The following is a 254470-nucleotide window of genomic DNA, read 5'->3' on the forward strand; positions in this document are numbered from 1 at the left end:
GATCAGACACCACACAGACAGACCAAGTAAGTGTGGACCAGAGGGGGAGCTTGAGGAGGAGGAATGTGTTTGTGTTCTTAGCTTCACCTCGCTGTGGGCCGCGCCCCACCCAGCTCCGGGCCAGCCATCGCAGAAACACATAAAAACAACAGTTTGGGCCCCTCCACTTCTTAATTGGATTCAGAGAGCTATGCAGCATGACTATGTGCCGTTGCCAGAGCACTCAGACGCTGCTCCCTCCGTCAGGATTACACAATTTACACATGTCAAACAAGACCACAAAAACGACATCCCACATCTTTATTGCTGCTGACAAACATAAAATCATGCTCCTCTTCACCCCCCCCTTTCCAGTCCAAGCGTTAAGATTTACAGACTCAGCTTTTGTCTCTTTAACCCCACTCTGTCTTAATCTGTCCATTTCTCCTCCTCCCGCTCCTCCCCCTTCCTGTGATAGTTGCCGAAATGCAGTGAAGTTGGCCAAATATGAAGCCAGATCTGACAGTTATGTATCTCTAGCCACACAGTGTGATCAAAATCTAAAACCTGGAAATTAGGAAGTTCTCATGGCTAGTTGCTCCAAAGCTAGCTGACATTCCAAGACCATGGCCAAATATCTTGGTTACAAAGGATGAGAATTAAAATCCCTCTGAGGAAAAGCACTACTTCAATGGACTCTAATTTCCCCAGATATTGTGATTGGAAAGGGTGCCTTAATATCATCAGTTCAACATCAGAATGTGTGACATGTTCTTGGACATTATTATTTTATTGTGGATATTGGACTCTACCTTCACACTCCACATGCATGATTAAAATGTTTTATTCCCAACACGATCCAGCAACTGTAATAGTAAAGTATTACCGTTAAGACAACATAGGCCAGGGATAAGGCTAGTGAAACTATAGTGTCTGCACTGACCTTTCTGTAAAGTATAGTAACAATTTACATTAACTGTAAGTTTATGAATCCTCATTACACATCATATATCAGCACATGATAGACATGACAGGGGTCCATGTGGCTCAGTTGGTAGAGCATGGAGCTTGCGTTGCCAGGGTTTGGGGTTCGATTCCCACGGGGGACCAGAATGGAAAAGTATAAAATGTACCGAGCACTACTGTAAGTCACTCTGGATAAGAGTGTCTGCTAAATGACTAAAATGTCATTGACATAACTACATAGAACATAATTAAAGCTTGATTTATGTACTCATAGTAATGTCGGTATTCCAATAACACTGGTTATGTTCTGATTGAAGATGGGCTTGATACGCATACAGTTCAGGTGCATCATTACTGTATAGTTTGTTTAATCATATTAACCTATAAAGACTAGAGGACTCAATGTCATATGCAAGTGTCAGTATTTCTTAGATTTTTTTAATCAAGGCAATATGCAACAACGCTGTCTGTCCATAGCCAATACTGTGCCTAATAGAGTAGGTCTCTCTCTGACATGAAAGAGGATGAGACAAGGCTAGGCCAGGGTAAATGATGGGATGAAATTGTTAACAGATGCATTGATGAGCAATAGGTATGCTGTCAGCAGCACAACATAAGCCATGTGGAATGTTGCTTGGATCTTGCATCAGTGGCACAGTGGAGTGAAGTTCATGATGAGAATAGATGGTGGGTAGGGGCAATGACAGACACACATCCAAGACCCTCTATCAGGGGTGTATTCATTACGTCTTGCAACAGAAACCATTTAAAAACGAAACGGAAGCAAAAAGAGCAAACGGAACGAAATGGGGAGAGATCTACCTGAATTTGTCAAATAGAAGCTCTCGTTTTTGCAGCAAACATTTTACTCAAAACGGGAAAAGTTATCTGTTCCTAATCGTTTTGCAACAGACAAAACGATTTTCAACAGAATAGGTGTAATGAATACACCCCAGTTGCCTGTGACCTGCATTGCAACAGTTAGGGATTCTGGTAACATTTTACTGCATTACATTGTATCAGTTATAGCATTAACAGTTACTGTCATTGAAACATTGTATCAAAGGCTTAAATTAGGGCGTGAAGGGCACGAGATCTGAGTGTTTCAAGGTCTTGTCGCAGAATAATAAAAAACAGAGTACCTGCGCAGGCAAACGTTTGGGTCCGCTTCTGCAACACAATAGCCTATAATATAATTTCTACAACAAATCAATCAGCCAAAAAATATAGCTATATTAATGGGGCTTTTGGTTTGAAATGGCGATTGACCTCACCGGGTAACGATACGGTCCACACCATGCGATGACAGGTGGCCTTGCTAAGATCATGCACCTAGTCCCCGTCTTACACTGCCCTGTTTTAGGTTGTACGCTGTTCGGAATACATTTCTCAATAGATGATTTTTTTAAATATAGATATTTACCTAACTTAACAGCGCTATCAGCTAGGCATCGGTCCCACTTCCGTCCCTGTTCCTCGGCCATGTCTTAAGCTGCTACCCGTCCAACGACAAATCTTCAAAAACCGCGAGATTGGGGTCATGTGATCCCTACGTCACGCTTCTTCTTCTTCTTCTTCTTCTTCTTCTTCGTCGTCGTCGTCGTCGTCCTTCTTCTTCTTCTCCTTCTTTAAAGTTTATGGCAGATTACAACTATTGGTGTATTGCAGCCACCTACTGTACAGGGTATATAACAACCATCCCTCTCCTTCAGTCACATCCCTTTATTTTTTTATTTAACCTTTATTTAAGTGGGCAAGTCAGTTAAGAACAAATTCTTATTTACAATGGCGGCCTATGAAAAGGCAAAAGGCCTCCTGCGGGGACGGAGGCTGGGATTAAAAATAAAAATAATAAAATACAAATATTGGAAAAAACACATCATGACGAGAGAGACAACACAACACTACATAAAGAGAGACCTAAGACAACAACATAGCAAGGCAGCAACACATGACAACCCAGCATGGTAGCAACACAACATGACAACAACATGGTAGAAACACAACATGGCAGCAGCACAACATGGTAGCAGAACAAAACATTATTGTGTATTCCCTACACATACTCAGGTGCCTGTGAGGATGGAGCATTCATCGACGGGATTCCTTGTAATGCCTCTGCAGAAAAATCCCCAAAATGTAAAAAAAAAATGCTCAGCCGCACACAAAATGACGCCTATTTTCTCAGATTTCCATTCCGTTTCCACTGTGCGGTTGACAACCAAAGTAATAAACGTCCACCTTCTTAACATGCAAAGTGTTAGGATCCCTCTGTTGACAATTAATATCATCTTTTGACTCTACTCCTACTACCATTACTTCTTCATCTTCACTCCTTTCTTCTACTCTTGTCAACACCTCCGGATAGGTGACATTCTGGACAGCCCTTATTCTTGCCACCTCCCTCTCCTTCACCTAACCGGACACGTCAGAAATTCAAGTGCATGTTCAACACCCCAATTGCAGCATTTACACTCAGCTGGCATATAATACTACTCCCGTCTACATACACTTGACACATTACCAAATAATTGACATTGATCACACTGCATGTGTTTGGGCATGAATGGCTCACAGGGTTGGAGCGAAAATCTACAGGAGGTGAGCAGGGTTGGAGAGCCCTGCACTAAAGTAGATCTCAGAGTACTTTGTTGAGGGAAGCTTTTTTATGACCAAACAATGAGGTGAGAGGCATTACAACAACTTGGCCCATATCCACAAAGCATCTCAGAAAAGGTCCTATTGGAATCCTGTTAAAACCTGTTTTAAGACAAAATAAGCTTCCAGCTCAGAGTAGGTATTAGGATGATGTTAAGACACTGCCCAGACAAACTCTCAGCCAGGAGTAAAATTAACTAATAAAAGTTTCTCTCAGGCGGTAATCAAAACAGTTTGAGGTAGCACAAAGGAAAGATAGTGATGATGAAACCCTTTGATGGCGCCATAGACAATGATAGAAGCCTCTAGTGGCCAAAAGGCCAAATTAGCATGGGCAACGCCATAGAGATAAATAGTAATGGCGTCTTTTTATAGGCACTAACTCCACCATGGTTCGTTGGACAAAGCCTATGCAGAAAATGAATTGGGTTTTTGGATTTTGGGGGGATAAATGCCAAAAATAAGGTCTGTAATTAACACAGGTATAGGAGATCTTATACGTTTTGTTCTATGAGATCATCTTCATCAGCTAACGTCACTTTTTGTGAATTTTGAAGAATTTATTATATTTTTTAAAAAGCACATGAAGTATATAAAGGCTTCACAATTCATAACTGCTATTATCTCATAGAACATAACTTATAAGATTTCCTAAGCATGCGTTAACCTCAGACCTTATTTTCTGCGTTTACTCCAAAATCCTATTCTTTCACCATTCATTTTACGAGTTTTAGGATGACAAGTTGGCGAGCGCTATTGAGGGCTTCCACCATAATGTAGACAACTGGGTGGGACATCTGACTTCATTGGCTGATCCCTCCTAGTGATCATGTTGGAGTCATGTCCAACCGGGTCATCAGAAGGGATCAGCCAATCATGAAGAAGAAAATTGACTACTTTAAAATTGAGATAGCTTCAATGGCGCTGCCAATGCTGTCACATGCACAGCTACAAAGATGAGTCCTATCTACATGTACAAATGACCCCGACTAACCTGTACCCCTGCACATTGACTCGGTACCGATACCCCCTGTATATAGTCTCATTATTGTTATTTTATTGTGTTACTTATTTTATTTGTAGTTTATTTAGTAAATGTTTTCTTAAAAGTTCATTGTTGGTTAAGGGCTTGTAAGTCAGCATTTCACGGTAAGGTCTACCCTACACCTGTTGTATTCGGCGCATTAGAAAAATAACATTTGATTTGAGTTCTCTATCTATCTCTATGGAAGGTGTTAATTTACTTTGTTGCAAAAGATGGCGGGAATAAATAACCAATCGCGAGGAGGCATCGACAGTGAACTCATTCCCTCCCCCACATGCCCCCCTAGACACAACTACGACAACATAACCAACAAAAACGGGTCACAACTACTGCAGCTCTGTCAGACGCCGGGTATGTACATAGTCAATAGTAGGCTTCGAGGGGACTCCTATGATAGATACACATATAGCTCATCTCTTGACAGTAGTACTGTAGACTACTTTATCACTCACCTCAACCCAGAGTCTCTTAGAGCGTTCACAGTCAATCAGATCACAGCAAAATCACACTCCACTTGAACAGAGCTTTGCGCAATCATGAGTCATCAAAGCCAAAGGAAGTTATTTATTACAGTGAAACATTTTGTCCAGGATATTGTCTAGAAGGGATTGAATTTGCTGTTGCCTAATTGTTTTTTGGTAGATTTCCACACTACTTTCCTTCCATCTATATAATTTCTTAATATTATTAAGGTGTAAACTTGGCTGTAGAAATCTAAACAGTATATTTGACCTCTCAGCTTCCCTATCAAATCGAAAAATGTCAAGCAGACAACCTAAGTAAATTAACAACAATGACAAATGGTTTGATGAAGAAAAAATGTAGAAACTTATCCAACCAAAAACATAGAGACCCAGAAAACCTGAGCTGACGCCTTCATTATGGCGAATCACTAATACAATACAGAAATACACTACGGAAAAAGAAGGAACAGCACATCAGATATCAGCTCAATGTAATAGAAGAATGCATAGAATCTAACCACTTCTGGGAAAATTGGAAAACTCTAAACAAACAACAACATGAAGAGTTATCTATCCAAAACAGAGATGTATGGATAAACCACTTCTCCAATTATTTTGGCTCTATAACAAGGAACAAAGAGCAAAAACATATACATGATCAAATAAATCTTAGAATCAACTATTAAAGACTACCAGAACCCACTGGATTCTTCAATTACATTGAATGAACTAAAGGACAAAAACACAAACCCTCCAACCCAAAAAGGCCTATTGGGTTGATGGTATCCTGAAATTAACTGATAAAATATACAGACCACAAATTCCAATTGGCTATACTTAAACTCTAACATAATCCTCAGCTCTGGCATATTCCCCAATATTTGAAACCAAGGACTGATCACCCCAATTGTAACGACCGTCGTCGCAATGAGACCAAGGTGCAGCGGAGGATGTGTTCATCATAAAGGATTTTAATAAACGCTACAAACAAAACACTAAAAGAAACGACAGCCAAACAGTCCTGTCAGGGTTAACACAAACCTAGACAGAAAATAATCACGCACAAACCCCAAAGGAAAAACAGGCTGCCTATGTATGACTCTCAATCAGCAACAACGATCTACAGCTGTTCCTGATTGAGAGCCACACATGGCCAAACCAAAGAAACAAACCAACATAGAAAAATAAACATAGAACGCCCACCCATGTAACACCCTGGCCTAACCAAAATAGAGAACAAAAAAACCCTCTCTATGGCCAGGGCGTTACACCAATCCACAAAAGTGGAGACAAGTTTGACCCCAGTTTGACCCCAAGACAAGTTTGACCCCTTGGGAAAATCCTCTGCGTTATCATTAACAACAGACTCTGACATTTCCTCAGCGAAAACAATGTACTGAGCAAATGTCAAATTGGCTTTTTAACAAATTACCGTACGACAGACCACACATTCACCCTGCACACCCTAATTGACAAACAAACAAACCAAAACAAAGGCAAAGGCAAAGTCTTCTCATGCTTTGTTGATCTCAGAAAAGCTTTTGACACAATTTGGCATGAGGGCCTGCAATACAAATTGATGGAAAGTGGTATTTGGGGAAAAACATACGACATTATAAAATCCATGTGCACAAACAACAAGTGTGTGTTAAAATTGATTAAAAAAAACACACATTTCTTTCCACAGGGCCGGGGGGGTGAGACAGGGATGCAGCTTAAGCCCCACCATCTTCAACATATATATCAACGAATTGGCGAGGGCACTAGAACAGTCTGCAGCACCCATCCTCACCCTACTAGAATCTGAAGTCAAATGTCTACTGTTTGCTGATGATCTGGTGCTTCTGTCCCCAACCAAGGAGGGCCTACAGCAGCACCTAGATCTTCTGCACAGATTCTTTCAGACCTGGGCCCTGACAGTAAATTTCAGTCAGACAAAGATAATGGTGTTCCAAAAAAAGGTCCAGTTCCCTGGACCACGGATACAAATTCCATCTAGACACTGTTGCCCCAGAGCACACAAAAAACGATATATACCTCAGCCTAAACATCAGCACCACAGGTAACTTCCACAAAGCTGTGAACGATCTGAGAGACAAGAAGAGCCTTCTATGCCACCAAAAGGAACATAAAATTTGACACACCAATTAGGATCTGGCTAAAAATACTTGAATCAGTTATAGAACCCATTGCCCTTTATGGTTGTGAGGTCTGGGGTCCACACACCAACCAAGAATTCACAAAATGGGACAAACACCAAATGAGACTGCATGCAGAATTATGCAAAAATATAATCTGTGTACAATGTAAAAAAAACAAATAATGCAGAATTAGGCTGATTCCATCTAATTATCAAAATCCTAAGCAAGCTGGTCCTGGGGCTCTGTTCACAAACACAAACAGACCCCACAGAGCCTCAGGACAGCAACACAATTAGACCCAACCAAATCATGAGAAAACGAAAAGATAATTACTTAACACATTGGAAAGAATTAGAACTAGAATGCTATTTGGCCCTAAACAGAGAGTACACAGTGCCAGAATACCTGACCACCATGACTGACCCAAAATTAAGGAAATCTTTGACTATGTACAGACTCAGTGAGCATAGTCTTGCTATTGAGAAAGATCGCCGAAGGCAGACCTGGCTCTCAAGAGAAGACAATCTATGTGCACACTGCCCACAAAATGAGATGGAAATTGAGCTGCACTTCCTAACCTCATGCCAAATGTATGACCATATTAGTGACACATATTTCCCTCAGATTACACAGACACACAAAGAATTCAAAAACAAAACAAATTTGGATAAACTCCCATATCTAGTGGGTGAAATACCATGGTGTGCAATCACAGCAGCAAGATTTGTGACCTGTTTCCACAAGAAAAGGGCAACCAGTGAAGAACAAACACCATTGAAATACAACCTACTGTATATTTATGTTTATTTATTTTACCTTTTGTACATTAGGTGGAAATTGAGCTGCACTTCCTAACCTCATGCCAAATGTATGACCATATTAGAGACACATATTTCCCTCAGATTACACAGACACACAAAGAATTCAAAAACAAATCAAATTTGGATAAACTCCCATATCTAGTGGGTGAAATACCACGGTGTGCAATCACAGCAGCAAGATTTGTGACCTGTTTCCACAAGAAAAGGGCAACCAGTGAAGAACAAACACCATTGTAAATAGAACCTATATTTATGTTTATTTATTTTCCCTTTTGTACTTTAACTATTTGCACATCATTACAACACTGTATATATACACAAGATAACATTTGAAATGTCTTTATTCTTTTGGAACTTTTGTAAGTGTAATGTAGTTTTTTATTGTATATTTCACTTTTGTTTATTATCTATTTCTGTAGGGACTGATGCTGGAGATGAGAAGCAGGAACGGGGAGTTGAACATTTAATAAAGAACGGACATGCAACAGGACAGGAACAGCGTCAGAACTGGTTACACCAAAAATCCTGAAATTTCCATCCCTAACTATAACATTTTCCAACAAGATAGAACTGCCAAAGGGGGTGGAGTTGCAATCTACTGCAGAGATAGCCTGCAGAGTTCTGTCATACTATCCAGGTCTGTGCCCAAACAATTCAAGCTTCTACTTTTAAAAATCCACCTTTCCAGAAACAAGTCTCCCGCCGTTGCCGCTTGTAATAGACACCCTTCAGACCCCAGCTGTGCCCTGGACACCATATGTGAATTGATTAACCCCCATCTTTTCAGAGTTCGTACTGTTAGGTGACCTAAACTGGGACATGCTTAACACCCCAGCCGTCCTACAATCTAAACTAGATGCCCTCAATCTCACACAAATTATCAAGCAACCGACCAGGTACAACCCTAAATCTGTAACCATGGGCACCCTCTTAGATATCATCCTGACCAACTTGCCCTCTAAATACAACTCTGCTGTCTTCAACCAGGATCTCAGCGATCACTGCCTCATTGCCTGCGTACGTAAAGGGTCCACGGTCAAAAAACACCCCTCATCACTGTCAAACGCTCCCTAAAACACTTTAGCGAGCAGGCCTTTCTAATCGACCTGGCCCAGGTATCCTGGAAGGATATTGACCTCCTCCTGTCAGTAGAGGATGCCTGGTAGCTCTTTAAAAGTGCTTTCCACACCATTTAAATAAGCATGCCCCATTCAAAAAGAAGAACTAAGAACAGATATAGCCCTTGGTTCACCCCAGACTTGACTGCCCTTGACCAACACAAAAACATCCTGTGGCGTTCTGCATTAGCATCGAATAGCCCCCACGATACGCAACTTTTCAGGGAAGTCAGGAACCAATATACTCAGTCAGTTAGGAAAGATACGGCAAGCATTTTCAAACAGAATTTTGCATCCTGTAGTACTAATTCCAAAAGGTTTTGGTACACTGTAAAGTCCATGGAGAATAAGAGCACCTCCTCCCAGCTGCCCACTGCACTGAGGCTAGGAAACACTGTCACCACCGATAAATCTATGATAATCGACAATTTCAATAAGCATTTTTCTATGGCTGGCCATGCTTTCTACCTGGCTACCCCTACCCCAGCCAACATCTCAGCATCCCCTGCAGCAACTTGCCCGAGCCCTCCCCCCCTCTCTGTGGACCCTCTCTTTCTAAAATGATCCGCCAAAATTGTTGCAACCCCTATTACTAGCCTATTCAACCACTCTTTCGTATCGTCTGAGATCCCCAAAGATTGGAAAGCTGCCGCGGCCATCCCCCTCTTCAAAGGGGGAGACACTCTAGACCCAAACTGTTATTGACCTATATCCATCCTGCCCTACCTTTCTAAAATCCTCGAAAGCCAAGTTAACAAACAGATCACCGACCATTTCGAATCCCACCGTACCTTCTCCACGATGGAATCTGGTTTCCAAGCTGGTCAGCCATGCTCAAGGTCCTAAACGATATCATAACCGCCACCGATAAAAGACAGTACTCTGCAGCCGTCTTCATCGACCTGGCCAAGGCTTTCGACTCTGTCAATCACCGCATTCTTATCGGCAGACAGAATAGCCTTGGCTTCTCAAATGACTGATTCGCCTGGTTCACCAACTACTTCTCAGATAGAGTTCAGTGTGTCAAATCGGAGGGCCTGTTGTCTGGACCTCTGGCAGTCTCTATGGGGGTGACTCGGGGTTCAAATCTTGGGCCGACTCTTTTCTCTGTATATATCAATGATGTCGCTCTTGCTGCTGTTGATTCTCTGATCCACCTCTACGCAGACGACACCATTCTGTATACATCTGGTCCTTCTTTGGACACTGCTAACAAACCTCCAAACGAGCTTCAATGCCATACAACACTCCTTCAGTGGCCTCCAACTGCATTTAAATGCTAGTAAAACTAAGTGCATGCTCTTCAACCGATTGCTGCCCGCACCCGCCCGCCCGACTAGCATCACTACTCTGGACGGTTCTGACTTAGAATATGTGGACAACTACAAATACCTAGGTGTCTGGTTAGACTGTAAACTCTCCTTCCAGACTCACATTAAAAATCTCCAATCCAAAATGTAATCTAGAATCGGCTTCCTATTTCGCAACAAAGCCTCCTTCACTCATGCTGCCAAACATACAAATGAAATGAAAGTTTATTTGTCATGTGCGCCGAATACAACAGGTGTAGATCTTAGAGTGAAATGCTTACTTACAGGCTCTAACCAATAGTGCAAAAAAGGTATTAGGTGAACAATAGGTAGGTAAAGAAATAAAACAACAGTAAAACGACAGGCTATATACAGTAGCAGTGTTATAAAAGTAGCGAGGCTACATACAGACACCGGTTAGTCAGGCTGATTGAGGTAGTATGTACATGTAGATATGGTTAAAGTGACTATGCATATATGATGAACAGAGAGTAGCAGTAGCGTAAAAGAGGGCTTGGCGGTTGGTGGGTGGGACACAATGCAGATTGCCCGGTTAGCCAATGTGCGGGATTCTATGCTAGGTAATGCCCCACCTTATCTCAGCTCAATGGTCACCATAGCAACACCCACCCGTAGCACACGGTCCAGCAGGCATATTTCACTGGTTATCCCCAAAGACAACACTTCCTTTGGCCGCCTTTCCTTCCAGTTCTCTGCTGCCAATGACTGAAACGAATTGGAAAAATCACTAAAGCTGGAGTCTTATATCTCCCTCTCTAACTTTAAGCATCAGCTGTCAGAGCAGCTTACCGATCTCTGTACCTGTACACAGCCAATCTGTAAATAGCACACCCAACTACCTCATCCCCATATTGTTACTTATCCTCTTGCTCTTTTGCACCGCAGTATCTCTACTTGCACATCATCATCTGCACATCTATCACTCCAGTGTTAATGCTACATTTTAATTATTTCGCCTCTATAGCCTATTTATTGCCTTACCTCCCTACTCTTCTACATTTGCACACACTGTACATAGATTTTTGTATTGTGTTATTGACTGCACGTTTATTTATGTGTAACTCCGTGTTGTTGTTTTTGTTGCACTGCTTTGCTTTATCTTGGCCTGGTCGCAGTTGTAAATGAGAACATGTTCTCAACTGGCCTACCTGGTTAAATAAAGGTGAAATATTATTTTTTTTACATTTCAAAAAGACAGACGACAATCAATGCAGCAGCTGGGAACAGAGCTGGGGAACTGACAAGTATAGGGGAGGTAATAAACAGGTGACTGAGTCTAGGTGAGTCCAATAATTCGCTGATGAGCGTGATGAGGTAAGGCAGGTGTGCGTAATGATGGTGGCAGAAGTGCGTAATGCTGGGGTGCCTGGCGTCTTTGAGCACCAGGGAGGGGGCGCGGGAGCATGCGTCACAATTTTACTTGCTTTGGCAATGTAAACATATGTTTCCCATGCCAATAAAGCCCTTAAATTGAATTGAACTCTATACCATGCTCCATAAAACCAAGGTGAATGTGACATAGGCCTACTTCAAATGTTGCAATGGTAAAATGTATTATATAAATTTCACCTTCAGCAATCACTCTGCCTACTCTTAATTATTGCCTAGTATGTTAGCATGCATAACTTTTTTTAACCAATTCTGTTAGCCTATATATCAACTCACTTCACTCCTGTTTAAATCGCTTTGGTACAGTAGGCATCATGTCGCTTACCGATAATGTTGCTGAGATGCAAACAACATTTGAAAGGTCTATCATTTTCATCAACACAATCAAAGTTAACATAAGCCCTAGAGGACTTCTACTGCCCAGTTTATAGACATGCCCAATATAGGTATCTTTTTTCAAACAATGTGACGTTGCGCTCCAAAGGGATAACTTGAAATAGCATGATGTAGTAGGTAATTAAATAATCGAAAGAAAAATGTGTTAATTTATTAGCCTATTGGTTTTAAGCATTTAGGCATATGATGTACAATAGGTCTTGTGAAATCATTGCCAAAAGTGCAAGAGGTATCGCTGCATGTAGGTCTAGATTATTTATGGATTGACCATATAGAAATATGAAAACATTATTTGAACAACTCCAAAGCAATTGTATGTGGCATAGGAACAACTGATTCGCTGCATTTTTCTATTATCAAAACTGGTTAGGACAGTTCAGGAAGGTCTCTCTCCTAAATATCTGTCGACTAGATGGGATGCTTATGATTAAAGAGGCTTCACGCATAGCTTTTATTTTTACCCATAAGAGTAATATTTGTAATATTTCTGCTGTAAATTGTCAAAGATGTTTTGCAGGTTTGGTTGACCTGTATAACATAAAAGTCCAGAGTCAGACCTACAGTGGGGGGAAAAAGTATTTGATCCCCTGCTGATTTTGTACGTTTCCCATCATTTTAATAGGTTTATTTGAACAGTGAGAGACAGAATAACAACAAAAGAATCCAGAAAAACGCATGTCAAAAATGTTATAAAATGATTTGCATTTTAATGAGGGAAATAAGTATTTGACCCCCTGCAAAAGATGACTTAATACTTGGTGGCAAAACCCTTGTTGGCAATCACAGAGGTCAGACGTTTCTTGTAGTTGGCCACCAGGTTTGCACACATCTCTGGAGGGATTTTGTCCCACTCCTCTTTGCAGATCTTCTCCAAGTCATTAAGGTTTCGAGGCTGACGTTTGGCAAGTCGAACCTTCAGCTCCCTCCACAGATTTTCTATGGGATTAAGGTCTGGAGACTGGCTAGGCCACTCCAGGACCTTAATGTGCTTCTTCTTGAGCCACTCCTTTGTTGCCTTGGCCGTGTGTTTTGGGTCATTGTCATGCTGGAATACCCATCTACGACCCATTTTCAATGCCCTGGCTGAGGGAAGGAGGTTCTCACCCAAGATTTGACGGTACATGGCCCCGTCCATTGTCCCTTTGATGCGGTGAAGTTGTCCTGTCCCCTTAGCAGAAAAACACCCCCAAAGCATAATGTTTCCACCTCCATGTTTGATGGTGGAGATGGTGTTCTTGGGGTCATAGGCAGCATTCCTCCTCCTCCAAACACGGCGAGTTGAGTTGATGTCAAAGAGCTCCATTTTGGTCTCATCTGACCACAACACTTTCACCAGTTGTCCTCTGAGTCATTCAGATGTTCATTGGCAAACTTCAGACGGGCATGTATATGTATTCTTGAGCAGGGGGACCTTGCGGGCGCTGCAGGATTTCAGTCCTTCACGGCGTAGTGTGTTACCAATTGTTTTCTTGGTGACAATGGTCCCAGCTGCCTTGAGATCATTGACAAGATCCTCCCGTGTAGTTCTGGGCTGATTCCTCACCATTCTCATAACCATTGTAACTCCACGAGGTGAGATCTTGCATGGAGCCCCAGGCCAAGGGATATTGAGAGTTCTTTTGTGTTTCTTCCATTTGCAAATAATCACACCAAATGTTGTCACCTTCTCATCAAGCTGCTTGGCGATGGTCTTGTAGCCCATTCCAGCCTTGTGTAGGTCTACAATCTTGTCCCTGACATCCTTGGAGAGCTCTTTGGTCTTGGCCATGGTGCAGAGTTTGGAATCTGATTGATTGATTGCTTCTGTGGACAAGTGTCTTTTTTACAGGTAACAAGCTGCGGTTAGGAGCACTCCCTTTAAGAGTGTGCTCCTAATCTCAGCTCGTTACCTGTATAAAAGACACCTGGGAGCCAGAAATCTTTCTGATTGAGAGGGGGTCAAATACTTATTTCCCTCATTAAAATGCATATCAATTTATAACATTTTTGACATGCGTTTTTCTGGATATTTTTGTTGTTATTCTGTCTCTCACTGTTCAAATAAACCTACCATTAAAATTATAGACTGATCCTTTCTTTGTCAGTGGGCAAACGTACAAAATCAGCAGGGGGTCAAATACTTTTTTCCTCCACTGTATATAAGTCTGAGTCAGACCCCTTGGCCCTGGTATGCTCTGATACAGACTACATTAGGATATTGTACTCTTCTTACAAATAATACAATAAAAAATACAGTAATTTGGCCTCTATAATGCTTGTGGATTTTAGAATTGAGCAGATCTATTGTTTTATTCAGTAAAACATGTTTGAATTGCTATAAAATGTGTATCAATGTTTCAAGTAAATGGTTGAAGAAAAACGGTAAATGGTTGAAGGAAAACGGTATTATTATGAGTTTGAGGAAATGTTGTATCACCCAGTGATGTGTATATACACGTCTTGGTACTCCTCCATTGTAAAAAAGATTTTGGAAGCTAAAGAATTGTATTTATTAATGTCTAGATTCGTTTTGACACATTTATTGTATTACAGACACGGTAATGTATACTTTAACATCATATTATGTGAGCTAAACATACAAATAAAACATGAACAAATGTATAAAACATTTTCCTTCGTCTTTTTTTTAGAGTACTAATGTTACTGTCCCCACTACAACAACAAAAATAATTAAATAAATGTTATTTTGTCCTTGAAACATTTAATTGAAATACTGTAGAATTCCATTCATCCCTATTAATTTAACTAGGCAAGTCAGTTAAGAACAAATTCTTATTTACAAAGACAGCCTAACCCAGACAACGCTGGGCCAATTGTGCACCGGCCTATGGGACTCCCAATCACCGGTTGTAATACAGACTGGAATAGAACCAGTGTCTGTAGTGACGCCACTAGCACTGAGGTGCAGTGCCTTAGACCGTTGCGCCACTGGGGAGCCCATGGACTGCTCCTACAGGGGAGTGCCAATATGGCCGAACGGTGTCTTCAAAAATCTCTCAATGGCCAATTCATAGCTTCGTAATCCAGGGTTTGTATACATCATTGATACCCCCCTCTATCGCCCTCTTTCGTCCCTCTGATGATCTACTTTTTACCATTCACCACTCCTCTCCTTCCCATACTTGGCCATCCCTTACTTACTCCTCTCCGATTGGCTGTTTCAGAGAAGGAGTGGAATGACCCGGATATGCAATCTCCGCTTTTTTTCACCGTCCCCCTTCCTGTGTTTCCACAGCCACAAAGGTCCGATTGGCCATATCGTAAAAGTTAATTTAAGATGATGGTTATTCATAAGGTTATCAGTGTGGTTAAGGTTAGGGTTATGTTTAAAATCATTTTTTTAATTTTTTTTTTGAGAAATGGGTGGGGTTTATGACTTTGTGGCTGTGGTAAGTAGTGACGACCCACCTTCCTGTACCCGGTTGAGGAAGTGAATTCGCTGACAGGGCTGGGTTCCGTGAGGGAGGCGAAAAGAAACATAATTTACCTGGTGGGGATAAAAACAACAACAGTATAGAAGAACAAGTTGTGCAAGCACAATAAAACGTACGTGCAAAGCATATTTCCTCTCCGAGATCGTCACTGAGCGCCGCAGACATGGTAAGGCCGCGGAGACGAGCTGGAGGAATGGGTCGTTTTTGGTGGGGCTGCTAAGGGATATTAGCCAGCTAGCATGCTATCTGTCCTTTTATAGGAAGTGCTGTGTTGCGTTTCGACAGTGGCATATACATTCATATAAATTATCTACCCACAGTTAGCTAAACGACCTAGCTATGCATGTTACTCCGATTTACATTAACTAACTAGCCAGTTTGATGTTCCGCGCCCAGAATAAAGTTACAGGATGTTTTGGATTGAGAAACTAGTTCGGGGATTAAAGGGGTCTCGCTCTCGCTACCCCCTCTTCTTGCAGACACACACCCCATGGTTAAAATAGTACAAGCGATGGGTTGCCTGTCGCTAAAATCGGCCTGCTCCGCCCCTTCCCTCCGGTGGATTTGAGGCGACGTGTAAACCACAACTCTCAACTTTTCATTGACTTCAACAATGTAAATTACGTGTTCAGTAGCTTTTGTTGACTTTACTGTCAGTGTAACTTTTTGTAGAACACGTTTAATAATGTAACTGTGAAATTGTTTTTATGAAATAATTCACTAACATCCTTTCAATGTTAGGCACATTGTGGTGCACCTGACAAAATATATTCAACCACCATTGTCGCGTGCATGGCAATTCAAATCAAATCAAAGTGTATTTGTCACGTGCGCGGATACAACAGGTGTAGACCTTACAGTGAAATGCTTACTTACAGGCTCTAACCAATAGTGCAAAAAATGTATTATGTGAACAATAAGTAGGTAAAGAAATAAACAGTGAAAAATAACAGTAGCAATTATTTTCCGATATAGGCCTATATGATGGGGCAGGTAGCCTCGAGGTTAGAGCATTGAGCCAGTAAACGAAAGGTTGATTGTTTGAATACCAGAGCTGACAAGTTGAAAACATTTGAACAAATCTTTCACTGTGCCCTTGCTCAAGGCACTTAACTCAAATTACTCCAGGGACGCTGTACAATGGCGACCCTAGCCATGACCCCACTTCCTGCAGGGGAGTTGGGATATGCAAAAAAACCTTACCATTACACACTTGTTTATTATTTTGAAATTCCTAAATTCCTTTTAACACTTGAAGTAATGTGTGACTGCCTTGTCACCAACAAATCTAACTAGCTACATTCACACCTCAAACTCCACTCTACTCCTTTTATGAATGTCGCACACTTGGAATGAAGGTCTGATACAATATAATGGATAGCAGATGGCTTGTCTCCCCAGCCACCCGCTGACCTCGTCCATCATGTTGGTCCATCCTCGCTGCTCTTCTCGGCCCCCGGGGCAGTTGGTCCGGCAGTGTTTACACCGAGACTAGGGCGTTGGTAAACAGTGTCATGGAGTGCAGGTGTCGGCTGAACAAGACTGATTCATCTGCCTAGAAACAACCCAAAAGCGTGAGAGAGGGCATGCAGTACATGATCTGAAAACCTTGGCTGTGTTCAGGAGAAAGCCGACTGAAGTTTGTTTAGGGAAGGAATGATTTTGTCTGTGTGATTCTCCTATAGCCAGCTGCTCTTCTCTGGCTTGTAGTCTCTACCTTGGTTTCATCTGATGACTTGGCATTTGATTTTTGATTTATTAGGATCCCATTAGCCGACGCCAATGGTGACAGTTAGTTTAACTGGGGTCCGACATGTATAACAAAGACTTTCGGCAAGACTTTACAATTCACATACACATGTTAATGTTTTTAAATGTATCTATCAGTTACACATGTCAGTACATACACACAAGTAGGTCAAATGGGGGAGAGGCGTTGTGCCGGGAGATTTTGGTTTTTGAAACCAGGTTTGCTGCGCTAGTGCTATGTAAGATGGAAAGGAGTTCCATGCACTCATGGCTCTGTATAATACTGTACGGTTCCTTGAATTTGTTCTGGACCTGGGGACTGTGAAAAGACCCCTGGTGGCATGTCTGGTGGGGTAAGTGTGTGTGCTGTGTGTAAGTTGACAACGCAAACAATTTGGAATTTCCCGCACATTCTTTCTTATAAAAACAAGTGACGCAGTCAGTCTTTCCTCAACTCTTAGCCAAGAGAGGCTGGCATGTGTAGTATTAATATTAGCCCTCTGATTACAATGAAGAGCAAGATGTGCCGCTCTGTTCTGGGCCAGCTGCAGCTTAACTAGGTCTTTCTTTGCTGCCCTTGACTGGACAATATTCAAGATAAGATAAAACTAGAGCCTGCGGGACTTGATTTGTGGAGTGGTGTCAAAAAAGCGGTCAGACCTCTCCCTATCTTTACAACCATTGAATCTATATGTTTTGACCATGACAGTTTGCAATCTAAGGTAACACCAAGTAATTTAGTCTCCTAAACTTGTTCAACAGCCACACCATTCATTACCAGATTTAGCTGAGGTCTAGCACTTAAAGAATGATTTGTACCAAATACAATGCTCTTAGTTTTAGAGATGTTTAGGACCAGTTTACTACTGGCCACCCATTCCAAAACAGACCAACTCTTTGGGGTTTCCGTGACTTAATTAGCTGTGGTTGCTGATGCGTGTAAATTGAAAGACATTGAGTTGATTACTGGTATTCCTGTGAATTTGAATATTGGAATTGGTGTGTTTTTTTTTGTATTTATTTTTATTTTTAATTTTTTTTTTTTTTTTGCGAATCAGATGTTTATGAGAACCACCATGTGTTTTGACAGGTGTTCAGTTTGTGTTGTTTCTAGACTTTTAGGTCTCTAGGCTATATCTCAATTTGCTTAATTGTAGTCTTTGCATCTCTCAAGATGAGTGTGTTGCCGCACTATTTATCAGTACTTACTAAAATTATTTTACTTTTGTTTATTTAATTAGAATAGGACTACTGTCGGAACTGCATTAAGTTCAAATTGGATGAATACAAACTTGACTTGAGTTGCTCCAGATTAGAGGTTGACCGATTTATGATTTTTCAACGCCGATACCGATTATTGGAGGAACAAAACAGACGATGCCAATTTTTATTTATATATATATAATGATAATTACAACAATGCTCAATGAAAACAAAACAAAAAAGTGTTAACTTAATATAATGCATAAATAAAATCAATTTAGTCTCAAATAAATAATGAAACGTGTTCAATTAGGTGTAAATAATGCATAAACAGTGTTGGAGAAGGTAAAAGTACAATATGTGCCATGTAAAAAAGCTAACGTTTAAAGTTCCTTGCTCAGAACATGAAAACTGGTGGTTCCTTTTAACATGTGGTCAGCCTGCCACGCAGTCTCCTCGTGCAATATAATCGGTGTCCCAAAATGCTGATTACCGATTCTTATGACACCTTGAAAACGGCCCTAATAAATTGGCCATGCCGATTTAATTGGTCGACCTCTACTCCAGATATCTCAGTCCTGTACATTTCTCAGGGGTTTCATGTTGTGGCTGGCCTGTCCTTCCCTGCATGCTGATATCCTGCTCACCATAGTTCAGAGGGATCACCCTCAGGGAAGTCTCTGCTAGGTGGTCCGCTAGCTTAGCTTCTCCCATTAACAACAATCCTCTCTGTTCCGCTGCTAGATCTCCTCCGTAATTGAACATGCAGAGAGCTTGTGGAGGGACTGACGCCATCAATCAATCCGTCTTCATTCATCCTTCTTTCTGAAGTTCAGTTTATCACATTTATTTATATGTGCTTGTTTGACAGAATTGTCTTTAATATAACACTTCACAAATGGGCCTGTATTCAAAAAGGCAAGCCTGAGCCCATGGAATTTTGGATCATGGTATTTGGCTAGCCAAATGACAGCAGTCACCATAAAAAAACAACTTAACAATAAAAAAGAGGCACATTTTCTCCTCTCCTCCGCTCCTGACTGCATGTGCTGCCATAGAAATAGAATAAATAAAATGGACGTCCCCATTCAAGTCAATGATGGCATAATTGGTGGACTGGCGGCCTTTGCGAGTGTACCCATAGGAGCAAAGCAGGATGTGAAAGCAGGAAGTGTACCCATCCGTGCTGTGATTTGTTGATTCAACTCCACTGCATTGGAAAAAAAACATTGCATGAGCCACAGTTAAAGGTAGACTCAGTGAATTGCAGTTGCCATGAGCAGCCCCGCAGATATTGAGATGAGCGAGATGCAACACACAGTTGCACACAGTATCTGGGCATGTTGCACACAGTATCTGGGTATCTTGGCATACTAGCTTTAAGCACCAGCTGTCAGAGCAGCTCACAGATCACTGCACCTGTACATAGCCCATCTATAATTTAGCCCAAACAACTACCGCTTCCCCTACTGTATTTATTTATTTTGCTCCTTTGCACCCCATTATTTCTATTTCTACTTTGCACTTTCTTCCACTACAAATCTACCATTCCAGTGTTTTACTTGCTATATTGTATTTACTTTGCCACCATGGCCTTTTTTTAGCCTTTACCTCCCTTATCTCACCTCATTTGCTCACATTGTATATAGACTTATTTTTCTACTGTATTATTGACTGTATGTTTGTTTTACTCCATGTGTAACTCTGTTGTATGTGTCGAACTGCTTTGCTCTATCTTGGCCAGGTCGCAATTGTAAATGAGAGCTTGTTCTCAACTTGCCTACCTGGCTGCCTATAAAGGTGAAATAAAATAAATAAATAAAAATGTGCATGCGATTGCTTCACGCTGTTCACAGCGTGGTAGCCAGGGGACCAAAACAGCGGAGAAGTTGAGCCTCACGCTTCAACTCATAGTTGTGGAAATTTACCCACTATGCTGTTCACATTTTACCTTTAACATCATTTTTAATGAACATTCTACGTTACCGTGGAAATGATTTTATCACAATACATGTAAGTAATTGTGAGTGTACCCATTACCAGTCAAATTGCCAGGGTTAGAGTTTCCAAGCCCATTCTTTTAAACGTAAAAAAAAATGGTATGACTTATTTTATTTTCATGAGGCTTTATCCATAACTGTCGGTTCTATGGTAATTGTGCCAGTAAGAGCAGAGTATTGTAATGGATACTCATTCTCCACAAATTAGTCTTTTTTAAAAATTTTAATAACACATCTTTCCTCACAAAGGTTTGTACTCAGTTTTATAGCAAAGGAAGTAGGAGAGGCAGTGGGGTGAATCGTTCACATCCTTTTGGTATAGGTTTAGTCACATTTTCAGTTGATGAACTGTTGTCTTCATTTATGGGCTCTCAAGCAATCAAATAATTTACATAGACTTAAAATAATGTTGACCTTTCTAGATGCCATAAAATGACGGGCCTGTATCAATAACTGGAGGCTCCACAGCATTGCCTTATATAGTAACCAGTCAATCTGTCTTCTAACTACCATGGTTATACAATGTTTTTCACGTTTGACCCTGTCTAAAGCTTTGAGTTTTTAGCCAGGGCCCAGTTGTAGATTTAGACACTCCCCTAAAGGAATCTGCCATGTGTTGTAAAGTTGCCTAGTGTACTAGATAGACCTATCACATGCTCAACAAGGCTATTTAGCGGCAAATCCAGAACTTCCTCTCTCATGCCACTTAGTTTTGCTTTGAGAAAGTCTGTTACTGAAACCACGAGCAGCTAGTTCCATGACCTATGTAATCTTAGGATGCAGTGAGTGAGTGTATGGCTATTGTTGTCAGGGTGTGAATGTTCTCTACATAGCCTAGTCACGGCTTGGCTCGGCCCTGTCGTATCTACCGTAAGAATGTAACATGCATCCATCACTGGCTGCCTCATTCTGCTGGGGCTGTGTGGGAGGCCGGGAACTTTTTTGGCTCTGTTGTCAATTCAATCTATTTTGGTTGATTAAATGCAGACAGTGATGGATGCATTTAGACTAAAACATTTGAAAGTTAATTTAATCTCCTTTTTAAAAGATTCATGAAAATAACTGTTAAAACGGCTAGCTTCTTATGTTCCAAGACCAGCTTAAACTGAGACTCTTTCTGCAGGGTTGAACTTGGCAAGGATCAAGTTCATGTAAAATGAACAGTGAAACATACATTTTCTCTTGTAAAATAAAAAAAAATGGACAAAAGGCAAGTGCAACTTGCTTTTAGACTTTCTTTTGCAGAACTATACATTTTGTGTGTTGGAATGTGTATCAAAAGCTGACTCTTATTTTGTGTGTTTCAGAATGACCAGCAGCTGGACTGTGCTCTGGACCTGATGAGGCGTCTTCCTCCCCAGCAGATCGAGAAGAATCTCAGTGACCTCATCGACCTGGTGAGTCTCCAGCAGAGGACAACCTTATAGGGAGGGACACTCAACATGTACGGCACTTACAAATGACCTGATGATTGGCGGGAAAAAATTTATAATAAGACAATTGTGGGAATTTTTTTATTAGACTTCAGTGCAGCTTTTGACATTATCGATCATAGTCTGCTGCTGGAAAAACAACCTGTTTATTTGGCTTTGTCAACTCTTGATCCATGATATAGCAGAGATCTGTCTAATGGAAGCGCCTCCAACATAATCAAGTCTGTAGCTGAAGCGAACTGAAAAGAGGAGCGACCCAGGGATGTGTGTGCTTTGGGGACCTTTAACAGAACGTGACTGGCAGAATGGGTGTTGTATGTGGAGGATGAGGGCTGCCGTAGGTATCTCAGATAGGGGGGGTGAGCCCTAAGAGGGTTTATAAATAAGCATCAACCAGTGGGTCTTGCGATGGGTACACAGTCCACCAGAGAGCCGTATAGAGTGCAGTGATGTGTCCTATAAGGAGCATTGGTGGCAAATCTGGTGAAGAACATCTAGCCACACGAAAGCACCCTTACCTGCCGATCTATAAATTACGTCTCCGTAATCTAGCATGGGTAGGATGGTCATCTGAATCAGGGTACGTTTGGCAGCTGAGGTGAGAGAGGAGCGATTATGATAGAGGAAACCAAGTCTATACTCCAAAGTACTTGTATGAGGTGACTACCTCAAGCTCTAAACCATCAGAGGTAGTAGTCACACCGGTGGGGAGAGGGGTATTCTTCTTACCAAACCACATGACCTTTGTTTTGGAGGTGTTCAGAACAAGGTTAAGGGCAGAGAAAGCTTGTTGGACACTAAGAAAGCTTTGTTCTAGAGCGTTTAACACAATCTGGGGAGGTGTCAGCTGAGTATAAGACTGTATCAGCTGCATATAAATGGATGAGAGAGCTTCCTACTGCCTGAGCTATGTTGTTGTTGTAAATTGATAAGAGCATGGGGCCTAGGGTTGAATCTTGGGGTACTCCCTTAGTGACAGTCATGGGCTGAGACAGCAGAGGTTCTGACTCTATACACTGCACTCTTTGAGAGAGGTAGTCAGCAAACCAAGCTAAAGACCTCTGCGACACCAATACTCCTTAGCCAGCCCACAAGAATGGAATTATCTACCGTATTAAAAGCTTTGGCCAAGTCAATAAAAATAGTCGCACAACATTGCTTAGAATCAAGGGTAATGGTTTCATCATTTAGGACCTTTAGGTTGAGGTGACACATCCATAACCTGAGCGGAAAGCAGATTGCATACCAGCGAGAATACTATGGACCTCAAGAAAGCCAGTCGGCTGATTATTGACAAGTTTTTCCAACACTTTTTGATAAATGGGGCAAAATTAAAATTGGCCTATAACAGTTAGGATCAGATTAATCTCCCCCATTTCAAATAAAGGACGAACCGTGGCTGCCTTCCAAGCAATTGGAACCTCCCCAGAGAGGAGAGGGGCTCGGCAACGATAGGGGCTGCAACTTTAAAGAAGAAAGGATCTGACCTAGATGTTATTTTTGGGTCAGGTTAAGGAGCTCCTTTAGCACCTCCGACTCAGTGACCGCCTACACGGAAAAACTTTGTAGCAGGTAAGGGGGAAAAGAGAGAGGAGCTTCAGGGCTAGTCGCATTAGAAGGGCTGGGAGATGAAATGTTGGATGGGCAAGAAGGCATGGCTGAGTCAAATAGGAATCCTGATTTAATGAAGTGGTGATTAAAGAGCTCGGCCATGCGCTCCTTGTCAGTAACAACCACATCAACAGGTTAAAGAACAATTTAAGGTTTGAGACAATTGAGACATGGATTGTGTATGTGTGCCATTCATAGGGTAAATGGGCAAAACAAAAGATTGCCTTTGAACGGGGTATGGTAGTAGGTGCCAGTGTTCCTAATGTTTGGTGTACTCATCTATATAAATGCACCATTTGTAAGCAATCAAGATGAAGTTGTTTGATTCATCATTTGTTTAATGAAAGTGCTGCTGCGGGAGCTTATGCCCGATTGCCTGTTATGCAATTCAAGGACATTAATAAACACTTGGAACATTTTATAAATATTAGTTTATAAGAATGCCAAGAGTATGCAAAGCTGTCGTCAAGGCAAAGGGTGGCTACTTTGAAGAATATATATATATATATGAGAATGTAGAGAATAGTAAATATAAAGAAATACCCTGGAATGAGTAGGTGTGTCAATTTGACTGGTACTGTATGTATTTAAAACTTAGGGTATGGCAAATAAGGAGTAGGCCATTTGCTGACGTCATCACCATCAATAATGGTTGTTAAACATCGTCGATAGACGATCCAATCGTAAAATCGCTCAGCCTTAGTTTTATTGCAACTGGATTACTGCCCAGTCTTATGGTCAAGTGTCACAGAGGGACACCGCCTAACTACAGTTGGCCCAGAACAGAGAAGCACGGCTGGCCCTTAAATGTACATGGAGAGCTAGTTTGTTGAAAGCACGGAGCTGTCTGTTCAAACGACTAGCTCACTGCTCCGACACCCGTGCATACCCCACAAGACATGCCTCCAGGGGTCTCTTCACAGTCCCCAAGTCCACAACAGACACTGCGAAACTCACAGTACTACATGGAACTCAATTCCGCATCAAGTAACTCAAGCAAGCAGTAAAAAAACAAACCAAACACCTTATGGAACAACGCTGACTGTGAAGAGACGCATACGCTAACACACAAACACTTTATTGTTGTAATATTGTTTTATTGTGGTATTAAACATTTTGTATTGTAGATTAACAATTTATTTAAATTTTAACATTTTTGTGATATCATTTCCTTATTCTTGTTTGGACCCCATGACGAGTAGCCTGTTGCCTTGGCAGCAGCCAATGGGCATCCTTAATAAATAACAATAAAAACCACGCAGTCATATACATACCGACATGACCTCACCCATGCAAATCTGAGTGCTCCACAGAGAAACAAATAATCTGTCTACATTTCAAATGTATACTGAACAAAAATATTAACACAAGCATTTTTACTGAGTTAAAGTTCATATAAGGGAGTCAGTTAATTTACATAAATTCATTAGGCCTTAATCCAGGCATGGGCAATCATGTTCCATGGAGGGCCACATTAGAAAATATTTTTGCCTTCGCGGGGCCAGAATCATATTACAGGATTATACATCATGTGTATGACTGTGTTGACCGATATATCTACTGTAAATCACATCCAGATATGCTACTTATTTTACTAAACATGTACAGGAATAAACCACAACCATGTTCTACTTTTGGTAGGTATTTTCTTTATTAAACATGCAATGAACTACACAGAGGGAAAAGAGTGAAGATGGAGAAGCTCGAGTTGCAGGTCAGTGGGAGCGTTATCCACATTGAAGGTGAAAGGAGAGGAAACCAGCAACATGATATTTTCCAACACTTTGAAAGCCTCAACGACAAGGACTCAGTTTAAAGCACGCAGCCGCGATTGTATACTTCTCCCACTGGTTGTCTGATAGGGAACAGACTAGTAGGGGATGGAAGGTGTGAGTTTGTTGGCTTCTACTTGGTGGGTCAGGAAGAGTAATTTTCCCTTGAAGGCTTTGACAAGGCTGTATATCTGATGTGCAAAAAGGCCCTTCCCTTGTAGTTTGAAATTCAGTTCATTCATGAGGGCCATGATGTCCACGGTGAAGGCAAAATCAGCCAACCATTCTTTATCTTGCAGTTGAGGGAAATCCACATTTTCCTTTCATTTGCAAAAACTCAGCAATCGCCGACTTCAGGTCCCAGACCTTTTTTAAGCACCTTCCCAAAACTCAGCCATCTCATGTTTGTGTGGTAGGGGAGATCTGCATGATCCGACTCTGTCTTCCAACAGTGAGACAAACTGCTTGTGGTTTAAGGATTTTGCTCTTATGAAGTTTACAACTTTAGTGACTGTATCCACAACATGGCTCCTTTTCAGAACACATTTACAGAGCACCTCCTGATGAATGATGCAATGCAGGAAAATCATTTTCTGATCTGGGTTCAGCTCAGCTACTTGATCTTGTATCCTTTTCAAAAGGCCAACATGTTTTCCTGTCAAGTTTGGGCACCCATCAGTGGTCACACTGGATAACTTTTCAAAACTCCGTCCCAGCTTTGCCACACACTTATTAATCTCCCGTATCTTTCCCTGTGGTTGTGCTCTTCATTGACTGCACTGAATCAAGCTCCTCTGTAATTTCAAAGTCTGAGCTTATGCCTCGTAAGAATATCAACAACTGCGTCGTGTCACGTGCATCACTGCTCTCATTCAGGGCCAAGGAGAAATAAGTGAAATCCTTGTCTTTTAACTGTTCCATATTCTCTGTGATGTCTTCAACACTCCGTGTCACTCTTCGTCTTGACGGGAACATTTTCAAACAGCTCTTGTCAGGGCAAAGTATTGCTGCAGAGTCAATTTAAACATTCTTTAACGAATTCGCCCTCGGCGAATGGGTTGCTATGTTTAGCAATTTTGGGACAGTACATAGCTAGTTCTCGCAATTCCGTTGTTGACTGAATGCAGTTTTGTGAAAAGTCCTTGCTGCTTTTGCAACTGAGAAAGCAACTCTCTTGATGCACTTGCTCTCTGCTCAGAAGCCATATTCCAATATTTCTCTGCATGCTTCATCAGGAAGTGTCAGGACAAGTTGTAGTCTTTCAAGACAGCGGTGCTGTCTTTGCACTGGAGGTCAACCGATTAATCGGTATGGCAGATTTTTTTTTAATTAGGCCCGATTTTCCAAGTTTTCATAATCGGCAATCTGCATTTTTGGGTGCCGATTATGGACGCTTTACGTTGCAATCCACGAAGACTGCGTGGCTGGCTGACCACCTGTTAGGCGAGTGCTGCATCAAAATGACCTTGTAGTTGCAAGGAGCCAAGGTAAGTTGCTAGCTAGCATTAAACTTATCTTATAAAAAAACAATCAATCTTAACCTCTTACATCTAGACGTTCCGCTAGCGGAACACCTGCTCCAATATCCAATAATGAGCGTGGCGTGAATTACAAATTCCTCAAAAATACAAAAACTTCAATTTTTCAAACATATGACTATTTCACAGCATTTTAAAGACAAGACTCTCCTTTATCTAACCACACTGTCCGATTTCAAAAAGGCTTTACAGCGAAAACAAAACATTAGATTATGTCAGCAGAGTACCAAGCCAGAAATAATCAGACACCCATTTTTCAAGCTACATTTACATTTACATTTAAGTCATTTAGCAGACGCTCTTATCCAGAGCGACTTACAAAATGGTGCATTCACCTTATGATATCCAGTGGAACAACCACTCTACAATAGTGCATCTAAATCTTTTAAGGGGGGGGGGTTAGAAGGATTACTTTATCCTATCCTAGGTATTCCTTAAAGAGGTGGGGTTTCAGGTGTCTCCGGAAGGTGGTGATTGACTCCGCTGTCCTGGCGTCGTGAGGGAGCTTGTTCCACCATTGGGGTGCCAGAGCAGCGAACAGTTTTGACTGGGCTGAGCGGGAACTGTGCTTCCTCAGAGGTAGGGGGGCCAGCAGGCCAGTGGTGGATGAACGCAGTGCCCTTATTTGGGTGTAGGGCCTGATCAGAGCCTGAAGGTATGGAGGTGCCGTTCCCTTCACAGCTCCGTAGGCAATCACCATGGTCTTGTAGCGGATGCGAGCTTCAACTGGAAGCCAGTGGAGAGAGCGGAGGAGCGGGGTGACGTGAGAGAACTTGGGAAGGTTGAACACCAGACGGGCTGCGGCGTTCTGGATGAGTTGTAGGGGTTTAATGGCACAGGCAGGGAGCCCAGCCAACAGCGAGTTGCAGTAATCCAGACGGGAGATGACAAGTGCCTGGATTAGGACCTGCGCCGCTTCCTGTGTGAGGCAGGGTCGTACTCTGCGAATGTTGTAGAGCATGAACCTACAGGATCGGGTCACCGCCTTGATGTTAGTGGAGAACGACAGGGTGTTGTCCAGGATCACGCCAAGGTTCTTAGCACTCTGGGAGGAGGACACAAGGGAGTTGTCAACCGTGATGGCGAGATCATGGAACGGGCAGTCCTTCCCCGGGAGGAAGAGCAGCTCCGTCTTGCCGAGGTTCAGCTTGAGCTGGTGATCCGTCATCCACACTGATATGTCTGACAGACATGCAGAGATGCGATTCGCCGCCTGGTTATCAGAAGGGGGAAAGGAGAAGATTAATTGTGTGTCGTCTGCATAGCAATGATAGGAGAGACCATGTGAGGATATGACAGAGCCAAGTGACTTGGTGTATAGCGAGAATAGGAGAGGGCCTAGAACAGAGCCCTGGGGGACACCAGTGGTGAGAGTGCATGGTGCGGAGACAGATTCTCGCCACGCCACCTGGTAGGAGCGACCTGTCAGGTAGGACGCAATCCAAGCGTGGGCCGCGCCGGAGATGCCCAACTCGGAGTGGGTGGAGAGGAGGATCTGATGGTTCACAGTATCAAAGGCAGCAGATGGGTCTAGAAGGATGAGAGCAGAGGAGAGAGAGTTAGCTTTAGCAGTGCGGAGAGCCTCCGTGACACAGAGAAGAGCAGTCTCAGTTGAATGCCCAGTCTTGAAACCTGACTGATTAGGATCAAGAAGGTCATTCTAAGAGAGATAGCAGGAGAGCTGGCCAAGGACGGCACGTTCAAGAGTTTTGGAGAGAAAAGAAGGGATACTGGTCTGTAGTTGTTGACATCGGAGGGATCGAGTGTAGGTTTTTTCAGAAGGGGTGCAACTCTCGCTCTCTTGAAGACGGAAGGGACGTAGCCAGCGGTCAAGGATGAGTTGATGAGCGAGGTGAGGAAGGGGAGAAGGTCTCCGGAAATGGTCTGGAGAAGAGAGGAGGGGATAGGGTCAAGTGGGCAGGTTGTTGGGCGGCCGGCCGTCACAAGACGCGAGATTTCATCTGGAGAGAGAGGGGAGAAAGAGGTCAAAGCACAGGGTAGGGCAGTGTGAGCAGGACCAGCGGTGTCGTTTGACTTAGCAAACGAGGATCGGATATCGTCAACCTTCTTTTCAAAATGGTTGACGAAGTCATCCGCAGAGAGGGAGGAGGGAGGGGGAGGGGGAGGAGGATTCAGGAGGGAGGAGAAGGTAGCAAAGAGCTTCCTAGGGTTAGAGGCAGATGCTTGGAATTTAGAGTGGTAGAAAGTGGCTTTAGCAGCAGAGACAGAAGAGGAGAATGTAGAGAGGAGTGAGTGAAAGGATGCCAGGTCCGCAGGGGAGGCGAGTTTTCCTCCATTTCCGCTCGGCTGCCCGGAGCCTTGTTCTGTGAGCTCGTAGTGAGTCGTCGAGCCACGGAGCAGGAGGGGAGGACCGAGCCGGCCTGGAGGATAGGGGACAGAGAAAATCAAAGGATGCAGAAAGGGAGGAGAGGAGGGTTGAGGAGGCAGAATCAGGAGATAGGTTTGAGCAGAGGGAAGAGATGATAGGATGGAAGAGGAGAGAGTAGCGGGAGAGAGAGAGCGAAGGTTGGGACGGCGCAATACCATCCGAGTAGGGGCAGAGTGAGAAGTGTTGGATGAGAGCAAGAGGGAAAAGGATACAAGGTAGTGGTCGGAGATTTGGAGGGGAGTTGCAATGAGATTAGTGGAAGAACAGCATCTAGTAAAGATGAGGTCAAGCGTATTGCCTGCCTTGTGAGTAGGGGGGAAGGTGAGAGGGTGAGGTCAAAAGAGGAGAGGAGTGGAAAGGAGGCAGAGAGGAATGAGTCAAAGGTAGACGTGGGGAGGTTAAAGTCACCCAGAACTGTGAGAGGTGAGCCATCCTCAGGAAAGGAACTTATCAAGGCGTCAAGCTCATTGATGAACTCTCCAAGGGAACCTGGAGGGCGATAACTAGCATATAAGCTACATATAAGCTAGCATATAATGTCACAAAAACCCAGAAGACAGCTAAATGCAGCACTAACCTTTGATGATCTTCATCAGATGACACACCTAGGACATTATGTTATACAATACATGCATGTTTTGTTCAATCAAGTTGATATTTATATCAAAAACCAGCTTTTTACATTAGCATGTGACGTTCAGAACTAGCATACTCCCCGCAAACTTCCGGGGAATTTGCTAACAATTTACTAAATTACTCACGATAAACGTTCACAAAAAGCATAACAATTATTTTAAGAATTATAGATACAGAACTCCTCTATGCACTCGATATGTCCGGTTTTAAAATAGCTTTTTGGTGAAAGCACATTTTGCAATATTCTAAGTACATAGCCCGGCATTACAGGGCTAGCTATTTAGACACCCAGCAAGTTTAGCATTCACCATAATCAGATTTACTATAAGAAAAATGGTCTTACCTTTCCTGTTCTTCATCAGAATGCACTCCCAGGACTTCTACTTCAATAACAAATGTTGGTTTGGTCCAAAATAATCCATCGTTATATCCGAACAGCGGCGTTTTGTTCGTGCGTTCCAGACACTATCCGAAATGGTAAATCAGGGTGGCGCGCATGGCGCAATTCGTGACCAAAACATTTCGAAATATTCCATTACCGTACTTCGAAGCATGTCAACCGCTGTTTAAAATCAATTTTTATGCAATTTATCTCGTAAAAAAGCGATAATATTCCGACCGGGAATCTCCTTTTCGGCAAACAGAGGAAAAATCACAAAGACGGGGGCGGCCAGGGCACGCGCCTAAGCCCACAGTCCCTTGATCGGCCACTTGAGAAAGGCGATAATGTGTTTCAGCCTGGGGCTGGGATGACGACATTCAGGTTTTTCCCGGGCTCTGAGCGCCCATGGAAGACGTAGGAAGTGTCACGTTAGAGCAGAGATCCTTTGTAAAATATAGAGATGGCTAAGAAGTTCAAGAAATGGTCAGACAGGCCACTTCCTGTAAAGGAATCTCTCAGGTTTTGACCTGCCATTTGAGTTCTGTTATACTCACAGACACCATTCAAACAGTTTTAGAAACTTTGGAGTGTTTTCTATCCAAAGCCAATAATTATATGCATATTCTAGTTACTGGGCAGGAGTAGTAACCAGATTAAATCGGGTACGTTTTTTTATCCAGCCGTGAAAATACTGCCCCCTAGCCATAACGGGTTAACAATCACTAGTTAACTACACATGGTTGATATTACTAGTTTAACTAGCTTGTCCTACTTTGCATATAATCAATGCGGTGCCTGTTAATTTATCATCGAATCACAGCCTACTACAACCTCGCCAAATGGGTGATGGTTAACGAGTGCATTCTCAAAAAAAGCACTGTCGTTGCACCAATGTACCTAACCATAAATACCTTTCTTAAAATCAATACACAAGTATATATTTTTTAAACCTGAATATTTAGTTAAAAGAAATTCACGTTAGCAGGCAATATTAACTAGGGAAATTGTGTCACTTCTCTTGCGTTCAGTGCAAGCAGAGTCAGGGTATATGCAGCAGTTTGGGCCGCCTGGCTCGTTGCGAACTGTGTGAAGACCATTTATTTCTAACAAAGACCATAATTTAATTTGACAGAATTTGACATAATTATGACGTAACATTGAAGGTTGTGCAATTTAACAGCAATATTTAGACTTAGGGTTGCCACCCGTTCGATAAAATACGTCACGGTTCCGTATTTCACTGAAGGAAACGTTTTGTTTTCGAAATGATGGTTTCCGGATTTGATCATATTAATGACCTACGGCTCGTATTTCTGTGTTTATTATAATTAAGTCTGATTTGATAGAGCAGTCTGAGCGGTGGTAGGCAGCAGCAGGCTCGTAAGCATTCATTCAAACAGCACTTTCCTGTGTTTGCCAGCAGGTCTTAGCAATGCTTGAAGCACAGTGCTGTTTATGTCTTCAAGCCTATCAACTCCCGAGATTAGGCTGGCAGTACTATAGTGCCTATAAGAACATCCAATAGTCAAATGTATATGAAATACAACTGGTATAGGACTATTTCTCTCCAACTCCTATAATAATTACAACCTAAAATTTCTTAACTGGGAATATTGAAGAACTGGGAATATTGAACCACCAGCTTTCATATGTTCTCATGTTCTGAGCAAGGAAGTTAAACGTTAGCTTTTTTACATGGCACATATTGCACTTTTACTTTCTTCTCCAACACTGTTTTTGCATTATTTAAACCAAATTGAACATGTTTCATTATTTGAGACTAAATTTATTTTAAGTTAAAATAAGTGTTCTTTGTTCATTCAGTATTGTTGTAATTGTCATGGTAAATCGTTGTCGGCTTTTTTTTGGCCTTCCGATAATCGGTATCGGCATTGAAAAATCATAATCGGTCGACTTCTACTTTGCACACTGCTTTCCCGATACCTCAATAAAATATTTTGATGTCCACTCTTGCTGGAACACAGATTCCTTGCGACATGGGGCTGTGTGTTATCATGCTGAAACATGAGGTGATGGCAGCAGATGATTGGCACGACAATTGGCCTCAGGATCTCGTCGTGGTATCTCCACGCATTCAAATTGCCATCAATAAAATGCAATTCTATTTGTTGTCCATAGCTTAAGCCTGCCCTTACCATAACCCCACCGTCGCCATGGGGCACTCTGTTCACAACGTTAACATCAGCAAACCGCTCACAACGCCGTACACGTGGTCTGTAGTTCTGAGGCCAGTTGGACGTACTGCCAAATTCTCTGAAAGGACAGAGGTGGCTTATGGTAGAGAAATGAACATTAAAATCTCTGGCAGTAGCTCTGATGGACATTCCTGCAGTCAGCATGCCAATTGCATGCTCCCTCAACTTGAGACATCTGTGGCATTGTGTGACAACTGCACATATTAGTGGCCTTTTTATTATCCCTAGCACAAGGTACACCCATGTAATGAATATGCTGTTTAATCAGCTTCTTGACATGCCTCACCTGTCAGGTGGATGGATTATTTTGGCAAAGGAGAAGGGGTATGTGCAATGATGTCGGGTACGCCAAATAAAAATGTGATTCACATTTTAAAATATAAATAAAATGTTTTTCACATTTTCAAACCGTCCATTTTATATTTTCCAAGGGGGCTATACATTTTGGGTGACTCTTTAAAAAAAAAATTTAAAAAAAGTATTGTATTTTTTATTTTTCTTGCCTGAGTAGCCTCGTTTCACTGACAAAAATAAAATTATCTAGTGTTAAGCAAAATGACAATGTCAAATAATTAACATCCAATCACATTAACCGTTACTCTTTTGCAGGAATTCAACTAACGGTCCGTATGTAGCCCACCGTAGCTGCTCCTCATTCTGTTTGCTCGAAAAATTTATGATATTTTTTTTAATTTGTATTTTTTAAGTACGGCTCACGTCCATAGACGCATACCAGTACTGCACCAGTCGAGGACACAAGTTGTTCTGCTTCCACGAGCACATCCAATGCTAGCATCAGTAATTCTACATTTTGTTGTTAGCCCAGCTAGCATGGACACTGACAGTTGTGAATCTGATGCAGCCGAAGAGCTACTGCACCCGTACCCAGGAAAGCACCAAACAGACAGGGACGTTGGACCATCCAAGAGGCGCAAATATGATGAACTACATTTTATTTGGTGTTCACTTGTATTTGGAGTAGTGCCTTTCCTCAGCCACAGTGTGTTATAGTACTTTTGCACATATCTCACAACTTGATGAAACCTTCACTTTTGCACAGACATTTAAGAAACAAAACATGGCAATTTAAAAAATAAGCCACAGGAGTTTTTTTTTTGTGAGAATTAAGATGACTTTCGAGTACTAAGACATGTATAAAAGCAACAGATACCATTTAATAAGAAGGGGCTAGAAGCATCTTATATGGTGAGCTACCGAGTGGCAAGGACAGGCAAGCCCTATACTATTATGGAGGACTTATAGTTGAAGTCAGCAGTTTACATACACCTTAGCCAAATACATTTAAAGTCAGTTTTTCACAATTCCTGACATTTAATCCTAGTTAAAATTCCCTGTCTTAGGTCAGTTAGGATCACCGCTTTATTTTAAAGAATGTGAAATGTCAGAATAATAGTGGAGAATGTTTTTTCAGCTTTTATTTCTTTCATCACATTCCCAGTGGGTCAGAAGTTTACATACACTCAATTAGTAGTTGGTAGCATTGCCTTTAAATTGTTAAATTGGGTCAAATGTTTTGGGTAGCCTTCTACAAGCTTTACACAATAAGTTGGGTGAATTTTGGCCCATTCCTCGTGACAGAGTTCTGCCCACAATTGTTCTGTGGGATTGAGGTCAGGGCTTTGTGATGGCCACTCCAATACCTTGACTTTGTTGTCCTTAAGCCATTTTGCCACAACTTTGGAAGTATGCTTGGGGTCATTGTCCATTTTGGAAGACCCATTTGCGACCAAGCTTTAACTTCCTGACTGATGTCTTGATGTTGCTTCAATATATCCACATAATTTTCCTTCCTTGTGATGCCATCTATTTTGAAGTGCACCAGTCCCTCCTGCAGCAAAGCACCCCCACATGATGCTGCCAACCCCGTACTTCACGGTTGGGATGGTGTTCTTTGGCTTGCAAGCCTCCCCCATTTTCCTCCAAACATAACGATGGTCATTGTGGCCAAGCAGTTCTATTTTTGTTTCATCAGACCAGAGGACATTTCTCCAAAAAGTACGACCTTTGTCCCCATGTGCAGTTGCAAACCATAGTCTGGCTTTTTTATCGCGGTTTTGGAGCAGTGGCTTCTTCCTTGCTGAGCAGCCTTTCAGGTTGTCGATATAGGACTCGTTTTACTGTGGCTATAGATACTTTTGTACCCATTTCCTCCAGCATCTTCACAAGGTCTTTTGCTGTTGTTCTGGGCTTGATTGGCACTTCACACCAAAGTACGTTCATCTCTAGGAGACAGAACGTGTCTCCTTCCTGAGCGGTATGACGGCTGCGTGGTCCCATGGTGTTTATACTTGCATACTATTGTTTGTACAGATTAACGTGGTACCTTCAGGCGTTTTGGAAATTGCTCCCAAGGATGAACCAGACTTGTGGAGGTCTACAATTTTATTTTCTGAGGTCTTGGCTGATTTTCTTTTGATTTTCCCATGATGTCAAGCAAAGAGGCACTGAGTTTGAAGGTAGGCCTTAAAATACATCCACAGGTACACCTCTAATTGACGTGAAATCATTTTCTGGAATTTTTCAAGCTGTTTAAAGGCACAGTCAACTTAGTGTATGTAAACTTCTGACCCACTGGAATTGTGATACAGTGAAATAATCTGTCTGCAAACAATTATTGGAAAAATAACTTCCATGCCCTGCCTCCAGTCCACTTACTGATATCTGAACAAGAGAGCCTCATTGAAATTGCAACAAGCGGTTCTGTGTGAATTTAATCAAAGCCACTGACAGATTTCCGGATTGGGCTGCGCTCAGAGTTTCTTGCCTTGGCAAATTTTAAGACACTGTCTTTTGCAACCACGTACCTATGTGAGAGTGGATTCTCAGCACTCCCTAACATGAAAACTAAATACAGGCGCAGACTGTATGTGGAAAATGATTTTAAGACTGAGACTCTCCAATACAACCCAACATTGTAGAGTTATGTGCATCCTTTCAAGCACACCCTTCTCATTAACCTGTGGTGAGTTATTCACAATTTTCGACGAACAGAAGGTTTTATATGTAAGATGGTTAAATAAAGAGCAAAATTATTGATTATTATTTGTTCCCTGGTCCTATAAGAGCTCTTTGTCACTTCCCACAAGCCAGGTTGGGACAAATGCACACTCATTTTTATATTTAATAAATGTGTGTGTGTGTGGCGCAGGCTTACAACGATGGCAAAAAAAACATTTGATAGTGCGCTGAGCATGGTGCTGGAGGGGGTACAAGGTGGAGGTTGAATGTTTTGAAGGACTACGGGACTATGTTTGGGAACCACTGGTATAGATGAATACTTAACATATTTACATGTATTGTTATGCAGAAGCTCGTATCAATCAAAACTGATTGAATTGTCATAGTTATTATGCTTACACATAGCTGGATTTCTCAACTCCATGATATGTACATCTCGGTGGTGTTAGGTTGCCACAATCTTGGGCGGAGTGTACCTACGACTACATCGAGTCTCAGTCGATACGATTTGAACAGTCTGTGGTTGTATTTGGTTAACATTTTATCTGAATGTGGATTTCAGCAAACAAAGAAAAGCACATGGCTACAGAGGAGAAATGGGTGCACAGTGAGGGTTTTAAAGCTAGAATTTGTTTTAATTAAAACTGTAACAAAGCACCTTCTCCGCTTCTGTTTTGGTAAAAAGCTGAGGAACTGGCCTGGAGAAAGGGCAAGGGGAATACCTAGTCAGTCGTACAAATGAAATGGGTCTTCCCGAATCAGGGGGGTACGGAGGCCTGCCTTAATCGACATCCACATCTTTGGCGCCCAGGGAACAGTGGGTTAACTGCCTTGCTTAGGGGCATAACGACAGAATTTTACCTTGTCAGCTCGGGGATTCGATCCAGCAACCTTTCGATGAATGGAATCACTCTAAAATTCATAACAGAGCTATGGATGCAAAAATGTACCATGCATGCCATTTAAAAATGAGTTTAACCACGTTTTCAGGCTATAGTGTTTGTTTGCATTCATATTGTTTACAAACATTGCAAGATTATTTTGAGCTCTGATATAACTTATATTCTTAAAGATTCATTGGGTGTATATAATAAATAATTTAGAAGTCCAAAAATGAATGTAGCAATTAACATTTTCAGAAGTATCGACTGACAGCGACTCGACGAAGTCAGAGATACAGTCCACACACTCATCTCCATTAATGTAATCTCCATTATGGAGTTGAGGAACTCTGCTAGCTTATACACAGACTTACAGTACACTTTTAGACTTCCTACTAACAGCCAGGACTGTGCTTGAAATCTCCCATAGTGCAAAAACGTCTGACAGATTAAGCTGAATCAGACAGAAATCAAACCACACGTTCTCAAGTGATTGTTCTCCACATTTTTGGGGGGATCATATCCGTTTTTCCCTTCAGACCCTCGTCTGCTCCTCTTCCTTTCTTCTCCCCTTTGACAACTCACTCCCCTGGGCACCAGCACTCTCCTTGACCGCCTCAGCCCGCTCCTCTGTATCTGGTTGTTAGCGCTCATTAGCAAAGCTATCAATCACTCTACATGAGCCCATTTAGCCCCTCCCTCTCCTTACACTCACTCCTTACGATTGGGAATCACCTGAGCTCACCTCCTCTAGCGCCACCCTTTCCCCCTCTCTACTGTTCTGTCCCCCCAACCATTCTCTTTCCTCCGTGATTCTACTTTTCTACCCCAGTTTCCCACTTCTGCCTGCCTTCTGTCCCCCCTCTGTTTCTGTGTGTCTGGCGGTTGCCAGGTGTGGGGCTGTGTCCGTGGAACAGAGCAGGCATTGTGTCTGTGTGTTCTGATGGGGGGGGGGGGTCCATGCCACTCTGAGTAGTCATTTGTACCCATTTATCCCCTGAGACTGTTGTCATTCAAATTCTTATCATATTCTCTTCCCCTCTCATTTCCCTGTCACCTTCTCTCCCACTTAGCAAGTAGACATGGAATGAGGGAAAATTGCTTAACCTCATTTCCCCCTCATTCAGGGACATCATATGCCAGCTTTCTCTCGTCTCCTTGTCATCTTTTTTTCACGCACACTATGCCCTCTCTCAACCGCTACAGTCTAGCCCAGCTCTTGCCAAAGATAACTTCTTTGTCCCCCCCATTGTCTCACGTCGGAAGTGGAACTCATCTTCTGAAAATCACTCTGCTCTCGGTAGCTATGTTGCACTGTCTACTACGGCAAACTATGCTCCAGCTAGCACCCTAGTGCAAGCTTGTTTGAATGGCCATAGCTAGTTTGCCAGCTTGTTGAAGTTGTACGGGATTGTCCTCAGAAATCTGCTTGTTTTCCAACAAAAATGTATTGATCCTTTTATTTAACTAGGCAAGTCAGTTAAGAACAAATTCTTATTTATAATGACGGCCTACCGGGGAACAGTGGGTTCATTTCCTTGTTCAGGGACAGAACTACAGATTGTTTTTTACCTTGTCAGCTCGGGGATTCGCTCCAGCAAACTTTTGGTTACTGGCCCAACGCTCTAACCACTAGGCTACCTGCCGCCCCGTATCTGACTCTGAGAGCTGCCACTGTGCCTCACTACTTTGCAACATTATCTTGTTGGCCAAATATTACAGAGAGCAGTCAGCTGTGCAATAGACCTCGGCACACGAATCACGGCAGAACAGGTAATCATGATTACTAATTTGTTCATTAGCTAGAACTTCACTATGCTAGCTAGCTAGTGGGGCTATTTAGCATTGGTGGGAAGCATTGGAGTCAACATCGACCAGCATCCCTGTAGAACGCTTTCAACACCTTGTAAAGTCCATGGCCCTACGAATTGAGGCTGTCCTTAAGGAAAATGGGGGCAACTCAATATTAGGAAGGTGTTGCTAATGTTTGGTATACTCAGTGTAATTGTCAATTAAAAGTCTCTTCAAAGTTTAACTAAATTCTGGTCCTTCCCTCCCGAACCAGGGACTGTAGTGACGCCTCTTGCACTGGGATGCAGTGCCTTAGACCACTGTGTGTGTGTGTGGCTATTTAACTGTACTAGAATGCTTAAAAGGCCACTAAAATTTTTAATATCGGTATCGTTTTTTGGCAAGGAATGTATCGGCTATAGGTATCGGCCAAAAATGTCATATCGATGCATCACTAATACATGTAACATGACGCAGCCACCACCACGCTTGAAAATATGAAGAGTGGTTCTCAGTGATGTGCTGCGTTGGATTTGTCCCAAAATAACACTTTTGTATTCAGGACATTAAGTTAATTTCTTTGCCACATTTTTTTGTACTTTTACTTTAGTGCCTTATTGCAAAGAGGATGCATGTTTTGGAATATTTATATTCTGTACAGGCTTCCTTCTTTTCACTCTGCCAATTAGGCTAGTATTGTGGAGTAACTACAATGTTGTTGATCCATCCTCAGTTTTCTCCTATCACATCCATTAAACTACGTAATTGTTTTAGTCACCATTGGCCTCATGCTGAAATCCTAGATCGGTTTTCTTCCTCTCCGGCAACTGAGTTAGGAAGGACGCCTGTATCTTTGTAGTGACTGGGTGTGTTGCTACAACATCCAAAGTGTAATAACTTCCATGCTCAAAGGGATATTCAACATCCTTTTTTTTATGTTTACCCATCTACAATAGGTGACCTTTTTTGAGGCATTGGAAAACCTCCCTGGTCTTTGTGGTTGAATCTGTTTTTGAAATTCACTACTTGACTGAGGGACCTTAAAGATAATTGAATGTGTGGGGTACAGAGATGAGGTAGTCATTCAGAAATCAAATTAACCACTTATTGCACACACATGAGTCCGTGCAATTTATTATGTGACTTGTTAAGCAAATGTTTACTCCTGAACTTAACCCCTTTGTTATGGCAGTGAGTACTTATTGACTCAAGCCATTTCAGCTTTTCATAATTTTCAACATTTTGTAAAACAATTCCACTTTGACATTATGGGGTATTCTGTGTAGGCCGGTGAGACAATCTCAATTTAATCCATTTTAAATCCTGGCTCTAATAAAACAACATTTTGAAAAAGTCAAGTTGGTGTGAATACTTTCTGACAACACTAAGTTTGCGAGAAGGTCTGCATGTAAGTTTGTCAATGAAAGTGTGTTTGTGTGAGCATGTCGAATAGTATCAAGTGTGTTGTTGGAACATATCGCAGGAACTTTCTCTGTCTGTGTCCAGGTGCCCAGTCTGTGTGAGGACCTACTCTCCTCTGTGGACCAGCCTCTGAAGATCGCCCGGGACAAGGTAGTGGGGAAAGACTACCTGCTCTGTGACTATAACAGAGACGGTGACTCCTACAGGTAGGACTGACAACCTGCAGGTCCTCATCTCTACCTTACTTCCCTTCCCACATATCCATCTCCTCAGAAACCATGCCTGGTATAAATGAATGTCATTACAATTATTTGTTTGTCATACATGAACATTTGACCACACACAAATGATGGTGACACCTGTTTGGTCACAAAGGATTGATTTTGGATTTTCTCTTGCTCATTCTTGTTTCTCAGATCCCCATGGAGTAATAAGTATGAGCCACCCATCGACGATGGTGCCATGCCATCTGCCCGCCTGCGCAAACTAGAGGTGGAAGCCAACAATGCCTTTGACCAGTATAGAGACCTGTGAGTACCAGTATGCCGTTGGTATGACCAAGTCGGTATGTGAGAGGAACAGACGTACTCATTATTGACACTTTAGAGTATCGTTACACCACGGTAATACCATTTATAACGTTATTATAAAGTGGGTCGTTTGGATTCTCATTGGCTATGACGAAAACAAATAACCCGGTAATACCACCAATGACAATCTTATCAGAAATATCTATGTCCTCCTGAGGGGAGACAGGTAGCCTAGTGGTTAGAGCGTTGGGCCAGTAACCGAAAGATTGCTAGATCGAATCCCCGAGCTGACAAGGTAAAAATCTGTCGTTCTGCCCCTGAACAAGGCAGTTAACCCACTGTTCCTAGACCGTCATTGTAAATAAGAATTTGTTCTTAACTGAATTGCCTATTTTAAATAGGTTAAATAAATAAAAAAAATACTGTGTTTGTCAGGTACTTTGAGGGTGGCGTATCGTCTGTGTATCTGTGGGACTTGGATCATGGCTTTGCTGGGGTCATCCTCATCAAGAAGGCTGGAGACGGCTCCAAGAAGATCAAAGGCTGCTGGGACTCCATCCATGTGGTGGAGGTGCAGGAGAAGTCCAGCGGACGGACCGCTCACTACAAACTCACCTCCACCGTCATGCTGTGGCTCCAGACGACCAAGGCCGGGTCTGGAACCATGAACCTGGGTGGCAGTCTGACAAGACAGGTACTTGCATACAACTGGGTGTGTGTGTGTGGGGGGGGGAGGAATAGGGGGTGGGTTGTGTGTGTGGGGGGGGGGTACGGCGTTGTCTCTGTGTGTGTGTGTACATGCTCTCGTAATCTGTCTTGTTTTGTAATCTCTCTTGGTTTACTTGTTGCAACTTATCTCCACTGTTGGACTGTACAATACCCTCATCTCTCTCTTCTTCCAGATGGAGAAAGACGAGACAGTTGGAGAGTCTTCCCCACATATTGCCAACATCGGCCGCCTGGTGGAGGTGGGTAGAACTACACCTACTATATGCATGCCGTTATGCACACTCTCACTGACATACTTCTGTATTTCATTTTCTATACAGTATCATTTACACAAGTATTCACACCCTTTTGCTATGACACTCCAAATTGAGCTCAATTTCTTTTCATCATCCTTGAGATGTCACTTCAACTTCATTGGAGTCCACCTGTGGCCAATTTAATTGTTTGGACATTATTTAGAAAGAAACACCTGTCTATATAAGGTCCCACACTTGACACTGCATGTCAGAGCAGAAGCTTTACTATGAAGTCAAATGAACTGTCCATAGATCTCAGATTGTGATGAAGCATATATCTGGGGGAAGGGTATAGAACAATTTCGAGAATTGCAAAAAAAATGATGTTTTGGGAAATGCAATAAAATATGGAACTACCCAGACTCTGCCTAGAGGTGGCCGTCCTACCAAACTGAGCAACCGGGCAGGGAGGTGACCAAGAACCCAATGACCACTCTGACAGAACAACAGAGTTCCTTGGCTGAGATGGGAGAACCTGCCAGAAGAACAAGTCTCTAAGGCACTTCACCAATCTGGGGTTTATGGGAGAGTGGCCAGACGGATGCCACTCCTAAGAAAATGGCACATGACAGCACGCCTGGAGTTCGCAAAAAGACATGTGAAAGACTCGGATCACAGGCAAAACATTGGTCTGATGAGACAAAAATTGGACTCTTTGGCCTGAATGCAAAGTGCTCTGTCGCAGAAAACCAGGCACAGCTCATCACCCATCTAACACTATCCCTACCATGAAGCTTGGTGGTGGCAGCATCATGCTATGGGGATGCTTTTCAGAGGCAGGGACTGGGAGACTGGTAAGGACAGTCAAAGCAATACTGGAATGGCTTCAGAACAAGAATGTGAAAGTCCTTGAGTGGCCCAACCAAAGTCCAAACTTGAATCCGATCTAATTTAACAGAGCTTGAGAAAATCTACAAGGAAAAATAGGAGAAAATCCCCACATCCAGATGTGCAACCCTGATAGACATATCCATGATGAAAGTTGTAATCGCCATCAAAGGTGCTTCTACAAAGTATTGACTAAGGGGTGTGAATACTTATGTGAATTAGATATCTGTATTTCATTTTCAATGTGTGAGAAATTATATTACTGTATTACTTGGTTTACATGGGGTTACTTTAGCATTATTTCAGCTTTGGAATCCATGTGAACCACTGTAACTGTATAAATTAGCAACAAATCATAAAACATGTTTTCACTTTGTCGTTATGGGGTATTGTGTGCTGATGGGTGATCAAAAATAATCAATTTTGAATTCAGGCTGTTATAACAAAATGTGCAATAGGTCAAGGAGTATAAAAACCTTCTGAAGGCACTATCTATTGATACGGATATCACAAGATTAGTGTTATGTAAATTAATTTTTCTAACCTCAGGATATGGAGAATAAGATTCGCTCCACTCTCAACGAGATCTACTTTGGGAAGACCAAGGACATCGTCAATGGTTTAAGGTACGTGAGTGCGGACACACATACTTGTCACATTGATATAAAGTCATTCTATTCTGCTGCAGATGCTCCAAGTCTCAGCACACCTGAGATCCACGTCAAAGACGGGTAGTAATGGGGTCCTGCAGTCTCCTAATGCATTTCTAGTTAGGCCTCTTTCAGCCATACTCCTGTTTTAACCTTGGCTACTACAGCTCATCTGTTGACTGGGATTTTCCCTAATTTTCTCTGCCATATTGTGTTATCTGCTTCCATGTCATTGTCTGTTTTTCAGTTCTACATTTTTCAACCTTGTTTATTTGCTTCCATTTCCCTCCTCCTTCCCCTGTCCTATCTCTTCTCTATGCCCACTCGTCCCTCATTTGTCTGTCTACCTGTCCCTCTCCTCCTTCTCTCCTCTCCCCCTCTCCACTGTGGTCCAGATCTATTGACTCTCTGCCTGATAACCAAAAGTACCGGCAGCTCCAGAAGGAGCTGTCTCAGGTCCTTACCCAGCGCCAGATCTTCATTGACTAAGGCCAGAGGTATCGTCTGGCATGGGACAACAGGCTGTGGCATTGGATAAATGTGTGTGTGTGTGCACACTTGCATGTGTGATGGAGTGGTTTCCCAGAAAGTTGCAGCACGCTGACATTGTTTCTCAAGGAGCGTTTTTCAGCTAAGCCAGCCGTGCCAATAAACTGCATGAGGAAGAGTCCTAGATGATAAACTTACCTGACTTACCTTACCTGATTTAATGTTGATTGCACCTAGACAGGCAGTGTTTGGAGTGTGAACCCAGCCATCTTCTCTCTACAGTGAGAGAGAGTTGGAGACAATGTGATATCCTCACAACTTGTTGTTTAAAACATGAATTTTCTCTCTCTACCTATTTTCCCTCTCTACCCATCTTATTTGCTTTCTCACAAATTCACTTTTACTGCATCTATTAATTTTTGAGTTCCAAATAGGCCCCTATTCCCTTGGCACTCCTGTATATCTGAAACTATTGGAATGTTTTATGGTCTTCCCTGTGACTCAGTTGGTAGAGCATGGTGTTTGCAACGCCAGGGTTGTGGGTTCGACTCCCACGGGGGGCCAGTACGGAGGGGGAAAAAATGAGAAAAATGTATGAAATGTATGCATTCACTACTGTAAGTCGCTCTGGATAAGAGCGTCTGCTAAAATGACTCAAATGTAAAATGTATGGTACTTGCTTCACCTTAGCTTCTGTGGGGCTGAGTGAAGCTTTTATCATATTGCTTAGGTTATTTATCAAAAATATCTACAGGAGTGCTTAGGGGAGTCGGTGTTACAGCTTGATTTGGATTCTAGTGTATATTTAATCTCTCACTCCCTCTCTTCCCTGACAGGAGTGTTCAGACCCTGGCTGACAAGTCAAAGCAGGAGGCTCTGAAGAACGACCTGATGGAGGCGCTTAAACGCAAACAGCAAAGCTAGAGATGCTATTTTTTCTTTTATTTTCCTCTCTGTTCCCCTTGCACTTTCTCCACCTTACTCCAACCATCTTTTTTCTGTTTGTGTGTCTCTCCTTCCATGCCTATTTCAGTGCTGCACTCTTGTTCATTCGTGGAAAAACCAAAAGGAGAAAATGCTTCGCTTTTTGTGTTTTTGTTTTATTTCATGCATTGTTTCGAGGCATCTCATTCGCTATCAAGCCATTCACCCACCCTGTCTCTTTCTCTCTCTCTCTCATGTTATGAATATTATGATAGTATTCTTAAGGTTAATGATAATCTTACAGTTTTACCGCAATGTTTATAATCCCTATAGCTCTGTCACAGCTGGGTCTGTTTTGAATGAGTGACATCAGCTCCTCTCCTATCCTCTGGTTAGGGGACAGAGCCAGATGGACTGTACTGTAGCTAGGCTTGGCTGGGCTAACAAATCGTCATTCATTTCCACCAATGTTTTCTTTCTTGTACCCATTATATCAAAGTGTCTGTGCCATCACCTTTCTCGAAATATAACTGTCAATATAACTGTCATTTTTCTGGGTGATGTAATGGCAAACGGAATGAGAGAGGGTGGCCCTAGATATTATGTATTGTAAGGATTGGTCAATGGTTTGACCTTCGTCCCACTCTTACCCGCATGCGTTGTGAGTCTGAAAGCATTGGATCCCGGGATGGAGCTGTAGACCTCTAAAACATGGGGAGGGACTGTTAAATTCACTGTGTATACCCATGTCATTAAGTCCCCCTCTTACACTGTGTATAACGTGACGATTTGCATACCTCTCTGTCTCTCTCTTTCTCCCTTTCACTTGGTCTATGTTGGGGGTCACAGTTTTGTCTTTTTGCGTCTTGAAGGAAGCTTTTGACCGTTTCCGTTTTGGAGGGAATCTTTTTTGTTGTATTTTGTTTTTATTTTGTAAAGCTAATGATTCATATTGTATTAGAGCCTCCAGCAACAATAAAAACAGTAAAAAACTATTTATTGTAATATTTTCACTTTTGCTTCTTTTCTGCATCATGTCCATCACTCACAAGGTTGAAACTTTGGTCCAGACTTGTTCTTGGGCTATCTAAAGATTGTGATTTAATTAAACCAGTTATCTAGAGATGACCAATGGGAAAATGTTACTGTGCTGTGACAGTGATGGCCAGCTACAGCTTATTATTAGTGACATCAGGGCCCTGGGCACAGCAGTTCAGCTCCACACACTGCATGTGTTATATTCCCTCACATCAGTAAATGTACACATGCACTTATCACTTTCTGGTCTTCTGTTACTCGGTTGGTAGAGCATGGCACTTGCAATGCCAGGATAGTGGGTTCGATTCCTGGGACCAGCCAAACGTAAAATGTAAGCGCGCATGACTAAGTCGCTTTGGATAAAAGCATCTGCTAAATGGCATTTATTATTGTTACTCCAGGTGATCTCTTCCTGTACTAGGTCTACCTGTATGTGCCTTCTCAATATTGTACACTGTTGCAGTCTCCACAGGTACCTTTGACCATATGTGAATGTAAGTGCACAATGTAAACTGAACCGATCACTTTCACAGTGCTAGGTTGCTGGGTCAAGACTTACTGTTTAATGCTTACAGTAGGATTACTGTAAAAGAGATCTGTGGACTTCAATTGAAAGATGAGTTCCAGCCTAAACTTGTTTTGTCTCAATTGTTACCTAAGTAGCCAGAAGTTAGGACTTGATTAATTGGTCTGATTGCTGTCTGCAGTAATGCACATGTACCAGCAGGTGGCAGGAAAGTGAATGTACAGGTAACTTCCACAATAAAGGAAACCGTGTCCTAATGTGTTGGGCCACAACAAACCAACACCATTCTTCCATGAGAAATTCCATAATTTGGTGTTTTGTTGATGGTGGTGGAGAATGCTGTCTCAGGCTCTGTTCCAACACTCTCCCATAATTGTTGAACTAGTGACAGACTGCCATCGCATTTGGTTTACATTTTCATGCCCATTAAACCATTCAGTGGCCACTTGTGCCCTGTGGATGGGGCTATTGTCATGCTATGGGGGGGGGGGGCATAGCCATGGTAGTCAAAATAATGGCCTTCCCAGCTACTTTATACACGACCCTAAGTGCTGGGATATTAATTGCATAATTAACTCAAGAATCCCACCTGTGTGGAAGCACCTGCGTTCAATATTTTGTATCCCTCATTTACTTAGATGTTTCCTTTATTTTGGCAGTTACCTAGTTCACCCTCAGCAACAACAAAAAAAACGATTCTACAAACAAGATCAATAGCAGTCTAAAGAATGACTAGGAGTAGCCTATTTACTTTCACAGCTGCTCAATACTTCCTCATGTCTGTGTAAGAGGCACATAATGCCTCTGCTTTCAAAGAAGATGATGATTAAGATGCCTTTGGCATGACCCCTCTCCCACATGAGGTACCAGCATGTCTGCAGCATCTGCTACATGGTGTTTACATGAAACATTACAAGATATACCCCTGCTCACTGTACTGCCATTTACTCCATTTAACCTCATATTTGAGAAAAGCATTTCGATACCCACATAGGACTAGAGAATAGCATGAATCATTACTTTTCATATAGGCCTGATATCTATAAGGTAAGATCGCTTTTGTATTAGACAGGTATGTATAAGCGTAGGGAAACATTACACTTTCTGTACCTGGGGTTGTGTAGGGGGGATGAGAACTGTACGAATCTCACACGTTTAACCTTATGGTGTTATTTAAATAGTGACAGCATTTGTTTAGGCTTATCAACAATCAATGTACTGCTACTTTGCAAAAACACTGTGTAAACAGCTAGATGTGTCTTCCACAAGGGGGACCAAACAGAGGCCGGTCATCTTTCTTTACAACTCAGTGTGGCCCCTGGGAGAACGTCTCTTACTACACACACTCTCTCTCTCCCCCTCTTTCTCTCGCACACTGAAATAGATTTATGATAATGAGAAGCCTCAAGCATAAGGGGTAGTAGGAGCCATTTTATTAATTCACGCGAACGGTGTGGAGTTGTAGGTTCGGCGTGTTTGGGTGATGAGAAGCTTTGGCTAGGTGACTGCGATTTCTCTCCGGATTCAATTGGATTAGCTACTCTGGAGTAGTGAGAGCATGGATACGCTGCAACAAAAGGGAACGACTAGACGGAAAGTTTAAGGGAAGGCGGCAGTAATTACGTTCAAACCTGGTTTAACATTATCGAGGAGCAATGCCCGTCATTAAGTGGGATTTGGTGTTTATTCTTTTCGGCTGGTTTGAAATAATTTCCCTGTCGGATTGCTACAGTACACACATCAGTGAGAATGCAGAGCCGGGGACGGTGATAGCAAGTGTGGAACAGAGCGGGGCATGCACCTTGGATCAGGTAATCGCTCCTAAATTCTCAAAGACTTTTATTGAAACTGATGCGTCCGCGCGCATTGTGTTCATTTCGGGTCGTTTAAATTGTGTCTCGCTCAGCTCCAACCCTTTCACCGTGTACACTGTTGTTGACTGCGTGAACAGTGGCCCAGGGTCCAGGCACCTCCTCACGAGCCAGTATGATGTGCATGTTCACGGCAGGAACTGTTCAAGTAAACACAAAATGAAATCTCAATGGGACTTGGAGATCATCAGTTTGTTTAAGGCCCATAATCATCAGTTAGAATGCTACGAGGCTGGTACTGCGCTCCTCCGGGTATGGGATCTACTACCCGCATCCCGGACACACAGCAGTATGCACTGCAAGGTGACTAGTAGTTCGGACTTCTACTTTTCGGAGGGGCAGTTGTTTGTGTCCAAGACCCTGTGTTTGAAACACGACACACTCCTTGAGCTAGACTTACATTGTAACCAATACACAGGAGATGAGAGGGAAGCTAAAGTGAACAGCATTTCAGTCCACTGGCGGGTGGGTCAAGGTTCTTTCAAGCAGGGCCACTTGGGGAAGTTACTACAGCAGGCTGCCCAGTCTGAGTCGGGCATAGTGAGCAGGAGGAAGAGGGCTGTCAACAGTAGTCCCCAGTTTCAGCCTCCTATGTACCATGTGTCTGTGGCAGAGAATAAGCCAGCTGGAACTCCTGTAGTTGTTTTAAAGGCAGTAGATTCTGATGAGGGGGAGGCAGGCAGGCTGGAGTACTTCATAGAGGCCCTGTTTGATAGCCGCTCTAACAACCTATTTTCTGTGGACCCAGTCAATGGAGCTGTCTCCACTGTGGAGGTGCTCGATAGAGAGCAGAAGGACACCCATGTGTTCCGTGTGAATGCTGTTGACCACGGCACGCCCCGACGTACGGCCATGGCCACCCTCACCATCACAGTGAGTGACACTAATGACCATGACCCCGTCTTTGAGCAACAGGACTATAAGGAGAGGGTCAGGGAGAACCTAGAGATAGGCTACGAGGTGCTGACCGTCAGGGCCACGGATGGGGACGCCCCGGTAAATGGTAACATCCTCTACCGTGTCCTCAACAGCAACGGCTCCAACGATGTGTTTGAGATTGACCCCAGGTCAGGGGTGATCCGCACAAAGGGCCCGGTGGATAGAGAGATGGTGGAGGCCTACATGCTGTTGGTAGAGGCCAACGACCAGGGTCGCGACCCCAGCACCCGCAGCGCTACGGCAACAGTTCACATTATTGTGGAGGATGACAATGATAATGCGCCCCAGTTTAGTGAAAAGCGATATGTGGTGCAGGTTCCGGAGGATATGGCACCCAACACAGAGATCCTGCAGGTGACTGCCACAGACCAGGACAGAGGAAGTAACGCCATGGTTCACTTCAGCATCATGAGTGGCAACACCAGGGGCCAGTTTTACATTGACGCCCAGACAGGCAAGATGGACCTGGTCAGTCAGTTGGACTACGAGGCTAACAAGGAATACACCATACGCATCCGTGCTCAGGACGGGGGACGCCCGCCTCTCTCCAACATCAGCGGCCTGGTAACGGTGCAGGTGGTGGATGTCAATGATAACGCCCCCATTTTCGTCAGCACCCCCTTCCAGGCCACTGTGCTAGAGAACGTGCCGGTGGGTTACTCCATCATTCACATCCAGGCCGTTGACGCAGACTCCGGTGACAACTCCAGGCTGGAGTACTGCCTTATTGAAACCACGCCCAACTTACCCTTTTCCATCAACAACAGCAGTGGTTGGATAGTGGTAGCTGCTGGGCTGGACAGGGAGAGCGTGGACTTCTACAACTTTGGGGTGGAGGCCCGTGATCATGGCCACCCGGTGATGTCCTCCTCAGCTAGCGTTAGCATGACCATCCTTGACGTCAACGATAACAACCCAGAGTTCACCCAGAGATCATATTACATGCGCCTCAATGAGGATGCTGTCGTGGGCACAAGCGTGGTGACGGTTTCTGCGGTGGACCAGGATATCAACAGTGTGGTGACGTATCAGATCTCCAGTGGGAACACCAGAAACAGGTTTTCCATCACCAGCCAGAGTGGAGGGGGCCTCGTCACCCTGGCCCTGCCCCTCGACTACAAACTGGAGCGCCAATACGTCCTGAGTGTCACCGCGTCTGACGGCACACGCTTCGATACCGCCCAGGTGTTCGTCAATGTCACCGACGCCAATACCCACCGGCCCGTGTTTCAGAGCTCCCATTACACCGTCAACATCAATGAGGACAGACCTGTTGGCACCACTGTTGTGGTGATCAGTGCTACAGATGAGGATACCGGGGAGAACGCACGCATAACTTACTTTATGGATGACAGCATCCCCCAGTTCGACATCGACTCAGACACAGGCGCTGTCACCACCCAGATGGAGCTGGACTATGAAGACCAGGTGTCCTACACGTTAGCCATCACGGCCCGGGACAACGGCATCCCACAGAAGTCTGACACCACCTACCTGGAGATCCTGGTGAATGATGTGAATGACAACTCGCCTCGGTTCCTCAGAGACCACTACCTAGGCTCTGTGATGGAGGACGTGCCAGTGTTTACCAGCGTGGTCCAGGTCTCTGCCACTGACCGAGACTCTGGCCTCAATGGACGTGTCTTCTATACGTTCCAGGGGGGAGAGGATGGTGATGGAGACTTCATAATTGAGTCCACCTCTGGTATTGTGCGAACGCTGCGTCGCCTGGACCGTGAGAACATGCCTATCTACAACCTGCAGGCCTTTGCTGTGGATAAAGGTGTTCCTGCTCTCAAGAAGTCCGTGGACATTCAGGTGACCATCTTAGACGTGAACGACAACCCTCCCGTGTTTGAGAAAGATGAGTTTGACATCTTTGTAGAGGAGAACAGCCCAATAGGCCTGGTAGTGGCACACATATCTGCCTCAGACCCAGACGAGGGGAGCAACGCCCAGATCATGTACCAGATAGTAGAGGGAAACATCCCAGAGGTGTTCCAGCTGGATATCTTCTCAGGAGAACTAACCGTTCTGACAGATCTCGACTATGAGACGCAGTCGGAGTATGTCATCGTGGTCCAGGCCACCTCCGCCCCACTGGTCAGCCGTGCCACCGTGCACGTCAAGCTGGTTGACAAGAACGACAACGTACCAGTGCTGAAAAATTTCCAGATCATATTCAATAACTATGTCACTGACAAGTCCAGTAGCTTCCCCACAGGGGTTATCGGGCGGATCCCTGCCCATGACCCAGATGCCTCGGACCAGCTCCAGTACAGCTTTGAGGCTGGTAATGAGCTGAACCTGGTCATCCTGAACCAGAGCACTGGGGAGATACGCCTCAGCCAGGCCCTCGACAACAACAGGCCCCTGGAGGCCTCCATGAGGATATCTGTCTCCGGTAAGACCAACCTCTCCTCAATTGTTTTTTAATACATAGGCCCTTTTCTGATATGTTAATGTTGAGCACAGTGAAGGCTTTTGTTCTTCCTCATTCTTTAGATTGTTCCTATTTATGTTCCTCACTGGAAAATGTTCAACATTATAATACCAAAGATTTTAAAAAATTGACACAGATGGTGTTGAATACTGTGAATGCCATACAAACTGTTTTATGTATGGCCTCTGCTGCAGTGTTTCAAATTTACAACTTCATTATTTCAATATTAATCATAAATTAGAATTAACATTCAGGTCCGGATCTTAGTGTGCCTCCTCAAGCCTTATGTTTCATTTGGAGAGAGAAGTCCTCTCTAGACTAGATTGTGCTTTTTAGCTTCTTGGGGTTTGTTTTTCTGTTCTAGTGTTTGTCATCTTGTTAAAGAGCAGGCTGTACCCAGGCCTGATGTAGATCAATGTGAATTTAAATAGCAGTTTATCTGCATGTCTGCAGCCAGTTAGCCTGCTCCTGTGGGAAATACACTCCAGTGGGTCTGGATCATTTTCCATTATTTCCCAACTTAAAACCCCCATTGTCAGCTAGCACACAATATTTAATTCAATTATGGATGTTTTTTTTTATCTATATATTCGCACGATGATGACAGTTGATTTCAAACTGAGGGTAAAACAAGGATTCATTTGACCATATTTATTTTGTATCACATGCCAGATTGTCAGGATATTTGGCTATAAGGTATGGTGTATATGTCATGTTTTAAGCCGTGATGGACTATGCCATCATTGTGAAGACACTTTGGACCCAGGCATGTAATTAACTTAGATTCATTTTAGACACACTGAAAGATAAAGGTGTCTTGTGTAGCACCAAACAAATAGCTTTTACATTTGGAGAGTTGTAGTAGCCAGCTCCTGAAAACCAGTGAGCTGTGTTGTCTACTCTAACCTCTTGTTTCTCTTTAATTGAGTCTGCATAAGGCACCCGTCATTTCAACTGTCAGCACAATTTACAGAGCATTTTATTTGCTCCAAACATGTGACTGAACTTAAATTGCTGCAGAAACAGATTTGTGACACGGTGTGAGTCAGAGTGCAGAGCTGGTTCCTTCATGACCTTGGGTCTCATTTAAAGAGATGTACAAACAGCACCTTCTAAATGTGACACTGCATTTCAGTCAGGGATTTGACATCAAAGCATCCATATTTAACTAGGTAAAATACGTTTAACCAGAAGGATTAAAACTGTCCTATTTTTATCTTTGCTCTGAGGTGGTGTGTTAATATCTGACCCTCTCATATATCAGCCAATAGACACAGTGCTGGGCTGGCTGAGTTGATTGTGACTGCCAGATACTAGATGGTCAGCATGGGTAGTAATCATTACAATGTATTGGAGCGCCGCTTCGTTTTTTTGGTGTGTTTTTACTTCTCCTCCTCCTCCCTGAAGCCTCTTTAAAGGAGGAGGTCCCTAATGACAGATGAGAGAGCTCTCTGTCTTTCTGGGAGACAATGGTGAGTGGTCGATTTGAGGAAGGCGCGAGGAGATCATGCTAGGCCCTGGTTGGGGGCAACAGCTGTGACTCTACCAAGGACCAATTAGACGGATGGCTTGTCTCCGCGTCCCGCACCTGCTGGGGTATCTGTGTCAGTACCCCTGCGGGTGAGAGAAAGAGGGAGAGGGAGGTGGGTAAAATAGAGAGCAAACGAAAATCATGTTGGTGTGAGATGGATAGAACATGAAGATGCAGATGTAATGAGAAAGGTAAATAAAGAGAGAGGAGATGGAGAGGGTGCCTGCCTGTAGAATAAATGTTTGCCCCAATGCTGAGAGATCTTCCCTTGACGACTTAACATCCTCCCATTATCTTCCCTATGCTCTCTGATTTATGAGTGGATGCCATATGATGGATGATTCCATTAGCCTCAGCTAGTCTGTGATGAAATACAACAGATCATATCACTTCAACCACAGCAATTACACTGTTAAGGTGCACCAATTCAGGTAAATATTATTACTGTATCTAGATATTCATGTTAAGAGGAACATCAAAAGGTCTGAAAAAGGTTCAATAAGAGCGATACCTATGTGTACTGTTTCACAATGACTTTCATTGGAGTGGTGCAGTGTTGAATAGCCTGTGATTGGCATGGTGGGTCCATATTGCACTCTCTGTAGCTGCTCTCATAGCAGCCCTGGCAATTATACTTTTGATTAATCCTTTGCTTAGCCAATTAGGGAGCCAGCTTTCCTGCCATGGTGCACTGGTTGTAGGCCCTGCAAATTAACACGGGTATGAGGGATACCCCGGCTAATATGCTGGGTTAGACGTTCCATATCACTGGCCATGGGAGTAGACATTTCTGAATGAATTTCTGCAGCCCAGATTATGGTTGTAAATACAGCTGATTACAGATTTGTGAGGATTGTTAGATCTGTCTTCTCCCTCCTGAGCTGATGAACATAACTGACACCAGATCAGCCAAGACGTTTCTGACTGTGCTGGGAGGCCAGTACCAGACAGTGGGATTAGTAATTGATGTGGAACCTGGGCTCTGTTGCTCCAGCGTTGACATACTGCTGATCTAATGCTGCATCCTGTGTGTGTGAGCTCGCATTAATGTGTGTGTGCTTTTGATGCTGGGGATTTATCCTCCTTCCTCTCATCCTTTGATGGAATAATCTCCCTCAGTCTACTTACCTGAAGATTGTTCTAGAATGAACACCATGGTATTTACCTTGTCATGTTTGTTCCTTTGAAATTCGATGAAGCCTTATTAGTCAGAATACTGCACATGCCCACAGTTATATTTATCAGCACTGAGGTTAAATGGTCAAGCCCTCCCCTCTGACTGAACATGGAGCTTGATTTGCCTCAGCCCATGGCAGGACATGCAGTAGCTCACAGATGACATGCTAATAGTAGCAGGCATGCTATGTCGTCTACCTAAGTGGTCTCTGGCCAGGAGGTACTGTCACTGGTTAGATCATCAGTAGTCAGTATACTAGGGATTCTCCATAGGGAAACTCCTCTCCTGTCTCCTCTCACCAACCCCTCTGAACCATCACAGTTAACCCCTGACCTCCTGACTGTTCTCATTACCTCCCTTAGTCAACTCCTTACGCCATCAGACTGCATGTTAATCAGTTCCACAAGGATTAAGGTAAAGTTTAAGAAATTTGATCTGAATTAGGACTGAGATTCATGTTCCATAGTGCTTTGCGTTGCTTTGTGATTATTGCTCACAAATCTTATTTCAAGACAATTACACATATGCAAATATTTTGAGACCTTGTAAACATAGCATAACGTTACATTGGTTCTCTTTGAATTAAGCCCGTCTTAAGAAGACTAAGTGAATCTACAATGGGCAGCTTGTTTTAAATGTTCAAATCTCTGATTTGAATGTGAGACAGTTCTCCCAACTCCCACACAGCCAGGCCCAGGCAGTCCATATTCTGTGTGATTGAATGTTGTTTTGTAAGGCGTTCATTTTCCCACTGTCACCATCCACCGCACAACAGGACAAGAGTGGAATTTTAATGGGGAAGGAAGCCACTCTCATCCATCACATCTAAATCAGCGCTGTCCCAGTCTGTGTGATTACAGGACAGTGTATTAAGACTGGGCTGTTGTCTGTGGATGGACTTTCTCTGTGGCTGGTCTCTGCCAGGGGACAGGGTCTGGCTGTATTAGCTGACGTATGGATGGCTGCACAAGGGTAGCACTGAGATCAGTTTTCCTCTCGCCCTTTGCTTAGTGTTTGAAGCCCATGGCGACGCGGACATGGATAATGGAGAGAAAGTTGAGAACGTGCTAATACCCAGAAATACCCTTGGCCTACATATACTACCACTCAATATGCCATACAATTTCCATGATGTAGTCTGTTGGTGTGTGTATGTTTGTGCTGACTTTTCTGTAAAGGGCCTTTATCTCTCTCCGTACCTCTGTTCTCCCCCAAGAAAACATTAGTCACATCCCTGCTTGGAATGTATGTAGCACTTTGTCCACCTACTCTATCTGCTATTTCCTCTAACATCACCTATCCCCTGGATTCTGTCCCTATTTTATTCGTCAGTCATCCAATCCTCCTCTTCTATCCATGATTCTCACCCCCGCCGCAACCTCTCCACTGCCCCCTCCCTGTCCTTTCAAGCTCCTCCAGCCTCTTTCTTTTCTCCCCCTTTCTCCTTTGACTGTTGTTCCCTCTCTCCTCTGTGAAAGGAAGAATGCCTAAGATAAATGCTTTGTTATGCACCCAGTTGTCATGGTGACCCCAGCAATGCCTGAGAAATTCCTGGTGGGTGGGGACAAGGGGGAGGGTCCCTTTGTGTAGGGAAGATGGGGGAGAGGGGCAGCACATAAATTCTAAAGTGCAACAGCGCAACTTTTGAGCCGACTGTCACCCTCTCCCGCTCCCCAGTGAAGGATAGACCCCAATGAGTCTTGCTTTGGACACGGGGTCTGTGAGGCCGGCCACAGTGACCTGTCTGACTGCTCGACTGTTCTCTCTCACCGTTTGACCTTTTTTTTTATTGGACAAACTATTTTGACACACTATCCATTCTGCTTATGTGAGGTTCCAATTTTTTTACTCAGAAATGATTTGTATGCTTTGGTGATAACTTTATGCCGGTGGCAATAACAACGGATTGCTTTAAGTTTAGAAAAGGTGACGTAAACTTTCCTCACTAAACCAAGGCACTATTTGCTCAACCAATACCGCTTTGTTCTTTGACGGTGAGAGAACAGGAGCTAGGGTTTGATGGATGTCAACAGCTCAGAGTTTTGTAACTGCTCTGTGAAAACCTTACCAGAGTAAAGCACATGGTGGGCAGGTTGTGTTGTCTAAGCCCTTTGATTTGTGACACAAATGTGTGGAGAGGGTATCTGATTTCCTGCTGTTGGCTGCTTTCTCTATCAGAACATCTCCTTATGTGGGACTCTCTTTTTTTCTCTCTTTTTCTCTCTCTCAACCCCCCCCATCCCTCTCCGCTTTGTTGCTCTGATGGTCCGGATGAGAGGGGGATGACATCATCCCAGTTTTTGGGATTAGGGCTGATGAATGGCTCGGGTAGGAGTTAGGGCTGATGAATGGCTCGGGTAGGAGTTAGGGCTGAGGAATGGCTCGGGTAGGAGTTAGGGCTGATGCATGGCTCGGGTAGGAATTAGGGCTGATGCATGGCTCGGGTAGGAGTTAGGGCTGTTGGCGTTAGCACACATCGCAAGGTCGTCCCGTATTGTCCCCCACTATCACTGCAGACAATGGGTGGGGGATTTAGCGGGCTCTGTCTGGGTCTGTACCCCTCTGTCTTTGTGTCCCTTGTTTGTTCTGGTCCTGTAGTCTTCAGGGGAGTCTGACCATGCCGGCTAGCACCGCCATGTTAAGGCATGAGTTGGTTAATTTCAGATTAATATACAGTCTGATGAAGAATTTAGTCTCAGTTTTTGTCTCAAATACTTTTTTACTCCTTAGATGAGATTTATTTTAAATCATAGCTCAGCTATCCACTGCATTGCCACACATTTCTGAGCTGGGGTACTCTTTCTGTTATGTCTACAATAAATCCCCTTTACTACTACTAATACAAATGAAACTTTAATTTAAAGTCTCCACTAATTTAAAAAGTCCATAATGTAAACAAGTTGGGGTGTTCTAGTGCTGCGAGCAACATATGTTTATTTAACAGATCGCTTACTTGCAAGCTACATTGCACTAATTTAGCATCAAACCATAGAGATATTACACAGTGACCTGGTTTCATGGGCTCCTACCGAAGAGGGTAGAATGTCAGCGTTGGGTCTTCAGGCTTTGGTACTAAGAATGGGGGATGGGTTCCTAGTTAACACACTGTGTGAAGTGCTGAAACTCTAAGGGTTTTTAACACCATCTAGGTCTTCCAGCTAACTAGCCAGATGGTTTCTTCTGGACAGTGATGCCACCTAGATGGCCAAGCTCGTCAATCTTATTCTTTCAGCTGTTCCAATTAAACTAGGTGGATTGTTTTCATTAAGTGGCCACTTTATCAGCCATGCCAAGAAGAACTGGGCAGAATCAGATTACATTTTCTTATTATTTTCATAGCATGCAGGGGAAATAGTTTTTTAACAAGGTCACATCAGTTATTTACTTTCAAATGGAGGTTTTTCAATGCTATTATAAGGCGTTGGTCACGATTTAAGAATCTCTGCTGAAATAAATCTCTATATTACTGTTGTTGCTGATGTTTGTCACTTTATCTAGTCATCCGTTTGAGTAATGTGACATTGATGATCATCGTCACGCCTGCATCCCTCAGTACCAAATCACATCCATATTGAATGAGTATCAGAACTCTTGAATACCAGCCTCATCCTTAGTCACGTCTCTGCATGCTAATGTCTCTTTACTAAAGTGCTGACAGAGGTTTTCCTTTTTAATATGCAAATCTATTGATTTGAACTGCACTTATCCTTTTCTTTGGCTCGCCCCCTCTCATAATAAGGAAAACATCTGTGGAATGCTAGAGAATGGAGTTATTTTAGCTTGATACAGAGGAGACTTGTCCACTATTGTGTTTTCTTGGGCTGTGAGACCCTGCATTATGTGGCTGCTCCAGAAATAATCTGGATTAAAATGCCTGGGTCTGACATTGAGCTCCGGAGACCCTCTCCTTTCCTGAATGTCTGGATGTTGAAGAAGATGGGAGTCTGGGCTGTGTTTCTGTTGTTCTTCATGTATTTTCTCATGACAAATACTGTTTGGTTTGCTCTATTGGAGGAGAAAACGGATATCCAGTAATTACACTTGATTGTTTTGATTGCAGGGTTGTATCAGATTTATGCATATTTATAACCCCTCGTTTCACACCATCCTCGTGTACACGTACGTGCATGCACACACTAAGACCAAAGACGACTAATCCATTTGGCAACAGTTACAGCTGTATTGTGGAACAAGAAGATTTGGCAGCATTCATCATAGACTTTTTATGATTCTGTCAAACAAATGAATACATTTTGTGCAATTGAATTGGCTTTACATCATTCCGAGATATACGTAAAATCTGTTGCGTAGGAGTTAGGACATGCTCTCTCCACGGTCACCCCTCCTCAGGCTCACAGAAGGGCTACGTTAGCTCGCTGTGTGATATATGAAGTGCTCATGTTAATTTGTGCTTAATCTCATACAGCAGCTGTCTCCCAAAAATGGGACCAAGCCATTAACCCCTTCACCCTGCTGGAGGCCAAGTGCACGTTGTCCACAACCAATCTGCCTCAATTTGCCCTCCTTACAGGATTATGTACGCTTGCACACATCGCACCGAATGTGGATCTAGTGTTCATCTGCCTATAGTTTTTTTTAAGAACCAACCTCTGTAGATGTCTGACTGCCAAACATTTTCATGCCATTCTACATGTAAAATCTGTGCACACTTGGTTCTCAAATGACATTCAGAGATACAAAGTACTCTCGGCCAGCAAAAGCTATTGGTGTGTCTGAGCTCTTAATGATCCAGCACACAGTTGCGTTCATGTAAAACGTGTGAACAACTCCAAAGCTAACAATTTTAATACTCTCATCACTCCAGTGCCCATATGGGTTGTCTATTTAGTCTCTGAGTCTATATTCAGAGGTGGAAGTTACCAACTGCCTCTGCTTCTGTGCTTGTTGTTGGATAATGGACAATATTGTGGGAGCTTAGAGAATTAAATCAGCTATCATGCTGTGTTTGAGCTTCAGTCTGTCCATTACAGGGTTGTCAGACCCTCTCATTGGCTGTCTTGACGGTGAGGTCAGACTACGAAGGTTCTGATGAGGATTGTGGACAGTAGAGGTAGTGAACCATTTCAGGGGAGGTGGTCTGGTCCCCTGCCTGGTGGAGGGCGTTAGGGCGACTGTATCCAGAAGGGGAGTGTTGTTGCATCACTATAACTAATTGGTAGGTCTACCATTACTTGTTACTTTTGTGGGTTTTTTCGTAACGGAATTCTGAAAAAATTCTTTAACTTACAGAAGGTAAACAAGTTCTCCAAAACTAAATATGCGTTGATATTAGCTGGCAGGGGTCTTTACCTCACCATTATTGTGTTTTAATGTATTTCTAATACCTTTAAGACTTTCTGGTAGATGTTTTCTTAGACCCCTTTTCCATCTGTTTATCCAGAAAGCCTTTACTTATGCCCCACATTTTGTTGTTGCTGTTCTATGCCTTCATTTCCCCAAATTATAGACTCTTCGCTTTCATTTGCCACCCAATTTAATATGCTCCTATGAACTTCACATGTTCGTGCTTATTGGTCCTTTTCGATGGAAATGCCCAACATCACTAACCAAGAATGCTCGGCTGATTTAATGAGTGAGCCCACTGATTAGCGTTATCTAACAAATGGCTCTTGCTGGTTTTACTACTTCCACAGTCAGAGAATCAAACCACCCAACTCCTCCTACCCTGCTAAAATGCCCTCTACAGGAGCATCATGTGGTGCCCCCCCGAATCTTTAACCTAGGTGAACCCCACTGTCTACCAAGGACTGACTTCCCAACTCCTTTGATGGAGTTCTGATTGGACTGATCCCTGCTTGCTGATTGGTTGGTAGTGGTGGATTAGGCCTGCTGTCCTGCTGAGAGCTCTCTGGTCCTGTACATCAGCGTTCTGCTCAGGTGGAAGAGAACTCTATTCAGTTCCCATGACACCCACAGAAACCATAGGCAACCGAGGCCAGGCTTCAAAACACTCTCATAAAGACTTGTTAGCGTCCCTTTTTTTGAATTTTACCATGTACACCTCAATTCCTGAAACCCCACCAAAACATTTTAGAAACCAATCTTTAGTTTGTCAAAGAATGTTCGTCTTTACACAATTTCATGTCCACACAAGGAATGGGCATGAGTACTTGAGTACTCAAACTGACTTTAAAATTCAATCTTTAACCAGAGATCACATTTTTGTTCAAGTACTGTAAAACTATTTGGTGGAATGTGCTTTGTGGCTGCCCGACTGGGCAAGTGAAATTTTGTTCTCCAAAAATGGAAATGTTTTCTTGAAGACTCTAGTGTTAAATTTTTAAATGTACATTTGCGGGGCACAACAAAAAAGAAACCAATCCAAGCATCACACAGTTCTCACTCAATTGCGTTCTAACCGCTCCCTCTACACACGCATGCTGCTGAGTACACACAAGCTCCCGTAAGCCTACAAAAATGAATGCCTATAAAACGTATCTAACTAATGTTGATACACAAGCTACAGTCCTTGCAAAATGACGACAGTTTTATCACATTCAAAATGGACTGGTTGATAGGGAAATGTGTTCCAACAACAATCTATTTTCCATTTAGGCTACTTTGTGAATTGCTAGGGCAATTTATAATTGGTTAGCCTAGGCTATAACCCCCCTAAACATAGACAGGTTCCACATTGAAAACATTAGTTTGATAAAGACAGAGCGTATGTTCATCAGAATCATTAAGCCTAGGCCTACTCACCAAACAGATGTCGTGGCCGCACTTCATCACCATACAGCGTTCAATGTGGAATTGCTACTACATTTGGAAAATTTCAAAGAACAAGCAGAATGAACGAGTCTCTGTAAATCGAACAACTGTAACCCTGAAGAAATTGTCTTTCAACTCACCAAATTGAGCCCCGTTTCAAACAATCACTCATTCCGAATAACTGTTCCAGACGCAAGATGTACATCACTTAACACTGGCAACTTTTTTTCCTTTGGAAAAATATTCTGTTATATTTTATTCTGTTATTACGGCATGTTTTTTTTACATATTAAAAATATAAAATAGGTGTGTCTTTACTGTGATAATGGCAATAAGACCATATTCTCTGCTAAATTAACAAAGCAAGGCTATGCCACTGCACAGCCATAGGCTTCTACAAGCAAGCGCCACTGCTGAGGTTACTGCCTTTTTTAATATTATGTTCCATGATATAATATAACCTGTTGACATTACGGTTTCAATAAATTAATCTTAAATGGCACTTGTTTTTTTATTTTTATTGTCCGAATATACAGTACCAAAAGTTTGGACACCTACTCATTCCAGGGTTTTTATTTCTACTATCTTCTAAATTGTAGAATAATAGTGAATACATCAAATCTATGAAATAACAGATATTTAATCATGTAGTAACCAAAAAAGTGTTAAACAAAACAAAATATATTTGATATTCTTCAAAGTAGCCACCTTTTGCCTTGACAGCTTTGCACACTCTTGGCATTCTCTCAACCAGCTTCATGAGGTAGTCACCTGGAATGCATTTCAATTAACAGGTGTGCCTTGTTAAGTTCATTTGTGAAATTTAATGCGTTTGAGCCAATCAGTTGTGTTGTGACAAGGTAGGGGTGGTATACAGAAGATATCCCTATTTGGTAAAAGAACAAGTCCATATTATTCAACTGCTCAAATAAGCAAAGAGAAGCAACAGTCCATCATTACTTTAAGACATGAAGATCAGTCAATACGCAAAATTTCAAGAACTTTGAAAGTTTCTTCAAGTGCAGTCGCAAAAACCATCAAGCGCTATGATGAAACTGGCTCTCATGAGGAATGCCACAGGAAAGGAAGACCCAGAGTTACCTCTGCTGCAGAGGATAAGTTCATTAGAGTAACCAGCCTCAGAAATTGCAGCCCAAATAAATGCTTCACAGAGTTCAAGTAACAGACATCTCAACATCAAATGTTCAGAGGGGACTGCGTGAATCCGGCCTTCGTGGTCGGATTGCTGCAAAAAAACACAACTAAAGGACACCAATAAGAAGAGACTTGCTTGGGCCAAGAAACACAAGCAATGTACATTAAAACCTGTGGAAATCTGTCCTTTGGTCTGATGAGTCCACATTTGAGATCTTTGTGAGACGCAGAGTAGTTTAACAATTTTTTTGATTACTACATGATTCCATGTGTGTTATTTCATGGTTTGATGTCTAAACTATTATTCTACAATGTAGAAAATAGTAAAAAATAAAGAAAAACCTTAGAATGAGTAGGTGTCCAAACTTTTGACTGGTAATGTGTGTGTGTATATAGTGACTTCAGAAAGTATTCAGACCCATTGACTTTTTCCACATTTTCTTACGTTACAGCCTTATTCTAAAATGGATTAAATAAAACAATACCTCATCAATCTACACACTATGCCTCATAATGACAAAGAGAAAACAGGTTATTTTATTTAAAAATAAAAAGACGCCTTATTTACATAAGTGTTCAGACCCTTTGCTATGAGATTCGAAATTGAGCTCAGGTGCATCCTGTTTCCATTGATCATCCTTGAGATGTTTCTACAACTTGATTGGAGTCCACCTGTGGTAAATTCAATTGATTGGACATGATTTGGAAAGGCACACACCTGTCTATATAAGGTCCCACAGTTGACAGTGCCTGTCAGAGCAAAAACCAAGCCATGAGGTTGAAGGAATTGTCCGTAGAGCTCCGCGACAGCATTGTGTCGAGGCCAGATCTGGGGACGGGCACCAAAAAACATCTGTAGGGTTGAAGGTCCCCAAGAACACAGTGGCCTCCATTCTTAAATGGAATAAGTTTGGAACTACCAAGACTCTTCCTAGAGCTGACTGCCCGGCCACACTGAGCAATCGGGGGAGACGGGCCTTGGTCAGGGAGGTGACCAAGAACCCAATGGCCACTCTGACAGAGCTCTAGAGTACCTCTGTGGAGATGGGAGAACCTTCCAGAAGGACAACCATCTCTGCAGCACTCCACCAATCAGGCCTTTATGGTAGAGTGGCCAGACAGAAGCCACTCCTCAGTAAAAGGTACATGACAGCCCGCTTGGCGTTTGCCAAAAGGCACCTAAACTCTTAGACCCTGTGAAACAAGATTTTGTAAAATATTTTTTATTTCACATTTTATTTAACAATTTAGTCCAGTTGAGAACAAGTTGTCATTTACATCTGCGACCTGGCCAAGATAAAGCAAAGCAGTGCGACAAAAACAACACAGAGTTACACAAACAAACATACAGTCAATAAGATAATAGAAAAAATCTATGTACAGTGTGTGCAAATGTGAAGAGTAGGGAGGTATAGCAATAAATAGGCCATAGAGTCAAAATAATTACAATTTAGCATTAACACTGGAGTGATAGATGTAGAGATACTGCAGTGCAAAAGAGCAAGAAGATAATATAACAATATGGGGATGAGGTAGTTGGGTGTGCTATTTACAGATCGGCTGTGTACAGGTACAGTGATTGGTAAGCTGCTCTGACAGCTGATGCTTAAAGTTAGAGAGGGACATATGTCTCCAGCTTTAGTGATTTTTTTTTTCTCCAATTCGTTCCAGTCATTGGCAGCAGAGAACTGGAAGGAAAGGCGGCCAAAGGAAGTGTTGGCTTTGGGGATGACCAGTGAGCTATACCTGCTGGAATGTGTGCTACGGGTTGGTGTTGCTGTGGTGACCAGTGAGCTGAGATAAGGCGGAGCTTTACCTAGCAAAGACTTATAGATGACCTGGAGCCAGTGGGTTTGGCGACAAATATGTAGCGAGGGCCAGCCAACGAGAGCATACAGGTCGCAGTGTTGGGTAGTATATGGGGCTTTGGTGACAAAACGGATGGCACTGTGATAGACTACATCCAATTTGCTGAGTAGAATGTTGGAGGCTTTGTAAATGACATCGCCGAAGCCGAGGATCGGTAGGATAGTCAGTTTTATGAGGGTATGTTTGGCAGCAAGAGTGAAGGAGGCTTTGCTGCGAAATAGGAAGCCGATTCTAGATGTAATTTTGGATTGGAGATGCTTAATGTGAGTCTGGAAGGAGAATTTACAGTCTAGCCAGACACCTAGGTATTTGTAGTTGTCCACGTATTCTAAGTCAGAACTGTCCGGAGTAGTGGATTATCTGATCTGATGAAACCAAGATTGAACTCTTTGGCCTGAATGCCAAGCATCACGTCTGGAGGAAACTTCACCCATCCCTACGATGACGCATGGTGGTGGCAGCATCATGCTGTGGGGATGTTTTCCAGCAGCAGGGACTGGGAGACTAGTCAGGATCGAGGCAAAGCTGAACGGAGCAAAGTACAGAGATCCTTGATGAAAACCTTCTCCAGAGCGCTCAGGTCCTCAGACTGGGGTGAAGGTTCACCTTCCAACAGGACAATGACCCTAAGCACACATCCAAGACAACACAGGAGTGGCTTCAGGACAGTTTCCTTTAATGGCCCAACCAGAGCCCAGACTTGAACCCGATCAAACATCTCTGGAGAGACCTGAATATAGCTGTGCATCAATTCTCCCCATCCAACCTGACAGACCTTGATAAGATCTGCAGAGAAGGATGGGAGAAGCTCCCCAATACAGGTGCGCCAAGCTTGTAGTGTCATTCCCAAGAAGAATCGATGCTGTAATCGCTGCCAAAGGTGCTTCAACAAAGTACTGAATAAAGGGTCTGAATACTTATCTACAGTTGAAGTTCGGAAGGTTACATACACCTTAGCCAAATACATTTAAACTCAGTTTAACAATTCCTGACATTTAATCCTAGTTAAAATTCCCAGTCTTAGGTCAGTTAGGATCACCACTTTATTTTAAGAATGTGAAATGTCAAAATAATAGTAGAGAATGATTTATTTCAGCTTTTATTTCTTTCATCACATTCCCAGTGGGTCAGAAGTTTACATACACTCAATTAGTAGTTGGTAGCATTGCCTTTAAATTGTTTAACTTGGGTCAAACGTTTTGGGTCGCCTTCCACAAGCTTCCCACACACTTTTTCATTTCTGCCCACAATTTTTCCATAGGATTGAGTTCAGGGCTTTGTGATTGCCACTCCAATACCTTCTTGACTTTGTTGTCCTTAAGCCATTTTGCCACAACTTTGGAAGTATGCTCGGGGTCATTGTCCATTTGGAAGACCCATTTGCGACCAAACTTTAACTTCCTGACTGATGTCTTGAGATGTTGCTTCAGTATATCCACATAATTTTTCTTCCTCATAATGTCATCTATTTTGTGAAGTGCACCAGTCCCTCCTGCAGCAAAGCACCCCCAGAGCATGATGCTGCCACCCCCGTACTTCACGGTTGGGATGGTGTTCTTCGGCTTGCAAGCCTCCCCGTTTTTCCTCCAAACATAACGATGGTCATTATGGCCAAACAGTTCTATTTTGGTTTCATCAGACCAGAAGACATTTCTCCAAAAGGTACGATCTTTGTCCCCATGTGCAGTTGCAAACCGTAGTCTGGCTTTTTTATGGCGGTTTTGGAGCAGTGGCTTCTTCCTTGCTGAGCGGCCTTTCAGGTGATGTCGATATAAGACTCGTTTTTACTGTGGATATAGATACTTTTGTACCTGTTTCCTCCCCAGCATCTTCACAAGGTCCTTTGCTGTTGTTCTGGGATTGATTTGTACTTTTCGCACCAAAGTACGTTCATCTCTAGGAGACAGAACACGTCTCCTTCCTGAGCAGTATGACGGCTGCGTGGTCCTGTTGGTTCCACTTTTCTGGGCTCCGTTATTTACTTAACCTGTTATGGATAGGGGGCAGTATTTTCACGGCCGGATTACAAACGTACCCGATTTAATGTTTATTACTCCTGCCCAGAAACTAGAATATGCATATAATTGTTTGATTTGGATAGAAAACACCCTAAAGTTTCTAAAACTGTTTGAATGGTGTCTGTAAGTATAACAGAACTCATATGGCAGGCCAAAACCTGAGAAGATTCCAAACAGGAAGTGCCCTCTCTGACCATTTCTTGGCCTTCTTTAGCCTCTTTATTGAAAACAGAGGATCTCTGCTGTAACGTGACACTTTCTAAGGCTCCCATAGGCGCTAGAACGTTGAATGATGACTTTGCAGTCCATGGCTGAAAAACAGTAGCGCATTTGGATAGTGGTCGATCTGAGAACAATGAGACGGGCGCACGCGTGCACGTGAAGAGTCCATTTTACATTTTCAGTCTTTGAACGAAAACGACGACTCCCGGTCGGAATATTATCGCTATTTTACGAGAAAAATCGCATAAAAATTGATTTTAAACAGCGTTTGACATGCTTCGAAGTACGGTAACGAACAAAACGCCGCTATTTGGATATAACTATGGATTATTTGGAACCAAACCAACATTTGTTGTTGAAGTAGAAGTCCTGGGAGTGCATTCTGATGAAGAACAGCAAAGGTAATCCAATTTTTCTTATAGTAAATCTGAGTTTGGTGAGTACCAAACTTTGTGGGTGCCAAAATAGCTAGCCTGTGATGGCCGGGCTATCTACTCAGAATATTGCAAAATGTGCTTTCACCGAAAAGCTATTTTAAAATCGGACACCGCGATTGCATAAAGGAGTTCTGTATCTATAATTCTTAAAATAATTTGTTTTTTGTGAACGTTTATCGTGAGTAATTTAGTAAATTCACCGGAAGTGTTCGGTGGGAATGCTAGTTCTGAACGTCACATGCTAATGTAAAAAGCTGTTTTTTGATATAAATATGAACTTGATTGAACAAAACATGCATGTATTGTATAACATAATGTCCTAGGGGTGTCATCTGATGAAGATCATCAAAGGTTAGTGCTGCATTTAGCTGTGGTTTTGGTTTTTGTGACATTATATGCTAGCTTGAAAAATGGGTGTCTGATTATTTCTGGCTGGGTACTCTGCTGACATAATCTAATGTTTTGCTTTCGTTGTAAAGCCTTATTGAAATCGGACAGTGTGGTTAGATAAAGGAGAGTCTTGTCTTTAAAATGGTGTAAAATAGTCATATGTTTGAAAAATTGAAGTTTTCGGATTTTCGAGGAGTTTGTATTTCGCGCCACGCCCTATCATTGGATATTGGAGTGGTGTTCCGCTAGCGTAACGTCTAGATGTAAGAAGTTAACAGATAAGGAGCACTCAAAATGTGCACTTATATATCATAACAATTATAATCGAAATACAGCTGTAGACAGAAGTCAAACATCATACATACAACTGATATCTCTCCTGAGTTCTGCAAAATCGGAAAGTCCAAGGTGCTTTTAATACGCTTGCAGTCAACCCCTAGTGATGTAACTGCCTACGTCACTACCTTCTACTCATGAGACCAAGCCCATGCATACACAGTTTTACAAACTTGCAAGAGATACAATAGCGTTTTCTAAGGGCTCAGCAGTAATTTTCCACTCCCCAAGTTGCTTTTATAGTGGTATGTCTGACTAGTCTCTCATCTCTTTCACTCCCCTGCAGGGTTCTGTGTCTATGAATCTCTTTTAGCCTTGAGTCGCTTTCTCACAGATACCCTGTTTTGACTGCAATAACTCACACATCTCTGTTTCTTTATAAGAGGCAGAAACTAGAAAATAACTGTGAAACAATATTAAACCTTATAATGCATTTTATATATTTATTAATCTATAGTCTAGGACCCTATAAATGTAGTGGGGGAGGGGTCTTATAGCCCTTCCCCTTCTATTAATACAACAGGCATAATCAATTATTATAATACATCAAACATTTGGTGCAGCCCCAAACATGACCCCAAATTGACCCCATCAGTCCCATGGTGTTTATACTTGCGTACTATTGTTTGTACAGATGAATGTAGTACCTTCAGGCGTTTGGAAATTGCTCCCAACGATGAACCAGACTTGTGGTGGTCTACACATTTTTTTCTGAAGTCTTGGCTGATGTCTTTTGATTTTCCCATGATGTCAAGCAAAGAGGCACTGAGTTTGAAGGTAGGCCTTGAAATACATCCACAGGTACACCTCCAATTGACTCAAATGATGTCAATTAGCCTATCAGAAGCTTCTAAAGCCAGGACATCATTTTCTGGAATTTTCCAAGCTGTTTAAAAGCACAGTCAACTTAGTGTATGTAATCTTCTGACCCTCTGGAATTGTGATACAATGAATTATAAGTGAAATAATCTGTCTGCAAACAATTATTGGAAAAATTACTTGTGTCATGCACAAAGTAGATGTCCTAACCGACTTGCCAAAACTATAGTTTGTTAACAAGAAATTTGTGGAGTGGTTGAAAAGTTTTAATGACTCCAACCTAAGTGTATGTAAACTTCTGACTTCAAGTGTAATATTTCAGTTATTTAAAAATATATATAAATTAGCAAACGTTTCTAAAAACCTGTTATGGGGTATTGTATGTAGATTGAGGAAACAAAAACAATTTTAGAATAACATAATAACTTGTAACTTAACAAAATGTGGAAATTTGCTTCTACATCTGTATTGCTTGCTGTTTGAGGTTTTAGGCTGGTTTCTGTACAGCACTTTGTGACATCAGCTGGTGTAAAAAGGGCTTTAGAAAAACATTTGATTGATTGAAGGGATCTGAATACTTTCCAAAGGTGTGTGTGTGTGTGTGTGTGTGTGTGTGTGTGTGTGTGTGTGTGTGTGTGTGTGTGTGTGTGTGTGTGTGTGTGTGTGTGTATATATATACTGCTCCAAAAAATAAAGGGAACACTTAAATAACACATCCTAGATCTGAATGAAAGAAATAATCTAATTAAATACTTTTTTCTTGACATAGTTGAATGTGCTGACAACAAAATCACACAAAAATAACCAATGGAAATCCAATTTATCAACCCATGGAGGTCTGGATTTGGAGTCACACTCAAAATTAAAGTGGAAAACCACACTACAGGCTGATCCAACTTTGATGTAATGTCCTTAAAACAAGTCAAAATGAGGCTCAGTAGTGTGTGTGGCCTCCACGTGCCTGTATGACCTCCCTACAACGCCTGGGCATGTCCTGATGAGGTGGCAGATGGTCTCCTGAGGGATCTCCCCCCAGACCTGGACTAAAGCATCCGCCAACTCCTGGACAGTCTGTGTTGCAACGTGGCGTTGGTGGATGGAGCGAGACATGATGTCCCAGATGTGCTCAATTGGATTCAGGTCTGGGGAACGGGCGGGCCAGTCCATAGCATCAATACCTTCCTCTTGCAGGAACTGCTGACACACTCCAGCCACATGAGGTCTAGCATTGTCTTGCATTAGGAGGAACCCAGGGCCAACCGCACCAGCATATGGTCTCACAAGGGGTCTGAGGATCTCATCTCGGTACCTAATGGCAGTCAGGCTACCTCTGGCGAGCACATGGAGGGCTGTGCGGCCCCCCAAAGAAATGCCACCCCACACCATGACTGACCCACCGCCAAACCAGTCATGCTGGAGGATGTTGCAGGCAGCAGAACGTTCTCCACGGCGTCTCCAGACTCTGTCACATCTGTCACGTGCTCAGTGTGAACCTGCTTTCATCTGTGAAGAGCACAGGGCGCCAGTGGCGAATTTGCCAATCTTGGTGTTCTCTGGCAAATGCCAAACGTCCTGCACGGTGTTGGGCTGTAAGCACAACCCCCACCTGTGGACGTCGGGCCCTCATACCACCCTCATGGAGTCTGTTTCTGACCGTTTGAGCAGACACATGCACATTTGTGGCCTGCTGGAGGTCATTTTGCAGGGCTCTGGCAGTGCTCCTCCTGCTCCTCCTTGCACAAAGGCGGAGGTAGCGGTCCTGCTGCTGGGTTGTTGCCCTCCTACGGCCTCCTCCACGTCTCCTGATGTACTGGCCTGTCTCCTGGTAGCGCCTCCATGCTCTGGACACTACGCTGACAGACACAGCAAACCTTCTTGCCACAGCTCGCATTGATGTGCCATCCTGGATGAGCTGCACTACCTGAGCCACTTGTGTGGGTTGTAGACTCCGTCTCATGCTACCACTAGAGTGAAAGCACCGCCAGCATTCAAAAGTGACCAAAACATCAGCCAGGAAGCATAGGAACTGAGAAGTGGTCTGTGGTCTCCACCTGCAGAACCACTCCTTTATTGGGGGTGTCTTGCTTATTGCCTATAATTTCCACCTGTTGTCTATTCCATTTGCACAACAGCATGTGACATTTATTGTCAATCAGTGTTGCTTCCTAAGTGGACAGTTTGATTTCACAGAAGTGTGATTGACTTGGAGTTACATTTTGTTGTTTAAGTGTTCCCTTTATTTTTTTGAGCAGTGTATATATATATATATATATCTCAATTAAGCAATTATGATTTGTTATCTGTAATGGTTATGATAAATTGGGCATTGTTGGCGCTTGGCATATAGATAAACGCGTAATTGTTTTCACCCAGTGCAGGCCTTGTTCTAAAAATAGTTTATTCTCCCACTCGAGAAAAAATCATCGGAGTACTTCAACATTGATACAAATTACATAGCCCATCCCTAGTCCACACCGACCTATTTGAGTGGATAAACAAAAGGTAGCCTTCTTCATACAGACTCGACCTTATGGACAATGGCATGCATCTCATCAAAGGCACCACTTTGATGTGGCTGTGCACTGACACATATTTTGGAAAGGTAGGTCTCTATTTTGATCGAGCCTGACAGTAACGTATGGCCGCTGGAAACGGGGCCATATAATCCTGTCAAGGTGCTGGCAGAAGGAAGCTGTTCCATGACTGCTGACAAGCCCAAACCTGAGGAAGCTCTAATAACTGTAATAAATTAGCCAGGCTCATTCAAGGGCAACGGAGTCCCTCTAATGAATGTATTTAATTACCACAGTGGTCCTAGGTCATCCACATCAGATTAATGAGATGAAACTGTGTCGATCCCGGTGTTGCTCCAATGGAACTATGTGCACCCAAGGTCACACACATTCTGGTTTGCCGGTTTGTGCAATATCATTTTGTATACTGAGATAATTCCCAGACTTTGGTTGTTTTATGGTTAGTCAGCAATTTATGGTTAGTCAGCAATTGGTAAACCTGTTTTCAGAAATCAGGGTTACATTACTTGCCTTTTGAAATTATGATCTGTACAACAGTCTATACTCTATATGGTGCGTCACTTTTTCAAATTGTACAAAAACAAGTTCCATCAGTGAATTTGAGTGCACCTGCCGCCTCGATAGTAACAAGCAGCCATAACAGAAGCCGAACAACTTGCCGATTGCGATTTTTGTTTGTTTGTTGTTGGGGGGTGCGAATACCTGTAGCCTTTTTTCTCTCAGAGCAGATCTTTAATTTATGACCTTACTCTATAGATCTTGGGAATGGGACCGTGGCTTTGATGTAGTCAGTCAGTGGAGCTGCACAGACTCTATCTGCTGGTTTTAAAATAACCATGATGTCGGGCTGTGGCTCTGCTCAACCTCATTACCCACTTACCCCAAGGTACCCTCTGCTCTGCCATGGCACACTTCACAACTGGAACACACGTCTGCTGCTTGACACCACCTCACTCTGCCCTAGATCAGCACATGTAAGGGCTGAGACGCACCCATGGCGTTTGCTGGCTGAGAGTCCTTGCACCTCAGAACGTAATTTGCGAACTGAGTGTGTGAGAATTTTACATGTAGAATCGCATGAAATACGTCAGCAGTCAGACATCTACAGCGGGTGGTCCCTTAAACACAGCATGCCGAACGATCGTCAGACGAACGCTAGATCCACATTTAGTTTGATGTGAGCGAGCCTTAATGTACTGCCTTCCTGGCTCACACTCTCATTCCTACTGTATGTAATGACAGCAGTGTGATGTATGGCTGCTTTGAAACAAGGTTGAAAGGAACTATTGATGATGATGATGATGATGATGATGATTAATGGTACTGCTGTGGTAGTGTGTCTTTAATGCAAAGTGTTTGACCTCTACAGTAGCTGAGAGCTGTTTCTCATCCTCACATAAGGACTGTAAATGTAGACATTTAACCCTATCAGGGGTTTGTGAAATAAACAACTGTCTTAAATATTTTGAGGAAGGGCTGGGGAAGGTCCCAGTTGCTTAGGAGAGTAATTTCCTGTAGGCGGATAGGGGCAGAGGTGTAAAGGGACAGTGGTCCTGACTTGTGCTATAGGGGATGTCTCTTTCCTCAGTGTTGTGGTTACTGCCCACATGACCCTCATCCGCTGTGACTCGGTTGGCATTTGTTGGGCATCTGGGACAAGGAGCACTGTGCTCTAAGCCGGTTGCACTCCTTTAAGGGCTTCCGTGTGGTGTCTCTCTTTCTCACCTATTCTCTCACCCTCACTCATCTTCTCTCTTCACTTCTCTCTGGTATTTATCTCAAGCGCTCTCTGTCTCGCTCTCTGTCTCACGCTCTCCCTCTGCTACTTCCCCTTACCTGCATTTCACCCAGGAAACTTAAACTGTCAACATTTGCAGCTAGGTTGGGCGTAATGTCTTACACTTCGATAATTGAATTCCACATATCCTTTTCCTGAATCGTCATGGTTCTGGCAGCTAACCTGGTGCCAGGCTTGTTTGGTCACTGCCTGCTTGCTGCTAAGCTCAAGTGGAATTGACCCAAACTGTGATTCCATTATGGGGTTGGCTACAGATAGTGAAAATACAAATCCTTGCTATCCTGTTCATTGTGTTGTGGTGACATATCTTTAGTAATGTTGGAAAGAGAGGTCAATCTGTGCCATTAAACATTCACCAGATGGTTGGAAACAGGATCTCTTAATATTTTAGAGAACGAAAGGGGTGTATCTGCCTCCCAAACCCCCCCAGCCTGAGATAACATGTTCTCTGCTGTGTAAGCCCCAAGATTAGGTACAAAAGACTAGAGGTTTAGATTTGGGACAGGATGGTATTTTTTTTAATGGATGACATAGTCCAGTGTACAGAAGTTAAAATAGAATACATGTTATAGGCTACATCTCCCATAAGGTTTAGAGGTCCAGTGCTGTCCAACCCTCAGCCTGTCATGTTAAGAGCTTCTCCCAGGGTTGATCTATAAATAACAAAAATAGAAACGCAACATGTAAAGTGTTGATCCCATGATCTGAAATAAAAGATCCCGTAAATGTTCCTTACGCACAAAAACCTTATTTCTCTCATTTTGTGCACACATTTGTTTACATCCCTGTTAGTGAGCATTTCTCCTTTGCCAAGATAATCCATCCAACTGACAGGTGTGGCAAATCAAAAGGCTGATTAAACGGCATGATCATTACACAGGTGCACCTTGTGCTGGGGACAATGAAAAAGCCACTCTAAAATGTGCAGTTATGTAACACAACACAATGCCACAGATATCTCAAGTTTTGAGGGAGCGTGCAATAGGAAAGCTGACTGCAGGAATGTCCACCAGAGCTGTTACCAGAGGATTGAATGTTAATTTCTCTACCATAAGCCAATTTAGAGAATTTGGCAGTACATCCAACCGGCCTCACAACCGCAGACCACGTGTATGGCATCGTGTGGGCGAGCAGTTTACTGATGTCAACGTTGTGAACAGAGTGCCCCATGGTGGGGTTATGGTATGGGCAGGCATAAGCTATGGACAACGAACACTATTCGATTTTATCAATGGCAATTTGAATGCACAAAAATATCGTGATGAGATCCTGAGGCCCATTTTTTTTTTTTAAGGTATTTGTGACCAACAGATGCATATCTGAATTCCCAGTCATGTGAAATCCATAGATTAGGGCCTAATGAATTATTTTCAATTGACTGATTTCCTCATATGAACTGTAACTCTGTTGTTGCGTTGATATTTTTGTTCATTATAGGTCTGTGTGTTAACATCACATGAAGTCATGTTGTGGATGTTATAACAGAATGGGGGGTATTGTCACTATTAGAAAAGGATTTCACTATTTGACATCATCACATGATAGGTAGGCCTAGTTAGATAAAGGTTAAATAATTTCCCCAAAATAATAAAAAAAATAGGGGCTTGCTTTACAGAAACATTATCAGGTAACTCGACCCCTGAGGAGTTAACATACTGTACACTCACTTAAATCTTTTGATAGTCTGGTGGACTGGGTTACTGAAGATGCTTTGTCTTAATCCTGACACACACACACTGTGGTGCCCTGGCGCTCATACAGGCTCCGTGTGTGTTTAATCTCTCCCTGGCTTCACTTCTCTGCTGAGAGCATTCCTGGCACCCAGAGGCCTCTGGGTCACACTCCAGAGCTGGCAACTTGCCCCCCCCCCTTTCCCAACAACAACCCCCATTCCTAAAGCAGAGCTTCCTTCTCTACAGAGGCACCCCTTTGAAGGACGGTCTAGTTTCGTTTAAAGAGCAGATTCTCCTCGCATACTGTTTCCAAGTCTCTGTCTGTCATAGACCTCTGCCCAAGCCTCGATCCAAGAATTCCACTTGGCAGAGAACATAATTAAGGGAATGTCTGCTCTACTGATACGTAGCATAACCTTCTCTCATGTGATCTGTTTTCCTATTTTTCTGTCTCTTTCGCCATTTTGAAAATCAGTGGCTACATGACTGCCTGTGATGATGGCCAAATAAAGTCCTAAAATGCATGGCTCGTTATTCGAGTTCACATCTTGCTTTATATTATCATGGGAATTCTGAATTAATATAGGCAACTAGAATACAGACTGAGGTAGGATAATTATCTCACGTAACCAAAATATTAAGTTCTCCTTTTCTAATTATGTAACTCATCAAAGCTGCAGAAGGTCTTCTAACTGACGTAACATATGATTCAGGATGTAAATGTCAAGATTTGAATTGCCACTTGTGAGGATGAGTTGGCTGAATTACTTTGACCTCTCTGGCATTTGCTCAGTGCTGTCATGATAAAGATGGCACTATTTGACTTGAAGGATAGGATGTGGTATAAGCTTGCTCAGTTGAACTCTTGGACAGTTTAACTGTGCAGTTACCATTTCAAGATTGATACAAGGTGTACCAATGTACACAGCTAGGCCTGTGTGGAAGAGGCACCAAGGCACCCCTTTCATCTCCCCAGAGGAATCTGGGATTAAATGTTAAATTGAACCTCCTTGGCACACCTCTTTTCCAAAGCTTCTGACTGTTCTCCATTTTTAATGTCCCTCTGACACATTCTCTTCACCAATTTGCTTTCTTTGCGAGTTCCTTTCTGTGTGCACAGACCACACCGACGTGTGTCTGAGAGAGGTGTCCCTTCTTCCCAGTCCTCCCTCCAGCTCCTGTTCCTTCTGCTCTGGGTCTGTAGGGTTCCAGTGCTGCAGTGGCTTGACTGGGAGCAGAAAGATTTAAGCCTTGTCAAACATGCTGCTCAGTTTTCCTTCCTTTCTGCTCCTCACTTCTCTACTCCTCTCTCTCACTCTTCCCACTCGCTGTCATTGTGGCGCCGGGTGTTTAAACATGCCTTGTGCCAGCCTGGGATCCGGTAGCTTCCACAGTGCTGCTGGCTGTTTGTTTGTCTGTGTGGTTGGTTGGTTTGGTTTTCTCCTCCTCCACCAGAGCTAAGCTGAGAGGTTCTGTTCCCTGGCCCATATCCAGAGCCCCCAGACAAAGAGACTATTGATTACTATCGAGGGGGAAGAGACTGGGGCTTGTTTTCACGACAGGTTTGATTTGATTAGGCGTGTTTTGTGCCTACAGGCCAGAGATGAGACGGCATGCTACAAATAGAACCTCTGGTGACCTTAAACACACCGCTGCATATAGAATGTGGAACTGAGGAAAGAATAGGATGGGTTTCTTTTTTTGTTTATTGATTGATTTTCACAAACCAAATATGGAAGTAATAAACTGCAAAGAGATCCAGACAGATGGAGACAGGATTATCCTGAAAAAGAGAACATCATTAACACCACTAATACTTTGTATTAATTTATTGTCTACCAACAGATCCTTACAAATGTCTGGTTGGATGATATCGGAGAGGGCCTGATTGTCTGTCTAACTTATAATGATTCCTGAACTCATGTTGTCAGGGAGTTCTGAACAACAGGATACATTACAGTGCCTTCGGAAAGTATTCACACCCCTTGACATTTTCCACATTTTGTTGTTACCGCCTGAATTTAAAATGGAATACATTTAATTTTTTTGTCACTGACGCCATTACCCCATAATGTCAAAGTGGAATTATGCTTTTTGAAGTGTTTACATATTAATGAAAAGCTGAAATGTCTTAAGTCTAGTTATTCAACCCCTTTGTTATGGCAAACCTAAATAAGTTCAGGAGTAAAGGTTTGCTTAACAAGTCACATAAGTTGCATAGACTCACTCTGTGTGCAATAATGGTGTTTTACATGATTGTTGATAAACTACCTCATCTCTGTACCCCACTGACATAATTATCTGTAAGGTCCCTTAGTCGAGCAATACATTTCAAACACAGATTCAACAGCAAAGCCCAGGGAGGTTTTCCAATGCCTCGCAAAGAAGGGCACCTATTGGTAGATGGGTAAAAATACAAAAAGAAGACCTTTAATGACACTTTGGATGGTGTATCAATACACCCAGTCACTACAAAGATACAACCAGCCTTCCTAACTCCATTGCCGGAGAGGAAGGAAACTGCTCAGGGATTTCACCATGAGGCCAATGGTGACTTTAAGGGGCGGTTTCACGTACAGAGTTTCAATTAAAGTCAGGACTAGGCTAATTCTAATTAAATGAATCCGTTTTTTTGTTTTTAATGGCTGTCTAAGACGTTGCTTAACTTCAGATTAATTAGTTCTAGACTAAGGTAAGGACTAACCAGTTAATCTTTGTGAAGTCTGATTAGATTAACGATGTGCACTTAGTGCTGAACTAAGGATGCTTCAAAAAACAGGCTTGGGACACTGATACATAAGCATTGTGTGGAATTGGAGCAAGTCACCTAAACCAAGCAATGGACGAAGATAAAATAATTTCAGTGACATTGAAAAAAAACCTCTTGAAGCAAATTGTGTCAAATCAGCCAATTATGAAGAACAGACAGCATGATTCATCAACAGAAAACAAGAAAAAGAATGCCTGGACTACCATTTGTAATGAATTAAACTCAAATGAAAAGTAAACAAAAGGATGCTACAACAACTTCAGGTAAGATACTGTATTGGTTGGCACACTATTACAAATCGGTCACTTTGAAATGTTATTTTTCTTGAGTAACACAACACAGTGGAGCCTAAATGTATTTGTTTGACAGAAATGTTACACAAATAATATCATAAATAATAAGTCATATAATTTCTATTTTGTCTTGTCTTTCTAAGGTCCTGTGGAAAAACCTATAAGTTACCTTAGACAGATGATGTTGCTCGTAGGGAGCGTTTTAAGACTGGTAAGACCTTAGACAGATGATGTTGCTCGTAGGGAGCGTTTTAAGACTGGTAAGACCTTAGACAGATGATGTTGCTCGTAGGCAGCGTTTTAAGACTGGTAAGACCTTAGACAGATGATGTTGCTCGTAGGGAGCGTTTTAAGACTGGTAAGACCTTAGACAGATGATGTTGCTCGTAGGGAGCGTTTCAAGACTGGTAAGACCTTAGACAGATGATGTTGCTCGTTGGGAGCGTTTCAAGACTGGTAAGACCTTAGACATATGACGTTGCTCGTAGGGAGCGTTTTAAGACTGGTAAGACCTTAGACAGATGAGCTGGGGGACTTGTTGACCGGGATCATTGATAGCCAGCAACCCCTGGAAGGGGTGACATATTGGACACTTCAGATGGGGGACCGTTCCAATCCTCATTTGGTAGGATTCACTCATAATGCAGGGAATATGTCATGTTGTCAGTCAACTCTTGCACTCACATAAAAAAAAGATGTAATGAAGTCAACTCTTGAAGAAATCATGTTATTTAATGAGGCAACATAAGCATTTTCTAGAGGCAGATGATCACCTTGGAGGGGACAACTGCTGCAGCCAGGAGGGAAGATTGTCACTAACCCGGCAGGAGGACAAAGACAGAGGCTGAGCATGCATGAGAACCTGGCCATGGAATTTCATGTGTGCAAACTAATGTATTTAAAAGAAGAGCCTGATATGAAGATGCACATCCTTGATGTTGACTTGTCTATGAAGGAGGAGAGAAACATGAAGCAGCAGCAGTACCAATGTTATTCTCCAACCAGCACCAGTTCGGGGTCCCGATTTATTTCCATTTATGAATTAAAAACCATGGCTATTGTTTGCTTCAATCACTTGAGCTATCTTTGTTGTGAGAAGGGCTGCATAGTAAAATCATCTCTGCAGGCTTGTCCATTTCTGTCACTGTCTGACTCAACCATGGGAACATCTGGGTCATCCTCATGTTTCAATGTGAGGATCTGGGCAGCCATGCTGTTTGAGGTAATTGTGAAGCACTGCTGTTGCAATTATGACAATGCAGCATCTTCCTGGTTGAAAGCGCAATGTGTTTCTGAGACATTCGAAACATTCCAAACATGCGCTCCACCTCTGGTGCGGGTATGAGCTTGGTTGTACCGTTGTTGCTCAGGTCCTATTGAATGAAGATAGAGGGTGAACAAGAAGTTGGTCTGTGTATACCCACACTAACCAAGTATGATTCCACTATGTTGTCCTCCTTCAAACTGAGCATACAAAGAGGAGTTTTGGAAAATCCTTGAGTCATGAGTTGCACCTTTCCAACGTGCAACAACGTTGGAGAACTGCAAATTGGGAGTGCGCACACTTTGTACATTTATTGAGAACCAGTTTTTAAGATTCCTGTACTCCTCAGCATCTGCTGTAGAGGTACACTTGATGGGAATATGACATCCATCTATACAGCCAATGACTCCAGGGAAGTTCCCATATTCATTGAACTCTACCTGGTAGTTGGCTTGGGCAGCAGCATCAGGGAACTTGATATAATTGTCTTTCAGTTAACCTATAGCATTGCAGACTTTGTGGACTAGGAAGGTTCCAGATGCCAAAATACGTCACGGTGATCAGTACTTGAAGGGATGGCCCTTCCCCGAAAAGAGTCAGGTGAAATTCTTGGCTCATGCAAACAAATGTCAGCTGCATTTTCTATTTACATACAGAAAATGATTTCATCAATGGGTTAACCCTGTCTATAACCGCCCTTCTGTCTGGCCTTGGTGGTGCACTTTGATCATCATTGAAATAGTCCAGGTAATCAATTTTCCTCCATTGCCAAGGTCAACCTGGGGGCCAACAATCACTAATCCGAAGTTAAAACTGCCTCTGGCCAGGTTTTATTCAAGCCTTCAATTAGATCTAGATTAACTCTAACCGTCCTTCTGAAAATCAGACTTAAAATCTAGACTAGGGCAAGTCAAACTATTTTAAGCAATGTCTGAGAAATGCAATTTGTTAGTCCAGTTTAAAAGTGCAATTTAGTCTAGGATCAGGTTTAATCTTTTTCAATTTAGTCTAGGATCAGGTGTCTGTAAAACCGCCCCTGTAACAGTTGGAGTTTAATGGCTGTGATAGGAGAAAACTGAGGATGGATCAACATTGTAGTTACTCCACAATACTAGCATTGAGAGAGTGAAAAGAAGGAAGCCTGTACAGAATAAAAATATTCCAAAACATCCATCCTGTTTGCAACAAGGCACTAAAGTAATACTGCAAAAAATGTGGCAAAGCAATTAAGCCTTTGTCCTGAATACAAAGTGTTACGCTTGGGTCAATTACAACACATCACTGAGTAACACTCCATATTTTCAAGCATGGTGGTGGCTGCATCATGTTATAGGTATGCTTGTAATCGTTAAAGACTGGGGAGTTTTTCAGGATAAAAAAAATAAACGGAACGGAGCTAGCCAAAATCAGGCAAAGTCTTAGAGGAAAACCTGGTCTGCTTTGCAACGAACACTGGGAGATGCATTCACCTTTCAGCAGGACAGTAACCTAAAACACAAGGCCAAATTTACACTTGAGTTAATTACCAAGAAGACCGTGAATGTTCCTGAGTGGCTGAGTTATAGTTTTTGCTCAAATATAATTGAAAATCTATGGCAAGACCTGAAAATGGTTGTCTAGCAATGATCAAAAACCAATTTGACAGAGCTTGAAGAATTTTGAAAAGAATAATGGGCAAATATTGCACAATCCAGGTGTGAAAAGATCTTAGATTCATCCAGAAAGACTCAGCTGTAATCTCTGCCAATGCTGCTTCTACAAAGTATTGACTTGGGTGTGAATACTTATGTAAATGAGATTTCTGTATTTAATTTTCAATAAATTTGCAAAAATTTCTAAAAACATGTTTTCACTTTGTCATTATGGGGTATTGTGTGTAGCTGGGTGAGAAAGAAATACACTGCTCAAAAAAATAAAGGGAACACTAAAATAACACATCCTAGATCTGAATGAAAGAAATAATCTTATTAAGTACTTTTTTCTTTACATAGTTGAATGTGCTGACAACAAAATCACACAAAAATAATCAATGGAAATCCAATTTATCAACCCATGGAGGTCTGGATTTGGAGTCACACTCAAAATTAAAGTGGAAAACCACACTACAGGCTGATCCAACTTTGATGTAATGTCCTTAAAACAAGTCAAAATGAGGCTCAGTAGTGTGTGTGTGGCCTCCACGTGCCTGTATGACCTCCCTACAATGCCTGGGCATGCTCCTGATGAGGTGGCGGATGGTCTCCTGAGGGATCTTCTCCCAGACCTGGACTAAAGCATCCGCCAACTCCTGGACAGTCTGTGGTGCAACGTGGCGTTGGTGGATGGAGCGAGACATGATGTCCCAGATGTGCTCAATTGGATTCAGGTCTGGGGAACGGGCGGGCCAGTCCATAGCATCAATGCCTTCCTCTTGCAGGAACTGCTGACACACTCCAGCCACATGAGGTCTAGCATTGTCTTGCATTAGGAGGAACCCAGGGCCAACCGCACCAGCATATGGTCTCGCAAGGGGTCTGAGGATCTCATCTCGGTACCTAATTGCAGTCTGGCTACCTCTGGCGAGCACATGGAGGGCTGTGCGGCCCCCCAAAGAAATGCTACCCCACACCATGACTGACCCACCGCCAAACCGGTCATGCTGGAGGATGTTGCTGGCAGCAGAACGTTCTCAATGGCGTCTCCAGACTCTGTCACGTCTGTCACATGTGCTCAGTGTGAACCTGCTTTCATCTGTGAAGAGCACAGGGCGCCAGTGGCGAATTTGCCAATCTTGGTGTTCTCTGGCAAATGCCAAACGTCCTGCACGGTGTTGGGCTGTAAGCACAACCCCCACCTGTGGACGTCGGGCCCTCATACCACCCTCATGGAGTCTGTTTCTGACCGTTTGAGCAGACACATGCACATTTGTGGCCTGCTGGAGGTCATTTTGCAGGGCTCTGGCAGTGCTCTTCTTTGCACAAAGGCGGAGGTAGCAGTCCTGCTGCTGGGTTGTTGCCCTCCTACGGCCTCCTCCACGTCTCCTGATGTACTGGCCTGTCTCCTGGTAGCGCCTCCATGCTCTGGACACTACGCTGACAGACACAGCAAACCTTCTTGCCACAGCTCGCATTGATGTGCCATCCTGGATGAGCTGCACTACCTGAGCCACTTGTGTGGGTTGTAGACTCCGTCTCATGCTACCACTAGAGTGAAAGCACTGCCAGCATTCAAAAGTGACCAAAACATCAGCCAGGAAGCATAGGAACTGAGAAGTGGTCTGTGGTCCCCACCTGCAGAACCACTCCTTTATTGGGGGTGTCTTGCTAATTGCCTATAATTTCCACCTGTTGTCTATTCCATTTGCACAACAGCATGTGAAATTTATTGTCAATCAGTGTTGCTTCCTAAGTGGACAGTTTGATTTCACAGAAGTGTGATTGACTTGGAGTTACATTGTGTTGTTTAAGTGTTCCCTTTATTTTTTTGAGCAGTATATATTTAATCAATTTTGAGTTCCGGCTGTAACACAACAAAAAGTGGAATAAGTCAAGGGGTATGTTTCGTTTCTGAAGGCACTGTACGTAGTTCTGCTCTTTGAATATATTTGCAGACTGAAGGCATCTATTTTTAATGGAGATCTAGGTTATGGCTAACTGGGATATGGTTCAGCCCATGTCTGTTTTCAAAGCTGTTACTCCACTTTTATGTTTCTTGTTATTTCTGATGATGAGTCTGTATGGGTTCTTTTCATTATAATTTCACTCTTCGCTGGGCAGTCATTTGAGTGTCCCAGCCAGAACTTCTCAAGCTGTTTGCTGATAAGCAGTTTTCCCCTGTGTTGCCATTGTGGTTTTCAGTAAGAGGAATGAGTATTGCAAATCACCTCACTAAAATAATCACTCAATATGGTTTGAAGTATGTAAGGTAATGAATGCATGGCCATGGGAAGAATTGATCATGGATTTCCATCTGGGGGATGATGTTTCAAACAACAGTAGTAAAGTCTAGAGTAGGATGAGCTATCCTTGTATGTGAAGGGAAAATTACATTTCAGATGTGTATAGCTCATTATGCAGACAACTGAATAGCCTACTCATCTTATTAACCCTTTGGATACAGTGAGATGGATGTCTGCATTGTGAAAAAATTGCATAAAGGGTAGCTACTAGAGAATGGTGATCAGTCAAGGAGAATTCTAGGCACTATGTTATTGTGAAACGTTGTCTTTCATTATGGGGTTATGAGTAGACATACAGTGCCTTCAGAAAATATTCATACCCATTGATTTATTCCACATTTTGTTGTTACAGCCTGAATTCAAAATTGATTAAAAAAAAGAACACCCATTTACACACAATACCCCATAATGACAGTGAAAACATGTTCGCAAATGTATTGAAAATTAAATACAGAAATATCTCACACCCCTGAGTCAATACTTTGTAGAAGCACCTTTGGCAGCGATTACAGCTGTGAGTCTTTCTGGGTAAGTCTCTAAGAGCATTCCACACCTGGATTGTGCAACATTTGCCCATTTTTATTATTTTCATAATTCTTCAGGCTCTGTCATTGATTGCTGATCATTGCTAGACAACCATTTTCAGGTCTTGCCATAGATTTTCAAGTAGATTTAAGTCAACTGTATCTCAACCACTTGGGGAACATTCGGTGTATATTTGACCTTGTGTGTTTTAGATTATTGTCCTGCTGAAAGGTATGTTTATCTCCCAGTGTCTGGTGGAAAGCAGATTGAAACAGGTTTTCCTCTAGGACTTTGCCTGTGCTTAGCGCCGTTCCATTTATTACAAGCATAACCATACCCATTATTACAAGCATACCCATAACATGATGCAGCCACCACAATGCTTGGAAATATGGAGAGTGGTCCTCAGTAATGTGTTGTATTGGATTTGCGCCAAACAACTTTTTGTATTCAGGACAAAATGTTAATTGCTTTGTCATGTTTTTTTTCAGTATTACTTTAGTGCCTTGTTGCCAACAGGATGCATGTTTTGGAATATTTGTATTCTGTACAGTCTTGCTGCTTTTAACTCTGTGGTGGCTGCATCACTTATTGCACACAGTGAGTCCATGCAACTTATGTGACTTATTACGCTTATTTAGACAACTTATTTAGGCTTGCCATACCAAAGGGGTTGAATACTTATTGACTAAAGACGTTTCAGCTTTTCATTTTTTAAATTCATTTGTAAAAATGTTGAAATACATAATTCCACTTTGATGTGTGTGGTGTGACAAAATATCTCCAATTTAATCCATTTTAAATTCAGGAGAAGTCACGGGTTGTGAGAACTTTCTGAAGGCACTGTAAGTGATGTAAATCCAGATTTGAAGCATTAATACTGTGTCCCCCTGCGTCTCTCCTGTCAGATGGGATCCACTCCGTGTCGGCCCAGTGTCTGCTCCAGGTCACCATCATCACAGACGAAATGCTCTCCAACAGCATCACGCTGCGATTGGCCAACACCACCCAGGAGCACTTCCTGTCCCTGCTATTGGCCCAGTTCTTGGAGGGCGTGGCCTGCGTGCTGTCAGCAGACCGCGAGGACGTCATAGTGTTCAACATCCAGGATGACACAGACGTCAGCGCCCGGATCCTCAATGTCAGCCTGTCTGTGGCCGTGCCCAGGGAGGGCCCGCGTGGGGGGGGAGAGGGGTCCCGGGGGGACAGAAGAGTGGACAGAGGGGCAGCAGGGGCCAATGGAGCGGCAGAGTACTTTGGTTCTGAGGAGCTACAGGAGAGGTTGTACCTGAACCGCAGTCTGCTGGCCCACATCTCCTCCCAGCAGGTGCTGCCCTTCGATGACAACATCTGCCTGAGAGAGCCCTGCGAGAACTACATGAAGTGTGTGTCCGTGCTGAAGTTTGACAGCCTGGCGCCATTCGTGGCGTCCGACACCATCCTTTTCCGACCCATTCACCCCATCGCCGGGCTGCGCTGCCGCTGCCCCACCGGCTTCACAGGAGACTACTGCGAGACAGAGATCGACCTGTGCTACTCCAAACCCTGTGGAACCCACGGCCTATGTCGCAGCAGAGAGGGAGGCTACACCTGCGAGTGCCTCGATGACTATACAGGTAAATGACCTCTCTCTCTTGATTTGATGTTGAATAATAAATGAAGCTATTTCAGTTCGTAGATGACGTACGTGTCACAAAAAGCAAACCATTATAAAATCCCAAAAGATGATTTTGAATGTGTGTGCAGCATGTCCTGTGTTTATAGTGAATGGCCTCATACCCGTCAGACGCAACTGCAAGAATAACGTTGTTTCATATTCTCACTAAGTGGCCATAAAGTACATTTTAATGTCTAATGTCCCATTGGAAATTCTATGGATGTAATCAATCTTCTTAATTAATTATTTCATTCATTCATTCCGTCCTACCCTCCGGTCTATGTATTGACGTTACAGCATGGCTAAGGGCCTATACAGTAATGACACCCGTTCAGCTGGACAAAGGCAGTGTGATGACTTATTGATTTGAATCATCCCTGGACCAATGAGGCGGGACTACATTAAACATGAGCCAGCCTGTTAACTGTTCATGCTTCCTACCCTTCCCCATTGTCTGTCTGAGAGAATGAAAAGGGCAGTCTGTGTGTGAGTTGACAAGTAAAAAAAAAACATATATCTCAATCCAGCAGGGATCAATGAGAGATTATGAACTTGCAGAAAGGAAGTGTGTGTGTGGGAGGAAGTCTGGATCACCATCACATTCTGTCTTGGTTGAGCTAACAGGGTCTTACGATGTGAGTGCTATGAAGAATAGCCAGGTCCATGATGAACCAGAGTGTGGTATTGCCTTCCTGGGGTCTATCTTGTAGCATTACAGTGATGAGTGTCTCTGAATGGGGAAAACAATAGCAATTTGGCCGGTCAGCAGCAGAGTAGCTCTGAGAGGAATAATGGAAGGAGGTGCTGAATTATGGATGGTTACAGATTGAAAGAGGGAGAGTGTCTCCTGCCTGTAACAATGCCCCCTGGTAAAAAATAGCTGGGATGGATAAAGTGTAACTAAACATACTGTGTAAAGGCGGTGGGCTCTGAGGAATGGTGGAAAGGAAGAACTTTTAAAAGCTTCCATTTTTGAAGATGGTGGTACTCTGTTATTCATTACTATCTCAGTCCCCATCTCAAATGGGTTCCCTTTTAAAGTCTTCTTTTTTTAACACTTAAAGCACATTTAGGGAGGAAAGATTATGCACACACTGCGCTAAATATTGTCATATCCTGAAAATATCAGAGGATCTGCTTTCTCTCTGCTTAAGTTGAGAGTTGTAGAATGAGAGAAAGGGAAGGGAATGAACATATGCTAATATGAACAAATACCAGATTCTTTTCCCTCTGTTTATCAAAGGGTTGTGGGGTTGTATGAGAGTTAATTTAATTTCACCCGAGCCCTGCTCTCTCCCTATGGTACATACAGTATGTTCTTTGAAGTTAACTGCTGCTCTAGTTAGATAATGAAATGTGGATTCTCGCTCCTTTCTATAAAGATGGATTCATCTTTTCTGGTTTTTCATTAAAGTTTTTTATTTCACCTTTATTTAACCAGGTAGGCCAGTTGAGAACATGTTCTCATTTACAACTGTGACCTGGCCAAGATAAAGCAAAGCAGTGCGACAAAAACAAGAGTTACACATGGGATAAACAAACATACAGTCAATAAAACAATAGAGAAATCTATATACAGTGTGTGCAAATGGCATAAATAGTCCATAGTAGCGAAGTAATTACAGTTTAGCAAATTAACACGGGAGTGATAGATGTGCAGATGATGATGTGCAAGTAGAAATACTGGTGTGAAAAAGAGCAAAAACAAAAGTAAATAAAAACAATATGGATGAGGTAGGTAGTTGGATGGGCTGTGTACAGCTGCAGCGATCGGTTAGTTGCTCAGATAGCTGATGCTTAAAGTTAGTGAGGGAGATATGTCTCCAACTTCAGCGATTTAAAAAAAAAAAAATAATAAAAAAAAAAAAAATGTTTGTTTTTGCAATTCGTTCCAGTCACTGGCAGCAGAGAACTGGAAGGAAAGGCGGCCAAAGGAGGAATTGGCTTTGGGGATGACCAGTGAGATATACCTGCAGGAGCGCGTGCTTTACCTAGCAAAGACTTATAGATCACCTGGAGCCAGTGGGTCTGGTGACGAATATGTAGCTTGGGCCAGCCGAAGAGAGCATACAGGTCGCAGTGGTGGGTAGTATATGGGGCTTTGGTGACAAAACGGATGGCACTGTGATAGACTACATCCAGTTTGCTGAGTAGTGTTGGAGGCTATTTTGTAAATGACATCGCCGAAGTCGAGGATCAGTAGGATAGTCAGTTTTATGAGGTTAAGTTTGGCAGCGTGAGTGAAGGAGGCTTTGCTGCGAAATAGGAAGCCGATTCTAGATTTAATTTTGGATTAGAGATGCTTAATGTGAGTCTGGAAGGAGAGTTTACAGTCTAGCCAGACACCTAGGTATTTATAGTTGTCCACATATTCTAAGTCAGAACTGTCCGGAGTAGTGATGCTAGTTGGGCGGGCGGGTGCGGGCAGCGATCGGTTGAAAAGCATGCATTTAGTTTTACTAGGATTTAAATGCAGTTGGAGGCCACGGAAGGAGTGTTGTATGGCATTGAAGCGTTTGGAGATTTGTTAACACAGTATCCAAAGAATGGTCAGATGTATACAGAATGGTGTCGTCTGCGTAGAGGTGGATCTAGGAATCACCCGCAGCAAGAACGACATCATTGATATATACAGAGAAAATAGGTTATATATACAAGTACATCAGTGTTAATACTTCTACGCCAGTAGGCTAGCGCAATTAAGTAAACTTTGTGTACAGTTTACAACCATACTCTGTTGTGTGGTTCAAATCTTGGCAAGACTTGGTCACAAGTGTGGGTGACCATAACATGTTGTGCTAGTGAGTGGGTATGTGTGAGTGATTGGTTGTGTAGGCTTAGTTACTGAGGTTCAGGTTGAGCACCATTCTTTCTCATGTACCGCAGTGGATGTGTGAAAGCTGAACTGTGGAGGACGATGGTTCGTGGTGTGTGTCTTGTTAGTCGGGTGTAGGAGGAGCAGAGGGATCCTCATCAATTGCACTTAGATCAGGACTGTACGGCCCAGCTCAGGTCAAATCAATCTACTGGGCCTGCCTGCCGGGTATCCAGACATGCATACAGATCCAGACATGCAGTACAATTGTGTTAGCTGATGATTTATGATGTATGTATCACGCTTTCAGGCTTGCTCTAATATTTGCTGAAACAAGGCTGAGAGAGCAGTCAACCTGTCTCCTCTCCAAGACGGGGCTGAGTTGATGGGTTTGTCCTGGATGGAAACTACAGCTCCTGCTGTTCAACATGACTTACAGTTGGATTTGACACTGTCCCGCTGTGCCGAGAGTGTGTGTGGGCTCAATTGGCTGGTGTGCGTGTTTGAGGGAGTTGTTTTTGGGTGTGTGTGTGTCAGAGGGAGTGTGTGTGTGTGTGTGTGTGTGTGTAGATGCTGAATTGCCTGCTCCATTTGGGTGGGTAGGTAAGTGTGTGTGTGTGTGTGTTGGGTTCCGTGGGCGGGTCCAGATGGCAGTATGATGGAAGCGAGAAAAATAACAGAGCAGAGCAGCCATCCATTTTACTCACGTTGTGAAGGGCAGAGCGAATGATTAAGTCTGGCTGACTCAGTCTGGAAACAGAACAAATGGACAGAAAACACTTGCATTTGAATGATGCGCGGGTTAACTCATAACCCGCCGTCCCCGTAGGTGGGTTTAGGGTCATGAAATATTGTGTGAATGATAGGAGAGTGGGGATCAAGCGGGTTAAATTAAGAGAAAATAATACATAATAAAAACGTAAATGTATCATTCTTGTTTCTTGTACAATTCATATCTATAGCCTACATTGAGGTTATTCTTTCATTAGTTTTATCTGTCGTTAGGGAATTAGTTTACTTGCAAAGTAAAAAACATTATCTCAACTATAGAAGGTTGTAGCTCAGCCTCTGAATATCAAAAAAGCTAAACAATGATATTCCCATATGCATCGGAGTCACGTCTTTCCCGGGTATTTTACAGCTTGTTTCTAGCAGAACGCATCGCTGTTATACAGTGCATTCGGAAAGTATTCAGACCCTTTGACTTTTTCCACATTTTGTTACTTTACAGCCTTATTCATCAATCTACACACTACCCCATAATGACAAAGCGAAAACATGTGTTTAGAAAAAATAAAATATATATACCTTATTTACATTAGTATTCAGACCCTGAGACTCGAAATTGAGCTCAAGCGCATCCTATTTCCATTTATCATCCTTGAGATGTTTCTACAACTTTATTGGAGTCCATCAATTCAATTGATTGGGCATGATTTGGAAAGGCATATAAGGACCCACAGTTGACAGTGCATGTCAGAGCAAAAACCAATCCACGAGGTTGAAGGAATTGTCCATAGAGCTCTGAGACAGGATTGTTTCGAGGCACAGATCTGAGGAAGGGTACAAAAAAATGTCTGCAGTATTGACAGTGGCCTCCATCATTCTTAAATGGAAGAAGTTTGGAACCACCAAAACTCTTTCTAGAGCTGGCCGCCCGGCCAAACTGAGCAATCGGGGAGAAGGGTCTTGGTCAGGGAGGTTGAGCAAGATCCCGATGGTCACTCTGACAGGGCTCCAGAGTTCCTCTGTAGAGATGGGAGAACTTTCCAGAAGGACAACCATCTCTGCAGCACTCCACCAATCAGGCCTTTATGGTAGAGTGGCCAGACGCAAGCCACTCCTCAGTAAAAGGCACATGACAGCCCGTTTGGCGTTTGCCAAAAGGCACCTAAAGGACTCTCAGACCATGAGAAACAAGATTCTCTGGTCTGATAAAATCAAGATCGAACTCTTTGGCTTAAATTGCAAGCGTCACGTCTGGAAGAAACCAGGCACCACTCATCACCTGGCCTATACCATCTCTACTGTGAAGTATGGTGGTGGCAGAATCATGATGTGGGCATGTTTTTCAGCAGCAGGGACTGGGAGAGTAGTCAGGATTGAGGGAAAGATGAACAGAGCAAAGTACAGAGATCCTTGATGAAAACCTGCTCCAGAGCGCTCAGGACCTCAGACTGCGGCGAAGGTTCACCTTCCAACAGGACAATGACCCTAAGCACACAACCAAGACAACGCAGGAGTGGCTTCGGGACAAGTCTCTGAATGTCCTTGAGTGGCCCAGCCAGAGCCTGGACTTGAACCCGATCAAACATCTCTGGAGAGACCTGAAAATAGCTGTGCAGCGACGCTCCCAATCCAACCTGACAGAGCTTGAGAGGATCTGCAGAGAAGAATGGGAGAAACTCTCCATTTACAGGTGTGCCAAGCTTGTAGCATCATACCCAAGAAGACTCTAGGCTGTAATCACAGCCAAAGGTGCTTCAACAAAGTACTGAGTATCAAAAACATGTTGGGTCGTTTTAACAGATTTTTTTTATTTCCTTATAACCGGTCAAACTGATGTTAATTTTGCCTGGGAAATCTTTCCCATTTTCTGGGGTTATTGCATTTTCTCCGTGGTCCCTAAACGTCTTTGCTGCGTGAGAGGAACAGAAATGGAAGAGGAAAGGAAAACAAACTTTACCTATGTCAACTAGATTGAAGGGTTCATACTATCAATTTCTGATGTTATTCTGGTGAGCAAGGGGCAATAAGTAATGACAGAAGAGAAGCTGCATCTTGACTAAGAAATAGCTTATCAAGATGTCGGAAATGATATGCCGAAACAACATATGCCTATCGGGTGCGGGCCTCATAGTCTGGCGGTTACGGATGGGTTATTAGCAATTGTGGTTGGGTGCGGGTGAACAAACAGCTGACCCGTGCATCACTATCGCATACATACAGGTCGTTATTGTAAAAGAGAATGTGTTCTCAATGACTTACCTGGTTAAATAAAGGTTAAATGTTTGGCAGAGTTACTCCACCTCAAGATTTCCATTTGGTGAAAGGCTTGGCACATGCATACTCAGGCTGACTGGCTCTTGTTCAGGCAAATGAGAAATAAGTGCACTTCCAGAAGGCCAAAGTAAGTTACTTTAAGGAGCAGATCTCTCTCTGTGGGTCTAACCCCAAGAAGTTCTGGAAAACGTTTAAAGACCTGGAGAATAAACCCTACTCCTCACAGCTGCCCATGTCCCTTAATGTTGATGATGTGGTTGTTACTGACAAGGAGCACATGGCTGAGCTCTTTAATCACCACCTCATTAAGTCAGGATTCCTATTTGACTCAGCCATGCCTTCTTGCCCTTCCAACATTACCTCATCTCCCACCCCTTCTAATGCGACTAGCCCCGATGCTCCTCCCTCTTTTCCCCCTGCCCCGCTACAAAGTTTCTCCTTGCCGGTGGTCACTGAGTCCGAGGTGCAAAAGGAGCTCCCTAAACTTGACCCCCAAAAAGCATCTAGGTCAGATGCTTTAGACCCTTTTTTCTTTAAGATTGTAGCCCGATCATTGCCAAGCCTATCTCTGACCTTTTTAACCTGTCTTTCCTCTCTGGGGAGGTTCCCATTGCTTGGAAGGCAGCCACGGTGCATCCTTTATTTAAAGGGGGAGATCAAGCTGATCCTAACTGTTATAGGCCAATTTCTATTTTGCCCTGTTTTTCAAAAGTGTTGGAAAAACTTGTCAATAATCAACTGACTGGCTTTCTTGATGTCTACAGTATTCTCTCTGATATGCAATCTGGTTTCTGCTCAGGTTATGGATGTGTCACTGCAACCCTAAAGGTCCTCAATGATGTCACCATTGCCCTTGATTCTAAGCAATGTTGTGCTGCTATTTTTATTGACTCTGCCAAAGCTTTTGATATGGTAGACCATTCTATTCTTGTGGGCCGGCTAATGAGTATTGGTGTCTCTGAGAAGTCTTTAGCTTGGTTTGCGAACTCAAAGACACTACCTCAAAGAGTGCAGTGTATAAAGTCTGAACATCTGCTGTCTCAGCCACTGCCTGTCACCAAGGGAGTACCCCAAGGCTCGATCCTAGGCCCCACGCACTTCTCAATGTACATCAACAACATAGCTCAGGCATTAGGAAGTGCTCACATAAATTTTATATGCAGATTATGGTCTTATACTAAACTGGCCCCTCCCCGGATTTTGTGTTAAACGCTCCAGAACAAAGCTTTCTTAGTGTCTAACAAGCTTTCTCTGGCCTTAACCTTGTTCTGAACACCTCCAAAACAAAGGTCATGTGGTTACTACCTCTGAGAGTTGAGAGCTTGAGGTAATCACCACCTCATACATTGTACTTGGAAGTATGGCTCGACTGTACACTGTCATTCTCTCAGCACATATCAAATATGCAGGCTAAGGTTAAATCTAGATTTGGTTTCCTCTATCGTAATCACTCCTCTTTCACCCCAGCTGCCAAACTAACCGTGATTCAGATGACCATCCTACCCATGCTAGATTACGGAGATGTAATTTATAGATCGGCAGGTAAGGGTGCTGTCAAGTGGCTAGATGTTCTTTACTATTCGGCCATCAGATTTGCCACCAATGCTCCTTATAGGACACATCACTGCACTCTATACTCCTCTGTAAACTGGTCATCCAGTCGCAAGACCCACTGGTTGATGCTTATTTATAAAACCCTCTTAGGCCTCACTCCCCCCTATCTGAGATACCTACTGCAGCCCTCATCCTCCACATACAACACCCGTTCTGCCAGTCACGTTCTGTTAAAGGTCCCCAAAGCACACACATCCCTGGGTCGCTTGTGTTTTCAGTTCGCTGCAGCTAGCGACTGGAACGAGCTGCAACAAACACTCAAACTGGACAGTTTTATCTCCATCTCTTCATTCAAAGACTCAATCATGGACACTCTTCCTGGCAGTTGTGGCTGCTTCGCGTAATGTATTGTCGTCTCCTTGGTGTTGTTGTCTGTGCCCAATAATGTTTGTACCATGTTTTGTGCTGCTACCATGTTCTGCTGCTGCCATGTGTGTTGTTGTCATGTTGTGTTGCTACCATGCTGTGTTGTCATGTGTTGCTGCCATGCTAGGCTGTTGTCTTAGGTCATTCGTTATGTAGTGTTGTGGTGTCTCTCTTGTCGTGATGTGTGTTTTTGTCCTATGTATATATTTGTTTTATCCCAGCCCCCGTCCCCGCAGGAGGCCTTTTGCCTTTTGGTAAGCCGTCATTGTAAATAAGAATTTGTTATTAACTGACTTGCCTAGTAAAATAAAAAAAATACTTTTAGCCTTTACGTTTACAGTGTTTCATACTGCACTGTAAACTACACTACATGGCCGAATGTATGTGAACACCTGCTCATCGAACATCTCATTCCAAAATCATGGGCATTAATTTGGAGTTGGTCCCCACTTTTCTGCTATAACAGCCTCCACTCTTCTGGGAATGCTTTCCATAGATGTTGGAACATTGCTGCAGGGACTTGCTTCCATTCAGCCACGAGCATTAGTAAGGTCGGGCACTGATGTTGGGCGATTAGGCCTGACTCGCAGTCAGTGTTCCAATTAATCCCAAAGGTGTTCGATGGAGTTGAGGTCAGGGCTTTTTGCAGGCCTATAAAGTTCTTCCACACCGATTTCTACAAACCATTTCTGTATGGACCTCACTTTGTGCATGGGGGCATTGTCATGCTGAAACAGGAAAGGGCCTTCCTCAAACTGTTGCCACAAAGTTGGAAGCACAGAATTGTCTACAATGTCACTGTATGCTGTAGCTCTAAGATTTAAGGGGCCTAGCCCGAACCATGGAAAACAGCCCCAGACCATTATTCCTCCTCCACCAAACTTTACAGTTGGCACTATGCATTGGGGCGGTAGCGTTCTCCTGGCATCCGCAAAACCCAGATTTGTCCATCAGACTGCCAGGTAGTGAAGTGTGATTCATTACTCCAGATAACGCCTTTCCACTGCTCCAGAATCCAATGGCGGCGAGCTTTACATCACTCCAGCCGACGCTTGGCATTGCGCATATTGATCTTAGGCTTGTGTTCTGCTGCTCGGACATGGAAACCCATTTCATGAAGCTCCTAGACATTTCCACTTCACAATAACAGCACTTACAGTTGACCGGGGCAGCTCTACCGGGGTAGAAATTTGACGAACTATCTTTTTGGAAAGGTGGCATCCTATGATGGTGCCACGTTGAAAGTCACAGAGCTCTTCAGTAAGGCCATTCTACTACCAACGTTTGTCTATGTAGTTTGCATGGCTGTGTGCTCGATTTTACACACCTGTCAGCAACGGGTGTGGCTGAAATAGCTGAATCCACTAATTTGAAGGGGTGTCCACATACTTTTGTATATATAGTGTATTGCTAAACACACTCTGCCCCATATGAAACACTCTGCCCCATATGAAACACTATGCCCCATATGAAACACACTGCCCCACATGAAAAGAGGCTCCACAGAACAAGGCTGTTGTGGTATACTGTTTTTCTTTGATCAAGCAGTTGTGTATTTACTCAGTAGCCAACAGTACAAACATGCTGAGAGGTTTATAATTCAGTGTTTGAAGTCGTATTAATCAACTCAAGGATCAAAGCATGTAGGAATGCCTCATGGAAACTTTTCAAAATGACCCCGACGACTGCTGCAGGCTCTGAATGGGCAGCAATCGTGATCATAGATTGTGTTTTGTGCTTTATTCAGTGCATCCCACAGAACGTCTCTGTTTTAGTCCCTCACCTCTGATCTAGTTAGTTATTAAAAGCAGCCCCATCATTGTTGCCTCATGTTAACCTGTTGTCTGGTCCAGGTGCATCACCTGGGCTATGATATGATGGGTTTGACCAGTGGGATCACAATTATGCCACTCTGTCACCTTCACTACTACTGAGTGTAATCAGTGGGTGAGATATAGAATAGTTTTCTACATGGACCTGATTTATACTGAGTGTAATCAGTGGGTGAGATATAGAATAGTTTTCTACATGGACCTGATTTATACTGAGTGTAATCAGTGGGTGAGATATAGAATAGTTTTCTACATGGGCCTGATTTATATTGAGTGGAATCAGTGGGTGAGATATAGAATAGTTTTCTACATGGGCCTGATTTATACTGAGTGGAATCAGTGGGTGAGATATAGAATAGTTTTCTACATGGGCCTGATTTATATTGAGTGTAATCAGTGGGTGACATATAGAATAGTTTTCTACATGGACCTGATTTATACTGAGTGGAATCAGTGGGTGAGATATAGAATAGTTTTCTACATGGGCCTGATTTATATTGAGTGTAATCAGTGGGTGACATATAGAATAGTTTTCTACATGGACCTGATTTATACTGAGTGGAATCAGTGGGTGAGATATAGAATAGTTTTCTACATGGGCCTGATTTATATTGAGTGTAATCAGTGGGTGACATATAGAATAGTTTTCTACATGGACCTGATTTATACTGAGTGGAATCAGTGGGTGAGATATAGAATAGTTTTCTACATGGGCCTGATTTATATTGAGTGTAATCAGTGGGTGAGATATAGAATAGTTTTCTACATGGGCCTGATTTATACTGAGTGGAATCAGTGGGTGAGATATAGAATAGTTTTCTACATGGGCCTGATTTATATTGAGTGGAATCAGTGGGTGAGATATAGAATAGTTTTCTACATGGGCCTGATTTATATTGAGTGGAATCAGTGGGTGACATATAGAATAGTTTTCTACATGGCCTGATTTATACTGAGTGGAATCAGTAGGTGAGATATAGAATAGTTTTCTACATGGGCCTGATTTATACTGAGTGGAATCAGTGGGTGAGATATAGAATAGTTTTCTACATGGGCCTGATTTATACTGAGTGGAATCAGTGGGTGAGATATAGAATAGTTTTCTACATGGACCTGATTTTATACTGAGTGTACAAAACATTAAGGACACCTGCTCTTTCCATGACAGACTGACCAGGTGAATCCAGGTGAAAGCTGATCCCTTATTGATGTCACCTTTTTAAATCCAACTCAATATTAGGAAGGTGTCTTTAATGTTTTGTACACTCAGTGTACATGTCAAGTGTATCCTCACAGCAGACTCAGTATGTTTGCTATTAAATAAGCCCTGTTGAGTGTGTCGACCCAGTGTTGAGTTCCCTTTAACTCCCTTCCTTTATGCCTTCAGCAGAGACTGTGCCGATATGAGGACTCTACCATTCTGTTTCATTTAGGAGAGGAGACCATACGTTTCAGTTACCTGAAGTTACAGAAACACCCTTTCCAGGTTTGTAGAAGTGTCTCAGCAGGAGGAGTTGGTTACAGCACAGCGTTTAATCCCCCTGCGCATTCACACACGTTGTTTTAAAAGCATCAGCTTAACAATTACACAAATCTTTACGATACTATGAACCAGTCATAGTGATCATAGACTCTGTTGTCACAACATGTAGATTATATAAAGATCAGTAGAGATGTACAGTGCCAGCTGAGGGCTGTGAATGGTGTCTGTGTACTAGCCTATTCTACTGGTGATTCTCATCTCCCGTGATAATTAGCTATTGTTTGATCAGCAGCTCTCTCTCCTCAGTCTGTTAGAGCTGAAGATTAATTATGGAAGAGACGTGTTTTTTTGTTCTTTGTTGCATAGAAAATTATGTTTGGGATTTCTGGACAGAAGCGAATTTAACAAAAAATCTGAATGCCTTGTCAACTCAGTTTTGATGTGTGGTGGTTGGAGACGAGGCATCTGGAGACCCATCTGTGTGAGTGTTAAACCTTGCACATGCTTCGGCGAACCGAATGGGTGAGCTCGCATACTCCCTTAGAAAAAAAAAAAAAAGGCTGCAATAGTACTGTTTGTCCATCTGAGACGCCGTAGCCAGTATACTCTTCCTCTGAAATGAATCTAAGATAACTCAAGAAATGTTTAATTCATTTAAATGTTTTGTCAAAGAGATCTTAGTCGCAGTATTTTACCCCTGACAAAGGTGTCTGGTGCAGTATTTCTCAAGTGAAAATTCCAACAGTTCAGGTTGTAACGCAACAAAATGTGGAAAAAGTCAAGGGGTGTGAGTACTTTCTGAAGGCACTGTATTTTCGAATAAGTTCAATACATTTATTTGATTTCCTACTAAGTTCAGTACATTTTTTTATGCCGGTATTGTTGAATTCCGTTTCATGTCTGGATTCCATGATTCTGTCTGTATTCTCCGCATTGCGGAATTTATAGGGCCACCAGTCCAATCATTATGCCATCATTGATTTGAATGGGGTGCCCGTTCTATTCATTATATTTCTATGGCATCACATGCAGTCAGGAGTGGAGGAAAGGAGATGTTTTAGATTTTTCTTGCTATTCAAACGGTTATTACGGAGACTGGTAATTTGGCTTGCCAATTGTGTGTGGACTCACAACAGCAGAGCATCTCCTCCTCCCTATAACCGAGCGGCACCATCTCCAGGATCCCTGCACATTTTGACAGCCTTAATGATTTGTGCTGGCAGTAAACAGAAAGTTAGGGAGGGAGGGGATCTGAAGGTGTGCAACTAGAGCAGAGGAAATGCTGTCTAAATAATTGATTGAGGTGAACTCTCTGAAATGGTGACTCTCTGGCAAGCTCCTCCCATTGTCATGCGGCCCAGTTCACCTAGCAACCCAGAGCTGTTGTTCCAAGACCCTGCACCTGTGGCGGGCGGGTGTTCCAGAGGGACGCTTGACAAAAAAACACTGGCTCTGTTTATTCTCAGGTTACCATATAGACAACAGAACAAACAACAGAACAGGCTCAGGTGTCTGCAGGACGGAGACCGGATGCTCACTAATGACTCTTACTGGCTTCTGTATGTTTTATAGACACCAAGGTGGGATATATCCACTAGAATAGAATTTCAGCTTTCCTGGTAGGTATTTTGGGGTAAACAGAATACTACAATTTTTCCGGTTTGAGTGTAAGATGATTGCATATAGTTTTCTTAGTAAATGAATCAATAATGCTCAAAAAATATAAAAAATACTATACAAATATTATTCTCCTTTGATGTAGCGTGCAATTATAACTCTGAAGAGAAGAATACAGAACATTAACGTTGAAGCCTCCTCACAGAGAATGAGGCCACTGTAGTGCCCAAGGTGACTTTAGAAGAAGTACACTACTATCCCAGTGTGCCACTTTCCTACAATAGCCCAGTGTTGGCTGCAGCAATGTTTGACCACATCAAGCCATGACTAAATGTCCCATCTTCTCCTCATTTGTTTAGAGACAGAAGTAACGTGTTGCCCGAGGCGAGTCGCTGATTAAACTCCACACGACTGATGCAGCTATAGTTTTTTTTCTGTTTCTGGGTGACTAGCAGTAGCCAATTGTCCCCAAGCGCAATCAACAAGAAACCGGCAACACATTGTCATGGTTCACCAGGGCAAAGTGACTGTTCTTCTGCCAGTGTAGCCCACCATGGTACATTGCTGATTGTACTGTAACAGTACAGTTAGCATAGGATAACATGTTTTAATTCACATCTTGCCAAAGTGTAATCCATAATAACCACAACAGCCTTGGAGTTGAATGAATAAATACATGAATGAAGGAATGAATGCACCCTACAACAGTAGTGAAACAAAGGGGGTCCTTAATTGTCTTAGACTGAGAATCCTGTGATTAGCGAGGATGTACAACACAAGTCATGTGTATCTATAGTCTATAGAGATGTTGTCTGTGTGGTGGGTACAGGACCGTACAGTAACACGACACACAGCGGAAGTGTTCCACACTGCTGAGTGGCTCTGACACAGATTCCAGCTCGTGCAAGGAGGCGTGCTGTCTCGTCATAGCAACTGCAGCCTCTCATCCAGAGACTGGAGACAAATAGAAGTTGTGAGCACAGGGCTACACAAAGCATGTAGGCTTAATAACAGTGACAGTTTCCCCCTGCCATAGCACTCTGTGACTCCCTCACTTTCTCACATTCCCTTCCCCTCTGTCCCTCACGGCTTGTGCTAAGTTTTGGAGGCGTCTTGCCATGCCCCATATTGAACTGCTGCAGTGGTGTGGTGAGAATTGACACTAGTAAAGTTGAACTGGAAAGGAGGACCAATGGTTTTAACCCACACTGTCCAGGGCTGGCACTGATTTGTCACCTTGATAGTGGTTCATTCTGACTCGTCTCACTTTCTCTTCACCTCTCTATTCCTCCCTCCCATCTCTGTCCATCTCTCTCTTCCTCCAGGCAAGCGGTGTGAGCTGTCGTGCCGCTCCGGGCGTTGTGCCCCAGGTGTGTGTAAGAACGGGGGCACCTGTGTGAACCTGCTGGTGGGAGGGTTCAAGTGCGAGTGTCCGTCTGGCAGTTATGAAAAGCCCTACTGTGAGATGACCACCAGGAACTTCCCCCTGCAGTCCTTCCTCACCTTCAAGGGCCTCCGCCAGCGCTTCCACTTCACCCTCTCCCTCTCGTAAGTACAACAACCACCCCACCCAGTGGCACATGGCCATCTCAGTCATTCCCTTTCACAATACAAAGTATATCCCTAAATATACTACTGTGATTCACTTCACCTCTCTTTCTTTCTCCCACTACTTCTCCCTCTTTCTCTTTTTGTATGCCTCCTCTCTTAAACTACACATACTCTCTCGCTCTCCTTCTCTCTCACAAGTATCCCACAACTGCTCTTATACTCTCACGCTCACACCTCTTATAGCCTGTGATGCATGATGATTCCTCCGCTCCTCTCATTGGCTAAGCGTCCTGGTGTTTAATAAGAATTATTGAATCATTTAATAGCTGTAGTCTTTAAAAGTCTAATCTCTTCTAGCTGGGATTGGGTTCCCTGAGCATGGTGAGTGAGGATGGATGGATGGATGGATGGATGGACGGATGGATGGATGGAGAGGTTTCTAATGTGGGTGAATGAGAAGAAGCCCAGCTGCCTGAGAACTTACTGTTTCTGGACTGGCTCCTTGCCTAACCGAGGGCATTAATCTAAGACCCAGGAGTCCTATCTTATTCCACTCAGTGGTGACTTTGAGCTGTGAGTCAGCGCGTGGCCTATTTCTCCTCCTCAGTTGCTCTCATCAATGCGAATCTGGAGATATGTTCCGTCTGCCCCTAGGGTTCGTGCGTGTGCTGTTGCACGTGTGTCTTGCTATTAAATCATACACCTAGGGTACCCTCATCCTGGGATGCCTAAATATTTTTTGGAAACATGTATTCGCTCTCAATTGACAGCCATCCAGTTTTACATCAGCACTAGTTTATAATGGTGTCATTTGTCTGATACAGGTAGAGCAAGTTGTATTTCAAGATAATTATCACAACCTAGTATCTTGTTGGAAGGTGCCAGGGGAGGGTGGTGCTTTGAAATGAAACCGACGAGGACTAAACACTGAACAGTCAATCACACTGAAGTACATTCATGTGAATGAGACGAGGCTACATTGATATGAATGATATTCTTCATCCCAAGTGACAAAAGCAGCACAATGGGTGCAATATTCATCATAGCAAAGACAAGTTGATATCACTGTCAAAATTGTCATTTGTATCTAGTTTTGTAATGTGCTGTCACTCTAGAAGTGCTTGGCAGGGCTTGAAAAATAGCTGTTAATGGCTAGTGGTGATATTGATACGTCTTTGAGTTTTATTGAAGTGGTGGCCTTGCTTTGAGAGTGGCTCGGATGGCAGTGTTTTTGGATTGAGAACTGCTCTGACCTGTTTCTTAAAAGCATTGACTGGTAGTTCCCAGACTGTTCCCAGAGCTGTGAAGAAGGTGGTGTGTAAAGCTGGGGATATAACAGCTAAGACCCAGCAGGCTGTCTGTCAGGCATCTCTGTTACCTGAACCTGGCTTGATCAGGTTACTGTAGTAAAGAGCCGTTCTCATGGGGAAACCTCCCAGTGAGTTGGAGCCTGTAGACGGGACTGCAGTAGAGATAGTTAGCAGGAAGTGTGTTGAAAGTGTGAGAAGAGGAGAGTTGAAAGTGTTTCTATAGCAAGGTTTACATCCAATTGGCGTCAGATTTTCATGTGACTATTCTAAAATCCTCATAAAACTGTGCATTTGCCCACCAGAGAAGTGTTTCCATCAAATTGTCTTGTGGATAAAAGACTGCATGATGATGTAGTGCACATAAAATAACTTTTTGCGGTTAAATTCCCATGTACCGAATAAAACAATTCAAGTAAATGGTGTTTCCATTGCATTTTCAACTCTACCGATGTTTATTTCACAAAACATGTTGGGTTATATAGCGAATGTGCCCACTCTGGTCTTGGCATGTGCGCTCTAGCTAACAGCTCACAGATAGTGTGGGTATAGCCTACTTTTGATGAGATAATTATGGACAAAAAGAGCAACATTATTTTCATTTGTCAAACGGCAGCCAAGCATCGATCATCATGTCATCAGAATAAGACCCTCAGTATTTTCTGAAAGGAGCATTAACCTCATCACAGTGCACTTCCACCACCCTGTGAAGTTGATCATAACTTATTTCATCTGTAGCCTAATAAACTGCATGCTTTCCCGAGTCGTAGTGGGAGGACCACATAATATCATCGTGTGACTCCAAGTTTACTTTGATATGAATGTTTGCCCATAAAGGTGTTTCCACCGGCATTTCTCGCATCATACATTTTACCGACACAAGAATATCCCACCTTTTATTATCTATTTTGTTTTGGCAACATTTGGAATGTTTACCGACAAAGTTTCCATCAGGCCTGTCCTGCCATTTTTTACCCGACGTACTTTAATCGCGTAGACCAGGTTTCCATCCAGCCTTTTTATGTTACCAGAAACCATCTTAGCAGCAACATTTGTATCACATATTTGAATAATACCTCACATTGTTAGTAGTCATGTTCCTCTGACTGACATGTAAACACCATGCCCTTCTGGAGACTTCCTCAATGCACATGTCTGATGCAGTTACATCAAGTTGCTATTACACCGTTGGCGTTGGCCCATCTATACATTAATATGGGTAGACTGGTTGTTATCTTTGTAAATGGCTGTTTAATGTGACATACAGTATAATGTTGCCAGTGGAGTCCGTTATGTTGTGGTTGATTGCACTCCGTCCGGGGGGGATCTTGAAGCAGTGTTCACAAGCCTTTAAAACCTATTCATTGATGACTACTACAATTTCTTGATGATGACCATTTTTTCTCTGATTATTATTAGCATAAGAGCTAACACAGGAGATATTCTGTTTGAGATATTCACAGTGTTATTCAGATGGAGCTGGTGTGTGTCTCTCCTCTTCCCTCTCTGAGGTCATGGTGATCATTCTCCTCAGTAAGCAGGTCAGCAGTGCTGTGCCCCATGGTTACGCTCCAGCTCTGGATTAATGCATGCACCTTTCCACACTGACACACACACACACTTGCATACTCTCTCACACACACACACACACACACACACACACACACACACACACAATGCATACATGCGCACAGACACACGCACACATCCCACCAACATTCAACCAAAATATCTCCCTACATGTTCTGAGAGCATCCTGAGACACTGGATTTCAGATCTCTGGAATCTCACCCTCATTTGAAAAAGAAGTCAGTAGGCTTCCATCCGTCTGACACGGTATCCATCTGAACAGGCAGATGCTGCCTACAAGCACTAGCGAGTCACACCAGTCACACAGACGACAGGGCTCTCAGTTCTCCCACAGATGTTCAGAATGTTCCAAGTGTCAAGCAGAACAGGTTCACTGTGTGGTCCCCTAGGACAGGAATGAGGGGAAATCAGTTTCTGGCTTCATAATGTTCTGTCAACCTTTGCAGTTTGCCTGGGCTGCAATATGATTATATAAGATAAACTGTATATACAAAAGTATGTGGACACCACTTCAAATTAGTGGGTTTGACATGTGTATAAAATTGAGCACACAGCCATGCAATCTCCATAGACAAACATTGGCAGTAGAATGGCCTTACCGAAAAGCCACGTGGCACCGTCATAGGATGCCACCTGTCCGACAAGTCAGTTCGTAAAATGTCTGCCCTGCTAGAGCTGCCCCGGTCAACTGTTAGTGCTGATATTGTGAAGTGGAAACGTCTAGGAGCAATAACGGCACAGCCGCAAAGTGGTAGGCCACACAAGCTCACAGAATGGGACTGCCGAGTGTCTTCAGTTGCAACACTCACTACCGAGTACCAAACTGCCTCTGGAAGCAATTTCAACACAAAAACTGTTCACCGGGAGCTTCATGAAATGGGTTTCCATGCCCAAACAGCCGCACACAAGCGTCGGCTGGAGTGGTGTTAAGCTCGCCACCATTGGACTCCAGAGCAGGGGAAACGTGCCCCTTAGTTTCACTGAAGGGAAATCGTAACACTACAGCATACAATGACATTCTATTCTTCTAACTTTGTGGCAACAGTTTGGGGAAGGCCCTTTCCTGTTTCAGCATGACAATGCCCCCGTGCCCAAAGCAAGGTCCATACAGAAATGGTTTGTTGAGATCGATGTGGAAGAACTTGACTGGCCTGCGCAGTGCCCTGACCTCAACCCCATCCAACACCTTTGGGATGAATTGGAACGCCGACTGTAAGCCAGACCTAATTGCCCAACATCAGTGCCCGACCTCACTAATGCTCTTTGTCCTGCAGCAATGTTCCAACATCTAGCTCAAAGCCTTCCCAGAATAATGGAGGCTGTTATAGCAGCAAAAGGGGGACCAACTCCATATTAACGCCCATGATTTTCGGAATGAGATGTTCGACGAGCAGGTGTCCACATACTTTTGGTCATGTCGTTTAACACCCTGTCATACATTTACATTGATTTTAATGAGCTTCACTGAGATCTTTTTACCTTTTGTGGTGAATCAAATGAAGACCCTTTAGAACTCAATGTGACCCAAGGATTTGATGCCTTTGTAAAACCAGTGTGGTTTTATTTTATGCCCTGTGGTCTCTGCGGTTGGACCGTGTCTGTCGTTCCTTGAATCCAATGCGATCGGGAGCGTCAGTGGTGTAGGCTCTGGAAGGAAGCCAGAGAGGGAGGAGTGCACTGCTGTGTTCAAATGTGTCTAACTGTGTGTTAACATGACAGTAACTGACAACACCACAATGACCTCCGGCAATATAAACTAGGTTTCTTGGCATTGTCTCTTCAGAAATAAAAGTGTAAATGCAGATTGGATTGTACAACTGAATGCATTCAACTGAAATGTGTCTTCCACATTTAACCCAATTGTGGTTGTTTAGTTGCAGCCTGTTTTTATATACTCCTCTTTGAGAATACATCAAATGATTTTTTCTGTGGTTATACTGTAACTACCTCATTTCTGCCTAGTTCCTCCTCTGATTAAAATAATCTCCTCATTGCTACAAACCATCAAAATCATTCTGAGTCAGTCTATTATTTCCATATTATACAGTAAAGCCTGCACCTGCATTATGCTTCCTGCATCAGTGTAGTGTTTATTATGCTGTAGCATTGACATTGTATTCGTTTATGTCACTTATCAGAACATCTTTTCATCTCACTCTGTGTGTAGTCACTATCCACGACATGCTGTCTCTGAGTTTATGGGGTATATGCTCCATGCCTACCTGCAGATGGTCTCAGACACTGCACGGTGCTCGGGGTAGTTAACCCTGTTGGGTGCTCAGTGATCTATGGAGAACTGAGCACCCTTTGAGGAGCCATCTCTGCTCCTCAAAGGGGAATCACGAGGCACAGCGCATCAATAAGCCCTCCTAGTAATCTAATAGGAAAGGAAAACAGTTGTTTTCTGGTGCGTTCAAAATCTGTATCCTCTGCTATAGTAGGGCATGTCAGTCAGTACACTGTCTTCCTCCTGTCGAGGGTACTGGATGAGCTTCTATATGGGTATGAAAAGACTCCACCTCATATTGATACAGAACCATTTACACATGTTGCTGAGATCTTCACTGTTCAATGTGGATGTTGAAAATGCATTTATTGCAGAAATGATTTGCCCACAGTACTACAAGTATGGCAACATCTTGTGTGTAGAAATATACTGCATTGAATGCATCTTGTTTTTTTTCCCCTCACAAAGATCTATCTTCACTGAAAAGATTGTTTACTCTGTCTTGGTGTCTTTGGCTGTGAATGGACACTTTGTGAGCCCAGTTTCTTTCTGTCTTCCAGGTTTGCCACGAAGGAGCCAAACGGTTTGTTACTCTACAATGGCCGCTTCAACGAGAAGCATGACTTCATCGGTGTGGAAATCGTCAACGAGCAGATACAGCTCACCTTCTCTGCAGGTAGGAGGGGATCTGTTAGTGCATGTCAGACAATTTACCCCAAATCTACAGTTATTGAAATATCAACATGTGATTATTGTGACAGGTGTTGACCCACTGAAGCCCTGATTCAATGAAGCCCTGACTGTTTCATTTTTTTAGGTGAGACCAAGACGACTGTGTCACCCTACATCCTTGGAGGTGTCAGTGATGGCCAGTGGCATGTGGTCCAAGTTTACTACTACAACAAGGTATGTCAGAGATAAACCTGCCATGGGCTGGTTCTTGTGATCCTACATGATGTAGACTGGTTCAACACTACATTTACATTTTAGTAATTTAGCAGTAGTGAATGCATACATTTCATGCATTTTTTTTTTGTACTGGCCCCCCGTGGGAATCGAACCCACAACCCTGGCATTGCACACACCATGCTGGCGTTACAAACACCATGATCTACAAACTGAGCCACAGGGAAGACACTAGACAACAGCAATTTGCTGGGTCTGGGCTGAGATATAACTTGGGTCTAGACTAGCGTCTGCTGAGTTCCCAACAACTGGATGTTCCTGTTTTCAGGGGAAATGGAAAGAGAGCCTCTGATGCAACTTCTGCTTTTGGATGTGATTAACAAGGCAACACTCCATCTTAACTCCTCCTTCACATTTACTGGATTGGCTGAATTCCCTACAAGACCAGTATGTAGGGAATCTAGTTTCAGGTGTTTATTTTACTCCTGCTACTTTAGGTTAGACTGACTTGAGCTCTTTTGCTCTTTTGGGTGCAAAGGTCAGACTAGGCTACTGAAAAGTTCCACTATAGACTTGGCTTTATCAGACCTTACTGTGAAACACTGAGCAGGACTAAGAGCAGTTCATTTCCAACATCAGTACATGCTCAAACTGAATTATGTTTGTCTCTTACCACAGACTTGAAATGGGAGACATCGAAATACCAGATGTATTTTCTTAACATGTTTGGCCCTGCAATTGACTTGTATACCGGTAATTGATTTCTGGATGTTGTATAGTATTGTGAGTAGAAAGACCTGTACGTTCTGGTAGAACTGGATATACATGTATACTGTACTTAGTGTCCTGATAATTACATATCCATTTATACTAGACCGGCAGAACTTCATCAAGTATCTGACAGTGACTGTCTATAGAGTGATGAGGGTAGTGATTCTAGTTGGACCACACTGGGAGTAGAATACCCTGAGTCCTCTGTGGAGGTTTACTTTGCTGCTTCCTGTTAGAACTGCTGCTGTGTCATTCCAGAAAACTACTGTTGATGGGACAGTGGAATGGGAAGCTTGCCAGACAGACATAGGAGGGAGAGAAAGGGCAAAGGAGGGATGAGACAGCCAGACAGAGAAAGACTGAGAGAGACAGTAGGAAAGCGTGGGAGGAATAATACAAAATAAAAGAACTCTCCATACAAACGAGATATAAGCTTCACAACTGTTTTATTTCCATATCAATCAGTGAAGAATGCATGGAACTATAACCCCCTCACCCCACTACCCTTCCTCCGTTATCCCCATCCTTTTCAAATGTCCCCCAACCCCCCCCCCCCAGACCAACACACAGGATGTTACATTTGAATCTATTCAGGAAGTCACTTTGCATCATAAAGCTGTTGCTAGGCAACCTCCCAAGTGTGGATATTCTATTCATGGTCTATGATAACATGGCCCTGTCAGATTCCAGCCAGCAGAATATGAGGGAACACAACATCTCGTGGGCCATTGGAGGAAAAGTTTTGGTTCCCCTCAAAGTTGGGACATTATTCTCTCGTTAATCACTTTTACAAACCAACAAGTCAACGTTTGTTTTAACGTTGACCTAGTCGTTTTCAGATTAAACAGACAATGACAATCTCCAGTGACCTACAAAGTGTTTCCTGTTGAGTGCCCACCATGCCCAACTGTTTTGTTTAATGTCACATTTTACCAGCTAGTTTCCTACTCATCATTTGCACAATACGAAGCATGAAGTCAATAACATGCAATAACCATCATTTTAGGCAGAGGCCCAGACCAATGGAAGGGACATATTCCTAGAAAACTGTCCAGAGATCATTCAGGGGCCTAGTTGAACTAATCCCCCAAAATCCAGTGAGTCTTGGAGGTAGAATGATGGCTCCTCCCCTCTGAGGTATCCCACGCCGGAAGGCCTGTCCCTGTCCACAGGGGGTGGGTGGGATGAGGTGGGGGGCATTTTAGATTGAAATGTGCCTTTCAGGGGAAAGGGGGAGTGTGGAGAATGGCAATGACCACTGCCTTTGTGCTTCGCTCGGCCTCCAATGGGACCATGGGTAGTGAATGATGCGGCCCCGGGGAAGGTGCCCGGGAGAGGAGCGAAGAAACAGTATTGACTTGAGCTTTGAGCGGGACACTGCGCTTCAGGGCTCACCTCCCTGGTTGCTATGGTGTTTCCAATCAATCTCAGATCTCATATTACTGTTTGCTCCCATGCCCCTCTTGTCTAACCCTGTCATCATGGGTGATGGTGAACTCATATTCCCAGGATTCCCTGTCACCCTGTTGTGAGGGGAACAGTGTTTAATGTATTCCTGAGTAAATATGTGCTCTCCAATCATCTCTGACAGGCAGAGGCTTTGTGTAGCAGACAGAGCGGCTGACAGACATTAGCAGAGAGGCATTACAGGAGAGTCAACAACCGTGTAGTTCAGCAAGCCATGGGCTGCTGGGAGCGAAGGCCCAATGTTTAGTTCAGTGAAAGAACCAGCGAATCTGGACCACAGTCTGTTCCAGACCTTTCTCAACTGAGGGGAACTGTGGAAAAGAGCGTGTCGGGTGATTTGGTGTGTGACCATTCTAACAGACCATCTCACACTGCCGGTTTGTGTGTTTGTTTCAGAGTCCCAACAAATGAGTTTCCCACTGCCTCACCAGGGGTCAGCTAAAGGATGAAGACATTTTGTTCAACAATTAGTGTATGGAAGGTTTAGAGGTTTATAGGTTCATTCTATCTTTCTAGTAGCCCGGTGTGTTGTGAATAATGAAACCCATTTGCAAGTATTTCAGACTCAAATCAGCAAAGCAAATAGTCCTGTTGGCCAGTTATTAGATATGATAATAAGGCCTAATGGGAGACAGAAGAGGAGTTTAAAGACGAGGGCTCATGTTTGAGCAGTGCAGTGGGACAATGTAATTAAGTCTCCATCGTCTCTGACACACAGCCAGCCGTCAGTGATCACAAAACCCACAATGAACTCCACCAGTATTCAGCTTCTCACAGACAGCCCCTCAATGGGACAGCTGTATTAATAGCACGCTGAACGCACAGATAGAATCTAATCTGCTTACTGGATAGGGGGATACAGGGTTGAAATGAGAACCATGTGAGGGAGATGTTCTGTGGCAGTGTCTCTGTCTGCGGTGCTCCTGGGAGATGTTCTGTGGCAGGTTCTCTGTCTGCGGTGCTCCAGGGAGTTGTTCTGTGGCAGGGTCTCTGTCTGTGGTGCTCCAGGGAGTTGTTCTGTGGCAGTGTCTCTGTCTGCGGTGCCCCAGGGAGATGTTCTGTGGCAGGGTCTCTGTCTGCGGTGCTCCAGGGAGATGTTCTGTGGCAGGGTCTCTGTCTGCGGTGCTCCAGGGAGATGTTCTGTGGCAGTGTCTCTGTCTGCGGTGCCCCAGGGAGATGTTCTGTGGCAGGGTCTCTGTCTGCGGTGCTCCAGGGAGATGTTCTGTGGCAGGTTCTCTGTCTGCGGTGCTCCAGGGAGATGTTCTGTGGCAGGGTCTCTGTCTACGGTGCCCCAGGGAGATGTTCTGTGGCAGGGTCTCTGTCTGCGGTGCCCCAGGGAGATGTTCTGTGGCAGGGTCTCTGTCTGCGGTGCTCCAGGGAGATGTTCTGTGGCAGTGTTTCTGTCTGCGGTGCTCCAGGGAGATGTTCTGTGGCAGGGTCTCTGTCTGCGGTGCTCCAGGGAGATGTTCTGTGGCAGGGTCTCTGTCTGCGGTGCTCCAGGGAGATGTTCTGTGGCAGTGTCTCTGTCTGCGGTGCTCCTGGGAGATGTTCTGTGGCAGGGTCTCTGTCTGCGGTGCTCCAGGGAGATGTTCTGTGGCAGTGTCTCTGTCTGCGGTGCTCCAGGGAGATGTTCTGTGGCAGTGTCTCTGTCTGCGGTGCTCCAGGGAGATGTTCTGTGGCAGGGTCTCTGTCTGCGGTGCTCCAGGGAGATGTTCTGTGGCAGTGTCTCTGTCTGCGGTGCTCCAGGGAGATGTTCTGTGGCAGTGTCTCTGTCTGCGGTGCTCCAGGGAGATGTTCTGTGGCAGGGTCTCTGTCTGCGGTGCTCCAGGGAGATGTTCTGTGGCAGTGTCTCTGTCTGCGGTGCTCCAGGGGGATGGGATAGGACTCTACTGTCATGACCTACAATATTACAGCTGGTTAGATACGTTATACTCTATTCTCCATTTGTCTGGTCTTTATTCTTAGCCCCTTTTGATTAAAGTGCTCAGACAGTTATTATGGAAACTGCAGGAATATGTAGCAAAAATGGCTTATGGTATCATGAGGTTATGCTATGAATAAATTGAGGTATTTGTGTTTTTAGTTTACAAGACAATATTCTAAAATAATTGCAAGCCTCCCTATCACGTGCATTCCTCATCTCTCAACAATCAGGCTACCCAGGGCATCATATCCTTCTTGTACTCCACACTGCACAGATAATAATCCTATCTGGTCTGTCCACAGCTCAGTGTCCAGCCCCAGGCCTGGTCAGTCAACAGTGAGAGAGAGGGTGGTCGGTGGGGGTCGACCCTCTCATCACAGTGCTGCTAGCATAGCCGTTACTGACACAAGCTCTAACTGGGCTGGCGGTCAATATGAGCTCTGTGTGACCCGGGGGAAACGCTTGTGTTTGTGACCTTTATTGACAGGATCGTTACACCCCACCCCCCCCCCCCACCCCTCCTCCTGTTTCTCCCTCCATTGATTCCTCACACAATGAAAGAGATCCTTTGTGGAGAAGAAGACCGTTACTGTCCTGCTGAGCCAGGCTTTTCCACCGTGTCTGTGTATGTGTCTGTGCCTCTTGTCACAGCCTCTGACTTGAACTCTGGCTGTTTTGACTTTAAATTATTAAAGCACTGAAAATAATTATGATTAGGTAAATTGGGGTGCTATTTAAGAATACTGTAGGTCTGAACATATAAGCTAGTGGTGGGAATTTTACTTCAGAATTGATTCAAACTTTTCATTAGGATTGTTAGATACTTCATTTCTTTAAATGTGGGAAATTGTTTTCAAGTCTTTTTGTTGTTAATTGAAGCACTTGACTTGAGAAAATCCTTACCTCTAGGGTGAATGTTTCAATGAGAGAGAGGTTTTTTAATGCTAGTTTTTACTTGATATTTTGCATTTGATTGAAATAGAAATGTGATTAGTGCATTTTTGACACCTTATAAGACAGATTTTGTTATTAAGATCGCACAATGCTGACATATGTAGCACACCTTGATGTGTAATTAGCAACCCTCAGACAGACAAGCAATCTATGTGCTGATCAACCAAAAATACTTTACAGTGACACACACAAGAAACAATGAGATGGATATTCTGAGACAAAAATAAACTTGCCTTTTCTATTCTTGAATGTTCTCTTCTGTAACTTGAGGAAGAAGAAACCTTAAGTATTAGCATATTTTTAGCATCAAGCAGTCATTGAGATGCACCTGTGACAGAGAATGCTCTTATGGACACTCTCAGAAGGCTGATTTATAGCTTAATGTGTGCGTTTCCTGTCTATCTCGCTATCGATAACCAAGCACTACTTCCACAGTATATGTCCACCTTCTGCCCAAACACATACAGTATTTCCCTTTTAGGAAGGACATTTTGATTTGATTTGGAATAGTGCACTTATAAATGCTTCCCTGTTTAGAAACTCCTATCACCCATGTGCTGCTATTTACAGTAGTTTGTCAGGTGAATTCCTCCCGACCTGCTGTATGTGTTCTGTCCATAACACTGGAGCCAAACTCAACAACTCCTCTTCTCTCCTCACAGCCAATCCTAAACCAGGCCGGCATGCCCCAGGGTCCTTCTGACCAGAAGGTTGTCGTAGTAACCGTGGACAACTGTGATACCTCAGTGGCGCTGCGATTTGGAAATGTGATCGGGAACTACACCTGCTCTGCCCAGGGCAGCCAATCAGGATCCAAAAAGTAAGGAAATGGGAGGGGCTTACTGGTATTTTATTGTGCAGTGTTATCTGCCAACAGATTATAGTAGAGCTGAGTAAAAGCAATATTAGCCATTTGAAGCCATGAATTCTGTTTTTACATTTTGCCACAAGCTGAGCTTAACCTCTTGATTTAGTTACTATTGTCATGACCCCAAGAGAAAAAGAGAAATCCCAATTGGCTTTCCTGAGCTAAACATGGCCCTCGTTATGGGTTATCTACAGAAATGGTTTTCAACTAAAGTCTTCACCTCCAGAATGTAAAGCATCGTAAACATATTTTGATTCTGTGGGGTGTTGATCTGTTTTCCTCCATGGGAAAAAAAATCAAGCTGCAAAATGTTTGTGATAAATATTTTATGAACACTGTTCCGGTGTTTATGATGTGTTGTGGTATAGAAGCAGAGTGGTGTCAGCTTCTAAATGTTTCTGTGTCCTGTCTGTCTGCTGGAGGTCTTTGGACCTGACTGGTCCTCTCCTCCTGGGGGGTGTGCCCAAACTACCTGAGGACTTCCCCATCCAGAACCGCCAGTTTGTGGGCTGCATGAAGGACCTGAGGATCGACAACCGCCACATCGACATGGCTAGCTTCATCGCTAACAACGGCACCCTACCGGGTCAGTAACCTTGCACATTACCATTTGACTGAACCATTTTGATACTGTTTTGTTGCCATTCACCCAAGGCTACTGTTTTAGTTGAGCACAGTATGAGTAGTGTTGGGGATGTGGATGCACCTTGTAACTGAAGTTTCTGAATCATTGATTACCTCTTGTCATAATGAGGTTGGTTTGAACTGTTCCTCACATCCCCAATACCTTCCCAGGATGCTCTGCTAAAAGACACTTCTGCAACAACAACCCGTGTATGAATGGAGGGACCTGTGTCAACCTGTGGGGCTCCTTCAGCTGTGACTGCCCCCTAGGATTCGGAGGCCGGAACTGTGAGAAGGGTAAGAGGTTCAGGGAAGTAACAGCATTGCAGGAGGGTGGAAAGCTTCCTCATATGGTTAAAACGTTTGATCAAAGCTAACCAGGTTTTGTTGGCCCCGTGACCTACTACCATAATAGACCTTTTTAGTCAAGAGGGACAGTACAGGCGTGCCTTAGGACTAAGTGACCCATCAGACAGACAACATCCCCTAGCTCTCCTGACCTAGACTTAACTAGGGTCTTTGTAGTTGATGGACTGTACCATAACTCAACAACTAGGTGGTTACAATGACATGGCCATTTAATTTGCTTCTTAGTGCTGTGGTGTTAAGCGCACCTGCTATATTGTATTTTCTCATTTTCAAACATGCTTTTTTTGAGTGAGCTAGTGTAGATGTAGTGCAGAAACATTTGCATAGACACCATGCACAGGAGATTGTGCAAGAGATATGAGGATGATGCATAGAGGGAATTGGCAGAGCTCTAAGTAACTGAAGTAAGCTCTTCATCCTTTTAGCGTTGTCTCTTTCCTGGCACAGATAAAGCCAGTCATATTTCATTTTGCTGACATGATGGTTTCGTAAGCCTGATGTTCACACTGAGTAGTACTGTTTTATGCCAGCCATTTCACAAGGGTTTATGAGGGTCCCATATGTGTGTATGACAGCTGCGATGTGATATGCCGTAAGCTTTTATGACTCTGTCATGAGAGGGAGCATATTACATTTTACAGCTATACATTTAAACAGTTACTCTGACATAACACCTCGGACATGTTTAAGGTGAAGTATTCCGTTTTTCAGTTTATGTAACAGCATTACTAGTGTCCATTTCTCTTCTCAGCTCCTCAGTGCTCTGCAGCTGTTTGACTGGCTGATTTACAAGCTGGGACAGTTTGAAGAGAAGAGAGGGAGGGAGGGGAAAAAGGCCCCATAAGAGGGGGAGGGCGAGAGAGAAGACAACAGGGAAAACTACCAAAGAAATAGTAAATTACCCAAAAGCATCCCTGTTTCAGTTTGGAGTGAAATCCAGTGATAAAGGACCACTTCTTTCTCACAGTTAAGGGAGACGGAGAGGCTGGGTGATGAAAGGGAGATGGGGAAAGGGTAAGAGGTGGAGGGAAGAGCAGAGGGTTGAAGAACATCTGAAGAAGAGAGGAAAGAGAAGAGGAATGCATAATGTGCTGCAGACTAGTACGTGCTACTGCTCTGTTTTACATAGTGGGTGTCAATGGCATGAATGTTCATGTTCTACCAAGGCCATTAAATATTCAACGTCATTACAAAGCTCACTATCAAAATAGAACTGTTGAACTTCCAGTATGTCATAGGATTGGCCATCAGGGGTTAGGGAGGGCATAACGGCTAATAACCATGGAGAAAATCCCCAGCATCTCACTTCCTTTCTGACCATCACTGACTCTGCATGGACAAGGGTGTGGGGGATAAAAAAAAAGTACTTTCATAGTTAATCCCATGAGTCGTCCCCACAGTGACCGTACGTACATACCCCAACCAGAAGCCATGGATTACAGGCAACATCCGCACTCAGCTAAAGGCTAGAGCTGCCGCTTTCAAGGAGCGGGACTCTAACCCAGAAGCTTATAAGAAATCCCACTATGCCCTCTGACGAACCATCAAACAGGCAAAGCGTCAATACAGGACTAAGATCGAATTGTACTACACCAGCTCTGACACTCGTCGGATGTGGCAGGGCTTGCAAAACATTACAGACTACAAAGGGAAGCACAGCCGAGAGCTGCCCAGTGACATGAGTCTACCAGACGAGCGAAACTACTTCTATGCTCGCTTCGAGGCAAATAACACTGAAATATGCATGAGAGCACCAGCTGTTCCGGACGACTGTGTGATCACGCTCTCCGCAGCCGATGTAAGACCTTTAAACAAGTCAACATTCACAATGCCACAGGGCCAGACAGATTACCAGGACGTGTGCTGCGAGCATGCGCTGACCAACTTGCAAGTGTCTTCACTGACATTTTCAACCTCTCCCTGTCCGAGTCTGTAATACCAACATGTTTTAAGCAGACCACCATAGTCCCTGTGCCCAAGAACACTAAGGTAACCTGCCTAAATGACTACCGACACGTAGCACTCACGTCTGTAGCCATGAAGTGCTTTAAAAGGCTGGTCATGGCTCACATCAAAACCATTATCCCAGAAACCCTAAACCCACTCCAATTTGCATACCGCCCCACCAGATCCACAGATGATGCAATCTCTATTGCACTCCATACTGCCCTTTCCCACCTGGACAAAAGGAACACTTATGTGAGAATGCTATTAATTGACTGCAGCTCAGCATAGAAGAGGCTTTAAAACAGCTTCTACCCACAAGCAATAAGACTCCAATCAAATGGCTACCCAGACTAACCGGTGCCCCGGCACATTGACTCTGAATCGGTACCCCGCTGTATATAGTCTCGCTATTGTTATTTTACTGCTGCTCTTTAATTACTTGTTACTTTTATTTCTTATTCTTATCTGTATTTTTTTTAACTGCATTGTTGGTTAGGGGCTTGTAAGTAAACATTTCTCTCGCTCTCTCTCTCTGTCCCTCTCTCTCTGTCCCTCTCTCTCTGTCCCTCTCTCTCTGTCGCTGTCTGTCTGTTTTTGTCTGTCTGTCGCTCTGTTTGTCTCTGTCTGTTGCTCTCTGTCTCTCTCTATCGCTCTGTCTGTCTGTCGCTCTGTCTGTCTGTCGCTCTGTCTGTCTGTCGCTCTGTCTGTCTGTCGCTCTGTCTGTCTGTCGCTCTGTCTGTCCGTCGCTCTGTCTGTCCGTCGCTCTGTCTGTCCGTCGCTCTGTCTGTCCGTCGCTCTGTCTGTCCGTCGCTCTGTCTGTCCGTCGCTCTGTCTGTCCGTCGCTCTGTCTGTCTGTTGCTGTTTGTCTGTCTGTCGCTCTGTTTGTCTCTCGCTCTCTGTCTGTCTCTCTCTGTCTGTCTCTCTCTGTCTGTCTCTCTCTGTCTGTCTCACTCTCTCTCTGTCGCTCTGTCTGTCTGTCGCTCTGTCTGTCTGTCGCTCTGTCTGTCTGTCGCTCTGTCTGTCTGTCGCTCTGTCTGTCTGTCGCTCTCTCTCTGTCGCTCTGTTTGTCTGTCTCTCTCTGTCTCACTCTCTGTCTGTCTCTCTCTCTGTCTCTGTCTGTCTGTCGCTGTCTCTGTCGCTCTCGCTGTCCCTCTCTGTCGCTGTCTGTCTCTCGCTCTCTCTATCGCTGTCTATCTCGCTCTAGTCAATGGCAGGCCTAGTGCTGCTGCTTGATTTGACATTAATTATTGATGGGCGTTGCCTGTCTGTGTGAGTGGGGTGTTTTGCATCTCTGTGAAGAGTGCCACGGTCTAATGAAAGAGAAGCCACGGTCTTATGAAAGAGAAGCCACGGTCTAATGAAAGAGAAGCCACGGTCTAATGAAAGAGAAGCCACGGTCTAATGAAAGAGAAGCCACGGTCTAATGAAAGAGAAGCCACGGTCTAATGAAAGAGAAGCCACGGTCTAATGAAAGAGAAGCCACGGTCTAATCAAAGAGAAGCCACGGTCTAATCAAAGAGAAGCCACGGTCTAATCAAAGAGAAGCCACGGTCTAACGAAAGCGAAGCCACGGTCTAACGAAAGCGAAGCCAAAGCCACGGTCTAACGAAAGCGAAGCCACGGTCTAACGAAAGAGGAAAAACATGTCTAACATCCAGCTAAAGGTGTCACTAGTACCTCTCTTTCTCTAACATGAAGAAGGGACAGAATGCCTGTCAGAATGCACAGACTGCAGGTCACACACACAGTGAGGGAAAAAGTATTTGATCCCCTGCTGATTTTGTACGTTTGCCCACTGACCAAAAAAATGATCAGTCTAGAATTTTAATGGTAGGTTTATTTGAACAGTGAGAGACAAAATAACAACAACAAAAAATCCATAAAAACGCATGTCAAAAATGTTATAAATTGATTTGCATTTTAATGAGGGAAAAAAGTATTTGACCCCCTCTCAATCAGAAAGATTTCTGGCTCCCAGGTGTCTTTTATACAGGTAACGAGCTGAGATTAGGAGCACACTCTTAAAGGGAGTGCTCCTAATCTCGGCTTGTTACCTGTATAAAAGACACCTGTCCACAGAAGCAATCAATCAGATTCCAAACTCTCCACCATGGCCAAGACCAAAGGGCTCTCCAAGGATGCCAGGGACAAGATCGTAGACCTACACAAGGCTGGAATGGGCTACAAGACCATCGCCAAGCAGCTTGGTGAGAAGGTGACAACAGTTGGTGCGATTATTCACAAATGGAAGAAACACAAAAGAACTGTCAATCTCCCTCGGCCTGGGGCTCCATGCAAGATCTCACCTTGTGGGGTTGCAATGATCATGAGAACGGTGAGGAATTAACCCTAGAACTACACGGGACGATCTTGTCAATGATCTCAAGGCAGTTGGGACCATAGTCACCAAGAAAACAATTGGTAACACACTACGCCGTGAAGGACTGAAATCCTGCAGCGCCCGCAAGGTCCCCCTGCTCAAGAAAGCACATATACATGCCCGTCTGAAGTTTGCCAATGAACATCTGAATGATTCAGAGGACAACTGGGTGAAAGTGTTGTGGTCAGATGAGACCAAAATGGAGCTCTTTGGCATCAACTCAACTCACCGTGTTTGGAGGAGGAGGAATGCTGCCTATGACCCCAAGAACACCATCCCCACCGTCAAACATGGAAGTGGAAACATTATGCTTTGGGGGTGTTTTTCTGCTAAGGAGACAGGACATCTTCACCGCATCAAAGGGACGATGGACAGGGCCATGTACCGTCAAATCTTGGGTGAGAACCTCCTTCCCTCAGCATTGAGAATGGGTCGTGGATGGGTATTCCAGCATGACAATGACCCAAAACACACGGCCAAGGCAACAAAGGAGTGGCTCAAGAAGAAGCACATTAAGGTCCTGGAAGCACATTAAGGTCCATTAAGGTCCTCTCCAGACCTTAATCCCATAGAAGATCTGTGTAGGGAGCTGAAGGTTCGAGTTGCCAAACGTCAGCCTCGAAACCTTAATGACTTGGAGAAGATCTGCAAAGAGGAGTAGGACAAAATCCCTCCTGAGATGTGTGCAAACCTGGTGGCCAACTACAAGAAATGTCTGACCTCTGTGATTGCCAACAAGGGTTTTGCCACCAAGTACTAAGTCATGTTTTGCAGAGGGGTCAAATACTTATTTCCCTCATTATAATGCAAATCATTTTATAACATTTTTTACATGCGTTTTTCTGGATTTTTTTGTTGTTATTCTGTCTCTCACTGTTCAAATAAACCTACCATTAAAATTATAGACTGATCATTTCTTTATCAGTGGGAAAACGTACAAAATCAGCAGGGGATCAAATACTTTTTTCCCCCACTGTACATGTGAACACACACACACACCCGAGTGCTTTCTGACTGACACTCATCACAAGTACTATTGAATAGGGGCATGTTTAAAGTCTGTGGTATTTTATTCCTGTTACCAGCTGGGATTGTACAGTATTTGTTTATTGAATGGTTATCGAGTTTCAAATGGCCACAGATACTGTTATACCCATATAGCGACTCCCAAGGTGTTAATTCCTTTATTTTTAATGCAAAGTTTAGATGTTTTTTGTATTCTTCATAGACTGTGTATTCTTTTCCCCACCAGTAATTGGATCTGGGTTGTTTTTGATTTGATGACAGAGCATATTACTGTGAGAAGGGTACTGACTCACTGTCACCAACTGTTTGTTAGATAGCAACCATTTCCTCATTCTCTCGCACTCTACCCATCTGTCTTGCTCCTGCTACTCGCTCACTCTCTTTCCCCCCTCCTTCTCTTCATCCCTCATCACCCTCTCTCTGGTTGTGTGTTGCAGTGATGGCCAACCCGCAGCGTTTCCTGGGTAACAGCTTGTTGCAGTGGACTAACCTGGCGGCGGTGGTGACTATTCCATGGCATGTGGAGCTCACGTTCCGCACGCGTCAGCCTAGTGCCACCCTGCTGCACGTCACCGCCGGACAGCACCACAACCTCACCCTACAGGTACAGAGAAAACACAATTAACTCACTCTACATTGTCTCGGCCCTCACAACCTCACCCTACAGGGTCTCACCCACACGCCCTCCTCCCAACCACCCACACGCCCTCCTCCCAACCACCCACACCCCCTCCTCCCAACCACCCACACGCCCTTCTTCCAACCACCCACACCCCCTCCTCCCAACCACCCACACGCCCTTCTTCCAACCACCCACGCGCCCTCCTCCCAACCACCCACGCGCCCTCCTCCCAACCACCCACGCGCCCTCCTCCCAACCACCCACGCGCCCTCCTCCCAACCACCCACGCGCCCTCCTCCCAACCACCCACGCGCCCTCCTCCCAACCACCCACGCGCCCTCCTCCCAACCACCCACGCGCCCTCCTCCCAACCACCCACGCGCCCTCCTCCCAACCACCCACGCGCCCTCCTCCCAACCACCCACGCGCCCTCCTCCCAACCACCCACGCGCCTTCCTCCCAACCACCCACACGCCTTCCTCCCAACCACCCACACGCCCTCCTCCCAACCACCCACGCGACCTTCTTCCAACCACCCACACGCCCTCCTCCCAACCACCCACGCGCCTTCCTCCCAACCACCCACACGCCTTCCTCCCAACCACCCACACGCCCTCCTCCCAACCACCCACACGCCCTCCTCCCAACCAACCACCCACGCTCTCACACACACATATGGATGGTCTCTCTGCCCTCAATTTAAAAAAAAATCTTAAATGCCGTAGTTGTGATAAATGAGCTGCACAAGGTGTCATAAGTGAACTTGAATACAAATCCAAATTAGATGTGTGTGTGTAACAGCTGCAGAGCAACAGAGTGACGGGGTGGAGAAAGAGGGTGAGGAGGGAGAAGGAGAAACAGTAGGACAATTCTCACACACACACTCCTTCCCTTCCTTGAGCCCTACTCTTTGGTTGATTTGTTCTTCCTTCTGTTTAGCCTGGCATGGTTTTGATTATTTCTACAACTGGAAAGTGAATTTGGATCCTTGAAAAGTGCTATATAAATATTATTATTATTATTATTATTATTATTATTACTGACACTATCTCACGCCAGAGGAGGCCAGGTCTGCCAGATCACAAAACAGCCCTCCTCGATCTCATACACCTCCAACAACATTCTCCAATAATAGGGAACAGCAGTACAAGTACTCCTTCCAGGTGTAAGAGAAGATGTGTTTTACTACAGGCCACTGTAGGCCACATCATATTATATTACACACAGTACACTGCATATCATACAGTTATACTGAATTCGATCCCTTCTGAAGCAAAGAGAACATAGCCAATAGTTTTGCTAGGGATTATTGCTGTTTCCTTTCACTCCTTTTTTATCCAATTATGCATGTTTCCCCCTTAGTATGGTGTTGGAGTAGATCAGTGCATTGTAGCATGTAACCCCAGCATGACTCCAACAGCTCACATGCTGTTCATTAACTTCAACTCAGCGTTCAACACCATTGTGCCCTCCAAGCTCGTCACCAAGCTTGGAACATAGGACTGAACACCTCCCTCCTGACTGGCCAACCCCAGGTAGTAAGGGTAGGCAACATCACCTCCACCACGCTGACCCACAGGGGTGTGTGCTTAGACCCCTCCTGTACTCCCTGATCAACCACGACTGCGTGGCAACGCACAACTCCAACACCATCATCAAGTTTGCGAACGATGCAACGGTGGTAGGCCTGATCACTGGTGACGATGAGACAGCCTACAGGGAGGAGGTCAGAGACCTGGCAGTATGGTGCTGGGACAACGACCTCTGCCTCAACGTCAGTAAGAACAAGGAGCTGATCCTAGACTACAGGAAATCGGGGGTTGAGCACGCCCCCATCTACATTGACGGGACTGCAGTGGAGCGGGTCGAACTTCAAGTTTGATGTCCAAATCACTAAGGACTTAAAATAGTCCTCACGCGCACGGTCGTGAAGAAGACGCGACAGCGCCTCTTCCCCCTCAGCAGGTTGAAAAAGTTTGGCATTGAGAGAATCCTCAAAGTTCTACAGCTGCACCATTGAGAGCATCTTGACTGGCTGCATCACTGCCTGGTATGGCAACAGAACCACCCTTGATCGAGAACCTCTATATCAGGTAGTGTGAAAGGAAGGCTCTGGAAAATCGTTAAAGACCCCATCCACCCAAGCCATAGACTGTTCTCTCTGCTTCCGCATGGCAAGCGGTACCGGTGCATCAAGTCTGACACCAAAAGGCTCCTATACAGCTTCTATCCCCAAGCCATAAGACTGTTAAATAGCCAACAAAATGGCTACATGGACTATCTGAGTTGACCCTTGTGTATATATATATTTTTTGCACACTCACAGAACTCTACACAATCACACACACTGACACTCCAACACACACACAACATGCACACACATTTCTAGTGACTCTTCTCACATGCACACACACACTTACATACAATCTTCATTTACGCTGCTGCTGCTGCTCTGTTTATCATACGTCCTGATGCCTAGTCACTTTACTCCTGTACATATCTACCTCTGTCACTTCAGGATCCCTGTACATTGTAAGTATGGTATTGGAACTGATCCTGTAAGCTTCTTACTTTCCTCGTGTTCTTGTTTCTTATTTCTTGTGTTTTTGTTCTACCTTATCTTATTTTTAGTGCTAGATTGATTACTGCATTGTTGGTTTAGAGCTTGCAAGAAAGGCATTTCACTGTACTTGTGCATGTGACATTAAAACTTAACTTCAGTGACTGTAGGTTAGTTGGTGTAAAGCGCCACCTGTTGGCTGTCCGGGCAGCAGCATGACTTTAAATATTTGATGGTGTTGAGACAGCCTGCCAACTAACAAACGCTTTATCTTGAGATCTGCCATTTCAGGCCTTTCACATGGCAGCTGTTGTGTTTGTCTAGTCAGGTACCTCTTTTGAAGTCATAACCATCCAGCAGCTATTTTAAAATTGGTGTATTTTAAAACAACAGGGCACGTATTTTACTGCAGTACTACTATAGATTGTCTGATGAGGAGGAGAAGAAAAGCTTACTGACTGAGCATGTGATGTATGTATACTAAAGAAGTTCTCTCTCTCTCTCCTGCATTCTCTCTTCCCATCCCCTTCTCCCTCCCATCCTTTCCCTCACCTCTCTCTTCCCATCCCATCCTTTCCCTCACCTCTCCCTTCTCCCTCCCATCCTTTCCCTCACCTCTCCCTTCCCATCCCCTTCTCCCTCCCATCCTTTCCCTCACCTCTCTCTTCCCATCCCATCCTTTCCCTCACCTCTCTCTTCCCATCCCATCCTTTCCCTCACCTCTCCCTTCTCCCTCCCATCCTTTCCCTCACCTCTCCCTTCTCCCTCCCATCCTTTCCCTCACCTCTCCCTTCTCCCTCCCATCCTTTCCCTCACCTCTCTCTTCCCATCCCCTTCTCCCTCCCATCCTTTCCCTCACCTCTCCCTTCTCCCTCCCATCCTTTCCCTCACCTCTCTCTTCCCATCCCATCCTTTCCCTCACCTCTCCCTTCTCCCTCCCATCCTTTCCCTCACCTCTCTCTTCCCATCCCCTTCTCTCTCTCTCTCTAGCTGCGGGAGGGCAGTGTGGTGATGGGCCTGCAGAGAGGGGAGGACTCCACCCTGTCCCGGGTAGAGGAGGTGACGGTGAACGACGGGGACTGGCACCATCTACAGCTGGAGCTGAAGGGTGTCCCGGGGGACGCGGCCAGACACAAGGCTGTGCTCTCCTTGGACCATGGACTCTACACGGTGAGACACTGTTAGAAGACAAACTGTAGCTTCTGTATTTTAATTACATTTCATTGAAATGCTGTATGTATTCAGGGCAGTTAGCATGCGTTATGTACTTAAGCCAGTATGTAGACAGCCAGTCAGCTGAGTGTATATGAATGTATCTAATATGCGTGATCTGATCTACATATCCAGGCCAGTATGGAAGTGGATAATAAGCTGAAGGGGGCGAAGGTCAAGACTCTGAGTGTCGGGGGCATCACTGGGGCTGATGGGAAAATACAGCACGGCTTCCGCGGTTGTGTCCAGGTCAGTTCTCTTCTCATCACTCATTCTCTCGCACACTCACTCACTCACTCACTCACTCACTCACCCACCCACCCACTCACTCACTCACTCACTCACTCACTCACCCACTCACTCACTCACTCACTCACTCACTCACCCACCCACTCACCCACTCACTCACTCACTCACTCACTCACTCACTCACTCACTCACTCCACTCACTCACTGTATTGTCTGTCCATGTGTCTGAATGTGTTCTGCCTGCTGTGTGTGTGTCCCTCAGGGTCTGCTTGTGGGGGAGACCTCTTCCAGCTCGATGTCTCTCAGCATGTCTCAGGCCAGGAGGGTGAACATGGAGCAGGGCTGCAGCGTACCAGACCCCTGTATCTCTAACCTCTGCCCCTCTAACAGCTACTGCAGCGATGACTGGGACAGTCACTCCTGTACCTGTCTCACCGGTCAGTCTGCCAATCTTCATCCTCATAATTCAATTTTACAACCATATAATACAACCTTATTGCCTTATGTTGCTCCCTCCCAAGCATAACTTAGGAATTTCTATTGTGTTGTTTACCTGTCAGGTTACTATGGCGACAACTGCATAGACATATGTGCACTAAACCCCTGTGAGCACCAATCAGCTTGCACCAGGAAGGCTAGCTCCTCCCGTGGCTACACTTGTGACTGTCCCAGCAACCACTTTGGGCAGTACTGCGAGAGAAAGTGAGTAGGATCTTTTTGGTCCATATCACTAGAAAGAAAACTATCAGAGTGTATCTGTGGTCTGTGTTTCTGACTGTATGTGTCCCTCCTTAGGACTGACCTGCCGTGTCCCAGGGGTTGGTGGGGACATAAGACCTGTGGTCCCTGTGACTGTCAGACAGACAGGGGCTTCGATGCTGACTGCAACAAGACCAGCGGGGAGTGCCGCTGCAAGGTCAGCCAGCTAGCTACTGAGTCTCAATATCAGGATGTTTGAAGTGGACAGGGGCAATGGGTGAAACTGCACTGTGGGCTGGTATTTCATTGACAGGGAAAATGTACTTTCATCCCTACCTCCCTCCCTTTTCTGTCCCCTCCCCGTCCATCTCTCTCTCTATCCCACTCCCTCTTCTCAGGATAACCACTACCGTCCAGAGGGCAGCGAGGCGTGTCTGCTGTGTGAGTGTTACCCAGTGGGCTCCTTCTCGCGGGCGTGTGAGAGAGAGAGCGGTCAGTGCCAGTGTAAACCAGGGGTCATTGGGCGCCAGTGTGACCGCTGTGACAACCCATTTGCTGAGGTGTCGCCAAATGGCTGTGAAGGTCAGCATTACCATACATCACATGCTTCAGAAAACTGCATCATGGTTGAAATGTGTCTGTAGCCCAGACTGATTCATTTAGTTCACTAATTTAGTAAATTAATGGTTATAGAAAGCCTTTTAAATGTTTTTTTTGTGCCAAGTGAACATTAAAGGTGCAATATGCAGAAATCGCTCCGCCATTTCCTGGTTAATGAAATTCTAATAGTTCTCCTCATTTCAGTTTATGTGACAAAACAAGTATAGAAAATCATTGTACCATCTAAACTGCTGTGAAATATCTTTTCAATAACCAAAAATATATTATTTTCAGCTGTTTTAATCTGGTGTACAAAACTGAAAGTAAAAGACACAAAAACTAAACTTAAGAACGGGAAGCATAGAAATAGTGCACAAACAAACTTGCTTTCAATGAGAATGACAGATCTATAACTCACATTTCTATGTGAATTTGGTCAGGGTGCCTAAAAAGTGACATATTGCAGCTTTAATAATGAATTATCCGTCATGCATACAGTTACTCCTGGACAATTAATTGAATCAGCTTTCCTTCTTTCTCTCCTCTCTTTCTACCTCCCTCTCTTTTTCTATCCCCCTATCTCAGTGATCTATGACAGTTGTCCCCTGGCGATAGAGGCTGGGATCTGGTGGCCTAGGACTAAGTTTGGTCTCCCTGCAGCCGTCTCCTGTCCCAAGGGATCTATCGGTATGATGACTCTGTGGCTTAGCTAATTACCATACTATAATGGAATACAGTATACTATATAGCATATATAATAATTACCATTATATAATGGAATGGTTGAAACTCTCCTTAGGTCTGCCTCATGCACATTCCCTCCTTCTCTCTTTCTCTCTCAGGCACAGCTATCCGCCACTGTGATGAACACAAGGGATGGCTGCCCCCCAACCTCTTCAACTGTACCTCTGTCACCTTCACCAAACTCAAGGCCCTGGTATGTACAGCTCCTCTACAGCTAGCTCACATTTATATGGATCAATTCACTTCAGTGACATACGCTATTAAGTTGAATGATGAACTGATTTTATTGCTATAATATAGCAGAGTTGGGGCCTTTTTATTTTACTTTTATTTTAACAGGGATTCACCATTGAGACCAAGGTCTCTTTTGTGTGTGTTATTTTAATGGACAAAAAAATGTCTTTTCTTTCAAAAACAAGGACATTTCTAAGTGACCCCAAACTTTTGAACGGTAGTGTACATGCATACAGTAGAGGTCAAACGTTTGGACACACCTACTCATTCAAGGGTTTTTCTTTATTTTACTATTTTCTACGTTGTAGAATAATAGTGAAGACATCAAACTATGAAATAACACACAGAATCATGTGGTAACCAAAAAAGTGTTAAACAAATCAAAATATATTTTATATTTGAAATTCTTCGAAGTAGCCACCCTTTGCCTTGATGACAGCTTTGCACGCTCTTGGCATTCTCTCAACCAGACTTGTAAATAAATCACAGTGTCACCAGCAAAACACCATCACACCACCTCCTCCATGGTTCACGATGGGAACCACATATTCGGAGATCATCTGTTAACCTACTCTGTGTCTCACAAAGACACGGCGGTTGGAACCAAAAATCGCACATTTTTTGGACTCATTGGCCCAAGCAAGTCTCTTCTTCTTATTGGTGTCCTTTAGTAGTGGTTTCTGTGCAGCAATTCAACCACGAAGGCCTGATTCACGCAGTCTCCTCTGAACAGTTGGTGTTGAGATGTGTCTGTTACTTGAACTCTGAAGCATTTATTTGGGATGCAATTTCTGAGGCTGGTAACTCTAATGAACTTATCCTCTGCAGCAGAGGTAACTCTGGGTCTTCCTTTCCTGTGGCTGTCGTCATGAAAGCCAGTTTCATCATAGAGCTTGATGGTTGTTGCGAATGCACTTGAAGAAACGTTCAAAGTTCTTGAAATTTTTGGTTTTGACTGACCTTAATGTCTTAAAGTAATGATGGACTGTCGTTTCTATTTGCTTATTTGAGCTGTCCTTGACATAATATGGACTTGTTCTTTTACCAAATAGGGCTATCTTCTGTATACCACCCCACCTTGTCACAACACAACTGATTGGCTCAAACGCTTAATGTAATGGCATATCTTTTCTATTCCATCCAATAAATATGACCACTGCCCTGGTGAGAGTGGGACTATTTCGGACACACACTCCCCGCAGGCTTTACTGCACGTCTGTAGAGATGATGGCAGTGTGGCACTTCGGAATGCAAGTTTGCAAACAAAAGGATGCGTCTTCGTTCAAGCATATAAAACTTAGACTTTCTAATATAAAACTTAAATGTTCCTTATAATTCCTCTAATTCTAATAACTTATAAGTGCAATAAATGAAGGCTTTTGTGTGCATTAAATTCAAGATATCATGAGAGTAAGTGCGGTCAAAAAACTATACCGCTCCCCCGTCTAACCAAGACTCCTTGTTGGCCCGACTTCCTCCCTCAAATAACCCTTCCTCCTCCCGTAGCCACCGCACCGGCCGCAAGGGGGGTATTCATCTCCAATAATGGCTTCACACTAATAATTCAACTAATAATGCTCTGGTTATTGTATACAAATACAAATTGGCTATTTGGCTCTAACATTCCGGCCCCTAATTGTAAAATGCACAAAATGCAAAATCAATTACCTAAAATATTTCAAGTAGAACCCATAATTAAAAAAACTATACTGCATCAGAGAGTAATCATAATTCATAATTGTCTAAGGTCCTGTATAGACTTAAGTTAAATGTATGGTTGTATGTGGGTGCGTGTCAGTGAAAAATCCATAGTTCATGAGCTCGACATCTTGGGTTGTATGTCACCTAAAGATGGAGGTTGGAGCTCAACATCAGGCTTTTTTCATAGGCTTAGTCTGCCTCAATGAGCAGACAGAGATTGGTGATGGGCCTGAATAAAATGCTAGTCTTTGTCTTAACTAAGACGTTCCGGACCAGGCCTTTAGTCCCTGGCAGAGCCTTCACCACGCGTCCCATTAACCCTGAGTTTGTTGGAGCTGTCTCATCCATGATGACGACCAGGTTTCCAGGAGTGAATTTTCTCCTAGGGTTATTCCACTTGCTCCTTTCCTTCATCAATGGGAGATATTCCCTAACCCACCTCTTCCAGAAGAGATCAGCAATGTACTACACTTGCCTTCACCTTCTCCTGGAGTACAGGTCTCCTCTCTGGAATAGCCTGGGGGGCATGACGGGTTTTGACCTCAGTAGAAGCAGGTGGTTAGGAGTGAGAGGCTATAGGTCGTTGGGGTCGTTGGTCATCGTTGTTAATGGCCTGTCATTTATGATTGCCTCGACCTCGCACAGAGCTGTTTGCAAAGCCTCGTCATCTGGTGCTTGTTCTTAGAGGCTTGATGCTAGAATCTTCTTCACTAGCCAAATCAGCCTTTCCCATACTCCTCCATGGTGGGCTCCTGAGGGAGGCTTGAACGACCATTATACTCCAACGTTCATTAATGTGTTCTGGATCTTCTTGTGATCCAGTTCCTTTCGAGCCTCTGCTAGCTCCCTTTGTGCACCCACAAAGTTTGTACCGTTATCGGTCCTGATACTAGACACGGGCCTCTTCGGCAGATAAATCTACGCAAGTGTTAATGCAGGAAGCTGTGTCTAAGTAGTTAGCAAGATCTAGATGGATGGCACGACAAACAAGGCAGGTAAAAATGACATGCCATCGCTTCACAAAAGGGCAGCCTTGCTTAACCTGTGTAGGCCCAAAGTAGTCCATACCCACATGGGTAAAGGGTGGCAGGTCAGGGGTCACACGGTCCTGTGGAAGGTCAGCGATCTTTTGTTCTCCAGCTTTGGCCTGTATACGCCTACAGAAGACACAGCTCTTGATGATCTTTGTTGCCAATGAATTGCCACAGGGCATCCAAAAGCGTTGGTTAAGTCTGGACAGCATATGGCCCCTCCCACAATGATCAACCTGCTCATGAATCTGTCATAGGATCAGTTTGGAGATGTGGGAATCTTTTGGCAGTATCATGGGGTTCTTCAGCTCCATAGGCATGGATCCTTTACTTATCTGTCCTCCTACTCTCAGCAGGCCTTTATCCATGATTGGGTCCATCTTACCGATTCCTTTAGCACATTGTCTCCCTTTATCTTCAGGTGCTGCTTCTGCTCGTAGCAGATAATTGCTTTCTCAGCTACCTACATGTCCTCTGCAGTGAGGCTTTGTGTCTTGACAGGCAGTTTGAGCTGGGTAGAGGGTGTAATTTGAAACATTCTGTTCTGGCTTGACCCTCACTAATTTTAAACATCAGCTATCTGATCAGCTAACCGATCGCTGCAGCTGTACACAGCCCATCTGTTAATAGCCCATCCAATCTACCTACCTCATCCCCATATTGTTTTTTACTTTTTTGCTCTTTTGCACACCAGTATTTCTACTTGCACATCATCATCTGCACATATATCATTCCAGTGTTAATCTGCTAAATTGTAATTACTTCGCTACTATGGCCTATTTATTGCCTTACCTCCTCACGCCATTTGCACACACTGTATATAGACTTTTTTTTCTTCCTATTATGTTATTGACTGTATGTTTGTTTATTCCATGTGTAACTCTGTGTTGTTGTTTGTCACACTGCTTTGCTTTATCTTGGCCAGGTCGCAATTGTAAATGAGAACTTGTTCTCAACTGGCCTACCTGGTTAAATAAAGGTGAAATATATATATATTTTTTAAATCAGAGCAGCAGTTCTCTTAGCTTCAGCATCCAAGCAACGGACATCTTGAGGCTGTTCCATGTTGAATAGTGCTCAATCAACTTGCTAGTTGGACTCTCCTCTGTCAAGCTCACACTATTTATAGTGACATCCTTCCTTACCTCGGGGTCGTCCTGAGGGATAGAGCCCAGCTGTGGATTCTTTGTCCATTGTGTTTCTAGTTTCTCCAAAAACTCTGGTCCTGCTGCTGCCACGTGAGGCGCCGTCATCTGGGTTCTGTTTTGTATTGATGCATCTCCACTGCTCTCCTCTTGACAGATCACGAATCACAGAGACTTGGTTCGCTACAAAGGTATGGAATCTTGTAGTCTTGTTGTTGTTATATTTCAGTACAGACTGGCTGTCTGTCCGGAAAGTCGAGTCTTGTAGTTCAATCTGAAGCTCCTTTCTGAGCATGCTATCTACTCGCACAGTGTTGATGCTGAGAGTTCCAGCCTGGGGATTGTCATCCTGTTAATTGGCATCACTCTGGACCCAGCACAAATGCAATGTGAAACTTTTCTTCTTCGCCTATGAGCCTCAAGTAGCTTGTTCGCTTGCGTCACAGAAGTGATGCATCTGAGTAGTTTTAACTGGACCAAAGTTTTCAGGCTTCATGCATCTATTCACCTGGAATCTGGAAAGCTGGACTAAACTCTGAGAACCATCTTTGCCATGGTTTACAGAGTTCCTCTGGAATGGGCTCATCACAACCACACTTGATCTTGCAGAGCTCTTGGAGGATCTGCTTGGCCTTCAGAATAAAGGGAGCAAGGAAGCCTAGTGGATCGTAGACTGAGCTTACAGTTGAGAGGATACCTCTTCTGGTAGCTGGTCCGCCCTTGATCATGACTCGGGAGGTGAAAGGGTCATTCTTAATGTTCCATTACATACCAAGTACTCGTTCGAAAGGTAACTTTTCTCTGTCGAGATCCAGTTCCTTTATCTGCTTGGCTTTATGTTCATCAGGGAGGGAGGCCAATATAGCATGGTTGTTACTGACCTATTTGGTCAACTTCTATCCACCTTTAGAGCACAGATCCCTGAGATGTCTTGTGAGAGCTACAGTTGAAGTCGGAAGTTTACATACACTTAGGTTGGAGTCAATAAAACTCGTTTTTCAACCATTCCACACATTTCTTGTTAACAAACTATATATAAAATGTCATCCAAAGTGTAAAATGGTGCTTTAAGAATGTTCTCTCCCTCCCTGGTCCAGTCGGAGAAGTTGGCCCGTAACATGTCTCTCCTGGACTCTGGGCGTGTCCAGCAGACTGCAGCCATGTTGGCCAACGCCACGCTGCACACGGTGGAGTACTACGGCAGTGACGTAAAGGTGGCCTACCGCCTCACCCAGAGCCTTCTGAAGTACGAGAGCCACCAGCAGGGCTTCAGCCTGACCGCCACGCAGGATGTCCTATTCACTGAGGTAACACACTGTGCAGCATTGTGCTGTGTTGTGTATTATTGTAACACACCACCATGCAGCACAGGATAGGGCAACACATGGCAGCGCAAAACAGTTGAATGCACAGCGTAATACCACATGACACAGTACAACATAAATCTCCGATAAACTCTGTAGACATTTGCCCAACACCACCCTATGCCAGTCTGTCTCTCTGACCCCCTGCCTTACTCCATCAGAACCTGGTGCGGGTGGGCAGTGCCATCCTGTCCCCGGGCACCCGGCCACACTGGGAGCTGATCCAGCAGACGGAGGGGGGCACGGCGGCACTGCTGCGCCAGTATGAGGAGTACGCCAACACCTTGGCACAGAACATGAGAAAGACCTACCTCAGCCCCTTCACCATCGTCACTCCACACATAGGTGAGGGTGGTCTTCTGTGGTATGCCATTGTAGAAACATGGGAGGGATGATGATCGCTTAATGCAAAATAAGTTAGAGATATGCACAGTATAATGTAGACTGTTTATCAGCTAGAATATGTGTGTTCATTATTCTTCCACGAGCGTTGAAGGATTAACTGAAAGTCTAACCATTTATCTCTTTGTCGTGGTTTGTCTAACCTCCCCTAACCGTGTTGTGTGTTCTCTCCACAGTCATCTCAATAGATCGCCTCCAGAAGATGAACTTTCCCGGAGCCAAGCTCCCTCGCTACCAGTCTCTGAGAGGACTGAGGCCTCAGGACCAGGAGACGGCCGTCACCCTCCCTGACTCCGTCTTTGAGCCACCCTCGGAGACCAAGGGCCACCGCCACCTGGACACCTTCCCAGAACCCTTCCTGAGGAACCACACGTCCAACAGGAAGAGGCGCCATAGAGGTCCTGACGACCCCGAGCAGGAAGCCATCGCTAGTGTAATCATCTTCCACAGCCTGGCCTCACTTCTGCCTGAGAGCTACGACCCTGATAAGAGGAGTCTGAGGTGAGACCAAGAGAGACTGAGATCTGATTCCATATTAACATACATACAGTTTTAGTCGGAAGTTTACATACGCTCAGGTTGGAGTCATCAAAACTTGTTTTTCAGCTACCCCACAGATGTCTTGTTAACAAACTATAGTTTTTGCAAGTCGGTTAGGACATCTACTTTGTGCATGACACAAGTAATTTTTCCAACAATTGTTTACAGACAGATTATTTCACTTATATTTCACTGTATCACAATTCCAGTGGGTCAGAAGTTTACATACACTAAGTTGACTGTGCCTTTAAACAGCTTGGAAAATTCCAGAAAATGTCATGGCTTTAGACGCTTCTGATAGGCTAATTGACATAATTTGAGTCAATTGGAGGTGTACCTGTGGATGTATTTCAAGGCCTACCTTCAAACTCAGTGCCTCTTTGCTTGACATCATGGGAAAATCAAAAGAAATCAGCCAAGACCTCCACAAGTCTTCATCCTTGGGAGCAATTTCCAAACGCCTGAAGGTACCACGTTCATCTGTACAAACAATAGTACGCAAGTATAAACACCATGGGACCACACAGCCGTCATACTGCTCAGGAAGGAGACGTGTTCTGTCTCCTAGAGATGAACGTACTTTGGTTCGAAAAGTCCAAATCAATCCCAGAACAACAGCAATGGACCTTGTGAAGATGCTGGAGGAAACTGGTAAAAAAAAGTATCTATATCCACAGTAAAACGAGTCCTATATCGACATCACCTGAAAGGCCGCTCAGCAAGGAAGAGGCCACTGCTCCAAAACCGCCATAAAAAAGCCAGACTACGGTTTGCAACTGCACATGGGGACAAAGATCGTACTTTCTGGAGAAATGTCCTCTAGTCTGATGAAACCAAAATAGAACTGTTTGGCCATAATGACCATCGTTATGTTTGGAGGAAAATGGGGGAGGCTTGCAAGCCGAAGAACACCATCCGAACCATGAAGCACGGGGGTGGCAGCATCATCTTGTGGGGGTGCTTTGCTGCAGGAGGGACTGGTGCACTTCACAAAATAGATGGCATCATGAGGAAGGGAAATTATGTTGATATATTGAAGCAACATCTCAAGACATCAGTCAGGAAGTTAAAGCTTGGTCGCAAATGGGTCTTTCAAATGGACAATGACCCCAAGCATACTTCCAAAGTTGTGGTAAAATGGCTTAAGGACAACAGAGTCAAGGTATTGGAGTGGCCATCACAAAGCCCTGACCTCAATCCTATAGAACATTTGTGGGCAGAACTGAAAAAGCGTGTGCAAGCAAGGAGGCCTACAAACCTGACTCAGTTACACCAGCTCTGTCAGGAGGAATGGGCCAAAATTCACCCAACGTATTGTGGGAAGCTTGTGGAAGGCTACCTGAAACGTTTGACCCAAGTTAAAGAATTTAAAGGCAATGCTACCAAATACTAATTGAGTGTATGTAAACTTCTGATCCACTGGGAATGTTATGAAAGAAATAAAAGCTGAAATAAATCATTCTCTTTACTATTATTCTGACATTTCACATTCTTAAAATAAAATGGTGATCTTAACTGACCTAAGACAGGGAATTTTTACTAGGATTTACTAGGAAAAACTGAGTTTAAATGTATTTGGCTAAGGTGTATGTAAACTTCCGACTTCAACTGTGTGTGTGTGTGTGTGTGTGTGTGTGTGTGTGTGTGTGTGTGTGTGTGTGTGTTTTGTAGGGGTTAAGGGAGGAAGAGAAGATGGTAAAGTATAGGTTGCTGTCTTCTATGCTAAAGTGTTATTTAATGATGGTTTTGTGTGACGTCCACTAGGGTGCCCAAGCGTCCTGTCATCAACACCCCTGTGGTCAGCATCACGGTCCATGACAACGAGGAGCTGCTGCAGCACACCCTGGACAAACCAATCACTGTGCAGTTTCGCATGGTCACCGCTGAGGACCGCTCCAAACCCATCTGTGTCTTCTGGAACCACTCCATACTGTGAGTTACACACACACACACACACACACACATACTAGCTATTTGAACTTTGAGCTGTAGAAACAAAGGTTTTTAGAAAGGCTCTATAAAGGATTAGGTTGAAACCAATTAATCCACCATTGCATTGTTTGACTGTTTTTTGTGTTTGTCAGAGCGGGGAACGGAGGCTGGTCAGCTAAAGGCTGTGAGGTGGTGTTCAGGAACAACACTCACATCAGCTGCCAGTGTTACCACATGACCAGCTTTGCTGTCCTCATGGATGTCTCCAGGAGAGAGGTGAGAGAGGCTAAACGATGCATCACAAAAACACAACACCACACAACATTCCCCTCATACTTTCAGACCTAACATTGCATACAACACTACAAAACTACTCCATTTTGACTTCACATTGTAAACTTCACATAGATACCTCAATGCCGCACAGGCCACACCCAAAAGTGGTCTTGTTCACTATAATGACCAGAAAAAGCTCTATTTAAACTTCCCCTTCTTATCTTTTCAGAACGGTGAGATCCTGCCCGTGAAGCTGGTGACGTGGAGCACGGTGGGTGTGACCCTGGTCTTCCTCTTTCTCACCACCCTCTTCCTCCTCTGCCTGCGGGCCATGCACTGCAACAAGACCAGTATCATCAACAATGGAGCCACCGCCCTCTTCATCTCCGAACTCATCTTCATCCTGGGCATTAACCTGCCAGACAACCCGGTAAACTACTGGAACGAAGTTATTCTCTATCTACCTTTAATACTGTATTTGATCTCGTGTCCCTCTACCTCCGTTCAGCACTTCACTTTCAATATCTTACCTTTCCTCTCATTTGTATTTGGAATAGGTGTCTGACCTATGGATCTGATTCAAATCAAAGGAAAAAATAAGCAAAGCATTCGGCCCATTTTGAGGCCTGTCATATTCAGTATTATATTCTGTCTCTGTGTGTCTGTCTGTGTGTGTGTCTAGTTCGTGTGCACAATCATCGCCATCTTACTGCATTTCTTCTACCTGTGCACCTTCTCCTGGCTCTTCCTGGAGGGCCTGCACGTCTACCGCATGCTGAGCGAAATACGAGACGTCAACTACGGACCCATGCGCTTTTACTACATGATCGGCTGGGGTGTCCCGGCCTTTATCACAGGTCTGAACAATATACACACACACACACACAAAGCCAACTCATCATATATCCAGTTAGACTGTAGTTATTTTATAGTTACTAGTGTTTTTTTGTTTGTTGTGTTGTCCAGGCCTGGCGGTCGGACTGGACCCAGAGGGTTATGGGAACCCAGACTTCTGCTGGCTGTCCATGTACGACACTCTGATCTGGAGCTTGGCAGGGCCCATCGCCATGGTGGTGTTTGTGAGTACACTCCACCTCTAATACAGTGTATTATATTATACTCATAAGATATGGTGGTTGGTGGGTAATCTTTGTGTAGCTTGTGTTCAATATTAGTAGCTTATTATGGTGCATTAATACATTGTTTGTGTTTTCCAGATGAACATCTTCCTGTACATCCTGGCCTCCAGAGCATCCTGCTCCATGAGACGCCACAGCTTTGAGAAGAAAGAGCCCCCTGTGTGAGTGTCCTGCCGCTGCCTGAATAAAAACAATAGGGAAACTATACTCATTCTGTCATTAACACAGGCATGCTGTTGTACCCCAAGGAAACATGACTACCGCACTTTAGGGACAACGGAGAGTGTGCATTGTGTCATTGAATTGAGAGTGAAGCTGCCTATTCACTAAACTCTGAAAACGCACTTATCCCAATGTAACCTTTGTGGTGTTCTCATTTAACCTCTCTCTGTGTGTGTGTGTGTGTGTGTGTGTGTGTGTGTGTGTGTGTGTGTGTGTGTGTGTGTGTGTGTGTGTGTGTGTGTGTGTGTGTGTGTAGCTCTGGGCTGAGGACTGCGTGTGGGGTTCTCCTCCTGGTCACTGTAACATGTCTGTTAGCTATACTCTCAGTCAACAGTGACATGATCATCTTCCACTACTTGTTTGCTGGATTCAACTGTCTCCAGGTAAACACTTTCTTCTCTGACTTATACCAGGAATCGGTACCTTGCTCCATTGGTTTCTTTGACCACATCTTCCTTTGGTCTGTCCATCCAGGGTCCCTTCATCTTCTTGTTCCGCATCGTCTTCAACAAGGATGCCAGGAAAGCCATGCGTTACTGCTGCAGCCGCAAGCGTCCAGATCACATGATCAAGTCCAAGCCCTCTGTGAGTCTCTCCCACTATATAGGGACACCAGTCATCCAAGGCCTTAGAACAGGAACTAGTACAGCTACGTTCAGCTCTAGGCCTCCATATCATACATTTACATTTGGCCTTGTATTACCAAGGTCATGAACTAAAGCATCAAACAAATAAAACAGAATTTGGTGTGATGACTTACTGCCTGCCTATTAACTTATACCTGTCCCTCTCCTCCTCCAGTCATATAACTGTAACACCAGCTACATGGATGGCAGACTGTACCACCTGCCGTTTGGAGACTCCAGTGTGTCTCTGAACGGCACCCTGCAGAGCGGCAAGAGCCAGCAGAGCTACGTCCCTTTTGTCCTTAGGTACGGCAAGCCCAGAGGGACATAACAGACCCCATGGACACACGCTGTTCAGGGCCTCCTGCATCAGTGTATTAGAAAAAAGTGTACTTTACAAATTTAATTGAAAATGTATATTTTATGATGGTCTATTATGTACAGTAATACAAGTAGAACAGCCCTTTCAGATCCACATAGTAACTTTTATTGAGGAGATGAGGGCTTTGTGTTTGTACGTTTATGTCCTGTTACAAGTCCTGTTGTGTTTTTCAGGGATGATGGTGGCCTGAATAACAGCCAGGCACACATGGCTCTGAATGAACACGGCTCACTCTTCCATGAAACTAAAGAGCATTTAGATAGTAGGTCTCCCATTCTAATGTCATTAGGATCACTGGGACTGCCTTTAGCAGAGAGGCATACAGAGGGTTATTTCATATGGTTAATATATGTATACAAAATATATATCTGTGCAATTCTCATTGGTCATCATCTTAACGTGTGTGTGTGCAACAACAGATCCCAACTCTGACTCGGACAGTGACCTCTCTCTGGAGGACGACCAGAGCGGCTCATACGCCTCCACACACTCCTCTGACAGCGAGGAGGAGGAGCCCTACCCACCAGAGGGATGCTGGGAAAGCGTGGCCTCCAACGTGTCTAACAGACCACACCCTCAGGGTATGACCTCACACCTATAATCAACCCAGTCATCCACACACTAAACGACCTCATACCTTTAATACCTCACTCTCAGTAGACCGCACCAACATGGTGGTTGTGTTCCCCTGCTCAGACGTTGCATGCACCAGATTGCACCAGATTGCTATAATGTATGATGTGGTTAGCTGATATGTAAAATACCTATCTAGGTGTTGTACGATTTGGCATGTGTCAGCAACGCTTTGGCAGAGGAACGCGCCCGGTTTTTCACCACAGCCCCATCCACTGTGTGACCTCAGACCTTCTTGATAATACTGCTCCCGCACTTCTGTTTTAACAGTTCACCACACCCAAACAGCACACACAGACCAGACCTTCAACAGACTACACCTACACTGTATACAATTGTCCAGGTGTAAATAAATCCACTTCTGAGCAATACATGAATGTTATGTATTTGACCACAGCTTACACCATCATTTAATGCATCACGCATTTAAGATGTAGTCTTAAAATTGTGTCTGGTTGTTCCCCAGATAACAACCTGAGTAAGCTGTACTGGCCAGTGGAGTATATGACGACAGCTAGCAACAGTGAGGGCCTCGGGGGAGCAGACAGGCTGAAGACAGAGTCTCTGGCCAACACTGAGCTGGGCCAGACTCGGGACACCCGAGGCATGCCAAGCGAAAGGCCAGGGGACAAGGCAGGTAGCTATGGGAAGGATAACTTGATGCTGCTACTTCCCAGTCTGCCCAACCTCAATGCACACCCACAGAAAGGTCAGCAACAAACCTAAACATCCACACTGCTGCAACATTCCTCCACGTGTTGTTAGTTCAACTGTATATCTCTGTAGGGGTGGGCTTTCCAGAACTTTGGAATTGTTTTAGAGGATGTGTCTTCAAATTCAGGAATCCTGAAGAAGAAGCAGCTCTCCCCCATCGCGGAGAGAAATGGTATCAACCGCATCCATAACGAGCTGTCAAAGAATGCTCCAGGCCACGCCTCCTCTCGGGGCTCCTCCTCCAGTGAGAGCCGAGGGGGCCGGGCCAAGCCCAGCCTACCAGATCAGCTGAATGGTGTCGGCATGAGCATCAAGGCGGGAACAGTGGACGATGACTCGTCAGGATCAGAGTGAGTGTCATCCAACACAGAGCACCAAACACAAACCAGGTCCAAGCATAATATGCAGAATACACCGCTCTGTCTGAACTCAACCCATAGCAGATCACAAACACAGCAACACGTACAGTACAACACAATGTCATAGAATCAAAGCAACAGCTTTAGATGGAAGTTAAGAGATTTCTCAGTACTTATGTATTTAAATGTTGTTTTATATGTTGCTGGATACAGTATGTTACATTTTCTGTTGATCAGTCTGCCAGATTGATGTGTGAGAATTGATGTCCCACTGAATGTATCTTGCTGCTGTCTTGAGTGCCCCCCCCCCCCATCACCATTGTGTGTAGTCCTCTGTCCTCCTCTGACTATGTACTGGTGAAGTTAGCATGCTGGCTTGTCAATAGTCCAACACATACCGCACCGTCACATTCTCATCAATGAGCTCAGACACCAATGTGGAAAGATGTCAAACAACTTCCACGATCAGGTGATTTTATTCTATTGGGAACAAAATACTGCATTATCAAAATACTGTTAGTTCCATAAACAGACGGACTTGGTAAAAGCTGATTTCAACAAGTTAGATTGTATATTAACACTTTGATTGCTACCATTATACAAACTGCTAGATACAAGTGGCTTTAAAGCAGGAATCAGCAGTTGAAACAATAACAAAGCGTACTCCCAGCGCCTATTTCGTTAAAAAGCTGAGGGATGGGGCTAGAGAAATGTAAATTCATAGATAGATCTATGGATGCAAGGACTGACCATCCATGATATGAAAAGTATAGTTTTAACGCTATATAATGTTTGTAAACATTTACTTTGTTTACAAACATTGGAATGAAACAAGCTGATATGTTGGGTTCTGATGGGGTCTGACGGTTGCACTAAGCTCCTGAGGCATTTCTAAGTTAGATTCTTCAAGAATCAATAGGCACATATTATTCATTTATAGGTCAAAAAAATAGTTAGTCAATATCATTTTATGAAGAGTGTCTACAATGCTGAGTCTTGTAGCTTACTAACCACCCTTCTCTGTCCTCTCTCTCTCTCTCTCTCTCTCTCTCTCTCTCTCCAAAAACCATAGATTTTTATTCTTTAATTTTATTCACTGAAGCACTTGATCCTCATTTGAAATCAGGATCACTGTCTTCATGTCGATGGATCATTCAGCCCTTACAACCATCCTTCACCCCTTACAACCAAAATAAGAATCCCGTGTGTGTGTGAATAATTCTCATTCATTTTTTTCCTGTGTTGTGTTATGTTTGTCACTGACACCATCACCCTGTTTACCCAGCAGCCACCGTAACACATATGAGCAGGCTGACGGAGGGGTGTGTATTTGCAGGTCATAGAGCCCTGCCCCTCATCGCCACGCCCACTTTTCTCTGAGTGACAGGAGCTGATGTGTGAGGAGACACAGAGCGTTGGACTGTCCTCACCTGGAGATCCATGGAGTACCCTTTCTCTTCCCCCTCATTTTTTAAGAGGGTGCATGTGTGTGCGAGCGAGCACGAGAGACAGAGAGCAACACCTCAGGAGTCTCTGCACTGGCCCAGGCTTGAGAGCACTGATGGAATGAGTCTCCCTCTTTAAAAAAAAATAGATATCATTGTTTGTTTACATACTTGAAGCGATGCACTTTTTTAATAATTTACACTGCCTGACCAGATGTGCTGGTAGTCAACTGGAGCAGATGTTTTGTTTTATGTTGTGGTTGTTTTTATGTTTCAAACTCCGGAGATACGGAACAATGAAGTCCTCCTTTGGCTGTGTCATTTAGCTGTAAGGTTTTAAACGTTCAGGGACTTTCCTTATCTAATTTGTCATTTCAGAAAGAGTCGCCTGTACAGTTGTTGTTTTGTTTGAGGATTTAATTGTTCTACTGAGGCCAGTTTGAGTTTTGCTGCAGTGTAGAGAGGACTCACTCTTCTCCACTCCAGTCTCAGGAAGCTGCCAGCCTGAGCTGGTGGACAGGAGGAGCAGTCAGTCCAACATGTCCCCAGACTGAACAGGAGAGATGAACAGCTCCACCCAGCTGAGGTCAGGCACTGGAGGAAAGGGACTCCTGTTGGAAGTATGGCTGGAGAACTGGGTTGTGGACAGTGAGAGGCCATGGGGTCACTCGGTATTGCCATGCCCCGTATTGGACGTGCTCTGTAAACAGTTTCTCTCACTATGGAAGGATGTTTAATCAAGGCAACAGTGACCAGCCAGCTGTCATCCACATAGAGGGAAGAACGCCTGCCTTTCTCCACCACTTCGCCTTTGTTTTATTACATCATCATTGGAGGAAAAGAGTGTGCGTGTCAAGAATTTGTATAACAAGGACTTTTGATACATCTTGACTTTTGTAAATTGTTGGGAGCTAATTTTTGTATGGACACTGAAGATGCTCCCATTTTTGTATGCTTTTGTCCAAGGGATATTTGCCTTCATTTGAATCAGTGACTAAACGACTTTGTATTTTATAGATTAGATATGAAGGACCCATTGTTTTGTAAAATACTTACTGAAATACTTGCAAACTTGTGCTGTAATACTCTTTGAAATGTATTCCAATTTCACTGTACAGAGTTGTCTGTAAAATGACATGCACTAATACTTCATGCAACATATTGAATCATACTGCATAAACTGTACACAACTCAGAGCTCAAATATACCGTACACCACTACATTCCAACTATCGAAAAGCAGTTCAGGCAATATATTGATGTGTAGGAAAGAAAACCTGTTATTTGTCTCGCATATTACTTATTTTGATGTGTAAATTGTAGATAATGTTTATCTGCCTTAAAAGGTTTTATTAATTTAACATTACTCCACAAGCACCAACACACAGCCTTCATCGGAATCATGTTTTATTGGAAGATTTAATAACACTACAGTTCCTGAGAGGATTGTCTGTTTGTACTGGTGCTCCCTAAAATGAAATGAACTGGCATCTGAGAGCATTCTCCATGATACAGTACCTCAACAATATATGTGCCAAGTCAAGGTCATTTCTTGTTTCTTTAAAATGTTTTCCTTTTTTACAACACTATGATATCAAGGTAAATACAAGGTGAAGCTTAGTAAAACATTTGCTGAAGGGTTATTGAATATCAGGTTCTACAAAAGAGTTCAACCTCTTCTTTTCATATTGCAGCCTATTCATTACCACATTATCGGGATCCTAATGAATCACTTTGTTGAGACTCAACTGTGAAGCGCTCTAGATATGCTACTCTCATACTCCATATGTTTGAATAACACAATTTTTCTGTTTCCTTATTATCTGGTTGGTACGAACAGTTCATAATTGGAGCTCCAAGCAATCAACTGCTTAAAACAAAGACCTGTAGTAGGTTACTGATGTCAAAGCTTTAGTGATACAGGGTTGACTAGATAAAGGAATTCTCCAAAATGCAATCAGTAAAACAGACATGCTTTTAATAGTGGTATTATTGTTTTTTATTCCTTCAGGGGAAATGGCCTCCATATCTCAACGCAACATGATGTGTGTCACATGAACATGTAGGCCAAGCAGTTTGTATCAGTGTGTAGTAGAATGCTGAGCTTTAGTCAGTCCAGTCATTAGAGCCCTCTGGTGCCAAATGTGCTGAACTGCTACCAAAACACAACTACCAAATCAAATCAAAATGTATTGGTCACATACACATGTTATTGCCGGTGTAGCAAAATGCTTGTAACTTCAAGAAGAATCACAGATTAGTCATTTCTATTCAACCAGTTGAAATTCAAGTCTTTATTCTTTTGTGTCGTCTGTTTCAAGGGGACACTCCTTGCAGGGTAGAGCATTCTCGTCTTTAGTAGCTGAGGCGCCACTGCGCCAACCCAGCATAGCAGACAGTGCCCTGCCCCACCCCACCAGGGTCGCCAGCACTCCCTCTGGGGCCGGCTCACTGTGCCTAACCTTGGAGGATACCTGGCACTTCAGGCTCTCAATACGCTCATGGAGCTCTTTCGTCAGATGGTGGCTGGCGCCCAACTTGTACTTGTAATCTACAGTAACACGTAGGGAGATGGAGAAGACTTTCTAGAGTTTATATGCTCAGATAACCTGAAATTGAAGTGTAGGGACACTTTGACCAGGGATTACCATTCTCAATATTTTGAAGAATCTGCAGGGTCTCCTTCTCAATCATACACACCATAGGGAGGGGAATCTGAAGAAGAGTTGCATGATTCAGCTTTCAGGGTAATGGACATTAACATTTGCTGATGACATTAATTGTGCATCTCTCAAGACCAGAATGATCCTTTCTACCATTGAGCTGAGGTGAAGGAATAAGGTTGGGGTCTCTTACACTGGTTTTGCAGTCCAGCTCATGCTGCATGATCATGGCCTTGCGTTCGGGGTCGTCGGTCAGGCAGTTGATGTGGTAGCCTCTCCGATGGGCCATCTTCCACTTGCTGATGTACTTGGTGGTGCCCCAGATAGAAAGCATCCGGGCAAAGGAATCCTCCTCTGTGGTGCACAACAATGGTTACTTACATCATTGGTGCTTTATTGGTGTACTTCAGAATAGAGGGGGAGAAGTGTTACTGGTGATAACTCACTACCCTTCTCCTTGGGTTGGGCTGCAGGTCCTGCCTAATGAAAGAGGGACACATACCTAAACTGTATGTGATGACATCCCTGATATCAAATGTACAGTTGTCTGGATTGGACCAAACATTATGATGTCCTTTCAAACAAAGTTACCTCTTCATCCACACCCTCTGACTCCATGCCACTCTGTCCCTTGTCTGACTGCACTCCGGTCCCCCCAACAAAGCCATCATCATCCTCCTCCTCCTCGCTCTGTGAGTCACTGAGACCAGAGTGCAAGCATTTACCTCATGCTTTGGCATTCCAATTGTATGAGACTATATTCACTATAGTAATGACCATATCATGGACTAGGTGAGACTACACCATTGTATTTCTATGGATTATACTTACTCCAAGGTGGGCTGCTGTGCAGCGTGAGCCATCTCCGTCTTCTCCATCCCAAAACCTCTGGATCACAGAAGTATTGTGTAAAAGTCTTCAGTAACTTAAAATAAACATTCATTGCCAATACAATTATTCATAATGTACACTACGTGTAATAGGTTAAACAAATGCGCTCATTTCTTACCTACTTGGTACACAATGACCAGGATAGTCTTAATGTAAATAGTCTTGTTGCTGTTCAAAAGCACTTGAAAAATGCTGTTGTCAGCTATGACACGTTTCAGAACTCTCAGAATACCTCAGTTCCAGAATCTTAATATTAAATGATTCTTACCAGCCTAAATTTCTTCCAGGTGTTGATTCATGTCATTACCTTTCCATCCCACGTTTTAGTTTTTGTCACATGTGCAACAGGCATATAGATAGCATCACTTCCATCTTCTATATTAATGTGCATAGTCAAAATTTGCCTGGGGTCGTTACCCTGCTGGCATCTAATCAATGATAAACATTGATTTATTATCAGGAAAATAGCAGTATCCTCTAAGGCTTGAGGACTGGTGCTGTGAAGATGCTGAAAACAGAACCCTATTTAAGAGTGAAGGGAAACAATTGATTTGTCAAAATCATTTTATTAAAAAAAAAATGAATTTCATAGATGCATGAATACTCGGATAACCAGTTTAAATACAATCTAAAATTAATATATATATATATATAATACTGCATTTTTTTTAATTTTTTTTTTACTATATTTCAAATGTTTTATCTAGTAACAATCCTATGACCAATCAGCAATTAGCATGCCAGCTAAGTCGGAAGCATAGTGTCTGCTAGAGTTTGTATACTATACAAATACACATGGCACAAACACGTTTGTCACGTGTCAGCTTAAATAGTGTATATATAACTCCTGTAAAGGAAGAGGACAACTGTCTTTGACAATCTTTATTATTGGTCATCTCTTGGCCTTCCAGAAACACACTGTCCTTTTTTCATAAATACAACAAAAAGTAAAAATATTTGACCATAATCCTTTGCAACAGTCTGTGGTGCTCTCTGAGTTTCAGTTTGAGTCCTCCAGGCTGCTGCTCTTCTAATCTGAGCCACAATTGCAAAGCCGTACCATGATGCTTTGCAGGCTGGGCTCTACGATGCCGAGCAGGGGCCTCTGGGAAGGGTCTCCATTCCAGCAGGCCTCCATCAGCTGCCAGCATTCCTCATCAAAGTTGGCCAACCGTTCGGGTCGCGCGCCTGCAAACATGGGCACAAATGAGGCCCGGGCAGCTTTCTAGTCCAATTCAGCTAACAGACACACACACACCTACACATCCACAAACAGACACACACATCTCATCCACAAATAGACACACTGTAAATCCAGGATAAAAGACAAATGTTACAACAAGCTATTTGGTTTTGATCATATTCAGTCAGTTTGAATGAGTATTTTAGCTGTGGGTTTGCACATCACCTTTTTTAACATTATTCCACAACTGGTCCTTGCTGGAGCATTTCTCAAAGGACTCTGGGAGTTTTACGGAGCCAGTGCAGAGGTACCAGAACAGGATTCCAAAGGCATAGACATCCACAGAATTATCATACTTTCCTGAAGAAAGGGGTGAGACTTGGGGTTTAACCAAAGAGTCTAGAATAAGAGGTGATCCATGATGCAGCAGTGTGACCAAGTAGCAGGATAGCTGACCTGTGAAGAGCTCGGGGGCCATGTGAATGGGGGTTCCTACGATGCTGCCGGACATCATGGCCTCTGGCTTACAGAAGCCCAGGTCTGTGATCTTGGCCCGGTTCTGTTTGTCCAACTGAGGGAGGGACAGACGACAGCACAGGTTAGGAACACTTTTGGCAAGACGTGAAACTTCAGGACCATAAATATTGGTTTCTCAGGGCATACACAGTCAAAAAAAAGCATACCCTTCAGTCTCCTATACAAAGAAAGTAAGTGATTTTTTCCCCAGTTGTCAACTCAAACCTAAATTCCAAAAAGGTCAGTACTCGGAGCATCCAATGCCCCAGAACATTCAATTTATGAGGGAAGTTAAATCATTCTCCATAACTCTGTCCTAACAATACAGCCATGTGTTATAGCCTGTGACCTCCATTTTAGGAAAATGCAAACATAGTATGTCTCATTAAACATTGCCCCTTATTTTCACACATAGTTGAGTCAGTCAGAGGACACAGCAGAACAGTGACATATGAGCCAACCATCATACTGTGTAGGCAGGGCTGGGCTATTACACAACCAAGCAAGCAGCATAGGTGGATTATGATGGAAATAATGAGGAATTCATTAGTGTTCGGTGCTGGAGCGTTTCTGTGCCATGATGACCACAGCTGAATCAGCTCAACATTAGAACTGATTTGATGAATGGATAGTGTAGTGATCAACGCTAGTGTTACACATTTAGCATGATTTGAGATTACCTTTAACCCTCACTCACCAGCACATTCTTTAGTTTGATGTCTCTGTGCAGAAGCCCCTGACCATGCAGGAAGCGAATGCCTTCCACCACATCCAGAGCGATCTGGAGTCTCTCCTTTAGTGATAAACCAGCCTGATAGAGAGCGAGGAGATGGTGAGGTAGACCTCAGTGTGCCAATCACTTATGTCATCATAAGTGCTAGATGAACTATATTAGAGTAAATGATAGATCTGTGATTACCTTCAGGCCTGTGTAGAGATCTCTGTGAAGCCTCTCCATGATGAGCAGCACAGCAATGCTGGAGCCTCCGCCATACGTGTGGTCAATCACCGAGCCGTGCAGGTCCACCAGGCGCTCGTGTTTAGGGAGGGACCTGCGCCCATACACAATAGAGAAGGTAGGAAAACGAAGGTCCTACAGTTTTATATACATCCTACCCTCTGTGTTAGTAGAAATGGCGGGGGAGGTTGCATTGGAATATATATTATATTGAATTCTGCTTATATCACGCTATACCACAATAAAGATAAAGTTGAAATGCAGAGACTCCGAGACCATTGACAGTGCTTTTGAAGTGACAGGCTACAGATTTCCAACCTATCTCCGCTGCACTGTATCAGCACAATGGACAGCGCTCTACACACTAAAGTGAGGTCGCTTTGGTAATGAATATAGGCTACAATATAAATAGGGTAATTCCCCTACTACAAACAGCCTATGTGAATGCAGCCATCTTAACAAAAAAATCTGTCTTAACAAAATAACTAGTTATTCGTGCAGGCTTAGAATACCGACAGTGAGAAGCAGCCATCCACAGTGGTCTTGCCAAACAAATAGGCCCACTTGAAAAATCATGGCGCCCATGCACAGCAACACTTCTGTTGATCAAATTTGACCCGCGTAATCAATTAAGCAATGCCAGCCTATCATAAACACGTTTCCAAAACGTACATTTACAACCATGATGAAACATTTGTATTTTTTGTATTTTTCATTTAACTAGGCAAGTCAGTTAAGAACAAATTCTTATTTTCAATGACGGCCTTCCAGGGAACAGTGGGTTAACTGCCTTGTTCAGGGGCAGAACGACAGATTTAACTTGTCAGCGCGGGGATTCGATCTAGAAACCTTTCGGTTACTGGCCCAATGCTCTTACCACTAGGCTACCTGCCGCCCCATACATACCGATATGTAGCTATACCCAGGGGTGTCATTTTGGTTCTTTCATTGGAATTATATTGAATTCTGCAGTAACCGAGTATTCCAGCCACTGTCTTCCTATGAACCAGTTGCTATTAAATAGTTTTTGGACAGAAAGCCTGTGGCTACGGTAGGATTCTAGGCTAACCTGGGCTGGCTCCTCTGTTTCAAGATTGTCAGGAACAGTCGGAGGTGGAGAGGGCTGTGGAGCCTTTATTCTGGCGGTGCTTGTGGAAGGTTCTGCACACAGAGCTAGCTGGACCTCGTCAGCATCATCGCTGCTGGGTTTGGCGGCAGCCTCTGTGGATTAATGCTGCTGCTCATCGCTCTCTCCTTTGGCCAATTTCTGATATCCATCGTGGCAGTGGCAGTTTTGGTTTGAGCTAGCTAAATAGGCTAAGGCTAATAACACTAACATTTAGCTAAGAAGCTAACAGCTAGCTAAGAAGCCAACTAAACTCTGTAGTGGTGGGGCGTGAGGCAAAGTTGAGTGAGGCAGCTTCAATGGTAAACTTGGCCCCACCCTTATAAATAAAAATCTATAATTACAGGCGCATCACGTTATTCATCTAGCCTACCACAGATGAGAAGCGTTTTTCCCCTCTTTTTAGGGAAAGCCAATGAAAACATACATAACCACTCCAGTGGCTTTCCATATTCCCCCACACACCGCTGGGCACTCTGTCCATTGTGCTGATACAGTGCAGCGGAAAAATACAGATTTTGCGCCAACCTGTCACTCAATCATTGTAACTTTTTTGCTATTTTATATAGAGCCATAAAACTAAAACTGAGGGTGCACAAGTTTCAACTGAGGGGGCTAAGCCCCTTGTGGAGCCTGGCCTGCAGATACAGTACCAGAACTTTTCCTTTACCGCTGCATGGTGTATGAAATTCTTCTATCAGTCACAAGGGGGCAGAGGCATCACAGTTCCAACACTAGCATCACAGACATGAGTGGTTGCTTCTCTATGAACTGCATTAGTAAGCTTTTATAGCAGATGATCCGTGAAATTACACAGTGAAAGGCTGCAGTTATATGAAATTAACATGCTGAGATGTACACTAAACACAGCACCAGATGCCATTTCATTGCCCTAGAGAAAAACTTGTCCTGGGGAGCAGAATATGTTTCGTTATCCTAGAGGGTGTTGGTTTTACCAGTACATGCATTATACAAAGAGCTGTCACCACCAATAAGAAGAGTTTTGTTGATGACAAATGAGTCTCACCATTCTTTATTATTGGATGATTATTTTTCACTTGAGTATGGACCAATTTTGATACTGCAAAACAAGTTCACTCAGTTGACTTCCTATTTACTACCTTAGTTGTCAGCTTAAAGGCATGCTTTATTGAAATGATAGTACATTCAGCAATGGTTGAGATCCACTGGCTGGGCCAGCTCACCTGGTGTAGTGAAACTCCAGGGCCAAGTCGTTCCAGTGCTTGTCGTCAGGTGGTACAACTGACTTCAGAGCGCAGGGATAGCGTCCCCCCCAGCTGTCACACAGATAGACCACTCCATACTGACCCCGCCCCAGCTCTCGCCCAAGTTTGGGCTTGCCTGCCAGGAAGAGAGAAACACGTCAATACATTGTCATACAACCAACAGTGACATCGCCAGTGACATCAAAGTAAACTACTGGTCAACTTCATGAAAAAGTTGTTGATTTTGTTGTCAGTCATAAATACAGATTTGTGTTATTGTACTGTGACTGGTATAGGTTCTGGGCCTTTTTAGCATGTGAGAGCGTGGAACCCAGGAAGGGTGATTACTGTCGGTGCCAGAGCTCAGAGCCCAGTGGATAGAGCAGCTAGTATGTGTGTCTCACCATGCAGTAGCACGTCTCGGAGGGAGCGGCTCTCCAGAGACAGGCGGGCCAGCCGCGGGGCGTGGTCCTTCCTCACACGCAGCCACAGGTCCTCAGTACGCTCCAACCGCCCCGTGTGGCCCTCCTCCAGCTACACACACATACGTCATAGGTTGAAATGAAGCCAACAAATGTTAACGACACTCCAGATACTTGTAAACCCATAAGATCATCATAAAAGTGCAAAACTGCAAACAGAAAAATAATCTAGGACTAGATATCAGATAAATCATAAATAATTCTGTCAAACACAGGCCAAATAATCTGTGTTTTCCACATAGTGTTTTAATCCCTAATATGGCATCCTAGTTCAAACTGGGTTTTGTTGAAACCACTGTGATACTTAACGAGGGTCTTTATCCATGATGGGAATCACATTGTCACTCATGTGGGAAGAACCATCACTTTCATTTGACCATTGAGATCAAAGGTCAAAGAAGGTCAAGCAGAAAATCTGACTTGTTTACAACACAAAATCTGTAACTGGAGAGTTGCTGAAGTTCATATGCACACACTGTATACAGATTTTTATATTGTGTTTACGTTTGTTTATTCCATGTGTAACTCTGTTGTTGTTGTTGTCGCACTGCTTTGCTTTATCTTTGCCAGGTCGCAGTTATAAATGAGAACTTGTTCTCAACTGGCCTACCTGGTTAAATATAACTGAAATAAAAAAATTAAGTGAGACATTGCCAGGTTTAAGTCCCAAGAGCTACCGTGAAGAGAGAACCTGGCAAAACTGGTTGAAATTACAGTACCAATCAAAAGTTTGGACAAACCTAATCATCCAAGGGTTTTTCTTTATTTTACTATTTTCTAAATTGTAGAATAATAGTGAAGACATCAAAACTATGAAATAAGACATGGAATTATGTAGTAACCAAAAAACTCAGAAACAAATCAAAATATATTTTAGATTCTTCAAAGTAGCCACCCTTTGCCTTGACAGCTTTGCACACTCTTGGCATTCTCTTAACCAGCTTCATGAGGTAATCACCTGGAATGCTTTTCCAACAGTCTTGAAGGAGTTCCCACATATGCTGAGCACTTGTTGGCTGCTTTTCCTTCACTCCGTGGTCCAACTCATCCCAAACCATCTCAATTGGGTTGAGGTCGGGTGATTGTGGAGGTCGGGTCATCTGATGCAGCACTCCATCACTCTCCTTCTTGGTCAAATAGCCCTTACACAGCCTGGAGGTGTGTTGGGTCATTGTCCTGTTGAAAAACAAATGATAGTCCCACTAAGCACAAATCAGATGGGATGGTGTATCACTGCAGAATACTGTGGTAGCCATGCTGGTTAAGTGTGCCTTGAATTTTAAATAAATCACCAACAGTGTCACCAGCATAGCACCCCCACACCATCACACCTCGTCCTCCATCCTTCACAGTGGGAACCACACAAGCGGAGATCATCCGTTCACCTACTCTGCGTCTCACAAAGACATGGCGGTTGGAACCAAAAATCTCAAATTTGGACTCATCAGACCAAAGGACAGATTTCCACCGGCAAGTCTCTTCTTCTTATTGGTATCCTTTAATAGTGGTTTCTTTGCAGCAATTCAACCATTAAGGCCTGATTCACGCAGTCTCCTCTGAACAGTCGAAGTTGAGATGTGTCGGTTACTTGAACTCTGTGAAGCATTTATTTGGGCTGCAATCTGAGGTGCAGTTAACTCTAATGAACTTATCCTCTGCAGCAGAGGTAACTCTGGGTCTTCCTTTCCTGTGGCGGTCCTCATGAGAGCCAGTTTCATCATAGCGCTTGGTGGTTTTTGTGACTGCACTTGAAGCAACTTTCAAAGTTCTTGAAATGTTCCGGATTGACTGACCTTCATGTCTTAAAGTGTCTTCATGTATGTCGTTTCTATTTGCTTATTTGAGCTGTTCTTGCCATAATATGGACTTGGTCTTTTACCAAATAGGGCTGTCTTCTGTATACCACAATTACCTTGTCACAACACAACTAACTTGTGCAAACGCATTAAGGAAAGAAATTCCACAAATGTACTTTAAACAAGGGACACCTGTTAAATGAAATGCATTCCAGGTGACTACCTAATGAATCTAGTTGAGAGAATGCAAAGCTGACATCAAGGCAAAAGGTTGCTATATATCAAATATGTTAAGATTTGTTTAACACTTTTTTGGTTACTACATGATTCATAGTTTTGATGTCTTCACTATTATTCTACAATATAGAAAAACCCTGGAATGAGTAGGTGTGTCCAGACTTTTGACTGGTACTGTATATCATTATTACAAACAGAGACTGGTTGAAAGAAGGTCATTATAAGGTCATGTCAAACAGTTTTTCCCGCTGGGAAAGAAAAAAGTAGCCAAGACCAAACCTGATTGGATGAAGAGTGCAATAGAGAAGAGGGCACCTTATGGAGAGTGTGAAGGTCCATAAAAAAGTTTCTTGTTTGTTAAAAAAGATTAGCTGAAGCCGGGTTTGGAGTGTGGTGTACCTGTCGCAGGGAGGCAGCGAAGGCATCGTGGGAGCTGTTGAGGCGTGTTCTGAACTGGGAACAGATACTCTTAGCCAGCTTGGCAGCACTCAAGCTCTCTATGGCATCCTGTGCCACCTTCCTCTTCCACTCTGGAGTGATGCCAGGAGGGTTCACAAACGTTATCCTCTGAATGATCTACATAGGGGAGGAGAGAAAGAGAAGGAGAGGAGAGAGAGACAGAGAGAGAGAGAGAATACATGAGAAATAAATCAAGGTTCAAATCAATGTGTTGTTATTGCAAAGCCCTACAATTGAAGTAGATTCCTGAGGCTTGACTGGGAATGGTTACCTGTTTGATCTGCTCCCAGACGAGTCTCGTAACAGATGATCCTGAATGGAAGGTCACCTCCACGTGATAGGCAGCGTTAAGGATCTGACCAGGACAGGAAGTGAGATGGAGAGAACAGAACAAGATGTTATCATTTAACTTAGACTAACTGTCTCGTAGGAAAAAAGGTAATCGTCTTTTATCCTGTCTTTTTCATTGTCTTTTGAGGAATCAGTCTATTGAATTAATCTCAAACATCTGATGGTATTTGGACATCTTATCAATGATATGGTCAACATAATGTAGTACAGAGAAACAGAAAAGGCACTTCTGAACAAAACAAGCTTCATTTGACATGGTTGACATACAGTATCTAAATTATGGAAGAGTATACTGTACAATCATACTGTACAATCACACACCTGTTTGAGGTGGTTGGAGGTGACATTGTGGACAGATGACTCCATGTTGGACTTCTCCAGGCTGTTTAGACAGCGCTCCAGGGTTCCTACAAAGCTCTCCCTCAGGTAGTCCACAGAGCTGATCAGCTTGTTGGCCACCGCCTGGTTCAACCTCACAACTATCAGCTCCTGGATCTGGTGGATGCAAGACTTGATGTCCTTTGAGGTAACAGGCTCTCCGTTGGTCGCCACTATGATGTCTGTGAGGTCAGAGAGAGAGAAAGAGAGATAATGTGAAAGAAAACGTGAGTGAAAGATAATGTAGGTTGGTTACACGCCACTACCATGCAAACCTCATGCTGTGACTGAGTTCATGCTATGGCGTTATAGTGTGTTTATGTTGATTGCATGCCTAGTTGCGACATTTTACAAGTAGGCTAAATGGTCTTTTGTAAACTGTCAAGAGAAGTGTGTGATATTCATGACATTTTTCAGGCAACATTTGACAAGCTTTTGGCATAGTATCATACTGACACCTGCTGCTCCTATCTGAATGGTAGTGAGAGTGAACACTGGAGTGTTCTTATGAATCCAGCCAGTCACTGTCTGGTCTGTGTGCATCTCTCTCTCTGGTTCTCCCTCTCCCTGGTTCATTTTCTCTCTCTCTCATTATATATATATATATATATATATATGGTGGGACCGTTGAGGTTGTTTCTCTCGAGGGCACAACCAGTGGGAGGGGCTGGTTGTAATGGCCAAACGTAGAGGTGTAGAGTTTGAAAAGCCCAGTCGGCAGCATGAGGTGAAGATTCCCGCTGCAACAGGTTGTTTGGTGGAAGAATGTAGTTTAGCAGTGGGCATGATAGCATAAAATCAGCCTCAAGGATAAATAGCGCTGTAGTGATATTCTTAGATTCCATTGAAAAGGTGAATATGATAGCTGAGAGTGGTGTTGTGTTGCGGGAGACACAGACACCGGTATTATGAATCTGGCGAAGAAAGTTATACTTTCTAACGTGCCCCTTTTTGTTAGAGATGAAGTGTTGGAGCGAGAGTTCTCCTCATGGACAACTTGTTTCTACCATAAAAAAGGTTATTTTTGGATGCAAATCGCCTTTGCTGAAACATGTCGTATCTCAAAGGAGACAAGTGCACATGATTTTAAAGAAGGATACTGACGAACTGAATTTAGCGTTCAGTTTCAAGATTGATGGGTTTGATTATGTGTTCCACGCTTCTACTGAATCAATGAAATGCTTTGGGTGTGGAAGAGAGGGGCATTTGGTGCGTAATTGTCCAGAGAACGAGTGCGCAGAGCCCAGTAGCAGCTCTAGCACTGATGCAGCTGAAGCACCACTGAGAAGAGAGAAGATGGGCAGATGTGGTGGGAGAAATAGGAAAGGGAGAGCAATGTGGCTACGGGGGTAGTTTTGGTAAAGCAGGGAAAAGGGGGGGGGGGGCAGTAGGTGAGACTGCGATTGAGGTCGCTGAAGGGGTGCTGGAGAATGAAATGGGAGTTCAAGAGGAGAGTGAAACAATGGGAAAATGAAACAATTGTTTTCAAAGTACCGAGGCGTAAGAGGAAGAATTTAAGAGGTGGTGAAGGTTCTATTTCTAAGAGGAAGGGAGAGAGATGATAAATCAGTTGAGGATAAACAGGTTGTTGAGATGCAGGTTTCTTCTGGGGATGATAGCGAGAGTGAGGCATCTGATACGTCACAACAAAATAGCGAGCGAAATGGGGTGGAAGGGAGGTATGGGATTGAAAAGGTACGTACATTTTTGAATTTGACAAAAGGGAAGAAATATATGCAGGATTATAATGTAATGGATTTTTCCCCCCTTAAAATGAATTGTTTATTGAATCAACAAAGTTTCTGATGTCAAAACTAACGGGTGTAGGTTTGACAAGCCCATAAATTGCTAGACTAAAGAAAGTGGTCACGAGAGTGACAAGTGAGGTAAATTGTAAAGGAAATGAAAGAGCCTTAACTCTGTAAAGAGATGTGTTCAGTTTCTTATTCTATTTTATTTTCAGCCATGAGCAGTTTTAAGATTTCTTCTTTAAGAGCCGTAGTGTATGAGAGAAAAAGAGCCGTAGTGTATGAGTTAATAAAGGGAAAGGTAAGTGACATAAGTTTTCTACAAGAAACGCATAGTAATATGGAAAATGAAGTTATGTGGCAACAGGAGTGTGGGGGGGGGCAGTGGTGTGTAGTCATAAAAACTCAAAGTGGGGGTGTGGCCTTCCGGTTCTCAAAAGGTTTTTTGCCTTTGTCATATGAGGTTGAAGAGGTAGTTGAGGGGAGGTTATTAAAAGTTAGAGCGAGATATCACTATGTGTTTAATAAATGTATATGCCCCAGTAGTGGCAGTTGAGAGGGTATGTTTTTTAGAGACATCAAATACCATTGAGAAATGTAATACAGTCAGTGATTTAGATAGAAATCAGAAAGAACCTCATATAGCCTCAACGACTTTTTTTAAAAACGCCTTATTGTAACACATGAACTATGTGATATTTGGCGGTGTCAAAATGGAGGCACGAGACAGTACACATGGGATAATGTGAGAGAGAACACAATCTCTCTGGCTAGGTTAGATAAGTATGATGACTGTAAGTGTGATGACCCCAGTGGGATTTTCTGATCATTGTTTAGTAACAGAGGTGGTGTACATTAACGCTGTAAAACCCAATAGTGCATACTGGCATTTTAATATAACTTTATTGAATGATGCTCACTTCAGGACATTTTAGATTTTCTGGGAGAGGTGGAGGTCTGAAAAGGACAGTTTTGTTTCTCTTCAACAGTTGTGGGATATAGGGGAAATCCATTCAACAATTCTGTAATCAATACACCATGAATATCACCAGATATATCACCAGATCAATGAACGCCCTAGAGTCTGAAATAGTGGAACTCCTGACGTTAGTTGAGACCACAGGAGATCGAGGCCGTATTCAGGCACTCAAGAGGAAAAAAGCCACATTGGCAGACCTGCTGGGTCTCAGAGCACAGGGGGCATTGGTGAGAAGTAAGTTTCAGGGAATCTCTGAAATGGATGCTTCATCCAAACTTTTCTTTGGTTTAGAGAAAAAGAATGGACAAAGAAGAATTATTCATTGCCTCAAATCAGCTGTTGGACAGGCGCTCACTAGCCCAAGTGAAATTAGAAAGAGGGCAGTAGAGTTCTATACTGAGCTCTACAAGTGTGAGTACAAAGAGGCTTACATTTCCCTGATTCTGGATGTCTCTAGGGCTATTGGGTTGGATGCTGGTCTAATTTCAATTGATCAGGAAAAGGCATTTGACCGAGTTGAACATCAATACCTATGGCGCACTTTGAGGCTTTTGGTTTCAGCTCTGGTTTTATTGCCATGATCAGGGTGATATATGGTGACATTGAAAGTGTATTGAAGTTAATTGAGTGCTTGAGTGCTCCTTTTAAAGTGTGTAGAGGAATTAGGCAGGGGTGTTCGTTGTCTGGAATGCCATCGCTATAGAGCCACTACTAAATAGCATTAGAAGTCGCAGTGTACCTTTCAGAGGATATTCCTCCTATTGGTCTCTCAGCATATGCTGATGATGAAGTTATTTTGGTGAAAAATCAAGTGGAGGTGGATAGTTTGAGTCTCATAGTTGATCGGTTTAAGGGAATATCCTCTGCAAAGGTAAATTGGGAAAAAAGTTGTGCTTTACAGATTGGGAAATGGTCTGGAGGGATCATGGCTTTGCCAGGGGGGTTGGAATGGTGTAAGGGAGGTTTCCAGTATCTTGGAGTGTGCCTAGGGGAAGAGAGGACAATGGAAAAATATTGGAATGAGGTGGCTGAAATGGTGGAAGGGAGGATGAGATGGCGTTGGTTGCTATCTCTTATGTCATACAGGGGGCACACTATTATTGTTAACAATGTGGTCGTCTCTGCACTGTGGCATCGGTTGTCATGTTTAGAGCCACCATCTGGTTTCTGGCCAAGATACACGCAATTATTGTAGATGTTTTGGGGGGATAAATATCATTGGGTTCCACAAAGTGTTTTGTATTTGTCAAAAGAGGAGGGGGGACAAGGTCTTGTACATCTTGCTAGTAGGGCTGCTGCTTTCCGGTTTCAGTTTATTCAAAGGTTGCTTTATGGACTGACAAATGTGGTGTGGAGAGGGGTGGCAGGTCTGGTATTACAGAAGGTAGGGGGATTGGATTTAAAGAAGGCTTTATTTTTGGTTAACAGTAGCCAGATTTCTAGGGATGGAGTACCTCCGTTTTACAGAGGCCTTCTTAGGGTTTGGAGTATAATGAAGGTGTCCAGACACACTAAGGCGGAGTCAGTGCATTGGCTGTTGGAGGAACCTCTGGTGTATGGGGCAAGACTGGATTGTACAACTGAAGCTGTTCCACATTTCTCCAAGATGCTGGTGAATGGCAAAATCATCACCCTAAGGGGAAGTTAATGGACATGGCTGGGCCCACATTAATGGATGGAGGACGGGTGGCTGAACATTTGGGGGTGAGGTCGGAAAGGATTGTCGGACAACTGCTGGAAAGTTGCAGGAAGGCTCTGTCAGCAGAAGAGTGGATTATCATCAAGAGTTACTACAAAAAGGCACAAGATGAAGACGCCCCATTTCCCAGACTAGGGATTACACCCAATATCCCAGAGTCAGACAGAAAGGCTTTAGTACTGGATTTGAGAGGGTGGGAAGAGGTGGGTTTGGATTAGGTGAATGGGAAGGAGTTACATCAAGGTTTTAAATAAAGATACATTGAAAAATAGAATAGACACTACTTGGAGGGTAAAACTGGGCCTTGATGACAAGGTAAAGCGAGCATGGAGAGCACTGTACAAGCCACCGTTACAAAAAGGGTACTGGTGATATGCAATGGAGGGTGTTACATGACATCATTGCAGTTAATGCTTTTGTATCTGTCATTAATTCAGATGTTGGAGATGGATGTCCTTTTCGTAATATAAGAGAAACAATTTTTCACTGTTTTATGGAGTGTGAGAGGATAAAGCCTCTCTTTGAAATACTACAGTCTTTATTGACAGCTGTAGTGGAGATTTTCAATAACACTTTTTTATTTTGGGGTTTCAATATAGTAAGCAACAGAAAAGAAAATGTCAACTGTTGCAATTTATTTTGGGTCAAGCAGAAATGTCAATTTTTCTGAGTAGGAAAAATAAGATAGATCAGGGATATAGTAAGGATGTAAGATGGGTTTTTAAAGGATTAGTAAAAGCGAGAATAAAAGTGGATTTTGAGTTCTTCTCAGCTGTAAAAGACCTCCCATTGTTTGAGGAGAAGTGGATTTATGAAGGAGCGGAATGTTTAGTGGAGGGGGGGAAAATTGTTGACGTAATAAGTTGAATGTAAATAATTTGTTATTAAATGTATTAGCTTTTTATTTTAATTTAAGAAGGACACAATTGTTGTGTAATTTCTGATAAGGCAGTGTGCCAATATTTGTGTTAATACTTTAGTTTAAAATAAAGGTTTTATAAAAACTCAAAACGCTCTCTAGGTAGGTAGGTAGGTAGGTAGGTAGGTCTCTCGTTAGTCTCTTATTTATTTATCTTATTTCACCTTTATTCAACCAGGTAGGCCAGTTGAGAACAAATTCCCATTTACAACTGCAACCTGGCCAAGATAAAGCAAAGCAGTGCAACACGAACAACAGAGTTACACATAAACAAACGTACAGTAAATAACACAATATAAAAAATCTGTATACAGTGTGTGCAAATATAGAAGAGTAGGGAGGGTAAGGCAATAAATAGGCCATAGAGGCGAAATAATTACAATTTAGCATTAACACTGGAGTGATAGACGTGCAGATGATGTGCAAGTAGAGATACTGGGGTGCAAAAGAACAAGAAGATAAACACCAATATAGGGATTAGGTAGTTGGGTGTGCTATTTACAGATTGGCTGTGTACAGGTACAGTGTACAGAACTGGAAGGAAAAGCGGCCAAAGGAAGTGTTGGCTTTGGGGATGACCAGTGAAAAATAGCTGCTGGAGTGCCTGCTATGGGTGGGTGTTGCTATGTTGACCGGTGAGCTGAGATAAGGCAGAGCTTTACATAGCAAAGACTTCTAGATGACCTGGAGCCAGTGGGTTTGGCAACAAATATGTAGCGAGGGCCAGCCAAAGAGAGCATACAGGTCGCAGTGGTGGGTAGTATATGGGGCTTTGGTGACAAAACGGATGGCACTGTGATAGATTACATCCAATTTGCTGAGTAGAGTGTTGAGGCTATTTTGAAAATGACATCGCCAAAGTCAAGGATCGGTAGGATAGTCAGTTTTACGAGGGTATGTTTGGCAGGATGAGTGAAGGAGGCTTTGTTGTGAAATAGGAAGCCGATTCTAGATTGAATTTTGGATTGGCGATGCTTAATGTGAGTCTGGAAGGAGAGTTTACAGTCTAGCCAGACACCCAGGTATTTTAGTTGTCCACATATTCTAAGTCAGAACCGTCCAGAGTAGTGATGCTTGTCGGGCAGGCGGGTGCGGGCAGCAATCGGTTGAAGAGCATGCATTTAGTTTTACTAGCATTTAAGAGCAGTTGGAGGCCACTAAAGGAGTGTTGTATAGCATTAAAGCTCGTTTGGAGGTTAGTTAACACAGTGTCCAAAGAAGGGCCAGATGTATACAGAATGGTGTCGTCTGCGTAGAGGTGGATCAGAGAATCACCAGCAGCAAGAGCGACATCATTGATATATACAGAGAAAAGAGTCGGCCCGGGAATTGAACCCTGTGGCACCCCAATAGAGACTGCCAGAGGTCCGGACAACAGGCCCTCCGATTTGACACACTGAACTCTATCTGAGAAATAGTTGGTGATCCAGGCGAGGCAGTCATTTGAGAAACCAAAGCTGTTGAGTCTGCCGATAAGAATACAGTGATTGACAGAGTCGAAAGCCTTGGCCAGGTTGATGAAGACGGCTGCACAGTACTGTTTTTTAATCGATGGCGGTTATGATATCGTTTAGGACCTTGAGCGTGGCTGAGGTGCACCCACGACCAGCTTGGAAACCAGATTACATAGTGGAGAAGGTACGGTGGGATACGAAATGGTCGGTGATCTGTTTGTTAACATGGCTTTCGAAGATTTTAGGAAGGCAGGGCAGGATGAATACAGGTCTATAACAGTTTGGGTCTAGAGTGCCTCCCCCTTTGAAGAGGGGGATGACCGCAGCAACTTTCCAATCTTTGGGGATCTCAGATGATACAAAAGAGAGGTTGAACAGGCTAGTAATAGGGGTTGCAACAATTTCGGCAGATCATTTTAGAGAGGGTCCAGATTGTATACCCAGCTGATTTGTAGGGATCCAGATTTTGCAGCTCTTTCAGAACATCAGCTGTCTGGATTTGGGTGAAGGAGAAGCGGGGGAGGCTTGGGCAAGTTGCTGCAGGGGGTGCAGAGCTGTTGGCCGCGGTAGGGGTAGCCAGGTGGAAAGCATGGCCAGCCGTAGAAAAATGCTTATTGAAATGATCGATTATCGTAGATTTATCAGTGGTGACAGTGTTTCCTAGCCTCAGTGCAGTGGGCAGCTGGGAGGAGGTGCTCTTATTCTCCTTGGACTTTACAGTGTCCCAGAACATTTTGGAATTAGTGCTACAGGATGCAAATTTCTGTTTGAAAAAGCTAGTCGTAGCTTTCCTAACTGACTGTGTGTATTGGTTCCTGACATCCCTGAAAAGTTGCATATCGCGGGGGCTATTCGATGCTAAAGCAGAACGCCACAGGATGTTTTTGTGCTGGTCAAGGGCAGTCAAGTCTGGGGTGAACCAAGGGCTATATCTGTTCTTAGTTCTACATTTTATTTGAATGGGGCATGCTTATTTAAGATGGTGAGGAAAGCACTTTTAAAGAGCAACCAGGCATCCTCTACTGATGGGATGAGGTCAATATCCTTCCAGGATACCCGGGCCAGGTCGATTAGAAAGGCCTGCTTGCTGAAGTGCTTTAGGGAGCGTTTGACAGTGATGAGGGGTGGTCGTTTGACCGCGGACCCACTACGGACGCAGGCAATGAGGCAGTGATCGCTGAGATCCTGGTTGAAAACAGCAGAGGTGTATTTAGAGGGCAAGTTGGTCAGGATGATATCTATGAGGGTGCCCATGGTTACGGATTTAGGGTTGTACCTGGTAGGTTCCTTAATAATTTGTGTGAGATTGAGGGCATCTAGCTTAGATTGTAGGATGGCCGGGGTGTTAAGCATATCCCAGTTTAGGTCACTTAACAGTACGAACTCTGAAGATGGATGGGGGGGCAATCAATTCACATATAGTGTCCAGGGCACAGCTGGGGGCTGGGGGGGGGTCTATAACAAGCGGCAACGATGAGAGACTTGTTTCTGGAAAGGGGGATTTTTAAAAGTAGAAGTTTGAATTGTTTGGGGACAGACCTGGATAGTATGACAGAACTCTGCAGGCTAACTCCGCCCCTTTTGCAGTTCTATCTTGTCGGAAAATGTTGTAGTTGGGGATAGAAATTTCAGGATTTTTGGTGGCCTTCCTAAGCCAGGATTCAGACACGGCTAGGACATCCGGGTTGGCGGAGTGTGCAAAAGCAGTGAATAAAACAAACTTAGGGGGGAAGCTTCTAATGTTAACATGCGTGAAACCAAGGCTTTTATGGTTACAGAAGTCAACAAATGAGAGCGCCTGGGGAATGGGAGTGGTGCTGGGGGCTGGGTTAACCTCTACATCACCAGAGGAACAGAGGAGGAGTAGGATAAGGGTACGGCTAAAGGTCATAAGAACTGGTCATCTAGTGTGTTGGGAACAGAGAATAAAAGGAGCAGACTTCTGGGCGTGGAAGAATAGATTCAAGGCATAATGTATGGTAGGATGCGAGTACAGTGGAGGTAAACCTAGGCATTGAGTGACGATGAGAGAGGTTTTGTCTCTAGAGGCACCAGTTAAGCCAGGGTGAGGTCACTGCATGTGTGGGGGGTGGAACAAAAGGGCTATCTAAGGCATATTGGGCAGGGCTGGGGGCTCTACAGTGAAATAAGACAATCACGAACCAAAACAGGAATAGACAAGGCATATTGACATTAGGGAGAGGCATGTGTAGCCGAGTGATCATAGGGTCCAATGAGTAGCAATAGGTGAGTCAGGGAGCCGATTCAGTAGTCGCTACTACGCTAGGCGAGCTGGAGACACGGCGATTCAGACAGCTAGCGGGGCGTAGCTAGCAGATGGGCCTCCGGCTACGTTAACGGAAGAGCCTGTTGAAACCACCTCGGACGATTACGTCAGCAGACCAGTCGTGATGGATCGGCAGGGCTCCGTGCCGGCAGTAAAGGGTCCAGACCAATTGGCAAAAGAGGTATTGTAGCCCAAGAATTGGCTGGTGGACCTCTTCGGCTAGCCGGGAGATGGACCAAGCCTGAGGCTAGCTCAAGGCTAACTGGTGCTTGCTTCGGGACAGAGACGTTAGCCAGGAGTGGCCACTCGGATTGCAGCTAGCCATCTGCGATGATCCGGTGAAAAGGTTCAGAGCTTGCGGTAGGAATCCGGAGATGTGGTAGAGAAAAAGCAGTCCGATATGCTCTGGGTTGACATCGCGCTGTGCAGACTGGCAGGTATTGACCTAGCTGAGGCTTGCTGGTGTCCGAGTTAACGGTGAAGACCGCTAGCAGTGGCTAATTGACTACTAGCTAGTAAGCTGGCTAGCTTCTGACGGGCGTTAAGATTCTAAAGTATAAAAATAGCAGATCCGTACCACATTGGGTGAGAGTATGTTCAGTCCGTAGATGGAAAGTGAGATTAAAATATATCAGAGAAAAAAAAACAATATTTACACAGGACAAGACAAAACACACGTCTGTCTGTCTGTCTGTCTGTCTGTCTGTCTGCCTGCCTGCCTGTCTGTCTGCCTGTCTGTCTGTCCCTCTCTCTCCCTCTCCCCCCGGTCTGTCCCTCTCTCTCCCCCCAGTCTGTCCCACTCTCTCTCTCTCCCCCCAGTCTGTCCCTCTCTCTCTCTCTCCCCCCAGTCTGTCCCTCTCTCTCCCCCCAGTCTGTCCCTCTCTCTCTCTCTCCCCCAGTCTGTCCCTCTCTCTCTCTCTCCCCCAGTCTGTCCCTCTCTCTCTCTCTCTCTCTCTCCCCCCCCAGTCTGTCCCTCTCTCTCTCTCTCTCTCTCTCTCTCTCTCTCTCCCAAGTCTGTCCCTCTCTCTCTCTCCAGTCTGTCCCTCTCTCTCTCTCTCTCTCTCTCTCTCTCTCTCTCTCTCTCTCCCAGTCTGTCCCTCTCTCCCTCTCCCCCCAGTCTGTCCCTCTCTCCCTCTCCCCCCAGTCTGTCCCTCTCTCCCTCTCCTCCCAGTCTGTCCCTCTCTCCCTCTCCCCCCAGTCTGTCCCTCTCTCTCTCCCCCCAGTCTGTCCCTCTCTCTCTCCCCCCAGTCTGTCCCTCTCTCTCTCTCTCTCTCTCCCCAGTCTGTCCCTCTCTCTCTCTCTCTCTCCCCAGTCTGTCCCCCTCTCTCTCTCTCTCTCTCCCAGTCTGTCCCCTCTCTCTCTCTCTCTCTCTCTCTCTCTCTCTCTCCCAAGTCTGTCCCTCTCTCTCTCTCCAGTCTGTCCCTCTCTCTCTCTCTCTCTCTCTCTCTCTCAGTCTGTCCCTCTCTCCCTCAGTCTGTCCCTCTCTCCCTCTCCCCCCAGTCTGTCCCTCTCTCCCTCTCCCCCCAGTCTGTCCCTCTCTCCCTCTCCCCCCAGTCTGTCCCTCTCTCTCTCCCCCCCAGTCTGTCCCTCTCTCTCTCCCCCCAGTCTGTCCCTCTCTCTCTCTCTCTCTCTCCCCAGTCTGTCCCTCTCTCTCTCTCCCCAGTCTGTCCCCCTCTCTCTCTCTCTCTCTCTCTCCCCAGTCTGTCCCTCTCTCTCTCTCTCTCTCTCTCTCTCCCAGTCTGTCCCTCTCTCTCTCTCTCTTCCCAGTCTGTCCCTCTCTCTCTCTCTCTTCCAAGTCTGTCCCTCTCTCTCTCTCTCTCTCTTCCCAGTCTGTCCCTCTCTCTCTCTCTCCCCCAGTCTGTCCCTCTCTCTCTCTCCCCCAGTCTGTCCCTCTCTCTCTCTCCCCCAGTCTGTCCCTCTCTCTCTCTCCCCCAGTCTGTCCCTCTCTCTCTCTCCCCCCAGTCTGTCCCTCTCTCTCTCCCCCCAGTCTGTCCCTCTCTCTCTCCCCCCAGTCTGTCCCTCTCTCTCTCCCCCCAGTCTGTCCCTCTCTCTCTCCCCCCAGTCTGTCCCCCTCTCTCTCCGGTCTCTCTCCACTTGTGTCTTTGGCTGTATCTCCCACATTAACTATTAAGGTATTTTTACTATAGTATGCCCTGATCTCAGAGACATTTTACAGTATCAGTCTTTAGATTTGACCTTTGACCTGTGTCAGGCAGTGTACCTGTGAACTCCAGGTTGGCAGCGTCCTCCAGCAGCTGCTCCTTCATGCTGCTCAGCGTCTCCACGATCATCTCTTTCATCTCCTCCTGCTTGCGGTTGGCGATGGCCATCAGGGAGATGAACAGCTCGCCCTCCTTCTCCCGTGTGTACTCCAGCCGCCGCGGGGTGATCTGCAGGTCCCTCTGCATGTCAAATGCCTGCAGCCGGGAAGAGGAGGAAAAGTACGTGTCTGCCACCACTACCACTACATAGTCAGAGTACTTTCTCCCTACTGTAGTTATGCCTTCAAATTAAACAAGTTTCTGTTATACATTTTGTGACGCTATACAGATTTTATTTGATTAGCTAATTGATTGGCTGATTATTGTCCCTCTACTGACCTGGTTGATGAAGAGGTCAAGGCAACGGCAGTGCACCCCATTGAGCAGGTTAGCAACCTCCACCTGCTGGTTGTGGAGCACCTGGCGGGCGAAGGTCACCAGGAGGCGGTGCAGCCTCTCAAAGGTCTCCCCCAGGACACTCTGGGGCTTGACGGCCGGGCTAGGCGTCTGGGAGGGGGCGCCGCAGGAACAGTTCCCCACCGGAGTGCTGAGAAAGCCCAGGGACAGCAGCTGCATGTAGAGGGGGCTCCTCTCCCTCTCTAGGCGCCGGCTGGGTTCGGGGGAGGCCTCGGGCGGAGTGGCAGGGATACGGACGAAGCAGATGGGGAAGAGGAGCATCTCTTTGACTTTCCTTAGCTCGGCCACCTGTTCGGAAGTGAGGGTGTCCTGGTTGAGGGCATAGAGCATGATGGGAACCGCATTACGCGTACAGTCCTCTAGGGCCTCCTCAATGGGCTGGACACTGGGGCATGGCACCACCATGATTTTCGCCTCCTGACAGAGCAGGGAATATACTTTAATCATTGAAATGGTTATAGCAGCACTCATCAACACTTATATAAATGTTGTGGAAACATAAAACACCTACAGGTAACTGCCAAAATAAAGGAAACACTAGACTTGGCGTTTCAAGTCTAGTGTTTTTTTTTCTTGTCTGGAAAAGGGATCTCCGCACTGAACGACTTGTACATTGATATCGAATCGATTTTGCATCTTTTGAACAGTTAGTACAAAAGTTCAATATTCTTAGATGCCCTTTCTTTAGATGCCTACAATTGTGTAGTTTTGTATCTTCATACACTAATCACTTCCAATCACACCCACCTAGATCATATTTTTTAAAGTGAACCCTTATATCAAAGGGGGCATAAGCTTGATCTATACGTTAAACTAGCACAATCTGGATTCCCTGAACTCTCTTAAGAACCAATGGGAAGAGTATTTAGGTGAACAACTTTCAGATGAAATTTGGCAGAGTATGCTTCCGAGAATACATTCTTCATCTTTATGTCTAAGACATGCTGTAATTCAATTTAAAATAGTTCAATCGGCTGCATTGGTCAAAGGCTAAATCATCCAAGATTAGACCAGAAATAGATCTCACTTGTGACTGATATAAGCAAACTCCTGATACTTTATTGCACATGTCCGAAATCGACAGATTTATGGATATCAATTTTTGCGAGACCTGTGAAACCTTCTGCCTTTATTGCATTATTGGGAGTGGCACCACAGGAGGCCCCTCTAAACAGTTCTATTGAGTGGCACCATAGGAGGTCCCTCTAAACAGTTCTATGGCAACATGCTGGCATGTACTACTCTTCTAGCTAGATGTCTTTAACTATTTAAGTGGAAAGATCAGTTCCCTCTTACTTTTAACCAGTGGATAAAGGAAGTTATGCAACATCTCAAGCTAGAGAAAATATGCTACTCCATTAGGGGGATCTGCAATTACATTTTATAATATCTGACAACCTTTCCTATCTTTTGTAGAAGACTTGGACCCAGCTAATTTCACAACTCATTAAACCAACCCAAATTAGAATTTGTATCACTATTTTTACTCTTTGTTTTATAATATCCTTGTTATTTTTGTAACTATTTTATTATATTATTCACTGTATATCATGCCTGCTTTAAGTCTGGTTTTGGAGTTGGGCTCTGTTAAAGCATGGGAGGGTTGGGTTGGATTTGATAGGGGATCCATGTGCGTTTTGTCCTCTACCTGTTCTGTCTCTTATCTGTATAATCATGAAAAATGCCTAAATAATAATAAAACATGTGTTAATAGGGCGTTGGGCCACCACAAACCGCCAGAACAGAGTCAATGCACCTTGGCATACATTCTACAAGTGTCTGGAGCTCTATGGGAGGGATGTGACACCATTCTTCCACCAGAAATTCCATCACTTGGTGTTTTGTTGATGGTGGTGAAAAACGCTGTCTCAGGAGCCACTCCAGAATTTGTGTTCAATTGAGTTGAGATCTGGTGACTGAGATGGCCATGGCATATGGTTAACATAATTTTCATGCTCATCTAACCATTCAGTGACGAGTCGTGCCCTGTGGATGGTGGCATTGTCATCCTGGAAGAGACTACTCCCATCAGGATAGAAATTATTCACCATAGGTTGAAAGTGACCACTCTGAATGGCTGTGTATTTATTGGTGTTTACCTTACCCTCTAAAGGGATGAATGGACCTAAACCATGGTAGGAAAATGAACCCCTCACCATACAATAGCAACCAGAACCCTCATTTACACAAGTGTTTCCTTTATTTTGTCAGTTACCTGTATCAACAAAAGTATAATTCTCTTGCATGACAAATGTCCTTACACTCATTTTTGCACTGGAGTTTTTTAAATAAAAAGATTCCTAGGTTGAGTAAACATGCAGGGTAGTACACAATATTTCTCCAATCCTCATTGGCCCCCACATACACTACTACCAGTCACATTATTGTTTTTCTAACTGGGACAAAACTCAGACGTAGTATGTGCTGCCAGTGCCATCCCCCATAAACACAAACACAGACCTGTCTGGTCATGGGAAAGGGTATTGGAGGGCAACAGAAAACCAAGCAAGAAAACATTTTCACTCCACGTTTGATGAATTACACAGTAACAGCCACAGAAATAGAACGAGAGAGCGTGCGAGGGAAAGAGGAAGAGAAATGGAGGGGGGCAGACTGTAAAAGAGCGAGAGAGAGAGAGAGAGAGAGAGAGAGAGAGAGAGAGAAATGACTAACACAGCCACACAAAGGAGACAGTCAGTCCCGTCTCCAAGAAACAAGCGCTTTGGCCAACTGAGCAGTCTCTTTAGAACAAAGATAGCCTGCAAACATTTCTTCACAACCAATCAAAATAAACAGAATGTTTGAATTGCCATAATGCAGTCAATTTCCAAATGTAGTCCAGCTGCTGAATTTCTATGGGATATTTTGAAGACTATTTTATCACCCTTATGGGTAAATCCATTTGAATTCAATCACTTTTTGACAGCACCCCTTTTGATTTGAACGAAACCTTCCATACATATTTGCCCATTGTAGAAGTGGTTAGAAAGTGACTTTTTGGACCTGAATTTCAAAACATTAAAGAGATAAAGGTGCAAAAAGTTTACCTATTTTGCATACAATGAGACATACATATGGTCAACACTGGAAAAGATAAACAGTTAAGATGGATATAATTTAAAAGCTTACAAACAGCGGTCAAACTTTTCTAATTACTTGAAAAATGTGTTAATAAAACATAACATTTTCTAACCTTTAACGTCAACCATCTAAAAACACGTAAACTCAGATTTGTTTATATTCTCATACCCGTATTTTCCGTCATCTGAGGTTGTGTTGTGACCGCTATTGGTTCAGACGCAAAATGCTCTGGAATACAGGGTGGGTGTCATGTTTTGGCTGATAAATGTATTAAAATGGGAATAACATTGAAATTTCAACTTTTGTATCACAAAGATGGTTGAAGGTCCACACATCAGAGAATGTTGACTTGAATGGGAATCTGTTGTTTTAAATTATACTGTCAAATCTCCATAGGAAACCTATTGAAATCATAGAAAATATAGATCATAGAATAGACATGACCATTTAAGTTGACATTTGACGTGGGTGGACCGGCAGCCATGTCAATAAAATGTGCATTTCAATAGTGTGGCAGTGGTCTAACGGGATAGAATTCATAGAATGGACCTATTTCTATGATTGAAATTACCCCCACCCTGTATTCGAGAGCATGTTGTGTCTCAACCAATGGCAGGTACAACAAAAAACCTCAGATAATGTAAAGTAGCTACAACATGTGCAAAACCGGAGTTTACACGTTTTTAGATAATGACAATAAAATTAAAAAAATTATAAAATAGTTTGACAACCCTGTTTGTAAGATTTTAAATGATATCAAACTCAACCGTTGATCTTTTCCAGTGATGAAGACCTGGATGTTTCCTGGTATGGTGGGTATGCAAAATGGGTCAACTTTGAGCACCTTTATCCAAAGTCCAGAAAGTCGCTTTCTGACCACTTCTTCCATGGGCAAACATGTATGGAAAGTTTTGTTTGAATCAAAAAGGTTGCTGGTTCAAATACCGCAACCGACAAGTTGAAAAAATCTGTTGCAGTGCCCTTGAGCAAGGCACTTAACACCAATTGCTCCACAATGGTGACCCTGGCTGTGACCCCACTCCCTGCGGGTGTTTCATGGGTAGTTGGGATATGCAACAAAAAAAACATTCCAGCAACAGGACAAATATAAGCACCCCTCAAAAGTACTATTATTATTATTATTATTAAGAGAGGCTGTCAAAAAGTGATTAAATTCAAATGGATTTACCCCTATATCAGACAATAATGGACGGTTGCAACCCACAATCTGCATATGTAAGCATTCATTTTTTATTCTCAGTCAAAAACATTCTTTAGATATAGAAACACATTAAAAAGCTTTCAACCTTCTAATGTTCCTAATAAATGTTTGTCACTTCAAACTGGTATGATCCAATAACAGCATTCTTGGAGAAAACAAGCATGACATTCTAGGCTATATGAACTTGTGGCAGACTGACATCGGGGAGGAAATGCATCAATACATAGGTTAGCATGTGTGTCACAGTGTGGCTAACCTGGGGAGAGGGGTTGAGAGCCCAGAGGAGGGGAGGGTCATTAACGAGTTAGCCCTTTTATCTCCTGGCCTCCCAAAACAGGGAGCTCTGATTCTGCTATGGCTGTGTGAATGTCACAGTGTGGCTGCCTGCCTGCCTGCCTGCCTGCCTGCCTGCCTGCCTGCCTGCCTCTAGCCCCCCTGAGTAAACAGCAGCAGCTGCTCTCTGAACTACTGCTCTGACTACATTATTAAATACACCACAGCCTAGCCTACCCAACCTGGCACATGCGTTTGCATTATCATGACAAGATGAATCAGGCTTACAAGCGTCAGAAACATTACATACAAGCCAGAATTGTACAGCTTCTCAGGTAAGGCGTCTTTAATCATGGAGTAAACAATAGCACCCTGTTTAGCCTATCTGAAAACAGAACAGGAAAAATAAGATGGGTAAGGGAGCATTCCACTTCATAAGATTGATTTAATGTGTGTGAGTAATCACATAGGTCATCACATATTGACTTCCACTGGCTCCGTCACTACTCCATTTATACTCAGAATCCTGACTCGCCAACTTAACACAAAAGCGACAAAACCTAAGGACAGGGCAACCTGATATCAGCTTTTTGTGCTCCAAATAAGAAGCTTACGATCATAATGAATTTGGCAAAACACAGAAAAAAAAAGAAGAAAAAAAACAGGCAGCAAATTATGACATGGGCTAATAAACAGTGCCCTGCGGGAAGGATCCAGTCGTAACCATGGCAACTTCCTCATCGCAGTGAAGGGTTTAACTTTGGAAGTTTTTATGTGCCCCAGTCATGTGAATCACACCAGACCAGGACCATTACGTAAGGTGAGGGTGGGCGGGGGGCTGGGCGGCCTATAAGGCAGTGCAGGCAGGGCCTAGCTAACGCATACGTCTCAGGGCTGTCTGGAGCCTGGCTTCCATGGTGACCAGCTAAGCGAGGCCTTTGTTTGAAGGATTAAGCGCCACTTTTCTCGACCCACACGTGACAACAAGCAAGCACAGTGCAATCCACACACCAAGGCATGTTAGTCAGCCGAGCAAGATGGGCTGTGTCTGTCCACCTGTAAGAGCAGTCCACTAGTCCTCCGTAAGCCACCTCTGGTGCCAGAGGGAAAGCTCTGACTAACATGGGACTGATCTACTCTGTGCAGCAACTTTTGTGTGATATTAATGTTACCAGCCTGGAGAGAACGATGAAAAACAAGCCTACCATTCTAGTTCCCATAAGAGAGAGAACTAACTTATCATTAGTGAGATGACAGTATCATCAATCAAAGCCAAAAACTCAAGACTCACTCTCATGCGAGCCAACAAATCAGGCATTTATCAAATCAATACTGTAACGTCAATGAGCATACCAATAAGTAAAAAGGACCTTTGACCATTTCTCCTGTAGGCTTACATTGCAAATACATAAACAAGACTCTCACCATCAGAATCCTCCTCGCATATGCAAATGTGGGTATACCTGTAGCAGAGGGTGGTGGAGGGTGATCTCCAGCTCAGCCAGCCTGTGGGCAGGGTCCTCACACTCCTCCTGGATCTCCAGGTCCTCCCGGGGAACCGTATCCCAGCGCCCGCAGTGGGCCGCCAGCTGGTGCACCAGCTCATACTGGCCGGGCAGCGCCAGGCTGAGTCGCGTCTGGCGCCCATGGGTGAAGCACAGCTTCCTCCTCTTGCAGGAGGTGCCCTGGACGCCATCGCAGGCCTCGCCCACCTCAGGGCCCAGGGGCAAGAGCCGCTCCCCCAGCAGGCAGTTGAGCAGCTGGTAGCGCGCGGCACAGTCCTGACCAAGTACCAGGATGTAGAGGGCGCTGCCCACGTTGCTTTGCAGGAACTCCTCCTCATGCCGGGGGAAGGAGATGCAGCTCAGCTGGCCTAAGAGAAGGGACAACAACATGTGGGTGTATAGAAGGGAACAGGGAATAGTAATGGTGGTGGGGGGGTTTGAGTTGTTGTCCCTCTCCCTTCTGAGGGGTAAGGAAGAAGCCTTTTTCTTCAGGTATTAGGCCTAGTAAAAATCTGCATACGTTGATAATACAATGTAATGTTATAACACCATCTAATATCCCACTTTGAATGTGTGCAAATTCCAACGATTGGCTTGCAATCGAGAAATAACTGAACCTGTTGTGAACTGGTGTCTGGCATTTTTTTTTTGTTTTTTTTTTTGTCATTTAGCAGACGCTCTTATCCAGAGCGACTTACAGTAGTGAATGCATACATTTCATACATTGTTTTTTTTTTTCCTGTGCTGGCATCTCTCGGTCTCTGCACTTCTGGAATAGGAAAGGCCAGAGGGAGAATCTATTGTGTTTACTTCAAAGCCCCTCCTTAAACCCTTGTCTGTTATCTCCTGACCCATCTCTGTGGCAACCCATATTAACAGCACAACCCATTCATCATTAGGTGGAAAATACAGTGCGTTCGGAAAGTATTCAGACCCCTTGACTTTTTCCACTTTGTTACGTTACAGCCTTATTCGAAAAATGATTAAATCGTTTTTCCCCTCAATCTACACACAATACCCCAAAACGACAAAGCAAAAACAGGTTAAGAAATGTTTTCATGTACATAAGTATTCAGACCCTTTACTCAGTACTTTGTTGAAGCACTTTAAGCAGCGATTACAGCCTAGGGTCTTCTTGAGTAAGACGCTATAAGCTTGGCAGACCTGTAATTGGGGAGTTTCTCCCATTCTTCTCTGCAGATCCTCTCAAGCTCTGTCAGGTTGGATGAGGATCATTGCAGCACAGCTATTTTCAGGTCTCTCCAGAGAGGTTCGATCGGGTTCAAGTACGGCTCTGACTGGGCCACTCAAGGACATTCAGACTTGTCCTGAAGCCACTCCTGCGTTGTCTTGGCTGTGTGCTTAGGGTCGTTGTCCTGTTGGAAGATGAACCCTCACCCCAGTCTGAGGTCATGAGCGCTCTGGAGCAGGTTTTCATCAAGGATCTCTCCGTACTTTGCTCCGTTCATCTTTCCCTCGATCCTGACTAGTCTCCCAGTCCCTGCCACTGAAAAACATCCCCACAGCATGATGCTGCCACCACCACACTTCACAGTAGGGATGGTGCCAGGTTTCCTCCAGATGTGACGCTTGCAATTCAGGCCAAAGAGTTAAATCTTGGTTTCATCAGACCAGAGAATCTTGTTTCTCATGGTCTGAGAGTCTTTAGGTTCCTTTTGGTAAACTCCAAGCGGGCTGTCATGTGCTTTTTACTGAGGAGTGGCTTCCGTCTGGCCACTCTACCATAAAGGCCTGATTGGTGGAGTGCTGCAGAGATAGTTGTCCTTCTGGAAGGGTCTCCCATCTCCACAGAGGAACTCTGTCAGAGTTACCATCAGGTTCTTGGTCACCTCCCTGACCAAGGCTCTTCTCCCCCGATTGCTCAGTTTGGTCGGGCAGCCAGCTCTAGGAAGAGTCTTGGTGGTTCCAAACTTCTTCCATTTAAGAATGATGGAGTCCACTGTGTTCTTGGTGACCTTCAATGCTACAGAAATGTTTTGGTACTTTTCCCCAGATCTGTGCCTCGACACAATCCTGTCTTGGAGATCTACAGACAATTCCTTCGATCTCATTGGTTGGTTTTTGCTCTGACATGCGCTGTCAACTGCGGGACCTTATATAGACAGGTGTGTGCCTTTCCAAATCATGTCCAATCAATTGAATTTACCACAGGTGGACTCCAATCAAGTTGTAGAAACATCTCAAGGATGATCAATGGAAACAGGATGCACCTGAGCTCAATTTCAAGTCTCATAGCAAAGGGTCTGAATACCTATGTAAATGTGATTTCAGTTTTTATTTTGTATACATTTTAAAACATTTCTAAAAACCTGTTTTCACTTTGTCATTATGGGGTACTGTGTGTAGAATGATGAGGGGGAAAACGATTTAATCCATTTTAGAATAAGGCTGTAACATAACAAAATGTAGAAAAAGTGAAGGGGTCTGAATACTCTCCGAATGCACATACAGGTTAAGACAACGTAATAAGTCCATGCGTGAGCGTTCAATAAATATATATATTTTTTATAACTGAACCAGCGCCGTTGCTGATTCTACAGGATTAGCATAGAAAACGTGATCAGCGGTCGGGAAATCAAGTAATAAGGTGGCTGTAGATCATTTGAAAAACATTTAAATGATTAGAATGACAATAAAACAGTTATGCTATGCATTTGCTGAGTAGTTAGCTGAAATGCACTATAATTGTGTTTATTTTCCACTTTGATGGCGAAATTTCTGTACTGCTAACATTCCCTTTAGTAATTGTCACTCGCATTGCTAGTCCCATTGTTTAGAATTCTTCCCCATTGTTGCAAAGAGTTATGGGATATTAGAATCCCGTTGTTTTAACCTTTGTCATCTTCAACCTAAATTAATCACAGGAAATGGTCATAATCCTCCATGATGCGGAGTCGCGTTGTAAAGCAGTTATACAACAGACAAAGACAATGCCAGCAATGGACTACTCTACTCTGTTTCTCTCTTTCTCTCCTCACCCCTTATATTCACTCCGTCTTTCTCCAACCTGCCACTGTTTATCTGGTATCGCTCTGCATGGTGTTTGGCCTAAAACATTTTGCACGCAGTAGGCCTTATAATCCAATGAATGATTGAACCACAGTAATCTCATTTAAAAAAAATATACCTACTGTACTGTTTTCTACATCTAATTAGGTATTTTATTCAAGTTCACTTAAGACACCTTGCTTAAGGAGGTGGCAGCTCATTTAATCACAACTACGGCATTCATAAGGTTTTTAATTGAGGTCAGAAAGACCAGCCGTGGGTGTGTGTCTGTGTGTGTCTGATTCTAAAGGCGGCGACTGAGTTCATAAGGTTTTGTAGAAAAATAGGCCTATAGGCTTAATAAAAACATCCACTTGGAATTAGGTTAAACAGCTGCACTTTCCGGTCAGTGATGACTGGTCACATTTTGTAGCATGTTACTAGAGCTTGAAACATGTCATCTGGCATGGCAACCTCTGTGGTTTGTTGTTCGACTGAAAGAGATATTTATAGCCCTACTTGATGGAAAGGATAGATTTGGTTTTCACATTACATTTGACATTCTAGATGCACTAGATTGAGGATGTTGAAACATTCTTGGTAAATGTGTGTGTAAATGTGTGTAGTGGCGACACTAACCCCACAAACATACCTTAGTGGACAGGTAGGTTGGGCATGAATGACAGCCCTACTAGACAGTGGCTGAAAATAACACATCTCCTAGACAGGAAAGTGAGAATCACACTCACACCCACACCCTGCTCATCAGCCCGCACATATTTCAAGGTCAGGCTATCCCCAAATTAACTAGTGCAGTGACTAGTGCAGTTTAAAATTATGAAATTAGGATGGCTTACAGCAAGTGGATATGTAGCCTACTATGTTATTTATCATCAGTACATGTTTCCTTTTGTCTCAGTTCTTTCTTAAGCGGGAATCTCAGAATACTGGGTGCCCTTAGTCAGGTCATACTGTTGAGATAGACTTTAGCTGGCCCTAATCTGTTCATTTCCCATCTAAATCCTATTTAATGCATTTTCTACAGTTGACGTGTTGCCAAAGAAATCTCTGTCCGGCAAACAGTTGTTTTTTCCAGTGGGGGAATAGGCAGACCCTAGGTCATTTACCCTACCTCATTACTCCCATTCAGAAGACAGTTAAACTATTAACAATATCCACCTGTATATGCCATCCCACCACCGTATATGAATAGGGTACAGGTCAGAAACCTGTGGGCCCTTAAGGAATTGCCTGACGTCAGCAGCACTTGTGCACATTCCTAATTGGAACATTATGGGATGTGCAGAGTCTGCTGAACCTAATTCAGTCCTCCTTGAATGACCACAATCAGAAGAGTTCCCACTCAAACTGATTCTAGAATGACTGACAGTCCTCTGCTTGTAGTCTGATATGTTTATGAAGCTTGTCCAAAGTTAATAGGGTTTCACACTGGAACCAATAAGCACATTCCAAAACTTGTTGAGTGGTGCCTCTCAATGAAGGCAAAGTCTGTAGAATGTAAAAGAATCAGACAGGGTCCTTCAGTGGCAGGCATATTATAAGGCTATTACTGTAGCTGCTTGGATAAAAGTAACCTCAAGTACTGAAGTGTGTGTGACATGATGTGACAACCTAATCATTTAATATGGTCTAGTTAGATATGCATGTTTGGATAAGCATGCCGTTTTCTGAGGAATGTGGAAGTTTCACTTAACATTCTGTTGTGATGATGCCGAGAAAAGCGGTAATTATAGGTAACAAATGTGAACAGGTTTACATTCTTACCTGCCTCCAGAGCAGCTGCCTCCGAGCTGGCGGCCGATGCACAGGCGTTACTGTAGTTGCGTTTTATTTCCCGGAAAAATGCGTTGGTTTCCTTCAGATTCTTTTTCAGTTGTATGGAGTGTTTATTGTAGCTGTTGAAGATCCGGGATAATTCTCTAGCTAACGGAGTGACTTTCTGCACATTTCCTCCACCTACCACCTCCATTGCAGTAGGTATTCGAGTCTGAAATGAGGCACAATAGGGAGAACGCTCTTCTCTTTACTGCTACCACCTTATGAACTTCCAACCGAATACGGTATGCAGATGGACCCAGTCTTCAAGTTGTAATTGCCATTGCAAGTTATTGGACAAGGGCGCAAGGAGTGAGCGTCAATGTGATTTGCTGCTCCGTTTCAGTGAATTCTCTATGGTCTCACTTATTCAGATTTCCACTGTTGTTCAATTATTTGCATCAGTATCACTAATGTTTGTTTACTTGACGTCTAGGTTGTGCCCTGGGTCATGGATTTCAGACATCAACAGTCCAAAAAGTCCACTGTTAATTTAAAGGGCCGATTGTGCAAGCGATATCGCAGTGCTAGCGGGCAACGTTACTGTCGTGGGGAATTCCGTAGCAAAATCACTGCATCACATTGTCGCTGTCCACACATAAACAAAACATGGCATGACAAACTTTGAACGGCATATAGCTAGTTTGATAACCAGTGTCCTCTAGCAAACGACTGTCTTAGCTAACGTTAGCTATTGAACTTGCCAACTTCTTTCCAGCCCTAGCTAGCAGTGTCTCAGTGATGTGAGATAGTTCACGTTAGCTAGCTCCCGTACTAGTAGCCTTACTTACCTTCCTATCCAGTCCCTATCCTACTAGCCAGCAAGCCAGGCATCGTATTCCAAATTAATGTTTCAAGACAGCAGACCCATTACCCCAGCCGACGTTGTCGTTAGCTCCCTCGAGTAACCTTTTCCACTGGTGCTATATGAACTAGCGATTTACTGCTAATTTGCTGGCTTATCCGAGATTCCACGGAAGATATGGCTAATTACCTAGCAAAACAAACTCGCTCGCTGTCAATCACAGTTGTGATAAAGATGTCTGTCGCTACGCTCCTCAGTCTTCAATTAATGCTAGAAAAAAGGTATTACCATCACTCGAGGGGATCAACATTTGGAATGTTACAGTTTAGCCGCACTCTCTTAAAACAAACACAGACAGTTCGAAAGTACCTAGCTAGCTACAGTAGTTACTTGGAGAGGGACAATGTTTCTCTATTGCCTTCTGGGATATGTAGTTCTTCTGCCCTACAGCACAGAGAACATTGATTAATTTGCTACTGTTAGGACGTAATCTCGTTTAACCCAGACTAATATTTGCTCGATTAAATGTATGTTTTATTTACATTTACGTATTCTGTCCACGATATATTATTTAGGATGTACGGTACTCAGGGACAAAGAGGCCCAGGTTTTCCATCCTCTTTCTCTGACAGGGCAACGTGTGAAAACAGTATTACCTGGGGAGACTGAATTTAGAGGTTTGGTGTTGCAGTGAATTGGAATTTGGGTCCATGCGATTGTCAATCGAACACCTAAACTACTATCTTCCCAGGGATGGACAAAAATGACAAAATATAATTATAAAATACAATAAAGATCAATGTATTATGGGGGCCAGTACAAAAATATATATATTTTTTTTAAATGCATGAAATTAAATGAAATGTATTCATTCACTACTGTAAGTCGCTCTGGATAAGAGCGTCTGCTAAATGACTAAAATGTAAATGTAAATGTATTAAAATTAACTACAAAATACTTGTATTTACTTAAAATACATGTATTTTAAGATGTAGAAATAGCCTACATTTTTAACTAGCTGGCCCGAAGAGCAACAACATTCTCAGTAATGGTTACAGAGAAGTTTTACTTGCTATAAGTGTTATATGTTGACGTTTATCTACCTTAGTTGAATTCACTGACTGTAAATAACTCTGGATAAGAGTGTCTGCTAAATGACCAAAATGTAAGTGTGTATATGAAAATGAACATACCAAAATGAACTGCAAAGCAACACTGGGTATTATTATTGATGTCAGGCAGAGGTCAATGAGAATAATACTCAGCATTTTTATTTTATTTTTTTATTTTACCATTATTTAACCAGGTAGGCCAGTTGAGAACAAGTTCTCATTTACAACTGCGACCTGGCCAAGATAAAGCAAAGCAGTGCGACAAAAACAACAGAGTTACACATGGGATAAACAAACGTACAGTCAACAACACAATAGAAAAATCTGTATACAGTGTGTGCAAATGAAATAAGGAGGTAAGGCAATATATAGGCCAATAGTGGCAAAGTAATTACAATTTAGCAATTTACACTGAAGTGATAGATGTGCAGATGAGGATGTGCAAGTAGAAATACTGGTGTGTAAAAGAGCAGTAAAACAAAAACAAATATGGGGATGAGGTAGGTAGTTGGTTGCATGGGCTATTTACAGATGGGCTGTGTATAGCTGCAGTGATCGGTAAACTGCTCTGACAGCTGACGCTTGAAGTTAGTGAGGGAGATATAAGTCTCCAACTTCAGTGATTTTTGCAATTCGTTCCAGTAATTGGCAGCAGAGGACTGGAAGGAAGGAAAGGCGGCCAAAGGAGCAGGGGATGACCAGTGAAATATACCTGCTGGAGCGTGTGCTACGGGTGGGTGTTGCTATGGTGACAAGTGAGCTGAGATAAGGCAGAGCTTTACCTACTAAAGACTTATAGATGACCTGGAGCCAGTGGGTATGGCGACGAATATGTAGTGAGGACCAGCCAACGAGAGCATACAGGTCGCAGTGGTGGGTAGTATATGGGGCTTTAGTGACAAAACGGATGGCACTGTGATTGACTGCATCCAATTTGCTGAGTAGAGTGTTGGAGGCTATTTTGTAAATGACATCGTCAAAGTCAAGGATCGGTAGGATAGTCAGTTTAATGAGGGTATGTTTGGCAGCATGAGTGAAGGAGGCTTTGTTGTGAAATAGGAAGCCGATTCTAGATTGAACTTTGGATTGGAGATGCTTAATGTGAGTCTGGACGGAGAGTTTACAGTCTAGCCAGACACCTAGGTATTTAAAGTTGTCCACATATTCTAAGTCAGAACCGTCCAGAGTAGTGATGCTGGTCAGGCGAGCGGGTGCGAGCAGCGATCGGTTGAAGAGCATGCATTTAGTTTTCCTAGCATTTAAGAGCAGTTGGAGGCCACGGGAGGAGTGTTGTATGGCGTTGAAGCTCGTTTGGAGGTTTGTTAACACAGTGTCCAAAGAGGGGCCAGATGTATACAGAATGGTGTCGTCTGCGTAGAGGTGGCTCAAAGAATCACCCGTAGCAAGAGCGACATCATTGATATATACAGAGAAAAGAGTCGGCCCAAGAATTGAACCCTGTGGCACCCCCATAGAGACTGCAAGAGGTCCGGACAACAGGCCATCCGATTTGACACACTGAACTCCATCTGAGAAGTAGTTAGTGAACCAGGCGAGACAGTCATTTGAGAAACCTAGGATGTTGAGTCTGCCGATAAGAATATGGTGATTGACAGAGTCGAAAGCCTTGGACAGGTCAATGAAGACGGCTGCACAGTACTGTCTTTTATCGATGGCGGTTATGATATCGTTTGGGACCTTGAGCGTGGCCTTCCCAACACCCACATTGTATAATAAAATCAAAACCTGAAATGTAACTAGTCTGTATAAATCAATCGTTGCATTATTAGTAGCCAAATTATTCTTCATATAGTGACCAGCTCGGAAACCAGATTGCATAGCGGAGAAGGTACGGTGGGATTCGAAATGGTCGGTGAACTGTTTGTTCACTAGGCTTTTGAAGACTTTAGAAAGGCAGGGCAGGGCAGGATGGATATAGGTCAATAACAGTTTGGGTCTAGAGTGTCTCCCCCTTTGAAGAGGGGGATGACCGCGCCACTTTCCAATCTTTAGGAATCTCAGACGATACAAAAGAGAGGGTGAACAGACTAGTAATAGGGGTTGCAACAATGGCGGTGGATAATTTTAGGAAGAGAGGGTCAGTGAGGGACCTATTTCTGGAGAGATGGATCTTTAAAAGTAGAATAGATATGATGACAGAACTGTCATACCTGGATAGTATGACAGAACTCTGCAGGCTACAGTAGATTGCAATTCCGCCCCCTTTAGCAGTTCTGTCTTGACGGAAAATGATGTAATTGGGGGTGGAAATTTCAGAATTTTTGGTGGCCTTCCTAAGCCAGGATTCAGACACAGCTAGGACATCAGGGTTGGCGGAGTGTGCTAAAGCAGTGAATAAAGCAAACTTAGGGAGGAGGCTTCTGATGTTAACATTCATGAACCCAAGGCTTTTATAGTTGCAGAAGTCAACAAATGAAAGCGCCTGGGTTAATCTCTACATCACCAGAGGAACAGAGGAGGAGTAGGATGAGGGTACGGCTAAAGGCTATAAGAACTGGTCGTCTAGTCCTTTGGGAACAGAGAATAAAAGGAGCAGACTTCTGGGCGTGGTAGGATAGATTCAGGGCATAGTGTACAGACAAGGGTATGGTAGGGTGCGAGTACAATGGAGGTAAACATAGGCATTGAGTGACGATGAGCGAGGTTGCATCTCTGGAGGCGCCAGTTAAGCTAGGTGTGGTCTCCGCATTTGTGGGGGATGGGACAAGGGGACTATCTGAGGCATGTTGAGTAGGACTAGGGGCTCCGCAGTAAACTACAACAATGAGAGCTGCCCTAAACAACAGTATACAAGGCATATTGACATTAGAGAAAGGTATAAAGCAATCACAGGTGTTGATTGGGAGAGCGAAGACAACGGGTGAGACAACAGGTAAATGGCGATCAATGGGCAGAGGGTCGGTTAGCTACACACAGGGCCTGAAATGCTTTGCAATTGTCCGTTTTATATATATACAATTATAGTTAGGTAATTTAGTAGATGCTCTTATCACACCATAGTGGCATCAGACTTCTGATACCAATGCAGAGAGAGAGGGGGCCAGTTGTATTTTGAAAGTATAAATTACAGCTCTCTAAAATATATTGTTACAAAATACATTGGAGTGTAGTTCAGCCCAGTGTACTACAAATGACCAAATATTCAGAATTGAAATTCGTATTTCAAAAACATGTAACAGAAATTTTGCAAATCTCTGCCCCTTCCTTTGGAAAGTGCAAGTTGCGACAAGTACACCTGACTGCAGTGTGCAATTCAGGGCCGGTCTCAATGTGGTCGGAGTCAAACGTTTGACCCCGCCCACCTTTTTTAGTCCAGCTGAGGTTTGACAGTCACACACTGAATACAAACACACAAGTTTGCGCAAGGCTCGCGTTGAATACAAACGTATTTCATTTTTGAAGATCGTAAGAAATAATTATACAAAGTGGTACTACATGTGTTGTAACACTTTTTGCTTCATGCTATACTTGAGACAAGCTACTGATATTGTTGCAGTGAACAGACTTGTTATGTATGTCATGTACTGTTAAAATTGTGTTGATAAATGTTAACTTTAATTATTTCATTGAGCATATATATATATATATATATATATAATTTAATTGAGCATAAACACACACATACAGTTACTAGCTACCCTGATTTATAATGCTATTTACTTTCCTCATGAGAATGGAGACAGACCATTCTGTATAGTAGACATACATATAGTAGACATACTGAATAGCTGAATGTGCTTTGTACATTAAGTTATACCAGCTCCAGTAAAGAGATCAGAGACTCGGGTGACTCCCACATCATCTTTACTACACACAATTAACAATTCAAACAATTAACACAGAAGACAAAAACAAGGTTTGACAACTCCTCAAAAATGGCTTCATTCCTGCTCCTCAAAAGAGGCAAAGACAGTAATGTTCTTGTTGTCAACTGCCTCCACATAGAACATGTCATAATCTCTCTGGAACATGAATGGTTCCTCGAGGAGTATAATTTCTCTTCATCCAGGCCATTATACAACCGTACTTCTTTAAGGATTAATGCGGTCTTCCCCGTCCATCCCAATTACACTAGGGAGGGAAACAGTGCCTTTAAATGTTTGGCGTTCGCACCACCTTGCTGCCTCTCGGCTGTCCCTTAGAAGAACATCTGCTTCCTTGAAGAAAAAGGAAGAATAAATATTAGGAGTAGTACCTCATTGGGTGATCAAGTCAAATTACACCCCACTTTCACAATACCACCATGCAAACAAAAGCCACTATCACTAAAGGGGTTTTCAGTGATATCTATAACTACTCAACAAGTCATCACAACTATTATATCTTGCCATGCATCAAGCCTTCAGCATTACACACGTAGACTACATACCCAGTTCACAGCTCCCAGTTCGTCATGCGTTGTTTTCCGTATCGTCTAGACAGAAAACAGATTGTGGTCATTAAGTAATGTAAGGGAACCTCTAGGGATGTGTGTACAATAATGCACCTTAATTAAGCTAATAGCCTATACAGTACCTGATCCTGCAGAGCTGGATGCTGATGTGACATGCTGTGACTTCTTGGGGGGGACGTCTTCTACATCATCCTGAAATATATTGGGGGGGGGGGGCAGTTTAAGTCTTTAAACATTGGTTTAAGACTATACCACTCATCATATCACACCTCCCTGTAGTGTTTTGTTTTCGCCGCCTTTTTCGATCTTTCAAACTCTCTTCTTCAGACGTTAGTGAGTGAATGACATACTTTCAATATGAACATATATTCAGGTCAGTCTGGCTACAGTTAAACAAGTGATTTTAAGGATGCAAATGAAAAGTTTGTATAATGTTCAAGACTTACGTCATGGGAAAGTTCTGCAGGAGAACTAGACACCACCGCTGCCTAATTTGCTGCATGTTTTCCTTTGAAAAATATAAATAAATAAATCACACAATCGGATGAGTATCCCAAAAAACATTATATCCACTAGTGATGAGAATTTCCTAATTTATACATACCTCAGTGAAATCACACTGTGCTTCCATTGCAATGTACAGAGTTAAATTAAAAAAGAGTAGGTCGTTAAGTTTGATAGTTATGATAACAAATCATAATAATAAAAAAGTTACGAAAAATAACAATTCAACAGCTTTTTATACTCCAGCATGCATAACAGTTTTCAACACAGTTGGAACTGAATTAGCCTAAGTATTTTTCACAACATATATGGGTGTTGCTGGACCAGAAATTGCATTTTCGACGGCAAACACACCATTTCTCATATCAGTGCACTCACATGCCAAAAATCTTTCCTTGGACACTGTTTCAAAGGAATGTGTATGCTTTCTTCCTAAATGTGTTTTGAAGTTTTTCTTATTTAACTTCAGTTTGCAGTGTGGACAAGTTACAATTACTTTTCTTGACTTGGCATGTATGTTGGGGCCAGGTGATTTAATTATTGTATGTAACCGTTACTATGTGTAGGCTGTGTAGACTCGCTATGTGTAACTAAGGGAATGGCATCAATGACACACATTTAGAGGCAGACAAACACAACAAGGCATACATAAAAATAAAAAAACACAGAAAATCAACGATCAAATCAATTACATAACTGTACATGTAAACCAAGTAGGCAAATTTGTCCAAATAAGATTCTTTCATTGTGAGCAATTAATGTCAGCTAGCTCACGTGCTAATTAACGCTATGCTAACATCCGTGTGGTAGTAGGTCATATAAAAATATACCAAAGCACTGGTATAACATGAATATTACCAAGTACATTATGCATAATAACAGTCTCACTTACTTCCATGGTTTATATTTTTATCCATGTAGGCTAGGTTCGATTAAGATTCGCTTTCGTTGATGTTGATACCTTCGACGTTTACCTCAATTTGGGTGACCTTGAAGGAGACGGAAGGGTTCGGGTTAAACGCGTTTGACTCAGCCCACATTGAGTCCGGTACCGAACTGCACACTGCGGTCTGGGGCTTCTCAATCCCGATGTGACACACATTCAACAGCCTCCCAGCAGCGCAATCCCATTTCTAACACCAGTACAGCAAATTTGAGGGGTAGCCCAACTGAGTTCACTCTCTCTCACACACCATATTCTTTTCCTCCTGGTAGTGTTTGTCTTTGTTGAGTTTGAATCGCGTTTGTCTCCAGAGCTGAGTTCAAATACATGTGTAGGACTATTTTATTATTTGCTATTTAGATACCTCTTTTCTGTGTATTTGAGCATTCTCAAATAATCTGGCCGAAATCAACTACTTCTATCGGAAGTATTTGAAAGTATATATTTTTTTAAGTCCTGTAAAAAGCCTACTATTTGAAAATATTTAAAATACTTATTTCCAAATACATTATTTGAAATACCAAACAGACCTGGGTTCAAATGACCAAGAGATTTTATTTATATTTGAAAATGCACTGTCTATTTGAGTATTGTCAAGTATGCCAATACTTTCCAAGTGTATTTCCAAATACATTCCAATATATCTAATATTTTCATTTTTTATTTTTATGTCTTTGAAAGTAATTGAAATACCCTTAAATAGTATTTGAACTCAGCTCTGTTTTTTCAAATGGGTCCCAATCCACATTTAAGCTGCTCCTCACCAGTGGCGGTTCTAGAACATTTCAACTGGGGGGGGGGCCAAGCTGGGGCCAGTTGTACTGTTAGAGGGGCCAGTTACTTTAGACGTTATTGTTGTCATATCGTTTTGCATGTGGTACGATACTGTTGTGTTCCCGCCTAAAGCCGTCCCTCTAGAAAATGTGTGGGTTAAATTAGTGTTCCGCGTTGCCACTGTCTAATAACGGATGTAAAAAAAGAAGTTATGTAAAAATGATTTCATACCCCACATTTAGGGGGGCCACAAGGGGGTCCAAAATTGTTGTCACAGGGGCACTGCCCCCCCCCTCCCTGCCCCCCCCCAGAACCGCTAGTGCGCCTCACGAAGCTTCACCTGTCCTACATTAGGGGCTCATCAAATCGTCACTTTTTCAATCACTGTGTCCCAAGACAGTGACTCATGTTGCACAAACCTTAGCCATGGGCCTTTAGCCTTAATTTTGCAATGTCAGTGGACTTATTGCAGCTAATCAATTGGCCTTGGAGGTTTTGATGGCTGCACCTTCAAATGCAGAATCATGCCTTGTGACAGGTTTGTCAATTGACATGTAACTTGAGAAAATATATGTATAATACTGGTGTATTCCAGTTGAGACTCAGAGACCTTCTCATGAAATGCCCAGAATTACTTCGATTATTGTTGTGTTTTATTAGTTTGATGTTTCATGCAATATTCCAGTAACTCCACTGCCATCATTACATGAGGTATAATGTAATGGCACAATGAAGTGTCACAAAACCCCAAGCCAGTAACTGATAAGGACAATTTATTTACCAAACTCTTAACATGGATTACACATTTGTATGTAAAGCGCTCCCTCTTGGGGCAAAAGTAGGCCTAAATTTCATGATTAAAATCCACCACTTGGTGGTGTCTGTCCTCTATGTATGTAGAATTCACACGAAGATTTCAAATGACAATGTCGTGTGTGGACGGACCAATAATGTATATAAACCTTGGTTTGCTGATACTGTGTATTGGGCTTTGAAGCCACCAGTCGGCCATATTTTCACTCCTCAGAGGGAGCAGTCCTCCATAGGAATTAATGGAATTCTACAGTATTTCAATTAAATGTTTCAAGGACACAAGTACATGTATTTAAGTATTTTTGTTATAGTGGGGACAGTAACATTAGAACTTTCTCAAAATCACACTTTAAAGAAAATGTTTTTATATATCTTTTTGTTTTTAAATGTTTAGCTCACATAATATAATTTAAAAGTATTCATTAATGTGTCTGTAATAGAATACAAGTGGCAAAAACAAATGTACAAATTAACAAATGCATTTCTATAGCTTCCTAAATATGTTTCACAGAGTGCCATGATGGAGGTGCTCTAGCTTCAAAACAGTGCCCCCTTTAGTCAAAACACTAGTCTCAACATCAACAGTGAAGAGGTGACTCCGGGACGCTGGCCTTCTAGGCAGAGTTCCTCTGTCCAGTGTCTGTGTTCTTTTGCCCTTCTTAATCTTTTCTTTTTATTGGCCAGTCTGAGATATGGTTTTTTTGCAACTCTGCCTAGAAGGCCAGCATCCCGGAGTCGCCTCTTCACTGTTGACGTTGAGACTGGTGTTTTGCGGGTACTATTTAATGAAGCTGCCAGTTGAGGACTTGTGAGGCATCTGTTTCTCAAACTAGACACTCTAATGTACTTGTCCTCTTGCTCAGTTGAGCACCGAGGCCTCCCACTCCTGTTTCTATTCTGGTTAGAGCTGTTCTGTGAAGGGAGTAGTACACAGCATTGTACGAGATCTTCAGTTTCTTGGCAATTTCTCCCATGGAATAGGCTTCATTTCTCAGAACAAGAATAGACTGATGAGTTTCAGAATAAAGTTCTTTGTTTCTGGCCATTTTGAGACTGTAATCGAACCCACAACTGCTGATGCTCCAGATACTCAACTAGTCTAAAGAAGGCCAGTTTTATTGCTTCTTTAATCAGAACACCAGTTTTCAGCTGTGCTAACATAATTGCAAAAGGGTTTTCTAATGATCAATTAGCCTTTTCAAATTATAAACTTGGATTAGCTAACACAACGTGCCATTGGAACACAGGAGTGATGGTTGCTGATAATGGGCCTCTGTACACCTATGTAGATATTCCATAAAAATATCTGCCGTTTCCAGCTACAATAGCAATTTACAACATTAACAATGTCTACACTGTATTTTGATAAATTTTATGTTATTTTAATGGACAAAATATGTGCTTTTCTTTCAAAAACAAGGACATTTCTAAGTGACCACAAACTTTTGAACGGTAGTGTGTGTGTAATATATATATGACTTGTGTCATGCACAAAGTAGATGTCCTAACCGACTTGCCAAAACTATAGTTTGTTAACAAGAAATTTGTTCAGTGGTTTAAAAACAAGTTTTAATGACTCCAACCTAAGTGTATGTTAACTTCCGACTTCAACTATATATAATATATATATAAATATATATTATATATAGTTGAAGTCGGAAGTTGAGTCGAAGTTAAATACACTTAGGTTGGAGTCATTAAAACTTGTTTTTAAACCACTGCACAAATTTCTTGTTAACAAACTATAGTTTTGGCAAGTCGGTTAGGACATCTACTTTGTGCATGACACAAGTCATTTTTCCAACAATTGTTTACAGACAGATTATTTCACTTATAATTCACCTTATCACAATTCCAGTGGGTCAGAAGTTTACATACACTAAGTTGACTGTGCCTTTAAACAGCTTGGAACATTCCAGAAAATGATGTCCTGGCTTTAGAAGCTTCTGATAGGCTAATTGACATCATTTGAGTCAATTGGAGGTGTACCTGTGGATCTATTTCAAGGCCTACCTTCAAACTCAGTGCTTCTTTGCTTGACATTATGGGAAAAATAAAATAAAATCAGCCATGACCTCAGAAAATAAATTGTAGACCTCCACAAGTCTGGTTCATCCTTGGGAGCAATTTACAAACGCCTGAAGGTACCACGTTCATCTGTACAAACAATAGTACGTAAGTATAAACACCATGGGACTATGCAGCCGTCATACCTCTCAGGAAGGAGACGCGTTCTGTCTCCTAGAGATGAACGTACTTTGGTGCGAAAAGTTCAAGTCAATCCCAGAACAACAGCAAAGGACCTTGTGAAGATGCTGGAGGAAACAGGTACAAAAGTATCTATATCCACAGTAAAATGAGTCCTATATCGACATGACCTGAAAGGCCGCTTGGCAAGGAAGAAGCCACTGCTCCAAAACCGCCATAAAAAAGCCAAACTACGGTTTGCAACTGCACATGGGGACAAAGATTGTACTTTTTGGAGAAATGTCCTCTGGTCTGATGAAACAAAAATAGAACAGTTTGGCCGTAATGACCATCGTTATGTTTGGAGGAAAAAGGGTGAGGCTTGCAAGCTGAAGAACACCATCCCAACCGTGAAGCACGGGGGTGGCAGCATCATGTTGTGGGGGTGCTTTGCTGCAGGAGGGACTGGTGCACTTCACAAAATAGATGGCATCATGAGGTGGGAAAATTACATGGATATTTTGAAGCAACATCTCAAGACACCAGTCAGGAAGTTGAATCTTGGTCACAAATGGGTCAACCAATTGGACAATGACCCCAAGCAAACTTCCAAAGTTGTGGCAAAATGGCTTAAGGACAACAAAGTCAAGGTATTGGAGTGGCCATCACAAAGCCCTGACCTCAAGCCTATAGAAAATTAGTGGGCAGAACTGAAAAAGCGTGTGCGAGCAAATAGGCCTACAAACCTGACTCAGTTACACCAGCTCTGTCAGGAGGAATGGGCCAAAATTCACCCAACTTATTGTGGGAAACTTGTGGAAGGCTACCCGAAAAGTTTGACCCAAGTTAAACAATTTAAAGGCAATGCTACCAAATACGAGTGTATGTAAACTTCTGATCCACTGGGAATGTGATGAAATAAATAAAAGATGAAATAAATAATTCTCTCTACTATTATTCTGATATTTCACATTCTTAAAATAAAATGGTGATCCTAACTGACCTAAGACAGCGAATTTTTACTAGGATTAAATGTCAGGAATTGTGAAAAACTGAGTTTAAATTTGGTTAAGGTGTATGTAAACTTCCGACTTCAACTGTATATATATATATATATATATATATATATATATAAAATTGGTATGTACAGTACTAGTGTGTTAACATGCAAAACATTTCAATGTAAAAAAAATCCCCTCTGAGTTTGGAGGACATAATTGAATTTTAATGTATGGATGATGAAAAATCCAGTCCCCGTTTAAAAGACTAAATAACTTTCATATTTACATACGCTGTGTGATCTTGGCTTCCTTTCCTGTTTGTCAGTTCTTCACTCATTATGAGGCATTTCCATTCACAGTTGAGATTACTTGTGTTAATTACAGTGAGATTCTTTTGGGAGCTGTTTGGTTAGACTTCAGTGCAGCTTTTGACATTATCGATCATAATCTGCTGCTAGAGAAAACGTGTGTTATGGCTTTACATCCCTTGCTCTATTGTGGATCGAGAGTTACCTGTCTAAAATAACACAGAGGGTGTTATTTTAATGGAAGCCTCTCCAACATAATACAGATAGTCTGGCATTCCCCAGGGCAGTTGTCTAGGCCCCTTACATTTTTCAATCTTTATGAATGACCTGTCACTGGCACTGAGTAAAGCCTGTGTATCTATGTATGCTGATGACTTAACATTATACACATCAGCTACCACAGCAAGTGAAATCACTGCAACCCTTAATTAACAAAGAGCTGCAGTCAGTTTTAGAATAGGTGGAAAGTAATAGGCCAGAACTAAATATTTCAAAAACTGAAAGCATTGTATATGAGACAAATCATTCACTAAACCCTAAACTAAATCTTGTAATAAATCATGTGTAAATGTAGCAAGTTGAGAGACTAAACTGCTTGGTGTAACCCTGGATTGTAAACTGTCATGGTCAAAACATATTGATGCAATGGTAGCTAAGATGGGGAGAGGTCTGTCCATAATGAAGCGTTGCTCTGCTTTCTTGACAAGGCTATCAACAAAATAAGTCCTACAGGTCGTAGACTACTGTCCAGTCATATGGTCAAGTGCCACAAAGAGGGACATAGGCAAATTACAGTTGGCCCAGAACAGAGCAGCACAGCTGGCCCTTAAATGTATACAGAGAGCTAACATCAATGACATGCTCAAATTAGAGAAGAGATTGACTGCATCCCTAATTGTCTTTGTGAGAGGGATTGACATGTTGGAAGTACTGAGGTGTCTGTTCAAACTCAGACACCCATGCATACCCCAATAGACATGCCACCAAATCAAAATCAAATCAAATGTATTTATATAGCCCTTCGTACATCAGCTGATATCTCAAAGTGCTGTACAGAAACCCAGCCTAAAACCCCAAAAAGCAAGCAATGGATGTGAAAGAAGCACGGTGGCTAGGAAAAACTCCCTAGGAAAAACTCCCTAGAAAGGACAAAAACCTAGGAAGAAACCTAGAGAGGAACCAGGCTATGAGGGGTGGCCAGTCCTCTTCTGGCTGTGCAGGGTGGATATTATAACAGAACATGGTCAAGATGTTAAAATGTTCATAAATGACCAGCATGGTCAAATAATAATAATCATAGTAGTTGTCGAGGGTGCAACAAGCACGTCCGGTGAACAGGTCAGGGTTCCATAGCCGCAGGCAGAACAGTTGAAACTGGAGCAGCAGCACGGCCAGGTGGACTGGGGACAGCAAGGAGTCATCATACCAGGTAGTCCTGAGGCATGGTCCTAGGGCTCAGGTCCTCCGAGAGAAAGACAGAAAGAGAGAAAGAGAGAATTAGAGAGAGCATATTTAAATTCACACAGGACACCGGATAAGACAAGAGAAATACTCCAGATGTAACAGACTGACCCTAGCCCCCGACACATAAACTACTGCAGCATAAATACTGGAGGCTGAGACAGGAGGGATCAGAAGACACTGTGGCCCCATCCGATGATACCCCCGGACAGGGCCAAACAGGCAGGATATAACCCCACCCACTTTGCCAAAGCACAGCCCCTACACCACTAGAGGGATGTCTCCAACCACCAACTTACCGTCCTAAGACAAGGCCGAGTATAGCCCACAACGATCTCCGCCATGGCACAACCCAAGGGGGGGCGCCAACCCAGACAGGAAGACCACGTCAGTGACTCAATCCACTCAAGTGACACACCCCTCCCATGGACGGCATGGAAGAACACCAGTAAGCCAGTGACTCAGCCCCTGTAAAAGGGTTAGAGGCAGAGAATCCCAGTGGAAAGAGGGGAACCGGCAAGGCAGAGACAGCAAGGGCGGTTCGTTGCTCCAGCCTTTCCGTTCACCTTCACACTCCTGGGCCAGACTATACTTAATCATAGGACCTACTGAAGAGATAAGTCTTCAGTAAAGACTTAAAGGTTGAGACTGAGTCTGCGTCTCTCACATTGGTAGGCAGACCTTTCCATAAAAATGGAGCTCTATAGGAGAAAGCCCTACCTCCGGCCGTTTGCTTAGAAATTCTAGGGACAATTAGGAGGCCTGCGTCTTGTGACCGTAGCGTACGTGTAGGTATGTACGGCAGGACCAAATCGGAAAGATAGGTAGGAGCAAGCCCATGTAATGCTTTGTAGGTTAGCAGTAAAACCTTGAAATCAGCCCTTGCCTTAACAGGAAGCCAGTGTAGAGAGGCTAGCACTGGAGTAATATGATCACATTTTTTGGTTCTAGTCAGGATTCTAGCAGCCGTATTTAGCACTAACTGAAGTTTGTTTAGTGCTTTATCTGGGTAGCCGGAAAGTAGAGCATTGCAGTAGTCCAGCCTAGAAGTAACAAAAGCATGGATTAATTTTTCTGCGTCATTTTTGGACATAAATTTTCTGATTTTTGCAATATTACATAGATGGAAAAAAGCTGTCCTTGAAACAGTCTTGATATGTTCTTCAAAAGAGAGATCAGGGTCCAGAGTAACGCCGAGGTCCTTCACAGTTTTATTTGAGACGACTGTACAACCATCCAGATTAATTGTCAGATTCAACAGAAGATCTATTTGTTTCTTGGGACCTAGAACAAGCATCTCTGTTTTGTCCGAGTTTAAAAGTAGAAAGTTTGCAGCCATCCACTTCTTTATGTCTGAAACACAGGCTTCTAGCGAGGGCAATTTTGGGGCTTCAGCCATGTTTCATTGAAATGTACAGCTGTGTGTCGTCCGCATAGCAGTGAAATTTAACAGTATGTTTTCGAATGACATCCCCAAGAGGTAAAATATATAGTGAAAACAATAGTGGTCCTAAAACGGAACCTTGAGGAACACCGAAATTTACAATTGATTTGTCAGAAGACAAACCATTCACAGAGACAAACTGATATCTTTCCGACAGATAAGATCTAAACCAGGCCAGAACTTGTCCATGTAGACCAATTTGGGTTTCCAATCTCTCCAAAAGAATGTGGTGATCGATGGTATCAAAAGCGGCACTAAGATCTAGGAGCACGAGGACAGATGCAGAGCCTCGGTCTGACGTCATTAAAAGGTCATTTACCACCTTCACAAGTGCAGTCTCAGTGCTATGATGGGGTCTAAAACCAGACTGAAGCGTTTCGTATACATTGTTTGTCTTCAGGAAGGCAGTGAGTTGCTGTGCAACAGCTTTTTCTAAAATTTTTGAGAGGAATGGAAGATTCGATATAGGCCGATAGTTTTTTATAATTTCTGGGTCAAGATTCGGCTTTTTCAAGAGAGGCTTTATTACTGCCACTTTTAGTGAGCTTGGTACACATCCGGTGGATAGAGAGCCGTTTATTATGTTCAACATAGGAGGGCCAAGCACAGGAAGCAGCTCTTTCAGTAGTTTAGTTGGAATAGGGTCCAGTATGCAGCTTGAGGGTTTGGAGGCCATGATCATTTTCATCATTGTGTCAAGAGATATAGTACTAAAACACTTTAGTATCTCCCTTGATCCTAGGTCCTGGCAGAGTTGTGTAGACTCAGGACAATGGAACTTTGGAGGAATACCCAGATTTAAAGAGGAGTCCGTAATTTGCTTTCTAATGATCATGATCTATTCCTCAAAGAAGTTCATAAATGTATTACTGCTGAAGTGAAAGCCATCCTCCATTTGCGAAGGCTGCTTTTTAGTTAGCTTTGCGACAGTATCAAAAAGAAATTTCGGATTGTTCTTATTTTCCTCAATTAAGTTGGAAAAATAGGATGATCGAGCAGCAGTGAGGGCTCTTCGATACTGCACGGTACTGTCTTTCCAAGCTAGTCGGAAGACTTCCAGTTTGGTGTGGCGCCATTTCCGTTCCAATTTTCTGGAAGCTTGCTTCAGAGCTCGTGTATTTTCTGTATACCAGGGAGCTAGTTTCTTATGACAGATGTTTTTAATTTTTAGGGGTGCAACTGCATCTAGGGTATTGCGCAAGGTTAAATTGAGTTCCTCGGTTAGGTGGTTAACTGATTTTTGTCCTCTGACGTCCTTGGGTAGGCAGAGGGAGTCTGGAAGGGCATCAAGGAATCTTTGGGTTGTCTGAGAATTTATAGCACGACTTTTAATGCTCCTTGGTTGGGGTCTGAGCAGATTATTTGTTGCGATTGCAAACGCAATAAAATGGTGGTCCGATAATCCAGGATTATGAGGAAAAACATTAAGATCCACAACATTTATTCCGTGGGACAAAACTAGTTCCAGAGTATGACTGTGGCAGTGAGTAGGTCCAGAGACATGTTGGACAAAACCCACTGAATCGATGATGGCTCCGAAAGCCTTTTGGAGTGGGTCTGTGGACTTTTCCATGTGAATGTTAAAGTCACCAAAAATGAGAATATTATCTGCTATGACTACAAGATCCGATAGGAATTCAGGGAACTCAGTGAGGAACACTGCATATGGCCCAGGAGGCCTGTAAACAGTAGCTATAAAAAGTGAGTGAGTAGGCTGCATAGATTTCATGACTAGAAGCTCAAAAGACGAAAACGTCATTGTTTTTTTTTTGTAAATTGAAATTTGCTATCGTAAATGTTAGCAACACCTCCGCCTTTGCCGGATGCACGGGGGGTATGGTCACTAGTGTAACCTGGGGGTGAGGCCTCATTTAACACAGTAAATTCATCAGGCTTAAGCCATGTTTCAGTCAGGCCAATCACATCAAGATTATGATCAGTGATTAGTTCATTGACTATAACTGCCTTGGAAGTGAGGGATCTAACATTAAGTAACCCAATTTTGAGATGTGAGGTATCACAATCTCTTTCAATAATGGCAGGAATGGAGGAGGTCTTTATACTAGTGAGATTGCTAAAGCGAACACCGCCATTTTTAATTTTGCCCAACCTAGTTCGAGGCACAGACAAGGTCTCAATGGGGAAAGCTGAGCTGACTACGCTGACTGTGCTAGTGGCAGACTCCACTAAGCTGGCAGGCTGGCTAACAGCCTGCTGCCTGGCCTGCACCCTATTTCATTGTGGAGCTAGAGGAGTTAGAGCCCTGTCTATGTTCGTAGATAAGATGAGAGCACCCCTCCAGCTAGGATGGAGTCCGTCACTCCTCAACAGGCCAGGCTTGGTCCTGTTTGTGGGTGAGTCCTAGAAAGAGGGCCAATTATCTACAAATTCTATCTTTTGGGAGGGGCAGAAAACAGTTTTCAACCAGCGATTGAGTTGTGAGACTCTGCTGTAGAGCTCATCACCCCCCCTAACTGGGAGGGGGCCAGAGACAATTAATCGATGCCTACACATCTTTCTAGCTGATTTACACGCTGAAGCAGGGGTCTCTTCACAGTCCCCAAGTCCAGACCAGACTCTGGGAAACGCACAGTACTACACAGAGCCATGACCACATGGAACTCTATTCCACATCAAGTAACTCATGCAAGCAGTGAAATTAAACAAAACAGATAAAACTACACCTTATGGAACAGCGTGGACCGTGAAGAGATACACAGAGACACACACACGCATACTCACACACACACTAGCACACACACTCTATACACATGTACATGTACATTTTAATATTGTTGTATGGTGGTATTGTACATTTTTGTGTTGTAGATATATAGTGGTGTGGTGATGTTATATGATGTACTGTTTTATTTATTTTTGGTTTATTTATTTTGTGATGAGCCTTAATGTGTCTGGACCCGAGGAAGAGTAGCTGCTGCCTTGGCAGGAACTAATGAGGTTCCATAATAAATACAAATACAAAAATATTGGTGTCTCATCTCTACATTTATTTGGCATCACTCAAGTTGGGCCTCAGTGTATTTGACTATACATATCAAAGGTTGTCAATAGCTGAAATTTGGGTAAGGCTGAAATTTGGGTAAGATCATGTGAATCAGAGCATTGCAGCAGCAAGCCAGGAACCTTGGACCAAATAATAGGCAGACTACTGAAAAGCACAAAGTCTTTGGCGTATTCTATCACTATAGTATTTTTAAGAGTTCAGCTAGGCCACAGTGTGAACTCTATTCAGTGGTGTAAAAATAATTTAAAGTACTACTTAAGTCGTTTTTTGGGGTATCTGTCCTTTACTATTTATATTTTTGACAACTTTGACTTTTACTTCACTACACATTCCTAAAGAAAATAATGTACTTTTTACTCCATACATTTTCCATGACACCCAAAAGTACTCCTTACATTTTTACAGGAAAATGGTTGAATTCACACACTTATCAAGAGAACATCCCTGCTCATTCCTACTGCCTCTGATCTGGCGGACTCACTAAACACAAATGCTTTGTTTGTAAATTATGTGTTGGAGTGTGCCCCTGGATATCCGTCAATAAAAAAATTATACAAAAATTATGCCGTCTGGTTTGCTTAATATAAGGAATTTGAAATGGTTAATATTTTGATCCTTAAGTACATTTTAGCAATTCCATTTACTTTTGATAATTAACTATATTTAAAACCAAATACTTTTAGACTTTTACTCAAGGAGTATTTTGCTGGGTGACTTTTACTTGAGTCATTTTCTATTAATTAAGGTATCTTTACTTTTACTGAAGTATGACAATTGAGTACTTTTTCCACTACTGACTCTAATCCATGCACATAGCCTGGCAAACAGCTGGCAATATTGAAGAGAACAGATAAGAACTTGTGAAACTAAATGTAGGAACATTTTCTTTGTTAGGAAGAGATGCACCTGATTTAGCTTGCCTGACATTTTGGGACTGTTGGTGCAGTGTTTTGCACTGTCAGAAAACGAAATAATGCCGAGTTCAAGAACAACTGGGGACTGAGAAATCTTCGACTTAAAACTTCAGTGCGTTCAAAACAACTGGGAACTCGTAAAAAAACGAGCTCCGAATGGGAAAATCGTTTTGAACGGTCATCGAACTCGGAATTCCAAGTAGGAAACCCGGGCATCTTTCTACAGCTCAGACTTTCCGACCTGAAGCAGACTGACGTCATGATTTGACCTTGTTGTTTTTTCGAGTTCCCAGTTCAAAACAACTGGGAACTCGGAAAAATACGAGGTCAAATCATGACGTCAGTGATCTTCAGGTCTAGACTGAGGCACGAGTTCTCGAGTTGGAATTCCGAGTTGGATGACCGTTCAAATAGATTTTTCACAGTCGGAGCTCGTTTTTTCTGAGTTCCCAGTTCTCTTGAATGCACTGAAGTCGGAAGTCTGATAATTCCGACTTCCCAGTTCCCAGTTGTTTTGAACATATTACCAGAACTCCGCCCACAATGATGCCTTGTTCATGACAACTGGGAACTCGGAAATCTCCGACTTCAGTGTGTTTAAGACAACTAAGAACTCGGACAAAAATGTGCTCCGAGATGGGGAAATTTGTTTGAACGGTCATTCAACTTGAAATTACAATTCGAGAACTTGAGCTCTGACGTCCCGACCTGAAGATCGCCGAAGTCATGACTTCACCTCGGTTATTTCCGAGTTCCCAGTTGTCTGGAAAGCACCATGAAGCTCACACGCCTCCTGGTAAAACAACAGCAAATGGGCAACGATGCCTGTTTATTGGATATTCAAATAGGAGGAGTGGTCACCTTCATCGACTTCATGAAACCAACACAGAAGACAAGGCCACCTGATGAGGAGTGTATACAACAAAATACATGTTTTAAATGTGTTATATTTGTATAGTCTAGTCATTCAACTGTAGGAGAAATAAAAAGTGGTTGCAATCTATAATGGATCTTAACGATTTCAACAGTGGTGGGCGATCATCAACTTTATCCGACAATAGACAACAGTTACCTGGTCATGGCCACTCGCTTGTTAGAAAATCGGTCTCCGAGGCATCCGTGAAAAGGCAAGCGGTGAAGAGACATCATCATAAACACAATCTGAAGCATCGGTATGAATTTCTTGAAACTCTTGGAAAAGGGACTTACGGAAAAGTGAAGAAAGCAATCGAGAGATCCGGTAGAATGGTACGTTTTTTAATGCTTATTCTCATTTTCAAATTTGTAATGAGTAGCCTTTTTAAATATTTCATGATTTGTCATTACAATTTCATAAAATGTTTAAGGTTTAGGCCTTTAATTCATCTGTTGGCCTACTTTGTTGGTTTAATTATGTAGGCTGTTGTATTTATTATTTGTACATTATACCTATAGCCTACATTCTGTGATACTTTTGGTAATGTAGTGTATGTGGGCACCTGCTCCTCGAACATCCCATTACAAAATCATAGGCATTAAAATGGAGTTGGTCTACCCTTTGCTGATATAATAGCCTTGACTCTTCTGGGAAGGCTTTCCACTAGATGTTGAAACATTGCTGCAGGGACTTGCTTCCTTTCAGCTTCAAGAGTATTAGTGAGGTCGGGCACTGATGTTGGGCGAGTAGGCCTGGCTTGCAGTCAGCTTTCCAATTCATCCCGAGGTGTTCGATGGGGTTGAGGTCAGGGCTCTGTGCAGGCCAGTCAAGTTCTTCCACACTGATCTCGACAAACCATTTCTGCATGGACCTCGCTTTGTGCATGGGGTATTGTCATGCTGAAACAAGAAAAGGCCTTCCCCAAACTGTTGCCACAAAGTTGGAAGCACATAATTGTCTAGAATGTCATTGCTGTAGCGTTAAGATTTCCCTTCAATGGAACTAAGGGGCCTACCCAGAACTATGAAAAACAGCCCCAGACCATTATTCCTTCTGCACCAAACTTTCCAGTTGGAACTATGCATTGGGGCAGGTAGCGTTCTCCTGGCATCCACCAAACCAAGGTATGTCCGTCGGGCTGCCAGATGGTGAAGCGTGATTCGTCACTCCAGAGAACGCTTTTTCACTGCTCCAGAGTCCAATGGCGGCGAGCTTTACACCACTCCAGCCGACGCTTCGCATTGCGCACGGTGATCTTAGGCTTGTGTGCGGCTGCTCGGCCATAGAAAACCATTTCATGAAGCTCTAGACTAACAGTTCTTGTGCTGACGTTGCTTCCAGAGGCAGTTTCGAACTTGGTAGTGAGTGTTGCAACTGAGGACAGACGACGTTTACGCAATACGCTCTTCAGCACTCGGAGGTCCCGTTCTGTGAGCTTGTGTGGCCTACCACTTCGCGGTTGAGCCGTTATTGCTCCTTCACATTTCCACTTCACAATAACATCACTTACAGTTGACCAGGGCAGAAATTTTACAAACTGACTTGTTGGAAAGGTGGCATCCTATGACGGTGCCATGTTGAAAGTCACTGAGCTTTTCTGTAAGGCCATTTTACTGCCAATGTATGTCTGTGTGCTCGATTTTATACACCTGTCAGCAACTGGTGTGGCTGAAATTGCAGAATCCACTAATTTAAAGGGATGTCCACATACTTCTGTGTATATAGTGTATCTGATGCCATGTCATACCAAATTGTTGTGTTGTACAGAGGAGACTGAAGCAAGCACACGTAATTGTGTATGTTCTGTCATGACTCACTCAAACTACAATGACACAAAACGATGACACACTGAGTGGTTCACCAGGAGCTTGAATAGACTTTCCTTTAAAAACAAAAACAGGTCTGTCCATTAGCACACCCATATCTCCTTTACACTGTAGAAACTCCTAAAGGTGGGTGATCGCCTGCTGGTATTTATAGGCCTGTGTTATTTTGCCCATACCATTTAGCTGTGTGCAGCCTGCATTAGAAACAGAAACATGTTTTGATGAGACTTTAAAAACTGGTAGGCTACAACATCGGCAATAGATTCATTCTGTGATCTTTTCCACACTGTGACCGACCCTTGTTTGGTTGGATCTACTAAGACTAAACATGTCTAGGCTATTGAGCACCCAACATGTCAGAACAAAGAGGCACCAAACTGGCTTATAGCCTATTCTGCAATGCCTGCCTGGCAGTGAATAGCTCTGTGGGCAGACAGTTGGCAATTTGACACTGGTATCAGAGGTTTCTGGGAAGGCACGCCCCTTTCTATTTACCCTCAGTTTTGGAATGTGTTGAGTAAAGATTTAGACAAATGTATGTTTGAGTAAGAGTTCAACGGTTAAGACAACAGGACATGCTCTGGGATGGTTCAGTACAGTCCAATAAACCTCCCACATATCCAGACCATAAAAATGTATGTGCACTTCTTATGTGTCCTAAAGAACATCTTCAAACAGTCTGAGCTCATTGTATTCATTCACCTCTTGGGTACGTTGTATACAAGAATGAGTTACAATGACCGACTACTTGGCAATACATTTACATTTACATTTTAGTCATTTAGCAGATGCTCTTATCCAGAGCGACTTACAGTAGTGAATGCATACATTTCAGGCATTTTTTATTTTTTGTACTGGCCCCCCGTGGGAATCGAACCCACAACCCTGGCGTTGCACACACACCATGCTGGCGTTGCAAACACCATGCTCTACCAACTGAGCCACAGGGAAGACTATAGATTACTATGAATGACCTTAATTCAGTACTGACAATTGAGAGCCATACTGGAAAAACACATTGTTATTGTAGTTTCAAACAGGGCATTAAAAGTGTAGTTTTCATCGAATCAAGCACAAGACTGAAATGTGCGTAACATGTTCCTGTGTCAAGGGCAACCGACCTCCAAATACAATTTAGTGATCCATCAAAATCATCTTTAGACTTGACTGGGGCAGTTACATACATACATTTAATGCAGGGGATCTGAAATGCAGGAGTTGGATGGATAACAACCACTCCCTTGTAGTTTACTAACATATGTGGGTTAGCAAAGTGAAAGTCGATGTCCCAAAATCTCAACACTTTTGAAGTCCCACATAATCCTGTCCTCATGATATTTATTATGTGTAAAATGTGACACCGAGGTGTAATCTGTAGCCCAGATTTGTCCTTGAAAGGACACTGGAGTTTTGGTGTCTCCTGATGGGGTGATAGTTGGTCATCCTAAAATGGCTCTCTAATCTAGGCCTACCTCTCAGGTATGGAGGAGGGACAGCTGGGTAAATTCCCACCTGTCTGAGGTGCATTCCTGTCCTGTAGCCTAGGGGCAAAAAGAGGGGGATGGGAGAATGAGGTAAAAAAAAAAATGTTTGTGATTATTCACAATTTGTTTGCTGACAAACATCAAACATTCAGTATGTAATTTGTATGTTCAAAACAAGTAATATATTTGTCAGTATTAACCTCATTGAACAGTTGCAGCAGTTTTGTAGCCAAAACTAGGCAACATTGGGTCATAACACAATGCCTCTATGGTATAACCTTGGACTTCTGTCATATTGATCAGAAGGAGGGGGGTTAGAGAGAGTGGGAGAGAGGAGGGCAATAGTTATGTGTTAGCTAAAGAAAGTTAATTTATTTGTCACAGAGAGATTAATGGACCCCAACCCTGCATCCTGACCAGTAACGGTGATGTTTAACATCAATATTCAGTTTCACATTTCATTATACTATTCATCATTTACCATTAGCGAAGCAGGAAACACAATTTGTAGGAAAGAACACGAGGGGTTTTTATTTTGGGGTTTCCTTTGATGTGGTCACGTCATAGTAATGGATTGTTCCATAAGGAAATGGATATATTTCTATTTAGGGCAATTCCACCATAACAGACAGATGCTCACACCCTTATTGACTGTGGACTAGCACAAAGAGAGTATAGAAGCACGGAGAAAACAACAGTTGAACATTCTATGCTGACCTTCAAAACATGCATGTGCTGAGGTGTCTAAAAAATAAGTTTGGTTTGTTTGTCCATGAAAGTCCATGCTAAATCAGCTGGGGTTGGGCCCTTTCCAAGCCATGTGCTGTTAAAGGTTGGACTGATTACTGTGGGGAAACATCCTGAGAAAATTGAAGAAAGTGACGATTGGAATTCCCCTCCCAAAACTTCTGTATAGACTTTGAAGATAAGTGTCGTGTCTGCATACCTGGCTGGGGTGACTGTATCATCCCACATGGCTTGTTCCACCAAAGGAAGAAGCATTTTTCTCTGCTTCATCTTCCTATATCTTCCAGTCTAATGGCACAGAGATGTGTAACTCGATGCTGGGAGTGACCTTTAATACAATGGAGGGCATCATTTTAATCTACGGGCTCTGTGTACAGCTGCTCCTATCCCTTTGTGAAATCCTGTATGTTTCATATTACATAATCAAAGGAGATTAATCTTCAGGCTAGCCTCCCACAGAGCGTGGGCATCAAACATCACAGTGTGTGTGGGGGCTCTCGAGTGGTGCAGCGGTCTAAGCATCACTACAGACTCTGGTTCGATTCCAGGCTGTATCACAAACGGCCGTGATTGGGAGTCCCATAGGGCGGGGCACAATTGGCCCAGTGTCGTCTGGGTTAGAGTTTGGCCGGGGTAGGCCGTCATTGTAAATAAGAATTTGTTCTTAACTGACTTGCCTAGGTAGGTAGATAAATAAAATTGGTCCTCGCCACAGTGTTTTACAGGGCCAGTATTTGGTGGCTATACTCCACCTGTATTGAGGAATAACACACTAACATGACATTAACACTGGCTCAGTGTGACTTGAACATTAGTTTTGCCATGAATCCAGTCAACAGACACAACAACCGAAGGATTCATCCTGAGGTAAGTAACATTGATAGGAGAAGACGTATCCAGACTATGACTCATAGGAAGAGGCCGTGAGTGTGAAGGTCTTGTCTGGCATTCTTCCTCCTGTCACGGAGTGTTTCTGTGGTCTTTTATTAGGGTGAATGTGAAGGGCTAAAGAAGACCATGTTCTCTCACCATCGGCTGCCCCTCATTACACCCTCTTCTCTCCTTTGATATACTTTTACGCACTCTGGGTCGGTGTGGAATCCCATACATCTAAACAAGCCTGCATCACATAGGCTAAGACACATTCCTTCATGTACACATGGATATAGTGCAATCTATTACACACACCAATTATACATACAACAATATAAAAGGCATATAGGTAAACATTAGCACCAATCACAGATAGCATCTCAACACACATGTTTCACACAGGCAACCATATACACACAGTTAAGCTGACATTTAGTTACACACCTGCATGTTTACATGCAGTCACACCCTGATGCATGTGTGCATTTAAACTCTGTCACTTCTATTCAAATGATCTAATTCTGGGGGCCTCACTGACGTCATACGAGACAATGCATTTCATCACAACAGCCAGTACACTGTCCCTCCTTCTACTGCCCTGTCACAGTAGCACTGTGGTGTTTTCAGTTAACACTTTCAGCCCTATAATCCTCAGGCTATGGAAGGGTAAAGCTAAACTAAGTTTCTGATTGCTCCTTTCATTTGGATAAATTGTATCTATTCTACATGTTGCCTAACCTCTTCCCCAGGCTACATGTTGCCTGACACACTTGGCTCGGTTTTAAAAAACAAACAATTACTCACTTTGTTTTAGTTTATTTTCTTTGTAAACTCGGCAAAGAAAGAAACGTCCCTTTTTTCAGGACCCTTTCTTTCAAAGATAATTCGTAAAAATCTAAATAACTTCACAGATCTTCACTGTAAAGGGTTTAAACACTGTTTCCCATACCTGTTCAATGAACCATAAACAATTAATAAACATGCACCTGTAGAACGGTCGTTAAGACACTAACAGCTTACAGACAGTAGACAATTAAGGTCACAGTTATGAAAACTTAGGACACTAAAGAGGCCTTTCTACTGACTCTGAAAAACACCAAAATAAAGATGCCCAGGGTCCCTGCTCATCTGTGTGAACGTACCTTATGCATGCTGCAAGGAGGCATGAGGGCTGCGAGGAGGCATGAGGGCTGCGAGGAGGCATGAGGGCTGCGAGGAGGCATGAGGGCTGCGAGGAGGCATGAGGGCTGCGAGGAGGCATGAGGGCTGCAAGGAGGCATGAGGACTGCAGATGTGGCTAGGGCAATAAATTGCAATGTCTGTACTGTGAGACGCCTAAGACGGCGCTACAGGGAGACAGGACGGACAGCTGATCGTCCACAGTGGCAGACCACGTGAAACAACACCTGCACGGGATCGGTATATCCGAACATCACACCTGCAGGACAGGTAAAGGATGGCAACAACAACTGCCCGAGTTACACCAGGAACGCACAATCCCTCCATCAGTGCTCAGACTGTCCGCAATAGGCTGAGAGAGGCTGGAGTGAGGGCCTGTTGTAAGGCAGATCCTCACTAGACAACGTCGCCTGTGGGTACAAAGCCACCGTCGCTGGACCAGACAGGACTGGCAAAAAGTGCTCTTCACTGACAAGTTGTGGTTTTGTCTCATCAGGGGTGATGGTCAGATTCTTGTTTATCGTCGAAGGAATGAGCGTTACACCGAGGCCTGTACTCTGGAGCGGGATCGATTTGGAGGTGGAGGGTCCGTCATGGTCTAGGGCGGTGTGTCACAGCATCATCGGACTGAGCTTGTTGTCATTGCAGGCAATCTTAACGCTGTGCATTACAGGGAAGACATCCTCCTTCCTCATGTGGTACCCTTCCTGCAGGCTCATCCTCTTTTCTCTGTATATATCAATGATGTCGTTCTTGCTGCGGGTGACTCTCTGATCCACCTCTAAACGGACGACACCATTCTGTATACTTCTGGCCCTTCCAGAAGTATACAAACCTCCAAACGAGCTTCAACGCCATACAACACTCCTTCCGTGGCCTCCAACTGCTCTTAAATGCTAGTAAAACGAAATGCATGCTCTTCAACCAATCGCTACCCGCACCCGCCCGCCTAGCATCACTACTCTGGATGGTTCTGACTATATGTGGACAACTATAAATACCTAGGTGTCTGGTTATACTGTAAACTCTCCTTCCAGACTCACATCAAGCATCTCCAATCTAGAATTAAATCTAGAATCAGCTTCCCATTTCGCAACAAAGCCTCCTTCAGTCATGCCGCCAAACATACCCTTGTAAAACTGACTATCCTACCGATCCTTGACTTCGGCGACGTCATTTACAAAATAGCCCCCAACACTCTCTACTCAGACTACATCCAATTTGCTATCACAGTGCCTGCGACCTGTATGCTCTCGTTGGCTGGTCCTCGCTAAATATTCGTCCCCAAACCCACTGGCTCCAGGTCATCTATAAGTCTTTGCTAGGTAACGCTCCGCCTTATATTAGCTCACTGGTCACCATAGCAACACCCACACGTAGCACGCGCTCCAGTAGGTATATTTCACTGGTCATCCCCAAAGCCAACACCACCTTTGGCCCCCTATCCTTCTAGTTCTCTGCTGCCAATGACTGGAACGAATTGCAAAAATCACTGAAGTTGGAGACTTATATCTCCCTCACTAACTTCAAGCATCGGCTGTCAGAGCAGTTAACGATCGCTGCAGCTGTACACAGCTTATCTGTAAATAGCCCATCCAACCAACTACCTACCTCATCACCATATTTTTTGTTTTACTTCTCTTTTGCACACCAGTATTTTAACTTGCACATCCTCATATGCACATACATATGCGGACATATGCCACCCCCGTGCTTCACGGTTGGGATGATGTTCTTCGGCTTGCAAGCATTCCCCTTTTTCCTCAAAACATAATGATGGGCATTATGGCCAAACAGTTCAATTTGTTTCATCAGACCAGAGGACATTTCTCCAAAAAGTACAATCTTTGTCCCCATGTGCAGTTGCAAACCGTAGTCTGGCATTTTTATGGCGGTTTTGGAGCAGTGGCTTCTTCCTTGCTGAGCGGCCTTTCAGGTTATGTCGATATAGAACTCGTTTTACTGTGAAGGTAGGCCTTGAAATAGATCCACAGGTACACCTCCAATTGACTCAAATGATGTCAATTAGGCTATCAGAAGCTTCTACAGCCAGGACATCATTTTCTGGAATTTTCCAAGCTGTTTAAAGGCACAGTCAACTTAGTGTATGTGAACTTTTGACCCACTGGAATTGTGATACAGTGAAATAATCTGTCTGCAAACAATTGTTGGAAAAATTACTTGTCATGCACAAAGTAGATGTCCTGACTGGCATGTCAAAACTATAGTTTATTAACAAGAAATTTGTGGAGTGGTTGAAAAACACGTTTTTTTTTTTACTCCGATCTAAGTGTATATAAACTTCCGACTTCAACTGTATATCACTCGTGTAAATTGTAATTACTTTGCCACTTTTGGCCTATTTATTGCCTTACCTCCTTACTTCATTTGCACACACTGTATACAGATTTTTCTATTGTGTTATTGACTGTACGTTTGTTTATCCCATGTGTAACTCTGTTTTTGTCGCACTGCTTTGCTTTATCTTGGCAGGGTCGCAGTTGTAAATGAGAACTTGTTCTCAACTGGTCTACCTGGTTAAATAAAGGTGAAATGACCTTCCAGCATGACAATGCCACCAGCCATACTGCTCGTTCTGTGCGTGATTTCCTGCAAGATAGGAATGTCAGTGTTCTGCCATGGCCAGTGAAGAGCCCGGATCTCAATCCCATTGAGCATGTCTGGGACCTGTTGGATCGGAGAGTGAGGGCTAGGGCCATTTCCCCCCCCCAGAAATGTCCGAGAACTTGCAGGTGCCTTGGTGGAAGAGTGGAGTAACATCTCACAGCAAGAACGGGCAAATCTGGTGCAGTCCATGAGGACTTAATGCAGCTGGTGGCCACACCAGATACTGACTGTTACTTTTGATTTTGACCCCCCTCCCTTTGTTCAGGGACACATTATTCCATTTCTGTTAGTCACATGTCTGTGGAACTTGTTCATTTTATGTCTCAGTTGTTGAATCTTATGTTCATACAAATATTTACACATAAGTTTGCTGAAAATAAACACGGTTGACTGTGAGCGGACGTTTCTTTTTTTGCTGTGTTTATTATCTTTTACCAGATCTAATTCTCCTACATTCCTTTCACATTTCCACAAACTTCAAAGTGTTTCCTTTCAAATAGTACCAAGAAAATGCATATCCTTGCTTCAGGGCCTGAGCTACAGGCAGTTAGATTTGGGTACGTCGTTTTAGGCGAATTTTTTTATTTTTTTAAAGGGGCCGATCCTTAAGGGGTTTTAAATCTTCCTGGCAGGCCCCTTTGCTACCATTGTATGGATTTTAACATCTTGATTAACTGTCTTACATTGTGCTGTTTGGTTTCTGTGACATTCCCTTGGCAGGACTTGCTACATTATTTAGTATATTGATTGTCTTTGAGAATAAACTGATTCATGTTTAACCTGTCAGTGATGGTGGATGCTTTTATATCAGGCGTGTCAAACTCATTCCATGGAGGGCCTAGTGCAGGGATCATCAACTAGATTTATACCTGGGATGATTTTATTGTTTTTTATAACTTTTTTGGGGAGCGGATGGTCGGGGTAATAAGTCCCTGTTCTGATGCACGACACAACCCTAAGACATGGTATATTGGCCATATACCACAAACCCCTGAGGTGCCTTATCACTGTTATAAATGGGTTACCAATGTAATTAGAGCAATAAAAATAATTGTTTTGTCATACCCGTGGTATACAGTCTGATATACCATGGCTATCAGACAATCAGCATTCAGAGCTCTAACCACCCAGTTTCTTTTGAATTTTTTTTTTATTACAAATCTTTTTTAGATTGCAAATTGACTGCAAGAAGCCCAAACACGTTTGACTAAAACAATTTCTAACCTTGCTTACATTTGTATACGGTCATGTGTCTCTGTTATTTGTGGGACTACTTGGGAACAGATTTCAGTAGAAAAATAATTACAGCCTTTTATGTCCAACAATAATACAATTTTGCTCAGAAAACTTGGGGGGGATTTGTCTCATGGGCCACCAGTTGGAAAACCCTGGCCGAGTGTCTGCTGGTTTGTTTTTTTTTCCTTTCAACTAAGACCTAGATGACCAGGTGAGGGGAGTTCCTTACTAATCAGTGACCTTAATTATATTCTTTTACTTTTTAGATTTGAGTGTATTGTTCGATATTACTGCACTGTTGGAGCTAGGAACACAAGCATTTTGCTACACTTGCAATAACATCTGCTAAATATGTGTATGCGACCAATAAAATGTGGGAGGAGCGAAACCCCGCAGACACTTTGACGTGTGCATTATACGATCATATTACATTGAAAATGACATGCAATTTAAAGTAAACGCAGTTTGTTCTAATGCATACCTTTCTCAAAGCCTTATTTTATTTTTCTTCTCTTTACCTTTACCCAGGTTGCCATTAAGTCCATCAGAAAGGAGAAGATCCAGGATGAGCAGGACCTAGTGCACATTCGCAGAGAGATTGAGATCATGTCCTCACTCAATCACCCCTACATCATCACCATATATGAAGGTACATACGTCTGTGTCTCAAATCCCAACGAGGGATTTTTTTTATTTAATTTGCCCATTATTTAGACAGGGAAGTCACATTGAGACCCAGGTTGCGGTCAGCCCAGTTGATTTTACAATAGTCACGCACAGATACAGTAGTAAAACTTCTCGGGAACAAAACAATAAGATGTGATCAAATTGCATATGCGATGAAACGTGACACCTGAATAAGATGTTTCACACTGAACTCTGTGGAGCAGAGTCTGGTCACGGAAGACTTTGTTTGAGATTGATCCGTTCTTGGTTACATAACCCGCTGCAGTGCCGTCTGAGCTTCCCAATTCCCCATCACCACTGACGTGTTTTCCCTGTAACAACCCATCCCGCCTACGTTGCCGTGTACCTTTGTTTGACTGTTTTCCTGTGTGTGGCCTTGCAGTGTTCGAGAACAAGGACAAGATTGTGATTGTGATGGAGTATGCTAGCCGAGGTGACCTTTACGACTACATCTCTGAAAAGCAGAGGATCTCAGAACGCGAGGCCAGACACTTCTTCAGACAAATCGTGTCAGCTGTACACTACTGCCACAGGGTAAGGCATTGCATCTCTATTAGTCTGTCTTGACAGTGTATGAGATTTGGTTCTGAGATTAGCCTACATCTCTGTACACTTGTTTCGTATTTACCAATAGAGTGGTCTCATATAATTACAGCCATCTCGTTTTTCTTAAATCAGCCTAAACAAAGAACAGACCACTGTTAAATCTCCATCAGTGCCCACAACATGCTGTACCTCATGGGCATATTTGTGACTGGGCACACAGGGACAGTAAGTAGGCAGGGAACCCCACTAGCCTGCCCACTCATCAGCCTCCTCCCTAGAGTGCTGGCAAAGCCACCCTGGCAGTTACATAATGGGCATCATTCACCGTCGGCCAGCTCTGTAGGGTGAAATGAACCGTTAGGTTTATGGAGAGCCAGCGTCAGGGCCAAAGGCCATTCGTCTCAACACAATCACACACATACACACCCTCTCTCTGTCTCTCTCTCTCTAATGAGGATGCGAGGGAACAGACAGGCTCTGTGAACACACACACATGCACACACACATCTACTCGTTACTCCCCCAAGGCCCATAGTAGTGTCGCAAACAATCACGGTGTCTAGAATACTTGGTGTAATAGTATACTGTTTTTCTGTACATTACCGTAAGAACCACTTAGGCCTGTTCTCTGTGAGGTAGGAAGAGTTTAATACCATATAAAACTGACCTGAGTTGACAAAGTGAAGGAAATGGGCCGGTAAAAGCGCTCTGTCTCTGCTACCCAGCTGTCTATTCTGTTTGTCTTTTGTCAGATATGCCAATATTTGAGGTCTTTATTGCTGTTTGAGCTGTATGAAATTGCTCTTAGGCTGGTTGTTTAGTGTTAGAATGCTGTTGGTCCAATAAAATGTGGTCCCTCATTTAAGTCAACTATTTTGTATTATCAATTTGATGTACAGTACATTTAGAAACAAATGTATATCAAATCAATAAGTAGTATGTTCTGAACCCTTTTTACAGTTACTAAAAGCATATTTCTATGTTCACTGGCTCTTGTATGTTTTCTTTACCTCAATGCAACATCAAATTTAAAATGGAAATTCCACCTAGTTAAAAATGTAGCACATTTTTGAGTGATTGTAACAGGAGTTGCAAGACAAATAGTTTGATTTGCATTTCTTGAAGTTGAACTAAATTTAAGCTCTTGCTCCACGCCTGTCAGAGGCATGCCCCCCTGTAGAGTGGAGGACAATGGAGCATAGCTGACATTCCAGAACAATCTTCTGTTGGGAACAACCTCTGTTCTGACCCAAATGTTGAGGGCTTCACTCTTTTTGCCCACAACACATTGTGGGCAAAGACTCAACTTGGGTGTCAACATGAAGACCTTAATAGTTTGTATCTTCTTCTCATCACACAGAATGGGATAGTACATCGGGACTTGAAGCTGGAGAACATTTTACTAGATGGAAAGGGCAATATTAAGGTATGGACAAAGGGCTACTGTGTCTCAGCACCTGTGACAATCTACAATCTTTAGCATTTGCGCACCTGAGGCATTCACACGTAGGTCACTCTCATACCTGCACAGTTCACACTGCAGTGTTGCTTGGAGAATTTACACATGAACAACTCTCACATACTGGTGGAAAACGATTCCTGCCATCCACTCCAATTCGGTTCTCTACTTTCACTTGTTTGTAGTTCCTAGTGTTCATTGAATAGTGATTGTACCTAAGTGCAAACTTCTATTTGATTGTTGTTCCAGATTGCTGACTTTGGGCTGTCCAACCTGTACCGTGGTGATGAGTACCTGCAGACGTTTTGTGGCAGCCCTCTGTATGCTTCTCCAGAGATCGTTAACGGGCGGCCATACAAAGGGCCCGAGGTGGACACCTGGTCGCTGGGCGTTCTGCTCTACACCCTGGTCCATGGGGCCATGCCCTTCGATGGGCAAAACTACAAGAACCTGGTCCAGCAGATTAGCACTGGAAACTACCGCAAACCCACCAACCCTTCAGGTGAGTCTTTTACAGAGTATAGCCTCTCCTAACTGGGATGTAGTTCTGCCATGTAGTGGTGTGTGTGTGTGTGTGTGTTAAAGTTATATCCTATTGTAGCCCAGCAGAGCTGTATCAGTTGAAAATACTGGTGTATGTTCTTCCTCCCTGTCTCAGATGCCTGTGGGCTGATTCGCTGGATGCTAATGGTGAATCCTGAGCGCAGAGCTACCATAGAGGAGATCGCTGGACACTGGTGGCTCAACTGGGGTTACCAGAAACCCCTACTGGCCGAGAGTGAGAATGCGACATTGCTACAACCAAGTGAGAAGACCACTGCATCCACACAGCAGCCTGGAGGCCTTGCCAGCATTGCCAGTTGGCTGCGTCGAAACTCCCGGCCCTTACTGGAGAACAGCTCCAAGGTGCGCTGTCTGCTGCGGTCCCACGGGAGCGGTGGAGGGGACGTGGTGCGTCAGCGGTCCCTACGGAGGTCACGCAAGGAGAACAACGTGTCCCAGACCATGAATGATGGGGCCACCACTCGGCCCTCCAAGGGCATACTGAAGAGACGAGGTAGCCTGAAGCAGAAGGCCCTCAGCGAGGCTACAACCCCAGTGATGGAGGAACCAGTGAGGGACTATGAACTCTCCGCCCAGCCCCCGCCTGTTGCATCGCTGCCCCGCAAAGGCATCTTGAAGAAACCAGCCGAGCGAGAGTCTGGCTACTACTCTTCCTCCCCAGACAGCAGTGACTCTGCCCAGACACCCCAGGCCCAGCTCTGCCCCTCAGCACCGCCCCACCGAAAGGGCATCCTGAAGCGCCACGGCAAGTTCTCTTCAGGCTTACTGCAGGAGTTTGGGTCTCTGGACCAGCTGGCGTCTTCCCTGCCAAGGGGGGGCACGAGAGCACGACCCAGCGGGGCAATCAGCGAGGACAGCATCCTCTCCTCAGAGTCCTTTGACCAGCTGGATCTGCCTGACCGCGTGGGGCCAGCGGCACCCAGCGAACGCCCAGCCAAGGGCACCATGAGGGGCTGCGTGTCCGCTGACAACCTCCTGGACATCCGAGAAGAGGGGCTTGGGCAAGACCTGCTGAGGCAGAGAGGACCCTGGGACATGGCCTGTTACCAATCTGGGGTGGCTGACAGCGCTTTCTCTATCACAGACTGTGAGAACGTGACAGAAGCCTACAAGCAGGCCATGGTGATCGGAGGAGCTGCAGCCAGCTGAGGACCAGCAAGTGTCCCAGGACAGTATAATACAACATTCTCAAAGGACTGAGGCAGTTGTTTAAAGTTGGCTGATAGCTGAACACATTTGTGGTAATGTGTGACTTGATAGCCAAAGTTGTATAGGAGAAGTGAGTAGCTACAGTAGCCACTTGTGATGTGACATTGTTTTGATGCAGTACTATAAGAACTTTACCAAAAACAGATTATAGCAAAGGGAGAAAGAATCTAGACTCATATCAGACTTATTGCTAGTTTAGACAAACATTGTAAAATAAATGCTTCTCAATTAGTTAACTAGATCAGAGGTTTGAGATATTCTCATTTTTTTGTTTCTTTGCCAGGGATATCCAGACTTTTCAATACAATAGTTTTTTCAGGGACTAAATGTTTGGTCAGAAAAACAGGGTACACGGTGTTTTTCAAAAATATTGGTAGCTGTTAATTGTGACATTTTGTCTGGACCAAGTTCCAATTGGCTTTGTGGGGTTTTCAATGTTGACTTTTGGATTTTGATTTCAAAATGTAGCATTTTTGTTCAGGGTTTGAGGGAATTGACAGTTTAATACCAAAGCTAAAATGTGAAAACATGTAGAGCACTATTTTTTTCTGTTCAATCACCATGTTAATAAGACAGATTCATCTGGGCCTGCAGAGCTGCGCAGTCTACTACTGACTGTTATGGTTCAACTTTTAGAACTGGAATTTATTTACACCTGGAAAGATGACTCGCAATAATAAGTAAAGGTAATAATGACATCCATTAAAGGAGCAATCTGCAGTTGGTACATCCAATATTAAACATTTAAATGAATGACGAATATAACTTATAGATGCCTCATCAGCTTAGTTTGACTGTTGTACCCCATCAGAACCCAAAATATGAGCTTGTTATACTCCTTTGTTTTAAACAATGTAAACAAACACTGTATAGTCTCAAACCATGGTTAAAACTATAATCTTGAAATCATGGATGGTCAGTCCCTTTATACATAGCTCTGTACATTTTGAGTGGTTACATTTCTCCAGCCCCACCCCTCAGCTGTTTACCGGGTTACCGCTTTATTGTTCAAACTGCAGATTGCCCCTTTAAGCCCTGAGGCACACGAGCAAGAACTTGTAGAACCTGCTACTATTCTATTCAGCCTAAATTTACTCGGTGTACAGTGCATTTCAGATGAAAAGGGGGGTTTACAGTAAATGTTAAGTACCTCAGTTTTTTGCCGGGTTAAGTACTGTAGCAGTATTCCAGCTGTTCTCTGGAATTAAACCGTGATCTTTAGCATGTGGTAACTAGTTAATGTGTAACTTCCCCAGACAGTGAACTGAAGAACTAGTTCAGACCGATACATGTGACATTTTTATGAGTTAATTAATTTACAAGGACGGGTCTAAAGGTGCTTTTCGGTTTCCCAGTAACAGCATGTGGCCAAAGACTGGTATTTGTGACTTTGATGTGCCATCTTGGGCATTTCATGATTATGACTAGGATTGATTCAATTTATTCTGTTTTAACACCTTAACATGATTAATACTATGAAAAACTGTGCCTAGGAGCTGCTCAGACTATTGAAACCTGATAATTATATAAAATGTTTATCAGGGTTCACTTGAATGTGGAACAAACTGCACACAAAGCTTCGCACAAGGGGCTACAACATCAAGTTGCTGTTCAATGAGTGGAATGTGGTGATTTCTTATTGTTGGTTTTTAATAGGTTGCTTTTATATTTAACACTGTAGGGATAAAGGGAAATAGAACTCTTGGTTTTAGTAGTATACAAGAGCGGTCAACAAAGGAGGTTAAAACACAAAGATATTCACACTTTGATGCTCAAACAGATTCAGGTGATTCTTTTTTTCCCCTCAGTATTATACAGGAACTACAAAATGTTCATACAGTTCCATTAAGTGACCTATCAATTGTTAACCAACTCATGTCAACACAACCATAAAAATGTTGCCATGTTAATAGATACAGGTAAATCTAAGCAATTATGTTTTTCATGAATGGGACATTATCCATGTTTGCCAAAGTGCCCGGCTTATCTGTTGTCAGCTTGTGCTCTGATCTGACTTGGCCCAGTGAATCATTAAAAAAAAAAAAATTGAAATGAACTATACCCATATGAATGATTCCTTTATTGTCTTTGACCTCGTTTGGGACATTTATGGTAGTTGTGGCTATACTATTGATTTAGTAGGCTGATTATGGTAGAACGCTGATACCAGGAAACAATGCATGGCATTGTTTGTGCTTATCAAACTCTGCTGGCATTAGCCAAGATATAGAGGTGTACTGTAACTGTCCTGAGTGAGTGACTGTTCGCAGGATGAGAGAGATGTCAGAAGGGGTACTAAATACAACACCATGAAAAGCAGCATTTTTTTTTATAATTCATAAATGTATTCACAGAGAACACCACTCGGCAAACTCACACAGTGCAAACATTGAAATGGAAATTCAGTGTAATACTTCTGGCAATATCACAAATAGCATGTTTTAAGTTAAAAAGATAGCCCTGTGTTCCCTGAAGCTAGCGACAGTAACTTAAGTTTTAAAACGTCCTTTAAAAAACCTTAGCAGCAACAGCATAGCAACGACAAAGAACTCAAACACACTGTAAAATATAATGTAAACAGAAAAAAACCTTTGGACATCAAAAAGATCTCCACAATTCATTATGTGTGAACACAGTAATGCTTATAAGACATGTTGTTTCTTATCACATACATTCTTTGTTTTAGTGACTGCCAAAAATAGTCTTACGGGGTAGTTAAGACACCTCCCTCATTATGGTCACAACGGTATAAATAAGCTCCAGTCATTGTTAAGAGAGCAGTTAAAGTGTCTGCTTAGTGTCATCTCTAGCCCAGTGGTGACAGGTGTACGTCCTGGATGTCAGTGGGGGTGTAGCTGACCTCTGGGCCGGGCGTCCCTGAACGGCAAGCCCCCGGTGCCTGGGGGCAGGGGGGCAGGCTGAGCTCCAGCACACCCTCCAACTGGTCAGAGCAGCAGCAGAGAGACTCCTGTTTGGGGACAGAGCAGTAAAGAAAGAGTTTTAAGAATGGTAAAATGAAAAGCTGAAACATCAAACTCCAGAGTCCTCACCAACCAAGGCCCCCAGAGAAAACAATGGCATTTGTACTATTTGTTTCAAAACCAGTTTGCTTGCTTCCTTGAATAAAGGAGGCCTTTTTCTGCACCTTGTAGAGTAGGAGGGGCCAGACAAACAAGGAGGAGTCAGACAAACAAGAAAAATACAGGCATTTGCTTGAAGAGGAATCAGACAAGGTTAAAAGAAGGAGCAGCAGGTTTCTAGTTAAATATTCGCCTCACCAGATCAATGGCCAAGATGTTGGCTAGCAACTGCATGAGTGAATCATTGGATAGAGATCCTTCCAGGAGCTTCAGTCTGCGAATGGCAGTGCCCACACTGGCACAGGCAATAGTGGAAGGCAGGAACACAGAGAACTTAAACTCTAAAAGCAGGGAGATAAACGAGAGATCAGCGGAAATGTAATACCTATAGGTTTGACTAGTCTGTTATAGTAATCTGCTTAGATGACAGCAATTGTCAGACCCACTTTGTGGACAAGGAACATAATACCAGGTGTGCAACAGAAAACAATTTCTTAACAATTGTGAGTTAGTGGTTTGGAGCAGACATCATTGATCGCTGAGGCAGAATGCCATAGGAGTAGAGGAATGCTGCCATTATAGACCCGCCCTAACAGACAGACAATAGGAAGTGCTTAAAGACAGTAATTTCCCAAAACCTGAAAATCCAATGGCTTCAGGCAGGAAAGACGAGACAATTAATCAATCTCAGGCAATCCTTTCACCAACACCTCATAGAATTGGTTTCAAAGTCCGGAATGGGCCACATCCAGATACAATAAAACGACCTATTCAAAATGACCATGACTGTATCCCAGTGACTGGTTGCCTCGGGCAACCTCGTGGGAGATTTGTGGGAAATCAGGCAGTTGAATGGACGGACATGGGTCTTTCACACCGCACAATACAGGATTACACAAACTCACCCCCACCCCCCCACCCCCAAATGAACCGCTGACACATCGTAATCAAAGTTATGGCTGCTGTGTGCCCTTTGTTTGCCTCACACAGAGCCAGTTGATTTCTTGAAACAAAAGCTATTATCATCATTAATCAAAGAAGTGCCACGCACATAGAATAACACGCACGTAGAATAACATTGTGATGTTCGTTTTTCTATGATACTTGACTTGTAGGCCTAAATGTTTCTGCATTGCTAAAAGCAAGTCACACATCGCCATGAGTTACCCAATGCCTGCCTCTACCTGTGGCTGCCAGTGCAATGTAGGAGTGGACATGCCTGCGCAAGGCATGGAGGTTGTGAGGGATTATGGGTATGCCATGAAGAATTTGCTCCAGGAAGTCAGAGGGTAACACAGAAGCCAGGTCCCACTCTAACCCTGCCACCACCAAAAGTTCCCACTGCTGCAAAACAGACACACACAATACATTAAATCCAGCATAAGCTCCAACTGCTGCATAACATAAATACATATGTAGGCTATTACAATAACATAAAATAGGCTCCCACTGACAGAAAAGCAGAACAGAGAACTGAAAGTGCATTCAACCTGCTATTACAAAGTAATAACACACTTATTGATGAGTCAAAGCTCATCAAATTTATCAGCCATTTTATTATATGTATGGCAAAAGCACATGGAACTTGTAAACAAATCTTGTGTTTACCAGGAGCTCTGACACTGTAATGGCATTGTCAGTGTAGATGCAGAGCTTGCTGGCACTCAGGGGTACCGTCTCACGCAGTTTTGAGGCCAGGAACATGCAAACAGCACCTAAAAGCTGCAGGTTGGACCTTTGAACAGGGAAGCAACTCATGTAACGGTCCAGATAGTGGATGGCCAAAGGAAACACCTCTTCCTCACACTTCTGCTCCTCGCAAACCTGTTGGAAGAAAGAAGTTTGTTAAACAATGATAAGTTAAGACTTTACTGGTTTCATGGAAAGATTTGTTTCTATACACATGCATGTTTCTTGTAGTTTTCTTGTACTCCAATATCTCTCTCGTTTGGTGATAGTATTTTACAGGGGTGCAACTTTGGATTTAGAAGTGGGGGGGACATAATTATTTTGGATTTTTTTTATCCAGTCTTATACACTCTCCAAACAGCCTATCAGACCACGCAGAGTTGTCCGCATGGTCCTAAAGCACCCCGTTGCCTTGTTATGTATCACATTGCAATGATAAAACTGGGGGGGACAAATATGCAATTTCAGAATGTGAGGGCGACATGTCCCCCGTCCCCAGTGAAAGTTGCGCCCCTGGTATTTTACCCAATCAGTCCAAGCGAGTCCCTCTTACTTTCAGGTGCAATGCAGGCTGATGAGTGCATTAGCGACATAAGAAAGGAAACGGAGACAAGTAACGTTAATATTGGATGACGGTGGTCAATTAAAGAATTACATCCGAGTTGACAGCAGAATCCTATCAAAATGAACACTAACCGTGACCTGAATGTCTTTCACTTTGGATATTTTGTCATACATTACCTGTAGCATCCATACTGCCAATATTCTCCGCATATATGGCTGAATGTCTGTCTGAATCGTGCCGAAGTATGATGGTGAGGCCCGACTGGTCTTTTCCAGTGACAGAAGGTTCTGCAATGCTCGATGGTCCCGTGTCAGGGTCGGGTCAGAGCTGGCCCGAAGAGCAGCAGAATTCATATATTCGGTGGTGCTTTCTGAGGCGGCTTGGAATCGTCCATCCTCGTGACACAACAACTCCATTAGAGGGTTGTTGGACAACGTTAGTAGGGTCTCCCTCAGTTAGCTAGCTTAGCTAACAAACTCAATACGTTAATTGGCGTTAGCGAAGTTTTTTACCTCTGCCTCCCTCTCAGCTACTATAGCTAGCTAACAGAGCAGAAATGTTCTGGATTTTCTGAAAATTCAGAATGTCCTTTGTCGTCAAATAGTAGGTCGGGTTCCTTTCCTCTCATTCACATGACTTTAGTTCGCTAATGTTATATATGTGAACTCTAACGTGTAGAAGCGAGATGCGAAACGCTATGCCCTCGCGCCCCCTAGCACCATGGGAATTTCAAACGCAGCTCGAGCTGTCACACCTTGGAGTCATCTGGTAGGCCAGGCCAGGCCAGGCCAGGGTACCAGTCAGGGGGGGAATTCTGGCCTTTTTTGTGGACGTAGCAATACAACTTAAGACATCTTACTTAAAACAAAACAACAACAACAACAAAAAAACATGTCAACATTTTTATTTTTACAGTAACAGTCAGTCCAAGGCCATTTGTGACAGGCATGGCGGTTTCCAGATCACGGGACCGAGTTCTGCAGCTCCAGACGGAATCTCTGCAGAAATATGGGGTGTGTTTGCAATTTACGCAGCTCCAGCAGAGCATCCTTCTGTTCGGAGGCCAGGTCGGCCTTGTAGTGCTGCGCCATGGTGAGCAGACGTTGGTGCCACCGCACAGAAAGGACACGCATCTCACTGCGGAAGAACAGGAAGTGGCCGACCAGGGCATCCAGGACACGGAAGGGCAGGGCGTATTTCTTGTCCAGTAACCAGTAAGAGTCGCAGGAAGATACTCCATCTCTGCCAGTTTGAGCATGGCATCACTGAAAAAAAGAATCCGAGTCATTTGTTTACTGCATTATTTCAATAGAGGACAAGTTGTGGCAAGCCCTGCTGTTCTACTACCTTTAATACAGTACCATACATTCACATTAATTTCCACTTACATAATCAGCGATAGTCAAGCTGCCACGCTTATACACCAAGTCCCTAACCAAAACGGCAAGCCGAGCAATTACATTAAGGCATCGTAGATCATACAAAACTGCACACATAACTCAGGTAAAAGTGTGTCTCTTACCCGGAATGCACTACAGGGATTGAGCACTTTGTGAGTATGCTGCAAATGATGATAGCCTCTGAGAATTCATGTTCGAAATTCACAGCTCGGGATCAGGATGCCTGAGTGAGAAAGCGAACAAATGTGTGAACACACATCCAGTGACACATGAAACATATGCTGTTTAGAGTTAGTCGTTAGTTGAACATGTTAAATAGATCATAGTTGATCATTGTTATTTACCTTGAGATAAACACTCAACCTAAGGTATTTTTTGTTTTGTTTATTGGTTAGCATCATAGCTTTTCTGACCACTCAATTCCGTGCTTTCTTTACCAAAATAACAGTATAAATCTCGTCGAGTTTATGATCTGATTAGACAATACTGCCACCCAGTGGCAGCGACTGTAACATGCACCCAGAACAAAATCCAGTATACAGATAGAGAAGTCCACAAATGTTGAATGCCTGACAGCAAAATGTGTATTATTTTAATTACTTTCATTCCACATTATTACATCCTGGAAACCATACATCTACTTATCAACCAAGTTTTCAGATCTACCTGACTATATATCTCTCCCCTTTGATACATGTTCTTGATTTGTCTCACCTTTGAACCATGCCCCTGGCTTGAAAATAGCCTTCTTCAGGGCCATGTACAAGTGGAAGTTTCGTTTTTTTATACTCTGCAATGTCATCTCGTATCCTTGGCAGTAGCACCAAGTTGTAGAACCGTTGGGCCATTCGCTCCTTCAAATTGGCTGCTTTACATGATGTATTGTTGTCTTTACCTTCTTGCCATTGGTGCTGTTGTCTGTGCCAAATAATGTTTGGACCATGTTTTGTGCTGCTACCATGTTGTGGTGCTACCATGTTGTTGTCATGTTGTGTTTCTACCATGCTGTGTTGTCATGTGTTGCTGCCTTGCTATGTTGTAGTCTTAGGTCTCTCTTGATGTAGTGTTGTGTTGTCTCTCTTGTCGGGATGTGTATTTTGTCCTATATTTATATACACTGCTCAAAAAAAAAGGGAACACTTAAACAATACATCCTAGATCTGAATGAAAGAAATAATCTTATTAAGTACTTTTTTCTTTACATAGTTGAATGTGCTGACAACAAAATCACACAAAAATAATCAATGGAAATCCAATTTATCAACCCATGGAGGTCTGGATTTGGAGTCACACTCAAAATTCAAGTGGAAAACCACACTACAGGCTGATCCAACTTTGATGTAATGTCCTTAAAACAAGTCAAAATGAGGCTCAGTTGTGTGTGTGGCCTCCACGTGCCTGTATGACCTCCCTACAACGCCTGGGCATGCTCCTGATGAGGTGGCGGATGGTCTCCTGAGGGATCTTCTCCCAGACCTGGACTAAAGCATCCGCCAACTCCTGGACAGTCTGTGGTGCAACGTGGCGTTGGTGGATGGAGCGAGACATGATTTCCCAGATGTCCTCAATTGGATTCAGGTCTGGGGAACGGGCAGGCCAGTCCATAGCATCAATGCCTTCCTCTTGCAGGAACTGCTGACACACTCCAGCCACATGAGGTCTAGCATTGTCTTGCATTAGGAGGAACCCAGGGCCAACCGCACCAGCATATAGTCTCACAAGGGGTCTGAGGATCTCATCTCGGTACCTAATGGCAGTCAGGCTACCTCTGGAGGGCTGTGCGGCCCCCCAAAGAAATGCCACCCCACACCATGACTGACCCACCGCCAAACCGGTCATGCTGGAGGATGTTGCAGGCAGCAGAACGTTCTCCACGGCGTCTCCAGACTGTCACGTCTGTTACATGTGCTCAGTGTGAACCTGCTTTCATCTGTGAAGAGCACAGGGCACCAGTGGCAAATTTGCCAATCTTGGTGTTCTCTGGCAAATGCCAAACGTCCTGCACGGTGTTGGGCTGTAAGCACAACCCCCACCTGTGGACGTCGGGTCCTCATACCACCCTCATGGAGTCTGTTTCTGATCGTTTGAGCAGACACATGCACATTTGTGGCCTGCTGGAGGTCATTTTGCAGGGCTCTGGCAGTGCTCCTCCTGCTTCTCCTTGCACAAAGGCGGAGGTAGCGGTCCTGCTGCTGGGTTGTTGCCCTCCTACGGCTCCTCCACGTCTCCTGATGTACTGGCCTGTCTCCTGGTAGCGCCTCCATGCTCTGGACACTACACTGACAGACACAGCAAACCTTCTTGCCACAGCTCGCATTGATGTGCCATCCTGGATGAGCTGCACTACCTGAGCCACTTGTGTGGGTTGTAGACTCCGTCTCATGCTACCACTAGAGTGAAAGCACCGGCAGCATTCAAAAGTGACCAAAACATCAGCCAGGAAGCATAGGAACTGAGAAGTGGTCTGTGGTCTCCACCTGCAGAACCACTCCTTTATTGGGGGTGTCTTGCTTATTGCCTATAATTTCCACCTGTTGTCTATTCCATTTGCACAACAGCATGTGAAATGTATTGTCAATCAGTGTTGCTTCCTAAGTGGACAGTTTGATTTCACAGAAGTGTGATTGACTTGGAGTTACATTGTGTTGTTTAAGTGTTCCCTTTATTTTTTAGCAGTATATATAAAAAAATGTCTTTAAAAAAATCCCAGCCCTCGTCCGCACAGGAGGCCTTTTGCTAGGCCATCATTGTAAATAAGAATGTGTTCTTAACAAAATCAGATGGATCAACACCCTCCCTATCTTTCTGTAGTCTCTCCAACACTTTTAGATCAACTACTGGAGGCGGGAGTAGCCATGGTGGATTTACAGGAATAGCTACCGTTGGACTAAACTCCCATCTCCCAGTCCCATCTCCTTCGCCTGGGTATTACCCACCCAAAGCTTGTGTTCTGTCTTCGCTCATGTTCCCAGCATGCCTGTAAAATCCTTTCACAGGATGAGACACCCCATGTCCCTGTAGGTTAATCCAATAATTAATTGCCAGCTGCTGTCTCCTAATCTGCAATGGCATATCCCCCATCTCCACCTGTAGTGCAGCCAATTGGGATGTCTGAAACACCCCACTACATATTCTGAGTCCTTGCCCCTGTATGACAGCTAGCCTTTCCAATGAGGTCCGGGCTGCTGAACCATACACTTTACTGCCATAGTCTATTACAGATCGGATCAATGCAACATACATGGTCCTCACTGAGGAACGCCCCCGACTCCTTCCCTGTCAGACAGCGCATCACATTTATCCCCTTACACTTTCCCACCACTCTCTCAATGTGTTCTGCCCAGGTCAGTCTAGTGCCAAAGTATACCCCAAGGAACCCGAAGACCCCACTCTCTTCAAGTATCTCCCATAGAAACTCAAGCATACCTCATCACCCACCTTCCTCCTGGTAAAGAACACTGAGTTCTCTACAGAACCTAAACCACCACATTAATACCCACCGCTCTACCTCATCAATTGCTTCCTGTACCTTCCTGACTATGTATGGCACATCTCTTCCCCTCTTCCATAAGGCCCCATCATCTGCAAATAATGACCTCCAAATATCCGTCTGTACCCTGTACCTGAGAATAAACATCATTGATCATGATTGAGAACAACAGAGGACTAATCACGCTCCCCTGTTGGTGTACTGTTATCCACCAGGTAGCTGCCTGATAAAGGATTTCCGGAGGGTGGGGAAGTCTCTATCCAGTTGTACGTTCTTCCTTCTACCCCCATAATATCAAGCTTGATTCACAACCCCTCCTTCCACATCTCCACATCAAAAAAGACAGCTAAGTCTCCTTGTTCACCTGAGCCTTCCTGACCTCTGCTTCTAACCAGAGCACTGGGTCCATAGTTCCCCTACCCTCCCTGAACCTACTGATGTGGTGATGCTAGCCCCCTGCTCTCCAGGAAGTAAGTTAGCCTCTCCGTAATCATACATTCCATAATCTTACATACATGTGATGTTAAAGCTATTGGTCGATAGCTTGTTGTCCTTGTTGGGTACCACTACTGCCTCCTTCTAACTGCCTGCTAGTGTCCCCTCCCCCCACACTCTGTTGTACAACACCAATACCTTATCCAGTGCTTCATCACTAAGATGGGCCAACATAACATAGCACACATCTTTCCCAGGTGAAGTTAACCCAGCCTTACCTATTGCCCTTTTCACATCTGCCATGGTAAAATCATTTACATCCTCCCTCCTATCAAGCACTCCAGGATGCTCCTCTCTCATTCTCTCTCTCTCCCTCTGCTCCTCCTCTGACAAATTTGCAGAGCTATGCACTTGGACAAATGCTTTGGCCATCATCTCTGCCTTCTCATCTGTTACTGCCACATCCTTCCCACTCGTCAACACTGGATAATCCCACTCCCTCCTGACCCCACTCATCCTCTTAATCATCCCCCACACTTCTCCCACAGGTGTCACACTTCCAATGGTGTCATAGAACCGACACCAACATGACCTCTTTTCCTGATAGTTCCCCACACCAGGACCAGCTTATACTGAATCAGATGTCGGAAGTTATGAGTCCTTTTCAGTACTCTAAATGCCCTGTTCCTACTCCTCACCATTGCCCCCCACTCCTCCATCCACCACGGGACTGCTTTCCTCCTCTTCCTTGAACACTTAGGTAAAGCCTCAGTAGCTGCCCCCACTAATGCTGTTCTCACCCAGTTATTCATACTATCCACATCCCCTCTCATATACACCCGAGCCATCACCTGCTCAGTCAGCTCCTTTAACTGATCCCACTTTGCCCTTCCAAACACCCACTGACACCTCCTCCTCCCTCTGGCCTACTGTGCATACTATGGGGTAATGATCACTTCCTACTGTCGACTCCTCCCATACCTCCCACTCACAGATTTCTGCCATCACACTAGATACCAGAGTGAGGTCCAAGACAGACTCTTTCCCTGTGGCTTCGTCAATCCTGGTCCCTCAGCCATTTTCAGGCACACCAGATCATTCATTTCTATCAGATTTTCCATCACTTGGCCATTTCTATCCATCCGTTTCCCCCCCAGAGCATGTTGTGGGCATTAAAATCCCCAAACCACATTACCTTACTTCTATCCTGGCCCTCCACCCTCTCCAGCACTTCCAGGTCAGATATCTGATACGGATTATAGAAGTTCACTACCACTATCACCCCCCTCTCAACCACAACTCCACCACATATTCCTGTTCAATACCTTTGCCTAGCATCCTGTAGGGAACTCCTTGCTTTATGAAGGTGGCACATCCTCCCCCCCACTACATATCCCTGTATGATAAACTCCACAGTCAGTTTGAGCCATGTTTCCTGCACACAAATCACATCAGGCTTAGCTGGCATATCTACAATGAACTGCTTGAACTCCTGCCCATCAGCCAACAGGCTTCGAGCATTCCATTGTAGTACTACCACCATAACTAAGATCCAGTAATACATGACTCCACCCTCAGCTGATAGAGGTAATCTCGAACCTCGTCCCATGTCAACCCTGTCATACTCAGATATCTCCTAGCAGCTTTCACTATTGGCTGAATCCTCTCTGTTTTAGACTCTACTTTAGCGATACTATTGATATCTCCTGCTATGAATGTCACCAGCTTTCTCTTATCTATGCATCCCATATCATCTGCCCCGTAATCCCCAATCTAGATGCACCTACCCATTTTTCCCTTGAACCTGTTTCTCCCTGGACCACCCTCACTGCCTCAGCATGACACACTTCTCTCCACTCTCACTTGTTGCACCACCACTGCCTGCTTCATTGACTAACACCCACTATATGCCACACTATGAGCACCCCCACAGCTGCAGCACTTTGGTTGTACACCATCCCCAAACTCCCCTCCACACCTCTTTTTCTCTTTACAGGCTGTTGCCATATGCCCAAACCTCTGGCAGTTATAACATCTTTGAACATTCACTAGAACGCCTCCTCTCAAATTGTGCTTAACTCTTTAGTGCTAACACTCACAGGCCCTCCTGTTATCACTCCTTTAATCCACTGCTTCGCTGCTTGATACCGCCTTACACTGCTCTATTTGCTTCACTCAGAGCTTTTTCCCTCTGCGCCATGTCCGTAAAGAAAACCAACACGTTCCCATCTATTAACATTTTAGCGTTGACAACTTCCCCAATCAACTATTATCACAGCCGTCAACCTTATCGGACTCATCGCCCCAACTCCCTAAACTCCAGAATCACTAAATGCTCCTCCTCACCTCCATGCTCCCCTCGCATTTTATCTTGCACTTCCTCGGCACTTCCTACTTCGAACTGCCAATAGTGTTGGAAACTATGTTGCTCTCCTCAAACTTCCTTTTATTCCTCCATAGACCTATAGACCTCTCGCTCCCCTTCAAACCCCTAGTCCCTTTCTCTCCCGCTTTCTTCTTCTTACTCCCTCCTTTATTTGTACCATTATGCTCCATCACTATCTCCAACCATATCTGACCCAGTCACGGCACAGCCGTGCCGAACCGCAGCCACACAGAGTAAAGTCTGATTGTTTGTTTATCAACGATTGATCGCTAGCCACAGCTTTCAGCCTCTCCCTAACTTCTCTCTGAGCACAGGGTCAGATAGCTGTGCTGGCTGGCTGATCTACTGGCTGATTGATTGGCTGTACCTTGGAAAATACTCTACTCCCTCTCTCATTACGTCCCCTTACCTCAGTCTATCAAGGTTCCAGTCAACACACGTACATCTTAATCCAACGGAAGTGACATATTATTGGGGCGATATTTAGCAAAGGAAGCAAACTCTTTGGTAGGAATTACTGGATATATTGGAATTCGTTCATCTTTAAAAAAAAAAAATTATAATAATAATACATGAACAAAATGTTCTATGTACAAGAAAAAAATAGGCGAAGATAAAATACCGGATTTTTTTTTTCAACACGCAGGAACCACAGATAGAAACGCTCCACAACAAGCTTTCTCTGCCCTTAACCTTGTTCTGAACACCTCCAAAACAAAAGTCATGTGGTTTGGTAAGAAGAATGCCCCTCTCCCCACCGGTGTGATTACTACCTCTGAGGGTTTAGAGCTTGAGATAGTCACCTCATACAAGTACTTGGGAGCATGGCTAGATTGTACACTTTCCTTCTCTCAGCACATATCAAAGCTTCAGGCTAAGGTTAAATCTAGACTTGGTTTCCTCTATCACCACAGCTGCCAAACTAACCCTGATTCAGATGACCATTCTACCCATGCTAGATTACGGAGACATAATTTATAGATCGGCAGGTAAGGGTGCTCTCGAGCGGCTAGATGTTCTTTACCATTCGGCCATCAGATTTGCCACCAATGCTCCTTATATGACACATCACTGCACTCTACTCCTCTGTAAACTGGTCATCTCTGTATACCCGTCGCAAGACCCACTGGTTGATGCTTATAAAACCCTCTTAGGCCTCACTCCCCCCTATGAAATATCTATTGCAGCCCTCATCCTCCACATAAACTCATCAAAAAAAGAAACGTCCCTTTTTCAGGACACTGTCTTTCAAAGATAATTCATAAAAATCCAAATAACTTCACAGATCTTCATTGTAAAGGGTTTAAACACTGTTTCCTATGCCTGTTCAATGAATTATAAACAATTAATGAACATGCACCTGTAGAACGGTCATTAAGACACTAACAGCTTACAGACGGTAGGCAATTAAGGTCACAGTTATGAAAAGTTAGGACACTAAAGAGGCCTTTCTACTGACTCTGAAAAACACCAAAAGAAAGATGCCCAGGGTCCCTGCTCATCTGCGTGAACGTGCCTTATGCATGCTGCAAGGAGGCATGAGGACTGCAATAAATTGCAATGTCCGTACTGTGAGACACCTAAGACAGCGCTACAGGGAGACAGGACGGACAGCTGATTGTCCTTGCAGTGGCAGACCACGTGTAACAACACCTGCACAGGATCGGTACATCCGAACATCACACAAGTACAGGATGGCAACAACAACTGCCTGAGTTACACCAGGAACACACAATCCCTCCATCGGTGCTCAGACTGAGAGAGGCTGGACTGAGGGCTTGTAGGCCTGTTGTAAGGCGGGTCCTCACCAGACATCACCGGCAACAACGTCACCTATGGGCACAAAGCCACCATCGGTGGACCAGAAAGGACAGGCAAAAAGTTATCTTCATTGACGAGTCGCGGTTTTGTCTCACCAGGGGTGATGGTCGGAGTTGCGTTTATCGTCGAAGGAATGAGCATTACACTGAGGCCTGTACTCTGGAGCGGGATCGATTTGGAGGTGGAGGGTCCACAGCATCATCGGTGGTGTCACAGCATCATCGGACTGAGCTTGTTGTCATTGCAGGCAATCTCAATGCTGTGCGTTACAGGGAAGACATCCTCCTCCCTCATGTGGTACCCTTCCTGCAGGCTCATCCTGACATGACCCTCCAGCATGACAATGCCACCAGCCATATTGCTCGTTCTGTGAGTGATTTCCTGCAAGACAGGAATGTCAGTGTTCTGCCATGGCCAGCAAAGAGCCCGGATCTCAATCCCATTGAGCACCTCTGGGACCTGTTGGAATGGAGAGTGAGGGCTAGGGCCATTCCCCCAGAAATGTCCGGGAACTTGCTGGTGCCTTGGTGGAAGAGTGGGGTAACATCTCACAGCAAGAACTGGCAAATCTGGTACAGTCCATGAGGAGGAGATGCACTGCAGTACTTAATGCAGCTGGTGGCCACACCAGATACTGACTGTTACTTTTGATTTTGACCCCCCCCCCTTTGTTCAGGGACACATTATTCCATTTCTGTTAGACACGTGTCTGTGGAACTTTTTTTGTAAAATTTTTTACATTTAAGTCATTTAGCAGACGCTCTTATCCAGAGCGACTTACAAATTGGTGCATTCACCTTATGATATCCAGTGGAACAACCACTTTACAATAGTGCATCTAAATCTTTTAAGGGGGGGGTTAGAAGGATTACTTTATGCTATCCTAGGTATTCCTTGAAGAGGTGGGGTTTCAGGTGTCTCCGGAAGGTGGTGATTGACTCCGCTGTCCTGGCGTCGTGAGGGAACTTGTTCCACCATTGGGGTGCCAGAGCAGCGAACAGTTTTGACTGGGCTGAGCGGGAACTGTGCTTCCTCAGAGGTAGGGAGGCGAGCAGGCCAGAGGTGGATTAACTTGTTCAGTTTATGTCTCAGTTGTTGAATCTTGTTATGTTCATACAAATATTTACACATGTTAAGTTTGCTGAAAATAAACACAGTCGACAGTGAGAGGACGTTTTTTTGTTGTTGCTGAGTTTACAACACGCATTCTGCCAGTCACATTCTGTTAAAGGTCCCCAAAGCACACACATCCCTTGGGTCGCTCCTCTTTTCAGTTCGCTGCAGCTAGCGACTGGAACGAGCTGCAAAAAAAACTCAAACTGGCCAGTTTTATCTCCATCTCTTCATTCAAAGCCTCATGGACAATCATGGACAATCTTACTGCCAGTTGTGGCTGCTTCGCGTGATGTATTATTGTCTCTACCTTCTTACCCTTTGTGCTGTTGTCGGTGCCCAATAATGTTGTGTTGCTTCCATGTTGTTGCTGCCATGCTATGTTGTCGTTTTAGGTCTCTCTTTATGTGGTGTTGTCTCTCTTGTCTTGTGTTTTGTCATATTTTTATTTTATTTTTAATCCCAGCCTCCCGCAGGAGGCCATTTGTCTTCTGGTAGTCCGTCATTGTAAATAAAAGTTGTTATTAACGGACTTGCCTAGTTAAATAAGGTTAAATAAAACATAAAAATATTTAACTAGATGTATAAATGTGAAGTATTCGTTTGGCGTTTCCACTATCATATATGGTAGTGAGAGGAAGCCCACTGGCGGGCAGTTGGAGAAGATGGATTTTGGCCGAGATTCTGCTAATTTTCTAATCAATTAAACATTTGATCTCAAAACAGTTTTCTGTTCCCAAAACTAAAATATGTTATGAACAGAGTGAACTACGTTTCGTTGACTTTACCCTTTGCAAAAGTTAGTACAAATCATGCTGTTTAGGAGTGCAATGGCGAATTTAGTTACAGTTTTTCTCCATTGGTTTGGCTCATTTCTTGAAACAGAAATTACTTTCTCAAAACTCTAAGATCATTTGGCAAAACAGTCTTACAGTTCAGCACAACACTATAGCTCACTTGCAAAAGCTCATATCTCTCCTAAAACTGTTCACTCATGCTTCAAAACTAAATTCCTTTCCCATATAAAGAGTCAGTGCCCGAAAATGGCAAAGATCCTTCTCAATTGCTTTGGCTCATTTCTTGAAACAGACCGGACGTTCTCAACACTCTTGGTGCTTTAACCAAAACTAAATTTCCTTCTCATTTAAACAGTCAGTGCCCCCAAAATGCTTCATCCATTTGGCATTGTGTAAGCACTGCAAATCAAAATGTTTAGATGTTTTGTCACTATGGCAGAGGACCATTGAAATATCCCTCATGTCCACCTTTCAGTCTTAGCCCAGTCCTTCATTGACAATGGTTACTGTACTGTTTTTTGTCCAGCTAACAGAATACAATTGTGTATAAAACTGAAAAAAAGAAATAGGATTTTAGGGTAAGAGTAGCCTCCAAGGTTTGACATCACACATTGCACTCATACTGCCAAGGAAATTGTAACCATTATCATTCACACACATAAAGTAACTTCCATACATCAGAGTAAAAAGAAAATGTATACAGCATAATATACTGTAATATAAACACACAAACAAAAAACAATGAAAATGATATGCAGCCTACAGTGCTGTAAATAAAGCTGGAGTTTCACAACTAACAGTTCTTCACTGGTCGCTGTCCTCACCCTCCCTCTCCTGGCCACCATCCTCACCCTCCTGGCCATCCACACGCTGCTGTCTGTCTGGCCACAGATTCTCGTCCACATCACAGCGTATATTCTCCCTTGCGATGCAACGAGGGAAGAAACAGCGTGCATGTCTCAACCATCCCCTACACTGATCTCCTGTAATATCCTCACATGCAGCGTCCATTGCATGGAGCAGGGACCTCTGATCTTGAGCCCGATGCTCATACACTCTCCACCTCCAAGCGGAGAAATACTCCTCAATAGGATTGAGGAAAGGAGAGTAAGGTGGTAGGAACACCATGACCATCCTTGGATGAGTAGTGAACCAGGCCCTGATGAGCGGGTCACGGTGGAAATTCACATTGTCCCATACAATGACATATTGTGGTAGGTGAGGCCCTACGAGACCTCTCTCATTTTCAGGGATCAAATCAAAATGAAGGCGGTCCAAGAAGATGAGGAGCTTCTGTGTATTGTATGGGCCAAGACTGGGGATGTGAGACCCATCACACCATTCACAGATATGGCAGCACACATAGTTATATTGCCCCCTCGCTGGCCTGGGACATCCGCCGTGGCCCGGTGGCCAATAATATTACGGCCACGTCTTCGGCCCTTGGCCAGGTTGAAGCCAGCTTCATCCACAAACACGAGGATGTGATGGGTCTCGTTTCCTTCCAATGCCATTATTCTCTAAAATAGCGTAAAAAAAGAAAACATCAAATCAGTCATACAGAAGAGTCATACACTACAGTTACAGACAATTACATAGGAATGTTCTATGTTCTCCACAAGTTCAATATACTACTGGCCACTACTCCAGTGGTTCCAAACCTGGGGTACATGTACCCCTATGCAGAGGTACTACAGGGGGTATTTGACAGAAAGGGGAGGGGGGAAATCATCAATGACTAGACTTACTGAAATGTTACAGTAAAACCCACAGTATTAGATAGATTTACATGGGAGGCACTAATTGCAGCTCTTTGAACCCTTTTCTTATTGTATGTTATATTCTTCAAAATAAGGATTATAATGATAATTGCATCATACAGTAAGCTGCGTTTTTAGGCGAAATGTTGAAGTCAGATAAATCAAATACTTCCATACCTGGATTACCTGGATACACAAATCAGGTAAAGTGGGTACTGAAGCCAAAAAAGTTTGGGAACCACTGCTTAATTGTAAAAAGGTTATAATGATGGACAACCAGTAACTGACTTACATGTACATACTGGTACCGCAGCTCTTTCACTCTATCAGAGTTCCTCTCAAATGGTAGCCTGTAAATTTGCTTCATTGTCATCTGATGCTTCTTCAATATCCGGTCTATTGTGGAGTTGCTTATAGAGTTGACATTTTGGAATATGGCATTGTCTTGTAGGATTGCAGCGTGGATCTGTCTCAATGTGATGGCATTATTTGCCATCACCATGTTACAGATCTCTTGTTCTTGTTGTTCATTGAGAAGTTTTCCTCTGCCACCCGTGCAAGGTTGTCGTCCAATCCTAGATATAGAAGTCAAAGGACAACACTCCATTCATAATGTATACCTTATGTATTCCTTACAGAATGAGTTACCTATGTAATTGTATTGTTGTTTTACTTACAGTAACTTTACCACAATTCTAATGCATCACTGCACAGTGACTGGAATACTACTGTAAACTGTATCATCAATACTGTAGAAAATAAACTATTCCATAGTTTATTTTCTCCAATGTTTTTCTTGTCATTTTTAGTATCATAACATCTCATTGAGGTAAGATATTACTGTAGGCCTATCACACACGCACACACACACACACACACACACACACACACACACACTAAATGAATAGGTAAATGTGTAAATAAATATATTTCTTGCTCTATGCACAGTGTCCTGTCCTATACAACATATAATTCCATCATTGACTGACTACATACCTGTTTTCCCAGTGAAAGGTTTGGATGATGGAGGAGACTGTTGAGCGAGGCACATTAGGCTGCACTCAACGACCTGCCTCCGCCATTGTGAGGCCATGGTTGATGACATGGTCTATAATTGTGGCCCGAATTTCATCCGGGACAGCATGGTGTCTTCGTGCTCCTCGGCCTCTTCCCCCTATTCCACCACCACGCACCCTTACTCCTCCTCCTCCTTCTTCTTCTTCCTCGAGCAGGCAGTTGCCCTTGTTCATTTACTTGGCCAGGTGCCTCCATGTTCAGAAATTGTACTGGTCCTGCATGGTCAAGCTCTTTACATACATGTTTGGCAGCATTCACAGTCATGGACAGCACCTGTCAGGTAACTAAACATACTGTTTGATTGGTCATCTGAGATGTGTGAAACTCCTCCTTCGTTAGTCAAGTTCTAGTTTCACCTGACTGTCAATTGCTGTAATAAATGTATAAAATGTTCCAAGGGATTCATGGTATTATGTTCTTGACTAATTTTGACAATTGAACAGACTATTGTGCATGTGATGACTTATACAATGAAATGACGCTGACACGTTTTGGAGGGAACAACCATTAGACTGAGAATCAACAATCAGTTTAGATCGATAAGATCTATTCACTTGGAAATTGTGCTAAATGTAGGCTACATGTACTTAATCATTTGCAAAGATGTACTGAGACATTGAGACATGTACTTAGACATTTGCAATTTGATGAAATGAATGAGAAATTCAATTCTGTTGTGAACAATTGCCAAGTGGTTTGGAGGTTTGTCCATGTAGTTTTGAGAATGTAATTTCTGTTTCAAGAAATGAGCCAAACCAATGGAGAAAAACTGTAATGCGCCACTCACAGGGTTGGTGTTCCCTAACGGAAATATGCAGATGCCAATAGGATATCGCTAGCGCGTGCTTGGCTATGCCCACCTCCTTGCTTGTTCTGCCTGCCCACTATGACTCATTTGTTCCCATTGGAAACGACAAGTGGTCTATATTGGTTTAGTTATAAAAACAATATTTGCAGGAACTGTTGTGACTAGACACAGATTATCCATTATATTGACGATATACTAAAGTGACCGTTATAACGGATGGGGAAAAAATATCCTTAAAAAATGGAAGGCATCCTTGAGTCACGATCAGGTGGGACCATTGTTTGCCCCCGAGTGGCGAAGCATCTCAGAGCTAGAGGCGTGACTCCAGTCCCTGGTTAGAATCTAGGACATATCACATCAGGCCGTGAATGGGAGTCCCATCGGGCGGCGCACAATTGGCCCAGCGTCGCACTGGTTTGGCCGCCGCCATTGCAAGTAAGAATTTGTTTTTAACTTACTTGCCTAGTTAAATAAATAAAAAAAATAGCCAATGAGAGGGCAGATACGCATGTGGAAGAACAGGCACAACTCCGATATAAGTTTGTTTTGTTTGTTACTGGGATGTCACGTCTCCTACAACCTAAGCATTACAAAATGTATATTCGATCAAATAAGCCACACATCGCAAATAAGCCATTCATTTTGGGCTCAGTTATCCCTCTCGCTTTTCGGTCGTAGTTGTACTTCCTCTATTCGGAACCGGTGGGAACAGATTCATGGTTAGACTGGATCCAGCTTTTGTCAAATTAACGTTAGATTTGACTATTCGTAGCAGGTTAAGAAAGTGTACACTGTAGGTTAGGAGAATTAACGTAGCAGGCTAGGATAAATAGGTTAAGCTTAGGAAAAGGTTTAGGGTTAGCTAAAATGCAAAAAACAAAAAATACCCAGGTACAGTGGGCAGAAAGCCTGTGCATTTTCATAATAGGAAAATAACAAATGGCTTAAATCAATGGGGGTGACTTGGTGAGATCTATTGTTAGTTTTTGTTGCTTTCTTATAAAATTCATGAAATATCAGTAGTTAGCTAGCTACAACTTCTCACACCTGGTCTCTTACATCATGGTCCAAGATCCCATGTGGATCAACCAGTGATGTATAAATGCAGGATTGCTGATGCTACGTTATATACTGGCCATTGAGAACACAGTTTCTAAACATACTGTACTGTCTTTGATGAGATCCTTTGAATCCACCAGTTGGCCATGTTGGCAGTCCTCCATAAGAATTAATTGAATTCTACAGTATTTAAATTAAATGCTTCCAGGACAAAATTACATGTATTTAAGTATTATTTTTTTTTGTTATAGTGGGGACAGTAATATTAGCAATCTCTAAAAAATGATACTTAAAAAAAAAATATATATATATATATATTTAAAATGTTTATGTTTAGCTCACATAATATAATGTAAAAGTAAGTATGCATGCATTAATGTGTCTGTAATAGAATCAACGTGGTAAAAACAAATGTAGACCTTAATAATAAATGCATTTCTATAGCTTCCTAAAATACTTTACAACGGTGGGGGAGTGCCAAAATGAAGGCACTGTGGCTTCAACACAAAGCCCCCAATTAGTCATCTTGTGTATATCTAAATGATCGGGATCAACATGCAACAATGTACAATTAAATTACCTGTCATCTGGTTGATTTCCTCCAAGCTTGCTCTCATCACCATTCAGATCTGACATTGTTCAATATCTGATTTTTAATGCTGAACAATATCTTAATGTTATTAATATTTATACTCTGTGTGCTGTATCCCATGCTTAGAGTGTGGCAGGTGACTTTGGCTGAGGGAAAGAGTGTGCAACAGACAATATCTATTCTGCACAAGAAGTTGGAGCAGTGCGGTGCTGTGAAGCAGGAAGTTTTACTGTGGACTGTGAGATTTACCATGCCACAGGAAATGCCAGGGGTAACTAAAGTTGTACTGCAAAGCTATGACATAAACTAAATGATCTGTCATGTAATTCATCAGACTACATCCTTCAACTACCCACAACAGCCACCTAATCTTTATTTTCTCTCTCTTTCTCTCTGTTTGTCACAGGCCAGCCCACCAAACTCCTGTATGTGATGCATAACTCAGAAACACCCCTGAGCTGCTTAGCCCTATTTGAAGGGGGTCCCTGTCTGACATGCTCATGATTAAGTTGAAGAGCCACTTCCAGAACGCCAAGGGGCACAAGGTAGAGAGCCGTGGCTCCCACCACCACTATTGTGATTTCCTGATAAAGGTTGGCGCTGTAATAAAATCACATTTTAATCAGTGTCGAGGGGCATTTCAGTAGAGGTGAGTGATCTGTACAGCGAATGAACACAAAGGAGGGTAAAGGGGATGTTCGATCTGTCTCACATTTTCTAAACTGATGTCCATGATCAAATCTCTGTGTGTTTGTTTTGGTAGTGTACTACAACTGTATGGTCCCTGGGGACTGCTGAAACCTGATGAAAGAGTTCATGCAAAGCTTCCTGGGCCCCAGCATCATGGAGCTGCCTTCTGTGTTTGCCACCATGCCTGAGGGCCTCTACGCGCCAGCGGACTGTGTTAACACCATGACCCAGTACCTGAAGATGTTCAGCAAAGTGCGCAAACAGTAGGTTCTCCCAGGGACCACACTTTGTCACATGCTTCATAGACAACAGGTGTAGACTAACAGTGAAATACTTACTTAGGGGTCCTTTTCCAACAATGCTGAGTTAAAGATAAGATTAAAATAAAAAAGATAACATAAATAGTGACACAGTGAATAACGAATAAAAATAATGAATAAAAAATAACATGGCTATACACTGAGTGTACAAAACATTACATAGCTACCTCAATTACCTTGTACCCCTGCACATCGACTCGGTACTGGTACTCCCTATATACAAGGTGCACCAGTACTGAGTCGATGTGGAGGGGTACAGAGTAATTGAGGTACCTGTAGGGGTAAAGTACTAGCAGCAGCATATCTCACTGGTCATCCCCAAAGCCAACACCTCCTTTGGCCGCCTTTCCTTCCAGTTCTCTGCTGCCAGTGACTGGAACAAATTGCAAAAATCGCTGAAGCTGGAGACTTATATTTCCCTCACTAACTTTAAACATCAGCTATCTGAGCAGCTAACCGATCGCTGCAGCTGTACATAGTCCATCTGTAAATAGCCCACCCAATCTACCTACCTCATCCCCATATTGTTTTTATTTACTTTTCTGCTCTTTTGCACATCATCATCTGCTCATCTATCACTCCAGTGTTCATTTGCTAAATTGTAATTACTTCGCTACTATGGCCTATTTATTGCCTACCTCCTCACGCCATTTGCACACACTGTATATAGACTTTCATTTTTTCTATTGTGTTATTGACTGTTCGCTTGTTTATTCCATGCGTAACTCTGTGTTGTTGTTTGTGTCGCACTGCTTTGCTTTATCTTGGCCAGGTCGCAGTTGTAAATGAGAACTTGTTCTCAACTAGCTTACTTGGTTAAATAAAGGTGAAATAAAAAATAAAAAAATATGTGGTGAGTATGAAAGTGTGTGTGGTGTCAGTGTGTACATGTTATGTGTGGGGTGGTAGGTAACCTAGTGGTTAAGAGCGTTGGACCGAAAGGTCTCTGGTTTGAATCCCTGAGCCGACTAGGTGCACAATCTGTCAAAGTGGCCTTGAGCAAGGCACTTCATCCTAATTGCTCTTGTCTACTAAAGTGTGGGTAGAGTCTAGTGTGTGCATAGTCAGAGTTAGAGCAAAAAAAGGTCCGTCCGGTTAGCCATTTGATTAGCTATTTAGCAGTCTTGTTTAGAATTCTTATGGCTTGAGGTAGAAGCTCTTCAGGGTCCTGTTGGTCTCAGACTTGGTGCATTGGTACCACTTTCCCTGCAGGAGAAGAGAGAACAGTCTGTGGCTGGAGTCTTTGACAATTTCTTGGGCCTTCCTCTGACACCGCCTGATATAGAGGTCCAGGGTGGCAGGGAGCTTGGCCCAAGTGATGTACGGGGCTGTAAGCACTACCCTCTGTAGCTCTTTGCGGTTGAATGCCAAGCAGTTGTCATACCAAGCGGTGATGCAGCCAGTCACCACTTGGGGGCGGCCTGTCAGGAGGTCCAGGATCCAGTTGAGAGGGAGGTGTTCAGTCCCAGGGGCCTTAGCTTAGTGACAAATACTTGATTAACTAAACCAAGATAGACCACAGCTTGTCGTCTCCAATGGGAACAAATTAGTCATAGTGGGCAGAACAAGCAAGTAGGTAGGCAGAGCCAAGCACGCGGTAGCAATATCCTATTGGCGAGTTCTAATATGCGTCTGCATATTTCCGTTAGGGAACACCTACTCTGTGAAGTGCGCATGTGCAATAACTCAATTGACCTTTGCACTCCTAAACAGCGCGATTTTTAAAAACTTTTGCAAAGAGTAAAGTCTACAAAACTTAGTCCACCCTGTTCATAACATATACTAGTTTTGGGAACAGAAAACTGTATTGAGATCAAATGTTTAATCGATGAGAAAATGTGCAGAATGTCGGCCAAAATCAATCTCGTTCATCTTCTCCCACTGCCCGCAGTGGGCTACCTCTCACTAACATAATTGGTAGTGAGTGGAAACGCCAACCCGGTGCTTCACATTTATACATACAGTGAAATATCAGTCTGTTGTTCTATCTGTGTTAGTGGTGCGCTTTGAGGGCACTATGGTGTTGAACGCTGAGCTGTAGTCAATGAACAGCATTCTCACGCAAGTGTTCCATTTGTCCAAGTGGGGAAGGGCAGTGTGGAGTGCATTAGATTGCATCATCTGTGGATTTGTTGGGGTGGTATGCGAATTGGAGTGGGTCTGGGATGATGGTGTTGATGTGAGCCATGACCAGCTTTTCAAAGCATTAATGGCTAAAGCTGTTTGTGCTACAAGCGATAGTCATGTACAGGAAATTCTTCATGGCAGCAGGAAATGTATGTGCTGAGCGTTAGTACAGCAACTCAAACTGATCAAAGGCTTTCACAACCACTGCAAGGAATATCTCATGCTAAAAATTTGATCAAAACCGTATTGAAGTCTGACCTCTTGACAGAATAATGTTGTCCCAAATGTCTTGTGGATTGTCTTTATGAGTAATCTGTTTGAACAACCTACTAACGTTGTATCTGGGGTGTATTCATTAGTCGAATTCCGTAGCAAAACGTTTGGTCTGCTATAAAACGTTTTGCAACGGAAACCGTTTACTCTAGGAACCCAACGGGAACAAACAGAACCAAACTGGGAGGGCCCTACATGGATTTGACTAATATATTCTCTCGTTTTCGTTTGGAGTGAACGGTTTCTGTTGCGAAACTTTTTCAACAGAATCGGTGTAATGAATGCACCCATGGGCTTTATGGTCCTACTTATAGTTGGTCATAAATAAAAAAAACACGAAATATTTTTTGTTGTTGTAAATGTGAAGTTGATTATGTTCCTCATTAACCATATACATATTTTGTGTATATTGTCGCTGGTCTTTTTCTCCAACTACAGTCAGTCATGAATGGTTTATTTGGTGACTATTTCAGCTGTTATGAATGGGAAATGCATACCATACTAATGAATTGAAATCAATGATTGTGCTAATAAGAATTAATCAGTCTCCAGGTGAAAAGCCATATGCCTTGTAAAAACGGCATTGGGTTTAACAACTGAGCTCAAATAATGTGGACTACCGTGGGTTTACTGCTCACATCTTTTCACGACCAATTTAATGAATGCCACCTCTTGTACCAATGAAAGCTAAAGCTCAACGGAAGAGTGATCAGCTCAATCCAATCAGAATGAGTTGATTCCAGGACTGATATGGTTCGGTTGTCTCGAGGTTTGTGACAGCTTTCGCGTGCTGACGATGGCGGTAAATAGAAGCAATTTTTAATTTTTTTTACTAATACATCAAACCGTTATTTTATAGATCAACTAGCTACTGACATTGTCAACCTCAGAACTGTAGGGGTTCATAACGTTAGCTGGCTATATTGTATGTTTTTTGAGAATGTGTGACTTTATTCTAGGTTGACCTCCCGGTGTTTTGTTTGAAGATGTACTCAAAAGTTGATATCAGACACATTTATCTTTGTTTACATTGCGGCTCCGTGGATGCTAGCTATTAGCAGGCAAAACGTCAGTGAATTTTTTTTTCTTTTTTTAGTCGTTGTCAATCACATCAACCCGAAGTTGTTGAGTTTTCGCAAGAAAGTGGGTTTCAGACCAGTCTTTGTTCTGATAGCAAGCCTAGCTAGTAATGCTAGCTAGCCACCAAGCTATTGATTGTGTATTTGTCTTAAATTGAAGAAAGAACTCCAGCATAGGGACACAATTATGAGGTGAAGGACATTTTCTTTATTTGATGACAATGTGCCTATTGTACCATTAGCCGAATGATTATCAAGAAATACAGTGAATAATGGGTAACTTAGCTAGCTAACGTTACCAACAAGTAGCTAACTAGCTATCTGTATTGCCAATAGTATTGGCGAGCAAGCTGGCTTTATAACCAAACAGGCAACAATAAGTTCGAGCTTGCTACTTCGCTAAATTAACAAGAACACACTCTAACCCGCTTCGGCTGGATTGAGTAACTAACGTTGGTTACTGTTTCATTGTGTTATAAGCCGAGTGGCCACGTTATGGCAAAACTGGTGCCATTTGGCAAGCCATGTACCAGGCGCTAGCTAGCATATAGCATAGTTTCATATCGAGTCCATTGATTGGTCGCCAACCCAACGCATGTTGGCCAGTGACGCTAACTTGCAAACTTCAGAAAAAATGTTATATGCAGTTTGACCCCTTTGTTTGTAATCATGGATAAACCGATTGGTTATTTGTCAGGCTTGCTAACTAGTCAATAACGTGTTAACGGCTAAACTCAATTGCGTAACATAATTCTTTGTTTATAAGCAGTGTTACATTCTGCTAAGAAACTGAACAGCAGAATTTAACACTGACTGTAAATGGCCACAGTTAGCAAGTTTATATGCTTTAAGTTGGTTAGAAACATTTGTTTTGCTACAATGTGCCTCTACCTGTAAATGTAAAGACCTAGCTATATAAGCACCATTTCTTTTCCTCCTTTTGTATCCTCAGTTTATTCAGGATCTGGAATCAGACATGAGTGAAGCTGACTGAATGCACCTGGGAAGGGCCCTTTTCATATGTCGAAAGAACACTGACTTACATCAGCACACAGTGTTTTTACAGTAAGTAAAACAAGCCTACATGGTGAACAAGTTCATGTTCATGGGCCTTAAAATCCTTTCTGCATGCTACACCATTTTAATTTCATACAGAGAACACATTTTTGCATTTGGCATATCTAAAATGAAGTGGTTGAATTCTGTCCCTGTGATGTACTGAAGTGTATCTGTTTCCCTCCTGCAGGATGAATTGCTGCTTGGCACAGGGGCTTGTGTCCTGACGCTGTGGGCAGGCACATGTGCATCTGGAGATATGGACCGCTGTAAACATGTGGGACGCCTTCGCCTGGGCCACGACCACTCCATCCTCAATCCACAGAAATGGCGCTGCGTGGACTGCTGCACCACCGAGTCCGTGTGGGCCTGCCTCAAGTGCTCCCACGTGGCCTGTGGCCGCTTCATGGAAGAGCACTCCCTCAAACACTTCCAGGAGTCACGCCACCCCCTGGCCATGGAGGTGCGGGAGCTGGACATCTTCTGCTTCGCCTGTGGGGACTATGTGCTCAATGACAACGCTGAGGGAGACCTCAAGCTCCTGCGTGGGGCACTGTCTACTGTGCGCAGCTCTGGCAGGCGCTCCCTGCGCTCCTCTGCAGGGGGGGACTGCATCCCCTGGGTGGGCGAGGGTGGGCCTCAACCAGCCATGCAAACAGCCCTGTGGCACCGCAGGAAGGTGCTGCTGGGGAAGATGCTGCGCCACTGGAGGAGCCGGCAGCAGGAGGAGCAGAGCCAGCGGGAGGAGAAACTTGAGCAGGAGAAGGAGGAGGTCCGGCGCCAGAAAAACGAGGTGAAGAGGAGACTCATGGGAGAGTTTGACAATTTGCAGCCGAGGAAGAGTGCCAGGCTGCTCACCCAGGCTCCTCGTTCAACCATCACTCTTATCCCCCTGAAGTTCCGCGACCCTCCGGAGCGTCTGCCTCCACCCAAGAAGCCCTCCCTTCTATCCCTGAAACCCCCCAGCAACGGCAGGACTCGTAAACTCAGAGTGCGGAGGTACTACTCCCATAAGGCAACCCATCGGAGACTGGCCCCGGGGGTCACAGGGCTACGCAACCTTGGGAACACGTGCTACATGAACTCTATCTTACAGGTGCTGAGCCACCTGCAGAAATTCAGGGAGTGCTTCCTCACATTGGACATGTGTGAGACTGAGGAGCTGCTAGCCAAGTCCAACCAGGGTGTGGCGGGGGCTGTGGTTGGTGGTGGTAGTGTAGCCACACCAGGCTGCCCTCTGGGACGTGGCATGGGAAAGGCAGGCATAGGGGGTCTGCCCACGGGCAGCAAGCAGAGCCCGCCCCCCTGCCTAAATGCAGCAGAACTGGTACAGCCCAAGGAGCCGCGCTCCTCCACCCGCCAGCAGATGTCACTGTGCCATGAGCTGCACACTCTGTTCAGGGTCATGTGGTCGGGCCGCTGGTCGCTGGTGTCGCCCTTTGCCATGCTGCACTCTGTGTGGAACCTGATCCCAGCGTTCCGTGGCTACGACCAGCAGGACGCACAGGAGTTTCTGTGTGAGCTGCTGGACAAGGTACAGCAGGAGCTGGAATCAGAGGGCAGCAAGCGCAGGATCGTCATCCCCATCACCCAGAGGAAGCTCTCCAAGCAAGTGCTCAAGGTCCTCAACACAATCTTTCACGGGCAGCTACTCAGCCAGGTAAAGGTCTCTACTCATTGACATGGCAATTGTACACAACACATTAATTTAGGTTTGACCTTCAGAACCCTATCATGGCTAAAGGTAAATCACAAGGATGTTTAAGCTCTTTCTACTCTATAGCATTCCCACTTTAGACTAGGTTTTCTCCACTCTTATACTAGTTGATTGCTGGATTTCACTCCAGGTGAGCATTTTTTTTAAAGAGATACCTATTCCTTGTTACACAGCCTTTTTTTATAAGTCTCAAGTCAAGCAGGACAATAGTTGCTGTCCAGCACCAGTGGTGTCGGATCTGTCAGATTTGAACTAATAAGCCCTTGGTAAAGTGTTTGCTTGGTTATCCCTGCATCTGTCCAGGTGACGTGTCTGTCCTGTATGCACAAGTCAAACACGGTGGAGCCGTTCTGGGACCTGTCCCTGGAGTTCCCGGAGCGCTACCACAGCACGGAGAAGGGCTCGGCTGCGTCTCTGGCCTACCAGCGCAGCTGCTCCCTCACTGAGATGCTGGGCAAGTTCACTGAGACAGAGGCCCTGGAGGGCAGCATCTACGCCTGCAACCACTGCAACAGTTAGTACTGGGACAGAAACAAATGTCTGTTTGTGGAATAGACAAATCCTCCTGTACTGTGTTTTTCTATAGTTTTTATTCGGTTTTTTGACCATGAAATCAAAATCGAATAATTGTATTTGTCACATGCTTTCATAAACAACAGGTGTAGACTAATCATGGTTAAGGAATTAGGCATATTGTGTGTTTCTTTCAATTTGGGCTAGATTTTATTTGACAAACTAGTCAATTGGTGGATAATTAAAGTGAAACTGAGTTAGTGTTTTCGGGTAATCACAACATAGTTCTGCGTTTTCTGGGTGATCCCATCCTATACCTCCGTCACACAAATGTTACACGTCTGTGATATGTATGTTTTTATATTTGTCAGGGAAAAGACGGAAGACGTCCCACAAGCCCCTGGTTCTGTCAGAGGCATGTAAGCAGCTGCTGATCTACCGCCTACCTCAGGTTCTACGGCTGCACCTCAAACGCTTCAGGTTAGCCCCTGTACTTTAGTCCGTTCTGGTCATTCAGAGCGTTTATTACATCTGTAGAAGCCTTTCTTTTCACACACCCAGTTGGTCTACTGAATTTGAAGACTTTGTCTGCTTACACAGTCAAGATTTACACCCACCACCTTCTGTCACGTGTCTCCTTGTTAGTTTCTTAAATGTATGTTGCATGTTAAAGTACTATCTTATCTTGTGGTTTAGTTGGTATGATAGATTTTTTTTCTGCAAAGGGATGTCTTGTAACAGGGACAACCGTAAGATAACCAATCCCTGTTGTGACAGATGGTCAGGCCGGAACCACCGGGAGAAGATTGGCGTCCATGTGGCTTTTGATCAGGTTTTGAACATAGAGCCCTACTGCTGCGCAGACTCTGGCCAGTCGGTCAACAGAGAGGGCTACACCTACGACCTGTCTGCTGTAGTCATGCACCACGGGAAAGGCTTTGGCTCAGGGCACTACACCGCATACTGCTACAACACCGAGGGAGGTGAGTGGGACCAAGATGCCAGAAACTGGCATCAAAGCTAACAACTCTGGCTTAGAATAGCCTAACTGGTACATTTTAGGTTGATTTTTGTCATGTTGTGGACATTTCAGATTTGGAAAACATTGAGTTTTGTATAGTACAGTTGGTTCTCATAAACAGTTGGCTCCGAGTATAACCTGATACTGTAAGATTACATGAGTTTCTGTTGACTGTAGGTGGCACAGTTTGACAAACTGTAACTAGCACTGTGTGTGTGTTTCCAGGTTTCTGGGTCCACTGTAATGACTCTGAGATGAACGTGTGCAGCGTGGAGGAGGTGTGCAACACTCAGGCCTACATTCTGTTCTATACCCAGAGGTCTGCCTAGACCCATCTCCCTCCCACATTTACACCCTACACCAGGGTGTACTGTCTGCCTGGAGTCAACAACCAGGCCCATCTGCCAAGGCCTGGCCTGTGGGACCGAGACCTACATCTGGGTTTGTTTCCTAGAGGTCTGCTTGGTCATGTCACACTCCATCTACTAGCTGTAAACCAGGATGTAGCCTAGATGTGTGTCCAGGCTTGAAACAACTCAGCCCACATTCGTTGAGTCTGGTAGGCTAACAGCCATGTGAGAGCTACTGAACGTTGTACCACAAGGGAAGGCAATGTTGATCCTGGAATGTGGCAGTGTCAGCAATGTTTTTTGCTCTATCCAGCCTCAAGACCAGCTTTTGATAATGATGATGAATTGCATATATGGTTAGTTATATTTTTCACCTGGTGTCAAAGTGCTTTACATTGTATAGGAGGTAACTTGCCTCATCCTCCAATGTTTATTATCTCCCTCCTGGGGTGATGAACAGCAGCCATTTGGAGTGGAATCGGAATCCTCCTGTGGCTCAACTAATGGAGTTTGTCATTGTGGCTCAGGAGCGGAGATGATTGATTGCATCAGGTGCTTCAGAGCCTGGGTGGATTACAAGCCTGCAGATACTATCAGACACTCCAGAACCAATGTTGCCTAGCCTACCTCTGTTCTGTACTCTCAACCACAATGAGATGTCAGCCAAAAGCATTTGTCTCCAACCCAGTTGTCATCTGTATCTCACTATGACCTCTGGTTCATACACATTCTGCTGTGGATATCTCAGGCTTAAAGGCCTTGGTCTGGGCCAACGGAATGAACAGGGATAGATGGTGTGTAGATATTCCTGCGTGTACTCGGTCCCTACGTTGAATGGAGGTATGGGGTTGTGTGGCAGGCATCCACTTTGAAGATGGATGGAAACTATTGAGCCAACTGGCGTCATGCTGCACCTTTATGGAGGAGGGGCTTAGCTTATTGATCCCATGATCAATTGGCTTCTGATCTTTTAATGACTTCTGTATCCTGTGGCAGCTCTCTTTTCCTACCTTAATTGTAGAGGCTAGTTTGGGCTCTGGTTGGAGTCCGATGTATTGTATCTCTGTTCATGGATAGAAATAGATGGAAGAGTGAACAAAGGACTGAGAAATTGAAGAGTATGTTGTTGGGATAGGAGGGGTACCCATTTCACGAGTGGATCACATGCAAGCAATATACGTGTGACATCATGACATGAAATCAAGATAAAATCAGGAATTCTTCAGCTTTGTAATACAATGTATTTTTTTCTTCTACTCCGCTGTTTCTATTTGGGGTCTTTTAAAGTAACTGCCCAGTGAAAATCTAACTTAAGTTATACTGATCAAAAATAGAAACGCAACATATAAAGTGTTGGTCCTATCTTTCATGAACTGAAATAAAAGATCCCAGAAATGTTCCATAAGCGCAAAATGTATATTTCTCTCAAATGTGGTGCCCAAATTTGTTTACATCCCTGCTAGTGAGCATTTTAACTGTGCCAAGATAATCCATTCACCTGATGTGTGGCATATCAAGAAGCTGATTAAACAGCATGGTTATTACACAGGTGCACCTTGTGCTGGGGTCAATGAAAGACCGCTCTAAAATGTGCAGTTTTGTCACACAACACAATGCCACAGATGTCTCAAGTTTTGAGGGAGCGTGCAATTGGCTTGCTGACTGCAGGAATGTCCACCAGAGCTGTTGCCAGAGACTTGAATGTTCATTTCTCTACTGTAAACTGCCTCTGTCATTTTAGAGAATTTGGCAGTATGTCCAACAGGCCTCACAACTGCAGACCAAGTGTAACCATGCCAGCTCAGGACCTCAACATCCGGCTTCTTCACCTGTGGGATCGTCTGAGACTAGCCACCCGGACAGCTGATGAAACCGAAGAATTTCTGCACAAACGTTCAGAAACCGTCTCAGGGAAGCTCATCTGCTGGCTCATCATCCTCACCAGGGTCTTGACCTGACTGCAGTTCGGCGTCGTAACTGACTTCAGTGGGCAAATGCTCACCTTTGATGGTCACTGGCACAATGGAGAAGTGCGCTCTTTTTTTATTTTTATAAGTATCTGTGACCAACGGCAGCATATCTGTATTCCCAGTGGTGAAATACATAGATTAGGGCCTAATTTATTTTTCAATTGACTGATTTCCTTTATGAACTGTAACTCAGTAAAACCTTTGAAATTGTTGCATGTTGCTTTTTATTTTAGTATAATATTCTGTTAACTCCTATCCAAATAATGTTGACCCATTCTATACTTGTATTTGTGGCCGAAGCATAAATTGAAGAAAAAACACTTAAACCCCCACCTCAAACTTGTATCAGAGTTTCTAAACTCAGAGGCTCAACATCACGAGACGTCCGGGAACGCTTGGGAAACAGATCAGACCAGGTCTGGGTTTGAGAAGCCAAATGAGAGTAGTGAAAAATTCTTCCATGTTTGCACAACCTAGATTCTATACCAATGTCTTAAGTAGTTGAACATGTTATTACCCCTACCTTCTGAAAGTGACAAACTGAGGTGTTTTCATTTTTGTCAAAATACTTTATATCGAAGGAGTGCCTTTGATTTGACGGCCTGCAAATACGCAGTTCGGCGCGAGATGACCGTTAGACCCGATGACATGTTTCTAAGCATGAGCTATGCGAGCCAACGTCGCCATAATATCGCCTACAAGTGTGATCGGGGATTTCTATTGGGAAAGCAGTTTTTTGCATATCTTCATACTGTACTGTCTTAGCTTGTATCTCAAACAGACCGTTTAAAAAATGTTCTCATAGAACATGTCATCTCCCTGAGGAGGATGAGCTGGCCAATTAGCGGTCAACTTAATGACCGGTATACGCCCACACCTTTCCAACACAGAAAAGCTGCTTTTTAATAATATACTTAATTAGAATTTTTTAGAAGGAAATCTATTTTACTCATATTGCAAGTAATTTTAGGTAATATTTCATAGAAATGCTGGGCAGTTACTTTAATAGTTTGCCAGGTAATGAAGATATATTATACTGCTGGTCTTGATATGAATCAAATAGAAAATTCATTTGTGAACTGTTTCAACTTTTACAATCTAATGACGATGAATGTCTTACTTTGAGGTCAGGTATGGCCTTTCCCTTGGCTGTCATGATCTCTTGAGTTCAGTCCTGTATTGCAAAAGCACCTGTTATCAATGTAATAGTCAAATGGGGTTTGCCAGACAATACTGATTAAAAAAACAAGAAATTACATACATTTTTGTGTGTTATTTGCATGTATTTTGTTCATGTTCTACCTGCTTGAACCTCTTACATTGATGGACTGTCTTAATTTCTAAGCTGGGGGGGTTCTACTAAGCTAACATATGGAATTGTTTTAAGATGGTTATACCATGGATCATTTAGCTATTTGATTTTGAATTTTAAGGACCCTTTTAGGTATCATTATTTGATAAAATATTGAATTTGGCCTTTACTACAGTAATAGCCCAGAGAAACGCATTGAATAACACATTCATAAATGGCAAAAAAGACAATCATAAGGAATAAGGTTTTGAAGTGTCTGTCCTATATCTAGGAGATGAAAGCTCAGGAAATATATATATATATTATATATATTTTACATATTTAACCCGTTGTTTTTGTTGGCACAAAACTACCTCCATACTTCAATTTCCATTTGTATGGGTTATTTTCAGATGAGTCCATGACTTTGTGGGGATCGTAGAGCTAAACGGAGAACACCATAGTGTTTGTGAGACTTGCCCTTTTCCATAGTGGGGTCATTCGTTTGTAGCCCAAACCGTTCGGACACTACAGACAGAAGTTGGCACATCAGCAGTACCGACTTCAGACGAGTCCATCATGTTCACGAGTCTCATCTTTCCTTATTAGTTTCGGACGCTTTCGTGAGAAGACCGATTTTTCGGGATGTCTCATGGTCTGACAAACACTGTTGTAGCTCGGCCATCTTCCACCACAGATGCGGAAGGCTGACATAGGAGGAGGCGGTGGATTGAGACGTAGCTAATGCAAAAAAACATATCTAGTTTAAACTGACGGATTATGATGGGGATTTTTTTTTATTGAGTTACTTAGATTGACGCATGGGATTTAAACTATGTCTGTTTCTCACAATATTTGTTTATTGTGTTTCTCGAGAGAACGGTGCCACTGTCAACACAAATTTTTCAGGTTCAGTCAAATTCTTGATTTTGGCGCAGTGAAGACTTCCCTTTTACTGTCCACAAAATAAAAAATATACATGTTTTCCACTAGGAGGTGCCTTTGTGCTGCTAAAACTTACTATGTGATTGTGACTATACAAGACATATATTGAGTGTACAAAACATTAGGAACACCCGCTCTTTCCATGACAGACTGACCAGTTGAATCCATGTGAAAGCTATGATCCCTTATTGATGTCACCTGTTAAATCCACTTCAATCAGTGTAGATGAAGGGGAGGAGACCGGTTAAAGAAGGATTTTTATGCCTTGAGACAATTGAGAGAAGGATTGTGTATGTGTGCCATTGAGGGTGAATGGGCAAGACAAAATATTTAAATGCCTTTGAATGGGGTGTGGTAGTTGATACTAGGCGCACCGGTTTGAGTATGTCAAGAACTGCAACACTGCTGGGTTTTTTCACACTCAACAGTTTCCCAGACCCACCACCCAAAGGACATCCAGCCAACTTTACCCAACTGTGGGAAGCATTGGAGTAAACGTGGGCCAGCATCCCTGTGGAACGCTTCTGACACCTTGTAGAGTCCATGTCCCGATGAATTGAGGTTGTTCTGAGGGCAAAAGGGGGTGTAACTCAATACTAATGTTTTGTACACTCAGTGTATTTTAGCATACGTCAGGGTCTGTCTGATGGTTGAAGCCTTTCCAAAGAAATCCTCACTAAAAACCTATTTGCCTCTTTACTACATCTGACAACCTTGACAACTCTTAATTTTGTTAGGGCTCAGTCTAGTAAGAATAGTAAACTATTACATTTTGGCAACAGAACCAACCTAAACGTGTATTCTTTCAAGCGTTTGAAATTCAGTTGTGCAGAGTTGGTAACCTCTCACCAGTCACATATGAGGATTATCAGTTTTACTGAGCCAGTGAATAAAAGTGAGAGGGGGGCCAGTTAAGTGTAAATAATGCTGTAATCCACAGGATTAGTGGGTGAATATTCAGTTGAGCTGGAACTGAATACATTTTTAGAGGATATTCACTGCACATCTGTAAACACATATTTTAGCCCGCCCTGACTGAAATGATGGACACAAGATATGTCATAACTTGATATAAAAACAACCTTTAGCTTGAACCAGGCTGGAATAAAATGTTGAAGGGGGGTTACATTGGGATTTTATAGGTTGTGGAACTCTATTTGACATTTGTAGTAATTTTTTCATAATGAAGACCCAACTATCACAGATTACTTACCATATTATTATTCTACTCCATTGTCAGTAGTTAGATATACATAGTTGCATGCAAATGATCCTACTTTCCAATATCATGCAACATTAGCATATAGTTTAAGAATGTATTTATTAAGAATGCAACAGAGTTGTGATGGATTTCGCAAACTGGATAGAAATATGGAAGCAATGGTCTAACATGCCTATGACTCTGACACTACATATATTCTTAGCTGCTCTACAACAACAGTGGTTATGAAATAGCATTGATGCTCAGAATAGATTATAGATCATTTAGTAGTTTTGATGATCCATCTCACCAGATGACTTTCTGGCCCTCAAATTCTTCTTTACATCACACATAAGACACTAAAAGGACTGATACACCAAAAAAGGTGTAGTTTTAAACACCAGAAGATATTGAGTTGGCTGTTTTAGAAATAATATGGAGATGAAAGTAAAAAAAAAAACATTTAGGTAGAAACTGTCTACAGACAACAGAATGCTATTAAGTCCAAAGAGTATTTCTGTTGGTGTTGGAATGCTACTCATGCCAAGTGCATTACACAGGTATAAATGCACGCGAGGACATGCATGAGTAGTACATACCCTAACATTGAGCAGAAAAACAATCCTTTTGCTTGGCCATGTCCTCCAAATATACAATTGGCTCAACAAAAAGGTAACAGCAAACATGGTTTAGCAAAGACAAAGTATAATTTGTTCTTTTATCCATTTTCACTTTTAAGTGTAGGCCTATACTAACATTAGAAAAATGTGTCAAAGAATTTCAACATGAATTCTCGAATTGTAATTAGGTCATAGTGACTACAGTACGATGGTGAGTTGACACCACTAGATTGGTCATGAGAAAGAGCAAATGCTTGAGTTGCCAAGCAACCAGGCAGATAGTTCCTCAGGTTCCTTGTCATGGTAATCACCATAAAACACCCAACACTCTTCCTTAAATGTCTCTCTCTCGACCATCAGTCAACCAGAAATGCCCCCCCCCTATCCGAAGTAAGTCTTCGCTAGTTGCTTTGTAAAGAAATGTTTTGACCTTTCAACCCTCCTAAGTACGACTCTCCAAGCATAAATCCTATCAAAAAAGTGCACTGGTTCTCTTTCAGAAATATGAGTTTTGTATTCACACTCTCTGAGTTTCAGACTGTTAGAGCGTCTAGGGCAGCTCAGTGTATCACTCTGGTCCCTCTGTCCACATCCTGGTCACTCAGACACAAGGGCGTGGATGATTGACTGTAGGAAACTCAGCTAGGCATTAGCCACAGCTCCAGGAAGTCCCAGTGCTTCCAAAGGATGAACAGAAACAGGGCCAGCATGACGGTGGTGGCCACCCGCGCTCGGGTTTTCATGAGTGGGGTGATGAAGTTGGCCAGGGTGGAGACGAACACCAGCACTACGGCCATGAGTGCCAGGATGATGTTGATGAGTTTGCCCAGCAGGGCGCGGGCGTTGGCGTTCTCCACACCCTCCAACTGCACCACCTGCTGCTGCTGCTGCTGGAGCTCCAACTTAGTGATGCGGGTCAGGCACGACTCCACCGCTTCCTGCATGTATACATACACACACAGGTACAAATGACAAACACAGGCAAACACAATGTTACAACTGAATTAGGGGAACAAGGCTCATTTCTGGAGTCATACTTGTTTATCTACAGGAAAGTATCATAAACTGTAAATCCAGGTCTCTATCTCTCTACCTGTATGTCTCTGGCTCTCTCATAGGACTGGTAGGCCACTTTCTCCTCCATGCTGGCCAGCTCCTGTTTCAGATTAGTCATTTCGTTTTGGTGCAGCTCTGTCAAGTCATTCAGCTGCTCTTCCAGTCGCTCATACCTAAACAGAGAGAGATAAAAAAAAATGTATGAGGCAGAGCCGGTATGATTTAGACCAGCGGAGTAAAGACCAATTCAAGAAATTAGAGAAAGATTTTACATATTTATGCAATTTTCAAGGCGTCACTCCGTTTAATTTAAGGATCTGTTTTATACATTAAAACAACTACTTCTGATCTTGACAAAACTTGAAATGTACAAAACCTGTAACAGTTTCCTTGACCTTTTTAATTATCCTCGTGAATATCATTCAGCATAAATCATGTAGTGTAAAAACACTGAACATGATTTACACTGCTGTACTGAAACAAGCTAAAAGCAAAGCAGCTTGTTTCAGCAGTTAGTGTGAGATTGATGTATACTACCAACTCTCATTCCATGCTCTGTGTATTGGCCTAGGTGTTGGTCTGCACCTGTATCTCTCCTCCTGCAGGCACTGGTTCATGTAGGAGTAGTCACTCTGCAGCTGACTCTTCATGTCCTCGATGGCGTCCTCCATGTGGGCCTGGCTGGCCTTGATCTCCTGCAGGCCTTCCAGCAAGGCGTCCCAGGAGCTGTGAATGTGGTGGTGGTGGTGGTGGTGCCCATCCAGTCTGGGGCTCCCCAGGCCAGCCTGCCCTTGCCCCGACATCCCACCTACCCCGGCCCCGCCTGAGTGACTGCCTGCCGCTGAGCCAGAGGTGGCACTGGAGCACTCGTCGTCGCTACCGTACTTGGGGCTGGAGACCAGGGTGGCACTGCCACTCAGGGCTCGTTGAGCGGGCGCGTCCTCCGAGTGCCCTCCCACCCCGTCCTCTATGAGGTGGGAGATGTTGTCTGCACTGCCAAATTTGTTGCGGATCAAGCTGGCGAACTCCCGTGGCTTAGACACCACAGCTCCTTTGACCCCTTCTACCCCTCCTTTGACCCCATCCACCATACCCCCGCCAAAGCCATGGAACCCAGCTCGTACATTGGCCCCCATGTCCTTCAGCCCCTGTTGCATGTCCCGCAGCACATCCTTAGGCTGACGGGCTGGACCATTCTATAAGGAGGGTTGAGGGAGGAGGGGGGATGGAAGATGAGAGGGAGAAACAAAAATAAATGGGATAGATTGACAGGGTGTGAAGGAGTAGCAGATACATGGGTGGATAGGTGGTGAGAGAGGGATGGAAATAAAAGTGGAATGGTGGAGGTGACACAACAGAGCAGGGAGATAGGAGAATATAAACATACTTTATCAATAAGAGGGCATAGTCAGAACAGAACCCTCAGATAATATACCTAGGAATAGGTTTGGGCAGGTTTATGATATACCTATACCAAGGCATTTTGAAATACTGGAGACATGATTTCTAATACTGTGGAAACAGTTTCTTTAAAATGTCAATATTTGTACTTTTTAAATAAATAAACGTGTGTGTTAGTTGAAAGATAAAGCCAATCAGTCTTGTTTGCTTTTCTACAACAACAAAACATCTTTAGATAGTGTGTGAGGGACATCTCATGTCATGTTCTACAAAGCCAGGTATTGAAATAGGTATTTTCAACAGCTCGTTGTTAAAGGGAAATTCCACCCAAAAACGATCTTTTGATATTTGTTTCATTAGTTCATTGTTGACATAGTCCCAAAATGTTTTGCTTGTCAGCACTCAAGTGTTCAAGATATGTAACTTTCAATATACAGAAATCCTCCAGGGATGATTTCTACATTTAATTCATAGGGTAATGTGGATATTACATTTACATTTAAGTCATTTAGCAGCGCTCTTATCCAGAGCGACTTACAAATTGGTGCATTCACCTTATGATATCTAGTGGAACAACCACTTTACAATAGTGCATCAAATCTTTTAAGGGGGGGGGTTAGAAGGATTACTTTATCCTATCCTAGGTATTCCTTAAAGAGGTGGGGTTTCAGGTGTCTCCGGAAGGTGGTGACTGACTCCGCTGTCCTGGCGTCGTGAGGGAGCTTGTTCCACCATTGGGGTGCCAGAGCAGCGAACAGTTTTGACTGGGCTGAGCGGGAACTGTGCTTCCTCAGAGGTAGGGGGGCCAGCAGGCCAGAGGTGGATGAACGCAGTGCCCTTGTTTGGGTGTAGGGCCTGATCAGAACCTGAAGGTATGGAGGTGCCTTTCCCTTCACAGCTCCGTAGGCAATCATGATCAGGATATGGCCCAACCCTACTTAGAAAGTGACACCATGTATCATGACCTCAGTGGAGGCTGCTGAGGGGAGAACGGCTCATAATATTGGAATGGCATCAAACACCTGGAAACCATGTGTTTGATGTATTTTATACCATTCCACTGACTCCTCTCCAGTCATTACCACGAGCCTTTGCTACCTGTCCCAGACCTGCTGTTTTCTAGTCTCTAGAGACAGCTGGAGCGGTAGAGATACTCTCAATGATCGGCTATGAAAAGCCAACTGAGATTTACTCTTGAGGTGCTGACTTGTTGCACCCTCAACAACTACTGTGATTATTATTATTTGACCATGCTGGTCATCTATGAACATTTGAACATCTTGGCCATGTTCTGTTATAATCTCCACCCGGCACAGCCAGAAGAGGACTGGCCACCCCTCATAGCCTGGTTCTTCTCTAGGTTTCTTCCTAGATTTTAGCCTTTCTAGGGAGTTTTTCCTAGCCACCGTGCTTCTACACCTGCATTGCTTGCTGTTTGGGGTTTTAGGCTGGGTTTCTGTGCAGCACTTTGATATATCAGCTGATGTAAGAAGGGCTATATAAATACATTTGATTTGATTTAATTTAATTTGATTCTCCCCAATTAAGGTGCCACCAACCTCCTGTGCATCACCTCAGAAAGCAGCAGTCAGGGTAAAACTTTCAAGTGAGACAAACACATTACATTACAAATGTCCCTTAGGAACAGCTGAGGCATGGAGACGATCCATCATCAGTCATGAGATGGAACCAGTGTGGCAGGAACCAACAAACAAACACGCACGCACGCACGCACGCACACACACACACACACACACACACACACACACACACACACACACACACACACACACACACACACACACACACACACACACACACACACACACACACACACACACACACACACACACACACACACACACACACACACACACACACACACACACACACACACACACACACACACACACACACTCTCACCTGCTCTGTCTCCTTCAGCTTCTTGTGGTAGTGCTCTAGCTTCTTGTGCAGGTGGGCGATGGTCTGTGCAGACTTCTGGTTCTTCTTCTCAAAAACCTGTTTGATGCGTGAGGCTTGTTGCTTGTCTGCGTTGTGGGCCAGCTTCAGGTACTCGGCTACGTTGTCATCTCTTGCCTCCTGTTCTATCCGAATCTGCTCAGTTATCTTCAGGATCTTCTGCTGCAGGTGCTCCAGAGCGACCCGCGTTCGCTGAGGCTCAGCGACCCCTTCAGCCCCTCCAGCCACAGCCCCCAACCCGGCCACTGCCCCGGCCCCCGCCCCCCCCACCCACACCAGCACCATCCAAGCTGATGTTACCGTCAGAGCCGCCATGGCTGGCTGAGGGGGGCAGGCCCAATGTTGTCACTTCGCTTTTATCCAGCTAAGCAGGGAAAGGGGATGGGGGGAGGCAGGGGTGACAGAGTGCGCGGACAGGGAGAAAGTGGTTGCCATGATTGATGTGAAGTCAGCATCGCAAGGTAAACATGATCTTTAAAGCAGAACACCCATCACAATGACACATCTAGTGACTGTTCTCTTTTCACAGACTTTACCCCAGATCCTTGGCATAAGACCCAGACACAGTTACTGTGTTAAGCCTTAATAAACAGATTTTACATCAAGTGTTTTCACAGTGCATACTGCTAAACTGTGAAAAACTACTTTGGCACATGAATACCTGATGAATGTGATGGTGATGATGATAATGATGGTGATGATGATAGTTAGGCCTAAGACAATGATGAATACTGTGATTATTAGTTCAGAAATCTGCACTATCAGTGTATCATTCTATCCCTTTTAAACTTGTGTGATGTATGATCCAGTAGTGTGATGCTGCATGACATAAACATGGGGGAGTGCCCTCCCACTTCTACTCTGCAACGTGGCAGGCAGCTCGACAAACAATGGAGGTCTAATCTCCCTCAGTGTGAATTCTTAACATCTCACTGAAATACACAACCATCTGTGGACTGTTTATATAGGATAAAAAAACATCTAGTTGTTTCTGAGAGTGGGAATTTGTTGTGTTTTAATTATTACCCCATGTCGCCCGGGCAGACACCACAACACTGCTCTCTCCAACCCCGTCAGACAGGAACCAGGGCAGACACCACACATATCTCAGCAAACGCTGCCCTAATTCATCTAGTCAGGCCACTGAGGCTTTATTAGGATTGTATTAGCATGTAAAAGAGGTCTCAGAGGAGCCACAGTGCCCTGCACTATTTCCCAACAGATCCACTGACAAGCAGGCGACAATTTTAGAAAGTAGGTTACAATCAGGTAGCTGCATTGAAATGGAGGCATGTGATTTTAATGGACGAATGACTGCAGGCACTACAATACCAGGCTATTCATCTATTCATTTTATTTAAATGAGAGAAAATGGAAAGCTTATTTTGTTACAGACTGGATGAAGGGAAGAAATACTCAATGTTCCTTCCTCTCTGGATGGATGGGAAAAAATACAACAAAAACAACACACACACAGAGACAGCAATGGCCGATGCTCAGATCCAACAGTGTGTGTGAAAACACAGGGTTAGGTCCATGGTGGGTGAGGCTCCTGGAGACGAGAACAGAAGCAGGGAGATGATCATAACAGACGGCGTGAAAAAAAAGGGTCTTCACATGAGGAGGAGACATGCACTGCGACATGGGTGAAATGAGTGATGGGTGTCAATGAGAATGGAAGTAAACACTAGAGGATGATGAGACAAAACCAGTGCAGTGACAGATTAATTTGGGAACGTTACCATACTGTTTAATCCAGGATTGGCAGTGCCACTGCAGGTCTGTGTTCGAGGCCCATCCTTCTCCTCCACTTCCTCCTTCTCCCTCCCCCTGTGGTCACACGAGACCCCCTTTCCTCAATGTCTCTCCCCTACCCAATATCTGCCTATCGCCTTACCAGAGCTTCATGCTCCATTGTTGATAACAAAGATGTCTGCAGCCTCCCTGTCTTCCTCCATCTCTCTCTCTCTCTCTCTCTCTCTCTCTCTCTCTCTCGTTGTCTCTGCTGTTGCTCTCTTTCTCCCCCTTTGTATCTTACGCTCGCTCTGTCTGCCTCTTTCTTTCGCTCCCTCCCTCCCTCCCTCTCTCTCTCTCTTTCTCCGTCTCGCTGTCTGAGTGCAAATACCAGCCGTCCTGCTCTATCACGGTTGTGTGAGCTGAGGCACAGATGATGGAGGGAGAAGGGAGGGGGGATGGGGAGAGTTTAGCGCACGCGCGCAGGTGCCTCTATGTGTGCTGAAGCCAGGGAAGCGGAGAGGGGGAGGGAGAGGGGAGGGAGGGTAGTACAGCAGGGCTTGTGTCAGGGCCTATTGCAGCCCTTTCATCCCTTAAACCCTGAATATACACCGTCTCACGCATGTTAATGGAGGGCTGCTGCAGTGGTTTACAAAGAATGTGGAGCTACGGCCAGGCTTAAAAAGGAGTGCCCTATCTTCTCTGTCCCACGGTGCAGCATTATATAGGCAGATGCAAAATGAAAGCCATTTTCATTAAAAAAGGGAAATAGAAATAGGCCTACACACACCGGTTACAGGAATGCTTGGTGAGGGTTTCCAAAACAGAGAACTAATAATAGTCTCTTTGTGATGGACGGGTTCATATTTGATGCCCTTATTATATATTTATTTATTTTTCTCTTGGTTCTCTCTAATGTGTTGGGAGGTTGTGGGGTCTGTAGGGATTTGGAGGGTTGCCATGAGCTCTCCTCAGACTTCCTTGGGGAAAAGCTCCACAGATACATTGTCTCACACAGCCATGCTTCCATGCTCAGCTGTTCCTTATGACAGAAGGAATTTTTATTGTGGGTTATTTATGAATAAGCACCATAAATATTGTTCTATCAACATTTGTATTTGTTTTCAATAATATACAATGCAGACATACTGGAGGGTCCCATCACAGATATCAGCAATCATGACAATCCACACAAAACAAAATGACGTGTCAAGAACGATATAACTATTTGCAAACTGTCAAGAGTTTACGCCATAGTTACAGAGTACACAAAGTTATGATCTTACAGGGAGAAGTAGGAGTTATCGATACAGTTTCATCATGGTATATTACTGTAGAAGAAAATGTACCCCACCCTCTGCCTTACAAAGTAGGTGAATAAATGTTTTAAGAGAAAGCTTTGTTACGATCTGTTGGAGTTTGTCACAGTCCATCACACACTTCAACTGTTGTGGCCCAAGCTTTGTTTATCACAGCCATTGACCGCTCTATACGAGCAATATCTTGAAAATATAATTATGGTGGTTATCACATCCACAATAAAGCTTTTGAATTTATCACAGAATAGAATTATTGATGATTGATTTCACCCAATCTAGATACACCTGGGTTCCGTAGAAGTCTTAGTCCACATCACCATTCCTAGTACCAAGTTAATCATTGATCAGAAGTGAGGCACAGAGCAGAGGCATAAGAGCACCTCACACAACAAGAAAATACATTTTGAGACACAACATTAGAACCATGAGCAACACAAAGCAGGAGGTCATTGCTCTTGCAGCTCCTGCAAATACAAAAGATGAAAAGAACAGCTGCCCCCATAACATCTGGACTGAACTCCTGGCTGTCAGAGACATGGTAGTGGAGCAACGCTTGGAGCTGAGAAACACAGATGCCAAGTTGAGAGGTGTTTTTCTCCACCAAAGGTGGATGAAGGTACAGTAAGAGATCAAATCAACTACTGTCTTTGGTTGGTTTTATTGAATAAATATCCTTCAACATTATTTCTGTCATTATAGCCATGGAAGCCAGGTTGAAAGTCAGTGAGGGCTTGGTAGCGGGGCCGAAGAAAGAAATGTCAGGTACTGTAATGCACAAAGCAACATTTTGATAATCATTCCCTTTTTTTTGTATGTATTGCTCTTTGGTACTTTTTGGTAAGGGTCCCTGTCCTGTGTCCACAGAGAGGTCAGCGGTGGTGTTCTCTTCTGCACTGGGGAGCACCATAGGGCCTTATGACAATCAAACCACTGTGGTCTTCAAACGAGTCTACACCAACATCGGTGGGGCTTTTGATTCCTCTACTGGTATGTATAGTATGTGTGTATATGTGTCTGGGTTCCCATATGTCAAATGATGCACATGATAAGTTGTAACAGTGGGCATGCACTGTACATAGTAATCTAAAGTATAAAGTACATGTTATACAACGGGTGGGTCTAATCCTGGATGCTGATTGGTTAAAACCGCATTCCAGCCATTGTCTATTACACAAGTAAGCACCGGGTAAATCTATGATGTTGAAATGCCTGTTTACTCTGTTCCATCTGACTGCACAATCCACCGTCTCATCAACTATATCACTAATATCTTAATGCTTATATTTAGGTGTGTTCACTGCAAAGGTTAAAGGAGTCTACCACTTTGCGATTACTGGATTTGGCCGTGGAACACATCCTATGATTTTAAGCATGTACAAGAACGCCCAGAAGGTCATGCGTTCCACAACTCATCTAATGATTATTACATCAACATGTCCAACTCAGTCTCCCTGTAGCTAGAGGTTGGGGAGAATGTGTATGTCCAACTCAGTCTCCCTGTAGCTAGAGGTTGGGGAGAATGTGTATGTCCAACTCAGTCTCCCTGCAGCTAGAGGTTGGGGAGAATGTGTATGTCCAACTCAGGAGTGGAGCAGTTGCCTTTGATGATCACGTTGTTGTCACTACTTTCAGTGGTCATCTTCTGTTTCCAATGTGAAAAGGGGCACAGGCGTGAAGGAGTGACCGAGGTGAGGCCTCTGTCAACCATTAATAGGAGTAACAAAATTACAAATCCTATTTTTATTCTGTCTACATGATAGTATTTGTAATCATTATGCTATCAATACAAAAATCCTAGGGATTTAGTTTTTTAAATCTTCTTTGTTTATGCAAAAAATTTATATTTGATGAGCTAACTTTCACAGTTTTCAGAATATGATAAACTTGATAAAAGAGAGAGATGTGGTAATGGTGCATAATGTGTGGAGGTTAAAAATGTAATCAAAACGTACGCTTGGCCCCGTCTTCATCCTTTATACACTGAACAAAAATATAAACGCAACAATTTCAAAGATTTTCCTGAGTTACAGTTCATATAAGGAAATCAGTCATTTTAAATAAATTCATTAGGCCCTAATCTATGGCTTTCACCTGACTGGGAATGC

The 254470-nt window shown here is 43.6% G+C and overlaps 9 protein-coding genes and 2 long non-coding RNA genes across 26 annotated transcripts in view; 5 read left to right on the forward strand and 6 right to left on the reverse strand.

Annotated features, from left to right (window-relative positions):
- Positions 1–2564, reverse strand: part of LOC106583097 (MICOS complex subunit Mic10) — a 3730-nt gene extending 1166 nt beyond the window's left edge. Inside the window, exon 1 of the mRNA XM_014166913.2 lies at positions 2369–2564. Within this exon, the coding sequence (XP_014022388.1) occupies positions 2369–2429 (61 nt within the window). The 5' untranslated portion in view covers positions 2430–2564. The remainder of the gene's footprint in view (positions 1–2368) is intronic.
- A 13088-nt stretch (positions 2565–15652) lies between these two features.
- LOC106583096 (F-actin-capping protein subunit beta) lies at positions 15653–45185 on the forward strand. 2 transcript variants are annotated; one of them, XM_014166911.2, is made up of 9 exons: positions 15653–15908; positions 22002–22091; positions 39829–39950; positions 40161–40274; positions 40710–40968; positions 41177–41242; positions 42677–42753; positions 43173–43274; positions 44103–45185. In XM_014166911.2, the coding sequence occupies exons 1-8, from the start codon at positions 15906–15908 to the stop codon at positions 43264–43266; spliced, it is 825 nt and encodes a 274-aa protein (XP_014022386.1). In that variant the 5' UTR covers positions 15653–15905; the 3' UTR covers positions 43267–43274; positions 44103–45185. The 2 variants fall into 2 exon arrangements, with proteins under 2 accessions (XP_014022386.1, XP_014022387.1); XM_014166912.2 differs by lacking the exon at positions 43173–43274.
- A 1888-nt stretch (positions 45186–47073) lies between these two features.
- On the forward strand, positions 47074–139596 carry LOC106583093 (cadherin EGF LAG seven-pass G-type receptor 2). Of its 9 annotated transcripts, none has more exons than XM_045705214.1 (34): positions 47074–50968; positions 83396–84103; positions 98200–98422; positions 104110–104225; positions 104367–104455; positions 110234–110391; positions 110862–111025; positions 111235–111360; positions 117223–117389; positions 120958–121137; positions 121315–121428; positions 121691–121865; positions 121989–122130; positions 122224–122344; positions 122526–122709; positions 123313–123414; positions 123570–123664; positions 128680–128889; positions 129108–129291; positions 129525–129849; positions 131653–131820; positions 131973–132096; positions 132326–132526; positions 132779–132953; positions 133063–133175; positions 133314–133396; positions 133714–133840; positions 133932–134042; positions 134259–134389; positions 134639–134727; positions 134885–135046; positions 135565–135807; positions 135940–136201; positions 137508–139596. In XM_045705214.1, exons 1-33 carry the CDS (start codon positions 47410–47412, stop codon positions 136164–136166), a joined length of 9096 nt encoding a protein of 3031 aa, XP_045561170.1. In that variant the 5' UTR covers positions 47074–47409; the 3' UTR covers positions 136167–136201; positions 137508–139596. The 9 variants fall into 9 exon arrangements, with proteins under 9 accessions (XP_045561170.1, XP_045561171.1, XP_014022375.2 ...); XM_045705215.1 differs by having other exon boundaries at positions 135940–136162; positions 137244–139596; XM_014166900.2 differs by having other exon boundaries at positions 135940–136162; positions 137457–139596.
- A 95-nt stretch (positions 139597–139691) lies between these two features.
- LOC106583095 (uncharacterized) lies at positions 139692–141425 on the reverse strand. Of its 3 annotated transcripts, none has more exons than XM_045705217.1 (7): positions 141288–141425; positions 141110–141166; positions 140870–140978; positions 140728–140758; positions 140472–140632; positions 140264–140330; positions 139692–140166 (listed from the first exon to the last, which is right to left on the reverse strand). In XM_045705217.1, the coding sequence occupies exons 2-7, from the start codon at positions 141154–141156 to the stop codon at positions 139910–139912; spliced, it is 672 nt and encodes a 223-aa protein (XP_045561173.1). In that variant the 5' UTR covers positions 141157–141166; positions 141288–141425; the 3' UTR covers positions 139692–139909. The 3 variants fall into 3 exon arrangements, with proteins under 3 accessions (XP_045561173.1, XP_045561172.1, XP_014022385.2); XM_045705216.1 differs by having other exon boundaries at positions 140725–140758; positions 141292–141423; XM_014166910.2 differs by having other exon boundaries at positions 140725–140758; positions 141288–141422.
- A 290-nt stretch (positions 141426–141715) lies between these two features.
- Positions 141716–173792, reverse strand: LOC106583092 (dual serine/threonine and tyrosine protein kinase). The gene is made up of 14 exons (XM_014166897.2): positions 172521–173792; positions 167685–168094; positions 161568–162062; positions 161189–161384; positions 149825–150063; positions 149424–149507; positions 149093–149269; positions 146583–146712; positions 146158–146314; positions 143788–143920; positions 143566–143679; positions 142809–142923; positions 142578–142712; positions 141716–142357 (listed from the first exon to the last, which is right to left on the reverse strand). The coding sequence occupies exons 1-14, from the start codon at positions 172723–172725 to the stop codon at positions 142200–142202; spliced, it is 2748 nt and encodes a 915-aa protein (XP_014022372.1). The 5' UTR covers positions 172726–173792; the 3' UTR covers positions 141716–142199.
- A 4504-nt stretch (positions 173793–178296) lies between these two features.
- Positions 178297–180658, reverse strand: LOC106583091 (uncharacterized). Its single transcript, XR_006761409.1, has 4 exons — positions 180299–180658; positions 179349–179410; positions 178879–179094; positions 178297–178666 (listed from the first exon to the last, which is right to left on the reverse strand). It is a non-coding gene; the product is annotated as an uncharacterized lncRNA (long non-coding RNA).
- A 12340-nt stretch (positions 180659–192998) lies between these two features.
- nuak2 (NUAK family, SNF1-like kinase, 2) lies at positions 192999–209691 on the forward strand. Its single transcript, XM_014166892.2, has 6 exons — positions 192999–193524; positions 203694–203814; positions 204235–204386; positions 205759–205824; positions 206107–206359; positions 206516–209691. The coding sequence occupies exons 1-6, from the start codon at positions 193282–193284 to the stop codon at positions 207568–207570; spliced, it is 1890 nt and encodes a 629-aa protein (XP_014022367.1). The 5' UTR covers positions 192999–193281; the 3' UTR covers positions 207571–209691.
- Positions 209692–209942: 251 nt separating this feature from the next.
- On the reverse strand, positions 209943–221160 carry ccnd3 (cyclin D3). 3 transcript variants are annotated; one of them, XM_014166893.2, is made up of 7 exons: positions 221085–221160; positions 214487–214587; positions 213141–214229; positions 212319–212534; positions 211895–212054; positions 210909–211051; positions 209943–210598 (listed from the first exon to the last, which is right to left on the reverse strand). In XM_014166893.2, exons 3-7 carry the CDS (start codon positions 213378–213380, stop codon positions 210437–210439), a joined length of 921 nt encoding a protein of 306 aa, XP_014022368.1. In that variant the 5' UTR covers positions 213381–214229; positions 214487–214587; positions 221085–221160; the 3' UTR covers positions 209943–210436. The 3 variants fall into 3 exon arrangements, with proteins under 3 accessions (XP_014022368.1, XP_014022371.1, XP_014022369.1); XM_014166896.2 differs by lacking the exon at positions 221085–221160 and adding an exon at positions 215079–215353; XM_014166894.2 differs by lacking the exon at positions 221085–221160 and adding an exon at positions 214709–214813.
- Positions 221161–227745: 6585 nt separating this feature from the next.
- Positions 227746–231134, forward strand: LOC106583061 (uncharacterized). Its single transcript, XR_006761428.1, has 4 exons — positions 227746–228486; positions 229829–229973; positions 230109–230351; positions 230466–231134. It is a non-coding gene; the product is annotated as an uncharacterized lncRNA (long non-coding RNA).
- Positions 231135–233761: 2627 nt separating this feature from the next.
- Positions 233762–240248, forward strand: LOC106583088 (ubiquitin carboxyl-terminal hydrolase 49). Of its 3 annotated transcripts, none has more exons than XM_014166889.2 (7): positions 233762–233914; positions 235144–235256; positions 235438–236907; positions 237268–237478; positions 237849–237957; positions 238255–238460; positions 238724–240248. In XM_014166889.2, exons 3-7 carry the CDS (start codon positions 235507–235509, stop codon positions 238825–238827), a joined length of 2031 nt encoding a protein of 676 aa, XP_014022364.2. In that variant the 5' UTR covers positions 233762–233914; positions 235144–235256; positions 235438–235506; the 3' UTR covers positions 238828–240248. The 3 variants fall into 3 exon arrangements, with proteins under 3 accessions (XP_014022364.2, XP_014022365.2, XP_014022366.2); XM_014166890.2 differs by lacking the exon at positions 233762–233914 and adding an exon at positions 233921–234383; XM_014166891.2 differs by lacking the exon at positions 233762–233914 and adding an exon at positions 233921–234255.
- A 4108-nt stretch (positions 240249–244356) lies between these two features.
- On the reverse strand, positions 244357–251432 carry LOC106583086 (transmembrane and coiled-coil domains protein 2). Its single transcript, XM_014166888.2, has 6 exons — positions 251055–251432; positions 249589–249676; positions 249256–249530; positions 246517–247127; positions 245969–246104; positions 244357–245813 (listed from the first exon to the last, which is right to left on the reverse strand). The coding sequence occupies exons 1-6, from the start codon at positions 251055–251057 to the stop codon at positions 245514–245516; spliced, it is 1413 nt and encodes a 470-aa protein (XP_014022363.1). The 5' UTR covers positions 251058–251432; the 3' UTR covers positions 244357–245513.
- Positions 251433–254470: the final 3038 nt, after the last annotated feature.

The sequence above is a fragment of the Salmo salar genome, chromosome ssa22 (genome assembly GCF_905237065.1).
Source record: "Salmo salar chromosome ssa22, Ssal_v3.1, whole genome shotgun sequence".
Lineage (NCBI taxonomy): Eukaryota > Metazoa > Chordata > Actinopteri > Salmoniformes > Salmonidae > Salmo > Salmo salar.

Coding starts and splice junctions, on each gene's coding strand:
- LOC106583096 (XM_014166911.2), top strand. Junction 40,275..40,709: donor TTTGACCAGTATAGAGACCT/GTGAGTACCAGT, acceptor TGTGTTTGTCAG/GTACTTTGAGGGTGGCGTAT. Junction 41,243..42,676: donor ACATCGGCCGCCTGGTGGAG/GTGGGTAGAACT, acceptor TTCTAACCTCAG/GATATGGAGAATAAGATTCG.
- LOC106583093 (XM_014166898.2), top strand. CDS start 47,410: ATGCCCGTCATTAAGTGGGATTTGGTGTTTATTCTTTTCGGCTGGTTT. Junction 122,131..122,223: donor GGGCAGTACTGCGAGAGAAA/GTGAGTAGGATC, acceptor GTCCCTCCTTAG/GACTGACCTGCCGTGTCCCA. Junction 132,527..132,778: donor TTAACCTGCCAGACAACCCG/GTAAACTACTGG, acceptor GTGTGTGTCTAG/TTCGTGTGCACAATCATCGC.
- LOC106583095 (XM_045705216.1), bottom strand. CDS start 141,156: ATGGAGAAGACGGAGATGGCTCACGCTGCACAGCAGCCCACCTTGGA. Junction 140,759..140,869: donor CAGAGGGTGTGGATGAAGAG/GTAACTTTGTTT, acceptor CTCTTTCATTAG/GCAGGACCTGCAGCCCAACC. Junction 140,167..140,263: donor TCTTCAAAATATTGAGAATG/GTAATCCCTGGT, acceptor GTGTTACTGTAG/ATTACAAGTACAAGTTGGGC.
- LOC106583092 (XM_014166897.2), bottom strand. CDS start 172,725: ATGGAGGTGGTAGGTGGAGGAAATGTGCAGAAAGTCACTCCGTTAGCT. Junction 162,063..167,684: donor TCCACCACCCTCTGCTACAG/GTATACCCACAT, acceptor CTGCTCTGTCAG/GAGGCGAAAATCATGGTGGT. Junction 149,270..149,423: donor TCTGGGAGCAGATCAAACAG/GTAACCATTCCC, acceptor TCCCCTATGTAG/ATCATTCAGAGGATAACGTT.
- nuak2 (XM_014166892.2), top strand. CDS start 193,282: ATGGATCTTAACGATTTCAACAGTGGTGGGCGATCATCAACTTTATCC. Junction 203,815..204,234: donor CATCATCACCATATATGAAG/GTACATACGTCT, acceptor GTGGCCTTGCAG/TGTTCGAGAACAAGGACAAG. Junction 205,825..206,106: donor ATGGAAAGGGCAATATTAAG/GTATGGACAAAG, acceptor TTGTTGTTCCAG/ATTGCTGACTTTGGGCTGTC.
- ccnd3 (XM_014166893.2), bottom strand. CDS start 213,380: ATGGAGTTGTTGTGTCACGAGGATGGACGATTCCAAGCCGCCTCAGAA. Junction 212,535..213,140: donor TGGCAGTATGGATGCTACAG/GTAATGTATGAC, acceptor TTCTTCCAACAG/GTTTGCGAGGAGCAGAAGTG. Junction 210,599..210,908: donor ACATCTTGGCCATTGATCTG/GTGAGGCGAATA, acceptor GTCCCCAAACAG/GAGTCTCTCTGCTGCTGCTC.
- LOC106583088 (XM_014166889.2), top strand. CDS start 235,507: ATGGACCGCTGTAAACATGTGGGACGCCTTCGCCTGGGCCACGACCAC. Junction 236,908..237,267: donor ACGGGCAGCTACTCAGCCAG/GTAAAGGTCTCT, acceptor GCATCTGTCCAG/GTGACGTGTCTGTCCTGTAT. Junction 237,958..238,254: donor CTGCACCTCAAACGCTTCAG/GTTAGCCCCTGT, acceptor CTGTTGTGACAG/ATGGTCAGGCCGGAACCACC.
- LOC106583086 (XM_014166888.2), bottom strand. Junction 249,531..249,588: donor CATCAGCTTGGATGGTGCTG/GTGTGGGTGGGG, acceptor CTGTGGCTGGAG/GGGCTGAAGGGGTCGCTGAG. Junction 246,105..246,516: donor CTGCAGGAGGAGAGATACAG/GTGCAGACCAAC, acceptor CTCTCTGTTTAG/GTATGAGCGACTGGAAGAGC.